Below are 288358 nucleotides of genomic sequence, written 5' to 3' on the forward strand. Positions count from 1 at the left end.
TTCTATGCATGGGCTCCTTTTCACATGCAGTTATTTTGTCAGTTTATTTTATTGCACTGTTATAAAGTAATTGCTTTAAGTCCTTCCTGTAACAAGGCAGAATATGAAGAATAAAATTAAAATCCAAACATTAGGTGATTCACAATCAAAACATGCCTTAAGAATGAGAGATTAAATTCAAAATAATAAACTCATAAACTATAGAAATGTGCATAATAGTATAATTATACATGCTGTTTTCTTTATTGCTGTTGATATCAACCAAAGCATTTACCTGTTAAGTATAAGGATTGAAGAACTAGAAAAGAAGGAAGGATTTGTCTGTTTAAAGAAATGGATTTTTTTTTTTTTTTTTTGATGACTGGTTAAATGTGTTATAGGTCAGGCATTATACTAGGCCTAGAGGTAAAAAAAAAAAAAAAAAAAAAAGAATATTTTCTACTCTCATTTACAATAGCCATAAAGAGTGATTAGTGATATGACAGCCACTTGCATAAAACCTTCTGAGATTATTGCAGTAAATGACTGAAAGATTAGCCTTTAAAGTCAGACCTGGATTTAAGATTGTCTAATTGTGCTTAGTTGCTCAGTGGTATCCAACTCTTTGAGACCTCAGGACTGTACCCTGCCAGGCTCCCCTGTCCATGGGGATTCTCCAGGCAAGAATACTAAAGCGGGTTGCCATGCCCTCCTTCAGAAGATGTCCCTGACCCAGCGACTGAACCCGCATCTCTTCCATCTCCTGCATTGGCAGGCAGCTCCTTTACCTGCTGCACCATCTGGGAAGCCCCAGTTCTTTACAAACTATTTTCCTATGGTTGCTGCACCAAATTGCCACAAACTTCATGGCTTACGACCACGGGATTTCTTTTCTCACAGTTCTAGGGGCCAGAAATCAAAGTGTCAGCTGAGTTGTTTCTTTCTGGATGTTCTGAGGCAATATGTATGTATGTATATATTCTTTCTCATATTCTTTTCCATGATTGTTTATCACAGGATATTAACTATAGTTGATGTTATTCAGTCATTAAGTCATGTCTGACTCTTTGGAATCCCATGGGCTGTAGCATGCCAGTCTTCCCTGTTCTTAACTACTGTAGAGTTCCTTGTTCTAGAACTTTTTTGTTTATCCATTCTGTATTTAATGGTTTGCATCGTCTAATCCCAAACTCCCAATCCATCCCTCCCACATTTTCCCCCTTGGCAATCACAAGTCTGTTTTCTATGTCTGTGAGTCTGTCTCAGTTCCACAGATAAATTCATTTGTCATATTTTAGATTCCACATATGAACGATATGACATGGCATTTATCTTTCTCTTTCTGGCTTACTGCACTTAGTACGATCATCTCTAGGGCCATCCATGCTGCTGCAATGGCATTATTTCATTCTTTTTTAAGGCTAAGTAGTATTCCATTGTTTACACACACACACACACACACACACACACACACACACACACCATGTCATTTTATCCAGTCATGGTTATTTTCTTTTTTTAAAAAAATTATACATGCAGAGACCCTATTTTTAAATAAATTCATATTATGGAATTCTGAGTGGACATGAATTACAGGGGAACACTAGTTCATCCAAGTATAAGTTACATGAGTTTAAACAAGAACTTCTCTGTTCCTCATCTGTAAAATAGAATGATGATAATTGCTATCTCTTAAATTGTTAGGATATTTAAGTAAAACATATATAAAATAGCATATGGCTTGGCACAAGATAACTTCTGAATAGCTAGTAGTAGTTTTGAGAACTGTTAAGTCTAGTTCTTTTTTCTAATGATAATGCCTTGTTAACTAGTGTTAACAGGAAGTGGACCAATGCCTTGTTAACTAGTGTTAACAGGAAGTGGACCAATTTTATTTTCCCAAGTCTGTGATATTCTCCAGCTAAATTATTTATCAATAGATTCTTCCTGAAACTTTGCAGTGGAAAACTGTTGGATGTTAGCAGAAACACTCTGAGGAGTATTGGTGTGCCAAGTTTTTTTTTTATAATTATAAGGATTGAAAATGTGAAAATCATGAAAATCAAAAACATGTACACTTGGAAACAGGTCACTTAAGTTGATCTTTAGAAGTTCAATTCAGTTCAGTTGCTCAGTCATGTCTGACTGTTTGCAACCCCATAGACTGCAGCACGCCAGGCTTCCCTGTCCATCACCAAATCCCGGAGCCTACTCAAACTTGCGTTGGTGATGCCATACAACCATCTCCTCCTCTTTCATTCCCTTTTCTTCCCAGCTTCACTCTTTCCCAGCATCAAGGTCTTTTCCAATGAGTCAGTTCTTCGCATCAGGTGGCCAAAGTATTGGAGTTTCAGCTTCAGCATCAGTCCTTCCAATGAATATTCAGGACTGATTTCCTTTAGGATGGACTAGTTAGATCTCCTTGCAGTCCAAGGGACTCTCAAGAGTCTTCTCCAACACCACAGTTCAAAAGCATCAATTCTTTGGCATTCAGCTTTCTTTATAGTACAACTCTCACATCCATACATGACTACTGGAAAAACCATAGCCTGGACTAGATGGACCTTTGTTGACAAAGTATTGTCTCTGCTTTTTAATATGCTGTCTAGCTTGGTCATAACTTTTCTTCCAAGGAGCAAGCGTCTTTTAATTTCATGGTTGCAGTCACGATCTGCAGTGATTGTGGAGCTGGTTCATGGGGTCACAAAGAGTTGAACATGGCTGAGCAACTGAACTGAACTGAACTGTTTCCCTTATTTTCCCATCTATTTGCCATGAAGTGATGTGACCAGATGCCATGATCTTAGTTGTCTGAATGTTGAGTTTTACGCCAACTTTTTCACTCTCCTCTTTCACTTTCATCAAGAGGCGCTTTAGTTCTTCTCTTTCTGCCATAAGGGTGGTGTCATCTGCATATCTGAGGTTATTGATATTTCTCCCAGCAAGCTTGATTTCAGCCTGTGCTTTGTCCAGTCCAGCATTTCTCATGATGTATTCTGCATATAAGTTAAATAAGCAGGGTGACAATATACAGCCTTGATGTACTCCTTTCCTGATTTGGAATCAGTCTGTTGTTCCATGTCCAGTTCTAACTGTTGCTTCTGGGCATGCATGCAGACTTCTCAGGAGACAGATCAGGTGGCCTGGTATTCTCATCTCTTTAAAAATTTTCCAATTTGTTGTGATCCATACAGTCAAAGTCTTTGTTATAGTCAATAAAGCAGAAGTAGTAGATGTTTTTCTGGAACTCTCTGGCTTTTTCAATGATCCAGCAGATGTTGGCAATTTGATCTCTGGTTCCTCTGCATTTTCTAAATCCAGCTTGAACATCTGGAAGTTCACATTTCACGTACTGTTGAAGCCAGGCTTGGATAATTTTGAGCATTACTTTGCTAGTGTGTGAGATGAGTGCAATTATGTGATGGTTTGGACATTCTTTGGCATTGCCTTTCTTTGAGATTGGAATGAAAACTGGCCTTTTCCAATCCTGTGGCCACTGCTGAGTTTTCCACATTTGCTGACATATTGAGTGCAGCACTTTCACAGCATCATCTTTCAGGATTTGAAAGAGCTCAACTGGAATTCCATCACCTCCACTAGCTTTGTTCAAGGGCAAGGAGAAGCCCCAGCAAGATAGTAGGAGGGGTGAAATCACATTTAGAATCAAACCCTATACCCTCCAGAGATGCTCCGAGGGCTCAAACATACCTTATGCACACCTGGACCCAGAGAGCCCACAGAGACTGAGACAGAACTGTGTTTGGGTGTCTCCCGAGGAGATATGGGTCAGCAGTAGACTGCTACAGGGGCAGGGGCTCTGGGTGCAGCAGACTTGGGTATGGCATAAGCCCTCTTGGAGGAAGTCTCCATTAACCCCACCATAGAGCTGCCAGAACTTACACAGGACTGGGAAAATAGACTCTGGAGGGCACAAACAGAACCTTGTGTACACCAGGACCCAGGAGAAAGGAGCAGTGACCCCACAAGAGACTGACCCAGCCTTGCCCATGAGCGTCCAGGAGTCTCCGGCAGAGGCATCCTCCGGCAGAGGGTCAGTGGTGGCCTGCTGCAGGGTTGAGGGCAGTGTGTACAGCAGTGCGTGCACAGGACCTTTTCAAGGAGGTCGCCATTATCTTCATTACCTCCACCACAGTTTGGCCTCAGGACAAATAACAGGGAGGGAACACAGCCACGCCCTTCAACAGAAATTGGATTAAAGATTTTTTATTATACTTGTGCAATTGACTGAATGTTTGGCTCCCCTAAAAATTCATAAGTTGAAATCTAACTCCCAATTTGGTGGAATTAGGAGGTGGTGCTGTGGGGAGGTAATTGGGTCATGAAGGTAGAGCCCCCATGAATGGGATTAGTGCCCTTATAAAACAGACTCCAGAGAACTCTTCTGCCCCATTTGAAAATGCAAGAAGATGGCTATATACAAACTGGGATGTGGTCCTCACCAAACACTGAATCTGCTGGTGCTTTGATCTTGAACTTCCCCAGCCTCCAGAACTGTGAGAAATAAAGTTCCATTGCATATGAACCAGCCAGTTTATGACATTGTATTATAGCAGCCTTAATGACCTAAGACACTCTACGTCCTGTAACTTTGCTATCAGTAATCACTTATTAGTTCCAGGAAGTTAGTTAACTTTGGATATTCATCTGATCTACTTAGGCCAAGGAAAAAGAAATAAACTATAACTAATGTTTACTGATGTGCATGGTGTAATATAGGCACTGGGAAATAGCTTAATAAAACTAGACAAATTCTCTACCCTCATGGTGTTCACCTTCTGGTGGAGAAGATAGATAATGTGTAAGTAAACCTGTAATGTCTGGTAGCAATAAGCACCATGAGAAGAAAAAAGCAAGAAAGGGATTGAATGAGGAGGCAGGTATGTTCCTATAGATAGATTGATCAGAGGAGGCTTTATGTGAGAATATGACATTTTAAGAGAGTTACAAATGAAGTGAGGGAGCTGGTTATCCAATATCTGGAAAGGAACATTCCAGGAAAAGGGGAGAGCAAGATTGAATAGTAGGAGAGGGGAATGTTTTCGGAATGTTCTAGAGATAGCAAGGGGCTAGAACAGAGTTAGCAAGGGCAGAGTAAGGGGATGGAGTGAACTAGAGGAAAGTTCTTTAGTGATAGTCAGGGTCAGATGAAGGGAGTCTTGTAGTACATAGTATGTAGGGCATGGTAGATACTTCCACTATTATGCTTAGTATGATCGGAAGTCATTAGATGGTTGAAAGTGACTCTATGTTTTCCCTTTTAAATTGCTACTCAGTTCATACTACCCATTGAATTTATACTACCAAGGAAAAATCTATGCCTAAAATATGCTATTTATATTAGGAAATAGATACTATCATAAGAAATAAAATGACCAAAAATGTGGCCATAGTTTGACTGAATCAGTTTTTTTAAAAAAAAAGAAAAATGAGAACAAAGTAAATTAGACAACATGTTAAAAAAAATAGGAGGTTAAGACAGAAAAAGAAATTGGAAACCCAGAGCTATTTAGATCCATTGGAGCATTTTCTATGTGTTCAATAGTTCACTCACACCCTAGATACATCTAACAAGGGACAAGTTATTGGTCTTATTTCATATAAATAGATTAATTAGCTATTTTTAAGATAATGAAGCAGGCTCAGAATGGTAAGGAGCTTGACTGAGATTATACAATTAAGTGGCAGAGCCAGCATTTTAGTCAAGAGTTATTTGACTTCAAAGTCCATGCTCTTTATTACTATGAATCATCTTAAACATTTGTTTTTACAAAGACCCTTCCCCTGTGAAGAATCTGAATTATGTTCTCAAGATGTTATTTAGCGTTGTCCCAGGCATCACGTCCAAGGCTACTTTTTTTTTTCTTTTTTAAGACTTTTTGATGTGGGCCATTTTTAAAGCCTTTACTGAATTTGTTACTATATTGCTTCTGTGTTATGCTTTGTATTTTTGTCCATGAGCCATGTAGAGTTTTAGCTTTCCGATCAGGAATCGAAACTGCACCCCCTGCGTTGAAAGGCAAAGTCCTAACCCCTGGGCCACCAGGGAAGTCCCCACCCATCTCTGGTGCCCCTCAGGCAGCCTCTGTGCCCAGAACCTTTGCTGCATCCATTATTGGTTCTTTTCCACCTCGATGACCATCTCACAGCCCAGGGAACTCAGAGTCCTCTCCACTGCCTCTTAAGCCTGTAGAGAAAATTTTGATGATGAAATTAAACCTGTAGAAGGAAGCTGTCTGTAAAAGGGAGGCCTAGTTTTCACAATAATGATGTGGGTCTCATATGAGCAGGGGCATGATTTCATTTCAAGAAAGTTGACCCAAAGTCAAGGAAAGAAAAGGAAAGAAAGAGTGAGAACTGCACATTTACTATTACACATAACAAAGATTCTTCCTAGCACAGTTCTTTCATAGTTGCCTATACTTGCTTCCCTAGTGCCTTATATGGTAAAGAATCTGCCTGTAATGCTGCAGACCCGGCTTCAATTCTTGGGGTGGGAAGATTCCCCTGGAGAAGGGAATGGCTACTCACTCCAGTATTCTTGCCTGGAGAATCCCATGGACAGCGGATCCTGGCAGGCTACAGTCCATGGGGTTGCAAAGAGTTGGACATGACTGAGTGACTAACACTTTCACTTTTATACTCCAGTTTCAGTCATCTCCCTCTTGACTATCGTTTCTCAATCTTTATCATTGACTAATCTGTCAGAAACTGTTTGCACCAAGGATGTTAACACTTTTCCCCCACACTTTCTTCTAATAACTTTCCCACAGCCATGTAATTTCCATGTGTATGACTTATTCAATACTGTAGGTCCATTACCCTGATCTATTTTACCTTAATAACTTCACCTCTAAGCACTCACATGACTGTCTGCACTTCTAATGTTTTGAACCCTGCGATCTCTCTCTCCAAATAAACCCTCCACCTCTTTTACTGGCTTCCCTGGTGGCTCAGAGGTTAAAGCATCTGCCTGAAATGTGGGAGACCCAGGTTCGATCCCTGGGTCAGGAAGATACCCTGGAGAAGGAAATGGCAACCCACTCCAGTATTCTTGCCTGGAGAATCCCATGGACTGAGGAGCCTGGTGGGCTACAGTCCATGGGGTCACAAAGAGTCAGACACGACTGAGCGACTTCACTTCACTTCCTCTTTTACTTCCTCAGGTTTAGTAAGTTTGCCTTTTCCTTTCATCTTTAGCTTCCACTTCCCCAGTTTGTTTACTATCATCTTTCCATTTATTGTGTCTGTCTACAATGTGGGAGACCTGGGTTCGATCCTTGGGTTGGGAAGATCCCCTGGAGAAGGAAATGGCAATCCACTCCAGTACTATTGCCTGGAAAATCCCATGGACAGAGGAGCCTGGTAGGCTACAGTCCATGGGGTCACAAAGAGTCGGACACGACTGAGTGACTTCACTTTCACTTTCTGTTTATTAGGGTCTGAGCTTCATTTTCTTCTTATCAGAGCACTGTACACCAGTAGATCCACCTCGTGCCTTGCTGCTATAAACATTCTTCAGGTTTTTTAGATCACACCATACTCCCCTAGATTTCTGAATCAATCACTAATTTTCACATTATGGCATTTTACTACTCTCTGGGCTTGTAGCATTTAGGATTATAACATTTTCTGGAAACTCTTGGATCATAGACTGGGTTTTCCCTTGGTCTGTGCTGCCAGTAGGAATCTGGATAAATATCCTTCCTAAAATTGTTCAATCCTGAATCCTATCCTATCACAGCCTAATAGGTGAAGCTGGAACTGATTTCACCCACTCTCATATTTGTAATGGGCTTCCTTAGTGGCTCAGATGATAAATGTCTGCCTGCAATGCAAGAGACTGGGGTTCAGTCCCTGGGTTGGGAAGATCTCCTGGAGATGGAAATAGCAACCTACTCCAGTACTCTTGCCTTGAAAATCCCATGGATGGAGGATCCTGGTAGGCTACAGTCCATAGGGTTGCAAAGAGTTGGACATGACTGAGCGACTCCACACATATATGTGATCTAGAGAGCTTCGTACTCAGGCAGACTCCCAGGGTTCATCATGTCAAGTATATATCAACCACTCTTTCTCTTACTCCCTCAAGTGTTAAGTGGAGCATGCTGCTGCTGCTGCTGCTAAGTCACCCCAGTCGTGTCCGACTCTGTGCGACCCCATAGACAGCAGCCCACCAGGCTCCCCAATCCCTGGGATTCTCCAGGCAAGAACACTGGAGTGGGTTGCCATTTCCTTCTCCAATGCATGAAAGTGAAAAGTGAAAGTGAAGTCTCTCAGTCGTGTCCAACCCTTAGCAACCCCATGGACTGCAGCCCACCAGGCTCCTTCATCCATGGGATTTATCCCTCAATCTGCATCACTCTACTGATTGGTATTCTTTAATTCCATTTCAAGATTTCTAAATACTACTAAATAAAATTGCATGATTATGCTGATTTGGCTCCATTAAAACTTTGTATTTCTCAGTCTCACTAAGCAGTTCTTATTAATAAGATAAGCAGTTCTCTTAATCACTCTTCATCCCATTGCATATTCCTTTCAGGGGCTATTAAAAACACAAAAAATACCTTTATGGTTCTCAAGCCCCTAATTAATAACAGTGATAATCTAGTTTTTATATGACTTAGAATTCGTGTGTCTTATAAGAACGTCTTCACTGTTTACACTTTCTAACTTTACTCTTTCCTCATCTTTCACTCTTCCTTCTGTACCAGCTAATGTTCTTGGACTAGAGTACTACAGATGAACTCTCTTGAGAAAAATTGAATTTATCAGAAAGATATTGTGAGACCGTTCTATTAAAAGGAAGCCTGGAGATGTGTATTTGGAAATTTACAGGAACCAAGGAAACCACAGAGGGAATTTTAAAATAGTCTCTTTGACAGCAAAAAGAGCTTGGTGTTCCAGCCCGACCTCTGGGATGAATCCAGCTATTTCTGGTTACTTGTCATTTTGCCCACTACTAAGCTTTAAAAAAAAGAGCATCCAAGTGACTTAGGCCTGGATTACAGACGTTACTTCTTGGCTCAGTGGAAATGTTGCTTCCATTTACACTCCATCAGACTATAAGCAACAGAGAAGCAAAACTTCCCCCAGAGGAAATTAGGGTGCCCTGAACAAGGGAAAATGAGTGTTAGTAAAACAAGCAAAACACAGTAAAAATCCGCTATACTTTCTGTCTCTTAGAAATAACTGGTTCTACTGTTTCCCAGTTCTTCCACAGTGTTTCTGATTCAATCTTGTGTAGAATTTCTTAATATCTTTCCTCTCCAATACACTCCTTTTAATCCTGGGTCCTTGTTTGTTTGTTTGTTTGTTTGTTTTCTTTTGAGAGCCATTATACATATCAGTCCTACAAATTCTAGACCTCAGAGTCAGCTCTTTCCTCTTATTTATCCTCTATTGTTGCATTATTTTGTGGAAAATACCTCTGCAAGTAAGTTTCTTTCCTTTTGTCTCACTTCAACCTGTTGTGGACTATTGTAATACAGTAGCATCTTAGATGACTTTTTTTTCTATAAATTTTTCTAATCTACATATTAATATTGCTTGCAGAATTGTTTTTCTAAAGTAGTTAAAACACCAAAGTAATAAAGAATAATCTTGATACTTTTCTTGCTTTAAAAAACTGAAATAACTTTTTAGCAACTCCATTATAAAGTCTAATCTTTTTATCCACTTTTGCAGGGCCCTAACTCATCTGACCTCTCCTTACCCTTTCTAGAATCAATTCCTTCCATTCTTCTTAAATTCTTTTAAGAACACACAGTATCATCCCAATATCTTATATTTGTACCCAGTATTTATTATGGACATTATGGTGGTTTTCCCAACAACCCTGTCACCCACTGGATAGTAATCATGAACTTGGAGGGAAAATGGCTCCACCTACATATCCAAGGATGGCCCTGATTAATTTAATCCAAATTAATTTAATTCCAATGAAGTGGAATCCATTTCCACTTGCCATTGTGATTGATTCTTATACATCCGGTATAAATCACTTGGTCTATGACATAACCACAGCCAAAGTGACTGATTTAAGAATAGGTTTGGGATATGAGAAAGAAGGGTACCCACTCTTCTGAGAGCTTTCCGCTTTCCTTTGGGTAAAGTATTGTGAGGATTTGAATCTTGACACCATTATAATTACTTTTCTCTGATGAGGGAAGCCACTCCTGAGATGAGGTATCATAGAGAAAGAGAGCCAGAGCCCTTGGATGAAGCCAGTCATGATGCTTGCCTGACTTCAGGTCCTCCAGTTACAAGAGTTAATGCATTTTGTCATTGACTTGATCATTCTGAGTCAGGTTTTCTGTTACTAGCTGTTCAGAGCATCCTGATAACACTGTTCTCCATGATTAGCATGGCCTCCTTTCCCAATTACTGTAACTGGGAAATATCTGCTCTTTTTTTTTAAAGCCAAGCTGAATTGTTTCAGTGTCTTTGGAAGGCTACTTTATCCCATGAACAACAATCATTTAGGCTTCACTCTCTGTCCCATTGCACCTTGTTCTTCAAGTTGACAATCATTTATTCAACATACTTATTTATTGAGTATTTTTCATGTATCAGGTTCTTTTACAGGCACTGAAAACACAGAAATTAGCAAATTGACAAAAATCTCAGCCCTCACAGAGCCTATATTCTCAAGTGCAAAACAGAAGCTAATCGCCAACAAAATGGTAAGATGTGGAGGGATATAAAGTATTATGGAAATAAAAGTATCATGGCACTAAATAAATCTTGGCAAAAGAGACAGTGCTGGGGAGAAACTACAATAAGGTGGTCAGGGAAGGTCTCACCAAAAAGGGTGGAATTTGAACAAATATTTAAAAGAGGTAAGAGATTAGGTGGATATCTGGGGAAAAGTGAGACAGAATTGCATGTATCATGCTCAGGGTCAGTGAGCCATTGAAAAGCAAATACACTGATGTACTAGCATAGCAGTAATAGAGGTATAAGAGGGGAGCACGTTGAAGATGGAGGCCAGATCATACAGGACCTTGTAAACCATTGTTTCTTAATGGGGAGCCTGGGCCGAGAATGGATAGGATCTGACTTCTCTTTTTAAGGGCTCATTCTGCTTGCTGGATTGAGAATGTACTTTGGGGAATATTCATCACACTACATGATTATTAGCTGTTTATTCATCTCTGGCATCTCTTCTCCCTTTCATTTAAAAAGCTGCAACTTGTTTATCTTAATATCCTTGCAATTTACAAGTGTTTAAGAGACTTAATGGGACATCATATATTTGTTGAATGAGTTTTATTCCCCTTATCAAGCATAAGAAACATCTCTGTACCAAGTGCGATCTAAAAAGATTGCATTCAGCTTAATTTCATAGAAGGCAACACTATAAACTGATGAAAGGCAGTAGAGTGTAGAAAAAAAAGAAAGTTAAGCTTTCACATAGGTAAATAAGTATAGTGTACACTTATAAAATAAAAAATAATTTGCCCATGGATTTTTAAATGAATTGAGACATTTAGGAGGACAAAATTTTAGCTTAAATGAGTGTGTCAGTTATACATCTAAAATGTCGCCAACTATACAGCAATTTTGTATGCTTCCATTAAGATGAAGGTATTGGTGAAACATTGGAAAGTTATTCATTTCACAAATGGTTGAGTAACAGCAGCATAGACAAGTCATCAATCAGATAAGTATCCCATAGTTAAATAAATTTCTCCCCTGAATCTAAATCAAATGATATGTTTGAGGCATATGTGGGACTTCCAGATACAAATGTGCAGTTTCATTGAATTTTCAGACAATTCATAGGTTTTGCCAAACTTAGTCCTTTGCAGCATATCATTTGTCTAGTGTTTGAAAAACTGTATTCACGTGTTCAGCTAGAAAATATTTATAAGCCGTATGGTGCCAGACATTGGCAAAGGTCCTCCCTGGACATGTGCTGAAGGGAATAAGCCACACAACTGCTTCCCTCCCACATAATCCCTCTGGCTCATTGAAATTGGATGACCTTCCTGGGAACTCTTTACTGTAGCCTCTGTGGGTGCCAAAAGCCCAAGAAAGCTTGCTGGGTTGTTCTCATTCAAATACAGAGCTTGCTGGGTTCTCATTCAGGAAATCTTTAGACACACTTCCTTCTTGCTCAGTGAAACTGCTAATTGGCACAGGAAACATCCCCGCTTTGTCCATTTTCTATAGAAGTTGGGAATGCTTCTACTTGACAGTGCTGGCAGAATTATGTTTTCAGCGGTATGAATGCCCCAGACATTTCAAAGATAACCTTGGGGATAAAATAACACACATAATGCAGTGATTGGTCTTAAACTGTCTCATGCCATGGAATAAATGGTTACAAACAAGAATCTGAAATTGGGGGCTTAAAAAAATATGTGCTTGGGATAGTTATTTAAAGTTGATAAAAATGGGATATAGGGTCTTTGTGTTCTTATGGTCTTTATCCTAATTGATTCATTTGTGCTACTGTTTGTCACTAGTTTTATAAGTAAGAGGGATTGTTGAGTTGGTTTCCAAAGAATATTTTTCCATCAGTTCCAAAAAGCATGTTATATTGCCAAGAGTAAAAAAACTGTCTCTGTATTTGTCATTGACCAAGAGCCCATGTCTCCCATATACATGTAGGGAAAAAAACCACTTTTCTAATCTGTAGTTTTAGAACTACAGATTGTCTACCTCTAATGGACTTGTGTAGCACCACAGGCAAAAAGGAAATGGAATTACTCGTGAGAGCACCTGGGCTGGGTGTTGAAACTATTGAAATCTATTTTTACCAGTCTTAACATTTTGAGTGTTTATTTATGTCAAGTTACCAAAACCTACCTTGCTTTTCTGCATATGTGTATGCAAATGTACATATGTATATTTTTGAATTCAAGCAGATGCATAAAGATTTTGTTAAGTCTTTAGAGGGCAATTATGCTTTAGCGGTGATGTTTCTTATCAAGTATATTGATATGAGCAAAGTCTATCCAAAATCAATAAATCGTATTCTATTTTGTGTTTCTAATTGCACATTGTAAGGTTTTTCAGTACTCACTGAGAGCAAGATAGAATTCATGACTTCACTGTCCTTGTGTTAAAAAAGACGATAACAAGATAACGAGGTGGTTTGTTGTGTACAGGAAGACCCAGTCATTCTTTGTCTTTACTGTATATCATGTGTAAGAAGATCATTCCCACTGCCTCGTTTTCAGTGTTAGGGGTATTTGATTCATTGAAATTCTATGTGCCCACAATATATCCGGAACTGTGATAAATAGTTGAAGGGACAAAAAGAAGTCTGCTAGAGAACTTTTGTGTGGGTCCTGTTTGAATAGTGATTTCTAATACTTGTCTAGTCGTTTTGTTGGAATTAACTTTTCAAGGATAGTTTCAAAGGATAATATTCTGTGTCTCCCAAATTAAAAATCCATTAGTTTGTAAAACGGAACTAAGAACAGTTTTCAAGATCACAGTAAGTCAGAGAAGTCAGTGCTTGAGAAGGAACAAAATAACAGCTAAAACAGAATTGACAGTTCTAGAAACAGAGCCAAAATACACATGGGGATTTAGTGTGTGGCAAAGCTGTTATTTCAAAGCAGTGGGGAAAAATCAATTATTTAATAGGCAGTGTTGAGACAGCTGGCTAGCCATTTGGATGAAGATCAAGCTGTATCTGTCTTAGAGTCTAATAAATTCTTGGTAAAATAATGATTGAAAATAATAATAGTAAAATAAACCCTAATAACTGGGTTTTAAAAAAATTGGACACAGTTTTTTTTTCTTCATTTAGGATCATGTAATGGGCAAAATCAGTTTAAATTTAAAATATCAGCTATAGGTTTTAAAGAGAGGGAAATGGCTAAATTAACTATATAAAAATTTAATGTATCTATGCAGTAGAAAGTATGTTTAAAATGTCACAAGCAAAAAGACAAACTAGGAAAAATACTTGCTGAACATATAATCAGAAGGCCAACTTCCTAGATATACAAACAATATTCATAAACCAATAAAAAGATAACACCTGAAAGAATATTTGGCAAAAATATACATAGAGTTCAGAAAGAAACATAAATGATTAATAATTATTTATGCCACAACTATGTGCTGAAAACTTACATATACCAGGACTATTCACTGTGCTTGAAGTAATATCAGAGAACAAAATAGATACAAATTCTAGTACTTGAGTACATTCGGTCATGAGGGATGGAAAAGACAGTAAATGTCCTGACATTCAAGCTGGTTTTAGAAAAGGCAGAGGAACCAGAGATCAAATTGCCAACATCCACTGGGTCATGGAAAAAGCAAGAGAGTTCCAGAAAAACATCTCTTTCTGCTTTATTGACTATGCCAAAGCCTTTGACTGTGTGGATCACAATAAACTGTGGAAAATTCTGAAAGAGATGGGAATACCAGACCACCTGATCTGCTGCCTCTTGAGAAATCTGTATGCAGGTCAGGAAGCAACAGTTAGAACTGGACATGGAACAACAGACTGGTTCCACATAGGAAAAGGAGTACGTCAAGGCTGTATATTGTCACCCTGCTTATTTAACTTATATGCAGAGCACATCATGAGAAACGGTGGGCTGTAAGAAGCACAAGCTAGAATCAAGATTGCCAGGAGAAATATCAATAACCTCAGATATGCAGATGACACCACCCTTATGACAGAAAGTGAAGAGGAACTAAAAAGCCTCTTGATGAAAGTGAAAGTGGAGAATGGAAAAGTTGGCTTAAAGCTCAACATTCAGAAAATGAAGATCATGGCATCTGGTCCTATCGCTTCATGGAAAATAGATGGGGAAACAGTGGAAACAGTGGCAAACTTTTTTTGGGGGGGGGCTCCAAAATCACTGCAGATGGTGACCGCAGCCATGAAATTAAAAGACGCTTACTCCTTGGAAGAAAAGTTATGACCAACCTAGATAGCATATTCAAAAGCAGAGACATTACTTTGCCGACTAAGTTCCGTCTAGTCAAGGCTATGGTTTTTTCCTGTGGTCATGTATGGATGTGAAAGTTGGACTGTGAAGAATGCTGAGCACCGAAGAATTGATGTTTTTGAACTGTGGTGTTGGAGAAGACTCTTGAGAGTCCCTTGGACTGCAAGGAGATCAGCCCTGGGATTTCTTTGGAAGGAATGATGCTAAAGCTGAAACTCCAGTACTTTGGCCACCTCATGCGAAGAGTTGACTCATTGGAAAAGACTCTGATGCTGGGAGGGATTGGGGGCAGGAGGAGAAGGGGACGACAGAGGATGAGATGGCTGGATGGCATCACTGACTCAATGGACATGAGTTTGAGTGAACTCCGGGAGATGGTGATGGACAGGGAGGCCTGGCGTGCTGCGATTCATGGGGTCGCAAAGAGTCAGACATGACTGAGTGACTGAACTGAATATACCTAATAAATAATTGTATAATATATCAGTGCCAAGCTTCCCAAACTGTATGCCCAGACATCTCTGTAATCCAGCAAAATGACAGTGACAGTGCAGATTATTTCAATTTTCAAGGGAAACACAGAAGCTTCTATCAGACAAGATACCATTACTAGCTGAGGTAGCTCAAAATTTCTTGAGATCACACCAAAATTTCTTTTAGTGGCATCACATCTTTTGTACTGACTGTGCCCTGGGAATGGTCTCCCTTCAGGTATCTATTATGGTGGCTTATTCCTTCACCTCTTGTAGGCTTTGCTCAGATGTCTGCAATAACAAGCAAACATTACAAAACCTGAGGTGCATCCGGAAATCAGAGTAGTGTTGTCCATTATTATTATTCCAAGTGTTGACAAGCCATTCAAGGCCCGACAGGTAAACATATCCCATTAGTAGGTAAGAATAATTAATTTAAAATGAACAAATTATTTTCTTTTAACTTCTGTCTATGACTTTTTTCAAATGGCTATTAAGTTGTTTGGACCTAACTATTTAATAAATGGCTTCCCAGGTGACTCAAGTGCTAAAGAATTAGCCTGTCGATGCAGCCAGGGGATGTGAGTTCAATCCCTGGGTCAGGAAGATTTCCTGGAGAAGGGAATGGCTACCCACTCCAGTATTCTTACTTGGGAAATTCCATGGACAGAGGAGCCTGGTGGGCTACAGTCTATGGGGTTGCAAAGAGTCAGACATGACTTTGCAACTAGACACACACATTTAATAAATGGAATTGTTAAATATTTCTTTTGAGGCACCATGAACTTATGAAAAAAATGCAGAATACAGTAATTAGTCTGAGTACTGGGAGTAAAAAGGGGCAGTTTGCTATTTGAAATAGCTAGGATCATCTAGACTTTTCTGAGACATTTGAGCAAAGCCTAGGAAAGGTGAGGGAGTGAGCCACCAGAATGGATACCTAAGGGAAACTGTTTCCAGGGCACGGTCAGTGCAAAACAGCCCAGGATGGGAGTGTGTTTGGAATACACAAGGAGTTTAGTGTAGCTAGAGCAGAGTGAGCCAAAAGCAAAATGGTAGGAGATAAGGTCAAGTAGGCAAGTTATAGGGGCCCTTAAAGTACTTTGGTTTTTGCTGTGAGAAAAATACAGAATCAGTTGCATTTTAAAATAAGCTTTTAAATGTACTTGCATTCCCAAAAGAATGAATAGTTTAGAGGAAAAAAAAAACACACACATCTGACTCTTTTGATATTTCAATAAACCCTACAGCTGTTAGAGTTGAGATATAGAAAGTTTGAATTACTATTATATATATTTCAGTGTTATTTTTAAAAATTAATAAGTGTATCCACGTGTCTTAGAAAACTTAGCTCTCTACCTTTGAAATGAATCATTTAAGGACACCATTGTTTAAAATGTAGAATGCCCTTGAGAGTATTAGAGGCTACAAATTCTTCCTTCCCCACCCCATCTTCTCCCACAAAAGAAATCCTTCCAGTAAGTAGTTATGCATAGCAGTGCCCAATTTTCTATGTAAAAATAATTGTGCATGAAGAGTCGACAGATAATCTATTTTATAGTAGTTTTAATCATCAAACATCTAAAGAGTTGTAGTATGAGTTAGTTTTAAATTGCAGTCTCTAAGGTTACATGATGTTCTGAAAGCTTTTAGGGGAGTGTTATTCTGACACATTTAAAAATATTTTTAATGACAAATACTTTACATTATATGACTAGTATATGAATATATTTAATTGTACACATGATTTCCTTTTTCCTAAGATTAAAATCCTAGAGAGACTTTACAACCCAACATAAATACCACACTTGAGTGAATTCATCTCAGAATGAGAATTATGAGGGTTACTTATAGACAAACAGGTACTAAACACTGTTCATATACAAAAATATACTTCAGGTATATTTAAATTACAGTCAAATTAGTATTAGCATAAAATCATTGGCTAAGTTTTTAACGATAATAAACAACACTAGTCATAGAGCAATTGTCAATTAATAGAAGTATAAACTTAGGGTAAAATTTTAATATTTCCAAGCCTTTATTTGGATACTAGAAACCACTCAATTTGAAAGCATTAAATTGAGGCAGGGGTTTTTGTTTTTTCCTTTGTTTTTGTTTCTGTGGTAAGATCAAAAGTTCAGTTTTGAACATTAACTTTGAGATCACACTCAGATATCCATGAGATGGATCTGGGCTGGATACATTAACTGAGTGTATTTGCTATATCTGTGTTTGTTACTTAAAGTAAATTGAATGGAAATCACCAAGTGAGAATATTCTGAGAAAAGAGGGCCAAGGACTGAGCCATAAGCATTCCAACACAGACTGGACAGGAGAAGGATGAGGAAGGAGCTGGAGCAAGTAGGAAAAAGGAAGACAAAACTGAGGATGAGTGTCAGAGAGTGCACAGTGAATGAGGATGCTGAACTGACCCAATGGAATTCACTGAGTAGTGATCTTGATAAGAAGTTTCACTGGAGTAAAGGAAATGAAAATCTGATTGGATTAAACAAAGAATGGAGGATTTCCACTTCAGTAATCCTGTAGGTAAATTGGATCAACCCTCCAGATAAGGAAAATAAGCTAGACAAATGGCTGAAAAAAAAAAAATCTTTTCAAGTGACTGGTGAACTAAAACAGAAAACTCACAGAGAAATGCAAGGCATTCAGGGGTGCTTTTTTCTCAGAACTGTCTGTGAGTAATGGAATTGGTAATGGAATTGCCAGCTAAAGGATTAAGAAGTTTAAGTAGAACTAACAGCAAACTCTTGGGGCTGGTGGACAAATACTGGCATTGGGGTTTGCCAAGGAGTATGAGCCCTGGTTCAAAAAACAAATCCCCAATATTGAGTTAGGACCCTAATTTTGGAGTGGATAGGAATAAATGGACCCTCCCAGGGATGCAGATTTAGTTTCAGAAGATCTGACTTTCTCATAGTTGTCATCATTCAGTTGATAAGTCATGTCTGACACTTTGTGACCCCATGGGCTACAGCATGCCAGGTTTCCTGTCCTTCGCTATCTCCCGGAGATTGCTCACACGCAGGTCCATTGAGTTGGTGGTGCAATCCAACCATCTTATCCTCTGTCACCCCCTTATCCTCCTGCCCTCAAATTTCCTAGAATCATGATCTCTTCCAAAGAGTCAGTCCTTCGCATTGGGTGGCCAAATTATTGGAGCTTTTCCATGAATATTCAGGGTTGATTTCCTTTAGGATTGACTGGTTTGATCTCCTTGCAGTCCGAGGGACTCTCAGAGTCTTCTCCAGCACTGCAATTTGAAAGCATCAATTCTATGGCTCTTTATGGTCCAGCTCTCACACCCATACATGACTACTGGAAGAACCATAGCTTTGCCTAGAGGGACTTTGTTGGCAAAGTGATGTCTCTGCTTTTTAACATGCTGTCTAGATTAGTCATAGCTTTTCTTCCAAGGAGCAAATGTCTTAATTTCATGACTGTAGTCACCATCTGCAGTGAATTTGGAGCCCAAGAAAGTAAAACCTGTCACTGTTTCCACTCCTGTTATTGTTCAGTCACTCAGTTGTGTCCAAGTCTTTGAGACTCCATGGACTGCAGCACGCCAAGCTTCCCTATGCTTCACCATCTCCCAGAGCTTGCTAAAACTCATGTCCATTGAGTCAATGATGCCATCCAACCATCTCATCCTCTGTCATCCCCTTCTCCTCCTGCCTTCAATCTTCCCCAGCATCAGGGTCTTTTCCAGTGAATTGGCTCTTTGCATCAGGTGGCCAAAGTATTGGAGCTTCAGCTTCAGCATCAGTCCTTCCAATCAATATTCAGGATTGATTTCCTTTAGGGTTGGCTGGTTTGCTCTCCTTTCAGGACAGGGGACTCTCAAGAGTCTTCTCCAACACAACAGTTCAAAAGCATCATTCTTTGGCACTCAGCTTCCTTTATGGTCCAACTCTCACATCCATACATGACTACTGGAAAAACCATAGCTTTGATTATACAAACCTTTGTTGGCAAAGTGATGTCTGTGTTTTTTAATACACTTCCTAGGTTTGTTATAGCTTCTCTTCCAAGGAGCAAGTATCATTTAATTTCATGGCTCCAGTCACCATCTGCAGTGATTTTGGAGCCCAAGAAAATAAAGTCTGACACTGTTTCTATTGTTTCCCCATCTATTTAAATGAAGTGATGGGACCAGATGGCATGATTTTAGCTTTCTGAAAATTGAGCTTTAGGCCAGTTTTTTCACTCTCCTCTTTCATCTTCATCAAGAGTCTCTTTAGTTCTTCTTCACTTTCTGCCATAAACATGGTATTATCTGTATGTCTGAGGTAATTGATATTTCTCCCGGCAATCTTGATTCCATCTTGTGCTTTATCCAGCCTGGCATTTTGCATGATGTACTCTGCATATAAATTATATAAGCAGGGTGACAATATAGAGCCTTGACATACTCCTTTCCCAATTTGGAGCCAGTCCTTTTTTCCATGTCCGGTTCTAACTGTTGCTTCTTGACCTGCATACAGGTTTGTAAAGTGGTCTGGTATTCCCATCTCTTGAAGAATTTTCCATACTTTGTTGTGATCCACACAGTCAAAGACTTTAACACAGTCAAGGAAGCAGAAGTAGATGTTTTTTGGAATCCCCTTCCTTTTTCTGTGACCCAATGGATGTTGGCAATTTGATCTCCAGTTTTCTAAATCTGGCTTACACATCTGGAAGTTCTTGGTTCATGTACTGTTGAAGCCCAACTTGAAGGATCTGGAGCATTACCTTGCTAGCATGTGAAATGAATGCAATTGTATGGTAGTATGAACATTGCTTGACGTTGCCTTTCTTTGGAATTGGAATAAAAACTGACGTTTTCTAGTTCCATGGTCACTGCTGAGTTTTTCAACTTTGCGGGCAAATTGAGTGCAGCACTTTAACAGCATTATCTTTGAGGATTTTAAATAGCACAACGGTCATTCCTTCACCTCCACTAGCTTTACTTGTAGGAATGCTTGGTTAGGCCCACTTGACATTACATTTGGGATATCTGAGTCTAGGTGAGTGATCACACCATCATGGTTATCTGTGTAGTTAAGAAGACCTTATCTCTCCCTGCTATTCTCTGGAACTCTGCATTCAGCTGGGTATATCTTTCCCTTTCTCCCTTGCCTTTCACTTCTCTTCTTTTCTCAGATATTTGCAAGGACTCCTCAGACAACCACCCTGCCATCATTCATTTCGTTTTCTTTGGGATAGTTTTGGTCACCGCCTCCTGCACAATGTTACAAACCTCTGTCCATAGTTCTTGAGGCAATCTGTCCACCAGATCTAATCCTTTGAATCTATTTGTCACTTCCATTATATAATTGTAAGGAGTTTGACTTAGCTAGTACTTGACTGGTCTGATGGTTTTCCCTATTTTCTTCCATTTAAGCCTGAATTTTGCAATAAGGAGCTCGTGATCAGATCCACAGTCAGCTCCAGGTCTTGTTTTTCTTCAGTGTGTAGAACTTTTCCATCAGATTTCCATGTTGATCATCTGGTTAAATTAAAACAGTCAATAGGGAGGCATCTGAATTTGCCCTTCAGAGGATATTTGGATATATCTGAGACATCTAGTATGTAGAGATTAGAGATGCTGCTACCCATCAGCAGTATTACCATTATAACTCCTTAAGGGGGAAAAAAGTGTTTTTCATATAATACATTATCCAGCAAGAATTTTAATATCCTGAATTGCTTAATAAACCTTTTTTAATTGAATTGTAAGAATTAGGACCCCCAAATTGTTCTCACCGTAAATCTACAAGACCAACATTCAAAGAAGCTTAGCTTCTTGCTTTCTCCTTCCATAGGAGACAGTTTTCTTCTTCCCCTATAGTTAGTTAGTTAGTTTTTTATTTATCATTCTGTATTATAAATATAAGCAATGATACATACAGTTATATTCATAATACTTTCCCATTTTCTATGATAAAAAATAGCACATTTACATTTTCTTTTACTACTTTGGATGTGATACTTTTTTTGTTGTTGTTACAGTTGTCTTCTTAACCTCATGAGCATGCCTGTTAAGTTGCTTCAGTTGTGTTCAACTCTTTGTGACCCCATGAACTGTGTGGGCTACCCAGCTCTTGTCTCCATAGGATTCTCCCAGGCAAGAATACAGAAGTGGGCGCCATTCTCTTCTCCAGGGGATCTTCCTGACCCAGGGATTGAACCCATGTCTCATGTCTCCTGCATTGGCAGGTGAGTTCTTTACCACTAGTGCCACCTGAGAAGCCCCTCTTAACCTCATAGTAATTTAAATTTACTTCCTCAATCATCTTTGTTGATTTTGTATCATATCTATTTATTTTTTAAGTAGCTTTTCTATTATCAAGTACATAGATAAATACAGAAATGACACAATTTACCCAGGTGGCACTAATGGTAAAGAACCTGCTTACCCATTCAGGAGACATGAGACTCTAGTTCGATCCCTGGGTCAGGAAGATCCCTTGGAGGAATATACGGCAACCCACTCCAGTATTCTTGCCTGGAGAATCCCATGAACAGAGGAGCCTGGCGGGCTACTGTCCATAGGGTTGCAAAGAGTTGGACATGACTGAAGTGATGGATCATGCACACACAGAAGTGACAGAAATGGACCCTTTGTTTTACATGTTTGCATCTGGAGTTTGTAATGTCTTTTTTTTAAAAAAAAAAAAACAAAACTTTACAATACTGTATTGGTTTTGCCATATATCAACATGAATCCGCCATGGGTGTACATGAGTTCCCAAACCTGAACCCCCCTCCCACCACCCTCCCCATATCATCTCTCTGGGTCATCCCAGTGCACCAGCCCCGAGCATTCTGTATCCTGTATTGAACATAGACTGGCGATTTGTTTCTTACATGATAGTATACATGTTTCAATGCCATTCTCCCAAATCATCCCGCCCTCTCCCTCTCCCACAGAGTCCAAAAGTCTGTTCTATACATCTGTGTCTCTTTTGCTGTCTTGCATACAGGGTTATCATTACCATCTTTCTAAATTCCATATATATGTGTTAGTATACTGTATTGGTGTTTTTCTTTCTGGCTTACTTCACTCTGTATAATCAGCTCCAGTTTCATCCACCTCATTAGAACTGATTCAAATGTATTCTTTTTAATGGCTGAGTAATACTCCATTGTGTATATGTACCACAGCTTCCTTATCCATTCATCTGCTGATGGACATCTAGGTTGCTTCCATGTCCTGGCTATTATAAACAGTGCTGCGATGAACATTGGGGTACACGTGTCTCTTTCACTTTTGGTTTCCTCCGTGTGTATGCCCAGCAGTGGGATTGCTGGGTCATAAGGCAGTTCTATTTCCAGTTTTTTAAGGAATCTCCACAATGTTCTCCATAGTGGCTATACTAGTTTGCATTCCCACCAATAGTGTAGGAGGGTTCCCTTTTCTCCACACCCTCTCCAGCATTTATTGCTTGAAGACTTTTGGATCACAGCCATTCTGACTGGTGTTTGAGGTCTTGATTTGCATTTCTCTGATAATGAGTGATGTTGAGCATCTTTTCATGTGTTTGTTAGCCATCCATATGTCTTCCTTGGAGAAATGTCTATTTAGTTCTTTGGCCCATTTTTTGATTGGGTCATTTATTTTTCTGGAATTGAGCTGCATAAGTTGCTTGTATATTTTTGAGATTAGTTGTTTGTCAGTTGCTTCATTTGCTATTATTTTCTCCCATTCCGAAGGCTGTCTTTTCACCTTGCTTATAGTTTCCTTTGTTGTGCAGAAGCTTTTAATTTTAATTAGATCGCATTTGTTTATTTTTGCTTTTATTTCCAGTATTCTGGGAGGTGGATTGTAGAGTATCCTGCTGTGATTAATGTCAGAGAGTGTTGTAATTTCTGAATTGTTTTTATAAGCCATTCCAAAATATCTTTCCAAATTGGAGCTAAATGATGTGTCCGAATTTCATCAGTTTTTTTTTTTTTTCTCATGTGTTTTGATTTTTTGTTTTGAATCTTTAAAAAGTATATGTTGGAAGTCTTTAAAATGTCATCATGTCCCAACAGCCTGATACTGGGGAGACCATCTTGTTATACAAAAGTGCATTACAAAGCCCAAGTTTGCATGTGTTTAAAATACTCTATTAAGAGGACACTGAGAAGAAAAAATGTAACAGTTAAAATAACCAAAGGGATGAACAATTGTAGATACGGTGTGAACTGCTTTTACTCTGATGAGCTTAAGGGAATGAACTGAACAGGATATATACTCTATGTTCTTACATGTGGTTTTTAAAAGAATCCTTGCAGCTGCTCTGTTAAAGGCACTGTTAAGAGAATGATAAGACAAGCCAGAGACTAGTAGGAAATATGTGCAAAACACATATTTGACAGAGGTCTTGCATCTAAAATATGCAAAGAACTCTTAAAATTCAACAGTAAGAAAATAACCCAATTTTAATGGACAAAAGATTTGAGCAGACATCTGACCAAAGAAGCTGTATAGATGGCAAATATGCATATGAAAAGATGCTCATTTATCATCAGGGAACTACAAATTAAAACAATAATAATATACTATTACCTACGTATTAGGAGAGCTTAAGAAAAAAACTGACAATAGCGATCACTGGCAAGGGGGTGAAGCAGCAAGACCTCTGATTCATAGCTCCTGGGAATGTTCAATGGTACAGTCACTTTAGGAGACAGTTTGCATTTTCTTAGGAACCTAAGCAGTCTTACCATACAGCTCGGTAATATGCGCTCTAGGGTATTTACCTAACTAATTGGAAAACTTATGTCCACAAAAAAATTGAATGTTTACAGTTGCTTTATTTATAATCACCAAAAACTGGAAGCAACTAAGCTGTCCTTAATAGGTAAATGGATGAACAAACTGTAACATAGTCACACAATGGAATATTCTTCAGTGAGAAGAGGAAATGAGCTTAAGCCATGAAAGACGTAGATGAATCTCTGATTTGTATTGCTTAATGAAAGAAGCCTGTCTGAAAAGGTTATCTATCTATTATAGGACTTCAATTATATGATGTTCTGGAAAAAGCAAAAACTATAAAGACAAAAATCAGTGGTTTCCAGAGGTACAGGGAAGGGAAGGAATATTGAATATGTAAAGCACAAGGGATATTTTAGACCAATGAAACAATTCTCCCTGATGCTATAATGGGGAGATACAGTGCTATGTATTTGTCAAGACCAGTACATTGAGAAGCCTAAAACATGTGTCCTTATGTACAGATTCTCTGGTTCCATAAACATGGCAATTTTGTTAAATTCTACTGTGCTTCCTCACTATTAAGAGGGGGAATAAAGTATGATTTGTTTATAAATGTATACTCTGCATGACTGAGTATTTTCTAGCTTAGGAAAGATACTGCTTTTTTTTTTTTTTCCCAGTTGCACTGGGTCTTTATTCCTGTGTGCAGGCTTTTGCTAGTTGTAGCAAGTGGCGCACACTGGATCTTTATTGCTGTGTGCAGAATTTTGTTGCAGCAAGTGGCACACAGCCTTCTCTTTTCAGTGACTTCTTGTTGCAGAGCGTAGGCTCTGGGTGCTCAGGCTTCACTAGCTGCAGCACACAGGCACAGTAGTTGTGGCCTGAAGGCTCTAGGCTGCAGGGCCTTCAGTAGTTGCAGCTCACCAGTTTAGTTGTTCCAAGGCATGTGAAATCTTCCTGGACTGGGGATCAAACTTGTGCCCTCTGCATTGGCAGGCAGATTCTTATCCACTGTGCCACCAGGGAAGTCTGAAAGCTACTGTTTTAATGAAGCATTAATGAAACCCGCAGAGTCTTCCATTTACAATTTACAATCATTTATGATGATTATGACAGTTTTCCCTAAATTGCCTTTGGTTCCATTCATTTTAAACCTTGTTTCTCCTCCATCACTGACATACTTCTGGGGTCAGTCCACAGGACACATTCACCAGGGCCTCATAATACAGCCTCTGACTTTTGGGTCATGATGCCCTAGTGAATTGGCACAGTGGTCAGTGGGAGAGTTGCTGGAAGGCACTGCCACACAGAAAACCTACTAATAACCTAAAGATAAATGGAAATGATGGCAAATTTTGCAAAAATATATTTCTGTGGGAATACATTGCTAGTCCCCTTCCTATGTAAGAAAGGACCAGGCATTTAAGCTTCTTCAGCTTCACAGAAAATCACCCTCCATGTGCCCAAGAGTTTTTGGAAGTTCTCTTATTTTCTTCAGTTCGCAAGGTGAAATAGCAATCAGGATGGATAACTGTGAGTATGAGGAATGAGGTGGGTAGTTTGAGACAAAAAAATAACATATGAAGTATCTATGAGAATGGAAATAGACTAGGGAAATATAATTGTTGAATGGCATTAGGACCTACTTGATGTTCTTGGGGAGGAATTTATAGAAAAACCAGTAGGTGTGATGTGTTATTACACTCTGGCCATGTTCAGTCATACAATTATAGACCAAAGAGTGGGTGGAGAACTGGATTTGAGCAGGGCATCATTGCCAAGCAAATATTGCAAAGTGAGAGGGATCAAGGGGAAGAAGATGATGCAGAGAGTGATTTTAAAACTGGATTATGAATTTTAACCTGTGTAAGGAGAGGAGAACAGCTATCAAATGTTGATGGTTAGCAAAAAGTGGTAAAATCAATAGGTTGAGAGGTCTTGTGGATCAAAGGATTGTTAGAACTGAATGCATGAGGGAGTAAACTGGAAAGACACGGAGTGATGGCAAGAAATGGGATGCATGGAACTGAGATACAGGTGAGTTGCTGTTAATGGCAATGACAAAGCCTACAGGGTTACCATCAGACTGAGTGGGTAGGGTGGTGTTGAGGACTGGCTCAGTAGGAGAGATATTTCAAAGACCTAAAAGGACAGGATATTGAAAGGATCATTTATATGTGTATCAAATTCCCAAGAATTAAGACAGGAGTACAAATGAGTTGGGTGACAGTGAACCTTGGTGCTCATACCAACAAGAAATGAAGAAGAACCTGGGGGTTAGTACATGAAAGTAACAGGGAAGAGCAGTGGGCATGTAATCTGAGAAAATGAGGTGCAGATAATTGGAGGAATTAGGGAGAGGCAGCAATGAGGGGCAGATAACCCACTTCCAGAACCAGTTATGGAAGAAATGCAGCCACCAGCTGGAAGGGCTGAAGAGGCAGATATATCCTCAAAAGAGAGCCTCATTTTAATTTGGAAGAAAAATTTCTACAAGTACACTGGATTTTGCTAAGTATGGACTGGAATTCCAGAGGGCACATGTTCTATTACCATTTCTATGTCCAGATATAATTTCCGGGCTATGGTAGGGGTAGGCTGTGGAAAGGGTAAGGTTAGAGAATATAGTATTGCATATAAATGTATATACACAGTATTTCTGATGGCTAACAAGAGATAAGTGTTTTCCTCTGGAGGAACTAACTAATGTTGGAGGGAGAATTTTACCTTTATTTTATACTGAAATACTACAATGCATAATGATGTGAGACAATCAAAATATGAATACCTACCGGGTCTTTTCTTAATATTTATTTGCCTGAAGTGGGTCTTGGTTGCGGCACATGGGATTTTCATTGTGCAATGCAGGATCTTTCATTGTGGTGCAGACTCTCTAGCTGTGGCACACGGGCTCAGTAGTTGCAGTGTGTGGACTTAGTTGCTCCATGTCATGTGGGATCTTAGTTCCCCGACCTGGGTTTGAACCCACATCCCCTGCAATGTAAAGCAGATTCTTAACCACTGGACCACTAGGGAAGTCCCTTGGGTCTTTGGAATTAAAGAATTATTACTTTCTTTCTCTTAAGTGTGACAAGGGTATTAGGATGACGTTTTAAAAGTCATAATTTAGAGATGCACATATATTTACTGATCAACTATTTGTAGGTATAAGCCTAAAAATAATATGAAAGGGGGAGTGGATAAGAGGAATAAATAGGAGACTTAAATAAGATCATTCACAAGTTGAGTAAGGTTGAAGCTAAGTTATGTTTATGTGGAGTTTCATTACACTGCTCTGTCTACTTTTGCATATATTTCAAATTGTCCACAAAAAGTTACAGAAAATAACTTATTGAACATTGCAATAGGTAATATCTATTCAGATAAAATTTTGTTTCAATTCCATACTTTATTATTTGCATTAAATTTGGAGAATGAGTGAAAGTTGCTCAGTTGTGTCCAACTCTTTGCCAGCCCATGGACTATTGGAATTCTCCAGGCCAGACTACTGGAGTGGGTAGCGTTTTCCTTCTCCAGGGATCTTTCGAACCCAGGTCTCTGGCATTGCAGGTGGATTCTTTATCAACTGAGCCACAAGGGAAGCACAAATTTGGAGAAGGCAGTGATATAAATATTCAGTCCTAGTCCTTGTGTTATTTATAACTTAAAGGGGAAAAGAAACTATTAGCAAACTTCCCCACCCACCCCCCAGAAAAATTATGAGATGAGTCAAGGAGGGCCTTGAAAACCATGTTGAGTTTGGGTTCTCTCCAAAAATAATTAGAAGCCATTTCAGTGTTTTAATCAGAGAAAAATATTATCCATTGTCTCCATATTATTCACTCTAACAGAGGAACTGATTGAAAAAGTGCTTAGTTGAGAACTGTGATCAACTACAAGGCTATTATGATCTAGGCTTATATTGATGGAAGTTCATAATATAAAATGTGAGTAGAAAGAAAATCAGCAGAAAAATTGAAAAGAAATGGCGGGTGAGTGTTGTGTTATAAAGCTGGAGGATGGTCTCAAGAGTCCAGTACCAGCTAGGGGTTAATACACAGGATGATTATTTATTGCCTAAACCACATAAGCAGTGGTGTCTGATCTTGCCATGCTATCCTTCTTCTCAGAAACATGCAATGGCTTAACCTAAGAATAATATGATTTCCTTATTCTGGTATCCAGGGCTCTGTTCTCATCTCACCATATACCTCCTTATGGGTTCCATGCTCAGGACCCAACTGATTCGATTTGATGGGACAAGCTGAAACATTTTACAACTACTTGCTTTGGAAAACACTGCACAGGCTGGGCATGATTCTCCTTCTTTATCAAAATCTGTCTCTTCCTTGTAAATCTTGGCCCAAACGCCAACTCCCCCATAACCATCCCTGTTCTATCCATTTCTCCTTCCTGCATGCTGCAACCGTACTAGCTGGACCTCAGTTTTGCACTTAGGAAATTCCTTCACTGGCTTTATGCAGTCAAAAGTGGTTTTCATATCTTCTCAACTTCCCTCATAGCTCAGTCAGTAAATAATCTGCCTGCAATGCAGGAGACCGGGGTTCTATTCCTGGGTTGGGAAGATCCCGTGGAGAAGGAAATGGCAATCCACTCCAGTATTCTTGCCTGGAGAATCCCATGGACAGAGGAGCCTGGGGGGCTACAGTCCATGGGGTTGCAAGAGTCAGAGATGACTTAGTGACTAAACCAACTTCAATGAAGTTAGAAACCGCTTGCGATCTAACAATGTGTTAATTCAGCTTTACCTTCTTTGATTACCTTACCTATCTTTCTCAGTTACTTAACCAATACATATTTATTGGAATAAAATGATTTCTTTTTTAAAATCTTTCTTATGGGAATAGAGTTGACTTATAACGCTGTTAGTTTCTGCTGTACAGCAAAGTGAATCAGTCATACATAAACATATATCCACTCTCTTCTCGACTCCATCCCCATAGAGGTCACTACCGAGTACTGAATAGAGTTCTCTATGCTATACAGTAGGTTCTTATTAGTTATTTTTAAGCTTTTTTATTTTGTATTGGAGTACAGGCAGTTGATAATGTTGTGATAGTTTCAGCTGCACAGCAGAGCGGCTCAGCCATACCTATACCTGTATCCATTCTTCCCCAAACTGCCCTCCCATCCAGGCTGCCACATAACATTGAGCAGAGTACCCTGTGCTATACAGTACACCCTTTTTGGTTATCCATTTTAAATACAGCGGTGTGCACATGTTGATTCCAAACTCCTTAACTCTCCCTTCCCCACTGGCAACTGTAAGTTCCTTCTCTAAGTCTGTGAGTCTCTTTCTGTTTTGTAAGTTCGTTTGTATCATTTCTTTTTAGATTCCACATATAAGGGATGTCATATGATATTTCTCTTGCTCTGACTTCACTCAGTATGACAATCTCTAGATCTATCCATGTTGCTGCAAATGGCATTATTTTGTGGAATAAACTGATTTCTTATCTCCTTGTGTGCATATCACAGCAAAATCCAGATTGATGTTTCCATAGAAAAAAGTTGAGATTAGCATAAATGCTCAATTATCATAATTATCATTATGAACATGTGTGACAACCTTAAGATATCAAATCACAGGATAACTTTGAGTGCATAAAATTCTTTATTTAGAACAATAAAGTATATGTATATATAATGTAATTTCAAATTCAAACCTGTATAAAAAAGGGTCAGGACATATACCTATTTTAAAAAGTACACTTACAGTACATACACATACACATCACATTTTACAACTTTTTTATTTAATTAAACTTCAGTCATAATAAAACTATAGAATAGTGTTGAAAGACATTTACATTACAATATGCAAACTCCAATCTATGACTGAACTAGCAATATATCTATACATCCATCTAAATGTCTGAATACTTTAAGTCCATTGATTTATTAAAAAAAAAAACACAGTGGCAAGTGGACACTATAATCACACATTAATCTTTAGAATATAGGAGAATAGGATATTTTGATTGGAAACTTTTATTGAGTCACAGCTCAGAAATTAAGTAACTGAAAATACTATGGTTTTTAGTTTAAACAATGTTATTTAAAAAACAATATAATTAATATGTAATTGTAGATGGCACTTATAAATAAATTTACAATGCTTAGGAAACATTTTTAGGATCATGAATATCCATTATAATATGGATTATTTCTAAAACAATACCTTGTTAGGAAATGAAAGTACCATTATTTTATCTTCACAAAGGGCATTTCCAGCAACATTATAAGCAGCACAAATGAAGTGGTTGGAATTTCAATCTGAATGTTTGTATTTTAATTCCAATTTCAAAATAATACTGTTTCAAAACAAGCTGGCTTTCTTTAAAATTCTTATCCCATTTTCCAATTTTAAAATTTAATTTATGCTTTACCCATCTCCAAATGGATTCTAAAGTATCTTTTGGCACTTAAAAACTTTATAAGCATCTTACATTTTCTGCCCTTAGCTTTTAAGAAAATGAGAGATTTAAATGCTTAATTTGGTGCACTTCCAAATGCAACACACATCTTATAGTATCTTTTCCTGGATAAAATATACTCTTGGTTTTCATTCTTCAGAGGTAATCCAAAAATGTTTCTTTAAGCAAAGGAAAAAGCCATCTCTTGTGTAAATGGTTATCCAATTCAACCTACAGTAGACTGAATTTCACTTTAACAATGGACCATATTTACATTACAAACAAGAACAGCCATAGCTTTTTATGTTCAAATTGCTTATTCACAGAGATCATAGTTGGATATTTTGTATGCGATAGCTTCAGCTTTATTTTATCTATCATCTTTGTCATTCACATATCAGTAGGTTTCTCTCACACCTGTGGTATGACCTGACTTCACCACATAGATAAATAAAAAATTGAGATCCAAAGAAGGGCAGTGATTTATCAATACAGGTTAATAGCAAAGTGGAAGCTCCTGACAATTTTTCCTAACATCCATCCCACTATGTCAAAAATGCCTTTTTGAAAAATATATTTTTTAGTTAAGTCGGAAAAGGTAGGCAATGGCTAAAAGCCCCATACTGGAGTTACATTTTGAAACCAGAAACTAGCTGCAGAAAAACATGAAGAACTATCTATGAATTCTGAATGGATTTTTCTATTAATTTAAAATTTCATTTGAATTAGAATATCAAAATATGCCACAAAGTTTCTCCAAAGTACTTTAATTCTTACTAAAAGCAAATATTTCATTGTGAACATACTTTATCATAAATTGTCATTTTCACATACTTAGTCCTTTTTAAAGAGGGTATTGTTTTATTAAAGTGTTGAAAAAATCAACGTCTCTGACTCATTTAAAAGTGGCAGTGTGGTAAGCACAACAGATTACAATACAAAATCCAGCAACACTTCGATATCACTGGGCAGGCATCATTTATCACAGAGCCAGTTTCTCTATAGATCTGGGTTCTGCCAAAGAGGTACAAAGCTTTTAGTATAATTGAGAATTTGAAGACTTCTGAAATTATTTTAAAAGACAATTTTAAAACATTACAAAAGAAGACTATAAGATACATGGCACCAATTTATAGGGTGATTTCACTGTTTAAGATGTCAGTTGTGAGTTTTCCATGATTTATGAAGGCTATTCAGAACACATACTGGATAAAATAAAGCAAAGCTATATATATTAATCTCCAAGCAGATAGGACAGTTAATTCCCAAGCAACTACCATCCAAAGTAATGTTCAGCATTTTTCTATTGTTTGTGTGCTTTATTGAATTTTAGTGTTTTAAAAATTGGTATCCATACAACTGTCAATGAACTAATACATTTAATTAGGCAGAATACATTTCCCCTCACCCTACCATGCCAGATTTCATAACTTGCTGAATTTGTTTACTTAACTCTATTGATTTAGGACCATGTCCTTGAGTGTTAAAAACCCAGCTACCAGTTTTGAGAACAAAGTACATTTATTGTACTCTGAAGCTCATTAAGCAGCATTTTCACATACCTACGAAAATCGAAACCATTGCTGAAATGAACTATTAGATTGAGAAGTTTCAATCTGCTCAAATCTATACATGACTTACACATACTCATGTTAATCTATGTCTATTCAAAACAGTATCACACACTGAGACAGGTCCTTACAGCCATTAATTTGATCTCTTTTATTATACATATCATAGTTGTATCATGGGATATTTGAGGGCCTAAATAAATTCATGCAGCTTCCTAAAGCACCTGGGTTGTATCTTAGAGAAATGACTAGCATTTGAGGAACCACAGCACTTTAGAGAAGACAGGGGTCATAGAGATCATCTGAGCTCTTTGGTATAAAAAAGAGCAAAGGCCACTTACTGGAGTTGTATTCTAATTAGCATTGAATGTAAGCTAAAATCCAACTCTGCTAGAAATTCTTGGACTATCAAAGTCAAATAAAAGGTAGCAGTTTTTCATGCCTTTCTGTGTCACTATATTGAAGGTCATCTGATGGTGGTAGGATATGGCAATAATGTTGTACAAGGATGAAGTTAGAAGGAAGGCTTTGGATTTCTTTATGTTCATGACACACTGAAAGACTCTTCATCAAAATAAACCATAAGAAATCATTCTTTGACCTTAGTCAGATGTTCCTTTGATATAAAAAAAGAAAATTGGCAAGGGAAATTCACTTAATGTCTTTACAAGTTCTGGTTTAAAAACGCAATGTCCATCTTGGGAATTCCTGCCAAATTCACTCAATATGACAAAAATGCTGTCGCATATTTTAATAGCAAACTGACATGCATAACTACATAAAGCTCTCTTCTTATTTTTAACTCATAAACCTTAATGAATATAGAGTGCCTGATTTTAAATAAATGGATCCTTTAAACAGATAATGGTGATTATAGTATAAATAACTAAAGTTACCTGATTTCCTGCATTCTTGTAAAAGCCAAGTCACCTAATTTTCAACACCCATTATCAGCATGTGAGTGTGGTTTTCTAATCTTAGATACTAAATATCATAACTTATTTTTCCTCTCTCCAACAGCAGAAATTGAAAATGGGGCCTCCATACATTCAGTGATTCCTCCTAAGTCCCTTTACATAACTCTGTAATAGTTTTAGAATATAAACATTTTGAATATATTTTGCAAGCACAATTTATACACTCTAGAGTGGTCAAGGGCAAAGGCCGGCTTCACTAGGGGTGCCAGATGTCCTCCTCGGCAGATGGTTCTGCTGATCAGTGTCCACAGCTTCTTCATGTGACAACTCTCTAGGAGTCTCTTCTCAGCAAAGGCATCATGTTGTCATTCAGTACTGGCCAGCTTGTATGGCTAGAGCCAGCCAACTCTGTCCATTTGTCTCGTGGGATACATGTGAGCACCTTCTATGTCAGGAAGAGACCCAAGTTCAAACCCAGATCCCTCACTCATCAGCAGCTATGAGGCAGACCTGAACCTACTCCCACCCTGTGTCCACTGCTTTCCAAATGAACAGTGGATGATGCTATTGAGTTTTTGTTTTTTGAACATTTTCTAGATCCCTTTGATACAAATGATGACCCCCACCCCCCACTATCCAGGCTGAAATCTATTTGCAGACCAAGATAACTATGAACTGCAGGTTGTCACTGTAAAATAAAGCTATGTGGTTTTTCAGCAGTTAGATGCTTCTGGAGGCATGCAAAATTGTATGTGCAATCTGGGACACGTGCTTTCTCTCCCAATATCAGTTTGCAAGTTCTAATTGAGACCACAACTCCCTGTAGGTCCTTAAAATAGAGTCCCGCTCCATACAAGTTCTTCTTTATAGATGATTAATTCAGTGCCAGTTTCACAGTAAAACACTTTGTTCCAATTTCTCAATCATCCATAGAGAGTCATGGGTAGCAAGAACAGATAAAGATGCGGTCTGTCACTCCAGACAGAATAGGAATTTGTTTAAAGCTGCTTCATTTATGAAGCAAACATGAACTGTTACCCGCCTAGAGAAGAAAGGAAAAGAGAGAAATTATATAGCATATCTGCTTTTTGCCTTCTTTTCATTCTCACCAGCTAAATTCATGTGCCTACAAAATGAGTACTAGATTTACAATGTATGCCTAAATTTACTTGACAAATATTTTCCTAGCTATTAGCGATCACTCTGTGATCTCTCTAGTAACATTTTACAAAATCTGAAATGATCTTTTTACGTAGTATGTCTTCCCATTAGAATGTAAGCCCTCTGAGAACATGGAGATTTGTTGATCTTTTTCACTGCTGTATTCCAACAACTACAGTGCCTGGTACAAAATCCATACAGTTATCCCCTGCTTTTTCCAAGTTCCCTTTACACTACTTTGCTTTTACAAAAGACCTACATTAGTACCTGTTTTTAACACATGATAGAAATCTCAAGAGGATTTTTGCTTCTGTGAAAAAAGGCAAAAAGTGACATAGCATTCAGGGTTTGTTTTGCAATAAGCCTGTCAGTAAGCGTGCACCCCCATCAGTAAGAGTGTCACTCCCACCAAGTTCTTTCCCCAGAACTACACTTAGAATCTCAGCAGAAAGCTACTGTATCTTTGAACTGTATCTATAAGCGTCTGTGCTTCACCTCAATTTATTTTGCGCATCCTGTTAGTAAGATGTGTCCTAAGATGATTGCTTCTTTGCTTTAAGCCATTTTGGTTCAAGAAAGGTTTCACAGGAATGCTCTACTCTTGGATAGTGCTGGAGTGGTCTGTTTGTGCGTGCTCAGTCATGCCCGACTCTTGGCGACCCCATGGACTGTATGTAGCTCACCAGGCTCCCCTGTCCATGGAATTTTCCAGGCAAGAATACTGGAGCGGGTTGCCATTTCCTCCTCCAGAGGATCTTCCAGACCCAGGGATTGAACCCATGTCTCCGGCATCTCTTGTATTGGTAGGCAGATTCCTTGCCACTGAGCCACAAGGGAAGCCCCACTTATATTTGATAAATACGTCTTGAACATGCAGTGGATGAATGAATGCCCTGTGGCTTTCATATCCCCAGGCACACCACAGATTATCTCCGTTTGTAATGAGAGTTATCAATCTGTGTAGCCGTGAATTTCTCTAACAAGGCTATGAAAAGGTTGTAGACAGGCAGTGAGGTATGAGGGACAGTGGCGGTGTCAGAGTGGAGAAGTGGAGTGGCATGAAATACATCAGGGATCCCACAAATGGCAGCCTCCCAGCCACTGAGAAGCACCAGTGTCTTGACTGCCTACCCAGGTTCTAGCAATCACGTCTACCAACCAAGGAAAGAACAGCAGCGAGATCGCCAGTACTGTGAGCCAAAAAAGAAACAAAGAAATCCTGTCACCACATCCTGACAAAGCCTCTGGGGAAGTTCATTTGGCCTCAGAGCAGCTTATTGTACTTGTTGAATCATGAAAGCCAGACTCTGTTCTAGTTTTTCAGTGCTGGGGTTAAACTGCTGAGCTGGGGACTCAGCTTTCAGATTTTCCAACTTTTTATTATTATTTTAATTAATTGCTTTATTTTTGGTTGTGCTGGGTCTTCAGTGCTTTCTCTGGTTATGGTGAGTAGGGGGCTAGTCTTCATGGCAGGGGGAGGGCTTCTCATTGCGGTGATTTCTTTTGTTGAGCAGCACAGGCTCTAGGCACGTGGGCTCAGGAGTTGTGGCACTCGGGCTTAGTTGCTCCATAGCGTATGGAATCTTCCTGGACCAGATATTGAAACTGCACTGGCAGGTGGATTCTTATCTGCTGTGCCACCAGGGAAGTCCCAGATTTTTCAACTTTCAACTGAAGTGTTTGTACTTCCTTATCTTTTTTTTTATTATAGGCAGCATTTATATTTTATCTTTAGTCACAAACCCTAAATAAATGTGTATTTTGCGTTTAGTTTCTTCCCTGTGAGAAGTTACAGTGTTAGTCATTCTGTTGTGTCTGACTATGGATGACTCCCATGGAGTGTAGCCCACCAGGCTCCTCTGTTCATGGGATCTTCCAGGCAAGAATACTGGAGTGGGTTGCCATTCCCTTCTCCAGGGGATCTTCCCGACCCAGGGATGGAACCTGAGTCTCCTGCCTTGTAGGTGGATTATTTATCATCTGAGCCACCAGAGAAGCCCCCTACTCTTTACCTATTTTTGTCCTTATTTATCAATCCAAAGAATCAGAGGTCACTTGTTTTAAAATGTTTGAGATCAATACACAGGCTATATTAAAAACTGTATTAGTGTATGAGTGGTAAGATGTACAGTGTTTTTTCCAGTAATATACTAGATGTATATAATCTCTAAATGTAATATATTTTGTATATTCCCTAAATGTAATTGACTAAAAATATAAATATATAAAATGTAATAATATACTAAGAACTGTATTATATGACAATCTACCAAACTCTGAAAAATAGGGAAATTATATTTAGGAAAGCAGAATTAAATCCTGAAGGAAAAATTAATAGACATTAAGAGAAAATTTCAGAAATACAAATTACCAAGTTTAAAAAATAAAGCTTGGTTAGAAAAGCAGAAGGAACTAACAAAAGGCAAAAAAATACATTTTTTTTTTGAAAGCTATGAAGAATTTGAAATTCTAAACTTAAGCAGAGAGAAACAAGAGAGAAACAAGTTAGAAAGTCTTCTGACTTTGCCTTTGGATCATTTAGCAAAAAAAAAAATAAAATAAAAACATTTAAAAGCCAACAGCTGGTTTCCTATAGAACAAAACTACTATTTTAATAATAATACCCTGGATTCTTACAACAACCTCATGAAATAAACAGGGTGAGCGTTATTATCCTTTCAGTTATATTTGAAAAACCTGGGGTCAAAAACAACTGACTCACCCAGTAACCTACAGCTTGTTAAGGTGCAGCTCAAGGTTTGAACCTAAGGCTAATTCCTTCTAATCCTCTGCATCACAATGTATCAGCAGAGAGCAAGCTCCCAAACCAAACCTTCAAAGCTCTAGAAATTCTTAGGAAATATGTGGTAAAGAGACACAGATCTGGCCCTTTGGTAACCAACCAATCCTGAGTCCTGTACATTAAATGTCTCCACATAACTTGCCCTCATCCCTATTCCAATTCTAGGATCTCCCTTCTTCTGTCTTAGCTCAGATCCACTGGAAACTTCCAAGTTGTGTTTCTTTTATAAATCTCTCCACCAGCCTAATTATAAATTACTTTCTCCACTTACTATGCTGGAATAAGTCTACTATCTGAGTGTCTACAGACTTATGCTGTTTAACCCCAATCAAACCGGGCTTTTGCCATGATTATGCAGTCCTTCTCCTAAGGTCTCAATTAAAATTCTTTGTAGATGACTTCCCAATCCCAAATCTACTATTTCCATCCCTGACTGTTCACTGAAGTTGCAGTGCAACATATTTGGTCACTGGTTAATAATTACTAACATCTCCTCCTCCCATTTTTTTCTAATAGCGCTGACATCCGGTTGGTCTTATAGGCTCTAACTCATCAGAAATCCACGTGCCAATGCAGGAGATGTGGGTTTGATTGCTGCGTCAGCAAGATCCTCTGAAGAAGGAAATGGCACTCTACTCCAGTATTCTTGCCTGGAAAATTTCACGGGCAAAGGGGCCTGGCAGACTATAGTCCACGGGGCCGCAAAGAATCAGACTCTATTGAGCACATGCATCCCTGAGTGCTATAATATCAAGCCTTACATCCCATCAGGAACTAGGACTTCATTCTTTTACTGCTGTGTCTCCAAAATGGCCTACTCTTTCCTATTTCCATGGCTGTGAGCCTAGCTCAGGTTGTCATCCTCTCACATCTGTTTTGAAAATGCACTCCTCAGTGGACTTCCTGACTCTAGTTCACCACTCCCATCCATCTGGCCACATCAACATCTGATTACTTTCCTAAACCTCTGGTTTGATTGTATTACTCACATTTTTTCTAAACCCTCCAACAACTCCTTACGTGACTCAATAGTGTGTAAGCCCTGTATATTGGAATTCAGACCCTCTTTCACACTGATGTCCATCCTTTCTTGGCATTTAAACCCTCTATGTGTGATCTCCAGCTGTATAAACTCTTGAACACAGTCTGTACTTTTTGTCTTCTGATTTAGCTTATGCCATTTGCAGCACCTTCCCTACTGCCAGTAAAATTTTACCAATCATTCAAGACCTAGCTCAATACAAATGCCACCTCCATCACCTACACAATGAAGCTTTTCTCCTAGTGCTTTCGCTCCCCTGTTAAATAAGACAATTGTATCAGTTCAGTTCAGTCGCTTAGTCATGTCTGACTCTTTGCAACCTGATGGGCTGCACCACACCAGGCTTCCCTGTCCGACTCCTGGAGCTTGCTCATGTCCATCGAGGCAGTGATGCCATCCAACCATCTCATCCTCTGTCGTCCCCTTCTCCTCCTGCCTTCCATCTTTCCCAGCATCAGGGTCTTTTCCAATGAGTCAGTTCTAAGACAACTGTATGTGGAGCGATTCTAAGGGATGCTGTCCATACCATTCATTATCTATAGTTATGTTGAGGGTACATCCTTGACAACCATATGCAATGGTTTGGCCTTTGATTCTTTATTGCATTTCTCTGTCAGCTCCTTCTATTGATTTTTAACCAACACCTCCTTTGGTGTTTTAAAAAATAGAGTATTTATACATATGTCTTATCTTCTTCTGTAGGCCATAAGCAATCTGAGGACTGAACTAGGTTATAGTAAGTTTTGCTATACTAGAGCTTGTTAGTATCATATTTGTGGTTAGAATGAAGTGGAATATGTTCTATGATCTACTCTATTTTTCTCTCCTTAACTGTGGTACAGGCAACCTAATAAATGAAAAATTCTGGGATGTCACATATGAATACTTGTCATCAGCTAGTTGACTAAATACATTTTTAACTTTTCAGAGATAATTTCACATTTGATGTCAAATAATCACAGCTTTAGTATATTTTCTCCTAGAGGCAATTTCTTTTTGTTTCTGGTTCATTATCTACTTCCCTTCCCTGTATTTAAAATATCAAACCTTCCTCCTCATTTTCCAGTTATAGGTTGGAAATCTAACTATTCCATATGTTTTCAATTCTAGCGTTCCAATATTTGTCCTGGTTTAATTTGTTTTAGTTCAGGGAGAAATTTTTGCCTCAAACCTAAGTCATTCCTTATATTTTCCCTTCTTTTGTTAACCAAGAAAATGTGTATAATACAAATTATATCCAATTTTTAAAATATATAATTACAACTTCACATTTCATTTCTATTTTGATACTTTTTACTATGGTTATTCTTATTTCTTGGAAGACTTCCTCTCCTACCATGCCACAGCCTATTCTCCCTCCACCACATCCCTTTCCCCAAATTATATTCAAATTTCTTTGGCAGGTTTTAACCTCTATTGTTACAGAGAACAAAGTTTTCTCAATCAATGGTCACAAGTGGTACATTCACATTTTGACTTTGGGGTTTGCAGATTCATGATAATGAGCTGCTATCTTTCCCTCAACATTTGAATTATTTACTTCTACCTACACACATCTATTTTTACTACATACAATTTATTCTCACATTATTGCAATTCTTTGATGTAGTCATTCATCTCCATTTATTCAACAGATACAGTCATCATCACTTACATGTGCAAAGTATAAACTATATAGTTCAGTGGGATTCCATACAGAAATTCAGAAATGAGTCCTGTCCTCTCAGAGCTTATGGTTTATAAGAGGACACAAAAAGTGTATGTAAGTAAAGGTGATGCCTTCCTAATTTATTAGTATGGTATGAAATGTAATATGAAATATAATTGTGTGTGCATGCTCAGTCAGGTCCCACTTTTTGCAACCCCAAGGACTGTAGCCTGCCAGGCTTCTTAGTCCATGAGATTTGCCAGGCAAGAATACTGGAGTACACTGTCATTTCCTCCTCCAGAGGATCTTCCTGACCCAGGGATTGAACCTGCAACTCCTGTGTCTACTACATTGGCAGGTGGATTGCTTTACCACTGAGCCACCTGGGAAATCTTAGAGATTACTTTCATTTGGAAAGTCAGCTTTTCAGAGGGGATGGTTTCTGACCTGAGCCTTGAGAGAGCTTTGCCAAGATGATGATGAGTAAGGTCATCTATTTTGCACCAGCTCCTCAAGTATTATGTGATGAGTTTATTTCTAAACAATCTGGGGCTTCTTTAACCTGCTTCATTTTCATTCATTTAATTATATGAGTAATATTTCAGATTCTAAGAAAATAAGTTAGCCGTTCTCTATATGACCGTTTCCTCTCGCTGTATACACTTTGCTGTCCTCACCAAAATCAGCAACTGAAACATACACATATAAGATAAGATAAACCTTACTGCACTTTTCAAAAGATTGTTCATCTTACTTTATTGCAGTAAGAACACAACACAAAATCCACCCTCTGAACACATTTTAAAATACACAATATAGCTTTTTTACTATCATGTAAGAATTGAATTGCCAGTCGATGTCTGACGCAGGATACAGCATGCTTGGGGTTGGTGCATGGGGATGACCCACTGAGATGTTATGGGGAGGGAGGTGGGAGGGGAGTTCATGTCTGGGAACACATGTAAGAATTAAAGATTTTAAAATTTAAAAAAATAAATAAATAAATAAAAATGAAATTAAAAAAATAAATAAAAAAAAGAAAAAAAAATAAAACATCCCTTCTTTAAAAGACAAAAAAAAAAAAAACAACTCTAAACATTACGTTGTACAGCAGATCTCTAAAACATACTCGTCTTGTAAAACAAAAAACCTTTTTAAAAAGGTCAATGAAAACCACAATGAAGTACCACTTCACACCAGTCAGAATGTCTGCGATCCAAAAGTCTACAAGCAATAAATGCTGGAGAGGGTGTGGAGAAAAGGGAACCCTCCTACACTGCTGGGAATGCAAACTAGTACAGCCACTATGGAGAACAGTGTGGAGATGCCTTAAAAAATTGCAAATAGAACTGCCTAATGACCCAGCAATCCCATTGCTAGGCATACACACCAAGGAAACCAGAATTGAAAGAGACACATGTACCCCAATGTTCATCGCAGCACTGTTTATAACAGCCAGGACATGGAAACAACCTAGATGTCCATCAGCAGATGAATGGATGAGAAAGCTGTGGTACATATACACAATGGAGTATTACTCAGCCATTAAAAAGAATACATTTGAATCAGTTCTAAGGAGATGGATGAAACTGGAGCCAATTATACAGAGTGAAGTAAGCCAGAAAGAAAAACACCAATACAGTATACTAACACATATATATGGAATTTAGAAAGATGGCAATGATGACCCTGTATGTGAGACAGCAAAAGAGACACAGATGTGTAGAGCGGACTTTTGGACTCAGAGGGAGAGGGAGAGGGTGGGATGATTTGGGAGAATGGCATTGAAACATGTATACTATCATGTAAGAAATGAATCTCCAGTCTATGTCTGATGCAGGATACAGGATGCTTGGGGCTGGTGCACTGGGATGACCCAGAGAGATGTTATGGGGAGGGGGGTTCATGTTTGGGAATGCATGTACACCTGTGGTGGATTCATGTCAATGTATGGCAAAACCAATACAGTATTGTAAAGTAAAATAAAGTAAAAATTAAAATTAAAAAAAAAATCATCACCAAAACATTAAAAAAAAAAAAAGGTCATTTCATAAGAACTATATTCCTTACCACTTAGTAAACTTTTCATTTAGGGTTTGTTTATTGCCTCAGTCACTCATTCAATAGACACTGACTGAACATCTACAATGCTTAGGCAACAAGTGAGGTGCTCGTGAGGAGATACAGCAAGAACCAGACAGCCTTCGTTCTTGTCCCCTGACTGGTAGACATGTGTTGGTTGCTTGACTACAGCCTTTAAAATGCCATCTTTTTTTTTTCCCCTCTTAGGTCAGTTCCCTGGGCTTTTCCATCAAAATCCATTCTCCAAATGTCACAGGACAAGTACCACAGTTAAACACCACATGACCTGTGTGCCAAAACAGGACCCCAGTGAGGCCATCCAAAAGCAAACCACAGAGGACAGGCCATCCAAAACCAAACCACAGAGGACAGGCCATCCAAAACCAAACCACAGAGGACATTACTTGAACCTTGAAGGTTCAATTAAGCACTTAACGTGTGCTTGGAGGATGTCTGGCTTAAGGGAACTGAAACGGCAGATAGGGAAGAAGCAGTAGGTTTATACTGGGATTCAAGGGCAGAAAAGTTAAGTTTTTAGAAATAACAATGATTTCAGCTTAGGGAATACTGGGCCTGAAAATAAAGAAAATCAAGTGTTCCTTTACAGTATTTGATAGGAAACATGAGTCTAGAGAGGGCTAGGATGGGAGAAGAAAAAAGAGAGGGTGCTATTCATGCCCCAGACATGGTGATCAAGGGCATGATTCAAGGTAAAAATGAAGTCTGCGTAATAGCAGGGTTAAAATGTGAGAGGCATATGTGACATAATTACTATTATTATATGAAGTTATTTTGGGGTGGCTAAAAAATGGCGTTTTGATAAAAAGCGAGTTCCTGGAGGAGACAAGAGACTCTGTGACCCAGTTTCCCTGCAGAAGACTCACTGTAGAGAGAAATCTCTGAATCTGGGACAGAAGGACGAGCTGGAAGGACAATGACATGAAAGAAAAGGGCGAAGCTCTCCAGAGACCGTGTCTGTAAAAATCTGGGCAGATAAATGATCCTCCAACCATGAGGGGGTGCCGGGGAAGAAAGGAAGATTTAGAAAACTGAAAGAACACTCATACCCCACTGGAATACATCGGAGTTCATGGGCAGAACAGAATTAATAGCCAGTTGGCAGTAAAATGGGAAGAGCATGCATGATGCTGGGTCAGGTTAGCGCCGTTCAGGGTGCTCCCGCACCACACCTGCAACTTTTTTGGAAGCTAAGACAGGAGAAGGGAGAGGAGCTGTAAAAAACAGCGCCCTCTGGTCGTGTTCTCCTGGCCTCCCTTCTCCCCGAGGCCTCCACACACCCACACAACCACCAACCTCAGGTATTTACCCCTGGCTTGTATTCAGTGCATCTGGGGTTCTGGACTGTGATGAGGCACAATGAGGACCAGTCATGTGGCAGGTGGCACCTTCCCTTGACACCTTCCCTCTCCTGACTATAAGGGATTTTGACCTTTACTCCTTTTCCTTAAAATAGCAGGGAAATGTTTTTGGGTTTCCCTTGATTGAGCATTTAACAAATGAGATAGCTTTCCTATCATGTTATAGTAATCACACCTGATTGAAATTGGTTTTATTTATTCTTCTTCTCTTTTATTTTAATCCTACTTTGCTCTATCTCTCTTGTTTATTTTTGGCCTCAAAAATAAGAAGCACTCAGGAATTCCCTGGCAGTCCAGTGGTTAGGACTCTGCACCTTCACTGCTGAGGATGTGGGTTCAATCTCTGGTTAGCGACCTAATATCCCACAAGCCATATGGTGTGGCACAAAAAAAAAAAAAAAAAAGAAAGGAAACACTCAACTGTTAATGTTCTGTATAATTCGTCTACAAGATGAATCCACTAATCTGGAATAACACTGCTTGCCTTTCAAAATTTGAGAATGCACAATTCAATGTAACAGTTTCAGCTGACATACTGATATCAACTTGATAGAAGACAATAACTTCTGGCATCTAGGATGCTGTGTAGTTCCTGCTATATCTTTTAGCTTGAATTCTGAAAACTTACCAATGTACGAAAGTAACAGTGTTGATAGAAGCCACAGTTACACTTCTTGAAACTCTCTCTCTTTCTCTTGCAACATACTGAAAACCAAGAAACATGCTTATTTGCTTTAAGACAGATTCTGAAGTATACCATGATCTGGGCATTGTAAAGGGCAGTTTTTACTTTTCTATAAATACAGGAGCAAAAAGCTTGCAAAATTGGGTGGGAAGTTTACTTTCGTAACATTACTACAGGGAGGACTTCAACACAGTCTCCTCAAATAGTTAAAAAATTCTCTACGCATATGATACATATACAGAAAATGCTTGTATGTGCTTAATATGTGAATGTATACACATACAACATAAGAGAAAATAACATGCCAAATGGAAAAACCTGAATGTAAAGTCAAAGTATTGGTCCTGAGCAGTATGTGGTAAAATAGTGATCAGAAGTCAACTATCATAAGTGGAGTGAGTGAAGTCACTCAGTCGTGTCTGACTCTTTGTGACCCCATGGACTGTAGCCCACCAGGCTCCTCCATTCATGGGATTTTCTAGGCAAGAGTACTGGAGTGGGTTGCCATTTCCTTCTCCAGGAGATCTTCCCGACCAGGGGATCAAACCTGGGTCTCCCACATTGCAGGCAGACACTTTACCATCTGAACTACCAGGGAATCCCATCATAAGTGGAAGGTATCTTAAATTTTGTATCTGGCTTTAAAAAATACTGAGTATGTTGAGATAAGTTAAAGGCTCCAAAAGCCAGCATGAGGTCTAATAGATGAAGTGTGAGAGAGAAAAGCACTGCAAATATCTTGACTAGGAAGTGATGTCAAGAATGGGGTTTACAGAAGGAGACAAAGGTGGAAGTTAGAAGGGCCAAGGAAGGTTCTGTGGCAGCAACTCAGACAAGATGAAAATAATGATTGCCGCTAAAGAAGGAGCTAAGCATGTCTCAGTTACAGTATGTAAAAGAGGAGGGTAAACGTGCCTCCCGAGCTCCATGACCAGGAACATGATGAGCAAGATTCGGCTGCTTATAGAAAGAGAGAGAGCATACCCTAAGAAGGGTCAGGAAGACAATTCTGTGAAGGTATTTCACAGGTAAGTGGAGATGTGCGACTGAAGAGACAATGGGAGATCAGAAATGGAGCTAAAAGTTGGAAGACATTGGTTAGGAGCTGCCATCATGAGGGTGAAACACTTCTTAAAAGATGTTATGAGAACAGGCATGGCATGCAAAGTGGCGAGGTCAACCTTACCGATGAACATATTTAGTCACATGAAATACCTTATTTCATTATCCTCTTCATTAATCTGTCTGTTTTCAACTGTCCTTGTAAGATTTGGTTGTTTCTTCTGGGAAAAGAACAATGATATGTATTGTAAAATTATCATGTCCTATTTAAGAGGTAAATAGTCTCCACTTTTATGTTTTCATCCACAGGCAGCCTATGAAAATACTTTTGCAATAAGAAATTATGAAAAATGTATGGTATTATCACTCAAAAGTTTTAGGATGTTGGAGAGGAAAGAGTAGTAAAGAAACTAGAAGACTTAAATAGTAATCAAATTAAAAAGACATTTCAAAAAGCTGACTTGCAATCATTTAGCACATTTAAAAATTTCAGACAGGTTTCAATGAGAAGAGAACGTAAGAATAGAAATCCAAAATAGCGTATCATACAAATGGCATTTCTAGCTAATTTTAAGCACATCATGTATTTATTCCTTTTTATATTTAGTTCAGACTAATAAACCAGTTTTCATTTTCTTAAGTATGCATTCTCAGTTAGAGGAGTGGTCTTCAAAACTAAGGAGGAACAGGGGAACCTTTCTAAGGTTTATATTCTGTGGAGGCTGTAAGTTAAGACATAGCCTGTCTTATTGTTTTCTTGGTAGGATCCTTTCTTAGAAAAGGGCAGTTTGTTAATCATTTATGTAATGTAGTATGAACAAATAAACATGTAAAGTTTTTGATTAAGGGGGAAAAAAAAAAGGAATAACAGCACTTACCTTCCAGTATAACGCCCCAAAAGCAAACCCGATCACAAGAGAAAAGAATGCTGGCAATGCTACGGCTGCCCATTGTAGGCTGGAATCTTCAATGGAATTTGAGGCCTTCCCTGTAATTTAAACAGTACAGTGGTGAACACCACATACCCATACCCATGCCAGAGGTTTTGCTCTTAATGCTGTGGTTGTTCCCAACTGTTTCTGAAATATACTCTGGACCTATCATCTGTTTAAAGTATTTAACATACTGATTTTTCCACTTTCAATACAAGTTCATGTCGTTTCTGAAAGATAGAAGGTGAAAAAGAAACCCCACAGATAGAACGATGTCTGACTTGGTTAATGTGGAACCATATGGAACGCAGATAACATCTACCTGAAAACAATTTGTCTAATCAAGCAAATCCATCTTCTATGCCTTTATCTTCTAATATCTTTTCACTTTTTTACACATCACCTCTTGCCAAGAAAGGTTAAAGATGACATTCTGCATCCCAATCAAGGTCTCGATGCATCAAGCTATGTCTGCCCTGCCTCAAATTTTAAGTTAATATCTGCACATTATGCTTAGGGTATTTTCAGGGACCTCAAGCTTAGAATTGGGGTGTCTCTTCATTGCATCGTCAGTTGGCATTTGCTGGATACCGAGCAGTGCTTTGCACTGTGCTATGGACTAAAGGTTTCAGTTTTTCAGGCTTTCTATGTTAGAAAGCCAGAGATGACTCAACAGGGGAGAATGGCTGGAAACACCAGTGTCTCCCCTTATAACTAAGTGAGAGAGAGAGCCTGCACAGGAAATCAACTTGGGACACCTCCCTGCATCCTGCTTTGATCTTCCTTGAGAAGCAGAATGATTCAGGAATTAAACAACAAAACTCCTCTAAGGGACTCTTGCTCCCATCACAAAACTTAACATTTTGACAGATTTTTCCTCTCTGTCTCCTTACAAGAAACAACCTCCTTGTTTGAGAACACGGACACGTGTGTGTCAACTCGTAAGAGTTAAACTTTCAGTTCTCTTTGGAAGATGTAATACATTTATAAATTATATACTTTCAGCCATTATATGATCAAAATGTAAGCCAGTTAAGTAAAAGTGACTGATTTGGGCTATGATATTTTGCAATGATACTTGGGTTACTGTGTCAGCCTACAGTCACCTATTTAATATTAAATACCTAAAGTACATGATCTAAAAGAATCAGCATGTGTATCAGCATTTAAGAGGGAAAAGTTAACTCACAGATTTAACCTGAGAGGCAAGAAACAAATCTTATCTACTGTAGTGAGAATAGGAATTGCCCATTTCCCTACCATTTGTAAACTTGGAACAGGAAACTCATTAATTCTACGATTCTTAGGTTTCCAAAGAGGTTCTCATAATAGAAAGTTTGGGTGTGTGTTTGGGCAGCATAGAGGAAACATAGTGAGTCATGGTGCCCCTTATACTGAAAGGAGATTGAGTGAAGAAGTGGACTCTTCCATTCATGTAACTCTGAATCACTTCCTAAGACCAGACTGACAGATATTTTGGCCAACCCCATGGGAAATATGTTTTAGGCATCTTAAAGCTCAACATGAATTCTATCACCAAAATAAGCCTGAGTTATAAAATGGGATTTGGCATAATTGAAGTAACACTATTATTACAATAATACAACCATTTTAAGGGTTATATAAGCTTACACGTGTTTGTCTGAGATTTTGCTACTATTTATAAAAGTGATTTCTATGAGGAAATGTGTTTGGAGTTACAGGCAATTCTGACCATTTTAGAAATGTTTATATCACTATCGGTAAATAATAATTTGGGTATTTGCGTTTGTATTTCAGTGACATGTTCGAATTCCCATTGATGGCCAAGCCACTATGGCCCACACTGTCTATTCTGATTGCTGGCATGTGATCATGATTTGGCCCAGTGACACATCCAGACATAGAGAACAAAGGAAGCTATGAATATTTCGTCCCCAGACTCCAGTGGAAAACTAGTGGGGATGGTGCTACGGAGAACTCCGTTACCTATGTTTGAGCAGCCAGATGCCCCAGAGTCAAGGCAGCGAGACATCTGCTCTTCCTGTTCTATCCAAAGGCCAAATCTTGAATTGTTATTACTGAGACCAGAGGAAAGAGCACACCCACCAGCAGTAAGCCGAAGGAACTTATTACAGAGTGAGGTGCTCTGGGATTCCCCACTCTAAATCTTCTCAGCTAGGAGGACCGCCCCCAGGGGAGGTGCTGCAGATAAAGCCAAGCTGGAGGAGAGACTAAAGGAAGTGCGCCTCTCTCCCAGAACACTGGGACTCGTTAACCAAAGCCCTACCCCTAGGACTCTGGCCTTGAACAAAGTTCTGGAATTTGACTCACACCTAGCACCCGTCCTCCTGTATGAGACAGAAAAGGAGATAGGAGGTGGTCAGATCCACAGGAGCTGACTTCACCTTCTACAGGTGTCACTTCCTCATTTCTTCTCTTGATGTAAATGGCTTCACAGCTAGGCCTTGGGTTCTCTTCAGTGATCCTGCCATCCCTCTTCCAGGAGAGAAAATCTACTTTATTAGAAAAGGCTTTGCTTACACCTCCAAGGCATGAGTCCCAATACTTGCTACAGCTGCTATCCATCAGGGGTCAATGAGAACTGAATTATGTGCCTCAAGAGCCAAATGAAGGGTGTGCATGTGTGCTAAGTCACTTCAATTGTGTCTGACCCTTGCGACCCCATGGACTGTAGCCCACCAGGCTCCTCTGTCCATGGAATTCTCCAGGCAAGAATACTAGAGTGGATTGCCATTTCTTACTCCAGAGGGACTTTCCCAACCCAGGGATCTAAACTGTCTGTCTCCTGCATTGGAAGGGGCATTCTTTTCCACTAGTGCCACCTGGGAAGCATAAATGAAGGCTATTGGGTCCAAAGCATTGCTTTTATATAAAAATGCCTCTAAGTTTATGGGGGTGGGGAAGCTCATCTGGACAGGATTTGAGTAATCCTGAATTCCTGAGTTCTTATTAGCTGTTCTCATTATTATGAAAACTGTCCGGTGTTCAAAATTGGTGGGAACTGACTTGTGTGGTTTGACTAATAATGCCAGACATCTGTACAAACACAGACCACAAAAACCTGTGCTACAGTTCTGCTGAATTTCTTTGCAGAGTGAGTCTGCTTATGGGCACCATGCCCAGGAATATGTCTCTCTTCTTGGTCCTTAGAAAACATGCAACTCAGTACTCTCCCTTGATTCAGAGCTCACCACAGGCTCACCACTTACTGACCCAGCCTAGCTCCTCTAATTGTTCTAATAATTCTTGATGAACATGTACTATACATCAGGCACGGTGCTAAGTACACATGCGCTAACTCATTTAAAACTCATAGAAAACTTGGAAAGATTATCAACCTCCATTTGATTGAGGAGTCCAAGATCACACAGCTAGCCAAGCAAGGGCTAGAGCTGGGCAGTGGTCTTTCTAGAAGATGTGTAAGGTAATGTCAAAATAAGGATCTTCTCTCTGTCATTTAAATATACTGTCTGTAAGGATCGCAAACTTAAACATTTTTAAAACACACTTTAGCTTGGTACAAAGAATATTACCATTACTTTGAAAGCACAACTCCCTTTGGATAACTTTTACACTTTTACCTTATCCCATGATTCTCCCTTATAAGCTACAGAGAGGGCACTTACATCTCTGGGCTGCTCCATCATATGCCATGGTCCTCAACATTTGGGGTCTTATCCCTGAAAACAGCATGGTTTCTTCAAATTTCCCTGACCGTACTCGCCCAAACGCCTTACTTTCCTTATGTTAGAACTAAAGACATTTACATACTTCTGTTAAATATAGTATAAATAACATAAAATATGAATATTTTAATTTGTGTCTGCTTCTCTTATGAGACTGTACACTCCATAATACCTAGTCCTATCCATGGGCATCTAAGTGCCATTTTCATGAGTGAGAACACCTGGCCAAAAGCTGCTGATCATGCAAGAGCCACTTTTTTTTTTTTTTTTACAAAAAAAGAAGAAAGGGAGAAAAAGGGAAACAAAAAACAAGTCTGGTCATTCATATTGCCATTTGAAACTACCGAAAGTCTCAAAGGTATAGGACCGAACAGGTGTTTTATATTCAGTTCTCTTATAAGTAGAAAAGATTTTGCATTCAACCCTGATGATAGCAATTTAACCTTCTCAACGTAAGTACTTATCATACTAAACAAATTATACTAGGCAACTACTTTCAGACCTTGGCTGAAAGGCAATGCGAGAGTGTACTCCCTGGGAGAGGGAAAATGCAAGAGATAAGCCCCACAACTGTCCCGATTTGCTGGCTGGTTGACAACTATTGACTTAGTAGTCTCACTGCGATAGGAAATCAGAGAATGAAGCTTAGGGCTGCTGCCTTAGCTGGAGGCAGGGCTGTTTGTGAGGTTTGTAAGGCAGAGTTATTTTGGGGAGAGGAACTGTGTAGAAAAGAAGTGCTATAAGTGTCTGGAGGAGACTCAAACATTGGTTGAATAATAAGCTGTACATGCACAGTGAGAAACTTCACAAAAGCTGGCAATAAACAGTGTCCAAGAAGCTATGACTTAAGCAAAGACCCTAGCAGTCAATTCAGAGACAAAGAAGTTCTGACAAGCAAGAATGGAGAGATTTTCTAGGCATTCAAGAGATAGCTCAGTGACCTCATGCCTTAGAAATAACGCTACTCTCCCTCCACCCTCTAAGAAAGCTTAAAAAAAAAAAAAAAAAAAAAGCCTAGGAAGGAAGAGAAAGCTGATCTGCTAGGAAATGAACTAACTGCCTATCAGAACAAAACAGTCACTGAAGGAATGCTACAAAATCCAGATATTCAACAACATAATACCTATAATATCCAGCATATGGTCAAAAATTACTAGCCATCTAAAGGAAGAAGTGACCCTCAATCAGGAAGAAAAAAAAAATCTGTTAATAGAAACCATGCTGGGATGGCCTACATATTGAAATTTGAAAACAAGAACTTTAGAGAAGCTATTGTAACTATATCCAAGAGCCAAAATAGAAAATATTGTCAAATGAATATGCAGATGGAAAATCTCAGCAGAAAAATATAAAATATAAAAAGAATCCAATGAAAATTCTAGAACACAAAGCACACATTTAGAAATGAAAAAAATGCACTGGATTCAAACCCATAGAATGGATAGCACCGAGAGTGAGCCCTGTGTAAACTGTGGACTTTGGGTGATATGAGGTGTCCATGAAGACTCCTCCACTGTACAAATGCACCACTCTAGTGGGGGATGCTGATAATGAGAGGCTATGCATGTGCGGCAGGGAGTATGCGGAAAACCTCTATGCCCCTCAATTTTGCTGTAAACCTTAAACTGCTCTAAAAATAAAGTCTTCACAAAAAAAATTAATGGAAAAAGGAAAACTTACTGGAAGAAAAAATTTAGCAGATGACAGAAAAGTCAGGGAACTTGAAAATAGGTTGAAATCATTCATCTTGAAGATTAAAGGGAGGTTGGAAAAAAATGAACAAAACGTCCATGATCTGTGAGACTGATTTCATCAATAATATATGTGGATTATGTGTGTGATTGTACGTATGTGTGATTCTTAAACTTACATATCCAAGAAGCTTGACAAACAAGAAAACCACTCCTAAATGCATCTTATTTAAACTCCTAAAACAGAAGTAAATTTTGAACGGCAGAGGGGGAAAATGACTCAGTACATATAAGGGAAAACATCATATAAATGCTGGCTGCCTTTTTGTCAGAAACAATAGAAGCAGGAAGACAATGGAGTGACATCTTTAAATACACCAATAACTGTAGTAAATACAAAATGGATGAAACAGCCTAATTAATGAAAATAAGGGACTAGATAAAATAGCAGGGCCCAACTGCATCCTATCAGAGATATACTTTCAAAATAAAGACAAGAAGAAAAACAGTATATATGAAAACAGTAAATATAAGAAAGGCTGGCTCTACCAATGTCAAACAAAATATGCTTCAAGACAAGAGCTCTAGCAGAGTTAATAAGGAATATTTCAGTAAGATGTAAAAGTCAATTAATCAGGAAAGATATAACAATAATAAAATATATAAGTACTTAATAATAGAGCTGCTAAGTAGGTGAAGCAAAAACCATACCAAAACAAGAAATAACAAAATCCACAATCAAAAGGAAAGATTTCTAGTGCTCTCCTCTCAGTAAACAATTACAAATTTGACAAAAAATGTAATAAGGACAGAAGATCTGAACTTTATCAACCACTTGTATCAAATTTCAGGATGCTACACCTGAAACTTTAATATTCACAAAATGTCTCAATAAATTTCACAAGACTACACTGTATGTTCTCTGACAATAATGGAGTTAATTTAGAAACCATTAATAAGATATCTAGAAAAGTCACATAGTTTTAGACAACAAACAACCCACTTTTATATTCCCATGAACAAAAGAAATCATAAGGAAAATTATTTTTAAAGAAATGATAATAGGAACACAATATATCAAAATATGTGGAATTCAGCTAAAGCTGCTTATAAGGACATTTATACCTTAAAGTGCTTATTTTAGAAAGAAGAATGGTTTAGAGTCAATGATCTAATTTTTCTACCTTGAGAATTTAAGAAGTTAGAAAAAGTTAAACAAATAAACCCAAGGCAGATGTAGGGAAATTATGAAAGGTAAGATTATAAACCAATGAAGTACTAACAGAATTTTAAAAGTCAAAAACTGCTTCTTTGAAAAGATTAATAAAATTCTTAGTAAGAAAGACCTTAACATATATAGTATCTTCAAATTTTTCGAATCCAATAGGCATTCAGAATTTTAGATCTTATAATATTTCTGTCCTATAAATATTGTAAATTATATAATATCCTCAATGAGGTATGAGTAGCACCCTATAGTCAAACACATTAATATTTCTTAGTGAAAGGCATGCCTTAGTGAAAGACATACCCACTTTTAGAGGGTAAAGATTACAAATAGCCTCATCACAATTCAGGTCAGGTGGTGCAGAGGTTAGAGCGTCTACCCGCAATGTGGGAGACCCAGGTTCCATCCCTGGGTCAGGAAGATCCCCTGGAGAAGGAAATGGCAACCCACTCCAGTACTCGTGCCTGGAGAATCCCATGGAGGGAGGCGCGCCTGGTAGGCTACAGTCCACGTGGTTGCAAAGAGTCGGACACGCCTGAGTGACTTCACTTTGGTGGCAAATGTCCAAAACAGATTGATTTTAGAGGTTTTCCTTTTAATTTCTGAATTGAAGTATTGCTATTGTGGATTTGTATTAAATTGATTACTCTTTTTTACAGATAGGTCTTTGATGCTCTTGAATATACGAGTGTCCCATTACTAACTTTAAAAAGATGATCTTGTCAGCTAAGATCAGAGGATGAACTTTTTCCTCCTACAGCATCCATGAGACTAGAGAGTCAGAATATTTAGTAAATCCAATGACCCTTATAGTGACTTTTGCCTAGGTAGGTAAGTTTAGTCTGTCAGTTGTGCCCGACTCTTGCGACCCCATGGACTGTAGCTCTCCAGGCTCCTCTGTCCATGGGATTACATTTGAAAGAAAAAAGGACATTTGACTTCCAGGAAACTGGATTGTTCTTCTCGAACAAGGATAGAAATTTCAGAGAAAGAAGCATATTGTCCCCCAACATATAATTTTATAGTAAAATTTAAAAAAACATCAAATTTCTAAATATACAGTAATAAACAGTGTTATATACAACAAAACAGAAGATATCCTTGGAATTTTACACAGCCAGTACCTGTATTTTCCATTTTAAAATTCCATTTTTTGTCAAGCAAATTCCATGCAAAATATATTTCAAGTCAACAATGAAAAAAGCTTAAATCATCTAAAAGTAATTTCATGCCTTATTGAAAACTATCTTAGCAGAAAATTTATTACCCCAATTAAACATTATCTCCAGCTTTAGGGAAATCCAATTGTGCAAACCTAATTATTTAATTCTCAGGAAAATCATAACAGGAAGAATAGTAAAAGAACAGAATTAATAGTAATGACTGTAGAAATTTCCTTTAAAGCTCATGCAATACTCCTAACAGAAGCTAATTGGAGCCATGCATGCATTAAGTCAGATATATGTACTTACTATTACTGCTACTGCTGTCATTCCTAAGGGAGCTGGCTGCAACAGGGGGTAACATAAATGGTTTTGTGACACTGACTCTGGAATCTAAATAGAAAGCAATAATGCGTCAGTGTTGCATGGCGATTTACATAAATTAAAGACTCCTCAAAAGGTGAAGTGCAATATTAGAGTACTTTCCAGGCCTGCTTCCCAAATCTTGATTATTCAGATACTATTTATTTTATACTGGGTCCTGCTATTCTATTTTTATTAAGAAATTCACCAAAGTCACCTTACAGAACAAAGATTCACTGCCTACACATGCTAATAAATGTAAATAATGCAAATGGCTGGAAATTGGTCACTTTTTCAAAATAAGTAATTAAATTAAAATTTCATATCATAGGGATGATAGTGGGGAAGAAGTTTCAATACAGGGTTAAGTGGTGAAGATGAGAATTCATACCTCAGAGTTAGACCCCTAGGGAAAAGATTTGAGAAGGGGACATTAAGAAGACTGAAAGTGAAGAAGAATATAATTGTATATTACTAATAAATATCAGGTGAAAATGAGTGACTAATATATCATTTACTCATGCGCAATTCTGTACTTTGAAGATGGTTAAGTGTTGTTTGGGCTTGAACACCAACAAGTATGTAACTGTATTGTTTTTTTTTCATGCCACTGATATTTGCTTTTATATTAGACATACACACACACATGTCTTTTTCTAGCTACATATATATTTGAGTCAGAGGTAGATTCTTACCTACATATATGATTCAGTCTTGCTTTTTACATTTATATTAGGAATGCTTGTATGTCCTACCTTTTTCAGGACTTGATGTTGAGGAAATCACACATTCACTCATTTTAGAAGCCACTATCTCCAAGTCCTTGAAGGCATCGATGGATTTATTAAAAATTCCAAAGAATTTCTCAGGAGTAAACTGCCTGGGTTCTGGGCTCTTAGATGATTTTTTTACATTCTAGAAGAAGAAGAAAAAAGATTAGGTTTTTCAAATAGTCTGCAGATTTAATTAATGTCAAAATAATAGACCACAAATATGTCCTTGACAGACTCAAGTGAAACGGACACTTTTAGACAACTGTTTTTTTTTTTTTAATAACATTGTTAATATTTTAGGAACATATCCATTGAGTTAAATTTGAATTAGATTTTTTTGCCTCTCCACAGGGCATGCAGAATCTAGTTCCCCAACCAGGGATCAAACCTGTGCCCCCTTCAGTGGAAGCCCAGAGTCTTAATCCACAGGATCACCAGGGAATTCTCTAGACAACTGTTTTAAAACTCATAATTCAAACTGGCACTATAGGACAAATGATTCTATGCAGTTCAGTCTGGTGCTCAATTCCGGATAAAAGGAAGAGGGTGGTGGTGAGGGTGAGTAAGGTGAAAGCAACGTCAAAACAATGAAATAATCCTAACAACAAATTATAGACTGTTCTCTTTAAAGATGTTCATTAAAATCATTACTTCTCATTAAAAATATACACAACACATGCTCCAAATATGCACTAATTAAGAAGTCTAATGATGATAAATACTGGCAAGGACCTGGAGCAGAGGGGGTCTCATATATACCAGTGGAATGACATAAATCGGCACTTTGATATTAGTAAGGTTGGACATGCGCCCATCCTGTGACCCAGAAATTCCACTCCTAGGTAACTACTTTAAGGAAACTCTTGCAAGATGTACCAGGAGGCATATTAAGAAAGTTCTTACCAGCAGTGTTTATAAATTCTTACACCAATCAACAGGAGAGTGGTTTAATAAACAGTGGTATATTGAATCAATGAACTGTTTATGAACAGTAGAAAAAACAGTCTTTTGGACTCTGTGGGAGAGGGAGAGGGTGGGATGATTTGGGAGAATGGCATTGAAACATGTATAATATCATATAAGAAACGAATCGCCAGTCTAGGTTTGATGCAGGATACAGGATGCTCGGGGCTGGTGCACTGGGATGACCCAGAGGGGATGGTAAGGGGAGGGAGGTGGGAGGGGGGTTCAGGATGGGGAACACGTGTACACCCGTGATGGATTCATGTTGATGTATGGCAAAACCACTACAATATTGTAAAGTAATTAGCCTCCAATTAAAATAAATAAATTTAAATTAAAAAAAAAAAAACAAAGTCAAACTGATTTCCTCACTCCTGGACTTTTTTTTTTTTTCCCCAAGTTTTTTCTTTTTTTTTTTTTAAGTTTTTATTGAATTTGTTGCAATATTTTTCCTGTTGTACATTTTTTTACTGAGAGGCATGTGGGGTCTCAGCTCCCTAACCAGGGATTGAACTGGCATGCCCTAGATTGGAAGGCAAAAATCTTAACCACTGGACCACCAGGGAAGTCCCTATTGGTTTGTTCTGGAAATGTGCATTTTGCTTCTAAGAGCAGAGTATAGCCTGAAGATTTCTCAGTATCCTCCACTCTCTGTTTTGTTATTTTGCATAGAGCATCTCTCCCTGGGATACAGTTAGGAAAAATGGATGAGGAAATTCAGATTTAGAGAAGGAGACTGATTTGTTAAAAGCATGTCTTGAGTAAGAGGCAGATTTGGGATTAGAACTCAGGCATTGCTTTATTTTCCATTCATGCAATTAAAAAATCATTCTCTGTGACAGACGCTTCTGTGCCAGGTACTGTGTTATAAACCTGAACAAGTAAGTAATTAGCCTCCAATTAAAATAAATAAATTTCTATTAAAAAAAAAAACCTGAACAAGAGAGTCTTTTTCTATGGAGAGGTCACACTCTTGTTGGGGAGACAATTATAATATGCTGTGAATTTAGAGATATACACAGGATGCTATGTCCTCAGAGAAGGTACATTCTACATCAATGAATTTATTTTTTGTTTTTATTATTTGGCTGCACTGCACAGGAGAAGGCAATGGCACCCCACTCCAGTACTCTTGTCTGGAAAAATCCCATGGATGGAGGAGCCTGGTGGGCTGCAGTCCATGGGGTCGTTAACAGTCGGGCACGACTGAGTGATTTCACTTTCATGCATTGGAGAAGGAAATGGGAGCCCACTCCAGTGTTCTTGCCTGGAGAATCCCAGGGACGGAGGAGCCTGGTGGGCTGCCATGTATGAGGTCACAGAGTCTGACACACTGAAGCAACTTGGCAGCAGCGGCAGCAGCAGAGGTTGTGGCATTTTAGTCACCTGACCCGGCATTGAACCTGGGCCCTTGGCAGTGAACGCACAGGATCTTAACCATTAACCCACTGGGGAATTACCTCAGTGATTTTATTTTAAGCATTTACAGTCTCCCTATATGCATATATATAATTTCCCTTCCTGATTTGCCAGTAGGGATTTAAGTCCACCCTAATTGGCCTCTGTGCCCTTGTTCACCTCCTCTACAACCATCTTCCACACTCACTTGGCATCTGAGCATATGGAATCACAAATATCCCCATACGTCCCACCCTTTTCGTTCTCTGCACCTCTGCTCCTGTCTTTGCCTGTGGTTCCTTGCTGCTTCATCTTTCTAGGCAACTTGGATTCTCTCTGTAAACTCAACTGAAGAGTCACCTTTTCTAAGAAGATGTCCCTGATTTTTCATGGCACATTTACTCTCAAAGCAGGGCTTCCCTGGGGGCTCTGATGGTAAAGAATCTGTCTGTAATGTGGGAGGCCTGAGTTCAATCCCTGGTTCTGGAAGATCCCCTGGAGAAGGGAATGGCTACCCATTCCAGTATTCTGAATCCAGAATTCCATGGTCATAGGAGCCTGGCGGGCTACAGTCCATGGGGTCGTAAAGAGTCAGACACGACTGAGCAACCAGCACTCTCATAGTATATATATAAAAAAAAAAATTAACTACAGCTTTAATAATCAATGTGGATATCTTATAAACATAATGTGGAGTGAAAGAAGCAAGTCTCGAAAGCATAAAAAGAGTATGATTTTCTATAAAATCCCCAAACAAGTCAAAGCTATATTTTAGGAATTCATAAATATGTGAAAAGTGAAAGTTGCTCAGTTGTGTCTTTGTGACCCCATGGACTATACAGTCCATGGAATTCTCCAGGACAGAATACTGGAGTGGGTAGCCTTTCCCTTCTCAAGGGGATCTTCTCAAACATAGTTATCTATAAATAAAAGCAGGTAATAATAATTAGAGTTAATACCTATGTACCACTTACTATGTACTACTCTAAGTGTTTTATATATGTTAACCTCTGAAACAACTGAGAGATACCACCTGGTATGAATCTCTTGGGTTCTAGCCAAAGTGCCATGGTTAGTAAATTTATACTTTTTGGTATCTGGAATGCTCTTCTAGATAAATTGCCATTTATTGACCAATTAATTCATCTTTCAGGCCCTAGGGCATATCTTATTTTCTTCATGACACCTTGTCTGGTATACTCTACTTTTTGTGACCTCTCCTTATCATTGCCATTAGTATATCATTCATACTGATATGATAAAAAGGGATGCTAACTCTAAGATGTCATTGATTATAAGATACATTCTGATTGGGAAATTAGAAAGTAAAAAAGTAGAAATGATGAATTATAGTGATTAGGTGACTGGCATTATGAGAATTTTAAGATTGGAGAGCACAAATGGGATGGAGGTTGGGTCTTAGAGAGTGACTGGAATTTGAATGGAGACAGAGTATTTGACTATTACTATAGAGAATCATCGGAGAAGGCAATGGCACTCCACTCCAGTTCTCTTGCCTGGAAAATCCCATGGACAGAGGAGCCTGGTAGGCTGCAGTCCAGGGGGTCGCTGAGGGTCGGACACAACTGAGTGACTTCACACTTTTCACTTTCATGCATTGGAGAAGGAAATGGCAATCCACTCCAGTGTTCTTGCCTGGAGAATCCCAGGGACAGGGGAGCCTGGTGGGCTGCCGTCTATGGGGTCGCACAGAGTCGGACACGACTGAAGTGACTTAGCATAGAGCGTCATGGTTAAAGCCTTAGGTTTGGACTTCAAGAAGGCCTGTAGGTTAAACCTTGGCTTGTGAACTCTATGCCAAAACAGGTGTCCCAAAGGTCATTTATTAGATAGACATAGTGTTATAAGATTTAAAAAAACTGTTAACATTTTACTTTGCCAAATTTGAATGATAAAAATTCCTTCATAATGATGAATAAAAATTCATCATTAATCATGTAATATCGACTCTTCTTTGTCCCCATTTTATGTGTAAAGAAGGTGAGCAAAACTATTGCTGAACAAAGCCAGGATTTGACCTCCAGCATCTCTAATCTCTAGTGGGTACACTGCTTCTTTCATATGCTTTGAACCCAAAGCACTGCCATACCCATACTCTGAAGTGACAATTAATCATCAAATGACCCAAAGACATCAAAATGTACTACTTTGTTGTGATGTTATTACTATAGATAAGAGGTCAAGTGTTCATTATAGGCAATTTCCCATTTAAAGGTAAATGAACATTGGTAACCTCATAGGAAGGCTATGAGAACCTTATCCACAAGATAAAGTCAGGGTTGTTTTTATAAGTGTATTGTGAATACACTTATTTTTATATTAAGTGACAACATTTAATTGTCTTAATATACATTTCAGTTGTGATATAACTACAAACATTTATTTTCTGTGCTCATCTTCAAAATTTTTTTAATTACAAATTTATAAATTAAAAATCTCACAAACACATCTCCACACCTGCCACCACTAATCAGTCATAGGTTACAGAGTTGAGTAATAAAAAGCAGTCCCAATACAAAGTTACCTCAAATGAGTGTCCTTCCATGCACTCCACAAGGTCATCAACTATTTTCACAAGTTTGTCTATGATAGAATAATTGCTCAAGCCTTCAGAAATATTTGAAAACTTTTCCAGAAGATCAGTCAAGCTGACTGACAGTTGTTCCACCATCTCGCTTATCCAACAATGACTAGGCTGTAAGAAATTAAAAGAAAAGACAAAGCACCTGTTTTAAGTACAGTCACTGATTACTGGACAAAAGATTTCCTTATATTAGAACAGGTTCGTTCTTAGGTTTTGTTTAAGTCATATCTCACAGCTGTTTCAAAATTTCCAAATGCATAAAGATCAGAAGACATTGTTGATGGTAAAGATTTTGCCCTTCCATGGAGATGAAATTAAGACAGAGCCCTTGACAAGGTTCAGATACTGCAAAATTTAATTCTATGGAAGCACATTTATTTCTTACTTACTGTATTCTGAAAGGAATTTAACCCAGAGAAATTTTTTTTTAAAGTTATAGTGGGAAAGGTTCCTATGTTCTTCAAGGAACTTCCAGTCTTTGGGGGAACTAGAATATGAATCAGGGGATCAATAATAGCTTATTTTTCTCAAGATCTTGATAGATTTCAAAGCTTCTACATAGCTGAATTTCTGTGGGTGTTTAAAAAAAAAAAGCCCTGGCAGAATATGGTCTGGGAGAGAAGCACTTTGGCTTTAGTGGCAGGACCAGCTACATAATTTGGGGGGCTAATAGCAAAATGGAAATGTATTTACTGTTCAAAACGTGTTCAAAAAATGATGAAGCGTTTCACGATGGTGACAGCAGAGCATGAAGCCAAGTGTGGAGCCCCACTCATGAAGCCAGCCCCGTCCACTGGTTAGAAGCTCAAGCCTTGAAATCAAGCAAAACTGGGTTCAATTCTGGCTGAGAGAATCCCAACAAGCTACATAAATCCTCTGAACCTCATTTTGCCCCTCTGTAGAAAGGGAATAATGGAAGTCAGTCAGTTTGGAGGCGATGAGGTACATAATTGGAATGTAAGTTTCATGAGGGTAGGATTTTTATAAAATTGTGTTTCCTGTGGTGTTCCTGAGACCTAGAATAGTGTCTGGCATATGGGTGTTGCTCAGAAACTAATTGCTTAACTGATATAGAAGTGAAAAAAAAAAGTAAGAAAAAATACTACATAAGATGGGTCCCAACATTTTCTGGAAAGGGCTAGATGGCAAATATTTTCAAGCTTTGTATGCCAAGAGGCAAAAATCAAGAATATTGTGTAGGTCCAGTTATACAAGAGAAAATGAATTTCTACCCATTCTTATTACATTTAAAAAGTAATGATTATAATTAGATATAATTTCTTTTGCATAATTAATAATTTAGCTTCTTTTGTAACACAGGTTTAGCAATAAGAAGAATGGAATTCTTTATTGGGTCAACATTTTTGTTCACTTAGGGTTAAAAGCATTCTCTATTATCAAGTAGACTGTAAATGTTCATCTGTAAAAAGACAAACTCAGCTGGCTGTACATGTAATATCAGCAACATACTGGATCTGGTCTATAGAATGTAGTTTGCCAACCCCTCTTATACATTTGCAGATAAATAAAGGTTTAGATTATTAGGGAAAACTTCTTAGCATATTAGAATGAATCATAACATTTTTAGAAATTAAATGTGACACCACTTAAAATAATTGGAAATTTACATACTTTGTACATTGTAATATTCTCTTTTCTCTTATAAAGAACTTTGAAGTCTAGGTTCTGACTTATATTTTTAACTGTTAAAATGTTATAATGAAAAAAATAAGATAGATGTTAGACAAAGGTAAAATGGTCTTGGCTTATTAGGATCTCACATAATTTTAAATTATTTCTATTGTGATAAAAATACATTATCAGAGAGGGTAACCAATGCCATGTAAAATGAATAAAACCCACTATAGTTTATTTTTCTACTTACCAGCAGAATATCTCTGTGGGGGAAAGTCATGTAATTCATGTTTTCTAAATTATACGAGAGCCATTTTATATTTATTTCATAGAACAATTTTAATAAATATGACCCAGTCAAAGGGAAACTGGTTTCTCTACAGATAGGTACAGTGCAATTTCTGGAAGCATTAAATGCCATTCAAAACTTTTAGGGAGTGTTGGTTCTGGCTTCAGATAAGCAGAATAAACAAACTCCTAGTGGGAATTAGTTCAATTGGCCATTTCACTGGACTCACCAACCAAGCTCTCAAAGACTAAGTGTTTCCAAAATATGCTGAGAATGAACTCTTTGTTTTATAAAATCAGTGCTTATCTTAAGCACATGCAAGTTCATATTTGCATCATTAACAAGTCTCTTTACAAGCTGTCAGTCTTTCTTTGGAGGCTGATTGCTCACCCAAGTTTCCCTCCTTTCAGACAGCAATAATTCCCTTTAGATAGTCATCCCTATCAGCAAGGGGCAGATTTCCTAGGATATGGAAAACAGCACATTCTGTAAATACCACTTTAGTAGTATTTATATGGTAGAATAGCCTTCACCAGTTAGTTCATCCCACTGAAATTGTGTAAATTTTTCCATGGCAAGTACAGCTCATGTACTAATCTTTTCAAACTCTGTCCTTGCTCCACTTTATGAATAAGCTCGCCTGTCCTCTCTGATCCTCTGACGTGTAGGAACCAAAATCAAACTCCCCTATTCTGAATTAAGGTACTGTGGTCTTTGCGTTAAATGAACAGGTTGTTTTTTCTTTTGGTTTTTTGTTTGTTTGTTGCTTTTTTGTGGTTAAAGCAGAAAGGAGCTTGTTTACATGTTTCTTAGTTTTAAATGGGGAACTCTGGGGTGCTCACTGTCTCTTCTGTTTATCTCTATCTTCAACTGAACTCTATGTTTACATTCCTCATTCAAGTTCTTATTTAGCTATGACTACTTGCCCCATGGCCACCCACCCTTGTTTTCACATACCTCATCAACAGTCCAAGCAATCAACTTTTCCCAGAAACATTTTCAACCCTAAACCTGTAATTTCTTACTGTTAAATCATGGAAATCCCATAATCGAATCCTAGCCCAATACCTGCCCCTTTAAGGTTATGAAAAATTCATTGATATTTGACATAAACATTGAGACTACACTGCTAAAAATATATTTCTAAACACCTTTAACTGTATTTCATTTATTATACATTCTTGCATAATTTTCTTCGAAAGACTATATAATCAATTCAAAGCTATTTCTTTTCACTAATCTGTTTAAACAGCTATATTTTAGCTTTTAAAGTTTACTGAATTTAGGAAAGATAAAACTGAAGTAAACAATATTAAATATCAGCCAGTTTTAACTTGTCTGCCTACAAGAAAGGAAACCAGCCTTGACTAGAACACCAAGCAGTTTCGCATTTTCTTTTTAATTAAATCTAGTCAATGATTTGTAGACAGCAAAACACAGTGACCTAAATATTTCATTCGTGAGATGATATGAAGTCTGTTTTTCAACTCTTACAAGATTATTATGATTAGGAAATAGATAATTAAGTGTGCAATTCACAAATTTAACTTTTTCCTTTACCTTAATAAACAGGCATTATTGTCTCTCACCTTTCAGCGACCATTTTAAACAAATAGTTTTATATTGCACAACTATTAACTCACAATATATATTAGAAGAATAGAAGATATAAATAATGTTCTCTTTCACTAGAAGAATGTGAAAGATCAGTAAAGTTGATAGAATCAGACAGGACATCAAAGAGGTGATGTAAAGAGTATGTTTCAAATTCCTGAAGTACATATAATGTAATGTTTTATTCACTCATATACACACAAAAAGAAATATAGTTTTTTGCTTTGAAAGGGAAAACTTGTCTGGATTTTCCTTAACTTCATACTCTTAATTTCTTACCTTCTTTTTTGGTAGCCTGTTACATTTTCTGGATCAATTATAACAGCTCTATTTAGGATTATTGGAGCAACATATGCTTTCATTCATATTTGTGTGTGTATATATAAATGATATATAACATGTGTCATTCTAGAATGCTAACTGAATCGATGACATTGAATCAATGTCCTTGACCTGCTCGCATGCCACCACCACAGAAGATCTGGGTAAAAACTATGAACTTCCTAAGGATTTTAAAAGTACCATAAGCACCAAATTAATGATAAGATTAAAAAAAAAAAAAAAACCAACTACGATTGAAAGCATTCTAAACATAATTAAGAATATGACTACTTCCAAAAACCAACAATGAAAACTCACACATTCACACAAATATAAATTAGATGATACGTGGATTTCACAGGATGTGTGATATAATATCTCTGCAGACCTAGAACTGGTAAATTTGAGAACATGGCTGAAATAAAAACATCCGAGAGACTTGCTAAATCTGGCCTCCCTTCTTCTCTCCATCCCCTGCTTCATTTAAGAAACTGTGCTGGTTTATTAGCTGAAAACATTTGACACAGGATTCTGCATCAGTCTTAGATGAAGAGTCTCCAAGAGCAGTCCAGAAGCCTTTTGGAACTAGAATCTGAAAGTAGAAAAAACACACACTAATGTTTCTTCACGGAGGTACTTGGCACTACTTTTCCATTTAGTAACCGTTCTTTGAGAGAGATGTGTCTGCTTCGTCAGGAAGCCTCATGGAGGTATGTGCACCGTGAGGAATTCTCCACAAAGGAGCTGGCGTAAAACATCCATTAGAGATTCTGAGGGAGCAAAGCCCTGGCTCATAAACTATGAGGCTTCTGAGGAATATTCACAATGAGTCTTCTACCGCATCTTCTAATCCAACTAATCTAATTACCAGCATTACCGCCCAGTTTGATTGTTTCTGTTTTGCTTTCTTTAATGTGTGTCAACCTTCAATCTTGCCAGAATTAGAAGTATGAATGCCCACAGGCACAAAGCACCCCTTTCTTTCCTCTTGTGCTTCCAGCATTTACCTCCTGGCTGGTCAGTCAAAAAGAATCTAGCACTATGCCACTAGAATCACAACGGTTTAGATCTGGAAGAAATGCTAAAAGACCATCTGGTCCAGTCCCACCAATTTCATAAACGGGAAAATCAAGGAAGGTCTTGAGCAGTGAAGTGGTTCACCAAGGTTACACAACAAATTTAAAACAAATACCAGAAACCAAGACTCCCAAGCACTTGCCTGGTTCTTTCATCAGTAAATACAGTCAAAACACATACAGCTGCAGCACTTTCTTCTGCTGGGCTCTCCATGACTCATGTGGTCCCACTTCCGGATGAGACACACTGGTCCTTAAACTCAGTTAAGAGATTACTTAGGAATTAGAAATGGCTCTGTCTCATTTCAATGAATCCAGAACTATATTATAGGAACCAGATTTCTTCCAGTAACTGTTGCAACCAAATAGCAAATGCTAATTGCTATTAGCGGGCTTCCCTGGTGGCTCAGCCAGTAAAGAATCCACCCGCAAAGCAGGAGATCAAGGTTGGATCCTTAGGTCAGGAAGATCCCCTGGAGAAAGGAATAGCAACCCACTTTACTATTCTTGCCTGGGAAATCCCATGGGCAAAGGAGCCTGGGTGCGCTACAGACCATGGGCTCACAAGAGTTGGACACAACTTAGCGACTAAACCATCACCACCAATTGACTTTAATGGACTTTCCTTACTCCTTCTGGTTTTTACTCTTAGGACTAGAAAGCAGACACTCCTTGCCAATCTCGAACATTTCATGGGCAGGCAGATTTAAAACACTCCTATAAAAACATTTCGTAAAATATTGTGTGCTCAAGTTACTGCTGTAGAGTCTCCAAAATCTTCAGTCCTTTTTTGAGCTGGGTTTTGTCATGATTTATTTTAGTCCTCTCTCTAAACAATTAATTTGGGTCTTCAGTGTTCACTGCAGACATCTAACTGCATTTTCTCGCTTTAATTAAAGCGAGTAGAAACCTCAATCTGATTAAGATGGTAATCAGTCCAAACACTATAAATACATGTGGTTTCCCCAGGCAGGCCTATAAATGGCCTCTGAGCCAGATACAAAATAGCACCAAGAAGAACATGGGAGATGAGGGCAGTCCTGATGAACGAGGGGCTGAGTCGAGCCCTAACTCTGTTAGCACACTTTGTGATTTTAGGCAAGTCACTTAATCTATTCAGAGCATCACTTTCTCTGTCTCTAAAATATCTCTGTCTAATCTGTGTGAGCCAATAGAGGGACCATTAGCCACCTTCAGCTACTCATCACTCAAAATGTGGCCAGTATGACTGAGGAACTAAAACATTAAGTTTGCTTACCTAATTCAACATGTTGAAAGTTAGAAAATCATTACACGATTTGGTGACTGGAACACTTTTAAGAATCTTCGGAAAAGCTTAGGTATGTGAATCTGTGTTTTCAATTGTCAATTTTATAAAAATCTAAATGAGTAAATATTTCTGATGAAAATTTAGTATTTGAACTGGAGTGTACTGTAGATATGAAATACACAGTGGATTCTGAATAAATATTAAAAATTAAAATATGTTGATAATTGTATATGGTTTACAAGGTACAGTGATAATATTTTGAATATATTAGACTAATAAACTTTATTACAATTTTTCATGTTCCTTTTTTTTTTTTTTTTTTTTAATGCAGCTACTGGACAATTTAACATTACATATGTGGCTTCTGGGCTTCCCAGGTGGCTCTGTGGTAAAGAATCTGCCTGCCAAGATCTCAGCTGACACGGATTTGATCCTTGGGTCAGGAACATCCCTTAGAGGAGGAAATGGCAATCCACTCCAGTTCATGTTTGGAAAATCCCATGGACAAAGGAGCCTGGTGGGCTATAGTTCTTAGGGTCGCAAGAGTCAGACACAACTGAGCAACTTAACAACATGTGGCTTCTATGCTATCTTTTTCAGGTAGTAATGATCTAGATGTTCTGAAACTATCTTAATGTAATCACTTACTTATTAAGATGGGCCCTGTAGTTTGAGTATACAAAGTGAAAGTGAAAGTGAGGTTGCTCAGTCATGCCTGACTCTTTGCGACCCCGTGGACTGTAGCCAGCCAGGCTCCTCTGTCCATGGGATTCTCCAGGCAAGAATACTGGAGTGGGTTGCCATTTCCTTCTCCAGGGGATCTTCCCAACCCAGGGATCAAACCCGGGTCTCCTGTACTGCAGGCAGATGTTTTATCCTCTGAGCCACCAGGGAAAGAGCCACCTAAAAAATAGTTTTTAATGTTACGTTTTATTCATTTACCTAACATTTTATACTTATTCCTTTGAAAGAAATATTATATAAGAGCTAGAAGTAGACAAGTACAGTGTCCACCTGACTGGCTTCCATTTCTATAGGAAGCATTTCAAATCATAGGTGTGGATCCTTGGGATCCACAATTACAAACAATGGCCTTGCCCAGCAGCCACAGCTGACTGGACAACGTGGCATCCTGAGACAAATGGGTCAATTGGAAAGTGCCTCCCCGCAAAAGGTAGTAGTGATAAGAACTGATAACTAGTCTCTGAGCAGGATCAAACTGTAATATGTAAGTGTGGGAGCTCTGGGGCAGCTATTACGCCATCAGGTGACTGAAAACACACCAAAAATTCTGCACCAGTGAAACAGAATGAGGCAGAGATGCAGAGAAGCGGAAAGGAAAACCTGGAGGCTTTCCAGTCCTGGTTCCAGTCCCTTTATGAGGCCTGGCTGCATCCCTCCCCTTGACTTGAAATGCTATTCTTCAGTATCCTTACAGTAATGGGACTTTTTTTTTCTTTTTGGTGAAGCTTGAGTTCATTACTGTTAGCAAGAACCAAAGGAATCTAAACAAATAAGGTAGGCTCCTTCAAGATTTGTAAATCAGACATTTTTTGGCCAGCAGTTAAATGTCTAATGGTAAGTAGCTTTTGAGTTGGAGAAGGGAATGGCATCCCACTCCAATACTCTTGCCTGGAAAATCCCATGGATAAAGGAGCCTGGTGGGCTGTAGTCCATGGGGTCGCTAAGAGTCGGACATGACTGACCAACTTCACTTCCACTTTTCACTTTCATGCATTGGAGAAGAAAATGGCAACCCACTCCAGTGTTCTTGCCTGGTGGGCTGCTGTCTCTGGGGTTGCACAGAGTCAGACATGACTGAAGCGACTTAGCAGCAGCAGCAGCTTTTGAGTAGCTACTACCTGCTCAAATGGTAAGGAAATACAACAGGGTAAAAGGGTTGATCCCTAATCTTTCGATAAATACAGTAAAAAGAGAAAATATAACAACAAAATAATCGTGAGGACATAGAACAATTATTGCATGTACACTATATCTTGGGTTTTTCACATCTTAATCACTTCTCACAACACTACTATGAGACAGATCCATAACACATACAATTTTAAATAGCTTTGTTAGCAATATATGATCAATTACCCAAAATGATTAGTTTCGAGACAAATTCTATAGAAATTCAGAGATAATAAAGTAACAGATAAGGTCCACAGAACAGATACCACATCAGTATTGCTCATCACTTTGTCCCACACAAGCACAGATTAGGGGTGCTGTCAGTTTTTATTGGCCAGTGATACAGGGAAGAGAGCGTGGTCTGGGACAGTAGGAAATGGTCTTATGAGAAACAGGGATCTTAAGCTGACCTTGGAGATGATGACCTCTAAGATGCATTCAGTCCCAGGATACTGCATAATTCTGTGGATAGAATTTGGATGAGTGGGTGGGAGAGGAAAGAATATTCCTAGCAAAGGGAAGCTATATCATGCAGTCTTGGAATTGAGAATAGAAGAGAAAAGCAACCCACTCCAGTATGCTTACCTGGAGAATTCCATGGACAGAGGAGCCTGGTGGGCTAATAGGGTTACAAACAGTCGGACAAGAATGAGCAACTAACACTTTCACTTCAAGGTGATTCTAGGAGGGTGGGACTCACCTGACTGGGTGACGAATTTGTGTTGCAAAATAATGGGCATTAAGGTGAGGTGGTTGGCATGGGGCAAGAAGGTTATTATGGAAGCTTATGAACATCAGACTCAGGAATCTGGCTTTCAGCCTTCAATCACTGAGAACAATGAGAAAGTTCTTGATTAAGGAAATGACTCAACTTAAAGTAGTAGCATAACAGAAGGCTTATGGAAATCATGATTCCTCAAAATAGTATGATATTGCTTTTAGACCTAAACCTTTTTACAAAATGCATACATATCTAAAAGAAGATGGGTAAAACACTGAGGTGCAAATACTTTGTGATAAGTTACAGTCATTCACCACATCATCATAATCTTACAGATTCTATTCAGTTGGTACCTCAGGGAAATTACAAGGGATTACCTGTGAGAGAACGTCCCTCCTTCCTTCCATCTTCACTTTCAGCACATAAGTGCTTTTCATACACTGAGTACAAAAGAAGCAGGGCAAATGCTAACAGAATTTTGCCAAGGGGACACACTGGTCATAGCAAACACCCTCTTCCAATAATACAAGAGATGACTCTACATGTAGACATCACCAGATGATCGATACTGAAATCAGATGGATTATGTTCTTTGCAGCTGAAGATGGAGAAGCTCTATATAGTCAGCAAAAATAAGGCCTAGAGCTGACTATGGCTCAGATCATGAGCTCCTTATTGTAAAATCCAGGCTTAAATTGAAGAAAGTAGGGAAAACCACTAGGTCATTCAGAAATGATCTAAATCAAATCCCTTATCATTTACAGAGAAAGTGACAAATAGATTCATGGGATTAGATCTGATAGACAGAGTGCCTGAAGAACTATGGATGGAGGTTCCTAACACTGTACAGGAGATGGTGACCAAAACCATCCCCAAGAAAAAGAAATGCAAGAAGGCAAAATGACTGTCTGAGGAAGCCTTACAAATAGCTGAGAAAAGAAGTGAAAGGCAAAGGAGAAAGGGAAAGACATACCCAACTGAATGCAGAGTTTCAGAGAATAGTGAGGAGATACAAGAAAGCCTTCTTAAGTTGAACAATGCAAAAAGAAATAGAGGAAAACAACAGAACAGGGTAAACCAGAAATCTCTTCAAGAAAGTTGGAGATATCAAGGGAACATTTCATGCAAAGATGGGCAAAATAAAGGACAGAAATGTTAAGGACCTAAAAGAAGCAGAAGAAATTAAGAAGAGGTGGCAAGAATACACAGAAGAATTGTACAAAAAGATCTTAATGAACCAGATAACTATGATGGTGTGGTCACTCACCTAGAGCTAGACATCCTGGAGTGCAAAGTCAAGTGGGTCTTAGGAAGCATTACTATGAACAAAGCTAGTGGAGGTGATGGAATTCTAGCTGAGCTATTTCAAATCCTAAAAGATGATGCTGCAAATCTGGAACATTCAGCAGTGGCCACAGGGCTGGAAAAGGTCAATTTTCATTCCAATGCCAAAGAATGTTCATACAATTGTGCTCATTTCACATGCTAGCAAGATTATGCTTAAAATCCTTCAGGCTAGGCTTCAGCAGTATGTGAACTAAGAACTTCCAGGTGTACAAGCTGGATTTAGAAAAGGTAGAGGGGCCAGATAGTAAATTTCCAGCATCTACCTGGAACATAGAAAAAGCAAGGGAATTCAAAAAAAAAAAAAAAAACATCTAATTCATTGACTGCGCTAAAGCCTTTGACTCTGTGGATCACAAAAAACTGTGGAAAATTCTTCAAGAGATGGGAATACCAGACCACCTTACCTGCCTCCTGAGAAACCTGAATGCAGCTCAAGAAACAACAGTTAGAACCAAACATGGAACAAAGGACTGGTTCAAAATTGGGAAAGAAGTATGTCAACACTGTGTAATGTCACCCTGCTTATTTAACTTATATGCAGATGTGAAATGCAGGGCAGGATGACTCAAAAGTTGGAATCCAGATTGCCAGGAGAAATATCAACAACCTCAGATATGCAGATGATACCAGTCTAATGGTGGAAAGCTAAGAGGAACTAAAGAGCCTCTGATGAAGGTGAAAGAGGAGAGTGAAGATGATTACTTAAAACTCAACATTCAAAAAACTAAGATCATGGTGTCTGGTTCCATCACTTCATGGCAAATAGATGGGGAAATAGTGGAAACAGTAGCAGATTTTGTTTTCTTGAGTGCCGAAATCACTGCAGATGGTGACTGCAGCCACAAAATTAAAAGACGCTTGCTCCTTGGAAGAGAAATTATGACAAACCTAGACAGCATATGAAAAAGCAGAGATATCACTTTGCCAACAAAGTTCTGTAGAGTCAAAGCTATGGTTTTTCCAGTGATCATGTAAGGATGTGAGAGTTGAACCATAAACAAGGCTGAGCACTGAAGAAATGATGCTTTCAAACTGTGGTACTGGAGAAGATTCTTAAAAGTCCCATGGGTAGCAAGGAGATCAAATCAGTCAACCATAAAGGAAATCAACCCTGAATATTCATTGGAAGGACTGATGCTGAAGCTCCAATACTTTGGCCACGTGATGCTAAAAGCCCACTCATTAGAAAAGACCCTGATGCTGGGAAGGATTGAGGACATGAGGAGAAGGGGACAACAGAGGATTAGATGGTTGGATAGCATCACTGACTCAAAGGAAATGAGTCTGAGCAAACTCCAGGAGATAGTGACGGACAGGGAAGCCTGGTGTGCTGCATTTCATGCAGTTGCAGAGTCAGACACCATTGAGCAACTGAACAACAATAGTCATACATTGGACTGTGAGGATGGACGAGCAAAATATACAACTCCTGCCCTCAGGGAGTTTATAGGTAAATAGAAGATTACAACTAAATACTTGCACAAATAAACAAAAGCACTACCATTCTGAGGAGTACTATTAGAAGTTTCTAATATGAGGGTATGGCTTCCTCAAGGAGAGTAAAGGCTTCCTTAAAGAAGTGAAATTGAAAATGAATTTGTCAGACAAACAACAAGTGCTAGAGAGGGTGCAGAGTGAAGGAAAGTCTCCTATGCTGTTGGTGGGAATGTAAATTGGTGCAGCCTCTGCAGAAAACAGTATGGAGGTTCCTCAAAAAACTAAAAATCGAGCTACCGTATGATCTTTAGCAATCCCACTCCTGGGCATATACCTGGGCAAAACTACAATTCAAAAAGATACATGCACCCCTATGTTCATAGCAGCACTATTTACAATAGCCCAAACAGGGAAACAACCTAAATCTCCATCAACAGAGGAATGGATAAAGAAGATGTGGTACATAGACACAACGGAATACTACTAAGTCATAAAAAAGAGCAAAATAGTGCCGTTTGCAGCTACATGGATGGAACTTCACACCAAGTGAAGTGAGAAAGAGAAAGGCAAGTATCATGACATCACTTATATATGGAATCTAAAATACAGCACAAGTGAACCTGTCTACGAAACAGAAACAGAAACAGACTCACAGGCCTAGTGATCAGACTTGTGGTTGCCAGGAAATGGGGAGGGAATATGGGGTTGGTAGATGCAAATTATTACATGTAAAATGGATAAACAACGAGGTCCTATTGTATAGCACAGAGAACTATATCCAATATTCTCGATCAGCCATAATGGAAAAACATATTAAAGAATGTATATATATATATATATATATATATATATAAAACTGAGTCATTTTGCTATACAGCAGAGACTGACACAACATTTATAAATCAACTACCGTTGTTCAGTTACTAAGTCGTGTTCTACCCTTTGCAACCCCATGGACTGCAGCACACCAGGCTTCCCTGTCCTCTATCTCCTGGAAATAATCAACTATACTTCAATTTAAAAAAAATTTTTTTTTTAAGAAAAATCATAGAAGAAATAAAAAAGAAAATGAAAGAGGAGTTATCTAAAGAAAAGGATTGACCAGCACACTAGGTTCAGAGAAAGACTTGCAGGAAAGGAACAGGGCAGCAGGGAACATGTGAGGCTGCAGGACTGAAGAAGAATCTGGAAAGGTGCCAGATCACCAGAGTCTTGGAGGCCATGTTTAAGGAGCTTCTTTTCCTAAAAGCAACCATTCGAAGTATATGAAGAGGAGGGATAAAATGACCAGGTGTATTTGCTTTGAAGAACCACTGTCTTTTAAAGAAGAGTTGAAATATCAAGTAATAAATCCCTTGACTGGTGAGGGAGATGTGAGAAGACCCAGAGGGGGCCGACCAGCAAAAAAAGGTACGAATAGTTGAGAAAGTGAAATCGTCCAGAAGGGAGGAAGGGTGCTGCAAAGGGGAGATGGCTGGGATCCATATTTTTAGAATAACATTATGTATTGCCAATGACTTCTTTGCTTAACCTTGACTTAAAAAAAAATAAAAACTGACATGACAGTAAAGACTGGTTCATGTAAAAATCAATCTATAAGAGAAAATTTGATGAAGAAATATACATGGTCTTCAGGTATCTTCCCAAAGATTGCTGCTTAGTAATCTTCGAGTAAATACAGAGGAATAGTGGGACACCTGAACCAGGAGATTAAAACAAGCAGCACCATGGGAAGAAGATGGACACTGTGCCTCTGGGAATGATAACCAGAGGACACATCATTCCTTAATGTAGCATCACACCTTGGGATGTGTATTCTGACAAGATGGTTGGATGGCGTCACTGACTCAATGGACATGGATTTGAGCAACTCCAGGAGATGGTAAAAAACAGGGAGGCCTGGCATGCTGCAGTCCATGGAGTTGCAAAGAGTCAGACAGGACTGAGTGACTGAACAACAACAACAGGCTGAAATCAAAGTGACGACAGATTACATGGTGTTTCCTCTAGAGGCTCTACAGAAGAATCCCCTTCCCTGTCTTTTCTAGCTTTCGGGGATCGCCCACATTCCTTGGCTTGTGGCCCCTTCATCTTCCAAGCCAGTGGTGTAACACCTTCTCTCTGGTTCCTAAACTCCCTCTCATAAGGATTTATGTTATTAGATTGGGTCCACCTGGATATTCCCAGGATACCCTACCCATCCTCAGATCCTTAATTAAACCTGCAAAGACTCTTTGCCATGAAAGGTAATATAGTCACAGCATGAGACATCTTTGGGGGACTATTATTCTGCCGATCATACATAGTATCAAAATGCAAATCATGATAATAGATTAGATCTTGTACCAGAAGAAAAACATGCCAGAAAAATTTGGTAACATTGAAATACAGCCAACAGATGGAAGTATTTTAGTTACTGCTAAATTTATTCAAGTGGACAACTGTGGTTATGTAAGAGAAAATACTTAGGAAACACACACTTAAGTATTTAGGGGTAAACAGTCATTTTGTATACAACTTACTCAAGGGGTTTAGATATGTGCATACAGAAAGCAAGAATTTATAAAGCAAATGAAGCAAAGTGTTAAAAACAATTGAATCTATATTAAAAGGTATATGGGTGAATATTCTTATAATCTATAAATTCAAAAGTATTTCAACTAAAAAGTTAGATAAAAAGTGGTAAGTATGTAATTTAACTAAAAGCAGATTAACTTTATTATGCCAATACCACAAGCAACTCATAGTTTATATCATTTTAGAGAGGTCAGAATGACTGCAGATTCAGCAACTCAATTTCTGTTCTTTCTACATGACTAGTAAATGAAAAGGATAAGAAACATTTAGGATTTTTAGGCTAAGAATTTAAAGGAAATCCTAAGTCTGACAATATTATAGTTTCAAAGAATTTAAACTAAAATTGGTAATTATCGTTAGATTTAAATACCAACCAGTGGATCATACCCGGCTATTTGTGAGAGACAATCTGCTGGGTAATTTTCTAAAAAGGCACTTAGAAAAGTAATCTCCCCTTTTCAGGAGTATTTAGTTGATTTTTAAAACAAAACAAAACAACAAAAAAAAGTATTCTATTCTAGAGCTTTTTTCTGCCCAGTGCCTCCAGCAGAATTTTATTGGTTTGGCCCCAGAGAATATTTCTGCTACCCATTCTGGCTCCCACTCCACCCTGTATTGTTTAAAGACAAAAGATAAGGCTGCCTGGACTCCAACCACTGACAAATAAGCCAGAGCCTCTCCACTGGGAAACTCCTCTGGTCTTAGAAGAAACTAACATTTTTAAATGAAGGTAAAACAAAGCATACGAACCCCTGTGTTCGGGTTTGTTTTTCTTGCCAACTGTGGTAGCCAAGAACAGAGTTCCTCCAATTGTGCCAGGACGGTGTGCCAAGACCAAATAATAGTGGACTTTTCTCAATTACAGAAACAAGGCGGAAAAAATAGGTGGCAATGAATCCATTTAATTTTTATAAGTTTAGCTGTTATTAGCACCAGCCAATACTGAAATTTATGATTCAGCACAATCTATGATTACACCAGCACAGAAGAATCTATTTTGCTATTTTCAGTTTAACACATTGTTTTTCAAAGAGTTGCATGATTTCTTTAAATGAATTTGGCAATCCCAGCGTAAGTGTTTCTATAGTCAGGAACAGGGTATGTCTTTATTACTTAGATGCTTCACGGAGAACTCTTTGCCTTGCTATTAATAGATTACCACATGAAGGGTTAAGAGTCAGATGACCTAGGATTTCTTTTTAAGACTATCACTTTCTAATTGTTTAACCTTGGTCAAAATGCTTCTGGTTTACAAAGCTCAGGGTGTCATTTGTATAATAAGAATCACAGTAGCCATCCTGCTTGCCTATTTTTCTAACCATCCAAGGAGATAAAAATGTGAAGTCATTTTTCAAATAGAAAAGCATTATAAAAAGGCCAGCTACACCCAACCTCATAATTACTAGTTTTTGAACGTAAGGTTAATTGATGGATGTTTGTTTGTTTCTTCAAGTGTCTCATAAAGTGCTCGCTCCATCAGTTCAGTTCAGTCACTCAGTCGTGTCCGACTCTTTGCGACCCCATGAATCACAGCATGCCAGGCCTCCCTGTCCATCACCAACTATCGGAGTTCACTCAAACTCACGTCCATCAAGTCGGTGATGCCATCCAGCCATCTCATCCTCTGTCACCCCCTTTTCCTCCTGCCCCCAATCCCTCCCAGCATCAGAGTCTTTTCCAATGAGTCAACTCTTCGCATGAGGTGGCCAAAGTACTGGAGTTTCCGCTTTAGCATCAGTCCTTCCAAAGAACACCCAGTACTGATCTCCTTTAGAATGGAATGGTTGGATCTCCTTGCAGTCCAAGGGACTCTCAAGAGTCTTCTCCAACAACACAGTTCAAAAGCACCAATTCTTTGGCACTCAGCTTTCTTCACAGTCCAACTCTCACATCCATACATGACCACAGGAAAAACCATAGCCTTGACTAGACAGACCTTTGTTGGTGAAGTAATAATGTCTCTGCTTTTGAATATGCTATCTAGTTTGGTCATAACTTTCCTTCCAAGGAGAAAGCATCTTTTAATTTCATGGCTGCAATCACTATCGGCAGTGATTTTGGAGCCCCAAAAAATAAAGTCTGACACTGTTTCCACTGTTTCCCCATCTATTTTCCATGAAGTGATGGGACCAGATGCCATGATCTTAATTTTCTGAATGTTGCTAGTTTTCCCTAAACAAATACTTGCTGAGTGAGCAGATGATTAGATTAATTAAGGTTCAGGCTGCTATAAAATTTACATTACTATTAGGACAGACACTGACCTAGGCTTGCTAGGTCAACAAAGAGGTACATGGTTCAACAACAAGGTACATGTTCTAAGGAGTTCTAAGGAATTTAGTAGATAGTAAAGATTTTAGCAAGGACTAATGAAAAGAAATATGCCTTTCAAGAGAATGCTCTTGAAATGACAACCATACAAAGTTTGGAAGACTTTTTAAGCACAAGCACTTAGTGATGTGCTTATTTAACTTATACGCAGAGCACATCACGTGAAATGCCAGTCTGGATGAGTTACAAGCTGGAATCAAGACTGCCATGAGAAATGTTAACAACCTCAGATACGTGGATGATACCACTCTAATGGCAGAAAGCGAACAGGAACTAAAGAGCCTCTTGATGAGGGTGAAAGAGGAGAGTGAAAAAGCTGGCTTAAAACTCAATATTAAAAAAAAAAAACTAAGATAATGGCATCAGCCCCATCACTTCATGGCAAATAGAAAGGGAAGAGGTGGAAGCAGTGACAGATTTCCTCTTCTTGGGCTCTAAAAGCACTGTGGATGGTGTCTGCAGTCATGAAATTAGAAGACGATTGCTTCTTAGCAGGAAAGCCATGACAAACCTCAACAGAGTGTTAAAAAGCAAAGACATCACTTTGCTGACAAAGGTCCATATAGTGAAGTCTAGGGCTTCCCTGGTAGCTCAGCTGGTAAAGAATCCACCTGCAATGCAGGAGACCCTGGTTTGATTCCTGGGTTGGGAAGATCTCCTCGAGAAGGGAACAGCTACCCACTCCAGTATTCTGGCCTGGTAAATTCCACGGACAGAGGAGCCTGGCAGGCTACAGTCCCTGGAGTTGCAAAGAGTCAGACAAACCACGAGATTTTCATTTTCACATGGTCTTTCCAGTAGTCACATACAGATGTGAGAGCTGGATAATGAAGAAGGCAGAGTGCTGAAGAATTGATGCTTTTGACTGCGGTGCTGAAGAAGACTCTTTAGAGTCCCTTGGACTGCAAGGAGATCAAACCAGTCAATCTTAAAAGAAATCAACCCTGAATACTCTTTGGAAGGACTGATGTCGAAGTTCCAATACTTTGGCCACTTGATGGTAGAGCTGACTCATTAGAAAAGACACTGATGCTAGGAAAGATTGAAGGCAGAAGGAGAAGAGGGTGACTGAGGATGAGATGGTTGGATGGCATCACCAATTCAGTGGTGAACTTGGGCAAACTCTGGGAGGTGGTGAGGGACAGGAAGCCTGGTGTGCTACAGTCCATGGGCTTGCAAAGAATTGGACACGATTTGGCAACTGAACAACAACAATTTAGTGACATGCTTATTAACACACTTGAACAGGTAATAATTTTGATGGATGTGTCCACAGAAAAGACTCAAAGTCAACTTGCAAGAGGTCAATGTGTAATAAGTATTTTGGGTGTTACAGAAAGATGTCAATTTGCAGAGCAGAGAGTAACCCAAGTGCTTTTAAATTAATTCAAAGGAACACAATACAGTAAAGTGAATCAACATGGAACATATTATGTGTCAAAAGCATTTTGCAAAATATCAGCAAGTTGTAAAGTCATATATGCATTATAATGGTCTCAACATAAAATATGAAAATATGCAAAACATGGTATCATATATATATATGGATGTAGAGTTTGCTATCAAAGTATAAGAAAGAGTAGGGCTACTGTGGGGTTACACTCAACACAACTCCGAGGGGATGGTACCCTCATGTCAAGCCCTGAAAACATGCATTGGAATGAGAAACTCCAGCTCAGAATACTTATTCCTAAGAGATAAGCTCTCCCTAAGAGAAAAAATGGTACTTAAGGGTATAGGAGAGAGGTATATACGGGGCTTTAATTTATCATGATTCACTATTAAAAAGTACATTTGAAACCTATTTCCAGGGCAAGAATAGAGAGGCAGAGGTAGAGACTGGACTTGCAGACATGAGGGGAAAGAGAGGGATGGGGGAAAGGGTAGGATGAATTGGGAGATTAGGATTGACATATATACACTACCATATGTAAAACAGATAGCTAGTGGGAACCTGCTATTTATAGATAAAAGCACAAGAAGCTCAGCTTGGTGCTCTGTGATGACCTAGATGGGTGGGGTGGAGGTAGGTGGGACAGAAGTCCAAAGAGAGAAGGAATATATGTATACGCATGGCTGATTCACTTCATTGTACAGCAGAAACAACATTGTAAAGCAATTATACTCCAATTAAAAAATACAGTTGAAACAAATATTGCAAAATGGTAACATCTGACGTTATGTGACGGGTCCACAGTCATTACATTAGTCCCTATCTGTGAAATATTTCTTCATGACTTAATACTAACACTACGTAATTAGAAAATCAATGAAAATTCTTGGTTACAGTCATAAAAGCGTACCTACAATCATAGCTACATTTTTATTGCAAATTTTGAAGAATCAATCACACTGCAAATAAATTCAGAGATAAAACATTTTATGTTCTCAAATTAAATAGGAGACTTTATAGGACCTTTTCAGGTATGAAAGTAATTTACATAATTTTACACTTGAGCCTTTGTTGGAGGAAGGCTGAAAGAAAAAGAGAAATCAGTGGCTAGCTATAAAGAAGGTGATCGTCTGTGCTTTGGGAGTATAGGGGGGAGACACATGCTGAAATGTTCAAACCAAACCAAAATTTAGCAGTTGCCTGAGGAAAAAATATAAATATACAAGTCAAATTCCAAAGATACCTTCTTCAAATTCTGACAATTAGCAAACTCTTAAATGGCAGATAGTTTCCTATCTCAATATGAATGACCCCGTTTCTTTTGTCAGCTACCACAATGAAACCCAGAAATGTACAGTTTACATACCAAAACGTCCATCCCGGGGACATATTTGAGGGTTATCATATAGTCTTTTGGAAGATTTGCCACCTACAGAGACCAAAAGAGAAAAAAAAAATCTGTAAGAAAATCCATACACATCAGTTAATCATATTGTTTTTAGTGGTTTAGAGAAAAACACCTGCAAACCTAGTTTGCTTTTAAATTACCACTGATTTTCAACATTTACATACATAGTGATCTTTCATTCTTGATTTCCCTTTGCAATCAAAAGCACTCTCCAGAAATGAAGTAATAATACAAATCTTTTTGCACTCCAAATTCAGTTATGGGTGGCTAACTATAATCTACTGAGTTTGGAAACATGATTTGAATTTCAGCTTCCATCTGTGGTCTTGGAATTTCCCTTCAGGACTATTTTCCTATTTATTCCTCCGAAGGATCAGTAACACGGTGTATTTTTCTCTTAAGTGGTTCTCCAAGTGATGCATCAACGGCCCCAGGGAACCTGTTAGAAATGCAAAGCCTCGGACCACACCAGACCTAGTGAATCTTACTAAACAAGTCCTCCAGGTGATTCTGATGTGTGCTCAAGTTAGAGAACTACTGTTCTATGTTAATCCTAGAAAAAAAAGTGTTAAGTTTCAAAAGAACAATGATACTTATAAGCTGCATGTGCTTTATCAGTTAATTAATTTAGAAAGATTCAGTTTTGTGATATAACGTAACCTACTTGCCTGGGACTGAACGTTTGAGATGCCTCAAATGTTTAACTAGCTTCTCTTAAAGACTTTCAAAAAATATCTAACCCATTTCCATCAGTCATTGTGGCATAAGTTGAACAAGCACCTGATTTAGAACCAGGGAATTTAAAAAAAAATCTAAACTCTACTTTGGTTTCTCTCATCTGTAAAGTGGAGATAAAAGTATCCATGTCCTATATACACTACCATGTATAAAATAGCTAGCTAGTGGGAAACTTCCGTATAACAGGGAGCTCAATTTGGTGCTCTGTGATGACCTATCACAGAGTGGGGATGGGGGTGAGACTGGGAAGGGGGAATATAAGCACATATATGGCTGATTCACACTTTTGTAAGGCAGAAACCAGCACAACATCGTAAAGCAGTTGTCCTCCAATTTAAAAAAAAAAAAAGAAAAAGTACCTGTGTCTAAGAGTCAATTTAAGAATTTAGATGAGTGTGCCAAGCATCATAAACAATCCATATTTACTGAGAGCTATACTGGAAACTGACTTCCAAGGCACAAGTTCTAGCAAGTTACAGAGTTTTCGGTTCACTTGTCTCCTTTTCTACGTATCACCAGCTCTGACATCTCACCCTTCTAGGACAGTTAAAATTTCCTTCTGTAGAATATGGCCAATTTATTTTATGTACAAATTGACTTAGCCCGCTGGGTCTTAAAACAATAGACAACGCAAAAAAGTGGTTTTGCTCTATTATATCTTCAGTGGGTCTACCTGCTCTGGCAGACTCATTTTCCGCTTTACCCTATTTCTAAAATCATCACTATTCTCCATCGTGAGCTAGAACCTGGTACATATTTTCAGACTAGTTCATCTCTGACAAGACTCCCAGAACACAGCCCTTATGTTTCATCTTGGCTTTGCCAATAGCTTCTAGAATTTGAGAACAATTTGCTGAGAAAAGAATCTAGGTAAAGGCATATGCAGTCAGAGGGGTGCCAAGGCAGTAGGTGATCCCATTATCCGTGCTACCATCCAACGTCCCATGGAACCACCTCACACTCATCTCAGCCTCCAGCCTAACACTTACCAAATACTTACCATGTTCTAGCACTGTGTTCATTATGGGCTTACGTTGTGTGATCGCATCCAACCCTCAGAATCACTTTCACATAGTATTGCTAAATTGATGAATGAAGAACTTAAGACTCAAAGAGGTCAAATAATTTGACTGAGGTCACATGACTACTACCTGTTAAGCCTGGACTAGAGCTCAGGTCTCTGACAGCCACACCTCCGTTACCTCTCAGCTCAACTACACATGGTCACCCATCTACTCTCTGCACACTGTGCTAGATTTTTCCCACTTGTGAGGCTCACAAACATCCCTCCTCGTGCCACCCCCAAGAAAACAGTCAAGTCTGCACTGCTTACTGAGAACACATCTGCACTGCCACAGGAGGTGGCATTCTTTAAGTTCAGGGTGACTTTTCAACATTAACGTTCTTTCTCTTGGTCAAACTTCCCACCATGCTTCCAGGATTTCTTTTGTCTTGTGGATCTTCACCCCCATATTTGAAAAGCAGACGGACCTCATCATTTTATGGAAGCCCTGGTGGAAAACAGAGCTAACAGCTTCACAGGTATAAAAGCTGGAATCAGAATGAGCAGCACCATTCTGTTTTGTTACGAACCAACCAGGTAAGTGAAAGCCATTCCAGATGGGGAAGCATGGCACGAAATGGTGGGTGTTCTGAACACAGGTGCTTGACAATCTAGCCCCCTTCCTTAAGCACAGTTAATATTATCGGAAAATAAATATAGAACTGACCAAATTAGTATTCAGAAAACTTATGATCTAAGTATGTATATAGAACTGACCAAATTAGTATTCAGAAAACTTATGATCTAAGTATGTACCAAGAGAGCAGAGAAAATGTAAAAGATATGCTGGCCAATTCTGTTTTATTAGTAATTGACATGTAAAAACTGCTGCAAAGAAGTCAAAGAAACCTTACCACTTGGTTGGGGGGGTGGGGGGAGGTGGCAATATATCATAATAACTTCTGTCTTAAACTGATTTATTGATATTTAGTTTCTAAGGGAGCTGAAAAGGAATACTATTTTTGAAAAATGTTTTAAAATTTTAAAAGGTTTTGGTACACAGTCTCTGCCACAACCAAGATACATATTATTGGGTCTATTTTACCGATCAACACATGGAGGCTCAGAGGGGTTAACTGGCATCTCGGGGTCACAGACATGAGTACACAGTGCGAGTGAGCACACAAATCCCGGCTCTGGGATTTGTGCTGGTCTCAGCAGTCATCTGTCGATCAGCCTCCACATTATTACTTTCTTGGAATGCACTGGTTCATTTCCAATCACATTTGGAAGAGAAATTAGGAAGTCAAGTTGTATATTTTTTATGGCCACTTCATGAATTATTATTTTACTTTATAAACATTCATAGTATGTTGAATAGCATCCAAAAAGCACAGATAACCTTGTGATAAATTCTGTTTCTCTTATGCATGGTAAGCACTGCAGAAATTTGATAGAGTAGAGGGAGCCTTTGGCTTGGAACTAGGAAGATAAGCTGTTCCTTCGAGGCAGTTACTTTGACAACGGACTCACAGCACAGGTCCTGGGGACACACTGCTCAGGCCGGATCCAGGTCCTGCCACGTGCTAATTCAGTGATCTTGGGCAAGTTACCAAATCTTCTTTAGCCTCAATTTCCACATAGATAAAATGGGAATCACAGAACTGAGCTGGTGGATTTATTAAGACTATACAAGGATAATGTAACTTGTTTAAAATACTTATTTAGTGTTGTGTGTGAACAAGTTCTTAATAATTGCAAGGGAGAGGGACATCTGCAAAGACAAAGACATGGTAGACCAGGGACAGATCATTCGGGGTCTAGCTGGTAGGAGGTAAGAAATATACCAGGAGACCCACATCAGTGAGGGACCTGAATGTTGGGCCACGGAGGCCAAGTGGGAAGCAGCAAGGTTCAGCGGAACCAGTTCCACCACTAGAGCCCTACAAGTCACTCTTGTCTTAGGCACATTGCTTCCTTCCTGTGGAATCTCTACCCCTCATCTGTAAGATGAAGAAGTTGAAGGAGAAAATTACTAAGAATTCAGTTGGATATAACTTCCTTGTGTAAGCAGTGGTGTTACACTGAATGTGTTTAAGCAGGAAGAAAACATGACAGTCAATTTAGGAAGGTTAGTTTGGAAGTACTCTTGCCTGGAGAATCCCATGGATGGAGGAACCTGGTGGGCTGCCACCTACGGGGTCGCACAGAGTTGGACACGAATGAAGCGACTTAGCAGCAGCAGCAACAGTTTGGAAGTATGCACTGAAGCAAAGAGAGAAGACAGACCAGGGCAGTTTAGAAGACCAGTGGGAGAGTACTGAACACGCATTAAATATTTCTACAGAGATTAGAAGCTGAAAAACCAGAGACGTGCTTTAGATTCCAAGGAAGCATCCTACTGGTAAGGTTATGTGGATACGGCTACAGATTTTGAAAACCTAACTGTCCTAGTAAAATAAGTTCAGGGCAAAAATTAAAAAGAAATAGAACCTAATCGATGGAAAATTTATCAAAGCTCAAATTATTTCAATGAAAGAAACAGTTTGGAGTGTGAGGATTTAAATACTGTACCAGATTAGAAAATGCATAAAACTTCCAAAACAAGTCATTTTGTGATATGATGGGCTTCCCAGGTGGCTCAGATGCTAAAGAATCTGCCTGGGATATGGGAGATCTGTGTTCAGTCCCTGGATAGGGAAGATCCCCTAAAGAAGGCAATGGCAACACACTCCAGCATTCTGGCTTGGAGACTCCCATGGACAGAGAGCTTGGCAGGCTATAGTCCACTGGGTTGCAAAGGGTCGGACACAACTGAGAAACTAACACTTTCACTCTATTACTAGACAGGCTCACTTGTTATCTTTTCATTTTTTTGGATATCTTAAGGATTAATCATACTCAGTGATACTAGGGGGAAAGTGCATAAGAGAATCAGTTCAGTTCAGTCGCTCAGTCGTGTCCAATCCTTTGCGACCTGATGAATCGCAACATGCCAGGCCTCCTTGTCCATCACCAACTCCCAGAGTTCACTCAGACTCACGTCCATCGAGTTCGTGATGCCATCCAGCCATCTCATTCTCTGTCGTCCCCTTCTCCTCCTGCCCCCAATCCCTCCCCAGCGTCTTTTCCAATGAGTCAACTCTTCACATGAGGTGGCCAAAGTACTGGAGTTTCAGCTTTAGCATCATTCCTTCCAAGAAACACCAGGGCTAATCTCCTTCAGAATGGACTGGTTGGATCTCCTTGCAGTCCAAGGGACTCTCAAGAGTCTTCTCCAACACCACAGTTCAAAAGCATCAATTCTTCGGCGCTCAGCTTTCTTCACAGTCCAACTCTCAAATCCATACACGACCACTGGAAAAACCGTAGCCTTGACTAGACAGACCTTTGTTGGCAAAGTAATGTCTCTGCTTTTCAATATACTATCTAGGTTGGTCATAACTTTCCTTCCAAGGAGTAAGCGTCTTTTAATTTCATGGCTGCAGTCACCATCTGTAGTGATTTTGGAGCCCCCCCAAAATAAAGTCTGATACTCTTTCCACTGTTTCCTCATCTATTTCCCATGAAGTGATGGGACCAGATGCCATGATCTTCGTTTTCTGAATGTTGAGCTTTAAGCCAATTTTTTCACTATCCTTTTTCACTTTCATCAAGAGGCTTTTTAGTTCCTCTTCACTTTCTGCCATAAGGGTGGTGTCATCTGCATATCTGAGGTTATTGATATTTCTCCCGGCAATCTTGATCCCAGCTTGTGCTTCCTCCAGCCCAGCGTTTCTCATGATGTACTCTGCATAGAAGTTAAATAAGCAGGGTGACAATATACAGCCTTGACGTACTCCTTTTCCTATTTGGAACCAATCTGTTGTTCCATGTCCAGTTCTAACTGTTGCTTCCTAACCTGCATAAAGGTTTCTCAAGAAGCAGGTCAGGTGGTCTGGTATTCCCTTCTCTCTCAGAATTTTCCACAGTTTATTATGATCCAAATAGTCAAAGGCTTTGGCATAGTCAATAAAGCAGAAATAGATGTTTTTCTGGAACACTCTTGTTTTTTCCATGATCCAGCGGATGTTGGCATTTTGATCTCTGGTTCGTCTGCCTTTTCTAAAACCAGCTTGAATATCTGGAAGTTCACAGTTCACGTATTGCTGAAGCCTGGCTTGGAGAATTTTGAGCATTACTTTACTAGTGTGTAAGATGAGTGAAATTCTGCAGTAGTTTGAGCATTCTTTGGCATTGCCTTTCTTTGGAATTGGAATGAAGACTGACCTTTTCCAGTCCTGTGGCCACTGGTATTTCCCAAATTTGCTGGCATATTGAGTGCAACACGTTCACAACATCATCTTTCAGGATTTGAAATAGCTCAACTGGAAGTCCATCACACCTCCACTAGCTTTGTTTGTAGTGATGCTTTCTAAGGCCCACTTGACTTCACATTCCAGGATGTCTGGCTCTAGGTGAGTGATCATACCATCATGATTATCTTGGTCATGAAGATCTTTTTTGTACAGTTCTTCTGTGTATTCTTGCCACCTCTACTTAATATCTTCTGCTTCCGTTAGGTCCATACCATTTCCGTCCTTTATTGAGCCCATCTTTGCAAGAAATGTTTCCTTGGTATCTCTAATTTTCTTGAAGAGAGCTCTAGTCTTCCCCATTCTGTTGTTTTCCTCTATTTCTTTGCATTGATCACTGAGGAAGGCTTTCTTATCTCTCCTTTCTATTCTTTGGAACTCTGCATTCAGATGCTTATATCTTGCTTTTTCTCCTTTGCTTTTCACTTCTTTTCTTTTCACAGCTATTTGTAAGGCCTCCCCAGACAGCCATTTTGCTTTTTTGCATTTCTTTTCCATGGGGATGGTCTTGACCTGTCTCCTGCACAATGTCACGAACCTCAGTCCATAGTTCAAAAGTTACTCTATCAGATCTAGTCCCTTAAATCTATTTCTCACTTCCACTGTATAATCATAAGGGATTTGATTTAGGGCATACCTGAATGGTCTATTGGTTTTCCCTACTTTCTTCAATTTAAGTCTGAATTTGGCAATAAGGATCTCATGATCTGAGCCACAGTCAGCTCCCAGTCTTGTTTTTGCTGACTGTATACAGCTTCTCCATCTTTGGCTGCAAAAAATATAATCAGTCTGATTTCGGTGTTGACCATCTGGTGATGTCCATGTGTAGAGTCTTCTCTTGTGTTGTTGGAAGAGGATGTTTGCTATGAATAGTGTGTTCTCTTGGCAAAACTCTACTAGCTTTGCCCTGCTTCGTTACGCATTCCAAGGCCAAATTTGCCTGTTACTCCAGGGGTTTCTTGACTTCCTACTTTGGCATTCCAGTCCCCAATGATGAAAAAGACATCTTTTTTGGGTGTTAGTTCTAAAAGGTCTTGTAGGTCTTCATAGAACCGTTCAACTTCAGCTTTTTCAGCATTACTGGTTGTGGCATAGACTTGGATTGCTGTGATATTGAATGGTTTATCTTAGAAACGAACAGAGATCATTCTGTTGTTTTTGAGATTGCATCCAAGTACTGCATTTTGGACTCTTCTGTTGACCATGATGGCTACTCCATTTCTTCTGAGGGATTCCTGGCCACAGTAGTAGATATAATGGTCATCTGAGTTAAATTCACCCATTCCAGTCCATTTTCGTTCACTGATTCCTAGAATGTCGACATTCACTCTTGCCATCTCCTGTTTGACCACTTCCAACTTACCTTGATTCATGGACCTAACATTCCAGGTTCCTATGCAATATTGCTCTTTACAGCACTGGACCTTGCTTCTATCACCAGTCACATCCACAACTGGGTATTGTTTTTGCTTTGGCTCCGTCCCTTCATTCTTTCTGGAGTTATTTCTCCACTGATCTCCAGTAGCATATTGGGAAGCTACTGACCTGGGGAGTTCCTTTTTCAGTATCCTATCATTTTGCCTTTTCATACTGTTCATGGGATTCTCAAGGCAAGAATACTGAAGTGGTTTGCCATTCCCTTCTCCCGTGGACCACATACTGTCAGACCTCTCCACCATGACCCGCCCGTCTTGTGTGGCCCCACAGGGCATGGCTTAGTTTCACTGACTTAGACAAGGCTGTGGTCCATGTGATTAGATTGACTAGTTTTCTGTGGTTATGGTTTCAGTGTGTCTGCCCTCTGATGCCTTCTTGCAACACCTACCGTCTTACTTGGGTTTCTCTTACCTTGGACGTGGGTAAGTTACCGTGGCTATAATAGCATGTGGAAATGCTGGAAACTTGGCCAAAAAAGTATTTGCAAGCCAGTCATTGGCTGCTTACCATGCCCGGTAGGTATTTGGACTCGGGAGAAAAAGAACTCAAAGTCAGAACATTTAACTCCCTCTCTAGATCACTGATCTAAAAGCTTTGGATCTCAAGATCCAAACATCATTGAGGTCTCTCAGTCTTGTGAAATCAGTGGCTTTTTGGACATCCTCAGTGAGATACTTGTCTCAGTTGTGTCTGCCAAGATGTTGATAAGAATCAAAATGCAATGATAGTAACTCATGATTCCCTTGAGCCTACATAAAACAGTGCACACATAGTTGACCTTTCTGAGGAAAAGAGTCCAGTTATCAAAGTCTCTATGACGCAGAGAAGTTTAAGAATCACTGCTGATTCTTAGAGCAAAAAAAGCCTTCTATGCTTGTACTTAAAATATCCCAGTAATATCTCAGTTTCCTCCCATGCCACAGCTTAGTGTAACACTGGTTGTTCAGTCCTCAGAAATAACAGAACAAGGCTTTTTGCCTTTTTATTTCCCCATATAAGCCATTTCTTGTTAATACTGACTAAAAATCTCACCGGGTCAATTGCTTTTTTGTTTTTTAAATAATAACTCAGTCAGTGATTTAGAAGAAATTAACATGACAACTCACAAGACTTTCTGGGTCATCTTTTCTCAGTGAACAATACCTAAATAAGTTTAGATGATCCTTGTCTCCTTCAAATAAAAGAGATTAAAAACATTTGGTCTCTACCGTCTAACACAGGGAACTCTACTAAATGCTCTGTGGTGACCTAAATGAGAAGGAAATCTAAAAAAGAGGGGATATATGTATAACTGATTCAGCTTGCTATACAGCAGAAACTAACTCAACATGTACAGCAATGATACTCCAATAAAAATTAATTTAAAAATGTTGGTCTGCTTCATAAACACACCTTATGATGATGAGTCCTGTTAAGAAGTACTAATCTATAATTTCCTAATCATAAAGTAAGGAGACTTCTACCTAGGAAATACAATTCAAGAGGATAGAATGATTGTTCTTAAACTGCAGTTGATACTGACATGTTAAGACATCATAAATTATGAACTGGGTTCTTATGTTCCAGAGATAAGCAGTTATGGGTTCATACTTCTAGTCATCTCCCAGCTTCCAGGTAAGAATCATCAGGTTACTAACCATCACTAGGCTTCAGCTGCCTAATCAATACACTGATGCATTAGTCAGGCTTCCCTTTGACCCAGATGGTAAAGAATACACAGGTGGACAAAATCATTACCTCCTAGGGCTGCAATGACTAAAACAGAGAATCCACAGACAGTGCTTTGCGTGTTGCTTGGATGTTCACACAATAATATCTGCTGTAAAAAAGTCAAGGAGCAGGAGATACTGTACCTAAGTGGTTTATCTTACAAAGGAAGAACAACATTTTCTTTATGATAAGATTGACATGCTTGGCAACATAGCTAGTCAGTTTTTACAAATATTATTTCTAATATACTCTGTCCTTTGAATACTGTTTAAGTCCAAAATTTAGCTTTAAATAGAGGGGAAAAAAAATCTACTGACTGCAGGAGCAGAAAGTAAAATGCTAAATATTGCAAATTAAAAAAAAATCAACTTTAAAAACTATCCAGCTATCAAACTGTTGTTCTTCAATGGTCAAACAAAACTATGGGGGACCTCTGCTTTTAAAGAGAAGATATACTTTGAAATGGGAAGACACAGAGACTCCAATCCTCCATTTTAATGCAGTGGTAATTCTATCCAAAGAACATTGTATTTGAAGAGAATAAAAATTCAGCACTATTCAAAACTGTCCACTCGAAGTGTGAAATTTGTTATCTAAGAATATTTTTATAATTTCCTATTATGCCAAACTGTAAGAGTCATGTATTAATCTGTTTAAAATAATTGCCTACTGCAAGACCAGGAAAGCCACAAATTTCTGACTTTACCCTACTGATCTATAGACTGACCTTGAAAAGACAGTGGTTTCCACTTTTACAAGATGGGGGCTAGAACAGCAACCTGCCTTAAACATTTTAAGGAAGACAAATAATTACCCAACAGATAAAGATAAAAATGTTTTCAAAAAGCAGCAAAGTCACATTCAATTAAACTCCCCCAGACGAAGAAAAATTATCAAAAATGAAGGAAACAGTAGAAAGAACAGAAGGAAAAACTAATTTGATCTATTTCAATGTTTGGATTCCTTTTTTATCAACACAGTCATTAAGAGCTGCAGTTGAACCACCCCAAAGATACACATTTTTAAAGTTTGATTCACCCCCTTCCCAAATACCCTTTCTTTAGGTAGGTCTGAGTTTGCCATTTAACACAAGTCTTGAAACATTTTTTAGTAACAAAGCAAAATGTTCTGTAAATAGATGAACTATTATGCTGAGTAAACATGCCAGAAGGATTTCAAATGGAAACCACGGGGACTATAGGTGTAGTACAAAATGTCCAAGAAGAAATTAAAAAGAAAACGACAGTGAAGTCACAAATACGCTTCTGTGACATGGGAGTCACCCCAAGCAAACAAACTTAAGATTTGTGGGCAGAGTGCAAGTTGCCACCTCCCGCAAAGGCGGAACTGGCAGCATTGGCGAAGGAATGATTTTAGTTGAATAAATTACAATGAGCAAAGGGTAAAAAGGTATTTTCAACCCACTTTCTTTTTCTCAGGTAAAATGTACAAACGTTATGCCTGAAAAGCAAGTAAATCTAATCTGATATAACCTCCTTTAGTCAAGGCATAACTGGATTATTCCAACACGTACAATCTGAAGAAGTAGGACTATGGAATAAGAGAATCTCAGGGCTAAAATGGGCCTCCCAAGTTATCCAATTTGCTAGTTCTTATCTTTTTGGGGGGAGGGTTACAGACTTCTCTGGGAAGCAGATGAAAAGTTATACATGTTCTTAGAAACGCACATAGGGCTTCCCTTATAGCTCAGTTGGTAAATCATCTGCCTGCAGTGCAGGAGTTGGAGAAGGAAATGGCAACCCACTCCAGTATTCTTGCCTAGAGAATCCCAGGGATGGGGGAGCCTGGTGGGCTGCCATCTATGGGGTTGCACAGAGTCGGACACGACTGAATTGACTTAGCAGCAGCAGCCATGCAGGAGACTCGGGTTCAATTCCTGGGCTGGGAAGATTCCCTGGAGAAGGAAATGACAACCCACTCCAGTATTCTTGCCTGGATAATCCCACGGACAGAGGAGCCTGGCGGGCACAGTCCATGGGATGGCAAGAGCTGGACACAACTTAGTGAATAAACCACCACCAGAAACACATAAGGCACAGAGCAAGCATAATTTGGAATTTCATTGGAAAGAGTTTGAAAGTTAATGAATTCTAGATTAAGAACTACTGATTATGTCCTAATTCCTCATTTTCAAAACCAAAAGTTGAATCCCAGAAAGGTTCAGAGATTTACTTGTCCAAAGTCAAACAGCTGGATAACAGCAGAGCTGGTATCAAACACCCCAGTAAGCCTGACCTACTTCAAGATGCTTTTTTGCTCCACTGTTCTCCAGAGAGAGGCTGTGGTTATCTGTAGCCATAAAACTGAAAAGTCACTCATGTCCCTGTTTGAATTCATGAAATCAATGAGTTTTAGGCTAAGGATGGGAACGCCACTTCTTTCCAAATATGGAAACAACCCCATATTGTAAGTATAATATTATGACTTCAGCAGTCCTGACCTATGCAAATGACTATTACCTGGGACGCCAGTCTAACACATTAAGTTTCCTACATCTCATCTCCATGAACTGCAATCCAGTATTTCTGAGGCAGGGCCCTGATGGCTAAACTTTTCATAAGGACCCTCAGAGATTGTCACTGGATGGTTCTCAAGTAATATTCCACAAAACGCCGGTTTAGAGATGTGATTTGCAAACATTTTTTCCAGAAGCTCAATTCTTTGTTCCACCCAAGTCTTATTTAGAAAACCAGAAACACAAATAAAAGCAGAGCTGCTGGGTAGTCTCTTAAGCCAGTCTGAAAACCACTGTCCTAGAAGACAACACAGGTGTGGGACCAGGAGCTGGACCTCAGCACTCATGGATCTCAGTTTTCCTATTTATGAAATTCTAAATTCTCTAAATTCAGCTCCAGTATCCTATGACCCACAAACATCACTACCATCACACTACCATTCTATCCTCCATTGCTAAGTGTGTCCAACTCTTTGTGACCCTGGACTGTAGCTCACCAGGCTCCTCCATCCATGGGATTATCCAGGCAAGAATACTAGAGTGGGTTGCCATTTTCTCCTCCAGGGGATCTTCCCAACCCAGGAATCAAATCCGGGTCTTTTGCATTGAGAGATTCTTTACCACTGAGCCACCAAGGGGGCCCTGTACTACAATTACTAACATAATATTTAGCAAGCACTTGCTATGATCCTAGCACTGTCCTTTTAATTTATTTAATCTTTAAAATCACTCTGTGAGGTTAAGTACAGTAGATCCTTGAACAACACGTGTTTGAATTTCGTGAGTCTACTCATACTCCTATTTTTTTTCAATAGTATTACACTACTACACAATCCATCTTTGTTGAATCCATGGATGCAAAAACCACAGCTAGGGAGGAACCTTATATGCAGAGGGCCAGCTATAGGCTGTGAGATGATTTTCCACTGCCAGAAGGTTGGCACTGCTAACCCCTGTTGTACCATTAATCTATTATAATGATGAGGAAACTGAGGCACAGAGAGATTGTGTGACAATAACTGTGGTATATATATATGTGCATATATATATACACACATACACACATTCTCTTATTCCATCTACACCACAAAATTGGGAAGAACTCAGCTTTAGAAAGATAATTTCTTATCTAAGGTCAAAGAGCATGTCTGTCAGATGCTAAAATCCATTCTAGCCAAAAAATTAGTACAAGTCGGATCCCATACTTTACCAGAAAATATTTTAAATAGCACCCATTTTCATGTGGTTATTGTGTATTAGTGATCTGCTTTCATATATTCATAGAGATGGCTTAGCCTCAAACTAGATTATAACCACTCTGAGACCAGGGATTATTTTATATCTTTCAATTTCCTACTCTATGAAATACTGGCTGTGCATTAAGTAGGTCTTCATTCAATCAGAAGTGATCTTCTAAATCCTTTTTTGTTATTAACTTGACTTTTCCCCCAATAATCTTGAGTAAACACACTAATTTCATTTAGATCAACTCTTGAAATTAAAAAATTCCCCTCTGAGTCAGTTGCTGGAAGGGAGAAAAAAGACTTTTTTTCAGCTTAATGATTTTACATTTGCCCCTGGGGAAGGAATTATATTAATATTTTACTAAGTATGTCTTTCCAGGCATTTCTTTCTCAAAGTTTCTTGCATTTTTCAACTGATAGGTAACAGACTGAAAATAAGCAGATGGCTAAAGACAAGAACGGAAAATCTTGGAAGGTGCTTACAATACTTATGCCACGTGAAAATATCGGTTTGACATTTCACAGGAAGTGGTGCTTATTAAGTAGCATTCTTCAAACAGCAAAAAATACAGACTACAAGTAATTTTTCTTAAATGCCATTTTAATTTTGGACATGCTTAGCCTGTGGTCAGATACACCATCACCTTCCATCTGTGATTCCTTGCTCACATATTTGAAATTGGATGCCTAGGACAAATTCCTATCTCCTCTGCTCATTGTAGCCCCATGGTTCCACAAATAGCCCCATTAAGAGTTGTTAATGTCCCAGCTGTGACCTACTTTAAGTCTATTTTGGAGACTCGCATTAATCTAACATATATGTAAACCCATACAACATAGAAAAAGCTATGGTTTTTCCGGTAATCATGTATGTATGTGAGAGTTGGACCATAAAGAAAGCTGAGTGTCAAAGAAAAAGAATTGATGCTTTTGAACTGTGGTGTTGGAGAGGCCTCTTGAGAGTCTCTTGGACTGCAAGATGATCAAACCAGTCAACCCTAAAGAAAATCAGTCCTGAATATTCATTGGAAGGACTGATGGTGAAACTGAAACTCCAATACTTTGGCCACCGGATGCAAAGAACTGACTCCACAGAAAAGACCCTGATGCTGATAAAGATTGAATGGAGGAGGAGAAGGGAACAATAGAGGATGAGATATTTGGATGATATCACCAACTCTATGGACAAGAGTTTGAGCAATCTCCAGGAGTTGGTGACAGACTGGGAGGCCTGGAGTACTGCAGTCCAAGGGGTTGCAAAGAGTCAGACATGACTGAGCAACTGAATTGAACTGATACAACGTAGATAAAACTGGCCATAATAAGAAATGAGGTTAAAGTAAGGTCACAATATTTTGGTCTCTAAACTTTGACAGCATAAACCATCTAAAACAATGGTTCTTAAATCTCCTTTAAGGAATATCTTTAAAATGTAGATGCCTAGAGCCCTTCCTCAGACCTGTTTAAACAGTGGGGCCCAGACACCTGTGACTTTCATGAACGTCACAGATAATTTAGTTGCTGCACAGTGATGAACATCCATACTTTATCCATCGAACAAACATTTCATTAGGGCCTTTGACCCATACCAAATTTTGAATATAAATGTTTTCTCCTTAGTATAGTTCCTTGGCTCACAAACTAACGAGCAACTTGAGGAAAAGGATCATGATCTATGTTTTGAAAAAAGTACTTCCCCCAGCCCATCCTTAAACCCAGCTGGGCATATAGGAGGCAAATGTTACAGTGCTTGGATCACCAGCCCCTCAAATAAAACATGTAGATACACCTTCAGATACTGCACCAGAGAATATTTTTAAGCCTGGACTTTGTAGGTATCCAAAGAAATCTGCACGGTGTGTGTGTGTGTGCATGTATGTGTATATTCTTAATTCTACATTGTATGCGTATATTCTTAATTCTACATTGAGACTAAGCTAAGCAAGACTCAGATTGTAGCATTAAACTTCTGTTTTGAAGCTTGGCTATGACCCCAAATAACAACATATACACCAGGAAATGCATATCAAAGTAGGAAAGATACATATCTCAACAAATATACTTTCCTTTCTTTTTTACATACTACAACCCTCATTTCGTTCCTGTTCTCACATCACTCTGCTCTCGAAACAATATTCAAATAACTGAGTGCCAGTGGGCTCGTTTAAATCAGGAACTTACAAAACAGCTTTTCAAAGTGTGTTCATTCCAAAAGCAAACAATGCTGCTCCAATGATCACGTACAACTGCCGCTGGATCCTGAGGGTCGGGAGGAATCCATTTCAGAGGCTGCCACGACCCCTCTCTCTGCGGTCGGCGTCTTGAGAGAAGCTGGCATGAGGCTGGCCGCGAGGAAGGCGCTCTAGTGAGAAGCGGCTTTTGCTGAGAGGATGGGTGTGGGAGATGTGTCTGGTCAACGTTTGGGCAACAAACGACTCCAGCTGTGTTTACTGAGGGGGCAAACACCCACCCGGGTGTAACGGGGTCTTAGAGAGGTTGGAAACGGGAGAATGAGCAGCTCAGACCTCCTTTTGTTAGGCTCCTTAGAGAAGAGCAGGAAGACGTGTGGAGGGAAAATGAAGCTCGCCTACGAGATAATGGGGAGCAAGCTAGTGCTCACATCAGCAGACAGAGCCTCGCCAGTGTCCTTCACTGCCTGCAGAGAAGAGGCCAGCAAGGAAACAAAGTCCCTCAAGCGAGGCGTGGCAGCCAGCTTGACCAACAAGATGCTCCGTGACCTCAAGTTATCTCCTGACCTGCTCTCTACAAACCCTTCAGGATAACTCAGTGACTTCTCTCCTGACTCTGAAAGACACTAATCTGGGGCAAGAAAAAAAGGAAATCTTTTTCAAAAAGTACAAGAGTCAGAGCAATTGGAAGCATTCCTTACCAATTTTGTAACGTCTTTCACATCATCAGTCACACGGTTGCGGCAGATCCCTTGAGTGTGGACGAGAGGATTAAATAGGAGCAGTTGAAGATAAATGCAAGTGATAATCCAAGTCTAAATGAAAAGAGAAAAAATGCTGGTGACCGTCAGTAAATATCCATAGTCACTCACACTAGTAACAACTAACATTTTCTGCCTTAATGTGGAAAAAAGAGTCGATCTTGAGGGTTGTTTTTTTTTTTTTCTTTTAATACTATTGGCTTAAATACAATTAAATGCCTTACACACAAACTATGGTAACCAAATTTATTAAAATTCTCAGTTAAAATATGGTTTGGATTTTTCATTTCAATGACAGTATCTTTAACTTTTGTCAAAAGCTTTCTATGGGCAATTCCCCAATGGCAATTAGAAATGAACTTGTAGCAACATGAAAAGAATTTATCACTTAAGCTATTTTCTAAAAACTAGGGAATGCATAAAATTTGTACCTTAAGGCACCAAAAAAATTTTTCTCTACTTTAAATGTAGACTGTATGGCAAGTAACAGCAAAACTCTGAGCATTGCTTTAACCCAATAACCTACTAGAACACCCAGTTAAAGTGAGGGAGAGATATTTAGGAGAGAATTTAATCTAATTGGTGAGATATCAAAAGAATCATTGTTTTCTATCAGCTTTTTAGCGATTTAACAAGGAAAAATATTTTTTTAGTCAATGAGAAGACATTTTTGAATACCAGCATGAAGTAATCATACACACGCACACACACACACACACGCTACCTCTCTTTCCAAATAACTCTTTCAACCATGTTAAATAGTTACTTTTATGCATGGCTTACTTTTTCTTATCACCCTATGTTTTGTATTTCCAAAAACTGGGGCATCTATTTTTTTCCCCCTCAGTATCTTTGTAAGACATAACAGCACCTGGAATATAAAAGGCTCTTGCTAAATATTTGCTAGATGAATCAGTGATCAAGGTTAAAAAAGAGTCTAATGCTTCAAATTTGGTACCTATTTATTGAACTTGTACGAGACAGGGACTGAGCCAGCCAGAAAAACAAAGGTGATAAGACTCCCCTGAAATGCAGATTCAGGGAAATAAGTAATACCCACACCCCGTGATAAATGTTTTGGGAACCCAGAGGAGAAATCAATTAATCAATTAATCTTAAGGGAGAGAACTCATGGCAGAAAGGCAGTGCCAAGAAAAGCCTTAGAGAAAATGTGACTCCAACTGGATTCTGGTGGACAGAGGAGGAATTTGCAAGAGGTGACAGGGAAGGGATGAGCATTCCAGGAAAAATAAACAACAGGAGCATAGGCATGGAGATGTGATGATATTTTAAAATGTGAGAATTCTTTTATGAATTAACATTCATCTATGGAATCTTAAAATTACACAAAGGCCCATCTGTGCATGGCTAGAAATCTTTCCTACTTATTATGTAACCAGCCATGTATTAAATGTAACTGGATTATTATTTTCAATATCTGCCACCTTAATAGATATTATACTGGACCAAGTTACAATGACCATTTACTGAAATTTCTAAGACTACAATACTACCTACATAGATAATAATGGAGTGTGAACAAAACTAAAATCCCTTCATTGTTTTACCATTGTAATCTATGAATGTTAAGCAATCCTGCTTAATTTTGTTTAAGGCTACTTTGAGTTTGGTGGGATCCTGCTCTTCTCCCTTGGGCCAAAAATAAAGACTAAACTGTGTACATCAGGGGTCCCTAACCTTTGGGATCTAGTGCCTGATGATCTGAAGGGAAGCTGAGTAATAAATAATAGAAATAACATGCATATGTAACAAATAACATTACATGTAACATGTAATATGCTTGAATCATCCCCAAACTATCCCCATCTCTACCCTGGCCTGTGGAAAAATTGTCTTCCATGAAACTGGACCTTGGTGCCGAAAAGGTTGGGAACCGCTGGTGTAAATGATTTGTTTGGGGGATTCTGCTTTTTGGACAATCCCAACACATAACATCTCCCCTAAGAGTTTCCCTTCATGTATGTAAATACAGTGCTTAAACTCAAAGTATCTTTCATACTGTCATCGCTAAAATCTAACCCTCCCTTGAAACAGATTTCTCCAACACCCTCTTTCATGATCTGACTTTGGGATCCTCCCTAAGGATCTCTGTAAAGGGCCAATCCCTAATAACCTTATTCATATTCTAGGCTGTAAGGAATATAAAGGCACAGGGATGAGGGAGGGGGAATTCAATAAAGGTGATCGAAATATACAAACTTTCAGTCGAAAGATAAATAACTACAAGGGACGTAGTGTATAACATGATAAATATAGTTAGCACTGCTCTATGTTATATATGAAAGTTGTCTGAGAGTAAATCCCAAGAGTTCTTATCACAAGGAAAAAAAATTCTGCTTCTTTACTTTTGTAACTATATGAGATGACAGATGTTCACTAATCTTAATATGGTCATCACTGCATGATGTATGTAAGTCAAATCACTACACTGTACAACTTATATAAGGTATATGTCAATTATATCTCAGTAAGACTGAATGAAAAAAAAAAGAAATATAAGGGCAAAAATTCTATTGATTTCTCTTTACCTTGTCTTATGCCTGACACTGAAGAACCACTACACAAACATTTGTTCACTCATTCATTCATTCAGCAAATATTTATTAAGCACCTAGTGCTACTGTGTGCTGGGCACTGTTCTAGATGCTGTGGATACATTAGTTTAAAAAAAAGCAAAAATCCCTGCCCTCATGAAGCTTAGCTTCTAGCGAGAGAAGGCATAGCATGACCAATAAAACTGATAAATACCCAGATTATATAGTATGTCAAAAGCGCACCATGAAAAGAGAAAAATTAGATCTCAGTACAGGGACTGGAATTATAATGCCTACTGTTCTCTACTAGCAGCAGGGTCTTAGGTTCCAGGTGACAGTTACACTCATGAGGCTTTGGAGGCTTCACCCAGCACCAAGTGTACTACTGAGCTTTGAGGAGGGAAACAGGAGCGGTGACAAAGAGCACGCACAGCAGGGCAGAACTCATGACTGACTCCTGAACCATCTCTAATGTCCACATATCACTACATCCCTGGAGCATGTGGCAATGATCCACAATGCTGGGTGGGCAGGACCACTTCTCAGGCTTATATCTCGCTAGTTGAGAAGCCCCTTCAGGGACATGCCATGAGCTGCCACTCATTCTCCATTATAGCTACTCCCACCAGTAACAGTCTCAACAATAAAATGCATACTGGTGATTGTTCTGCTACCTAGTAACTTCAGCAGAATTCTCTTGGGTGAAGTTTAGGTATACTCCTATCAATTACTTGAGTTCTTGATACAAAGAGGGAGGTAGAGAGGTCAAATCCCCAGGCATCTCTGAATCTAGAGAAAAGGCCACAGTGCCAGCTATTAATGCCACCTCTCTTTCCCCAGAGACTGCAATATGAATGACTGCAAAAAGAATGCTATTTTGATGGGGCCTCATTGGGAAGGCAATGCTCTATCAAAGATTAGATGGCACTAAGGGAATTATCCATGCAGATGTCTGTAGGAGAGTGTGATAGACAGAGAAAGACAAGATACTGCTAAGTCCCTAAGGTCTATTTTGTTGTTTTCAATGGAATCTTTCAAGATATTTTATTATTAAAGTAATATATTATCATTACCAAACACTTGGAGAATAAAGAAAAAACCTACTTGGAATGTCACTACCCTGACAATTTTTAGAAAGTGTACCTCCCCCCACCATTATAAAAGAAATCCATCTCATTGATTTAAGGAACCTGCTTTATTTAAGGAAGACCAAGAAGAAAGTAGGGCTTCTCAGGTGGTGCTAGTGGTCAAGTACCCATCTGCCAACACAGGAGACAAGAGACTTGGGTTGTATCCCTAAGTTGGGAAGATCCCCTGAAGGAGGGCATGGTAACCCACTTCAGTATTCTTGCCTGGAGAATCCCATGGACAGAGGAGCTGGGTGGGCTACAGTCCAAAGGGTTGCAAAGAGTTGGACAGGGCTGAAGCTTAGCACACATGCATGCATGTGAGATTAAAGCAGCGAGCAGTGAAGATGATGATGTCAAAGAGAACAGGTCAGATCATGTAGGGTCTTGTATACTCCTCTGGATTTTTGACTTTTACTGTGAACCAATAGGGACTCGCAGGATTTTGAGCATAGGAGACAGATGACATATTACGTAATAATAATACTAAAAACCTGGTCCTTTCTTACAAAACTGAATATACACTTACCATATGATCAAGCAATCATGCTCCTTGGTCCTGTCCCAAGGAGCTGAAAATATATATCCATACAAAAACCTGCTTACTGATTTTTATAGCAGTTTATTCAAAACTGCCAAAACCTGGAAACAACCAGAATGTCCTTCAGCAGGTGAATAGATGAATAAACTGTGGTATATCTGGGCAATGGACTTTTACTCAGCACTAAAGAGAAATGAGCTATGAAGCCATAAAATGACCTAGAGGAAACAAACGCACATTACAAAGTGAAGAAGCCAATATGAAAAGGCTCTACACCATTTGATTCCAACTCCTCTGTCTTTCCGGAAAGGGCAAAACTGTGCAAACAGTAAAAAGATCAGTGTTGCCATGGGTTGGAGCGGGAGGCATGCACAGACAGAGCATGCATGCATGTGTGCTCAGCTGTGTTCGACTCTGCGTGACCCTATGAACTGTAGCCCACCAGGCTCCTCTGTCCATGGGATTCTCCTGGCAAAAATACTGCAGTGGGTTGCCATTTTCTTCTCCAGGAGATCTTCCCAATCCAGGGATTGAATTCATGTCTCTTGCATTGCTGCTGCTAAGTTGCGTCAGTCGTGTCTGACTCTGTGCGACCCCATGGACTACAGCCTACCAGGCTCCTCTGTCCATGGGAGTTTCCAGGCAAGAGTACTGGAGTGGGTTGCCAGTGCCTTCTCTGTCTCTTGCATTAGTAGGCAGATTTTTTTTACCACTCAGCCACCTGGGAAGCCCACAGAGCACAGAAGATTTCTAGTGCAGTGAAAGTACTCTATATGATACTATAATTGTGAATATATGTAATTATATGTTTGTCTAAACTCACAGAAGATACACCACCAAGAGTAAACCCTAGCATAAACTATGGGCTCTGGGTGATTAAGGTGAAAGTCCATCAGCTGTAACAAATGCACCACTCTGGTGGGAGATTATTGATAATGGGGGAGGCCCTACATGTGTCGGGGTAAGGGGCATTGGGGAAACCTCTGTACCTTCCTCTCAATTTTGCTATGAACTGCTCTAAAAATATAAATTCTTTCCCTAAAGAAAACAAAAATTTAAAAAGATCACTTCTGATTGCTGTGGTAAGAACAGACTCAGGCTTTAACAACAAGTAGAAACAGGAAGACCAATTTGGGGATACTGCTATAATCCACGCAAGAAAGGGCTGTTGCCATGTACTACTTAGAGGTTGTTAGCTCAGAGTCAAGGATGACTCCAAGGATTCTGGTCTGAGCAACTCAATGGACAGTACTGCCATCAAGTTATCAATACGGGGATGACTGAGGGGTAGAGAAGGTTTGGGGGGGTCATATCAGGAGTAAAGTTTTGAATGTCCTCAGTTTGAGATGTCTTTAAGATATCCCAGTGATGAAAGTAGGTCAGGATATTCGAATCTGGACTGAGGAGGGTAGTTTGAGCTGGATATATAAATACGACAGCCTTTGATACATAAATGGAATTTTAAGCAAAAGAGTGGATGAGACTATCAAAGGAGTGAATACTAACAGAAAAAAGAAAAAATAACTGGGTCCTATGGTGTTCCAACCTTAAGAGGTCTGGAAAAAGATTTAGAACACACAAAGGAGCCTGAGAGAGAGCCAGGGGAGGAGGAAGAGGAGGAACCCAAGTTAAAAAAAAAAAAAACAGAAACAGTAAAAGTACCTTAAGGAGGTCACACTATGAACTACATCAAATACTCATAACAGATCAAGTAAGATGAGGACTGAGAACTGATCACTGAATTTAGCAGCACAGAGGTCACTGGTGACATTAACAAGAGCATTTTTATTAAAACAGTTTGAAAAAGGCCTGGGAGGGGCGGATTTGAGAGTGAAGGGTGAGCGATTAGAAACAATGCATACAGATAGCTTTTTTAAAAGAGGTGTCTTTCAAAGGATAGCAAGTAAATAAATAAACAAAGAAATAACAACAAAGTGAGAATGTGGTTGGTGAAGAATTAGGTTGGAATGGGGGGAGACTTTTATTTGTTTAAGATGGTAGAAATACCAGGCTGTCTATATACCTATGGGGACAATCCAGAAGGAGATGCAACTGGCACTGTAGGTCAGACGAAAGGTACATTAGAGCAATGTTCTTGAGGACAGGAAGGGGTGAGACCCAGGTCTCAAACAGAGAGCCTGGCTTTGAATAGAGTGTATACTGTAGGTCATCAGTACCACCAGGCAGGATGTCTGAATGTGTGCACAAATGCTGCTGCTTTCTGAACAGCAGTGAATACAACTTTCCCTTACTGAATATTTACTGGGTACCAAACATTTTGTCCAACTGATCACAAACAAAATTTAAGATTTATCTATTTTAATTTTAAAGATGAAGAAACCAAAATAAAGAGAGATTTGGTGACTTCTACATGGTGAGGGCTTCCCTGATAGCTAAGCTGGTAAAGAATCTGCCTGCAATGCAGGAGACCCTGGTTCAATTCCTGGGTCAGGAAGATCTGCTGCAGAAGGGATAGGCTACCCACTCCAGTATTCTGGCCTGGAGAATCCCATTGGCTGTATAGTCCATAGGGTCACAAAGAGTCAGACACTACTGAGTGACTTTCACTTTCACTCCGTGGTGAGATCAGAATGAAAACTCAAGTGTGTGCAGTTTGAAATCTTGTCCTCTTCATCACCTCATACTGTCATAGCACTTCCAGGAAGCTGTTACATCACTGGGGAGGACTCTGACACCATCTCTCAAAGACTTCAATAATTATTTAAATACCATGCATATGAAGACAAGCTTGTTTCCAAGTCAAAGCTGAATATTTTACATTTTTCAGAACTTTTAATTTTATAATTTTATATGTTTTTGAGAGTTTAAAAATATATATTAATTGTAAGTTTTGTAAGACATTCAAAATCTATTAACAATTGCAAAGTAATTTCACCAGGGCAACAATTTCTTTTGGATCAACTATCTACAAACATCTGTAAACATGACTTTGCTCAATTTATTAGGGCCTATTTGGGCAGGACTAAAGTTAAATTTGTTAATACACTCAAATATTCCTGAGAGAATGTAAATTGGTGCAGCTACTATGGAAAACAGTATGGAGGTTCTTCAAAAAACCTAAAGATGTTTTCCATATGATTTTACCATCCCACTCTTGGACATATACCATGAGAAAACTATAATTTGAAAAGATACGGGTACGCCAATGTTCACTGCACCACTATTTACAATAGCCAAGCTATGGAAACAACCTAAATGCCCATCAACAGATGAACAGATAAAGATGTGATACATGTATGGAATGGCACAGTAGCCATAAAGTAGACTGCAACAGTGCCATTTACAACCACGTGAGTAGACCTAGAGATTATCACACCAAGTGAAGTCAGTCCGAGGAAGCCAGACACCATATGGTATCACTCATATCTGGAATCCAAAACACAACACAAGTGAACTTGCCTAAGAAACGGAAACAGACTCACAGACATAGTAGTTGTGGTTGCCAAAGGTGAAGGGAGATGGGAAAGGAATGGACTGAAAGTTTGGGACTAGCAGTTGCAACCTATTATGCATAGGATGGATAAACAAGATCCTACTCTATAGCACAGAGAACTATATTCAATATCCTGGGATAAACTATAATGGAAAAAAACATGAAAAAGAATGCATGAACGTAACTGAATCACTTTGCTGCACACTGGAAATTAACACAACATAGTAAAACAATTATACTTCAATAAAATAAAAAAATAAAAAACAAGTATCTCTGAGAAACATATTTCATGAAGCACTATGTTAAAGCTATTACACTGAAATTGTAATTTGATGTTGCATATACAGTTGGCCCTTGAGCAATGCAGCAGTCATCCATGTAAAATTTATAGTCAGCCCACCCTGTCCCTGGCTCCTCAGCATCCGGGGATTCAACCAATCTGAGACTGTGTAGTACCTCAGTATTTACTATTGAAAAATATCCATATATAAGTGGACCCATGCAGTTCACACTCATGTTCTTCAAGGGTCATGTACTTTGCTACTGATGAGTATTCATCTTTCATAAAATCCAATCATTCACTCAGGCATAACTAAACATTAGGATGGAGGAGCAGTCAGGGTAGAAACGTATTGAGCATTCCGCACAGCAGTAATAATAACTCCCTATCAGTGTTTCTGGGAGAGGGTTGAAATGAGGAGCTTACTTTTTTAAATGGAAAAGTATTTTTTCCAAATTATTCTATGCAGAAATTATTCTAATATATAGTACACACACTTCCCTGATATCCTAAACAGTGACTAGAAATATTAAACTTTGCTTTTCTTTGATGATTCATTCTCATCAAATAAAGGAAAGACTAAATGAAATAAGCCAGACACAGAAATACAAATATCATATGATCTCCCATTTGTCAAAAAAAAAGAAAAGGTGAACTCATAGTAATGAAGAGTAGAATGGAAAGGTGGCTAGGGGGTGGAATAAACGGGGAGATATTGATTAAAAGTAGATCTCAAGTGTACTCATCATATACACAGACATACACACACATATACACATGGGTAACTGTAGACAGTCTGACTGTAGTCTTCATCTCACAATGTATTCATATATCAAAACACCCCATCATACACCTTAAATATATACAATTTTATTTGTCAGCCATACCTCAATAAATTTTCCACAGTTTGCTGTGATCTATAGTCAAAGGATTTAGTGTAGTCAATGAAGCAGAATTAGATGTCTTTCTGGAATTCTCTAGCTTTTTCTATGATCCAAAGGATGTTGGCAGTTTGATCTCTGGTCTGTGACTGTGTAGATCACAACAAACCATGGAAAATTCTTAAAGAGATGGGAATGCCAAACCATCTTACCTGCCTCCTGAGAAACCTGTATACAGGTCAAGAAGCAACAGTTAGAACCAGACCTCGAACAACAGACTGATTTCAAACTGGGCAAGGAGTACATCAAGGCTGTATATTGTCACCCTGCTTATTTAACTTACATGCAGAGTACATCATGTGAAATGCTGGGCTGGATGAAGCACAAGCTGGAATCAAGATTGCCAGGAGAAATATCAATAACCTCAATATGCAGATGACACCACTCTTATGGCAGAAAGCAAAGAGGAATTAAAGAGCCTCTTGATGAAGGTCAAAGATAAGAGTGAAAAAGCTGGCTTAAAGCTCAACATTCAAAACACGAAGATCATGGCATCTGGTCCCACCACTTCATGGCAAATAGATGGGGAAACAATGGAAACAATGATAGACTTTATCTTCTTGGGCACCAAAAATCACTGTGGACAGTGACTGAAGTCATGAAATTAAAAGACATTTGCTCCTTGGAAGAAAAGCAATGACAAACCTAGACAGCATATTAAAAAGCAGAGACATTACTTTGCCCACAAAGGTCTGTATAGTCAAAGCTATGGTTTTCCCAGCAGTCATGTATGGATGGATACGACAGCTGGACAATAAAAGAGGTTGTGTGCCAAAGAACTGACGCTTTTGAACTATGGTGTTGGAGAAGACTCTTGAGAGTCCCTTGGACAGGAAGGAGGTCAAACCAGTCCATCCTAAAGGAAATCAACCCTGAATATTCATTGGAAGGACTGACACTGAAGCTCCAATACTCTGGCCACCTGATGCGAAGAGCTGACTCATTGGTAAAGACCCTGATGCTGGGAAAGAATGAAGGCAGGAGGAGAAGGGAATGACAGAGGATGAGATGGTTGGATGGCATCACCGACTCAGTGGACATGAATTTGAGCAAACTCCGAGAGATGGAGAAGGACAGGGAAGCCTGGCATGCTGCAGTCCATGAGACTGTAGAGTCGGACATGACTGGGCGACTGAACAACCTCAAAAAAGCTAGAGGGGAAAAGTATTTTGGTTATGCAGTCGTGACTGTCCTTCTCCAAGGAGCTCCAAATTACTGTACTTGTTTGAATGACTGTTTTTCAATTGTATTTTTAGTTTTGTTGGTTTGTGTCTTAATCTACTTATTTCCCCCATATCATCAGGTAATGATTTGCAACATACTTTTACTGCTAATATGCCCATATCTAGCCTCTTGTAGTCTCCATTGCAAATACAACACACATCCCATGGGAAGCGGGGCAGTACTTATGGTAGAATAATGGCAAAAAAGATAGCCATGTCCTAACTCCTGGAATTTGTGAATATATTGCCTTATATGGCAAAATGGACTTTGCAGATGTGACTAGGCAAAGGACCTTGAGATGGGAGAGATTATCCTTGATTCTCTAAATCCAACCTAACCATACTGGTCTTTACAAACTGAGAACCTTTCTAGCTGGTCAAAGAGATGCAATGATGGAAGAAGGGTCAGCAAGATGTGACAATGATCAGGACTTGACTTGCCACTGCTGGCATTTAAGATGGAAGTAAGAGACCAGGAGTCAAGAAATGCTGGTGGCGTCTAGAAGCTGAAAAAAGGTAAGGAAAGAGTCTCCCTTACGGACTTTAAGACAGCACAGGGTCTCACCTTGCTTTTAGCCCAGTAAGTCCCATTTTGGACTTTGGAATCTCCAAACCATAATGTCATAAATCTGTATTGTTTTACGTCACTAAATTGGTGATCATATTTGTTCCAACACCAATAGAAAAATAAATCAAAGCCCAATAAATTTACTTTCTGGATGAATTAAGCAATGAATGGAGCACTGTGCAATGTTCAAGTTATTCCTGGTAAGGAAAATATACTGCCTCACCAGAATTCTGGGCCCCTGAAGCTTGCTTTAAGCAAGCAACTCAGCTTTTTTTTTTCTATTCTATTTGTTCATGCTTCCGGGTAAGATTTTGTTTGAACAAAGGTTTCCAAGGACAAGAAAGAAAAAAAGTTCACGCTTTTGAAAACCTGTAGTGTGATGGCAGGGAACAGAAGGCGGATCCAGAAAAACCTCTGAGCCCCTCACTGTGTGACTTCAAACAAGCCAGTGAATCCTTCTGAGTATCTGTTTATCAGTGTCTACAATGAGAATCGTTTTTGCCTCCATGTTCATGGAGCGCTGGTGAGAATCAAATGAAAACTTTCCAAACCACAGGTGCTGTGCAGTGATTTGTTGTGTGCCCTGTAGGTTTTGGACTGTCTAGGAAGTCAAGGAAAGAACTGCTTCAAAATCATACAAATAAGAGTCCAAGAAAGGACTTTATAGAATCAATCCTGCATGAACAAAGAGCCTGATCTTTAGTGCATAGGTATTCTGACACTAATTTGGGGGTCAGATGGCTTTCTGAATTTATTTCTTAGTTCTCAGCTGTGTTGAGAGTAGCTTGGGTTAACAGACAATTGACTTCCAATGAAGTGAGGTGTTCCAATACATCAACAAAATATTTATCTTTGTTTTCTCTCCCTTCCTCTTTCTCTAACTTCTGGAAACTTCAACAAGGGTATGCGGGTGCCCAAACGCGTGGGCAGGTGCGTACACACACACCCTATGGAGATAGAAAGCTGAAGCAAAATGTCCCTCGTTTGTGACTTCAGCTCTACAATGTGTCTTTTTGGCTTGGGTAATCATCTTGCTGTTTTTTCCGTAACACTCTGCTTCTGCAGATGACATTTTTCTTTGGCTACTTTGTTTTAGCATTGTACAACTTTTCTCTCTAGGTCACGCTCATTGTATGATAACCCCTCATTTCATGATAACCTTTCACTGCACAGACACATTAAACTAATCTTATTGTCGGCCGTTTCTAGATTTTTTTTTTTAATTTAGCGGCATGCGTCAAAAGTGTCCCCCACGTCCTCCCCACGCCACACAAAATTCCAATAACCCTTTCATAGTTAAAGAGCCCTCAGCTTATTTACATGATGAAAAATGAGAAATCTATAGGCACTACCAGAAGCAAAACAAACAGTAGAAACAATCCTAATAGAGGGAGGTGACAGGGACTAAAATTCACATTCAACTGTGAATGACAAGATATAGCGGGTCTTTTTTCTGGGAGCAAGTTTTAACAGTGGCAGATAGTACTGAAAAGGAACTTGAAAAGAGAAAATTTACAGGAAGATGAGGCTGAAGACCCCTAAAGCAAAGGTGTTATCTAAATTCGTTTTTGTTGAGAACCAGTCTCAAGAGACTCTAGTGGACTATTCACCCATTCATCAATTCTTCGGAAGCAAAACAGCCTTTCTTACAATAAAAAGCCACATGTCAGAAAAAGGAGCTGCAAAGCCCCCTAAAGCAAACGGTCTACTTGATCTGAACATGTGTTATTACATAGAAGTCAGGTTGCAGACTCCTTTCCTTTAGTAGAAATTAACACGCATGCAGACCAAGAACATCAGGGCAACATATGCTGTTCGGGAAACCAGAAGATTCTAATTCTCCAAACTTGGAAAAAAAGCAAACTTTTCTATGCACGTGAAAAGTGGTTTTAAAATATGCATTGCCAGGTCCACATTACAGACTTTTCAAAGTCGAAAAGGTAAGCAAGGCGTCTGTGTAGCCTTTTTCTTTATGCAGAGAACTACAGACTGGTATTAGGACTGCCCTGAACAAAACAGCAGCTGCTGCCAGAAACAACATTCATCTCTTTAATCTTGCCTGCCAGCTAGCCAAGCAGGCAGTTCCCTTGTAGCCCAAATGTGCTCTGGAAGACAGCCAACTGGCTCAGCCACCCAGAGCCAGGAAAGCAAGTTACCAAGATACAGGTATAGGAATGAGTCCTGAGTTCAGATTTTCTGAGGTCATACAAACCATATCCTCCCAAAATAATCTTTACCTAAAGCAACAGCAGATTGTCAGTCAGTGAATAACCGTTTAGTTCTATGTGACTTCTTCCTTCAGATTTTTTATTGCTCAACAAGATTTTGCCATCCGACATTATAAAGAAAATACAGAAGCATCCTGCACAGATTCGAATTCTTCTCTAGTGATTGTCCAGTAACCTTGAAGGGGCAAAAGAAACAGCAGATTGGTTGTTTTTACCGTTATCAGGAAAGGAGATGTTAACAGGCCAGTTAAATGAAACTCAAACCAGCTTGAAGTCCAGTCAGTCCAATAAAATCCTATAAAGATATTCACTCTTCTCTCTTGAAGCAGAATATTTTGAAATATGGGTAAGTATGCTCTTATAACAAAATCTGAACATTCTGAAGGGAACTGCTTAATAGCAAAAGGCCGGCAATGGCTTTAAAGTAAAAGGAGAATTAAAGGACTTCAGGATAATCTATAGGAAAGAATGGGGGTGGGAGGAGAAACGCCCTGTGACAGTTCATCCTTACTCTATATGTAAATACTATTTAAAAGGGGAAATGACTCACATATATTGACTCCTACGAAGGGCCACACATTGCAATCTGCGATATTTCATATGACTTTCTCACCAACCAGGTAGATTATTATTACCCCATTTTGTAGGTGAGTAAAACATGATTTAGTGAGATTAAGTAATTTGTTTATGGCCACTCTGCTAGTAAACCCCCGAAACCAAGTTTATTCTTTGAATTTAATTTTCTTGAAGTATAGTTGATTTACAATGTTTATGTAGACAGCAAAGTAATTCAGTTGAATATGAATATTCTTTTCCATTCTTAGTTTATTATAAGATTAAATATAGCTCCCTAGGCTATACAGTAGGTCAAATTTACCTCTTTTATATATAGTAATGTGCATGTAACCCACTCCAGTATTCTTGTCTGGAGACTCTCATGGACAGAGGAGCCTGGCAGGCTACAGTCCGCAGGGTCACAAAGAGTCAGACACGACTGAGCAACAGCAATGTGCATGTATGCATGCTCAACTGTGTCCAACTCTTTATCCCCATGGACTGTCGCCTGCCAGGATCTTCTGTTCATGGAATTTTCCAGGCAAGAATACTGGAGCAGGTTGCCATTTCCTTCTCTAGGGGATCTTCCTGACCTGGAGATCAAACCCACATCTCTTGTGTCTCCTGCATTGACAAGCAGATTCTTTACTGCTGAGCCACCAGAAAAGTCCTCACTTACTTCACTTACCATGATAACCTTTAGGTCTATCCATGTTGCTACAAATGCCATTATTTCATTCTTTTTCATGGCTGAGTGATATTCCATTGTATACATGTATCACATCTTCATCCATTCATCTGCTGGTGGACATTTAGGTTGCTTCCATGCCTTGGCTCTTAGAAATAGTACTGTAATGAACACTGGGGTGCGTGTATCTTTTTGAATTATTGTTTACTCTGGATATATGCCCAAGAGTGGGATTGTAGGATCATGTGTCAACTCTGTAGTTTTTTTGAGAACCTCTACACTGTTCTCCATAGTGGAGATACCAATTTACATTTCCACCAAGAATGTAGGAGGGCTCCCTTTTCTCCACACCCTCTCCAGCATTTATTATTTGTAGACTTTCTGATGATTGCCATTCTGACCAGTGTGAGGTGATACCTCATTGTAGTTTTGATTTACAGTTCCCTAATAATTAGCAATATGTTGCATCTTTTTATGTGCCTGTAGGCCATCTGTATGCCTGGACCAAGTTTAAACCAAGACCTACACTACACTGGAAAGGAAAACACTGGGTCAGTTAGTAAAACTTCTGTTGTTGTTGAGTCACTAAGTCATGTCTGTTTGCCACACCATGGACTGCAGCATGCTTCCCTGTCATTCACCAGCTCCAGGAGTTTGCTCAAACAACTTAATTGTTATATCTGATGAACAATTAAGTTTTATTTACCATGGCTTCCCTCATAGCTCAGCTGGTAGAGAATCTGCCTGCAGTGTGGGAGACCTGGATTCAATCCCTGGGTTGGGAAGATCCCCTGGAGAAAGGAAAGGCTACTCACTCCAGTATTGTGGCCTAGAGAATTCCATGGACTATATAGTCCATGGGGTCATAAAGAGTCAGACATGACTGAGCAACCTTCACTTCACAATGCCTGTACTGTGGACAGCATACAGGTCTCTTTAACTGCATCAATTTCTAAGTGAAACAGCAATCTCAAATTATGACTAGGCTGGGTAGACAAGTAATGCAGGTAAATCGGGTTATGATTGCCATACCTTAAAAAATTGCATACCTAGAGGGAAGGGAGAGCTCAAAAAATGAAGTGGTAAGTTGTTCCTTCAGATAAAAACAAAAGTGAGTGCTTTCAGACTTCTAAGAAGAGCTACTTATTCATCGTCAGATCCATATGGAGTACCTGATAAGTACAGAAGGTAATGATACCGAAGATATGGTCATGGCCTCCAGGAGCTCAAGCTCTTGTCAAACACAGCTAAGTGATAGAGCATCTAAGAGGGGAAGGGCCCGGAGAGACAGCTAAACCTGACCTTGGGATGGGAGAGTAATGGAGGGGCTCAGGGATAGCTTCTGGGAGGAGACCTCTTTTTCAAAGGAAGGTAGCCGGGTCAAAGGGAGCTGGGACGAAGACCTGTGGCAAAGAAATTAACGTAGCAGGTGCCTACAGAAGCGAAAGAGGCATTTTCATAGATCTTCATGTTTATGACTGAATGAAAAATGAGTCTCAAGGAAAACCCAACAATAGACGAGGGTAGAAAGATAGGCAGAGGCCCTCCCAGTTTCGCTAATTGATTTGAATTTTATTTTAAAGGCAATGGGGATCTCCTGCTGGATTTTCAGCAAGGAGTATCAAGATCTGATTTATATTTGAAAAATTTGTCAGTAATCGGAATAAAGGATAGATGGGGTGGAGGGGGGCAAGCAATAAGCCTGGAGCAGGAGGTCAGTTAAAAGGTCAGTGGAGTCATCCAGAGGCCACAGGAGGAGACCCTTAACTCACAAGTGGCAGTGGAAATAGAGAAAGAGACAAGTTCAAGAGCATGTGGAAGTAGACAGAAAGAAAGTGTGGGGTGTAAGGGAGGGAGTCGCAAATGACTTCCATGGGTAACTGAGGCCGAAGTGGTGCTGGTCCCGTTAGAAGTGGCAGCTGGGGATTGGAAGTTATCACCCAAAACCCTGGAGAATACCATCATATAAGAAGAAAGAATTAGCCACATAGAAGATGAGAGGATGAGAATTCAAACAGAAATGAGATGCTTATTCGTTGCTTTGGGGGTACCCTGGCCAACAGAGGAAAAAAGTACAAAAGGGAAAGTATAATCAATACAACAAGCACTAAAAGATGTGAACCAGTTGGTTGTTGGAAGAGGACCTAGAGGAGCTGACCTTGATGAGGGCTGTTTCCATGGAGTGAGACCATGGAGGATGGACCACAGGGGTCAATGAGAGCGAGGAAATTTCAAGGGCTTACCACCACAGAGAGTGGCTAATGCCTAGAATGGCTAGAAAGTTAACTTTAGTCTTGGTAGATGAGAAAAGGCACCTCTATCAGAATGGGGTGGGACTTCTCTGCTGGTCCAGTGGTTAAGACTTCACCTTCCACTGCAGGGAGTACAGGTTTGATTCCTAGTCAGGCAGCTAAGATCTCACATACCTCAAGGCCAAATAACCAAATTATAAAACAGAAGCAATACTATAACAAATTCAATAAAAGTTTTTAAACTGGCCCACATCAAAATAATAATAATAATAATGGGCTAAAATGAGTAACTAAGCCTTCTTCCACCTTAAATAGCCTGAGCATAGAGAACTCTCCTGTGGTTAATGAGAACCAAGTTAGCTCAGAGACTTTGCCCCTGTATGAAAATATCTACAAAGGACTTCTACCTCAGGCTAGAATCTAGGGGCTAGGTGTTCAAGTTTTATTGTTATTACTTTTAATAGAAGCACATGTAATAGAATAAGCTTTGTGCAGCAATGCAGATTTCATTAGAAACAATGGTAAAAATAGGTCATTGCTATTCATAAATATAGATCTTCAGAAGTTACATCAATGCAGAGAGAAAAGATGTATTTTATAGAGATGCTAGCTGGTGACCTAATTCTAATCAATATTAAGAGGAAGAGGATATGTAACAAACCAAACTGGTCTAGAAAACCAGTGGGTGCTAGCTCAATGTTGAACCTAGGTTTACACATCTGTTGCCAACTCTTTTTTGCTATCAGTGTTCTTTTGTTTTTGTTTTTTAATAAGAGCAACAGGCCCTTGACATTGGGAAGTATAGGAATATTGCAAGAAAAAAAAATCGTGACAGTTCTGAAATCCACATACTCAAAAATTCAGCACTTTACGAGCACTGATTCTTTAGGGCTGGCAGTATTCACTATTGTGTTAATTAATTGCTCTTAAAATTGAATCATCATGATATACATTCTGAGGGTTTATAGCTTTCCAAAAACAGTTACAAAACCTAAATGATAATTTACCTTCTTCCATCTATGTGACTCACTTCTGAAATTGTGACCTCCTGTGAATCAAAAGTTCTGCGAAATCTGTACAATCTTTTGAACTCCAAACAATTCAGGGATGGAAAATAAGCATGGGCTTCAGTTGCTCTGTGACTTCATGCACTGAATTTGGGCCGAATGCCTGAGCCTCTTAGAACTTCTTGTGTTCACCGCCCCCTCTGGCTGTAATTAAATGTGCTCAGATGTCTTGTCCTATCAGCTATTGGGAGTGTGACAAGCTTGGTCTCACGGGCCCTTTTCATTTTTAAGAAGATTCAATCTGAGGAAGCAGCTCAGGAAATCTCAGACGAAGTTTCTTTTCTCCCCCACCTGAGTTTCTGGACTACACATAGACTCAATCTTTATACTCTGCTGGGACTGTTCCAAATAGCATCAAAACCAGGGGGTCAAAGGCATGAGCTCAAAGAACACTCAGAATCTTGATCATTTTCTCCATCACATCAGACGACAAGCCAGATTTGCAAAGGTCACTGCATTAGCTTCCCTGATTATGCAATGTGTGCTGGACATGCTGAATGCCTCTGGTTAAACTGAATAGACTGTTGAAATGTTCCCCCCACTTTCATGAAAGGTGCCCCAACTGAAACAAGGGGAACTGCTGTCTTATGTTTAGATCAAAGTATAATCGTCTGGGGGTATTTATTCAGAATGCAGGTTCCTGGGCACCATGTGGAATCCAAATTTGTGAGGGTCCATCTCAGAAGTGTGTACTTTTAACAAGAGTCTTAGGTACTCTCTGAAGTCCAAGACATACTATTTTAGGCTGCACTAGCTCATGGGTGCTATATCATTAGAGAAAATGAAAATGTCTGAAAAGGTATGAGAGGTTGCATTTGGTTCAAGGGTTACACGTTAGATACTCCTCATTTAGAGGAACTTGAAAAAGGAAGAGTTAAATATAGTGAGTGTAGAGGAGACTGTCAATTGGCCCTTAATTCCCATTCCCGCTCTCTCTGACCATATTCTTCTGTATTGTAATGGCTGCAAAATTAAAACTTCCATGTCTTGGATTCCTTTGCAGTTAGCGATGGTTGCAGATGTGACTTAGGTTTTATCAGTCAGGCACAACTCTGTAAGATTTGATATGGAAAGAAAATCCAGGAGAGAAGAGAAGCTGGATGAATGCTGGGCATGTATTTTGCTGAGTGGTGGTTGGGGGTGGAGGGTTGCAGGGAGGGCCTGCCATCAGGAGCAGCCCTGGCTGGACAGCACCGGCTGTATGTAGCTACTTCACAGGCTGCCTTGGACTTAACTGCGTTCTGGGTGTGGGAGTGTTCTGAAATCTCAACCTGTTCTTCTAGCCCTTCCAGTGGTTTCATAAGCCATCAAATATACTTCAATATATCCCCTAATGTTTAAACTAGCTAGAGTAGATTGTATTGTCTGCAACTAAACCCCAAGCAATGCTAGGAGAGAAACATTTAAGTTACTGAGCATTTATTTCTCACAAAGGTCAGTCTAAATTCTCCTTAGGAATTTTCCATTAATATTCAAAATTCAAATTGTAAAATAAGAATCATTTATTTTTTTTCTTTTAAAGGCAGTTTTTGGTTGGCAATTCATGAGACTGTTAATGTAATTCTACCACCTGAAGCCCAGCAATCATGTATCTATGGCATGCCTAAAACACGTTCCTCTGGTAATTCTACCACCTGAAGCCCAGCAGAGTATCTACTTTTGACATGCCCAGGACATGTCCCTCTGGTAACAATATATTTCAACTGCAGGTTCACTGCTTATGAAAGAGAAGAGATGATGTTCAGAAAAGAAGAAAATCAGCAAAGTAAGATGTAAATTCAAATCCTGATTCTGTCACCTACATTCTGTAAATTTCAACAAATTATGCAAACTGTGAGGTTCCTTTTGGTTTTCTCATGATGATAACATTTCTTTGGATATTTGAAAAGATTAATAAAGAAGACTGTGTTATATAAAGCTGTTATACAAAAGGACTGGCACACAGTAGACCAAGGCAAGACTGTTCAAGCTATGCCTGTGTGGTGCATGCCCAGTCACGTCCAGCTCTTTGCTACCTCATGGACTCTAGCCCGCCAGGCTCCTCTGTCGTGGGATTACCCAGGCAAGAATACTGGGGTGGGTTGCCGTTTCCTTCTCCAGGGGATCTTCCCAACCCAGGGATTGGACCCATATCTTCTGTACTGGTAGGCAAATTCTTTACCAATGCACCACCTGGGAAGCCCATTAAAGCTATGCTGGCATATCTTGGATTGCAGGGTCAGTTCTAGACCACTGCAATAAAGCAAGCAAGTCACACTAATACGTTGGTTTCCTGTTACAAACAAAAGTTGTATTTACACTATGCCATCACCTATCAAGTGCACAATAGCCTAACATCTAAAACAATGTATAGAACTTAATTAGAAAACACTTCATTGTTAAAAGATGCTGCCTATCATCTGAGCCTTCAGTAAGTCACAGAAGTCACATGAAACATCACTGATCTCAGATCACCGTATTATAATAATGACAAAGTTTGAGATATTGCAAAAAGCCGTGACAGAGACACACAAAGTGAGCAAGTGCTATTGGAAGAGTGATGCTGAAAGCCATGGTCCAGGCAGGGATGCCATAAGCCTTCAGTTTGTTTTAAAAAATAAGAAAAGAAAAAAAAGCAATATCTAGGAAGCACAATAAAAGAAGGTATGCCTGTAGCTATTTTATCATTACTCTCGGTTTTCTAACTGCTGACTTTTAAATTAAAAACTATACTAACAGTGGATGTCACAATCCCATTCATTTCCCACCTTCCTCATATATTAAAGATCAGCACAATAAGGTGATTAAGAGAGATTGTGAAACTGACCCCCTGAGCTTAGATCCAGGATCAGCTCTCCCAGCATCGACAGGTTCATCTCTACCTGGAGCAATAGTAAGTAAGTAAGTAAAGTCACTCAGTCGTAGCTGACTCTTTGTGACCCCATGGACTGCAGCCCACCAGGCTCCTCAGTCCATGGGATTCTCCAGGCAAGAATACTGGAGTGGGTTGCCATTTTCTTCTCCAGGGGATCTTCCCGACCCAGGGATTGAACCCGGGTCTCCCACATTGGAGGCAGATGCTTTAATCTCTGAGCCACCAGGGAGGCCCCACCTGGAACAATAGTGAGACGGAACTGTTTGGGCAATAGGTGAATGTTAACCTGAAAAGTAGACTTTCAAAAGTCAACTTCAGCTTCAGTAATAATCCAAGATGGTTTTAGAAAACAGAGTGTGTTTACTCAGGCACAGAGAACAGTTATAGAGTGGGGAGCTGGGAAGCAGTGATTCTACAATCAGGCTGCTCTAGATTTCATCTCTACTGTGCCACAGACTTGCCTCATGGCCTTTGGAAAGTTATCTTTCTCTGCTTTAGTTTCCTCACCTATAACATGGACCTAACAATGGAACTCACTTCACAAGCTTTTCGAGGACTAAAGTTACACACGCACTTGGTATGGAGTCTCTCCCAGCGAGCTCACCCTCCTATATGTCCACTACTGTGGTTATCAATGCTGTCTTTCCAACCACACCTAGAACAAGCATCCCCAGCAATGTCATTTCCAGACCTGAAGCCTGGTGGCTCAAGCTACCACGCTGAGCATCATCCTTGACCCTTCCCGTTCCCCTAGTTCCACATTGACTCTGTCAAGTCCTGTTGGTTCTACCAGCAAAATAAGTCTTGAAACACTCACTTCCTTCCGTCTCATCTCAGAGCAGTACCAGTTGTGCCCAGCTCCATCACTCCTGCCTGCAAGACTCCAAGGGCCTTCTAAATAGCCTCCTTTGCTTCCATGCCTGCTACTCACAAGACTGTGGTCTTCAGGCATTACAAATCACCACCACCTGCCTACAACCTCGGAATGCCTTTCCATTACAGTTATGATGAAATGCACATCCCTATCAAGGTCTCCAAAGCCATATTTAACACAGACTTGTCCTGCTCCATGCTCAGTCTCACCATGCCTTTCCCCTCACCATACTCCAGCTCCACTGGCCTCCTTTCTGGTCCTTAAACACCAGGGATATATTTCTGCCCTAAGCTGTTGTACCACCCTTACAAGCTTTCTCCCTCTTGGGCTGTGAATGAGGCAAATCTTTCTGATCATTCAGGATTCAGTTCAGATATCACCTTCTGGGAAAAACCTTCCCAGGTGACCTGCCTGAAGCAGCTCCAGCACTCTCAGATCACAGTTTTATTTCCACTGAAGCACTTTTCATCAGAAATTATGAGAAAACTGTCTTGATGGTCCATTTATTCTTATCCCTGTTCCTTCTGACAAGTGGGAAAATGGGGTGAGGATGAGGATACTGCTATTGTTGTTCATCATTCTTATCTCTAGCTCCTTGAACTCGGAGAGGGCAATGGCACCCCACTCCAGTACTCTTGCCTGGAAAATCTCATGGATGGAGGAGCCTGGTAGGCTGCAGTCCATGGGGTCACTAAGAGTTGAGCACGACTGAGAGACTTCAGTTTCACTTTTCACTTTCATGCCTTGGAGAAGGAAATGGCAACCCACTCCAGTGTTCTTGCCTGGAGAATCCCAGGGACGGGGGAGCCTGGTGGGCTGCCGTCTCTGGGGTTACACAGAGTCGGACACAACTGAAGCGACTTAGCAGTAGCAGCAGCAGCTCCTTGAACTACTTAAGCACTCCTACCATCTAATTCTCTTTTATATAGTACAGACCTGGTGGGAGCATGCTTTAAATTGTTTGCATAGAGAATAAACTCAGGTATGTGAAATGAGGCACAGGTGAAGCCAGGATAGTGTGTAATTCAATCCTTAGCAGGTGGTGTCCTTATTTACCATGAACTGACATTACCCACCAGGCAGGCTTGTTACCCCCTGGAGAAGGAAATGGCAACTCACCCCAGTATTCTTGCCTGGAGAATCCTCATGGACAGAGGAGCCTGGCGGGCTACAGTTCATGGGGTCACACAAAGTTGGACACAACTGAAGTGACTTAGCATGCTTGTTACCTGTCTCCTGCTCTTGAGTTTGAGCCCCATAAGGCAGACACTTTATCTTGCTGTTTTGTTCAGGGTGAGTAGAGCAGTGCTAAATACAGAGGAGCTTCTCATTAACATGTATACAATAAATCCATAATGAATGAAGGATAAAATGAATCAATGAATGAAGGATAAATGAAACAGTTTTGCTCATCCGTTGGGCATAAACCACTGTCTTCCTTCCGAATCCAGTAACTGCCAAAGACTAATGATGACACATGAATGTTGCAACATTTTCTTAATTATCCAAAATGCAACATCAGCTAAATGCCTTTCAGTTTGAATTTTAAACCATTTTCTTTGTACCTTTAAATACTTCTCTAGCCCCATGAAAATGGAAAATGAGGATATAAAACCAAGGCTACTCTATAAGCCCCATGAAAAGCAGGAATGATGTGTTTTCTTCACTACTGTAGCTCTAGCCTCTAGCACAGTGCTCTGCTAAATGCTAAATAAACTGTTTATTTAGCATTTAGGAAATGTTTTTACTGGCAGATTTGGCCAAAATGTGGTAATAACCCGAAGTACTGACCTGCCTATAAAATCCGAATTCCCTTTCTAAAGGGACTAGATGAGTATCATGTGCAGTTACTTTCTTTTATTGACTCAACAAAGGCATTAGAAGAAAAAAAGACCTGGAATGCGGACACTTTCCTATAGTAAGTTCAGTGGAAGTAAGTACAATTATACACTCTTATTTAGAATTCAGTATAAGATGCATCTATAAATTTCTCCCTGTTTCCCCAGGGAGCTGCAATCCATCAAAATTTCTAAAGCAGTCATTCATAAAAAATTATTCATGGTGGCTCTGCACTGGGAAACACATGCAGGGAATATGATTTCACTAGGGAACAGGCACGTTCAGAAGTGATGACATACGTTAAGCTTTTAAATGCTAATCTTATCTTTTCCCAAAGCACTGGTTGACTCTATCTGTCATCCCTACTGAAGCAACCAAAAAGAAACCTCACAGAACTAAATGACTTTTTTATGTCATCAGACCCATTCCTAGTTTGACTCAAGAATAAAAACAACTACCTTTTCTTCGGAGCAACACAGGCATAATATCTCCATTCCCCTCTTGCAAGACTTGTTTGCAAGAAACAGAAAGTTGCATGCCAGACTACACAGGCGTGGACTCAGATGGCACTGCCCTCACCACCACTCCCCTCCAAAATAGACATTTTCATGCTAATAAGCATGACTACACGGCAAGCTCTTTTATTGCGATTTTTCACCATGATATCCATAGAGTTGTGCTTAGCATTCTCCATAATATGACTATGTAGGAAGAGACTCCAAAATCACTAGAGAAAGGAAGACGTAAGACAGAAATAAAAAAGGAAAAGACTTTTTAACAATGTACCAGGATGTGAGGAGTGGTATCACATACTTTTTATCACTAGCTTTTAAAAGGTTCTTAGTTAACCATCTTCAAAGTACATGTCAATTATTTTGTGTTCTGAAATTCTTTCTCAGAGATGACCTGGAAGATGATCAATTAAGTTTCCTTGTTTAATAAGACAAAAAAAGAATATGGAAAATGTACTTTAAACCCGCAAGCCTTAACTCTAAAAAAAATCCTAGAGGAAAAAAAAAGAAAGGAATTTCTCCTTGGGTCAGGAAAGAAGATGAGTGAGTATCCATTGCAAGACTGTTCTTCGGGCTTTTTTCAAAGCAGCTGTTTTGCTGAGGAATCAAAAGTGGATGGAGGGATACATATAAACATGGAGAGTGCTTGGAGAGCAAACAGATTCTCTCACTAGACAGGGAAGAATGGGAATCCAATTCCTCAGGAAATGAAGATAGGGCCGTGTAGCCAGCTAAATGAAATTTCAAAGATATGCTTCAGCTGCCGTATGATTCGAGTGCCAAATCTGCATGTCAACGTTATTGTTTAATTTTTGTGTGTCATCTCCCCTTCTCGTGTATGGTACTTTTTGGAGCTTTTGTTTGTAAATAGAGACAGGAGGTAGATTTTGCTCCTTATTATGTAGCATAATCCAAAATTTAGGAAGTTTTTACAGGTTTCAGAAATGCTAACCTTTCAGTTCTACACCGCAAACCAAGCAGCTTACCTGATTAGAAAAAAAAAAAAAAAGTAAAACTAGGGCAATGCTATAAGGTTGCATAACTTCAACAACTTCAGAACTTTTGAAAACTTGGCATCAAAATAGTTTTGTCTTTAAGAACTCTGTGTTATAAGTGGTATCATTGCCTTGGGTCACTAAGATGGTGGCTTCTAATCACAGATAAAATTTGAAAATGTCACTTCATGTTAAATCCTTCTCCAACTTTCTTCCTGCACACTTAAATACATCTTTGATCCTGAGTACTGGAACATCATTTTTGCTAAATTCCTTAACCACATCAATCTTAAATCCACAAATATCACTTAGGTTGAACCATCTAAAGTTCTCATACTGTCTATTGTCTCATATTTCTTTCACCACTTTCTTGATAGAGATTATACACAGTAGTGTATAATCCTTCACAATATCCTTCCTTTGTCTGTTGCACTGGCTAACCATTAACCAACACAAACTGTGGGAAGAAAATATGAAAGGAAGCTTCTTGAATGTGGGTAAGCAAGACTCTTGAGAGTCCCTTGGACTGCAAGGAGATCCAACCAGTCCATTCTGAAGGAGATCAGCCCTGGGATTTCTTTGGAAGGAATGATGCTAAAGCTGAAACTCTAGTACCTTGGCCACCTCATGCGAAGAGTTGACTCATTGGAAAAGACTCTGATGCTGGGAGGGATTGGGGGCAGGAGGAGAAGGGGACGACAGAGGATGAGATGGCTGGATGGCATCACCGACTCGATGGATGTGAGTCTGAGTGAACTCTGGGAGTTGGTGATGGACAGGGAGGCCTGGCGTGCTGCGATTCATGGGGTCGCAAAGAGTCAGACATGACTTAGTGACTGAACTGAACTGAACTGAACTGAAGCTGGAAAGAATTTCATTTATTCTATTTACGACAGTCATTCATTATCATGTATCAAGAAAAACATCTTACCTAAGCAAAAAGAGAAAATGTCAGCAATACTAACACCAAACAAACAGACTGGTTTTAAGCCTAACTAGTTGTAAGATGCTGAGCAACTTACACCCCCTACCTATTCCTATTCTGTAAATGGAAGGGATCACATGACCAGACTCGTAAGTGGAGAAACTAGTGCAGATAAAAGTATGTGACACACTTAGGTCAGGACCTGGTACACCAAATGAGAATCAGAATCGGCATTTTCTTCACCATTATCAGCAGCAATATCATCTACTAAAATCCTTTCTGGCTCTTGCTGCTACTGCTGCTAAGTCACTTCAGTCATGTCCGACTCTGTGCGACCCCATAGACGGCAGCCCACTAGGCTCCTCTGTCCCTGGGATTCTCCAGGCAAGAACACTGGAGTGGGTTGCCATTTCCTTCTCTTCTGGCTCTTAGACCCTATATAATCTTGAATTAGCCAGCACCATCTCAACATGCTATTCAACCTAGTGTGTTATTTCCTTAAAGATGGCCAGTAACTTGACCCATCCAACTCCTTTTTTAATCCATAGTTTCTACCTTCTTCTACAACCCCAAGTGGCCCACTTCTCTCTCCAAACAGAAGTATGTTTGAACAACATATGTTTGTGCCAAGTGGTACTGCATGCACGATTATATGCATTTCCTAGGTATGACATCAATGCAGGATTGATGTTCCTCCTACCTTCCAAATCGCCCTCCGTGGTACCACCCCATGCGTCAACTGAGGTCAGCAGGCATTAAACTGATAAGCAGTCTGACCCATGCTTAGAATGCTATAGTCAAAGATTCAGTAAAAGAAACAACTGATGTGATTCATTCACTCATAGTTTGGTTCCAAAAACCTTAATAAGATTTTGGTGTTGTACCACTAGCTGAGGATATCAGCATGAACCAATTTAGGCAGGTAGACAGGCAAATAAGAAAATTTTGCCATATTGTTTTATATATACATATATACTTAATGCTATAGAAGCATAGGGTAAGATCAGTAAATACAGGGGGAGTGGAGGCAGGGAAGAAGGGCAACGGACTTCAGGGAGGGCTTCTAAGAAGAGGAACCATTTCAGGTAGATCAATTGGAGGATAAAGAGGGGCTATTGGGGCTTTCAAGACCAAGTGCAGACTGTTTCACTGCAGGTTGGTCAGGTGACACTGGCATGAAATTTACCACTAAGGGAGCAGTGGAGATAAGCAACAGCCAAATCGCAGAGAATCTTGTACAGTGTGTTGAGGGTTTGGACTTTCTCCTGCAGGTAATATAAAGTCAGTGGAGGATTTTAACCAGGGCAGCCACATGATCAGACTTCTTTAATAATCTGGACTGTGTACATTACAGAGAATCTTTAATATTACAGAATTCACTCTTCATTTTGTTGAGTTACAAAATCGATGCCATCAGAGGGACGAACTCTATATCAACACCATAGAGTTGAATTTGGGATGCGGATTCTTGTGCAGTCAGTCAAGTGCTTGTTTTGACTCAGTTGCATTGCCCTCACATGACAGGACACCATTTTCAAGGAAAGATGCAAAAAGCCCCTTTATAATCTAACTCTCCTCTTAAACAATTTATAACACACATATCAATGATTCAGCCCCATTCTCCTTTGGGCCTTAAAGGAATGGACATACCTTTTTTTCTTCCCCCCCTTTTCAACATTTAAAAGAGATCTTTTTGCTTTTTGCTTTTGAGTTTCACTTGAGTTTTGACTCAAGTTGTTATGTTAAAGCCTACTGTGAATTGAGCCCGAAGTATTTCACGCTTCTCTGGATTGATAACTTAATTGTTGAAGGCATGAGAGTCAAAGATTCAATCAAGAAACCTCTAGAAACAGTCTTCAGATTATGCAATGTCAGGAAATAGGAGCCGTTTTCTGTCTTCCGCAAGTCAGCACTCCATTAAAAGGAACATAAGTTTAATGTTCTATCCAAGAAGGGAATGCTCGTTTACCTGAAATAATGGACTGATCAAAGTAACTTGCATCTGGTCTTGATTGATACAACACTTACTTGAAGATTAACCTCGACAATCAAGCCCTTAAACTCTAAAACACCATCACCCACAAGAAAATAAAACCTGAATTTATAATGCAAATGTCCCCAAACTGTTGATCCTACACCCACGCAAATTCAATGCATGCAGACAAAACCAAAAGGAAAAAAAGCAACAAACTGAACGCAAAAATGAATTTTGCTTGCAATCCACTAGCATTTCCCTAGGTTTCCTGGGTATCTGGTATGGAACAGTCCTTCTCATGCACTGGCTCCTTTAATCCTCAAAACCACCTGATGAGTTAAACATTATTATAAATGTCATCTTACAAATGAGGAAGTCAGAATGTTAAAAGAAGTAAGCGACTCAAACTCATTCCAGTTTGAAGAGATGACTCCGTATCTATGCGTCTCCAAAACTATTAATACAGGCTATATGAAGCAGTGTGAGGCTCATTTGGGGAGACATTAATAAACTCAAAATTTTCACTATTTAGAAAGCTGGACTTATTCATTACTCAGGGCTTAGAATAATAGCATGACTGTAGGCCTCTGAATGAAACAACACAGTGTGAGGAGCACTGGTCTATTAATTATCTCTGTCTCACACAACTGGTGATGCAGTCAAGACAAGCATCAGCATCCTTGGTTTCAAAGCAGGAGGCTGACCCACATCCAGACCCCTACTAGTCTCAGTTCACGGCTACACAAGCCCATTTCCCATAATCTCTCTTTGCTTTTCTGCTATTCAGTGACAACAGGTTTAATAACTGTAGCTATTACACGAGTGGAGCAAGAGACAGAACAGACGGATCCATTCGGATCTGTTGGCTGGTGTCTTCCAGTCCCTAAAGATTAGAGATACCACTCATGGAACATCAGTTCTGGGTCGGCCAATTTCCGTACATTATCTCATGTGATCTTTGTATTCTTCCAACTATATTTTAATTACCCTTACTACCCCATTATACAGATAGGAACACTGAGGCCCAGAGAAAGAAAGTGGGCCTTGGTGAATAACAAGATTAAGGACTTAAGCCTCATTCTAACTCCAAAGTTCATGCGCCTCTGAGTGTCTGATGAGGCCAATGAATCAAACCCTTACATAGTCACAATTTAGTGCTTAAGAGTATAGCAGGAAAACATGTGTTCAGTCTGAAACGCACTTTTTTATAATAGTGCAATTCTGTGAGTGACAATCACAAAGCAGATATACAACACTATTTTTAGGTTAAAAAGCTGCCGAGTATTATTCCACATTACAAGAGAGGAAATTCAGTTTAAGAGAAGGCTAAGCCAAGTTAACTAATTTGCCTAAGATCCCTTTGAAAGCTAGAATAAAGAGCTAGAGGTAAAAACCTAGGTGCTTTTGACACAAAAGCCACACTCTTTCCTTTCTCCCTCAACAAGTGGCTGTATTTCTGTTGATGCAGAAAACGACTCCTCCTCCCAGAGAGGGAAAGGAGATCACTCACCAGGTCAGGGGAAGGACTCATGGTCTGTACCCCCAGTTCCAGGTAGAGCACAGGGCTGAGGAATGCAGGCCCTGGTTCCAGACCGCCTGGTTCCTAGGCCAGCTCCGCCATGTATTAGCACTGTGACCTTGGGCCTATGTTAGAAAGAAGTAACTTTGCTCTAGGTAAACTATCTTGTGATTATAAGTATACACATTTAGCTCTTTTTCAGTTTTTTGGTTAGAGTAGGGAATGAAAACATTTAGGACTAAAGTGAATTCCAGGCCTGAGGTATTTGGATAAATTGCTTCAACTTTCTGTTTCGTTCTGACAATGGAGATTTTGCAGTGAAAGTCACTTTAAAACATAAGGCTTCATTGCTATTGATAAGCTTGGCTGTGGTGGTGGTTTAGTCACTAAGTCGTGTCCGATTCTTTGCCACCCCATGGACTGTAGCCCACCAGGCTCCTCTGTCCATGGAATTCTTCAGGCAAGAATACTGGAGTGGGTTGCCATTCCCTTCTCCAGGGGATCTTCCTGACCCAGAGATCGAACCTGCATCTCCTGCACTGGCAGGCAGATTCTTCACTGAGCCACCGGGGAAGCCATCTGTTTAATATAAATATAAGTTTACCATTTGTTTAATGCTAACGATTACTGTGAATATCTACTTAGGATTCCCTAGGTGCCTGACACTGGACTAAGAACTTTTTGTGCATTATTTCACATAATTTTCACAACCACCTTTGAGAAATGTACTGCTCTCCCTTTTGGCAGATGGGGAAACCAAGGCTCAGAGGATCAGCCAACCAAAGCAGGCCATCAAACTGCTGTCTGTTTAGTTCTGTTTAGCTCATCACACCTCTGTTCTGCTGTTTCTTTCACCTGTGTTCAAATGATTCCGGGATCTTTTAAAGAACACTTTCATTTCCACTAAACTGATAAGTTACAAAGTGATGCTGCCACCACGGATGGTCCAACAGTCATTTGTTGCAAAAAATCATAACATCAATGCAGAAAATGAATTTTTACTATTCATGCAGTTGGACTGAAAGGGAATTACAAAGCAAAGGTCACAACTTTAACAGCTGACAGCTTTAGCAAAAAGACATTATTCAGTAGTTTTCCAAAAATGATCACAGTCACTGAAAATTGTCTTCAGAAACAGCATGAAAAGACAGAGCAAATTGATTAAGGTAATCCTTGAAACAGCTTTCTTCCCCCAAGAAATTATTTTGCAACGATTTTCAAATATTTAACAACCTTCCCCTCTGCCAACAAAAGTACCATTTTATTTGACAGACACCAAGAACTTGGCAGTGATTCTTAATTCCATAAAATAAAATGGCATTTTTCCAGTTAACAAGGGGCCTCCCTCACAATGGGTCAGCGGAGGCAAGCCTCTGATGGCTAGGGAGACTGAGGACCACGCTGGGCTCCCAGACTGTGGGAGTGTGACTGCTCTTCACTGCCATTTACACTCCTGGGTGGTCCTGGGAGCTGAGTCAGAAGCAATGCTTCATTCACCCCAGGAGCTCTGCTTTGCCTGCTCAGCCTTCCCCTTATAAGATTAAAAAACCATCATCTTCACACACACATTTTTTTTTTTTTTTAAGTCTCAAGCCTTACAGATTATATGTATATTTAAACATAGGTGCATTCCATTGACGTGGTTCAGTGGAATCTAGTTTGTAGAATTAAACAGGCTTGGCTTCAAATCCAAACTCTTCCACTTATGTGCATTTTGCCCCACTTTTAATCTTGAGCAAGTGTTCTTAATCTCTCTGAACTTTAGTTTCCTTATTTGTTGAAAAAATGATATCAATAATGATATCTGCTTCATAAGATTTTTTTTTTTTTGGCTAGAATCAAATGAGAAATTCCTGTGCAGTTTGTGGCCTGGTGCCTCAGGTATGGTGAGTAATCAATGAGTATTAACGTATTAGCTAGTCTTTTTATTTCCTTATTTTTCCTTTTGTTAAGCAGCTTGTCTTTTGGCCCATTTTGTATGCCTGGTACTATCACAGCAAAGAGAAAAATGAGGTAGAGGATGTAAAATTGGAAGAAAGTTCGGTTTAATCTGCCAAGAGTGCTAAGGAAGGTAGATTGTGTATAAGGAAGGCAGTTAAGGTATAAAGCTCTCTTTTTTTTTTTTTTAACTTTTCTGTTGGAGTAATAGTTGATTAACAATGTTATATTAGTTTCAGGTGTACAAAGTGATTCAGTTATACAAACACCTGTATCTATTCTTTTCCAGTTCTTTGCCGATTTAGGTTGTTACATAATATTAAGTAAGTAGAGTTCCCTGTGCTACACAGGAGGTCCTTGTTGGTTATCCATTTAAAAAATGGCAGTGTGTACATTATCAATCCCAAATTCCCCAACTATCCCAAGCTCTATTATTTTAATTCACTTATTCATGCAAGCCCTATACCCAAAGTCAGGAAATGCGAATAACGCATTTATGTCTTTCAGTATGTGGATTTGCGGAAAGGTTCTGTGACTCACTCTTCTTGCTAAGAAGAGACTGGTTATTTACTAGGAGCAAGCCCCTGTGCCCTTACACAGCCTATCTCACTTAATCACAACATCAATACTACCCACAGGTAGTTATTTCTGCACCCATTTTAGAGACTGGGAAAGTAAAGCTCAGAGAGAAATACTTACTGAAGAACACACTGCTAGTAAGTGGCAGGACCACTACTGTGTTTGCTTCAGTCCAGTGGTTTTCGTATTCTCATATGCCCGCCAGTTTTGCTTAGTAAATAGTGCATATTCACTGAAAATTAATGCTGTAAATGGGGACCAAAGTAGCCTTTCCAATCATTAACCAGACATTTCTGTGTATGACACAGCCAGGACAGTAGTTAAAATTTGCCTACTGTTAAAAAAAAAAGAAAGAAAAAGGCTTCTAAAACAGGTTATTGGCCCTTAACAACCTGATATCAGGTGTTTATTCATTCCACAACATTCAATTTATTTTCACTGAGCCTCTAGTGTGAACCACTCCACAAAATTTTTGTCAAATTCTATTACAGGCAGCTGTTTTTAATATCTGACTGCATTTGTTTTTGACTCAATGTTCTTATGAGCAGAGTGTGTATCTTTGAGGTTCTGAATAAGCTGCACTAACGGACTGTGGTAGTGCCAACTGAACCTCGGGGTGTTGATCATGACCAGAAAACCCTTTGAGTTAACAAGGAAAAGACTTGATCTTGGTTTCCTCATCTGTGAAATGGGACTTAAGAAGAAAAGGTCTTTGAATTCATTCATCTTGGAATTGTTTTCTACTAAGTGCTATTTTGGCATAATCTTATTATCAGGGTGATCTGATTTTACAAAATAATCATGAAAGCTATTTAAAATGGCTACACATTTAAATGTCAAATGCTTGACACAAACTGTAATAAATATCATTCCTTCAAGCCAAATCATTTATGTGTGACATTTATACAGAAATGCAAACAATAAATGGTCAAATCAACTTGGGGGTTAGAAGTCTATGGAATTGTTTAAGAATATAAAAGATCCGAGTTTCAAATGGGGGACTATTTTTTATAGTTCACTATTTCCTAGTACTGTTCAGACATAGAGTACCATTATGGCTACAGTATATTATAAACAAATGTGTCCTGAAGTTTTAAAATACTTTCCTGGGCAGGGGTTAAGAATTAGAAAAAACAATATTGTTACAATTTGTTGCATAACAATGGAAGGATTATATAAATCCTACTTTGTAGTTCTATGCTTTTCTACATAGAATTAATTTTATCCAGTATTAAAAACGTTATGCTAATAACTTCTTTTGGATTTTTCATGAATGTTTTCTGACTTCTTTACTATTCCAGCATTTTAGCACCCACTTTGGACCATCTGGAGGCAGAAAGCACAGAGCCAGTTCCTGTAGTGTGATAATATATCTAACAAGCAGTAGAATGACCTGAGTTCATTCTCTGCCTAACAGAACACATCAGAGATCTCTGGGTAGGGCTGGCTGAAGGTAGCAGCTTTCTAAAATTGCCAGAGATCCAAGCTAAAGCAATCACAGAGGTTTTAGTCGATCATCAAAAATGGAAATCCCTAATGCAGTGACTATTTCAGAAGTGTTAAACTGTAGGTTTACACAGAACCGTAAATACTGATGTGCAACTGCTCGGGTTTGTTTTGCAATCCTTGGCTTTTCTGGATCACATTAGAAACCATCTTATAGGAAACATCGCTACCCTTCCTCCCTCCTCCCTTCTAAAGTTCTGCAGTGAAGTCAGTTTTAACAGCCATCTATAAGTCCCCCCACTCCAATATTCTTGCCTAGAGGATGCCATAGACAGAGGAGCATGGCAAGCAACAGTTCATGGGATCGCAAGAGTTGGACACGACTTAGCGCTATCTTTCTTTTCTTTCTTATAAGGACAACACATTCCAGGAGAGGAGCAAGGCCTTTGTAACACAACCTACTTTCTCTGCTACACTCTTCTTGGAAATCAAGAGATGTGTGTTTTCATAAGGCATCTAGGAAGGCTTCAGAAAGGGACCCCAAGTAAACAGTCGAAAACTCAGCAAAACAGAGTCCATGACAATAGATTACCACTATTAAGCTGTAATTTTTAGAGGCAACTTGGTTTACTACCACTCAAACACTGACATTTAGAAGAAACAGGCCAATTACCAGATGTAATTCAGTCCTGGACTTTTGGTAAAGACACTTAAAAGGAAAGGTCCTTGGCTTCAGAGATTTCATGTCAAGGTGACAAAGAGGCAAAAGTGCTAAGCACCCCCACAGGGCTTTTACACAAAAGATGAACTTCTGCTCCTGAAAGGGCAACAGAGTATGTGTATGTAAGACAAACAACGGCTCCCTCCAGGTTATGCTCTTTCTTTCCCGGTCTCCAGTGGTGGCATAGTGTACAGTCAGGGTACATTAGACAGCGGGGACACCCTTTCTGCAAAGGTGAAGGAGGCTGGGGCTTGCTTTTGCAAATGAGCAGTGACGGAGCTTTGCTCTTGCTCTCGTCTTGTACGCCCTTTTGCATGGTCACCCTGGAGAGCAAAGGCATTATTTGCAAGGCAACTGTCAGATTTCCGAGCTGCTGTCTGTGTGCCAGGAACACAGAAAAGGCACCCTAACTGGCCCCCTTAGAGACTACATTCTAATCAGCTGCACTCCAAGCCCCAAGGCAACAGCTTACACCTGCAAAGTCAAGTGCTGAATTCTTATATCCAGATAACCGAAAGATAGCCACTGCTGCCGTTCAAGTATCTGGATCACGGCCTCAATTCTGAACATGGTTTTAGTAGGAAGCTCGCTAGATTTTGCTGATGATGAGAGCAAATGGTACATTGTTGTCACAGTCACAGCTCTATTTTCTGCAGAATTTGTAGTCTTTTGCCTGGAAGAGGGGGGTCCAATTGATCTTTGAATATTCTCATGCCAATCATGAGCAAAGTGGCTTCTGGCTGCCAAGGAAATCCAGCTGCTGGCTACCAGGCTAGTCCCAGGTTCCAGTTCTGTCAGTCGGCAAGAGAAGCTAAGGAAAAGTGGTGAGTAAGAGGTCTTCCAGAGCGGTCCTAGACCTGCAAAAACCCACGACAAGGAGAGACTCAGATGGCAAGGAGCCATCCTCAGGAACAGTCTCTGCCGGAGGCAGAAGAGCTGCTCTCTCCTTTCTCAGCCTCTGCGTCTCCAGCTGCAGACCCCTCCTCTTCACTCTCTTCTCAGGATTAACTCTAGGGCACGATATGGCTAAGACTAAGACTCAGTGACTCGCCCAAGACTACAGAGGCTCAGTGACTGGCCCTGGAGCCTGAGCCAAGTGCAGGACCCACATCTCTGATACCCTTCACGAAAGCTCTTTCTATACATTTCTACTCCAGGCACACAGATATTAGAGACCTCAGGGGCAGAAATGACAAGCTAATATGGGGAGACAGGCATACATTAGTTATGTAAGAGGACCTCTCTGGCTGTCTGACTTTGCCTTAAGATTCTTCTTCACTTAACAGAATTTAAAGATTGGAAGAGAGAGAGGAAAGATCCCCTTTAGTGAGGGATACTGCTAAAATAGGAAGTGTAAACACCATTCTTTATAGAAAAAATATCAAGCAGTAGCTGAAAAGGCTAAAAGTAGAACAGTTTAAAGTGAAATCTCCTTCATTTTGCCCCATTGGATTTATTTTCCATATATATAAGTTATATGGTTATACCCCATAACCACATATAAGACAATGGTTATGATTTCTATTCACACCAAAGCAATGACTACACGAACCTCAGAACCAATGGAAGCTTAAACACCAACTGGTTCAAATGTCTATTTTACTAGAACCTTAGAGAATTTTAAAAGTGTAAGACACTGAGAAATCACCTAGTCCTACTTTTTCATTTTACAGTAGAGGAAACTGAGGTCCAGAGAGATTCAAATACCTTCCCAAAGTCATATAACATAGTATCTGTGCTAAAAAAGAACTCCATCCCCTAATAACCAAGTCAATGAAGCAACCTAGAAAAATAGGAAAATGTAGTCAAAAGACAAAGAGAGTTATATAAAGGACAGTCTTCCTGTCCTTTCTGACACACATTGTGATTTTAGAAAAAGGTCCCTGAGGCCTAACTATAAGAAAATCACATTCCCCCCATCACCTCCATTTTTCTGGACAGAAGGAAATAGGTAGAGATAGATAATGACAGTTCTCTCCCACCCCCAGTAAACAGTTTTAGCATGCCCATAATTAAGTGAAAAGACAAAAGCATCTCACTGCATCTATAAATCAGTAAGGCTATAGTCAATGGTTTCTATGAGACAAAGTCCAAACAAAATAATCCTGAAAGCAGCATATATATTAGAAAAGCATCCTGGTGTTTCTTCAATTTGTTTTCTAAATTGTTCCAACTACACAGGTGACTAACACTGAAAAGACAGTCTCCTGCAGCTGCTCATGATTCATGTACTAGAAAACAAAGATAAAAGATCATTCCTGACAGATTTATATCCAAGTGTCTTATCCTAATTTACAAAAGAGAACGTTAAGGTAATCAAGGGAAAAAGAAAAAATCTCCCAAAATTGCATAATGGAAAAAAAAAAAAATGTCACTGCATGTTGCCTGGTAAAGACAATAAAGAACCCTGCAGATGTGAATCCTTGTCCTCACTCAGAAGAGCAAGTTCAAGAACATCAAGGACAAGAAGCTGACCCAGTCCCTTCTAAAAATAAATAACATAAATCCTCAGATTTCAGATTAGAGGGGCTCAGAAAGCGAGAATGCAGAAATATGAAAGTGAATCAGAGATAGTGATATTTCCTTTTTCTATTTTCACTCTCTCATTTTCACTTTTAAAGAAAAAAATTTAAAGAATTTAGCATCTCCCATGCCATGGATAGCCTTTCTTTTCACACATTCTTGATTTGATGAGTACAAACACACTATCAGCCTATAAAGTTGAATCCACAGATCCAGATTATGAAAATTTGGTCTCTACGCTTTGATGGTTAAGCATCGTTTACCTGCAAAAGCTAGTTTTATCTCTAGCTTTTAAGAGAGCCGGGAGGCAACTTTCTTCTAGGGATAATAAATTTAGGCTGTAACCACAGCAAGCCACTGTGCTGGGATACATAAAATCTCATTTAATCCTTACAAATCTTTATAACTATTTGATAATCATTGTACAGATTACAAAATGGAAACCCCAAGACGTTAAACCACGTGCCTAAAGTCATTTTTCTCACCAGTGGTAAAAGAGGAATTAGAATCAGTCCTGACACAGATGTGTAGAGCGGACTTTTGGACTCCGAGGGAGAGGGAGAGGGTGGGATGATTTGGGAGAATGGCATTGAAACATGTATACTACCATGTGGGAAACGAAACGCCAGTCTGTGTCCGATGCAGGATACAGCATGCTTGGGGCTGGTGCACGGGGATGACCCAGAGAGATGTTATGGGGAGGGAGGTGGGAGGGGGGTTCATGTTTGGGAACGCATGTACACCCGTGGTGGATTTGTGTCAATGTGTAGCAGAACCAATACAGTATTGTAAAGTAAAATGAAGTAAAAATAAAAATTAAAAAAATTAAATTAAATTAAAAAAAAAAAGAATCAGTCCTGAAAAGCTAAAGTTTAAGATCTCTTCACTATTTTTAGGTGCTCCCTGGATATGGATGGGGAAGGGCACATGAAGTGGGGCTTGCCAGACCATGCAAGAACCTCTCATATTCAGACTAGCTACCTGGGGAATAATTTATTCTTTTTAACATTATTGATGGTGATGGAAAGATTTCAATCACCTATCATTATAGAATAAATGTGACTCACAATTTGCTCTCTCCAAATCAGCAGTTAGATATAAATAAAATTTGGCAATTTTAATTGGTTTGGCTCAGCCCTTCAGATTTCCATATGGTTATTTTCCTTGTTTTATGTTAAACGTAATCGATTTAGCACTTGCGTTTCAAAGTTTTGGCAGAATGTATCAATTAAAAGCTACATAAATTAGGATTGTTCAAAGCACACATTCCAAATGGAGTGATTTCTAAGGACAAGATTAAAAAATGCTCTTTTCATAAGTGTTAAATTTTTCCAAAAACTTGCATCATCACCCAGAAGACAAACTTCACACAGACAAAAAAAAAGGGGAGGGGGATATCGTCTTTGGAAAAACAAAAGCTAATAATCATTCTATTTGCTTCTTCTGAGAACTAACGTGTGCCTAAAGTGGTCTTCTCTACACCATTTGCCAGACGAAATTTTCCTATCTTCATATTTCTAAACCCGACAGCAGTTGTGAAAACTCTCACAAACCATCTCAAAACCAAAATGTAAGTACAACATCAAAAAACATGGCATCAGCCCTGTTAAACTAATAGCATTTTTCTAATTGGTCTTGCAAATTAATATGTCCAATTGTTATTATATGCTGAATATAGATGTTCTAAGCCAGAGAGAGACACAATTCTCTTCAGAAACCGTAAAACCACACAATAAGGATAAAATACATTCAGAAATCTGAAAAATGCAAACCACTTTCATTTCTGTAGACATGTGATTAAAACTTAACCATTCAAATTGCTCCTCACAACTCCTGCCGTGTAATTATTGCCCATCTGCTGGTCCATCACATGTGCTAAATAAATGAAAGAATCGTTTTTTCACACCCCAAGTGGTTGTTGGTGGAATTTCCACATTTATTTAGCTTGACTATAAGGCTAGAATGTGTCTTATAGCCTGGTGTCCCTGTGATTCTTGGAGAGCTGCATAATTCAAGTATATTAATTTATCATTCTATATCTTGGGTAATGGAAGGGTACACAACTGTTTGCTTTATTACAGAACCTGAAATTGATTCCATCTTTATAAATGACTATTTCAACTACTGAATATTAATAGCTATTCCATTCTTTCGAGTATAACATTAGATTCACTGGAACAATTGATCTCATCTCTTAATGCCAGATTACCTTATGCTACTTTCCCTCCATACAGAGTTGCACTAGAAAATTTCTTTGTAACTTTTGGATTAGAAAATCTAACAATATGAATGAGGACCTACGCACCCTCCCCCATTTCCACTGATTACTTCATTGATTTCATGTTATTTCCAGGGTCTCCTTCTTCAGTGGCAAGAATGTGGAATTGCTAGAAGTATCCTTAAAGGAAACCTTGAAGGTCATTAGATCCCAGGCAATGAATGCCTTCATTCACCAAGGGCACTGCCCTCCTTTGCCTCCAGCCCTTCAGCATCAGCAAGTTCCCCCAAAGGGCTTGCACTTTTACTCAGCCTGAGCAGGTCACATTTCTAAAATACTTGCCTGTCTCCAACGTCCCTGGTCAGCAGTACTGATTCACTGCCACCAAGGAGTTTCAGGCTAGTTCGACCTCTTTCTAGTTTTCAATGGAATTATTCCATGTAATCCGATTTACACAGCCATTTAATCAAAGTGAGAAAGGAGATTACAGAGCTCACCGTTTGTTTTGCAAAGCAAGCAAGGGTGCAAGATCATCAATCCTACCGAATCTAAGTTGACTTGATAGTACCGTCCCATACGCCCCCCCCCCACCCCCCACCTTTGGATTGTTGGTCATTAACCTGATCTGTCTCCAGAGATCTTGTTTAAATAGGAAGGTTTAGGCTCTTTTCCTGAACCGGAAGGTAGCGGGGTTCTCCACCCAGATCTCACTACTGCCATTCATGTGAGCAGATGCTACTGTAACAAAGAATTGGTTCCCCGCCCATGCTTATTAATTTCACACAGCAGAAAGCATGTATAAGTCAAGCAATTACTTTAAAACTTCTGTTGCCAGTCTTCCATATTTGCATTTCAACAGCCCGCTGCGGTGATCCCAGGTGCTCTGCCTATAAACTAACCTGCTTGCAAGAAAGAAACCTGCGCTGCGCTCCTTTCCTCCGCCTTGGGCAGCTGCCCTAGAGATTACACAAACCTTTCTGCCAGGCCAAGTCCCAGACCCCTGCTCTTTTCCACACAATGTAATGGGCTCGGGTCTTTCTACTTGCTTCTGAATGCGCTGGTACCCTTCCCAGATCTAGACGTTTATTGAAAATGTGACTTAGTGTGTCATTAAATAAAGCATTTTCAAGATTCTAAACTGAAGACGTATACAATCTTTTCACCCGCCACTTCCACCCCCTCGACACGTGTCAAGAATTGCAATCTCCAACAGAACCTCTGGGGGGTGAGAGGGCAGCCTTACCTAACCCGCAGCAGATAACACAGAAAAATTCCTAATGGGAGAAAGTAGAGGTGAGAGCTGGCGAAAAGAACTGTGGATGGGAGTGCCACGCCGGCCCTTTATCAAGGACAAGCCAGAGATATCTGCTGCAAGGAAAGGAAAGGAAAAAAAAAAAAAACCAACTAATTGTACCCTAGACGGTGCTCTACCCTCTGTGCTTCCTGTGCATAACGCAAATTTTGCAGCACCGGGAATTACCTCCATAACTACCACCAGAGGTGCCCATTAAAATACGCACGCGCGCACACTTATACAACTTTTTCTCTTCTGTAATGGAAGAAAGTGGGTGCAGTGTGGAGGTATTACCCTATCTAGAGCTCGCCTAGAGCCGCAAACCTGGCAGACGCCGCGGGAGCCAAGTTTCCCCCGGCTGGTGGGGCAGGTTCTCCGCCCAGCTGAGCGCGGCGAATAAGGACCTCGGGGTTGACTCGGACCAGAGTCCACACGAGCCCGGCACCCACACCAGAGCCACACAAAAATCTGAGTACGCGAGTGACCGAGCGTGGCGCGTGGGGAACTGTTGTGTAATCTTCCCGAAATCCACGGGGAAATGTTTCCCGTGCAAGGACGTGCCTTTCTGGAATAACTTCAACTCTCCGGCCAAAGAACAGATCCCTGTGTCTTACAGGAATTGCGGCTCCCGACTGACAGCTCCCAACTTACGGGCTATGGCTCCAAACTTGACACTCGCTCATCCTTCCCACTCCTCTCCAGGCTCACCCAAGCCGGGCGGCTGGGGCTCGCGCGCCTCTCCTGCCTCCCCCGCACCCTTCAGGCTCGTCCGGCAGGCACAGCCCCGCACGCCGGGGCAGTTGGGGCCGGAACGCGCCGGCCTCCGGGCACGGTTTTTCTTGGAGAGCTGGCGAGCTCCCCGGCGCGCCCTACTTACTTGTGTCTTCTTCATAAGGAAAGGCAGCGCTGTGATCCAGCCCAAGCAGCGGTGTGGCAACTCCGTTTAGCTGTTCTGGAGCTCCAGCATACTGCATGAGCAGCGGCTGCAGATAGTCCACGCATTGAGCCCGAGCGCAACGCCCGCTCCACTGCCAGTGCTTGACGCGGCGATCCCTGTCCCGGCGCGAGACGGTGAGCGAAGCCCGGGCCGGCGCGCCGCCAGCACTTTTATACGGCTCCCGCCCGCCTACTCCGGACACGCCTCCTTCCCTTCCGGAGCCCCGGGGAAGCAAGCCTGGGCTGGGGCAGGGGGCAGGGGGGCAAACCCTGCAGGGCGGCTGGAGCGCCTGAAGTTGGACAGATCAAGCGAAGCGCGTTCCAGCGCTGGGGGGATGGTGCGCGCAAGGCTGGGAGACCACTGGGGCGCGGGGGCGCCTTAGGACGAAGGTGAACACGCTGCAGCCGCCACTCGCTCTGCGCCCCGGGCGCGGAGAGTCTCTGATCTGCCTCTTAGCCTGGCATGGCCGGGGACTCACGAGAAACCTTGAGCTTGGGCGACGGCTGGTAGTTTCTTCTCTACTGCAGAGGCGGGGCTGGAGGGGTCACTCGGGGCCTAGCGAAGAATTCACCTCGTCCTGCTTTAGGGAAAAATATGCTTAAAGCTTAATTAGGATCTATATAGTTAGGCCATTGTCCCACTCCAATTTTTTTAAACAATTACTTTAGTGAATGGATATTTAATCATTGAAATGATTGTTGACTCAGAGTTGAATGTTGCTAAGGGCGATGCTGTTTCCAGAGTGATTTATGGCTGCTGCTTTAGAAATTAAGACGAAAAGAGAAGCGGTAGGTAACAGGCAGGCCACAGAACCAGGCACTTTTGAAACTTGTACTTTCTGTTGTTGGAGAAGGTTTTGGAGTCAGATAGTGCAACAACAATAATAACTAAAACCATTGTGCGATGCACTTAATTACATGCCAGGCGCTGTGCCTGTAAAGCGTTAGTACTTTACAGCGATTATCTCACTTAGATCCTCTCCACAAATCTATTATATAGGTCTTGTCATTTTTATTTCCATTTTATAGTTGATGAAGCAGAATTAGGTCAACTTTCCCAAATCACAGCTAGTAAATGGCAGAACTTAACTTGAATCCAGAGTCCTGGCTATACAGCTTTTAAAAATATTTAAAACAATTATTGATTCTCTAAAGCCCCATTATATTTGTTCTTATTTCAGACCACTAAAAAGCATTTTATTAATTCTTTGAAGAAAGTATGTACTAGAGATTAATGTCAATAATCTATAAGAAAAATATTATGTAAATTTAGGAATTAGGTATTTTAATGAGTAGGATTCCAAATTAATTAATTCAGTGAGCCTTTTTAGAGAAATGAATATGCCAAACTTACAATCATGAAAAACAAGAAACTAGGTAAAATTTGAAGCTCATAGTATTAGTTTTCCATCACTGCTGTGACAAACAACAAAAACTTATTCACTTTAAACAACACATATTTATTATCTTACAGTGTGGAGGTCAAAAGTCCAAAATGGATCTCCCAGGGCTAAATGTTGACAGGGCTATGTTCCTTATAGAAGCTCTAGAGGAGAATTCCTTTTCTTGCTTGTCCAGGGTTCTAGAAGTAATCCAGAGTTTTTGGCTCACAGATATTTTCCTCTTCAAAATCAGTTAACGGTGAGTTGAGTCTTCATATTGCCCACTCTGGCCTTCCCTTCTGCCTCCTTCTTCCACTTGGAAGGACCTTGTGTACATTAGGCTCATCTGAATAATCCAGGGTATGCTCCCTAAATCATCTGATTAGCATCATTAATTCTGTCTGCAATCTTAATTCTCCTTTGCCATTTAGCATAGCATATTCACAGGTTCCAGAGATTAGAACATTGATATCTTGGTAGGGGTTGAGGGGGCAGCAGGTACAGGCATTATTCTATCTGCCACACTCAAGGGAGCTTCCCTGGTGGCTCATCGGTAAAAAAAAAAAATCTGCCCACAGTGCAGGAGACTCAGGAGACACGGGTTCGATCCCTGGTTTGGGAAGGTCCCCCAGAGGAGGAAATGGCAACCCACTCTTGCCAGGAAAATCTCGTTGACAGAGAAGCCTGGTGGGCTACAGTCCATGGGGGTCACAAAGAGTCAGATGTGACTCAACACACACCACACTTAACAGCGAACAAGTTCCGGGAGAACAAGGAGTGGAAATGTGCGTTTGTTTCACTGTGATCCTTCATCAAGTGCTTTACTCCAAGCAGCCACAGGTCTCTGGCGAGGAGACTGTCTCCTCCATAGTTATGAAAATAAGTGTTTGAAAAAAGACCACAGCCAAAGTTCAGAGTTTTAAATAATTACTCACTTTCAGTCAAAACAGTGCTATAAAACCATCTTAAACAGAGTGGAAGTGTGAAAACAGAAACAAATAGGACCGTAGAGGAAATCATTTAACTAACGACTCCTCCCTGGCAACCCAATCTTAATATAACCAGCCTTTAGAAGTAATTTTAGTCTGCCAGAATCTTCTAAAGAGTTGCATATATATTACGCACTAAGGAGTTACACTTCTGAAATATATCATTATGGACCAATGGAAAGGGAAATGAGTTTGAGGAAGGTTGATTCTATTTCGGACTCTATGCAGGCTCTATTATCTTGTCTCCAATCAGGGATTTAACAGTGTGGCATGCATAATTGTAAAGGCTCCCCAAGTGACTATAGATACTACATCTTTGTTTATCAAATCAAAGTTGTTGAAATGCGTATTTTTAAAATGTTTACTGTGTATTAACATGTATAACATATATAGGGTTTCCCTGGTGGCTCAGACGGTAAAGAATCTGCCTGCAATACAGGAGACCTGGGTTTGACCCCTGTGTCAGGAACATCCCTTGGAGAAAGGAATGGCAACCCACTCCAGTATTCTTGCCTAGAGAATTCCATGGACAGAGGAGTCTAGCAGGCTACTGTCCATGGGGTCAGCAAGAGTCAGACACCTCTGAGCAACTAACACACACACACACACACATAACATATATATCATATTAAACAGATGAGTCCAAGTTGATTGCTTTTTTAGGAAAAAAAAATAAGGGTCAATTTAAAAGAAGTTTAATTTATAATATTAAATAAAACTGGTAATAAAGGAAGATAGATATTGACAAAAATCATCATGGTAGAATTACTGAAGCTTGGCCAACATCTATCTAATCATACTAATTTTATGAAACCAATAAGAGGAAATGGCCTATAGGTTAGAACAGGTTTAAAGAAACCAGAGGATTTAGACCTAGCAGAAATTCAGTCCAGTTTCTTTCCAATCAACTGGATAATTCATCTCAGGGCCCACTATGCTCATCTCCTAGAATAACTCACTCTCTTCTCTCCCTTCCTCCCTTCTTCCTTTCTTCTCCCTCTCAGTTCTGTTTTCTTTTTCCACCTCCACAGTCAATGGCTTTTTCGCTTAATAGCATGACTGACTTTCTCACCGATAACTCTGTATCTGTTGTTACCTTCATGCGATGCTACAATTCTAATGGTGACTGCAGCCATGAAATTAGAGGATGATTGCTTCTTGGAAGGAAAGCTATGACATCCCTAGGCAGTGGTCACGTACAGTTTTGAGAGCTGGACTGTAAAGAAGGCAGAGTGTTGGAGAACTGGAAGGACTGATGCTGAAGCTTCAGTATTTTGGTCACTTGATGCAAACAGCTGACTCATTGGAAAAGACCCTGATGCTGGGAAAGATTGAGAGCAGAAGGAAAAGAGGGCGTCAGAGGATGAGATGGCCAGATGGCCTCACCGATGCAGTGGATGCGAACTTGGGCAAACTCCAGGAGATAGTGAAAGACAGGCAGGGCTGGCGTGCTGCAGTCCATGGAGTCCAGAAGAGTCGGGCGTGACTGAGTGATTGAACAACAACAACAAGAAAGAAGATATCAAAGTGATTAGAAGAGCCAGCATACAAATCAAAGACTGTGGACAAGCTCATCAGGAGGTCAGAAGTGGGTCAGAAAGACTAAGATCTCTCTTCAGGGTAGGCTTTTGAGAGAAGACAAAAGCCAGCATCCAGCCCCTTAGCAGAAGAAAACCAGGAGCTACTTAAAAGTGAACAAGAGGTAAGGCTATGCCCTAAATGGATAGGAGGCATCAGGAATTTTTTCTTGCAGAATAGTAGGCTCCTGTTATAGGGTACAGGGAGTTCAACATTTGATACATTGGGAAGAAAGTCTGTCCAGGATTATCTAGTCTTTACTTGCATTCAGTGCTAGTTGGTCCATCATGCTGTTTTTGATTAATTGTTGGAAAGCTTCTTTTTTTTTTTTTTTTTCTTTTGAGCTTTAACATTTGTTGTTGTTGATGTTGTTTAGAGATTGATTTAATTTAGTAAGTCAGTCTGGTAAGTCTTGCCTGCATACGAAACATCTCTTGTTCATTCTCCCCTTCGGGTTGCCCTCTGTTAGACGTAACACTTTGATCACATAACCTCCTCTGTTTAAACGTTCTGAGGTCTGGCTCCTCACTGCCTCTCCAAAGTCAGTTAGTGCTGTGCTCCTACCCCGGAGGCAAGAGCCATTTGATATTCCTCAGAATTCTCTCCTATCTCAGAGCCTGTACTTATTCGGTATTCTTCCTTCTGCCTCTGCCTAGACCACTTTGCTCAACTCACTCCTCTTTGCCTAGTAAATACCTTCTTATTCTTTAGATCTCAACTCAGTATTCCCTAAATTCCCTTCTTCAAGCAGGTCTTCCTCAACCTCTGATCAGCCTCTTTGATCAGCCTGCTCTTATTAGAGGGGCGTCTCAGGTGGCTCAGTGGGCAAAGAATCTGCCTGTGATGCAGGAGACACAGGAGCCTTGGGTTCAATTCCTGCATCAGTAAGATCTCCTGGAAAAGGGCATGGCAACCTACTCCAGTATTCTTGCCTGGAGAATCCCATGGACAGAGGAGTCTGGTGGGCTACAGTCCACAGGATTGCAAAGATCATGCATGACTGAAGCAACTGAGCATGCATGTCTTTTATTAGAAGGGCTTCCCAGGTAGCGCCACTGGCAAAGAACTCTCCTTCCAGGAGACATTAGAGATGCAGATTCAATCCCTGGGTTGGGAAAATACCCTGGAGGAGGAGAGCGTGGCAACCCACTCCAGTATTCTTGCCTGGAGAATCCTATGGACAGAGAAGCCTGGTGGGCAATAGTCCATGGGGTCGCAAAGAGCTGGACATGACTGAAGTGACTTAGCACACATGCACGCTTTTACTAGAAACTCAAGTATGAATTCCCTCTTTTATAGCATTTATAAAACAGAGGCAGTTTCCCATTTGTTTGTGTGATGATTAAAGTCACTCTGGCTATCCTCACTCATTATTTTACCTTCAGTGTTTAGTGCAGCGAGCAGAACACAGTGAATCTCTTAAATATTATTCTGATTAGTTTGCTGATGCTAGAGAGGAGGCAGTAATTGGACAAGGCCCATAGCTTATATGATATCACCAATTTCTCACAACAGTCATGTAAGGGAGATAAGTTTTGTGTTTGATCAATAAGGAAACTGAGGACCAATAAGATTGAGTAATTTATTCAAGTTCCTCAACTGGTAAGTGAAAAGTAAAGTCAGGTCACTCAGTCATGTCCGACTCTTTGCGACCCCATGGACTGCAGCCCACCAGGCTCCTCAGTCCATGCGATTCTCCAGGCAAGAATACTGAAGTGGGTTGCCATTTCCTTCTCCAGGGGATCTTCCCGACCCAGGGATCGAACCCAGGTCTCCCGCATTGGAGGCAGATGCTTTAACCTCTGAGCCACCAGGGAAGCCAGTAAGTGAAAAAGGCATGATCTAATTCAGGCTGTGGACTATGGTTAGGATTTTTTACCTACTCAGCACCTCTCCTATTCTTCTTCCTCTGCTACGAGCATCCCACTTTCTTTTGTAGAAATCACACAAGATGATTCAAAGTCTTTCAGGAGGGATTGTCATTCACAAGCCTTTGTTCCCCACCTTCCCCCTTCACTAGAGGCCTGGGTTTAGAATCCTGGCCAATCCCCTGATTGGTGAGGTATGACTATATCACTTGAGATGGGCCAATCAGAATCCACTGAAATATTTTCCTGCTAAAGTTACTTGGTGAAAGTGAAAGAGGAGAGTGAAAAAGTTGGCTTAAAGCTCAACATTCAGAAAACAAAGATCATGGCATCCGGTCCCATCACTTCATGGGAAATAGATGGGGAAACAGTGGAAACAGTGTCAGACTTTATTTTTTTGGGCTCCAAAATCACTGCAGATGGTGACTGCAGCCATGAAATTAAAAGACGCTTACTCCTTGGAAGGAAAGTTATGACCAACCTAGATAGTCTATTCAAAAGCAGAGACATTACTTTGCCAACTAAGGTCCATCTAGTCAAGGCTATGGTTTTTCCAGTGGTCATGTATGGATGTGAGAGTTGGACTGTGAAGAAGGTTGAGTGCTGAAGAATTGATGCTTTTGAACTGTGGTGTTGGAGAAGACTCTTGAGAGTCCCTTGAACTGCAAGGAGATCCAATCAGTCCATTCTGAAGGAGATCAGCCCTGGGATTTCTTTGGAAGGAATGATGCTGAAGCTGAAACTCCAGTACTTTGGCCACCTCATGTGAAGAGTTGACTCATTGGAAAAGACTCTGATGCTGGGAGGGATTGGGGGCCGGAGGAGAAGGGGATGACCGAGGATGGGATGGCTGGATGGCATCACAGATTCGATGGACATGAGTCTGAGTGAACTCCGGGAGATGGTGATGGACAGGGAGGCCTGGTGTGCTGCGATTCACGGGGTCGCAAAGAGTCGGACACGACTGAGTGACTGAACTGAACTGAACTGAAAGTTACTTGGAAATGTTACCTTCTTCCTATGAATTTGCCACAAGCTACAAAAATGTGACGCTTTCTTTATCCTATTGATGTCTGGTTTGACCAGCCTTAAAAATGCTGAAAGATAACAGTTCAGAGTATTCTGTGAAAACCCAACAGTTCTTATATTTAGGGAATACTATCAAACTCATTAGTTTATTTTTTCTTGATTATAGAATACAGATTAGAAAATATTGCCAAGGATAGGAAATACTTAAATCATTGGTAGTCAGCATTCTTTTCCCTTGACAGGCACCTGAAAATGAATCACAGGTCCAATTTAAAAAAAAAAAAACAGTGAATAATTATGTTCCTGAAAAAAAAATTGTAGAATTAACTTATTTATTCATTAATGAATTCATTTGACAAATATTTTTAATGCTTTCAGTAATTATAACATAATTTTTAATTACCTCCAATAATCGACTCTAAAATGTGTTATTCATTTCAATCCTCACTACCCCACTTCAGAGCTCATGAATTTCATTTAAAACTATTTGAACAGACTCAACTAATGTCATCCCGTCTCTGGTCTTTTCTTCTTCCCATCCACTTCATCTTCACTGTCAACATTACATTAGCATCTGTAATAATATAGGCACAGTACCTCATAGCCTATAAATGTAGTCTGATTCTCCGTAACTAGAGAATAAAATCTGAGGTTCCCGGCAATTTGGCCACAATTCGTGTTTGTAGCTCCCTCGACTCATCAATTGTACTAGCCACTTTCTTCCAACTAGCCATATTGGACTTCTCAACATTTTCTCTTTGGCACCTTTGTTCCTGTGCTCACATTGTTCCCTTTGCATGGAGTAGCTTTTTCTCTATTTTCTGCCTGAAATCTCCTTTTCATCATTCAAATCCTGGTTCAAATAACACTTCCTCTTAGAAGCAGAGTGGTTGCTCACTCCTTATAACATTCATTAGGCTTACAATTAATGAGAAAGTTATTTGGTAATCCGTGAGCCCTCATTCAGAGAAGGAGAGGAGGATACTCTCAGTATGTGCTAAGCAAGAGAATAAAATGAGCTGTGGGAATTTGACGGGAACACTCAAGCAAGAGGATATGCACATGGGGGCTTGATAATAGTTTCATGTGATTTTTCTTTCTTTTTACTAAAAGGTAAGCAAATATGTTTTGACTCAAAGTTTTATTTTTAATAAGTATAATTATTCCTTTCAACTTATATAACTGTTTTTGTGTCTTTCTAATCCTTAAAGATTTCAGAAACAGTTATTTCACTATTTCTAGGTTTTAAAACTAGAAAAGAATTTTGATAAAATGTGGTTTACACAGTTCATCTACAGATGAAGAATGGAGGCCACAGAGAGTCTTATTTGAATGAGGAAGAGAACATTTGGAGAAGGCAATGGCACCCCACTCCAGTACTCTTGCCTGGAAAATCCCATGGGTGGAGGAGCCTGGTGGGCTTCAGTCCATGGGGTCGCTAACAGTTGGACACGACTGAGCGCCTTCACTTTCACTTTTCACTTTCATGCATTGGAGAAGGAAATGGCAACCCACTCCAGTGTTCTTGCCTGGAGAATCGCAGGGATGGGGGAGCCTAGTGGGCTGCCGTCTGTAGGGTTGCACAGAGTCAGACACGACTGAAGTGACTTAGCAGTAGAGAACATTTGTCTCCAGAATTGACTTAAGAAACACTTTCTGGCTAGTCCAGAAGTACTACTTCCAAGAAATCCAGATCAAAGAGTAAATATTCTACCTTGTTTACAGTAAAGAGTGATTATTAATAAGATAATGATTTTAAGATTATTTAGAGAAGAATTTCTAGAGAAAAAGGTAGAATTGATTTTCTAATTAGTATGTATCTCTGGGAATATGCATTTCTATATACACATATATATATGTATCCATATATATATATATATGATAATCAAATACCATGAGCTGTTATAACTTTTAATATTTTACTATAAGTCCCTCTTCTCCATGACATTTAAAAAACATTATATAATCCTACATTTTTACAGAATTTTCCTTGATATTATGACTTCCATATATGTCCATAACTTTTGTGTGTATTAGATAAATTAATTTAGGGTGCTGTTTTTGTCAGTGATGTTATTCTCTTCACTTAACTGATTTAAAAGAGATGTGTGACTCGAACTGTAGCAGTGTTCTTTTTTATATTATACTTTTGAAATGTGTTCTCTAATGTATCATTTAAATGAGAAGTTGCTAGTATATGGCTTATTTCCTAATTGACAAGTTTGTTATATTCAACTCTTGAATGGCACAGTTAGTGAACAGTGTAGAAACATAGACAAATGTACTAGTACTTGGTAAAACTCTATCAAGAAATGTAATGTGACTCCCCTGGTTATCTCCCTTTAAAAATTATAAACAGGGAATGGTAGAGAAGCTGTCATGTATTTGGAACTTTCCTCTTTCTTCTTCTGGAACGTAGTGGGTGAAAAGAATTTGACATTAAGGGAGCTAGAGAACAAATAAACTTGACTCAAGTGTAGGTTCCAAAGTCTGAAACAAGCATTGTAGATATTTTCTTTTTTTTAAGTGGATGTGCAACTTGCCTAGACAAGTAGCAGATTTTTCTTGTCTCCCTCCAGCGTCATCAGACCACTTATCAAGTTTGGATAAAAGACTTTTGTTAACAATGTACCTTATTGTCTGTGTTTTCCCTCAGCTAGAAACTATTTGCAATGACCCCATCTTTAGAGGTTATGCAGATCTTGACCACTTTTCAACCTAGTCTGCAAAGGCCTTGAGGGAAGAGATGGCTTTCAGAATTGAGAAATCCTAGCTTAGAATGGCTGGTAAGCCCTAGCCATTGCCATCTTAGCCATATACACCAGCCACCCTCACCCACCTTCCTTAAAAAAAAATGTGTTTTTCATTCAAATCTGTTATTGCATACTATGGAGGCTCCCATGGCAAATCCTTGTTACCAGCTTTTATTCTGAGGCCTGCACCCAAGGTGAGACAGTAGATAAAAATGAGATAATCATTGTCATAATCACTGATTTTTAAATATATATTTTCTTTTTCATTTATAAAGAATTCACACTTAAATTGTATTGATTTTTGCTATGATATCTTTCATTTACCTTAAAAATATGCAGCTTGGTACTGTGTGTATGTTATTTGATGGAGAATACATTCCACATGCTGAAAACATCCTATTCAAGAATTTTAGTCCAGGGCTGGCCAGCTAGCTTTCAAGCTAAAAGTTCCATGCACTGTGAGATGCTACTGTATGCACTTCTATCATCCATCTCTATGCTATCTAAATCAAGCTTATTTCATAGATGGCAAATATGTTAGAAATAGGAATATTCTATATTATTCATAAACTGCATACTATATGGCAAATAATTTTTCAGAGGTGAAAATGCTGGCTTATTGATCAATATCATTAATATAAGAAGACAGTCTCATTGGTAAACTTAAAGCTCTTCAGGATATGTGCACTGCCTAAAATTGCTCTAGAGGCATAATCATGAACAGGGTATAATAATTCAAGGAGGCCTGAAAGCTTTAGCAGTAAAAATGATGCTTAAGATTTGAGTCTTAAACAGGTTGGTTCCAGCTATTGGGTAAGAGAATTTCTAATGATGTGTTTGTTTTGAGTAAATATTTCATGTGAGATGTTTATGGAACACTTAACTATACTAAGAGCTGGAACTTTATCAAGCTATAAAGAATACCTGGTGTGACCTGATTTATGTCTATTTGTCATTATATTGGGGCTTCCCTGGTAGCTCAGAAGCTTCCTGCAATCTGGGAGACCCAGGTTCAACTGCTGGGTCGAGAAGATCCCCTGGAGAAGGTCTATATGTGTGGCACGATTTGGTCTGTGATTTGCTTTCAACAGGATCTGGTAGCCACATAATCTACCATAAAGAATCTAAGAGTTGTGCATATTGAATTGGCTTGAGTCAGTTCGTAATGGTTTATGGAGTACTTACCATGTACTTTGCATTAGTTAACCTCTATAGTAATCTGTACAATAATTCTCACTTTACTCCTTGCACAACAGTTATTGTTTGGTTTTGGCAAACCATCTCTGTTAGGATGATGCTAATCATTGTCATTATTTAGAGAAAGAGAAGCAAGCTAATTAACTCGAGTTGGACATGACTTAGCAACTAAACTACTGCTACTATGAGGTGGGCATAATTAACTGTTTTACAGATAAGGAATCTATAGCCACAGAGCAGTTAAGTGACTACTCAAGGACATACAGGTAGAAAGTGGCCAGTCTTGGATTTAAGCTGTGCCTGAATGACTTTAAAAGCCCATCCTTCTAACCATGATGTTTTACTGCATCCTCTAATGATTTTTTCCTTGTTCATAGAAATATTTAGGGGCTACGAAGTGACTTAAATATTTCTGATAGTACAGTATCTACTTTGCAGAGTTTTCTCCTGGGGTCCAATGATAGAAAATAATTTGTCAAGTGTAGGGCATGCTGGATAGCTATCAGGACTCTGAGATAATTAGACACTTTTCAAAGCAAGACTCTCAGCATGGAAAATGTCCTTAAGGATTTTGATTCAAATGACTGATTTCATGACAATGAAGGGCCCCCAAAGCAAAGCAGTGTTCTTTTATGTAGAGCACAGGAAATAGGCTAGCACTGAGGCTTTTCAGGGCAAACATTGGACGTTTAAGATTATCTGTGCTGATTTTTCCCTTAATCCACCTTATCGGGTTTCTGGATACCTGACCTTAGTATAGCTTGTACAATATCATCTCTGTAACCTTTGTGTTTGTGGGCTTATCTTGATCAACTATCAGTGCAAAGTGAGAGGTTGCCTTTCATCTGGTTTCCAATGGTGCTAACTAGGAAAAAGAGAAACTAAAAAGTTTGCATTGAGCAGAAATAAAGTAGTAAAGGTATTAAAGCGCCAACAGCTAACCTAAAGAAGGCATTTTGAGGAAGGAAGGCTTCCTAGGGAGAAGGTTCACTAGAGAATATCGACAACATAGTACATGGTGAACAAAAAAGGTTGGCTAAAATCTTGATTATTTGCAGTAGTACAAAGTTTTCCTATTTGAACTTCAATAAAGAGTTTTTGTCAATTCATCCTTACGCTGAAGCTGTTCTCCTAAATCAAATACATCAGAGATGTGGCTTTGTTAAGGAAGATAATCCTTGAACTCTTAGCAATATAAGCAGAATTGATTAAAAAAAAAAATAAAACAGAAGGTATGATGCTATAGAAGCCTTTTTCTCTGAAAAGGAAACAGAACACATATGATTTCTGGAGACCAGCTAAATCAGGTAGAAGAGCAGAGAGAGGCTTTGTAGCCAACAATGGAGGAAAAAAATGAACAAGGAGGTTATAAAGTGCAAAATGATTGATTTTACAATGTGTGTTATATAAAAAGAGGAAGTATATTTTGTATCTAATGTCCTTCCTTTTACACTGTGTGGTAATGAAAAGAACATTAGCTTTGCGGTCAACAGACCTGGGATAAAATCCTAGCTTTAGTACTTTCTGCCTGGGAAATTTAGGGCAGATTCTTAAACCTCTCTGAGTCTCAGTTTCCCCATAGGTTAAATGGAACTCCCAGTATTCATTACCCAGAAGTGTTGAACCCTATATAGATCATAAACCTTCTTTTTGACTTCGGGAAACTCAATTTTCCTGAGCCTCAGAAACTCCATCTGTAAAATGGGAATAGTCATGTTTCCTGGCTCCAATCTAGAACTTTTCCTGCACAGGTGGATGAAATATATAGGACTGACTCTCTTGATGGTTTTTTTCTCTGTCAAGTTAGAATAAAATGACTACCTAGTAGTTGCCTTCTAAAGATTAGAGTAATACATTTCAAGTTCATAGTTCATCAGTTCAGTTCAGTTACTCAGTCATTTCCAACTCTTTGTGACTCCATGGACTGCAACATGACAGGCTTCCCTGTCCATCACTGACTTCCGGAGCTTACTCAAATTCATGTTCATAGAGTCAGTGATGCCATCCAGCCATCTCATCCTCTGTCATCCCCTTCTCCTTCTGCCTTCAATCTTTCCCAGCATCAGGATCTTTTCTAATGAGTTAGTTCTTCACATCAGGTGGCCAAAGTGTGGAGCTTCAGCATCAGTCCTTCCAATGAATATTCAGAACTGCCCAGCTCCTAGTTCATAGAAGCAGGCAATAAATGATACACAGCTGGGATGCAGTAAATGTTTGGAGTACATTGTTAAATCCACATTAGATCTATTGATGGGATTGGCTCACTCAATACTTGTTTTCATAGGGAAAAATATATGCCATAACAGACAATATAGGAGAAAAAATTTTCCCATATTTAAACTGTGTTCACTACTTTCGTCCTTGTGGAGAAGGACATATACATCATACTCTCTATTTTCCAGAAAAGAAAGCTGAGATCCAGAGAAATTTAGTGGTATTCTGCAGAAATGGTGTGATTTAGTAGGATCAAGGCTGGAATCTCGATTCCTGAATTCTGTCCCGGCAAACAATCTTTCCATCATAAAACATTCTCACTGTCTTGTTTTTCTGGTATAACTTTCAAGAAATCTTGGGATAAATTGTAAGAGCAAGAAGTAAGAAATCAAGATAGGCTTTCCTCTAATGAGTTCATGATGTGTTGATCCCCTTGGCTTATCATTTCATTTTTTTAAATGGAAAAATGATGATGAATTCTCTGTAACATTTAGAGAGAAACAGAGAGCACACTTTACTAAATTGAATGGATCTGTGCCACTATCAGCTTTGAGACTTGAACTGATTTTAGACCCTTGAAAGCTGAAATAGCAAAATGTTTTGCCTTTCTTTGGGAAAAAAGATCAAAGTTTTTAAGATCAGAAATCAAATTCCTCAACTTGAAATAGCAAAGAAAAAAATATTTTGATGAATAAAGCAATTGGAATACTAACAAAATGATTAAAATTTCTTTGAAACCGAAGTCTTCTTATCAAACATGGTTACCGACTACATAGAGTTTAAAAGCATTGGGTTTGTAAGAATCAAGTCCAAACTAACTTAGATTACTTAAAATAGTTTATTATCCTCAGTTAACTGCTTAAATACTTAATAAATTTTTTCTTTGCAATAATAAAATACTTTTAGAAAGTAAAAGAAATAAAAAATGTATAAAGGTATATATAAAATATAATATATATATTGGTTCAGTTCAACTGGCAATTTAATTCAACCTACAATACTCAAAGAGAACCTATTCTCTAGGGCATGATTCTGGCCCTGAGATAACACAGGTCCTTGTCCTTGAGGAATTCAGCTTTACGGTAGTAAAATTTTAGTTGCTAACTTTTATTGATCTCTTAATTTGTATCAGCCACTTTGCCAAGGGTATTGCATATGTTTTCTTTTCTTTTTTTGATTGGTAAGAAGTGGATTTATTCAGACACAGAGAGACGCACACTCCACAGGCAGCGTGTGGGCCATCGCAGAGGGAGAGTGCAGTGGTGAAATATGGTGTGGTCAGTTTTTTAGGCTGGGTAATTTCATATGCTAATGAGTGGGAGGATTAGTCCAGCTATTTTTGAGAAAGGGCAGAGATTACCAGGATTTGGGCCACTGCCCATTCCTTGGTCTTTTAACAGTGACTTGGGAACCCAGAGTAACCTCAGATATGCAGATGACACCACCCTCATGGCAGAAAGTAGAGAAGAACTACAGAGCCTCTTGATGAAAGTGAAAAAGGAGAGTGAAAAAGTTGGCTTAAAACTCAAACTTCAGAAAACTAAGATCATGGCATCTGGCCCCGTCACTTCATGGGAAAGAGATGGGGAAACAGTGGAAACAGTGGCTGATGTTATTTTTGGGGGCTCCAAAATGACTGCAGCTGGTGACTGCAGCCATGAAATTAAAAGACGCTTACTCCTTTGAAGACAAGTTATGACCAACCTAGACAGCATATTAAAAAGCAGAGACATTATTTTGCCAACAAAGGTCCATCTAGTCAAGGCTATGGTTTTTCCAGTAGTCATGTATGGATGTGAGAGTTGGACTGTGAAAAAGGCTGAGCGCTGAAGAATTGATGCTTTTGAACTGTGATGTTGGAGAAGACTCTTGAGAGTCCCTTGGACTGCAAGGAGATCCAACCAGTCCATCCTAAAGGAGATCAGTCCTGAGTGTTCATTGGAAGGACTGATGTTAAAGCCGAAACTCCAATCCTTTGGCTACCTGATGGTGAAGAGCTGACTCATTTGAAAAGACCCTGATGCTAGGAAATAGAGAGGACAGGAGGAGAAGGGGATGACAGAAGATGAGATGTTTGGATGGCATCACCAACTCAATGGACATGAGTTTGGGTAAACTCCGGGAGCTGGTGATGGACAGAGAAGCCTGGAGTGCTGCAGTCCATGGGATAGCAAAAAGTTGGACGTGACTGAGTGACTGAACTGAACTGGGAACCCAGAGACCCCACAGAAAATGAGACATAACTGTGTTTGCGTGTCTCCTGCGGAGGTACAGGTCAGCAGTGGACTGCTGCAGAGGCAGAGGCTCTGGGTGCAGTAGACCTGGATATGGCATAAGCCCTCTTGGGAGAGGTCACCATTACCCCACCACAGAGCCACCTCTTGGAAGGCATAAACAAAATCCTGTGCATACCAGGACCCAGGAGAAAGGAGCAGTGACCCCACAAGAGGCTGACCCAGACTTGCCCGTGACTGTCCAGGAGTCTCCGATGGAGGCGTGGGTCAGTGGTGGCCTGCTGCAGGGTTGGAGGCACTGTGTGCAGCAGTGTGTGCATGGGACCTTTTGAAGGAGGTCGCCATTATCTTCATTACCTCCACCACAGTTTGGCCTCAGGACAACTAACAGGGAGGGAACACAGCTCCACCTATCAGTAGAAAATTGGTTTAAAGATTTACTGAGCATGCCCATCAGAACAGAACCCAGTTTCCCCCTCAGTCAGTCTCTCCCATCAGGAAGCTTCCATAAACCTCTTATCCTTCTCCATCAGAGGGCAGACAGAAAGAAAAGGACAATCACAGAAAACTAACCAATCTGATCACATGGACCACAGCCTTGTCTAACTCAATGAAACTATAGGGCCACCCAAGACAGATGGGTCATGGTGGAGAGTTCTGACAAAATGTTGTCCACTGGGAAAGGGAATGGTGAACCACTTGAGTATTCTTGCCTTGAGAACCTCATGAACAGTATGAAAAGGCAAAAAGATAGGGCACTGAAAGATGAACTCCCCAGATCGGTAGGTGCCCAATATGCTACTGGAGATCAGTGGAGAAAGAATGAAGAGACAGAGCCAAAGCAAAAACAACACCCAGTTGTGGATGTGACTGGTGATGGAAGTAAAGTCTGATGCTATGAAGAGCAATATTGCATAAGAAACTGGAATGTTAGGTCCATGAATCAAGGCAAATTGGAAGCGGTCAAACAGGAGATGGGAAGAGTGAACATTGACATTCTAGGAATCAACGAACTAAAATGGACTGGAATGGGTGAATTTAACTCAGATGACCATTATATCTACTACTGTGGAAGAACCCATTAGAAGAAATGAAGTAGCCATCACAGTCAACAAAAGACTCCAAAATGCAGTACTTGGATGTAATCTCAAAAACGACAGAATGATCTCTGTTTTTTCCAAGGCAAACCATTCAGTATCAGAGTAATCCAAGTCTATGCCCCAACCAGTAAGGCTGAAGAAGTTGAAGTTGAACGGTTCTATGAAGACCTACAAGACCTTCTAGAATTAACAACCAAAAAAGATGTCCTTTTCATTATAGGGGACTGGAATGCAAAAGTAGGAAGTCAAGAAACACCTGGAGTAATAGGCAGATTTGGCCTTGGAGTACAGAATGAAGCAGGGCAAAGACTAATAGAGTTTTGCCAAGAGAATGCACTGGTCATAGCAAACACCCTCTTCCAACAACACAAGAGAAGACGCTACACATGGATATCACCAGATGGTCAATACTGAAATCATATTGATTTTATTCTTTGTAGCCAAAGATGGAGAAGCTCTATACAGTCATCAAAAACATGACCAGGAGCTGACTGTGGCTCAGATCATGAACTCCTTATTACCAAATTCAGACTTAAATTGAAGAAAGTAGGGAAAACCACTAGACCATTCAGGTATGACCTAAATCAAATCCCTTATGATTATACAGTGGAAGTGACAAATAGATTCAAGGGATTAGATCTGATAGAGTCCCTGAAGAACTATGGACAGAGGTTCCTGACATTATACAGGAGGCAGAGATCAAGACCATCCCCATGAAAAAGAAATGCAAAATGGTTGTGTGAGGAGGCCTTACAGATAGCTTTGAAAAGAAAAGAAGTGAAAGATGAAGGAGAAATGGAAAGATATATCCATTTGAATGCAGAGTTCAAAGAATAGCAAGGAGAGATAAGAAAACCTTCCTCAGTGATCAATGAAAAGAAATAGAGGAAAACAATAGATAGGAAAAGAGTAGAGATCTCTTCAAGAAAATTAGAAATACCAAGGGAACATTTCATGCAAAGATGGGCATGATAAAGGACAGAAATGGTAAGGACCTAATAGAAGCAAAATATATTAAGAGGTGACAAGAATACACAAAAGAACTTAACAAAAAAGACTTTAATGACCCATATAACCATGATGGTGTGATCACTCACCTAGAGCCAGACATCCTGGAATGTGAAGTCAAGTGGGCCTTAGGATGCATCACTAAGAATAAAGCAAGTGGAGGTGATGGAATTTCAGTTGAGCTATTTCAAATCTTAAAACATGATGCTGTGAAAGTGCTGCACTCAATTTGCCAGCAAATTTGCAAAACTCAGCAGTGGCCACAGGACTGGAAAAGGTCAGTTTTCATTCCAATCCCAAAGAAAGGCAATGCCAAAGAATGTTCAAACTACTGGACAATTACACTCATCTCACATGCTAGCAAAGTAATGCTCAAAATTCTCCAAGCCAGGCTTCAGCAGTATGTGAACCGTGAACTTCCAGATGTTCAAGCTGGATTTAGAAAAGGCAGAGGAGCCAGAGATCAAATTGCCGACATCCATTGGATCATCAAAAAAGCGAGAGAGTTCCAGAAAAACATCTACTTCTGTTTTATTGACTATGCCAAAGCCTTTGACTGTGTGGATCACAGCAAACTGTCGAAAATTCTTCCAGAGATGGGAATACCAGACCACCTGACCTGCCTTCTGAGAAATCTGTGTGCAGGTCAAGAAGCAACAGTTGGACATGGAACAACAGACTGGTTCCAAACTGGGAAAGGAGTACATCAAGGCTGTATACTGTCATCCTGCTTATTTAACTTCTATGCAGAGTACATCATGCAAAATGCCAGGCTGGCTGAAGCACAAGCTGGAATCAAGATTGCCAGGAGAAATGTCAATAACCTCAGATATGCAGATGACACCACCCTTATGGCAGAAAGTGAAGAACTAAAGAGCCTCTTGATGAAAGTGAAAAAGGAGAGTGAAAAAGTTGACTTAAAATTCAACATTCAGAAAACTAACATCATGGCATCCAGTCCTATCACTTCATGGTAAATAGGTGGAGAAACAATGGAAACAGTGACAGACTTTATTTTCTTGGGCTCCAAAATCACTGCAGATGGTGAAATTAAAAGATGAAATTACAGAATGCTTGAAATTAAAAGATGTTTGCTCCTTGGAAGAAAAGTTATGACCAACCTAGGAAGCATATTAAAAAGCAGAGACATTACTTTGCCAACAAAGGTCCAGCTAGTCAAAGCTTTGGTTTTTCCAGTAGTCATGTAAGGATGTGAGAGTTGGACTATAAAGAAAGCTGAGTGCCAAAGAATTGATGCTTTTGAACTGTGGTGTTTGAGAAGACTCTTGAGTCTCTTAGACTGTCAGGAGATTAAGCCAGTCCATCCTAAAGGAGCTCAGTCCTGAGTGTTCATTGGAAGGACTGATGTTGAAGCTGAATCTCCAATACTTGGTCACCTGATTTGAAGAACTGACTCATTTGAAAAGACCCTGATGCTGGGAATGATTGAATGCAGATGACAGAAGGGGATGACAGAGGATGAGATGTTTGAATGCCATCACTGACTCGATGGACATGAGTTTGAGTAAGCTTTGGGATTTGGTGATGTACAGGGATGCCTGGTGTGTTGCAGTCCACGGGGTCGCGAAGAGTTGGACATGACTGAGTGACTGAACTGAGCTGACCTGGAGCTGTCATGGCACTTCTGGGTGTGTCATTTCACTTGCTGATTAAGGATCAGAATCTAGTCTGGTCTGTCATCTTGGTCCCATCTGATTCTAATCGGTTTATATTATGTGCTTGGGCTATGTCATTCTTTCAAAAGTTGTGCCCTGCCCCTTTCCCTCCTGTTGCATTCCCCGCACAGAGATTTTACTCCTATATTCTTCTGGAAAGCAGAAGGGCCATCTTCTGTAATTGCTTCCAGGCTGAGTAGAGACATCTCCCTGCCTATCAAGGAGTAAAAATCTCTGGATACCTGATCTAGGAGCCCCAAGGGCAGGGAAGCTCCTTGTTTTAGTCTGCATGAGCTGAAATCCCTACATAGCCATCTTCTTGATGTAGAACTGTTGTAACTGGTTTCTTAGTCTTCTTACGTATGTTTTTGATGATGAAGCATTTGGTACCAGCACCAGTATACAGAAATATCTATAAATGACAAAAGTCATGGTCAAATACCTGATTACAGTGTAAGATAAAGTTTGGTTACAACCAGAATTACAAATTATCACATTTAACATAACATACCAAATAACCCTAGTTAAATATTTCTCTCTGAGATTCCTCAGGAGTCCTCTAAAACATCCCAAAGTTAGTTTTTATTCAGATAAATTATAAGTCACAGGGAGACAAAACTTATTCCCTATCCGAAGTTATAAAGATCTCAAAAGCAAATATAAATCACTTACAGGTAAGGAAACTCAGCTCAATTTGTTTGTCAAAAGTAGCATTTCAAGAATCCTTTGAGAGAGAAACCAAATCCAGTCTTGTCTTAGCCCATTTCTAACAAAATCCATTTACTCAACTAACTTTTATCCAATCTTAGAAAATCCTAATCAGCTTTATATAAAGCCTTGATTACTTTCCATTGTTGAGGTTGTGGAATCATAATATTTTTACCTAACATATACTATTGCTTTGACTTACTAACGCCCTACTTTTTTCCTTGGTATAGCAAGGTTGTTGCATTTCCTCTATCAGAGCCTAAGACTTTTAAAACTACCTGTGTTTTACCAACTATCTGTTGGTATGTAAGCTGCTTTCTTTGCTTCTTGGTCAACTCGGTGATTTCCCTTTCCAATTTCAGACCTGAGAATCTGAGACTGATGTCCCCTATAGTGAACAACAGCTATTTCTTGGGAATCTCGTATAGTAACCATTAGCTGGACATCTTTGGCCAGACCTGGGACCTCGGAATTCCACATTCCAGGGCCTAGTAAGTCTTCTATCTCAACTTCAGATTCAACCTGTCCCTTTCTGTTTTCTGTTAAAATCATTTGGCAATGAGGGTGGTTCCTTTGCCCTTCCAGAAATAGAGTGACTCCTAACTTCGTTAATAAATCTCTTCCCATTAAAGGGATGGGGCAATCAGGCACAACCAGAAAAGAATGTAAAAACAACTGACCATTAGCATTGCACAAAACAGGCTCCAGAAAATTGTGTCCCTGTTTCTTCCCTGACAACTCCATTACATATTTCTTATGATCACGAAGGTTTACAATCCTTTGAGTTAAGACTGAAAAGGTTGTCCCAGTGTCTATAAGAAATTTTACCAAGCAGCCAGCCACATCAATGATCACCCGAGGCTGGACATTAGTTATGTAGACGCTATCTCCAGGCAGAGCCACTTTTGGCCTTGGGTCCTGTCAGTCCTCTGATTGCAAAACCATCAATGGCTGAGAGGCCCCTGTCAGTCTCTGGCATCTGGGGCATTCCCTCTGCCAACACCCTGGCTGCCTGCAAAGGACACATTGACCACAGTCCTTCCCCCATTGCCCCTTTTGTCTACACAGGGTATACTGGCCTTGTATGAGTACCCATGAGCCTTGTGGTCTATCAGGACCAGATTGGTGGTCTTTGAGCAGACAAAGCGATTGCAATCATTTGGGTCTCTTGTATATTTCTGTGGGTGCGTTCAGCCTTTTCAGCCATATCCTGATTATTGAAAACCAAATGAGCCAACTGGATTAAATCATTCATTGGAGTCTGAGGACCAGCATTTGCTTTCTGAATTTTGTGCCTGATGTCTGGGGCAGACTGGGCTATGAAATGCATAGCTGAAAGCGCCCATCCCTCAGAGGAGGAGGGAACCACATTTGTATACTTTCTAAAAGCCTCCACTAATCTCCTTTGGAAAACTGCACGATTTTCATCCTGTCCCTGTTGGACCTCTTTCACCTTTTCATAATTAACAGGCTTTACTGTAAATTTCTTCATACCCTCTATTAAACAGTTAATCATACGATCCTGTCTATCTGTATCAATAGAATTCAGCTGGTAATTCCATTGTGGGTTTGCCTAAGGGACAGTGTCAGTCCTCAGTTGGTGCACTGCATGGTCCTGTCTGGCTCAGGCTGCCAGTATTATACCCTGGTTTTCCTCAAGGGTGCAGTAATAGGATAGTAAAATCTGTAAGTCCTCCCAGGTGAGATCAAAAGATCTCACTCACTAGTAGCGTAAATTCTTTTGTAAAACGTTCAGGATCCTCAGAAAAACTTCCCAACTTGTCCTCTGCCATACTTAGATCAGATATTAAGAAAGGTACATAGACTTTTATTGTTTCTCGATTTCCATCAGGAACTTCTCTCAGAGGCAAAACTGTAAGGGCAGTTGGTTGGTGACTTAGATCTTTGACAGTGCTAGCTGAGCTAAGGATGAGCCCCTTGGGTAACTCAGGGTACAAAGAAGAGGTTCCTGAATATGGGTGGGGTCACTTTTCCATCCTTAGCTGTGTCTTCCCTCTGGGGCAATGGTTCCTCCCAGTAGGTGAGGAATAGCTGTCTGAAACCATACTCACAGAAAACTAGTCAATCTAATCACACTAGGACCACAGACTTGTCTAACTCAATGAAGCTAAGCCATGCCCATGGGGCAACCCAAGACGGGCAGGTCATGGTAGAGAGAGCTGATAGTATGTGGTCCACTGGAGAAGGGAATGGCAGTAGGTGCCCAATATGCTACTGGAGATCGGTGGAGAAATAACTCTGAAATATTGAAGGGACGGAGCCAAAGCAAAAACAATACCCAGTTGGGGATGTGACTGGTGATAGAAGCAAGGTCCAATGCTATAAAGAGCAATATTGCATAGGAACCTGGAATGTCAGGTCCATGAATCAAGGCAAATTGGAAATGCTCAAACAAGAGATGGCAAGAGTAAACGTCGACATTCTAGGAATCAGTGAACTAAAATGGACTGGAATGGGTGAATTTAACTCAGATGACCATTATATCTACTACTGTGGCCAGGAATCCCTCAGAAGAAATGGAGTAGCCATCATGGTCAACAGAAGAGTCCAAAATGCAGTACTTGGATGCAGTCTCAAAAATGACAGAATGATCTCTGTTCGTCTCCAAGGCAAACCATTCAATATCACAGTTATCCAAGTCTATGTCCCAACCAGTAACACTGAAGAAGCTGAAGTTGAAGGGTTCTATGAAGACCTACAAGACCTTTTAGAACTAACACCCAAAAAAGATGTCCTTTTCATTATAGGAGACTGGAATGCAAAAGTAGGAAGTCAAGAAACACCTGGAATAACAGGCAAATTTGGCCTTGGAATGCAGAATGAAGCGGGGCAAAGACTAATAGAGTTTTGCCAAGAAAATGCACTGGTCATAGCAAACAACCTCTTCCAACAACACAAGAGAAGGCTCGACACATGGACATCACCAGATGGTCAACACCGAAATCAGACTGATTATATTCTTTGCAGCCAAAGATGGAGAAGCTCTATACCGTCAACAAAAACAAGACCAGGAGCTGACTGTGGCTCAGATCATGAACTCCTTATTACCAAATTCAGACTTAAATTGAAGAAAGTAGGGAAACCACTAGACCATTCAGGTATGCCCTAAGTCAAATCCCTTATGATTATACAGTGGAAGTGAGAAATAGATTTAAGGGCCTAGATCTGATAGATAGAGTGCCTGATGAACTATGGAATGAGGTTCATGACATTGTACAGGAGACAGGGATCAAGACCATCCCCATGGAAAAGAAATGCAAAAAAGCAAAATGGCTGTCTGGGGAGGCCTTACAAATAGCTGTGAAAAGAAAAGAAGTGAAAAGAGAAGCGAAAAGCAAAGGAGAAAAGGAAAGATATAAGCATTTCAATGCAGAGTTCCAAAGAATAGCAAGAAGAGACAAGAAAGCCTTCTTCAACGATCAATGAAAAGAAATAGAGGAAAAGAACAGAATGGGAAAGACTAGAGATCCCTTCAAGAAAATTAGAGATGCCAAGGGAACATTTCATGCAAAGATGGGCTCAATAAAGGACAGAAATGGTATGGACCTAACAGAAGCAGAAGATATTAAGAAGAGGTGGCTAGAATACACAGAAGAACTGTACAAAAAAGATCTTCATGACCTGAATAATAACAATGATGTGATCACTCATCTAGAGCCAGACATCCTGGAATGTGAAGTCAAGTGGGCCTTGGAAAGCATCACTATGAACAAAGCTAGTGGAGGTGATGGCATTCCAGTTGAGCTGTTTCAAATCCTAAAACATGATGCTGTGAAAGTGCTGCACTCAATATGCCAGCAAATTTGGAAAACTCAGCAGTGGCCTTAGGACTGGAAAATATCAGTTTTCATTCCAATTCAAAAGAAAGGCAATGCCAAAGAATGCTCAAACTGCCACACAATTGCACTCATCTCACATGCTAGTAAACGAATGCTCAAAATTCTCCAAGCCAGGCTTCAGCAGTATGTGAACTGTGAAATCCCTGATGTTCAAGCTGGTTTTAGAGAAGGCAGAGGAACCAGAGATCAAATTGCCAACATCCGCTGAATCATGGGAAAAGCAAGAGAGTTCCAGAAAAACATCTATTTCTGCTTTATTGACTATGCCAAAGCCTTTGACTGCATGGATCACAATAAACTGTGGAAAATTCTGAGAGAGATGGGAATACCAGACCACCTGACCTGCCTCTTGAGAAATCTGTATGCATGTCAGGAAGCAACAGTTAGAACTGGACATGGAACAACAGACTGGTTCCAAATAGGAAAAGGAGTATGTCAAGGCTTTCTATTGTCACCCTGCTTATTTAACTTCTATGCAGAGTACATCATGAGAAATGCTGGACTGGAAGAAACACAAGCTGGAATCAAGATTGCCAGGAGAAATATCAATAACCTCAGATATTCAGATGACAGAAAGTGAAGAGGAACTAAAAAGCCTCTTGATGAAAGTGAAAGAGGAGACTGAAAAAGTTGGCCTAAAGCTCAGCATTCAGAAAACGAAGATCATGGCATCTGGTCCCATCACTTCATGGGAAATAGATGGGGAAACAGTGGAAACAGTGGCAGACTTTATCTTTTTGGGCTCCAAAATCATTGCAGATGGTGACTGCAGCCATGAAATTAAAAGATGCTTACTCCTTGGAAGAAAAGTTATGACCAACCTAGATAGCATATTCAAAAGCAGAGACATTACTTTGCCAACTAAGGTCCATCTAGTCAAGGCTATGGTTTTTCCAGTAGTCATGTATGGATGTGAGAGTTGGACTGTGAAGAAGGCTGAGCACCGAAGAATTGATGCTTTTGAACTGTGGTGTTGGAGAAGACTCTTGAGAGTCCCTTGGACCGCAAGGAGATCCAACCAGTCCATTCTGAAGGAGATCAGCCCTGGGATTTCTTTGGAAGGAATGATGCTAAAGCTGAAACTCCAGTACTTGGCCACCTCATGTGAAGGGTTGACTCATTGGAAAAGACTTTGATGCTGGGAGGGATTGTGGGCAGGAGGAGAAGAGGACGACAGAGGATGAGATGGCTGGATGGCATCACGGACTCGATGGACATGAATCTGTGTGAACTCTGGGAGATGGTGATGGACAGGGAGGCCTGGCGTGCTGCGATTCATGGGGTCGCAAAGAGTCGGACATGACTGAGCGACTGAACTGAACTGAACTGTTAATGTAAATCAGCTAAAAGATCTTTTTGTCCTCACTAGAATTATCCCTCAGAGCTACACACGTCTTAAATCCCTTGTGGATCTAAGGTCTAAATACAAGGCCATGAAAATTCAAACATATGGAAGCTCACTCCATTTAAATTTTCTTCTACAATGTAAATCTAGCTGCAATATAGTATCATAACTCAGGGACTCATTTAGTGGCTACTTTTCTTGTGATCCTAGCTCATATTGTGGCCAAACATGCTTACACAGACTAACAAATTTCATTGGTTTTAATCCCAGTAGTCTGAATCTTTCCCAATCTTGGAGGATTAGACCCAAGGGGTATTGGTTGGGATTGATGCCACCTGGCCCATTTCAGATCCAAACCAGAGATGATGTCTCTAATTCCCATTCTATTAAAAAATTTTACCCTTAAGTCAGAATCTACCATACAATTTGGTCAAGATTTGCACTTATGATTTTAGATGCTATCCCTTTGAAGGGGGTCCCCCAACCAGTTGTTAGTACCCAAAATCTGTCGCAAGGAAATGGCACGAAGACGTCCCCAATGGTGTTGATGATGAGCTGGAGTGGTTTAACTCTAAGTTGGGAATAAAGGGTCAACACTTGTAAGGATCAGAGGGAGGGGAATAAAAGCAATCTTTTGGGGTTAGCAGAAGAAACAGCAGAAATGAACAAGAACAAACAAATGTAGGAGAAAAAACCTCAAATAAAACAGCATAATTCTGTCCTAGACCTGCTGTTGGACGTGCATAAATATTCAAAATTGACCTGCCAGTCACAAATGAGCAGCCAACAGCAGAGCATTTCCTCAGTATACCTGGCTCATGTATCCCAGGGACCTCTTTAGGACCAAGATCTGACTTTAAACCTTTTCTTACCTTATCATCATCCCTTCGTGGTCACCAGCTGAAACCGTTGAACACAGATTGGGACTCGAAACCCTGTACTGGGACTTGAATCCAGCCAATACCCAGTTTGGGACTTGAACCCACGTGGCTGGGACTCAAACCCAGCCAAAACCCTGCTTGGGACTTGAACCCACGTGGTTTAGACTCAAACCCAGCCAAAACCCACAGTACCTGGTTTCAGGACCTAATGAAGTTATCTCATTGCAGAAAGAATTCAATGAGAGACAAAGTGATAGGTAAGAAGTGGATTTATTCAGATACAAACAGAAGCACACTCCACAGACAACGTGTGGGCCATCACAGAGGGAGAATGCAGCCATGTTTTCTTATTCAATCCTCTCAGGTCAATCCTTCAGAAACTGCACTTTATTCACCGATTTTTTTGATGAGGGAACAGTGTTTTAGATTTAGGAATTTATCCTAGGACACAGAGTTCATAAATGGTTTATTCTATTAATTAATGTGTTAATACAAATATACAGACACAAACAAATAAACTCACACAAGTAAACACAAATACTTGCACATTCTATTTTTTAAAAGACTATGAATATACTTTTCCTTTTTAAAATGAATCAAAGGTGTTCATTGTTGTTGTTGTTTCCCCTGTCAGCTTATGCTTAAATAATGACTATACAGTAGCTGTTCCATCCTTGTGTAGAAAGATAAATGCATTTATAGTCACACAGAGGAGTGCTTAAGTCTCTTGTGGCTATTAACTCAAGTATCAAATGCTCTGATCCTAACGCTGCACTTTGTTCATTTTTTTTTTTTTAAAGATCAATTAAAACCAAAAGGCTATTTAAACATAGGTTCATTTCATAATTAAACTTCTCATCTTAAACCATATTTGTGCTTTTCCTAGGGAACTGTGGTAATAACATGTTTTGAATACACTTAGAACTGTCTTTTTAAAAAGGATCACAAAGGACCTTAAACATAGGTGCCTGAGTAGCACAAGCGTAGGAGGCATATTTAGAGAAACAAATGGATTCATTGGAAAAGACCCTGATGCTGGGAAAGATTTAGGGCAGGAGGAGAAGGGGACAACAGAGGATGAGATCGTTGGATGGCATCATGGACTCAATGGACATGAGTTTGAGCAAACTCTAGGAGACAGTGAATGACAGGGAAGCCTGGCGTGCTGCAGTCCACTGGGTCACAAAGAGTTGAACGTGACTGAGCAACTGAACAGCAACAAATGAAACTTTACAAAAGATAGACTTCTCAAAATTTTATTTGAAGTTTTTGGATAGAAAACACTTGATAAAATATTTAGGAAAATATTGAGAGATATCTAATTCTGTTCATGCATTTAAATAGTAGATTGAGTGGCTATGTTAGTTCACTAGGCTGCCATAAGGAACTGCTACTGACTGGGTAGCTTACACCAGAGAAATGTAATTTCCTTACAGTTCTGGAGGCTGAAAGTCCATGATCACAGTGTCAGTGGGGTTGGTTCTTCTGAAACTGCTCTCCTCCCTGCAGGTGATTACCTCTTGCTGTGTCCTCCCATGGTTGTCCTTCTCTGCATTTGTGCCCTGGTCTTCTCTTTGTGTGTCCAAAACTCTCCTTATTATAAGGACTGGCTTCCCAGGTGGCTCAGTGGGTAAAGAATCCACCTGCAAGCAGTGCAGGGAATGCAGGAGATGTGGGTACGATCCCTGGGTTGGCAAGATCCCCTGGAGGAGGGTATGGCAGTCTGCTCCAGTATTCTTGCCTGGAGAATCCCATGAACAGAGGATATCGGTGGGCTACAGTCCATAGGGTCACAAAGAGTTTGACATGACTGAGTGACTGAGCACATTATAAGGACAGCAGTCAGGGGTCCACCCTATTGCCCTCATTTTAACGAGTCACCTCTTTACAGGCCCTTTCCAAATACAGTCACTTTCTAGGTATTGGGGATTAAGGCTTCACCATATATAATATTTTGAGGGGACTCAGTTCAGCTCCTAAGAGTGAACTGTAGCTGCAAAGAGCTCAGAGTTCTCTCAGATCTAAGAATGCATTTTCTTCAAAATTTTCACTGCATGTAAGTTGACCACCATTTAATTTGTTAGTATAATGGTTTTTTTTTTTTTCCTCAGGAGGCAGGTGAGGTGGTCTGGTATTCCCATCTCTTAAAGAATTTTTCACCGTTTGTTGTGATCCACACAGTCAAAGGCTTTGGCATAGTCAATACAGCAGAAGTAGATGGTTTTCTGAAACTCTCTTGCTTTTTTCAATGATCCAGTGGATGTTGGGAATTTGATCTCTGATTCCTCTGCCTTTTCTAAATCCAGCTTGAACATCTGGAAGTTCACAGTTCATGTATTACTGAAGCATGGATTGGAGAATTTTCAGCATTACTTTGCTAGCATGTGAGATGAGTGCAACTGTGTGGTAGTTTGAACATTCTTTGGCATTGCTTTTCTTTGGGATTGGAATGAAAACTGACCTTTCCCAGTCCTGTGGCCACTGCTGAGTTTTGCAAATTTGCTGGCAAATTGAGTGTAGCACTTTCACAGCATCATGTTTTAGGATTTGAAATAGCTCAACTGGAATTCCATCACCTCCACTAGCTGTGTTCATAGTGATACTTCCTAAGGCCTACTTGACTTCGCATTCCAGGCTGTCTGGCTCTAGGTGAGTGATCACACCATCATGATTATTTAGGTCATAAAGTTCTTTTTTGTATAGTTTTTCTGTGTATTCTTGCCACTTCTTAATATCTTTTGCTTCTGTGAGGCCCATACCATTTCTGTCCTTTATTGTGCCTCCTAAGAAATCTCTATGAAGGTGAAGAAGCAATAGTTAGAACTGGACATGGAACAACAGACTGGTTCCAAATTGGGAAAGGAGTACGTCAAGGCTGTATACTGTCACCCTGATTATTTAACTTATATGCAGAGTACATCATGAGAAACATGGGCTAGATGAAGCACAAGCTGGAATCAAGATTGCCGGGAGAAATATCAATAACCTCAGATATGCAGATGACACCACCCTATGACAGAAAGCGAAGAAGAACTAAAGAGCCACTTGATGAAAGTGAAAGAGGAGAGTGAAGAAGTTGGCTTAAAATTCAGCATTCAGAACACTAAGATCATGACATCTGGTCCTATCACTTCATGGCAAATAGATGGGGAAACAGTGGAAACAGTATCAGACTTTATTTTGGGGGGCTTCAAAATAACTGCAGACGGTGATTGCAGCCATGAAATTAAAAGGCACTTGCTCCTTGGAAGAAAAGCTATGACCAAACTAGACAGCATATTAAAAAGCAGAGACATTACTTTGCCCACAAAGGTCCATCTAGTCAAAGCTATGGTTTTTCTAGTAGTCATATATAGATGTGAGACTTGGACTATAAAGAAAGCTGAGCGCTGAAGAAGTGACGCTTTTGAACTGTGGTGTTGAAGACTCTCGAGAGTCCCTTAGACTGCAAGGAGATCAAACCATTCAGTCCTAAAGGAAATCAGTCCTGAATATTCATTGGAAGGACTGATGCTGAAGCTGAGACTCCAATACTTTGTCCACCTGATGCGAAGAACTGACTCCTTGGAAAAGACCCTGAAAGACCCTGATGCTGGGAAAGATTGAAGGCAGGAGGAGAAGGGGATGACAGAGGATAAGATGGTTGGATGGCATCATCGACTAGATGGACATGAGTTTGAGCAAGCTCTGGGAGTTGTTGATGGACAGAGAAGCCTGGCATACTGCAGTCCAGGGGGTCGCAGAGTTAGACACGACTGAGCAACTGAACTGAACTAACGGCATGTTTTTATTTATTTATGAAAATGACATTCCTGCTTTTCTGCATTACCCCAAAAGGGGTCATGCAGTGTTGTTCAGGGTTTCCCTTGGACGTTAAAGGAAAATGATCACAATGTTTGAAGCCCTTGATGTCCTGCAAATGAGAAAGAAAGATATCCTTACATTGTTTGCAGCAGGAACCCACTTAGGTGGCACCAACCTTGACTACTAAATGGTCTATGAAAAGAAAAGTGGTGGTGTTACTTCTTGCACCTACCGAGAGAAGCCTCTGCTGGCAGCTCCTGCCATATTTGCCATTGGAAAGTGGGCTGATGTCAGTGTCATATCCTCCAGGGATACTGGCCAGCGATCTGGGCTGAAGTTTGCTACTGCCCCTGGAGCCATTCCTTTTGCTGACTCCTTCTCTTCTGGAACTTTTCCTAACTCCATCCAGGCCTCCATTCCAGAGCCAAGACTTCAAGCGGTTACTGGCCCCAGGCTGATCTTGGAGGCGTCTTCTGTTAACCTGGCTCTCATCTCTCCTTTGTGCTGTGTGTACTGCACCATCTCTGAGCAACAACAATAGTTCTGCTGGGCGGATGCATGGTGAGAAGTTCTGCGCATGCGTTGCGCCAACTCCCATGAGCACCCTCCAGAAGGTCAGCCTGATGTCTACGCTGCAGAGGTGATGAGTTGGCTGCTGCAGGAAAGGCTTTGACTCGGGAGGAAGTTCAGGGTGAATGGACTGCTCCAGCTCCAAATTTACTGCCGCTTGACCTGAAGTTGCAGATGGGTCTGCAGGTGCCCTCTGGGCCTATCCAGCAGTTCCTACTGAAGACTGCCGTGCTTAGCCCACCACCAAGGACAGGATTGCAGCTCCCACTGCTTAGGTCACTGAACAGGTAGGAACAACCACTGAGTGGTCTTAAGTTGCTCTTCCACAGACCCTTAAACAGGAAATGGAAATAAGACGGGCAGAAAATAAAGTTTCCTAAAAAAAAAAAAAGACATTTCTGAATTAGCTATACACACAGATAAATGTGTATAATATCCCCATGTATATATGAGTGTGTTAAGGTAATAGAGAAATAGAGATACAGATGTGATTACATCTACCTTTTAACTCATACATTTACACCCAAAAGTGTGTACCTAGTTATTGACCAATTACACGTGATCAAATGAATAACAAGAATCATATACTTTCACCATGCTAAAAGCATTCTGTTTAAAAATGAATTTGAATAAGTTTCTTTTTTAGATTAACCTATAATTTCATGCTACATTCAACCTGGTTTTTGGATGCATTTGTATAGACTAAAATAAATTATGTGGGGTTGTACTCTGAGTTAAAAGTCATCCCAAGTATGTTCAATAAGAGCCCTGCTGTTGTAGATTGTATTTTCCAAAAATGGCTGCAAGAACATTTTCAATCCTACAGACTTTGGCAATTTCCCAATCCAGAGGTGGAGTCTGTGTCTCTCTCCACAGCAGTCCTCCTCTTTAAAACTTGGTGGGCCCTTCTGACTGCCTCCGTAAATAGAAAGCAGTAGAAAAATTACTATGGGACTTCTGAGAACAGGTCATAAAAGGCAACATGGCAGTTTTTTTTTTTAAATTAGCTTAATTAACTATTTATAGATGGTTTTCAAATATATGTTTAATCTTTTAAATGATGCATATAGTTCAAAATTTATTTAATTTCTTGAAAATGACTCATATAGTAAATATTGTTACTGTTATTTAATACATTTGTTTGCCTTTCCGTAAAGGATAGTTCTCTGTTTTTATTGTGGAAATAATGTCTCACAAATCTAGAATTATTCTGTCTACTACCTTAAATTATGAAAAGTTAACTAGAAGTCTTAGGTTGGCTGTTTTTAATCATCAGTATTTTACTTCTCCAGATAATTTTCCTCATTTATTAAAAAATAAAAGGTTGTACCAAACCAGTATTTTCCAGATGATATGTCTATGAAATTACCTAAGATATTTATTATAATGTTCCAGGTCTCTCCCTGTGAAGATTCAGTAGGTCTGGTTAAGACCTTTTTTTTTTTTTTAACAAGACCCTGATATGACTCTTATGTTTAAGCAAGTTTGTAGGAAGATATCAAACTAAGTAGAACTACATTTAATTCATGATCATCATAAATAATGGGAGCAGGATGTTAATAATTCAAAGGAGTATATAATTCCCAGGGTTTGTACTTTTGAATTCCAAATAAGTTCTGCATTATTTTTCCTACTGTTATACTGTCCTAATTATTCTTTCTCATTGAGATATAAAAATTAGTATTAATTACAACCATATGCAACCATATACGGTTCCATCAAAAAATTTAAATTACAGAGCAGAGTTCTTGAGGCACTAGCCTACTGTGTTTGCCCTTTGCCTAGCAAAGTGACAAAGCCACTTTTTTTCTTTTCCGAAAAAAAAAAAAAAAATCTAGTGATACAATAAAATCTGTATTTTAGAAAATAATGTGGCAGCAAAGTGTAGGAGAAATTGAAGGAAAGAAAAAAATATATATATATGTATTCAGCTACAAATAGTTTTTCCTTCTGGAAATGGTCACTTATGTTGTCAAAAGATGCTTTTAAAAAATACTACTTGAAGATTTTATATTTAATTAGCATGTGTCTTCACTTCTAAAACTTTCTTGGGGTCATAATTCAGCACTCTAAAATTGGGCTATGTACATTGTAATCTCTGTGAACATTTCACATCTCATTTTTCTTTATTAGTGATCCCATGGAAGTTATTAGACATAGGATGGGTGGTTGATGAGCTAATGACTCTACAATCCACCTGTACACTCAGTTTGACATGCTCTGAAGCCAGATCATACTGTAGATGAGAGGGCTATTTATCTTCCCTGCCATGGTAGCTTTTGGCAGGGTATATTTATATGTTAAGACATGGGCACCAGCAGGACAGGGTAAGTTAAAAGGGGTGAGACTAAGGACTCACAGACAGAAAGGTTAAACCAAGCAGTGGGTTGGCAACCATAGCGGGGAATGCAGGAGTAGGGAAGGAGAAGAGAATCTGTAGCTTGTTCCAATTTCCCTGGTATAAATACTCCTTCCAAAAGCACTTTCAAGCTACCAAAATGAGATAAATGGACTTGCAAAGTTTTAACAGCTCTTTGGTATGAGCTAGTATGGGTCAGCTCCAGCACACTAGCAGTACTGCACAGAGGTTTATAACTCTGGATAATGGACCAGGAATCAGCAACTAGGCAGAGATTGCATGAGGAGTTGCCTGAATCCAGGCAAGTCATCTGGGTGATATATACCAGTATCATCATCAAGAAAAACCTAGCAATGCCATTGAAAACGTGTCTGAGCCTTGGCTTCCTTATATTCTTCTTTCTCTTAAAAAAGAAAAAAAATCCTGTGAGGGTAGGTTGGAGGCAGGTGGAAGCAAGTTGGAGTATCTGCCAGAGTAGAGACTGTATGGCAGTCCCTGCCTTCTTTCTCCCAAGTAGATAGGCTGGGTTTCTGGGTTATTAGTGTTGCTGAGTCCAGAGTCCAAGCTTGTGCTGCTCATGGGCCCAACAGACTGGTAAATCAAGAGATGAATTGTTGGGGGCAAAGAATAGTGATTTTATTAGACAGAGAATGCCCAAGACTGAGAAGATGGACTAGTGCCTCAGGTCCAAGCCTCTCTGATAAAGTACGTGATCCTCTTCTCCAAAGCTCCCTGCGAGGTCCAAGGGCTTCAAGCTTTTCCTATCTTATAAAGTCCAGAGGCTCTCCCAGGTATGAACTTATGACTCTAGGCCCAGATTGACAACACTTCTGTCCTGCTCCTTAGAAATCCACACCACATGGTTGTGTGGTGGAGGCCTCTTTGTCCCTCTCTCCCTGTTTTTTTTTTTTTTCCTGAGAAAGAGCTAGGAAAGTAGTTTGGTATCCTCTTTTCTTGACTTTTGTAGGAAGTCATCCCTGGAGTACAAATTAGAATTATGCCTCCTTAAGCCATTTCTTGACCTCTTTATATAGATTGTCCCCACTTAAAACTTTAGCCATACTCTGAACATTTTTTCCCTTTTCAGCTTTATTTTCATCCCTAATATTCGTCACTGACTGGAATGCCACACATTCTACTTCTGTACTCGTCTATAGTTTTTTGTTTTTGTTTTTTTCCCACTAGAATGTAAATCACAAGAAATCAGTGCTTCTGTCAGTCTTGTTCATTGCTGTCTCCCTGGCACCTTGACTCATGGCATGCCACAGGTACTAAGCAGTTATTGAATATGTGAACACGTAAAAGAATGAGTGAACACATTCTGGAGGGCAGGGCTCAGAGCTGGTAATAGGGTTCAAACCTGTGGTTTCTAGTGTCTGGCATCATGAGAAAGAAGCTGAAGATTATTTCCATGCATAGCTATTATTTATGTTTTATTTATTTATCCATTCAGTTTGTTGAGAGCCTTTTGTATACAAAGCATGGTTCTATATACTGGAAGTTGGTACAGAATTCCAGGATAGCAGGTTTATTAGGGTCAATAGGGTATAGAAATGATATTACTATACACAGTTATGAGTGTTTACTTACATGCTGGCTGAAAGACTATGTGAATGAAGGCTAGAGTAAGTGTTCTGTTAGAGGTAGGTGCAAAGTGGGACCCAGAGAAAGATCTGAGTGCCTTGAAGGAGATGGTGGACAGGTGTTACTGGGCATAGACTTGCAGAGGAGAAAACATTTATTTTATGGACTAAAGAAGTTGTTGGCAGACTTCACTCTGGGTTGAGAGAACTGAATACCCAAAACAGATGAGGAAGCTTATGGCATTTTGAGGGAATTGCTGAGTTATCTGTGACCAGGGATAAGGCTGGGAATGTAGATTGGGACATGATTTGAAAATATGTTAAGGATTTGAAATTTATATCCAGTAGGTTATGGGAAACTATTTAAGGTTATTAAATGGAGAGTGCCATATATGTTATATATTTCAGAAACATGAACTTTTTTGGTGCAAAATGTCTGAAATTGGAGGAAGAAAGAGATTTCATACAGGGATGCCTGTTGGAGCCATGACTTTGGTCCAAGTGGAGATGATGAGGACAAGGATAACAGTAATGGGAGCACAATGCAGACGATAGAGTATGTGGATATTCTGCAGGTAGAATCCATAGGATTTGATGAAAAGAATAAGATAAAGGGAGGAATGAGGAACAGTGATGGCGTTTCTGATTCAGGAACTGATACATTGTTTTATCCTTAACTGATAGGAGTAATATACAGGGTAGAGATGAGGCTGGTGGAAAGATGGGGAGGGAGACACCAGTTTGCGGTTAGACATGCCGTATTTGAATTGCAGATGCTCTTCAGAAGGTGGTCCCTGGGCTCAGTATAAAATGGGATTGTAGATGAAAATCTGGGGGTCATTACTGAGGCTGTGAGCACCATCAAAAGATACAGAACAAGCATAAAAGCAATCCTAGGACAGAATCCTGAGGTATACGAAGATTTTCTTAAAAATTGCTAAAGATGGACAGTGAATACTCTGTTTCGCTAGAACCAGAGGAGAGATAAGGTAGAAATGGTTAAATAAAAAATGCTGCCGAAGTCAAGAGAATAAGGTTCAGCAGTTAGGTGTCCTGAGCGACCTTATCCAAAGCCATTTCAGTTGGGTGCTGAGAGTGACAATTGCCTTGTGGGATCTAGAAGATGGGAGAGCAGGCAATGGTGTACATTTTGTATGAATGCACAGCAGCACTCACTTTACGTCCTTGACCCTCCCCTATGCCACCCGTCTCACAGAAGCAGATCCTCAGTCATGCAGGACTTGCAACCAGATGAATTAATTTAGCACCTTGTGTTCTCATGAGAAATCTATAATAGTATTCACACGTTTACACAGTGTGACTGCCTGCCCTTTCCTCTTCCTTTAGCATCCTCACAGATTTTTTTATATAACTGAGGAACTGACCAAAGTGTATTTGAGGAGGTGAGTGAGGTGCAGGAAGCCTTCATTTTTAGAATGATTAAGGAAGGATGCTGTTATTACCACTAGCAGTCATGTATCTTGAGATGTCCTTGATTTAAGCTTTACATCCACTGTCATCTATATAATAAAAGAAACAACTGCTGAGATCATTCTCTAAGCAGAACTTTCCAAATAAGGGCAAAAAGTACACACACGCACACTTATGTATTTATGTGTGTAAATGTATAGAAAAATCTGAAGGGTACACATCCAACGGCAGTAAGTAACTTTGGGGAGAGGAGTGAGATTAGGGGAGGGATAAAGGAAGAACCTCACTTTTTAACTTACAGTCTTCTGCACTGTTTAAATTTTTCAGTGAGCATATATGCATGCGTTACTTGAGCAATTCTTCGTGTGGGAGATTGTCCTTTCCACACCTACCCCAACACAATACTACATGGAGTTTTAAAGCACTGAGGGTTTAAACATGAGTTCTGCTTGTTGACAAGTTAGTCATGAGCTCACTGGCAAAAGAAATGTGAGAGGTGAACCAAGAAATAAAGAAAATGTATATAAATATCGTGAGCAAACTTTGGTGTTCTTCTCGGCAGCTGTTGTACCCTGTCACTGAGTGGGGTCCACTTGCACTTGAATCACAAAGGGAAGCTCAGTAAAAATACATTCTCAGATTCCATGCCGTGTACCAACCAGGATGCTCTGAGGATGAGACCTAGGAGCTTGGCATTTTTCAAGAGCGCTGCTGGTGATCCCGAGGTATACAAACATTTGAGGATCTCTGGTACATATAAAAGAGTACTAACTGGGAATCTAAGGACCTTAATTTTTAGTCCTAATGCTTACCATCACTATGGTCTTTGCACACAAGGCTTATGCTCTGAGTCTCACTTTCTTTACTTTTCCTTTTTTATCTTAAACGTATTTATTTTAATTGGAGGATAAGTACAATATTGTGATGGGCTTTGCGATACATCAGTATGAGTCAGCCATGGGTATCCATGTGTTTCCCATCCTGACCCCCTCCCTCCTCCAGCCCTGTCCTTCCAGATTGTCAGACAGCACTGGCGTTGGGTTCTCTGCTTTATATATCAGACTCTCACTGACATATGGCAATGTATATGTTTCAATGGTATTCTCTCAAAGCATCCCACCCTCTCTTTTTCCCGCTGAGTCCAAAGTCTGCTCTTTACATCTGTGTCTCCTTTGTGCCCTGTATGTAGGATTGTCAGTGCCGTCTTTCTAGATTCCATATGTCTGCCTAAATATACAGTATTTGTCCCTTTCTGACTTACTTCACTCTTTACAGTAGGCTTCAGGTTCATCCACCTCATTCGAACTGGGAATCTCACTTTCTAACCTGAACATGGAGCAGCCCTTCCAGTTCCAGGATACTCTGACTGTAAGCAGGACACGACACTGTGAAGAGGAAACTTTGCTCCAGAGAAATCTTCTCATCATCATGTATGTGTTGGTGCCTGGTCCTCCCAAGTAGGAAGAAGGCTTTAATGAAATCATGTTTATTGTTTCAAACTTTTGAAATCTGAGGTTATCAAGCCCACCGGTGCTTATCTCTGGCAGGAATTCCTGCTGCTAATGGTCATAGGGATCCATTATGGGGCAGGTCCTTGACCATGTGGCACCAGAGCAATCATTAAAATTTATCCTGTCTCTTCCTCATTGGCAAGGATTTGGATGTAAAGTGTCTGGAACTGGCTGGGGCAAGCGATGAGGTTGGTGGAGGAGGTATGGGGACTAGAGGGAGTGTTGTAAACGTAAGGAAGTTTAATTCCTTCTTAACATGGAGGTCAAGAAAACGCTAAGTTGCCTTTAGTGTGGATGTGGTTCTCTGACCTCCTTACTATGTTTAGTGACCGGATAATGAGGTCTCCGGCCAGCTGGCTTTACTCCTATTCTGGCTCTTTGGACCAGGTTCCCCATTTGCTGGCCATGCAGTGCTAGAGGGTTAACTAGGTGAAATGGCCTTGGAGTTGTACCAGAAGATAAGAAAGTAGGAGCAAGCAGTTGTGTAAAATTACATTAATTACATTTGTTTACATTAATTACATTTGTTTAAAATTACAGTTGTTAAGGACAATTGTTAAAAATTGTTAAGGACATTTGTTTAAAATTACAATTGTTAAGGACATACAAATTGTGTGTAATACTCTACTGAATTCAGTCTAGGCTGGTATATCATAACCACAAGGAAAATAACCACATTCTTGTGCACACACATACAAACTGTACCCTGAAACTTCGTGATAGTATGTAGGATATCGAAGTCCCAGTTGTATTTTGCAAGACACTGTGGTCCTTTGCTGTGTTTCCTTTTCTCTTCCAGCCCTGGAACTATCGCCCTCCCTTATCTCTCCCTCTGTCCTTCCTTCTCTGCCTCTCTTTCTTCTTCCTTTGAAAAGTGACATGATTTTCACTCACGTGAGCCCCCAAGACACTTTTTCATAGACTACAATGATTTGCTACATTCAGTGGGCCAATATTATAGAAGAGCAACTATTTATGAATTCTATCATGGTGGGGGAGCAGGATTCAGTTTTGCATGGTGACTCTTTTTGTTTGTACAAAAACCCAACCTTACCAGGATTATTGCCTATGCAAAAAGCAAGTCCAAAGCATGGACTCTGATGAGAGAGGTTTGCAGAAAGAACAAAGAAAATGCTGTGCGAGATAGTGAAAAGAACACTGTTCACTGAGTAAGCAGGCAATTCTCAGAGGCTGTTAAGCTAACATTTTTTTAAATGTCCTTAAGTTTAGCAATATCCTATTGAAAGTGATTTCATTAACTATCCTATGGGAGGCTATGGGAGTTAAATCTTATCCAGATATACAAGACCACAATAGGATGGCAATGAAAAAGATGGATATATTAGTGAGACTAGCCTCTTTAGAGGTCATCTAACTTTGAAAAGATAAATGGAGTCCACTTGATTGACAAATCTCATAAAAGAGAATTTTGATGGAAAAACAATCTGACTCTGTAAGCAGTCACAGTGTGGTTTTTCACTATCATCTTGGAATTCTGCCACTGATACAATGCCTGTTTTGCAATCTGTTTTTTCTTAGTCACTTCTTTATTCTCCAAAATTCTCTTCATTAGGAAGTACAAAGCCACACTCAGTAACAGTGATTCACAAATAAAAAATTCTTCATCCATAGTCCTTCTATAGCTCTCTCTTTTTTTTTTTTTCCTCTTGAGCTTTTCGGTTTAAAAATAGAGATGCTTCTGGGACAATTTAATTTGTGTTAAACTGTTGTCATCAAGTTAAAAATCAATCAATTCATATTGGTTCATTCTATCCCAAACAATGAAGGTTTTATAGATAATATTCACTAACATTAGTCAATTTTAATCTTTGGGAGAAAAAAGAATCTCTACTGCTAGTCAGTAGTCCAATGACTGGGATTAGAAGGTGAGTGTGGGTATTAATTGTGGTTGACACTGCACGCCCTACATCAGTGATTATATCAGGAGTCAGGGGCCTTAAAGGGAGATATAAATTGGTGCCACAGACCTGGCGCCAGGCACAGACAGGGCCTGCCTCTTAGTCATGATGATGTTGGGCTGTCAAAGTGATTTCTGGATGTTGTGACCTATTACCAGCTCCCCTGCCCTGAGATGCACAGACAGTATTGAATAAACTTGCTACTAATTTGTCTTTCTGCTTTTGTGCTCCCTTAATTTTCTGGCTTCCCTTAGTTCATTTTACTTCATCAGTGGTTAAGGGATCGTCATCTGGAAAGTAACTCTTGAGGAGCTAGCCTAAGGGGCTTTGATTGAGATATGAAGCAGCTTAACCTCAGAAAATATGGACCTTAGAATCTTAGGAGGAGGAAGGTATCCAGGAAGAAAGCTTGAGAGAGGAGGGCTTTCCTCACAGGATGTCAGGACAAGAAGGGACAGCTTATGTGTCACCTGGGAAAGGGAAAAGTCAAAGGGAGGGAGTCAAGCTGAGAAGAAAAAGAAGTGGGGAAGAACTGAGTAGAAAGAGTTAAGAGAAAAATCAAGAGGTTCGGACAGAAAGCAGGAGTACACTTGAGAAAGAACCATGTGCTGGAGACGCTTTCAGAGTCTCCCCTAGCTGAAGGTGGACACGTGCTTTCCCTACATTGGAACTTTTCTGCAATCTAACAACCTTCAAAACCGTGGTGTTCTCATCAAATAATTAAATGTCTATAAAGATATATATTATGAAAGTTCATAAAATAAATGTAATTATTAGATATGAAAATTCAATTTCCTTTTCTTCCTTATCTAGTCTTCAGAACCTAATGGAGAAGGGCCTCAGAGGATTTCTCTTAAGTTGTTATTAAAAAAATTCTGTCTTCTTTTCTGCCATGAAAGCCTTGCATGGCAGGAGACCAAGGTGCATTAGAGTTATTACAGGGGAGATGTGAGGACACTTATAGTAAAGGGGATGAGAATGTTTCCACTCCCCTGTTCCCGTGGGCTTTAGTTCAGTAAACTTATCAGCAACATTTTTTTTTAAAGTTGGATTTTCTGTGCATATTCAATTTAAAATTAACTGCACAGGATTTATTTACTGCATCGACTGTCTCAGATTCCTTTTAAACTTAATATCCAAATATTTAAAAAATACTTTTAATGATTTATTCATTCATTTTTGGTTGTGCTGGGTTTTCATTGTTGTGCAGGCTTTCCTCTGGTTGAGGTGAGTGGAGGATGCTCTCCAGTTGCAGTGCCCGGGCTTCTCATTATGGTGGTTTCTCTTGTTGCATGGGCTTTAAGGTACTCAGGCTGCAGTAGCTGCAGCTGGTGGGTTCAGTGGCTGCGGCTCCTGGGTTCTAGAGCACAGGCTCGATAGTTGTGGCACAGGGCCTTAGTCACCCCACAGCATGTAGGATCTTTCCAGACCAGGGATCAAACCCATGTCTTCTGCTTTGGCAGATGGATTGTTTACCACTGAGCCATGGAACAACTGACTGGTTCCAAATTGGGAAAGGAGTACGTCCAGGCTGTATATTGTCACCCTGGTTTTTTAACTTATATGCAGAGTACATCATGAGAAACGTTGGGCTGGGTGAAGCACAAACTGGAATCAAGATTACCGGGAGAAATATCAATAACCTCAGATATGCAGATGACACCACCCTTATGGCAGAAAGCAAAGAACTAAAAAGCCTCTTGATGAAAGTGAAAGAGGAGAGTGAAGGAGTTGTCTTAAAACTCAACATTCAGTAAACTAAGATCATGGCATCTGGTCCCATCACTTCATGGGAAATAGATGGAGAAACAGTGGAAGCAGTGTCAGACTTTATTTTTTGAGCTCCAAAATCACTGCAGGTGGTGATTGCAGCCATGAAATTAAAAGACGCTTACTCCTTGGAAGAAACGTTATAACCAAGCTAGACAGCATATTAAAAAGCAGAGACATTACTTTGCCAACAAAGGTCCATCTAATCTAAGCTGTGGTTTTTCCAGTAGTCATGTATGGATGTGAGAGTTGGACTATAAAGAAAGCTGTGAAGTTGAACTGTGGTGTTGGAAGACTCTTGAGAGTCCCTTGGACTGCAAGGAGATCCAACCAGTCCATCCTAACAGAAATCAGTCCTGAATATTCCTTGGAAGGTCTGATGTTGAAGCGGAAACTCCAATACTTTGTCCACCTGGTGTGAAGAACTGACTCCTTGGAAAAGACCCTGATGCTGGGAAAGATTGAAGGCAGGAGGAGAAGGGGACAATAGAGGATGAGATGGTTGGATGGCATCACCAACTTAATGGACATGAGTTTGAGTAAATTCTGGGAGTTGTTGGTGTTCAGGGAGGCCTGGTGTGCTGCAGTCCATGGGGTTGCAAAGAGTCGGAAATGACTGAGCGACTGAACTGACTGAACTGAGCCACCATCGAAGCCCTTATGGGTTATCCAAAATCAATGAGAGGTTTAGAGTCAGAATTTCCTCCCATTGTGCTGTTGATACATAACCATGAAGAAGGCTATGGTGTGTATCAGCAAAACACATGGAATTTTAATGTAAAAAAGAAAGAGAAAAACTCACAGAACATATAAAATTAAATACAATGTGCTTTAGGTTGTTTATGATTTGAAATTATTTATTGTTGAAATTATTCCTCTTAATTAGCATGGATAACTGACAGTTGACCAAATTCCCATGCCTGGAACTCGCAGATAAACAAGAAAACTATCAAATACCAAAAAACACTGATAGGTGCATTCTTAGATGACCAATTTGTAGTTTTTTAGAATCACCCTTGATCTCATTTTAAAATCCAAGCAATAGTTTAAAAAAATTTGTTCTTTCAACACTTTCTAGTTTTCCATGCTTATGATACAGTGGGTTAGATTATTACATACACATTTTTGTAAAAATTAGATCACTTCTGCCAAGGTAAATATTGTGTAACTTCAAAACTGTCATAATGGCCCCAAAAGTAAACTTACAACAAATAAAAGGAAAACAACTCTTTGCAAAAAGCATGACCAGCAAGACAGACACTGCAATGTATTCTTGATAGAGCTTTAATGCATACATTATCTTAAATAAAATATAAGAAGAAAATATTTCTGCTTATATTTTAGAATAAGATCTAAGAACAGCTGATACTTTTGGGTTGTTTAGTTTGCTCGTGGTAGAGAGGAATGGTATAATGTCATTATGGCCGCTTGACTGCTTTTGTTAACTGTATCTATAAAAATTAGCAGTAGTGTTTGATGTGTTTTTTAAATGTTCTCTGGACTATGGTTGGGTTCTCTTAAAAGTTTCCTTGGTCGTTCTTCCACTAGAAGTTATTGTGTTGGTTAACTTTATGTGTCAACTTGACTAGGCCACTTGACCGGGCCATGGGATCCCCAGATATCTGGTTCAGCATTATTCTGGATATGCCTGTGAGGGTGTTTCTCAATGAGATCAACATTTAAATTGGCAGACCAAGTAAAACAGATTGCTTTCCTTAACGTGGGTAGGCCTTACCCAGTTGCTTGAAGGCCTCAATAGGGTAAAATTGCTGAGAAAGGAAGAATATTCTCTCTCTGCCTGACTGTCTTTGGGCGGGACATCAGTCATTTCTTGCCCTCTGAGTCAAACTCAGACCAAAATTTACATGATCTGGTTCACAGGCTTCCAGATTCAGACCGAAACCATTCCTTTGTTTCTCCTGAGTGCCCAGTTTGCTGACGGTAAACTTCTCAGCCTAATAATTGCAATAGCTGGTTCTTCATAATAAACCTCTTTATATATACCTTTTGTTTCTCTTTTTCTGGAGAACTCTGACTAATACAGTCACCAGTTTAGTTTTCTCATAAGAAAGCTAAAATAAGAAATAAGAGCTATGCTGGCCTAAACAAACACAAGTTTCAAACAACTGTACCTCCCTTCCTTCAAAATCTGTTCAAAGACAGAGCTGGAAGAGGGGAAGTGAAGAAGAGCCATTCTCATTCATGGGCCTAGAAACAGTCTTAGGTAACCTGTTTAAACAGATCATCAGAGCAGGGAAGTGGCGCTCTGAACTTCCCACCTTGGACTTATTTCATGTAGCTTTATTTGCCTCTGGCTTGGAGTCCCAAAAGCTTTTAGCATCTGGCAGTCACTTGCTCAGTTCCCAGCTGCTTTGCTAGGCTGCTGGAGGACTCTCTCAGCCTCTGAAAGGCATCTTTGCCGTTATTATTACTAAAGACCCTCAATCTGGTTGCTTTGCGAGCTGCTTCTGACTTCCTCAGGGGTCTTTATCCTCATAGGAATGAATGGGCTTCTGGAAACTCATGACATAAAAAAAAGTACATACATGTCTTTTTCTGGGAAATGGATCACATATATTCTTTCCATTTTTTCCCATCAGATTTTCAAAAGATCCCAGTACCCCCCAAAAGTCCGTTGTCTTGGGGAGTTGGTAGGCTGGCTGGTTCTTTTAGGTATTCTGGTTCTATTTTGTCCTCAGTTCAGTTCAGTTGTTCAGTCGTGTCCGACTATTTGCGACCCCAGGAATCGCAGCACGCCAGGCCTCCCTGTCCATCACTAACTCCAGGAGTTCACCCAAACTCATGTGCATCGAGTCAGTGACGCCATCCAGCCATCTCATCCTCTGTCATCCCCATCTCCTTCTGCCCTCAATCCCTCCCAGCATCAGGAGGAGACATTAACTCAGTCAAAATCACAATTTGTTTTGTTGAGCCCAAAGCAATTTACAAAACAGGGACTAGAGCCACAAATGTCGCAAACAAACTTATACTTACCAGGGGGAGGGTTAAATTGGGAGATTGGGATTGACATACATATACTACTATATATAAAATAGAAAACTGATAAGGACCTACTGTATAGTACGGGGAATTATTTCAATATTGTGTAATGACCTGTATGGGAAAAGAGTATTTTTTAAAAGTGGATATATGTATCCCTGATTCACTTTACCCTACAGCAGAAACTAATACAACATTTAATTAATTCATCAATAAATCTATCTATCTATTTATTTATGGCCACAGCACATGCTTTGTGAAATCTTAGTTACCTGACCAGGGATTGAAACTAGGCCTTTGGTGGAGTCCTAACCACTGGACCACCACAGAATTCCATTTTAAATTTTAAATAATTTTAAACATTTTAAATCAACTCTACTCCAATAAAAGTTTGTTTGTTCGTTTTTTAAAAAAGCAGTTCAGCAGTTTCTTAGCACTTTAACCAGTCTTGCTCTCTTTAACTGAGGAGGAGGTTACATATACTTCTTCCTCAGAATGACATGCATGCCTTCTCAGCCGTTCTCACATTAAGTAGCTCAAAGGTTAAGAACACCTGTAGACTTTTCAAGGAAATACTCTAGTGTCTAAGCTTTCAGAGTGGGGCATACACGAGTTCACTGTTTATTCAAATTTTATACTATCTTGTCTTTTTAAAGCATACATATTAGTGAAAGATACTCCCCTCCCCCATGACTTCTTCTAATGTGTCTCGTTCCCCTCAGCCCTCTTTTCGGGGGCACTAAAGCTTAGTGTTAGGGTTTCAGTGATTTCCAACACATACTTACTGTCTCTCTTCTTTTAATGCCTAAGTTTTTACAGTTGTAAGCTACAAGATAGAGTCGCTGCCACATTTCCCTGAGAAAAGGGGTGGTGGTTGTTTCTCTAAGTTGTGTCTGGCTCTTCGCGACCCCTTGGACTGCAGCATGCACGGGTGGTACTGAAATCCATTCGTGTTCTACCAATTTTCTGCTGTTGTACCATGATAACTTGGAAGGTTTATTCTTTGGTGGGTTTCTGTTGCCTAGCAGTAGGACTGGTCCTTGATTGCCTGAAGCTGTCAGTCTAGCAGAAAAAAGAGTTACAGGTATAAATTGTGATAATCGAAAGCAACACTGACTATAATAATGGTGAACCACAGCTTGGGGAGCGGTGAGCTCTACTGTGTATGCAAGTGGGGGCAGGCCAGAAACTATAAAACTCCTAGAGGAGAATATAGGCAAAACACTCTCAGACATAAATCACAGCAGGATCCTCTATGATCCACCTCCCAGAATTCTGGAAATAAAAGCAAAAATAAACAAATGGGATCTAATTAAAATTAAAAGCTTCTGCACAACAAAGGAAAATATACACAAGGTGAAAAGACAGCCTTCTGAATGGGAGAAAATAATAGCAAATGAAGCAACTGACAAACAACTAATCTCAAAAATATACAAGCAACTTATGCAGCTCAATTCCAGAAAAATAAACGACCCAATCAAAAAATGGGCCAAAGATCTAAATAGACATTTCTCCAAAGAAGACATACGGATGGCTAACAAACACATGAAAAGATGCTCAACATCACTCATTATCAGAGAAATGCAAATCAAAACCACAATGAGGTACCACTTCACACCAGTCAGAATGGCTGCGATCCAAAAATCTGCAAGCAATAAATGCTGGAGAGGGTGTGGAGAAAAGGGAACCCTCCTACACTGTTGGTGGGAATGCAAACTAGTACAGCCACTATGGAGAACAGTGTGGAGATTCCTTAAAAAATTGCAAATAGAACTACCTTATGACCCAGCAATCCCACTGCTGGGTATACACACCGAGGAAACCAGAATTGAAAGAGACACATGTACCCCAATGTTCATCGCAGCACTGTTTATAATAGCCAGGACATGGAAACAACCTAGATGTCCATCCACAGATGAATGGATAAGAAAGCTGTGGTACATGTACACAATGGAGTATTACTCAGCCGTTAAAAAGAATTCATTTGAATCAGTTCTGATGAGATGGATGAAACTGGAGCCGATTATACAGAGTGAAGTAAGCCAGAAAGAAAAACACCAATACAGTATACTAACACATATATATGGAATTTAGAAAGATGGCAATGACGACCCTGTATGCAAGACAGGAAAAAAGACACAGCTGTGTATAACGGACTTTTGGACTCAGAGAGAGAGGGAGAGGGCGGGATGATTTGGGAGAATGGCATTCTATCATGTATACTATCATGTAAAAATTGAATCGCCAATCTATGTCTGACGCAGGATACAGCATGCTTGGGGCTGGTGCATGGGGATGACCCACAGAGATGTTATGGGGAGGGAGGTGGGAGGGGGTTTCATGTTTGGGAACACATGTAAGAATTAAAGATTTTGAAATTAAAAAAATAAAAAATTAAAATTAAAAAAAAAAAAAAAAAAAAAAAAAATGAAGTGCTTATTTAAGACCAAGGAATTTTGTGTCCATTTTTTTTTAAAATAAACAGCTGTATGCATTCACTGACTTACTACTTTTAATTTTAAATAACATTTTAAGGAGTAAGTTTTCTTTTGCCTTTGAATTAAACCCCTTCTTTTTTATACAGAGGCATTCTAATTTCCTTATATGTCTAACATTTTTGAGCTGTTTTATAGACTTCATCTAATATGTACTTACTCTTTTAAAAAGAGATTTAATGCTTTCTATAAAACAGAATTGCTACTATACCATTTGATTTATTACAAGAGTTTGTAAATTAGATTCATTAATACAGTCTGTATAAAAGGTCATTCTGGAAAAATTTTTTATTTAAATTTTAAAGTTGTTGTTGTAATTGCTGGTTAGAACGTCTTGAAACCTCTAGTGCCTTATTCAAGCAAAGTATCAAAATCCTATATTGTTTATGCCTTCATAGATTAGTGCTATTCTTGGACAGCTATTTGAGGAAATACATTTGAAAACCTTTATGCACAATCATCTAGCCCCTTTTGTTTAAATAAAATTTTAATGACCATACATTTTTGTTGTTTCAACACTCTTTCCAGTAGTGAAGTGTTCTCTTTAATAGAGCCTTTGCCAATTTGTTGTGTAGATATTTTTGCTGTTTCAATAGCTAACAAAACATCACTCTAAAACTACAGTTGCTTTGTGCAACTACAAGAGCCCCTACAAAACACTATACAGTGTGCTGAGTATCTGTAACATAGAGTCTTGGGGAAAAATAAGCTTGTAGACAAAGAATTATACAGTGATTGGTTAAGTGCTCTGAAAGAAGTACACATTAAGACCCACACATTATGAAGCACTGTGTTCTGTTTAGGGAGAGGTGAACTGGCCTAGAAGGGTTACAAAGGGGAGAGGATGTTTGTGAAAGATTCTAGAGAGATAAGGAGAAGAGTATTTTAGTTGAAGACAGTATCGTGAGCATAGTGAGTATGAAAGTTGTTGAGAAATCCTATGGGGCAGGAGGTGAGGAGGGGAATGAGGCTGGGGGCACCTTCGTAAGGGTCTGGTGTACCACTCAAGCTGAAGAGAAAAAGGCATGTACTAGAGATCACCTTGGTAACAGAAAGGAGAATGGACCCCTTCCAGAAAAAAAGAGCCATGACAGGAATACCAGTTAGTAGTCAGTGTGCAATGTGAGAGTCTCAAATGCAGTGCTCACCATGGAAACAGACAAGACAGGTGGCGTTCAAGAACCCTTGGGGGATGGTGGACTTGACAAGAACTGGTTACCAATCATTGAGAGAGAGAAGAAAGACTAGACATGATGGAAGAGGAAGAAAGATAAAGGATTAATTTTTCAGTTTGTAGAACAGACTGAATAGTAGTAGTATTAATTAATCTAGGAAAGGCAGGACAAAGAATGTCAAAAGAAGCGTCTAAGTTCTTAGTTAGGGGAAGAAATGCATTTTAGTGAAAGGAACATGGACACAGGTTTCAGTCTTAATTCTCTGCTCTACTGTTCTCTAGCTCTGTGAAACTTGGGCAAGCTCTTTAACCTCTCAGAGCCTGTTTTTTAAAGTAGAGGAAATTGTACTTACTTTCTGGAGTTGTTAAAAGGAATAAACGACAAAATGTATGTCAAGTGACCATCTCATCCTCTGTTGCCCTCTTCTTCTTCTGCCTTCAATCTTTCCCAGCAACAGGGACTTTTCCAGTGAGTTGGCTGTTCGAATCAAGTGACCAAAGTATTGGAGCTTCAGTCCTTCCAATGACTATTCAAGGTTGATTTCCTCTAAGATTGACTGGTTTGATCTCCTGGCTGTTGAAGGGACTCTCAAGATGGTTGAATGGAATCACCAATTTAATGGACATGAACTTATGCAAACTCTGGGAGATGATGAGGGACAGGGAAGCCTGGCCGGCTGCATGCCATCAATAGGGTTGCAAAGAGTCTGACACGACTGGGCAACTGAACAACAACATGTAAAGTGACCAGCACTTTCCTGAAATACCATAAACATTCAGGGAGTGTTATTTTCACTTCCACATTCTTCTTTGGAATCTGAGGAGCAGAAAAGATCTAAGATAATTAGTCAGTGAGGCAAGTAATAGAAAATCCAGCCAAAGGAAAGAGTTCATTGAAAGGTTCCAGAGATTTTTAAAACTAGGATAGTGGGGAAACTTACATATTTAATCCTGATCTCTATAGCTACTTTAGAAATACATTATATTCCAAACAACTTGTTTCTTTTGGTTTATCTGCCCAGTTAAGACAACATTCAGCTAAGGAGTATTGGGAAAATGAGAGAAACTAACTTTAGCCAAAGTAGGAAATGGATTCTAGGATGTAAATGTGTTCTGAGAGGAGCACATACAAGATGAAATGTAGTTATAATATTATTTTTTAAAAATTGTGGTTAGCTATGGGAGAGTAGGGAGGAAGAGGTGATAGCATTGTGACTGGCATGCAGTTGATGATCAATGATGATTTGTTGGCTGAAATAGATTCATGTTTCATTGAGCATTTTGAAATGAGTATATGTTAGACCATTCTGTTCTTCTAAGTCATCGTTCATTTAGCGTTTTTTGTTACAAGTATAAGAGGTACCACCTTTCAGGATTGTCTGAATATTCTACAAATATCTCTATGTCAGATTCAGCCTTCTGAATAGATTAAGATTCTAAAAAGCTTACACCTTTTCCCCCCTTTTATTCCCTATCGCAAGAGGGAATATATTTCCTCTTCTCTTAAAAATTAATAGAAAAATATGGGGAATGTGGGCCATTTCCCATCTATCCAATTGTCTACCTGTTCTGAGATCTCAGATTTAGAGAGAAGTTCCTTACCACTTCATGGCTGCCTTTGGTATGAAAAAAGGTGTATTTCTAGATGTTCCCATTTAGTATCATAAATTTATTCAGTACCAGCTACAGTTTGTTTTTTAAATGTGAGTCATCTCACTACACCTAACAAAGAATATAGCTTTACCACCTGTTCTATCAAATACTTTAGTAGCAGGTACCCAGACATCAAGGTGCTCCATCTCTCTATAGTTCTGCAGTTTGGTAAATATGGTTATGTTCTCTCTGACATTAGAATTTAATGAGCTCACCTAAAAGATATTTTCCCCTTGGAAGAAAAGCTGTGACAAACCTAGACAGCATAGTAAAAAGCAGAAACATCACTTTGCTGACAAAGATCTGTATAGTCAAAATTATGGTTTTTCCAATAGTCATGCATGGATGTGAGAGCTGGACCATAAAGAAGGCTGAAGGCTGAGGAATTGATGCTTTTGAACTGTGGTTCAGGAGAAGACTCTTGAGAGTCCCTTGAACAGTAAGGAGATCAAACCAGTCAATCCTAAAAGAAGTAAACCCTGAATATTCATTGGAAGAACTGATGCTGATGCTGAAGTTCCAATATTTTGGCCACCTGGTGCAAAGAGCTGACTCATTGAAAAAGACCCTGATGCTGGTAAAGATTGAAGGCAGAAGGAAAAAGAGGTGACAGAGGATGAGATGTTTGGATGGCATCACTGACTCAATGGACATGAGTTTGAGCAATCTTTGGGACATAGTGAAGGACAAGGAAGCCTGGCGTGCTGCAGTCCATAGGGTTGCAAAGATTTGGACAGGACTGAGTGACTGTCTTTATTTTTCCTTATTGTTTTTATTTCTAGAGAAGAGACACTCTAAAATCCTAGGAGATCTCCACTTGTCCTATGTATCTAGCTCCAGAAGAAACAGGATAGGTTTCAGGATAGCTTTGGTAAGGCAAGAGAGTTAGGATTTGGTTACGTTGTTATATCAGATAATGGTTTAGTCAAAACAATTTTATTTTTCTAAACTAAATTAACCATTATTCCTTAACTTAGAGTTAACTGCATCACCTCAAAAGATGTCTGTTGTCTAGGCTGGCATGGCCCATTGGAAGGCTGGAGGCTTTGTTACTGAGCACATAGACTTTTGGCTTCTTAGACCTTCCATGAAGCTTCTAAAGATTTGACTTTTAGGGTTTTGTTCCCCAAACATTCCATGCCCATTTACATCAGAGTTACTAGCCCCTCCCAGAATATTTTCCAGTCTCCAGAAATCTCCCCTCTCTGGAGTCAGGACATGTCTCTCTCTTTTATCCCTGTGAGACCTTCTCTTTCTAAAATAATCCTGCTCCTTTTTAAATTAAATTTGAGAGCAAAAGTATCTAGAACACAAGATGTTGCTTGCCTTTAGAGAGAGAAAGAAAAAATGATTTTATTTTTCTTATGTGTGTACAGAAAAAGTCTGGTTTACTTCATCTGATTGTCCTATCATATTGGTCCTCAGCTATCAATGCAAAGAAATAGAGGAAAACAATAGAATGGGAAAGACTAGAGATCTCTTCAAGAAAATTAGAGATACCAAAGGAATATTTCATGCAAAGATGGACTCAATGAAGGACAGAAATGATGTGGACCTAACAGAAGCAGAAGATATTAAGAAGAGGTGGCAAGAATACACAGGAGAACTGTACAAAAAAGATCTTCATGGCCCACATAATCACTATGGTGTAATCACTAACCTAGAGAGAGACAGCCTGGAATGTGAAGTCAAGTGGGCCTGAGGAAGCATCACTACAAACAAAGCTAGTGGAGGTGATGAAATTCCAGTTGAGCTATTTCAAATCCTGAAATATGATGCTGTGAAAGTGCTGCACTCAATATGCCAGCAAATTTGGGAAACTCAGCAGTGGCCACAGGACTGGAAAAGGTCAATCTTCATTCCGATCCCAAAGAAATGCAATGCCAATGAATGCTCAAACTACTGCACAGTTGCACTCATCTCACACGCTAGTAAACTAATGCTCAAAATTCTCCAAGCCAGGCTTCAACAGTATGTGAACCATGAACTTCCAGATTTTGAAGCTGGATTTTAAAAAGGCAAAGGAACCAGAGATTAAATTGCCAACATCATGGGAAAAGGAAGAGAGTTCCAGAAAAACATCTATTTCTGCTTTATTGACTATGCCAAAGCCTTTGACTGTGTGGATCACAATAAACTGTGGAAAATTCTTCAAGAGATGGGAATACCAGATCACCTGACCTACCTCTTGAGAAACCTATATGCAGGTCAGGAAGCAACAGTTAGGACTGGATATGGAACAACAGACTGGTTCCAAATAGGAAAAGGAGTACGTCAAGGCTGTCTGTTGTCACCCTGTTTATTTAACTTCTATGCAGGGTACATCATGAGAAATGCTGGGATGGAAGAAGCATACGCTGGAATCAAGGTTGCTGGGAGAAATATCAATAACCTCAGATATGCAGATGACACCATCCTTATGGCAGAAAGTGAAGATGAATTAAAGAGCATCTTGATGAAAGTGAAAGAGGAGAGTGAAAATGTTGGCTTAAAGCTCAACATTCAGAAAACTAAGATCATGGCATCTGGTCCCATCACTTCAGGGCAAATAGATGGGGAAACAGTGTCAGACTATATTTTGGGGCTCCAAAATCACTGCAGATGGTGATTTCAGCCATGAAATTAAAAGATGCTTACTCCTTGGCAGGAAAGTTATGACCAACCTAGATAGCATATTCAAAAGCAGAGACATTACTTTGTCAACAAAGGTCCATCTAGTCAAGGTTATGGTTTCTTCAGTTGTCATGTATGGATGTGAGAGCTGGACTATAAAGAAAACTGTTCAGTTCAGTTCAGTTCAGTCATTCAGTCGTGTCCGACTCTGTGACCCCATGAACTGCAGCACGCCAGGCCTCCCTGTCCATCACCAACTCCTGGAGTCCACCCAAACCCATGTCCATTGAGAAAGCTGAGCTTCAAAGAATTGATGCTTTTGAACTGTGCTGTTGAAGAAGACTCTTGAGAGTCCCTTGGACTGCAAGGAGATCCAGTCAGTCCATCTTAAAGGAGATCAGTCCTGGGTGTTCATTGGAAGGACTGATGTTGAAGCTGAAACTCCAATACTTTGGCCAGCTGATGTGAAGAGCTAACTCATTTGGAAAGACCCTGATGCTGGGAAAGACTGAGGGAAGGAGGAGAAGGGGACGAGAGAGGATAAGATTCTTGGATGGCATCACTCAATGGACATGGGTTTGGGTGGACTCTGGGATTTGGTGATGGACAGGGAGGCCTGGTGTGCTGCAGTTCATGGGGTCTCAAAGAGTCGGACATGACTGAGTGACTGAACTGAACTGAACTGAATTGGTCTAGAAACCATTTATAACCATTTATAAGACTTCCCTTGAGGCTTAGCCTGTAGGAGTCTGTCTGCAATGCAGGAGACTGGGGTTCAATTCCTGGAAAGGTCCCCTGGAGAAGGAAATAGCAACCCATTCCAGTATTCTTGCCTGGAAATCCCATGGACAGAGGAGCCTGGTGGGCTACAGTCCATGGGGTCACAAGAGTCGGACATGACTTAGTGACTAAACTACCACCAACAACCGTTTAAAAGGCTCCTAAGTGGATGTTTCACTATTCCTGGTATAAAAAATGAGATCTTAGAACTGGAATTTTTGTGTGTAAAAATATCTTAGGTTGAGAAGATTTGTGTGTGTGTGTGTGTGTGTGTGTGTGTGTGTGTGTGCATTTCTGCATGTGGAAGTATCAGTAAATTTAGTGTGGGGTACGATTAAGTAGAATATCAGATTCTCATCTCATAAAAGTTGTATGGCGCAACATCACGTTTTAAGTAGTATGACTGGCATTGGGATTTGAGGCACAGCTCTGAACCAGAGAGACAGATCATAAGATTTTACCTTCTATGAAGATTTTTTTTGGAGCAAGATGAGGATTAAAATGATGAGGGCACTGTCATAAATTCTGTATGTAAATTTATATTTAACATTTATAATAACCGTGTGTGCAGATATAATTCTTAGTCCCTTTGTATAGACAGAAAAGCTGAAGTGAAGAATATTTAAGTAATTTGTCAAAGTTTAAAATGATTGTAAGTGCTTGAGACATTAAAATCCAGGTATTCAAATCCTGTGCTTAATGCTGTGATTGTACGCAGGATAGCCATAAAGACTGGGGATATAGATTTTTTTGTTTAAATAGAGGGACTTTCTTGATACTTCTTCTAAAATGTGCTTAAGGTACACGTTTAGTCAGTGAAAATTAGAGACATGAACTGTTGTAGATTTGTGTCCTTCCCAATTTCACGTATTGAAGTCCTAATTTCCAGTACTTCAAAATGTGACCTTATTTTGAAATAGAGGTGTTGCAGATATAGTTAGTAAAGATGAGATCATGCTGGAGTAGGTTGAGTCCCTAACATAATATGACTGATGTCCTTATGAAAAGGGGAAATTTGGACACACACACAGATACACACAGGGAGAATGCCATGTGAATGTGAAGGCAGAGATGTGGGTTATGTGCTGCTGCTGCTAAGTCGCTTCAGTCGTGTCCGACTCTGTGCGACCCCATAGACGGCAGCCCACCAGGCTCCGCCATCCATGGGATTTTCCAGGCAAGAGTACTGGAGTGGGGTGCCATTGCCTTCTCTGGTTATGTGTCTACAAGCAAAGAAAAGCCAGAAATTGCCAGCAAAACCCCAGACGCTAGAAGACAGGCATGAAACAGTCTTCCTTACAACCCTCAAAAGAAACTATGACTGCCGAAACCTTGATCTTGAACTTCTAACTTCCAAAATCATGAGACAATATATGTCTTTTATTTAAGCCACCGAGGTGTGGTACTTTTTTTTTACAGCACCCCTAGCAAACTGACATGTAAGCCATCAGAGACAACACATCACAAATGCATGAATAGAGATTTTAAAAATTGCTCCCTTACTGTGCCCTATTCATTGGTGATAAGGAACAGCAATAAGCCAGCTAGTGTGTGTGTTTATGTTGCCAGGCATTATGACCACTCTGTAGGCTTCCCTTAGAGAAGCTAATTCGTTACCAAAAAACAAACACACAAAAATCACTAATTAGATTTACCCATCATATACAGTAAATGCTTCTTTGTTTGGTTGAGGGGTTTAACCAAAGGGGAAGGGGGAGAACCATAACATGTTTTTAAAAACAACTAAAATTATTAAAAGTAAAATCAGAAAATAATCATTCAAGATAGAGGGGCTTTCTTGATAACTTTTTCTAAAATATGCTTAGTTCAATTCAGTCCCTCAGTCGTGTCCAACTCTTTGCGACCCCATGGACTGCAGCATGCCAGGCTTCCTTGTCCATCACTAACTCCCAGAGCTTACTCAGACTCATGTCCATTGAGTTGGTGATGCCATCCAACCATCTCATGCTCTGTTGTCACCTTCTCCTCCCGCCTTCAATCTTTCCCAGCATCAGGGTCTTTTCAAATGAGTTAGTTCTTCACATCAGGTAGCCAAAGTATTGGAGTTTCAGCTTCAGCATCAGACCTTCCAAGGAATATTCAGGACTGATTTCCTATAGGATGGACTGGTTGGATTTCCTTGCAGTTCAAGAAACTCTCAAGAGTCTTCTCCAACACCCCAGTTCAAAAGCATCAATTCTTTGGTGCTCAACTTTCTTTATAGTCCAAGTCTCACATCCATACATGACTACTGGAAAAACCATAGGCTTGACTAGATGGACCTTTGTGGGCAAAGTAATGTCTCTTCTTTTTAATATGCTGCCTAGGTTGGTCATAACTTTTCTTCCAAGGGGCAAGTATCTTTTAATTTCATGGCTGTAGTCACCAACTGCAGTGATTTTGGAGTCCAAGAAAATAAAGTCTCTCACTGTTTCCATTGCTTCCCCATCTATTTGCCATTAAGTGATGGGACCAGATGCCATGATTTTAGGTTTATGAATGTTGAGTTTTAAGCCAGCTTTTTCAGTCTCCTCTTTCACTTTCATCAAGAGGCTCTTTAGTTCTTCTTTCCTTTCTTTCATAAGGGTGGTGTCATCTCCATATCTGAGGTTATTGATATTTCTCCCAGCAATCTTGATTCCAGCTTGTGCTTCATCCAATCCAGCATTTCTCATGATGTATCCTGCATATAAGTTAAATAAGCAGGATGACAATATACAGGCTTAACATACTCTTTTTCCAATATGGAACCTGTCTGTTGTTCCATGTCCAGTTCTAACTGTTGTTTCTTGACCTGGATACAGATTTCTCAGGAGGCAGGTCAGATGGTCTGGTGTTCCCATCTCTTGAAGAATTTTTCACCGTTTGTTGTGATCCACACAGTCAAAGGCTTTGGCATAGTCAATAAAGCAGAAATAGATGTTTTTCTGGAACTCTCTTGCTTTTTCCATGATCCAGCAGATGTTGGCAATTTGATCTCTGGTTCCTCTGCCTTTTCTAAACCCAGCTTAACACCTGGAAGTTCATAGCTCATGTACTGTTGAAACCTAGCTTGGAGAATTGTGAGCATTACTTTGCTAGTGTGTGAGATGAGTGCAATTGTGTGGTAGTTTGAGCATTCTTTGGCATTGCCTTTCTTTGGGATTGGAATGAAAACTGACCTTTTCCAGTACTGTGGCCACTACTAAGTTTTCCAGATTTGCTGGCATATTGAGTGCAGCACTTTCACAGCATCATGTTTTAGGATTTGAAATAGCTCAACTGGAATTCCATCACCCCCACTTGCTTTGTTCATAGTGATGCTTCCTAAGGCCCACTTGACTTCACATTCCAGGCTCTCTGTGTCTAGGTGAGTGATCATACCATCATGGTTATCTAGGTGTGAAGATCTTTTTTGTATAGTTCTTGTGTGTATTCTTGCCACCTCTTTTTAATATGTTCTGTTAGGTCCATACCATTTCTGTCCTTTTTTATCCCCATCTTTGCATGAAATGTTCCGTTGGTATCTCTAATTTTCTTGAAGAAAATATGCTTAAGGTGCAGGGTTTTTTTCAGTAAAAATTAGAGACACAAGCTGTTACAGATTTAATTGTGTTCCTCCCAATCTCACATGTTGAAGTCCTAATTTTCAGTACTTTTCTAGGTTGTGAAGCTCTGAGAGAGTTTGTCATGCATCATCGTTTCTCCTTTCAGCTCCTAACTTCTGTATTAATGTTGCCTCATAGCCAAGAGTGCTGTGGGAAATAAATAGTATTTTATTGTCAAGTAGGTGAGAAGAGACCTGTACATAAATAACAATGGAATCAGGTAGAGAGTGATAGGTAACACAACAAAGCACATGTGAAGGGATATATTAACCCTGAATTAGGATAAAAAGTGAACATAACAAAATAAGGTTTCTTTTTGGGGGTAATTTAGAATTTTAGAATCTTGAAGTTAGTATTTTGAATGATAAAGAAAGGCAAATAAAACCAGGGTTTTTATCAGGGCAAGCATTTGTTTTTTGCTGTTTTAAAGACAGAGTAAATACTTTTTAAAAATCTTTTAAAAATAGACTTCACTTTTTAGGAGCGTTTTAGATTTATAGAAACACTGATCAGCTAGTTTGGAAAGTCTCCATAGGCCATCCCCATAGACATACACTTACACTGTTTTCTCCATTAACATTTTACTGTGTCCATTTATTACAATTAGTGAACCGATATTGATGTATTATTATGAACTGAAGTCTATAATTTACAATTAAGGTCACTCTTTGTAGAGTTCTATGGGTTTTGATACATATATAATATCATGCATTCACCATTATCATGTCATTCAGATTTCACTGCTCTAAGTTTCCACTACACTTCACTTATTCTTCCAGCCTCCCATCCTTGACCCAGCCAAAACCTTGGCAATCGTTGAAACTTTAGCTGTCTCTTTTGCCTTTTCCAGAATGTCATCTAGTCAGAATCATAGAGTATGCAGCATTTTCAGGCTGACTTCTTTCACTTAACAATATGAATTTAAGGTTCTTCCATATCTTTTAATTGAATATGACTTTAAAAGTAGGACTATGTTTAGCTTTGTGAGGAACTGCCAAACTCTCTTGCAAAGTGGCTGTACTATTTTACATTCCCATCAGCAATGAATGATAACTCCTTACTGTTCCTCATCCTTACCATCCTTACCTATTGTGAATGTTGACCATTCTAAAATTGGCATATAGTGATATCTAATTGTTTTAATTGCATTTCCTTGATGATGTATGATGTGGAGCATCTTTGCATATGCTTATTTTCCATCTGTATATTTTCTTTGGTAAGGTGTCTATAAACATTTTTGACCTATTTTTTTAATTGTTTTTTTTTGTTTCCCTATCATTGATTTTTAAGAGGCCTTTGTATGTTTTGGATAGTAGTTATTTATCAAATGTGTTTTACAAATGTTTCTCTCAGTCTGTGATTTGTCTTATTCCTTTGAAATTATCTTTTGCAAAGTTAAAGGTGTTTATTTTAATAAAGTTCAGCTTATCAAGTATTTCTTTCATGGATCATGCCTTTGGTGTTGTATCTAAATAGCCATTAGCATTCCCAAGGTCATCTAGATTTTCTCTTATGTTATATCTTAGTAGTTTTATAGTTTTGTGTTTTATATTTTAGACAGGTGATCCATTTTGAGTTAATTTTTATGAAGAGTATAAAATCTGTGTCTAGATTTATTTTTCCTTTGCATGTGGATATCTAGTTGTTCCAGCATTGTTTGTTGAAAAGACTATTTTTGCTTCATTGTATTGCCTTTGTTCCTTATTAAAGTTCAGTTGACTGTATTTATGTGGATCTCTTTCTGGTCTATATTCCTGTCCATTGATTTGTTGGTCTGTTCTTTGGTTAATATCACATTGTTTTGATTACTTTAAGTCTGTAAGTCTTGCAGCCAAAAAATGTCAGATTCTTGATTTTGGTCTTTTTTCCCAATATTGTATTGGTTATTTTGTCTCTCTATATAAACTTTCATATAAGGTTTTGGTATACATGAAATAACTTGCTGAGATTTTGATTGAGATTGCCTTGGTCTATAGACCAAGTTGGGAAGAACAGACATCTTAATATGAGTCTTCCTATCCATGAATGTGAAATATCTCCCCATTTATTTAGATTTTTGATTTCTTTCATCAGTGTTCTATAGTTTTTCTCATATGGATTTTATTTATATTTTGGTAAATTTACACCTGAGTTTTCAATTTTTGGTGTGCTGTGTGATTTGTGATATATTTTAAATTTCAATTCTACTTTCCTTGCTGATGTATAGGAATAGAATTGACTCTATCATTTAGCTTGTAGCCTACAGTCTTGTTACAGTTGCTTAGCAATACCAGGAGTTTCCTTGTTGATTCTTTTGGATTTTCTACCTAGTCAATCATATCATCTGCAAATGAAGACAGTTTTATTCTTTCCTTCCCAACCAACAATCCTTTTTATTGTTAGAGCTTCAGGTATGGTGTTGAAAAGGAGTAGTGAGAGGGGACATCCTTGGATCTACCTGATATTAGTGGAAAAACTTCAAGTTTCTTAAAACTGAGAATGGTGTTAGCTGTTCATTTCTTGTAGAAATTCTTTATTAAGTTGAGGAAATGAATGGTTGTTGGATTTTGCCAAAAGTTTTTCTACATCTAATGACCTAATCTTTTTTCTTTTCATCAGTAGCTCATTGAAGTGATAGATTATATTAGTTGATTCTTTCTCCATATTTACTGAGATATAATTTTCATATAGCATAGAAGTTTTATATAGCATAATGCTAATATGATGCTAATATGGCATGAAAGCTATATAAAACCATGTAAGTTTTTATAGCATAGTGGTTTGACTTACATGTATTTTTGAAATGTTCATTAATTGATTTTTGAATGTCAAACCTGCCTTGTATATGTGGAATAAATCCCGTTTTGTCATGTTGGATTTTCTTTTAATATATTGTTAGTTTCTATTTGCCAGTGTCTTGTTGAGGCTATTTTCATCTAAATTTATGAGAGCTTTTGGCCTATAACTTTCTTTTATTATAATGTCTTTAACTGGCTTTGGTATTAGGATAATTTTGGTCATATAGAATAAGTTTGGAAATATTCTATTTGCTTATATTTTGTGGGAAAGATTATAGAAAATTGGTATAACTTCTTTCTTAAATGTTTGGTAGAATTTACCAGGAAAGCCATCTGGGCCTTGCTTTCTTTTTTGGAATGTTATTAATTATTAATTTAATACTTTTAATAGATATAGGTTTATTTGTACCATTTATTTCTTTTGTGTGTTTTTGTCTTTGTGTGTTGAGATTTTGTGTTTTTCAATAAATTTGTAACATTTCAACAAAGTTATTAAATTTGTGAGTGTGGACCTATGTATTGCGGAAACTGGTCTGAATTAAACAAATGCTTTCTTTTAACTTAATTCTATCAAATAAAATATATTAAACTCTTAAAAAAATTCCTAGTACATATATCACTTAATTTGGCTGTTTGAGTGAATCTCTGGTCTGACTCTAGCCAGGCACAATAGCTAGCTAAATACCACTACCACTATAGCTGCAGCTTCCTTCTGCTCAGTCCCTCCTACTCTACAAGGTATTTGCAGGCCTTCATTTTGAGTCCAAGGGTGTAGTTCTGTCCCTTTTCTGGATTCAGGATCTTGTGCTTCTTTTCCTGTTTGTACGTTCCTGCCTTTTATAGCATGTCAAGTTACCTGGGCATTGGACAATGTTATTTTTTCTACTACTTTCAAGAATAATTTTCTGGTTCTGGTCTGTATATCTGGCATTTGGCCTCTTTCATCTGTTCACCTCAGTCATTTGTGTGAGGAAACTGCTACTGCTAAGTCGCTTCAGTCGTGTCCGACTGTATGCGACCCCATAGATGACAGCCCACCAGGCTTCCCCGTCCCTGGGATTCTCCAGGCAAGAACACTGGAGTGGGTTGCCATTTCCTTCTCCAATGCATGAAAATGAAAAGTGAAAGTGAGGTCGCTCAGTCGTGTCTGACTCTTCACGACCCCATGGACTGTAGCCTACCAGGCTTTTCCGTCCATGGGATTTTCCAGGCAAGAGTACTGGAGTGGAAAAGACCCTCTTAAAAAAATCGTGGAAAACAATGAGCGTAAGAGGCTATGTGTCCCTCTTGATATTTCCTTAGTTTTTTCTTGAGTTTATAGTTGGAATAGAAACATGTATCTTCACTGGAGGCTAAGACATCATTTAAAGATAGAAACCTGGGAGAAAAGATAACCTCCCAGTTATTATGAAATGCTAACTCATAAGTATGTTCCATTATAATAAATTATCTAGCCTTTAAAAAGCTTTTAGATTTTCAATGAGAATCATTTCTAGAGAAGAAAAAAAATATATTTTTATTTCCACAGCATGATTACAGATCATTTCTCCTGCTGTCTAATGCTTTTCAAAATCATAATGCAGTAAAAAAAAAAAAAAAAAAAAATCCCTTTACTTGCTTTGTTGAAATAGGAAGGAACTGAAGTCATTAATGGTTCTGATGAAATTAGGAAATTCATACTCTCCCAGTCCCAAAGAGAATATTTTAAAAGTTTTAACAGCTTAAAAGTCTCTCTCAACTTCTCTCTGTGTTCATTAAGAAAACACACGAGAAATTCCCATATGGAAAGTATAGATTTTTCTTTCCCCTAATCACATAAAGGAGCTTCTTATCTCTCTTCTCCTTTATGCTGGAGTGAACTGAACTAAACCACAGGCTACTGTTTCTGTGCACTCTGGCCCATCTCTCCCGCTGATTATCTGCCCTGTGCTCAGATACCAAGGTAATCAGCTTTTATGCTTCTAGGAATGTGTTGACCCCTTCTCTTAAGTATGCCTGCAGAGCATTTTGCTATAGTTTTGAGGCACTTTGTCAAAGATTCACCGTCAATAATGAAGATGGCGGAGGCTACAAGCACTAAGAGCAAAGCCCACAGCTGCTTAGAGAAACACTGCCAAAATAAGAGCAGCTTTGAAGGATAAACTGGGAGATTATGTTGGCAAGCATGGCTAAGGCTTTTGGAGGGCTGGGGGTGGCTCCCCTTCCCTATAACATTGTATTACAAGTCAGGGTTTAATTCTTTCCTAATGAGTTGTTTACCTCCCCTGTGGGATACAAAAAACTTCTTTCAAGAGGGTAATATTTCATTAAAAGTGCCTTGCCTTTGGGGTAAACACATTATGGGACCTAAGAAAATCAAAGAAAATGATTTCCACAAATGTCTTTTGTTGTTGTTGTTATTCAGTTGCTAAATCACATCTGACTCTTTGTGACCCCATGCTGCTGCTGCTGCTACTACTAAGTCGCTTCAGTCGTGTCGGACTCTGTGCGACCCTATAAAATGGCAGCCCACCAGGCTCCCCCGTCCCTGGGATTCTCCAGGCAAGAACACTGGAGTGGGTTGCCATTTCCTTCTCCATGGACTACTGGAAAAACCAATGTCTTATCTATGAGAAATTAGAAGTTGTCTATTAAAAATGAATGTTTAGATGGATTCAACATAGTCTCACCATTGGATTTTTTGCAAATATTTTCCAAATAATAACTTTTAGGCCAATAATCTGTTGTTTATGATGTCAAATAAGATCTCACTTTTATTTTCTATCATAGTTGTATTTTATTTCTTTGGAGCAGTTTCTTTTCCTAAGATATGTACTCCTAGGTTATAGTGTTTCTTGAATTTTTAGTTTTCTTTCATTTTCTTTATATTTTTCCTTTGTCTTTGAACCCTCCTTATAGAAATTAAATTTCAAAGCTGGTACAGACATTGGTAATATATAGTCATGCTAACATGTCAAATTTAAATGAATATCTAAATTCTAAACTTTAGATTTGATAGTGATCTATGTGATTTTCTTGTTGCAGTCTTGCCTTTCCAATTGTATTTTTTATTAGGCTAATGTTAAATTCTTTACCATCTGAGCCACCACAGTTTCCTTTCTGAAGAATACATAGTTGGGAAATAGACATGAATATTATTCTAGAATAATACCTACACATAGTAGATGGTAAACATGTTGTGAATGAGAAAGTGAAGAGATGTTGCTGAATGAAACCCCTCGGAAAATCAGAGTAAAAAATAAGGTGTTACTAAATATAAATAATTGAGGACATAATATATTTAATGTAGATAATTGAGAATATATCATTTTTTGAATTTTTATCATCATGGCATATTACTATTTATTTTCCCACTGTGATAATGACATATATATTCATTTTAACTTATTTTATGTTATCCATGTGTGTTATATGTTATGTTATGACTGTTAAATGAACATTGAATTTCCCTAGATAATATAAAAGAAAATAAGGCTACATTTTTCAACACTGCATATGGTATTAGTCTCTACCTAAGTAATTTTTAAGTTTCTGTCCTAACTCAGTTTTTATACAGCTCAAATGTTCTTTGATATTGGCCTGAACTTCTGTTGAATCAGGACACAAAAAGGATGATAGGCTACTTTGGTTTGCAGGTTTAATTCCTACATTTTTCCTTTGTCAAAATATATTCATCAGAAATCTTTCTTCCTAACCGTATATTTAACAATATATAACAATTTTACCACAGGGCTTTCTAGGTGGCATTAGTGGTAAAGAACCCACTTGTCAATGCAGGAAACATGAGAGATGCGGGTTTGATCCCTGGGTCTGGAAGATCCCCTGGAGGAGGACGTGGCAACCCACTCAAGTATTCTTAGCTGGAGAATCCTTTGGACAGAGGATCCTGGCGGGCTATAGTCTATAGGATTGTAGAGAGTCGAACACGATTGAGCGACTTGGCATGTGTGCACTATTGTTCTGCTAATGCTCTGTGCTTTACGCAACCATTCTCTACAGGTGAATGTTTAAGATTATTTTAGCTTCAATAAGCATTTTCTCTAAAATTAGTTTTTAAGAGCAGAGTTATATGGCCCAAATATACAAGTTATTTTTTTCCTTGCTGGTATATTTCTGTATGTTTTCAAAATGATTGTAGGATGTTGTGTTAACTGGGCACCATCGGTACGTAATGGGCTTCCCAGATGGTACAGTGGTAAAGAATCTGTCTGCCAATGCAGGAGATGCAAGAAACTTGGGTTTGATCCCTGGGTTGGGAATATCCCCTGGAGAAGGAAATGGCAACCCACTGTAGTATTCTTGCCTGAAAAGTCCCGTGGACAGAGGTGCCTGGTGGGCTGCAGTCCATGGCCTCACAAAGACTTGGACACGACTGAGCGACTGAGCACAGCAGCAGCATATGTAAAGTAGATGCTTTAACAATAAAACAGCAATTCCTCAGAAAGTTCTAGAAAAAAATTCACCTTATCAGAGGTTATGCACCAACTGGAATTTAGAGTATAATGCACAGAACCAGAAGACTATGTTTCCCAAAACCTTAAAAATGTTTCAGACACCTGCATGTGCACGGTTGGTGAAAGTATTATGTATTTATTTGTACCCTATCTTATTCCTGAAAGTATTGCAGGATGAATAAGCATATCTGTAACAGTGACTCACAACAGACCTGACGAAGCTGAGCAGAATATACATCAAATTTCCTTCTGTCAGGGGAGTGGGTAATTTCCTCAGTTCTGTCTCATCTCAACAAAAATTAGAGGCGACGGACACTAAAGACCTCCGCGTGTCACGGCTCTCAGACAGACCGTGTTATAGCTCTTGGCTCTTGGACAGACCATGTGATAGCTCTTGGACTGATTGGTGTTACAGCTCCGTGTTATTTACAGCTCGGTTTTATTTAGAAAATAAAAGGAAAATACATCCTCGTGGCGTGAGGGCATGCCGATCCAAAAGATGCAAATAGAATAGAGGCCCGGCCCGTTGGCTCCTCCCCCTGGGCCTGCCCTATGTAAATTGGGCTAGCCAGGAGTGCTGTTTGTTCCACCTGAGGTCCTCACTCTGGTCTTCAGACCTTCCTTGTTCTATTTTCACGGGCTTTTCCCTTCCTTGTCTTTTAGCCACCGCCATTCTGGACTCCTGTTTCCTATTCTAACTACCTAACACTTCCAAGAAAAAATAGGAGGAACCAAAAACTACTTAAAGGTCCTTTAATGCCAACTTCTGTGCGGAGTTTGATCCTACTTATAGCTGAGATATAGGCAGAATTGGTCTCCTAGCATTAATTTTAAATCCTTGGAAAGTACACCATAAGCCATAAAACTGTGCCCATTCTGATTCAGTAATTTCACTTCTGAGAATCCTAAAAAATGATATAAATATGCAAAAATAAATCTTATGAGTTAAATGTCTATCACAGTATTGTTTATATAATCAAAACTTGGCAACAGCAGAAATTTTTCATCCAAAAGGAAAAGCTAGATGAATAAAATTAAATCTACTTGTTAGGATTATAATTCAGATAATATGATTGTTAATCACTGCAAAAATTAGTGCTCAACATCACTCATTATCAGAGAAATGCAAACCAAAACCACAATGAGGTACCATTTCAAGCCAGTCAGAATGGCTGCTATCCAAAAGTCTACAAGCAATAAATGCTGGAGAGGGTGTGGAGAAAAGGGAACCCTCTTACACTGGTGGTAAGAATGAAAACTAGTACAGCTACTATGGAGAACAGTGTGGAGATTCCTTAAAAAACTGGAAATAGAACTGCTTTATGACCAAGCAATCCCACTACTGGGCATACACACTGAGGAAACCAGAATTGAGAGAGACACGTGTACCCCAGTGTTCATCGCAGCACTGTTTATAATAGCCAGGACATGGAAGCAACCTAGGTGTCCATCAGCAGATGAATGGATAAGAAAGCTGTGGCACATATACACAATGGAATATTACTCAGCCATTAAAATGAATACATGTGAATCCGTTCTAATGAAGTGGATGAAACTGGAGCCTATTATACAGAGTGAAGTAAGTCAGAAAGAAAAACACCAGTACAGTATACTAACGCATATATGGAGAAGGCAATGGCACCCCACTCCAGTACTCTTGCCTGGGAAATCCCATGGATGGAGGAGCCTGGTAGGCTACAGTCCATGGGGTCGCTAAGAGTTGGACACGAATGAGTAACTTCACTGGCACTTTTCACTTTCATGCATCGGAGAAGGAAATGGCAACCCACTCCAGTGTTCTTGCCTGGAGAATCCCAGGGACAGAGGAGCCTGGTGGGCTTCCATCTATGGGGTCGCACAGAGTCGGACAGGACTGACGCAACTTAGCAGCAGCAGCATCAACACATATATATGGAATTTAGAAAGATGGTAACGATAACCCTGTATGTGAGACAGCAAAAGAGACACAGATGTATAGAACAGTCTGTTGGACCCTGTGGAAGAGGGAGAGAGTGGGATGATTTGGGAGAACGGCACTGAAACATGTATAATATCATATATGAAACGAATCGCCAGTCCAGGCTCGATGCATGATACAGGATGCTCGGGACTGGGATGACCCAGAGGGATGGTACGAGGAGAGAGGTGGGAGGGGGGTTCAGGATGGGGAGCACGTGTACACCCGTGGTGGATTCATGTTGATATATGGCAAAACCAATACCATATTATAAAGTAATTAGCCTCCAATTAAAATAAATAAATTTATATTAAAAATAATGTAATATAAAGTGAAAAGGCAGAGTGTGAATTAGCATGTGTCTTGTGACTGTAATTGTGTTAAAGGAGAAAAATGTCATGGTTTAAACAAAAAAATTAAGTAAGATAGGCCAAAATGTTCATAGTCACTGTATTAATAGATGGGGAACTATGGGTACATTTAAAATATATTCTTTTTTTTTTACTGAAATTGTATTATGGGCTTATATTACTTTGAAATAAATTACTTTGAAGAATAATCAAGCCTCTGTATCTATGTAATCTTGTTTTTATATGCTGATATATTTAAAAACAAGAAAAATTGCTATCAGAAAATTACAATTTGGTAAGAGTTCCAGGGTACCGTGGCCTTTATCAGCCCCAAGCTAGATTGCAGCAGACAATGTGAAGTTGGGGACCACTGAAACCAAAGAGAAGAACATGCTTATGTGGAAAAGGAGATGGTGGAAGCTCACATTATTCAAGAATTTGAGAAAAGCCAACAGCCACAGTCCCCAAATCAAAATGGGGCACAAGTCGTGCACTCTGTATGTAAGGAGACCCTGCTGCTGCTGCTGCTGCTGCTAAGTCACTTTGGTCGTGTCCGGCTCTGTGCGACCCCATAGACGGCAGCCCACCAGGCTCCTCCGTCCCCGGGATTCTCCAGGCAAGAGAACCAAAAAGACCCTGCATTCATGGAACCAGTGAGTGTCAGAGGGAATATGAATGCCCACATCTATGCTAGGCCATGCCAGAATTCCATCTCTTCAAAATATGAATGCAGTGACTAAAACTTGTCTCTATTCCTTCTTATAGATAAGAAGTAGAAAGAAACGGAAATAAAATAGATAATGGCCCTAGCTAGTTGGAATGAAATCATATAGGATTCTCTTTGAACATGGTAAGAGAATTCTCTCTCTCTCTCTCTCTCTCTCTCTTTTTTTGGTGAACTTACTGTTTACTAAAGCCCAAATTCATTGCTTTATCTGTGTTAGTTAATTTAGCTCACATAAAACCCTATAAGTAGATAATACATTATTTTTTTTAGAGAGATGAAACCTGGATCCCTGAAAAGTCACATATCTTAGCCATGGGGCACCTAGCTAGTGGTGGGGTTAGGACTTGAGCACAGATCTACAAAGCTCAGATACTTTCTAGTATTTCTAATAGGCCCAAGAGTGAAATGACCCAGTAGTTTAAGTCCAGTGAAGTATTACTATACTTCCACCCAGAGGCATAGAGCAGATAAGATGAAATTCTGTATCTCACTTACTCTGGAAAGCAATTGAGTTATCTTAACCCACTAACCTACAAGTGATATTATAAAGACCATATTCATCCAGCTACATTCCAGGTAACTGGAATATGTTCAGGTCTAGAGCAGACCTACATTCAAGGTAGTATTGATAGTGCTAATCACATTTGTAGAGAAAATCTCAGATGTTGCTTCCAGTCTTGTGACATTTAGCATCTATCTAGTGCCAGATGGATTGACTTATGTTGGCAAAAGTACATCTTTTCAGAGCTCAACAGTTTTAAATTCAATCCAGATCAACCAAGCCAAACTGAATAAATGTAACCAAAACAAAACAGCTCTTACAAACAGCTGATGACATTGTTATGCAACATGGTACTGTAGAGTTTTGGGTCAAGCAATGAAACAATCACTGACCAGACAGTTGCCTACTTAGTTATATTTATGTAAAAGAAAAATATCATACATGGGGTATGTGCTTGTGAATAAATGTTTTATATATGTTCATTTTATTTGGTAGTTTGCATTTTGTCTTGATTACAGTTTTAAAGTCAAGAATGATCTCTTTTCCTCAAGTTATGCCTATTTCACAGTCAGTTCCTGCTCTACTCCAAAAGACTAGTCTCAGTCTTCCAATATTCCTTGGCTCCCACAAATTTTTCTAAATCCCGTATCATTGTTGTTCAGTCCCTCAGTCGTGTCTGACTCTTTGTGACCCTATGGACTGCAGCATGCTGGGCTTCCCTGTCCTTCACCATCTCCTGGAACTTGCTCACACTCATGTCCATTGAGTCGGTGATGCCATCCAACTATCTCATCCTCTTTCATCCCCTTCTCCTCCAGCTTTCAATCTTTCCTAGCATCAGGGTCTTTTCTAATCAGTTGGCTCTTCACAGTAGATGGCCAAAATAGTGGAGCCTCAGCTTCAGCATCAGTCCTTCCAATGAATATTCAGGAATGATTTCCTTTAGGATTGACTGGTTGGATCTCCTTGCAGTCCAAGGGACTCTCAAGAGTCTTTTCCAGCACCACAGTTCAAAAGCATCAATTCTTCAGCACTCTGCCTTCTGTGTTGTCCAGGTCTCACATCCATACATGACCACTGGAAAAACCATAGCTTTGACTGGAAGGACCTTTGTTGGAAAAGTAATGTCCCTGCTTTTTAATATGCTGTCTAGGTTGTCATAGCTTTTCTTCCAAGGAGCAAGCGTTTTGCAATTTCATGGCTGCAGTCACCATCTGCAGTGATTTTGGAGCCCAAGAAAATAAAGTCTCTCACTGTTTCCATTGTTTCCCCATCTATTTGTCATGAAGTGATGGGACCAGATGCTGGTCCTGTTTTAGAGTCACATGTTTTAAACATGCTACCCTAGTTGTGCTTTGTTATTGGTAGCGCCACTGAGTATTTCACTTTTAAAAATAGCTAATCTTTAACCAGATGTCCAGTGCTTTGCTAGAAGTTTCAGTTTATGGACTTAGTAGATTGAGGCCAGTTCGTCTTAAAGTAGGAGATTTCAATCGACCAGTTAGTTCTCTGAAAGCAACAAAATCTAATAAGAGCTTAAATTACAGTGGCCTAGGCTGCTTTTTATATTACTGAAAGGTAATCAACTTTAATAGACCACTGTAGTAAAAAGCTAAGAAAGCTGCCCTCCTTAAGATCATAAAAGCTGACTTCCTTAAAATGTAATAATCATACCTGAAACCAACTATCTATTCTAGAGCCATTTTCAGTTATAATTGAAATGTGAGACAGGAAGGAACTTGGAAGAGGAGAAAATAGCACATCATTAGTAAGCTTGTCTATGTTGAAATCTAAGGTTCTATTTAATATCCAGCACACTGAGAACTATTGCAGCTTCCCTTCCTTTTTTCCCTCTCCCTTCCCCACTGCTGGCTCCACCTCCTGCTCTCAAATTCTGTCTTTTCCTGAACATGGTAAACGTGACTGTTGTTTGTCCCTACACCAGCCCAGCCCCTGTGAAACTGTTCTCTGCTTTTCCTGACTCCTCATAGCTGGATTCATTGATTCTTTACTTCATCCCTTTTCCCGGGCCAACCTTGACTCTCCAGAAAACATACCTGTACCACTTAATACTCTTTTCTTGCTGGCCTTTGAGATTTGAAAAATAACTTACAAAGATGCCAATCTGAAAAGTCTCCATACTGTATGATTCCAACTATAAAACAGTTTGAAAAAGACAAAACTATGGAGACAGTAAAAAGATCAGTGGTTACGAGGTGTGCAGAAGGCGAGGAATGGATAGGCAGAGCACAGAGGCTTTTTTAGGACAGTGAAAATAATCTGTACAACACACGATGATGGATACATGCCATTACATGTGTGTGTGCTGTCGCTACAGTCGTGTCGGACTCTTTGTGACGCTATGGATTGTAACCTGCCAGCCTCCTGTGTCCATGGATTCTCCAGTCAAGACTACTGGAGTGGGTTGCCCTGCCCTCCTCCAGAGAATCTTCCCAAATTCAGGAATCGGACCCATGTCTCCTGCATTGGCAGGTGGGTTCTTTAGCCCTAGTGCCACCTGGGAAGCCCACATACCATTATACAGTTTTTCCAAACCCATAGAATGTACAACACTAAGCCTGAACCATAAACTGTGGACTTTGGGTAATGATGATGTGTCAAGGTAAATTCATTAAATGTAACAGATACACCTTTCTGGTGGGGGATGTTGATAATGGGAGAGGCTATGCATATGTGGCAAACTAAAACTGTTCTAAAAAATAAAGTCTTAATAAAAGAAAAAGAATTTTATAAAAAGATTCACCCTTCCAAAATCTAAATAAGACAAGGTCAGAATTTCTGGCCTCCCGCTTCTACCTATCCTCATGGGTCTGAGTCACAGTTCTCATTTCTTTTTACTCCCCCCTACCCCGCACCCCACTGGTTTTGTCCACAGAACAGGCTCCTGCTTTACCACCTACTCTTGCACTTAGTGTAATCCAAGAAATAGCTGAGGGGCTTCCCAGGTGATGCAGTGGTAAAGAATCTGCCTGCCAGTGCAGGAGACGCCAGAGACGTGGGTTTGATTCCTGGGTCAGGAAGATCCTCTTGAATAGGAAATGGTAACCCGCTCCAATATTCTTGCCTGGAAAATACCATGTACAAAGGAGTCTGGCAGGCTATAGTCCATGGGGTTGCAAAGAGTTGGGCACAACTAAGCACACGCACACACACACACACACACACACACACACACACACTAATCAGCTGAGGAAGCCTTTGGAATTCATATGGAATGTATGAATTATACACCATTTGCAGTGGAACCCCACACCCATGTCACCATTTCTCCAGGGATGTTGGGGACACGATGGGATCCTAAACATTTCTGCCTCTTTACCCCTTAAACTACAGGTTTAATGCTTCAACTATAAGTCAATGTATAGGTTGTTCTGCTATTCCAGCTATGCTACCACTTCTTACTCTTGACATGGGTCAGAGCATGCTATGCTTGATTTCCACTGAGAAGTATCACTCATACAAGGCAGAAGTGTGTGGATTAGACTTACTGTGTATTCAATGTAAAACCAGCTAGGACTTGGGGCTGGAATTCAGGCTCTGTGAAAGCAAATGTCTATCTACCTTTTAGATTTCTAAACCTCCAACAGACCTTAGGACAGGTCTGAACTGTGCATTGTCTTGCCTATGAATTGTTTTCAAGAGATTCTGTCTAAATCTGAGGTCAATGATTCCCAGAAGACATTTGAATTTTATTTATTTTATAATGGATTGAGTTCAAGAAGAAGGAAATTAAAGACTTATTGATTATAGATTTAGTTAAGAAAACTGGATGTGCAAGAGGCCATGGAATGGAAATGACTACTCATTTACTCATTCATGCATTTATCTATTCAAGTTGTGTTTACTGAATGCCTTCCTTGAGCCAGACAAAGTACAATATGCTTTGGATACACAGTTAATAAAAGGGATATGGTTCATCTCCTTGTGGAAATTATAGTCTATAGAGAGAAGCAGATAACAAATGAGAAAACTAATGTTGCAGGAAGTCATCAAGAAGACAAGATGGAGGGTTGACTCACAAGCTGTGCCCAGGTAATTGGAGGCTCCCCACTTCTTTCCCTGTCCTTGGATTGTACATTTTGCCCACAGTGAAAGCTGTTTTTAATGACACAGTATTGAGAAAGCAATGTGCTGTTGAACTTTCTTTATGGTATTAGTGACTGAAACCAAAGCCTCTATGTAAGCTTTTAGGATTCTGGCAAGTGGGTGCAGAGAGCTATTCATCTTATGGTGCCCAAGATAAGCCTCACATTAAGTTCCCTTGTTTATTAAACCTGCCACCTACCTATCTGGAGTGGTCTGCCTGTTTCTTTGGTCTCTCCTTGTCCTCCTTGTACAGGGGCCAGTTTCACATTTCACTTAGTGAGCTCCTGAGGTTTCAGACCCACAACCAGCAAGTAAGTATTCTGTCTGTGCCAACTAAAAATTGGCACTTGCCTTCTCCCTCTACAAGGATTAAATCATGAGCTGCTGCAGCTGCTGACCTTCAGCACCCTGTGAAAGGAGTTAAGGGTGGAGGGCAGGAATTGAGCACTTTATGCTCTGGGAGAAACTGGCAGAATAGGTCTTCAGATAGTTAGATATTTTCAGGAGATTTTATAAGCCCAATTCTTGCATCTCTTCATATCTAGAAAAGCAATAAAATGATTATGGTGACATGGCTTTCCCTGTGGTCCAGTGGTAAAGAATCTGCCTGCCAACGCAGGAGTTGCAAGAGATGTGGGTTCAATCCCTGCTTCTGGAGGATTCCCTGGAGTAGGAAATGGCAACCCACTCCAGTATTGGTTTGTTTTTTTTTAAATGATAGATGTACATTTAATATATAATGTATGTAGGTATACAAATATATGTATAATAAATAATATTTTAGTATAATTATAATGTATATAATTGTAGTAAAACATGCACAACATAATGATTTTAAGTGTATAATTCAGTGTATAATGATTTTAAGTGTATAATTCAGTAATGTTAAACATACGTTGTTGTGTAACCAATCTCCTGAACTTTTCCATCTTCCAAAACTGAAACTGAAGCTCCAATAGTTTGGCCACCTGATGCGAAGAGCAGATTCACTGGAAAAGACCCTGATGCTGGGAAGGATTGAGGGCAAGCGGAGAAGGAGGGTAACAGGGGATGAGATGACTGGATGGCATCACTGACTCAATGGACGTGAGTTTGAGCAAGTGAAGACAGTGAAGGAGAGAGTGAGGAGGGAGAGACAGTGAAGGGCAGGGAAGCCTGGAGGGTTGCAGTTGCAGAGTCAGACATGGCTTAGTGAGGGAACAGTGACAGCAAGTTGTTCTCTAAAGCAGCTGTACCATTTTATATTCCCAACAGTGTATGAGAATTCCAGTTTCCCTACATTGTCACCAACCCCTGGTGTGGTCAGTTGTTTTTTTTTTTTTTTTTTCCCTAGTATTAGCCATTCTTATAGGTATGTGGTGGTATCTTTCTGTAATTTTAATGTGCATTTCCCTAGTGACTGATTATGTTGCCACTCCTAGAGGAGCCTGGCAGGCTACAGTCCATGGGATCACAATGAGTCAGACATGACTGAGCAACTGAGCCCACAGGCATTAAAAAATGTCCCCCAAATGTCTGTTGATAATAGATTATTCTTATATTTATCAAAAGCCAAATACTTTGCAAGTTTCCAGTACTGTGATACATTTGAATATCACATATAAGCCTGACTGCTTTATGGTTATCTAATAAGCATACCACCCTTATGTCAAAACTTTTTTTAGAAACTTTTTGATTGTGCACCCCCTTCAATTAGTAAAAATCTTTTGCACACATGCTTATATATGTATCTTGGGAAGTTTATTTATAAATTATATACAGAAAATTTTTCACTAATTTATTATACAAATGATATAAAGCACAGACATTTGAAAAGGTCAAAATAGAGAGTGAACCACATTTTAAAATGTATTATTAGAAGTGATGGCTTTATGCAGCTATGAAATTAAAAGACGCTTACTCCTTGGAAGAAAAGTTATGACCAACCTAGATAGCATATTCAAAAGCAGAGACATTACTTTGCCGACTAAGGTCTGTCTAGTCAAGGCCATGGTTTTTCCTGTGGTCTTGTATGGATGTGAGAGTTGGACTGTGAAGAAGGCTGAGCGCCAAAGAATTGATGCTTTTGAACTGTGGTGTTGGAGAAGACTCTTGAGAGTCCCTTGGACTGCAAGGAGATCCAACCAGTCCATTCTAAAGGAGATCAACCCAGGGAATTCTTTGGAAGGAATAATGCTAAAGCTGAAACTCCAGTACTTTGTCCACCTCATGCGAAGAATTGACTCACTGGAGAAGACTTTGATGCTGGGAGAGATTGTGGGCAGGAGGAGAAGGGGACGACCAAGGATGAGATGGCTGGATGGCATCACTGACTCGATGGATGCGACTCTGAGTGAACTCTGGGAGTTGGTGATGGACAGAGAGGCCTGGCGTGCTGTGATTCATGGGGTTGCAAAGAGTCAGACATGACTGAGCGACTGAACTGAACTGAACTGAACTGAGCCAATTTTTTAAAGCATGAAATTCATGTAGAACAAGTTTCTTCATTAACGATAGTGGATATAAATCCACTGTTTAAATTATTTTGGTTATTTGAATTTCTTTGTCTAACTTCTTTGGCTAACAAATGGGATTAGGGTGTCCTTGTGTTTAATATTATATTATAAATGATGAACAACCTGTTCTAGGAGTATGAGATGCATCGACTCTGTATTTTCTTTGGTTTGCTGTGTTTGTGTTTGTAGCAGTAGCCTCAACTTGTAACCTGTTCACTAAGTCTTTTTACACCACTTGTTCTTTTGTAAAGTTAGGCATCAGTTCAGTTCAGTTCATTTGCTCAGTCGTGTCCGACTATTTGCGACGCCATGAATCGCAGCACACCAGGCTTCCCTGTCCATCACCCACTCCCGGAGTTCACTCAAACTCACGTCCATCGAGTCAGTGATGCCATCCAGCCATCTCATCCTCTGTCGTCCCCTTATCCTCTGGCCCCCAATCCCTCCCAGCATCAGAGTCTTTTCCAATGAGCCAACTCTTTGCATGAGGTGGCCAAAGTACTGGAGTTTCAGCTTCAGCATCAGTCCTTCCAGTGAACACCCAGGACTGATCTTTAAAATGGATTGGTTGGATCTCCTTGCAGTCCAAAGGACTCTTAAGAGTCTTCTCCAACACCACAGTTCAAAAGCATCAATTCTTCGGCGCTCAGCTTCACCGTCCTACTCTCACATCCATACATAACCACTGGAAAAACCATAGTCTTGACTAGATGGACCTTTGTTGGCAAAGTAATGTCTCTGCTTTTTAATATGCTGTCTAGGTTGGTCATAGCTTTCCTTCCAAGGAGTAAGTGTCTTTTAATTTCATGGCTGCAGTCACCATCTGCAGTGATTTTGGAGCCCCAAAAAATAAAGTCTGACACTGTTTCCACTGTTTCCCCATCTATTTCCCATGAAGTGATGGGACTAGATGTCAAGATCTTAGTTTTCTGAATGTTGAGCTTTAAGCCATCTTTTTCACACTCCTCTTTCACTTTCATCAAGAAGCTTTTTAGTTCCTCTTCACTTTTTGCCATAAGGGTGGTGTCATCTGCATATGTGAGGTTATTGATATTTCTCCCAGCAATCTTGATTCCAGCTTGTGCTTCTTCCAGCCCAGCATTTCTCATGATGTACTCTGAATAGAAGTTAAATGAGCAGGGTGACAATATACAGCCTTGACGTATTCCTTTTCCTATTTGGAACTAGTCTGTTGCATAATTCAGTCTAAATAATTTAATTTGTGACTACAATGAGCCTACTTAACAGTCATAAACTTGAAGCTAACGAGTGAATGAGGGGCCCTGTATCAGAATTTCCTTCTGTTCTTTCAAAGAATCTCTTGCCTGTGGTCTTGATATCCAGTTACACAACATGACAAAGATAGTAAGTGACGACACTAGTTCAAGCATTTATTAAATATTAGTTAACCTTGACTTCTTAATGGTTTCCATTTAAAGTAAATATAAACAGAAATTGTAATTCTTTTCCCTCTCCTTCAGTCATTTTGGCACCCTCTGATGTAAGTATTCACTTCACCTTGTGAGACCAGTGGTTTAGGCTGTGTTGTTACCAAGTACACATTACATCATTGCATTTGATTTCTCTGTTAGCCAACATGTTTCACACAAAAATTAGATAAAAAAGCAAAAATAAAATGCTACAACATACTCTGTTTTATAATTCTGTGTTCCAGCCAGCTGAATCATAATATGTGCTATTGGTCATTAAAAAAAAAATAAATTTGCATGCTCTTTGCAATCCTACAAGTTTAGGAAAAGCAATGTGAAACATGTATTTCTAAGGTCACAAAAATTAGTACCTTATGACTGCACAAATTATTTTACTGGGAAAATTTGGTAAAACACAAACTTGTTTAAATGTGTCCAACAGTTTCCTAAGTATTTCTAAATTCTTTGATACAATTTCATGGTAAAATTTCCAAAATAATTTCATGGTTTGTTCATTTTTTTAATGTCCTTGTCATCTTCATGAGAAGCTAAGAGGTTTGAAAGTAAAGCAGCAATAGAACAAAAAAAGACAGAATGTAGGGATGTAGGTAGTATTAAAACAGCTTCCCATTTCCATATTAAAACTGAATATAAAAGCCTCCTGAGTTTAGGATAAAAGAAGAGTTTAGGATAAAAATAAATGGGCCCATCTTAACTAAGTTCTTTTTTTTTCTTTTTTAATTTTATTTATTTATTTTTTTAATTTTAAAATCTTTAATTCTTACATGAGTTCCCAAACATGAACCCCCCTCCCACCTCCCTCCCCATAACATCTCTGTGGGTCATCCCCATGCACCAGCCCCAAGCATGCTGTATCCTGCGTCAGACATAGACTGGCGATTCAATTCTTACATGATAGTATACATGATAGAATGCCATTCTCCCAAATCATCCTACCCTCTCCCTCTCCCTCTGAGTCCAAAAGTCCGTTATACACAGCTGTGTCTTTTTTCCTGTCTTGCATACAGGGTCGTCATTGCCATCTTTCTAAATTCCTTATATATGTGTTAGTATACTGTATTGGTGTTTTTCTTTCTGGCTTACTTCACTCTGTATAATCGGCTCCAGTCTGAGATATCTCTCCTCATACATGGGAATATTGGGCTTTGTTATCATGCAAACAAATATTCCCTTAGTGTGAAAACAGAGAACATGAGTTCTATGGGAGGTCAGGAGCCTATTATACAGAGTGAAGTAAGCCAGAAAGAAAAACACCAAGACAATATAATAATGCATATATATGGAATTTAGAAAGATGGTAATGATAACCCTGTATGCGAGAAAGCAAAAGAGACACAGATGTATAGAACAGTCTTTTGGACTCTGTGGGAGAGGGCGAGGGTGGGATGATTTGGGAGAAGGGCATTGAAACATGTATATTATCATATGTGAAATGAATCGCCAGCCCAGGTTTGATGCATGAGATAGGATGTTCTGGGCTGGTGCACTGGGATGACCCAGAGGGATGTTATGGGGAGGGAGGTGGGTGGGGGGTTCAGGATGAGGAACACATGTACACCCGGGGTGGATTCATGTCAATGTATGGCAAAACCACTACAATATTGTAAAGTAATTAGCCTCCAATTAAAATAAATAAATTTATATTAAAAAAAAAAAAGGAACGGATGTATCCAAACCAAGCATGGAAGTACAGAGGAGCTGCTGAGCAATGCTGTTTTGCCACAGGCTTAACCATTCTTACTTTAACTGGATCTTTTTTGATTCTGAACAATTTTCTCATTCATTTGTTTTTGATTCCCTAGAACAGATATTGACAAACTGTCATCCACAGACCATATGAAACATGGTTGTTGGTTGGTCAGTCACTCACTCGTGTCCACCTCTCTGTGATCCTGTGGACCGTAGCCCACCAGGCACCTCTTTCTGTGGGATTTTTCCAGACAAGAATACTGGAGTGGGTTGCCATTTCCTCCTCCAGGGGATCTTCCCAACCCAGGGATCAAATCCATGTGTCTTGTGTCTCTGACACTGGCGGGTGGATTCTTTACCACCGGGAAGCCCATATATAGTGTAAAGCCATATGAAGCATGCCACATATTTTTGTAGGTCTCAAGAGTGGAAGATAATAATGGTTCATGTTTGTGACATTTGTATAAACCTGAAATTTCAGCCTCCATACATAAAGTTTTATTGGAACACAGCAACACTCATTGGTTTACATATTGGTAATGTCCACTTTCATACTATAACTGCAGAAGTAGGTAGTTGTAGTACTCTATGGTCTAATACTGACTATCTGAGTCTCTGTGTATAAAGTTAGCCATCCATGTTTTAGAAGTTTGCCTGACATTTCTTGTTGGCTTAAACAAACTTTATTTTCTTAGGGAGACAGGAAGAGAATGATTATTTATAGAGTACTTATTTGCTAATTTATTTCATCTAGTCCTAATAACAACCCTCGTTGATAGACGTTAGTGCTCCATTTCATAGATCAATGAACTGATGTTCAGAGAGTTGAAGCAATTTACAAGATTGTGTAGGTACCTATAGATTTTAGAGCCAGGTCTTACATATATCCTTTACTATATTATGTTATTCCCCATAAAAGTAGATTTGTCCAAGAAAGTAGATTTGTTATGCCAATCTAAAAGCAAAGATGAATAGAATTGTGGGACTGTGGGAAGGGAGTCAGCAGTTTAATGAGTAGTTTCAGAAAGACCAACTCCGATCTTATGACAGGAAGGTAGCTTCAGGTACATTTCATTATCCATGGATGCTTTCCCTGTAGACCTCATTTCTCCTAGGAGTGAAGACTCTTATCAGTAATTTATAATAAAGTGTCTTTCTATACTATCTGAATAAATCTTTATTATGTGAAAGAGTATGAACCTTAAGCCACATTCAACCAATCTTTCCTGTTTTCCAATATATGATTAAAGTAGCTTAATTTAAAAGTCACTCTGTTTGCCTTTTTAAATATCTACAGATAATATAGCAGTAGCTACAGTAAAGAGAATCTACTGAAGCAAGTTATATTTTGTCAATGATTGATCTCCAAAGGCATATTTCCTTTAGAAACTTGTCTTTGAAAATTTGCAGAAAAATTTATAGTGGTTTAAATGAAAGGAGCTAAAACATGAAAGATGAGGATTGTATCTTTATGTGGTGGCTGAACTGAACTGCAATATTGCTTAAAGATTAACTGTCTCTCTGATTGATCCGAATCATCACAGCCAAATAGACATTCAGAGAAATGAACTAATATTTAGCTAACTAAAAAATAAATGCTGGCCATGTTGTAACCTATTCATGTTTTTGCATATTGATATGATTCAGATTTGATTGGGAAGAAATAAAATGTCTCTCTGTATTGCCATCAGTAGATTCCTTATCCTTACCACTATTTTTTCTCAAACTGTTTTTTGGTCAACTTTCTCTCACTATTTTGCTTTTCTTTCCCCGAAGAAAGAAATGTGCTAGTGCTGATTATCTTTTGCTTATTGGCTTATTCCTGTTCTGCTTCCAGGCCTCCCCATATACAACCCACTGTGCCAACTCCTGTCCCACTGTATTATTCCTTAAGAAGCTAACTGTGCTGGAAGTAGCCACATTGATGCAAGGGCATCTGGAAGCAGGACAAAAGCCTTAAATCTCAAAACTTTAAGGGGAGATTGCTCAAGGTCAGGTGGTAATCAAAGAGGCTGAGCTGGACACTCTAAAGATGGAAGTTATAAGGATGAAAATTTAGTCCCTGCATAGGAGTCATCAAAGAGAAGAAATTATAAAAACAAGTCTTCTCTTTAGTGTCATATAATCTAAAAGAGCAAAACAGAAACAGTAAACAAAACAATAAAAAGTCAACATTTAGAAAATATTTGAATATTTGCACTCTGTCAACACAGGGACATTTTGTATGCCCATTAAGATGATTTTTAAGATTATGCTCAATAAACTATCAAATTGAATAAGAAAACATTTATGAAATGTTGTAAGTAGAATCCTGGAGCACAAAACAGGGTTCTTGGATTATAAAAATGTTACTGACTTGTAAAATTTAGGCAGAGAAAGAGAAAATGTGGGATTGAGAGAGAGAGAGGGAGTCGGGGGAGAGGGGAGGGAGAGAAGATAAGAAAGATTGAGGGACTTCGCTAGTGGTCCAGTGACTCAGACTTCACGCCCCAACACAGAGGGATTCTTGATCAGGGAACAAGATCCCACATGCCACAACTGAAGATTCCATGTGGCACAGTCAAAGATCCCTAGTGCCACAACTAAAACTAGGCACAGTCAAATAATTTTTCTTTTTTATTAAGAAAGATTGAACAACCAGATTGCCAAAGATAGGAGAAGGGACAATTCCATTGATCTGGAAGTCAGAAACTAATTTCAAAATACTCACCGTGTTTTGTAAGGTGAGAAGAAAGACAATAAGTACTTTTGACAAAGAAACTAGGAATGAATGAATATTTTCCACTTTTATGAAGGCTAGGTCTATAGAATTTCATTGTATTATCAGACATTTTCTTTGAATTCCATTTGAGAGGAGCATCCTCATCATCATTTTATTAGTTGGGGAGATGGATGAATAGATACATTATTAAATTATTTTTAAAATGTTATCTCAGATATAAACACTTTCCTTCATATGTAGCCTTAATAAATATGGAAGTTGAGAAATGATCTTTGTGCCACTTCAGTTTCTGTGATTGTAATCTTTCCGTGAAAAACACAATCTCAGTTAAGAATAGCTATTTAAAAAGTGAGAAACAAAATTAAATTTCAAAGAATAAGACATTTGGCCTCATTGATTTTTAAAAGTACCAAACTGCTGTAAAACCAGTTAAAACTTTCCAAGTTTATAACTTATTTTGGACTTTACATACTTTTGTAATTTTATAGATCTGTTCAATGAGATGGTAGAGATAATTGAAAATAAATACATATGCTTGTGGAATAAAACTGTTTTAGGGGTATTATTACCACTCTGAATACAGAGTGTGGTTTTCTCTGAATACAGAGTGTGGTTTTCTCTCATTATAAAAAAAACATCTGAGTTGTTAACATTTACTGATTATCACCACAGAGTATAGTAACAAAAGATTTTATTGGTTTTTAAAGTTCTTTTTACATATAGTTGTGCAGAATAATTGTTCAATCCTGTCATTACTAGTCAGTTTTTAGTGTCTGTTGATGTCAAAGATATGCAGATAGTTTATAAGCAATTTCTGGTACAATGAGAGGGTTGCAGGCCTCTTTAGAATATCTACGCGTTTTCATGTCTCTCCATCTCATCTCAGGAAGATCATCTACATTTATACATAACAGAAGTGTCTTCTTTTGGGAAAATTTGTGTGCGAATGTACAAATTTGTAGAAATGTCTGGTGGGGTAGATCTGGTGCTTTTCCAGGCTTGGGGGAGTGAGAGAACAACACGGATTATGAATTAGACTCATTTATAGTTTGGAAGAAAGGTTATGAGCAACCTAGATAGTATATTCAAAAGCAGAGACATTACTTTGCCGACTAAAGTCCATCTAGTCAAGGCTATGGTTTTTCCAGTAGTCATGTATGTATGTGAGAGTTGGACTGTGAAGAAAGCTGAGTGCTGAAGAATTGATGCTTTTGAACTGTGGTGTTGGAGAAGACTCTTGAGAGTCCCTTGGACTGCAAGGAGGTCCAACCAGTCCATTCTGAAGGAGATCAGCCCTGGGATTTCTTTGGAAGGAATGATGCTAAAGCTGAAACTCCAGTACTTTGGCCACCTCATGCGAAGAGTTGACTCATTGGAAAGACTCTGATGCTGGGAGGGATTGGGGGCAGGAGGAGAAGGGGCTGACAGAGGATGAGATGGCTGGATGGCATCACTGACTCGATGGACATGACTCTGAGTGAACTCCGGGAGATGGTGATGGACAGGGAGGCCTGGCATGCTGCGATTCATGGGGTCGCAAAGAGTCAGACACGACTGAGTGACTGAACTGAACTGATAGTTTAGGGACAGTGGACAAAGCGAAAGGTAGAATGGAGACACTCAATCTCTGTTAGTTCCAATACAGTAAACTTTTCCTCATGCTGTTTCTTTTCTTTCTCAGTATTTATCCTAAAGTAAGAGCGTGTGTCACAAAATGCCGTGTGTGCTTATCACTGTGTGCTATTTTAGGGCTAGACAGTCGACTTACATTGTAGACTTTCATGATCTAATAGCGTTGCTTAAAATTCGGTAAAGACGCATCTCAGGAAAGTGTGAGAACACTTCAAACAATGATGTTTTTATCACCTCATTTTTAAATGCTACACTCACCAGGTTATGTTAGATTTACGTTTTTGACTTTACCCTGATAAGCTCTACAGCAATAGTGATAAAGTCTTTAAAGTGCTTTTATCTTTTATTTCTGATTTTAATTTTTTAAAATATATTTTCATATTGTTTAAACTTTTATTTTCTGTGGATTTAATCATTATTCCAGATTGTTTACTTTCCTTTGTATCTCTTGCTACATGCCCTCCCCAGCTCATTCAAGCTAATAAATAGATCAGGTATTTTAACAATGCTTTCTTCTTAGATATATCTCTCTTGGAGCCTCTATCCTCCAGCTCAAAACAGATGAATGGTACTCTTTGCTACCAAACTTCCATCCTGGGATGTTTCCCCGTCATCCTGCATATTCTAATTACCTCTTTCCTTATTCTATACTATTTCCTTAATCCCACATCTTCCTTTTACTTACTTTCTGGGTTTACATCAGGAGTATACAATCAAATCAGCCAAAATAATATTGACGTAAGTTTTGAGACATTTCAAATGTTTAATAACTCAGTGTGTATCAAGTCAATTGCAACAATTAAAATGGCCCATCATATTTAATTTGGGTAATGGAAGTAACCCACTCACCACAGATTTTGTTCCTCATGCTTTGATTGCTGGCTTTAGGTTAATGGCAGAAATTTTCCTTTTGTTTTCACATTTTTGCAGTGCAACTTGTAGATTTCCTTGTTTTTTCAGTGATACTTGATGCGACCACTCATTCAATACTAAGGTTACCAGAGTCCTTTTCCTTGCCTCTGAATTTCCCTGTAAGAGTGTAAAAATAAACCCATCCATAGACAAAAGACTCAAGATTCTCGAATTTTATGTGATTTTTCCTTTGTCTTTTTTTTTTTTTTTATGTCTTCAAGTGGCTGCCAATCTGACTCTTCCTTCTTTATAACAGCTATAGCGACTTCTCTTTTGTTTTTCTTTCCTTCCCTCAGCAACGTGTGGATAAGAACATTGAGTAACTGACTCCTGGAAATAGCCTGATTCATATTCATATAAAAGTATAAATGGATGCAATTATGACAGTTATGGACTAACCTTTATTCTCTTCAAGTGTGGTCCCTTAGTTCATGTAGATGACCAAGCTGCTCACACCTAGGTGATTGATCTAGTCATTCTGTGGGGCATTTCTTAATGTTTTAAAAATTTATTTTGATGTATAGTTGATTTAAGCTTCCCAGGTGGCACTAGTGGTAAAGAACCCACCTGCCAGTGCAGGAGACATAAAAGACATGGGTTCGATCCCTGAGTGGGGAAGATTCTCTGGAGAAGGGCATGGGAACACACTCCAGTATTCTTGCCTGGAGAATCCCATGGACAGAGAGCCTGGAGGGCTACAGTCCATAGGGTTGCACAGAGTCAGACATGACTGAAGCCACTTAGCAAACACAGCATATAGTTGATTTACAATGTTGTGTTAGCTTCAACTGTAAAGGAAAGTGAACCAGTTGTACATATACATATATCCAGGGCTTTTTCTTATTTGTTTTGTTTTGTCTTGATTTCTTGTTTTCCATTCAGCAAATATAAGGAACAAGCAGTTACTTGGCTGAGTAGGACTCATCTTAAACACACTTTGTCCACTATTATTTTTAATAGACCCTTTATTCTATTTTCAGAGTAGCTGCTGCCTTTTGCTGGTTTAATTCATGCAATTACTGTTAACAAAGAACCACGGATTTTGGTGGTGTGACGTAAGGAACTAAAAAAGAAAGTCAGTGTTTCTTATGTACCAGTTATGTTTCATGCATTATGGTATGCACTTTCTTACTTCAGGCCTACTAGACTTTTTGTTTGGTTCACTACTGTATCTTGAGTGCTTTGTACAATGCCTGGTGCTTAGCAGTTTCTGAATGAAGCAATGGATAGATGAATATGACATCTTGTTTAATCCTGACAATAGTCCTTTATGTCCTGTTATCAAAAAGTATAAGTAGTCTGCTTCATTCTCATAGATAACAGTAATAACTAGTAATAATAGTAATAACTAGCAGGTGGGATTCAAATTCACATTTATTTGACTTCAAGTTTATGCTTTTAAAAAATATTTCATGGACTTAATTGAAAGCTCTTTTCTGTTTAGAACTGTAACTTTCACATGGTAATCATATAACACAGGAGAATGTTGGTTAAGACACATCAAAAAGTGAAAAAATAAACAAAGAAGTGTCCCTTAAATAAGTTTAGGCACTTTTATTCATTAGTTTTCATCAAGATTCTATCTTTTTCTGTGTCTTGGCACAGAATTTAATGCTTATTTTTAATATTCTCTTCACACAATCTACCCTATTGTCTTCTTGTGAGTCTTAGGAGAGTTGCCAAGGGTGTGGTATTCAGTGGTTAGATCTTCAGAAATCACTCAGTTGTTTACTTCAGTTTTCATTGTAATTAAATAATAGTCTGCTTTAGACATCCTCTCTTGACAAGCACTATATGAAATATTGTATCTGTGTCTGATAAAATGCAGAATTAAAAAACTTCATCACTTTATTTCAGAAATGCCTGGCAGAATTTGTTTCGGTATCTCAATGTACTGAATAAGCTCAAAGGTATGGGTGTAGGTAAATCCGCTCCTCTTGGCATTTAATGTGATAAAGAAGTCCTACTACTTGTGCTCCTAAAAGAAATCCTAATTAAAGCTCCATCCTTTGGTTCTGTTTTTCCAATTACACACAGAAATTTCACTTTCCAAGGAAGTGCAGTGGTATTTTATAAAGAATAGTGAACTTGGCAAAGCTGACCTATATCTGAGTCATAGCTTGACCAACCTAATAGCTGTGAGAACTTGAACAAGTCATGCAATTTCTCTGAGCCTAAATTGATCCGTATTTGAATTTTGGACTGAAATCCATGTGCTAACTGTCCCTGGGGGCTGTTGTGAACTATAGGTGTGAGAATATATATGATGAAAGTACATTATATATTGTAAAACATTAAACAAATATCTTTTATTAGGTTTATGACTAACATGTAGATTCATGGCAACTCTCTTGGTGAGCCATTCTCAACCTTTAATAATGGTACAGTTTCATACTTTTGCTATAATCAGTAATAATCCATTCTCTTCTTTTCCTTTCTCAGCTTTTCCTTCCTGCCTCCTTCTGAAAACTGATTTGAGGCATGTGGCAGGTAAAGTATGTGTATTATGATTAACACAGCAGAAAAGGAAGGAAGTTTGAATAATAAAAAGGGAATTCAAGATTCAAATGAATAATAAGCGTTTTAGTGTTCTGTGGATAATACTAAAACTGAGAACAAAGTCTGGATTGTAGAACTTGATGTTAATAGTGTAATGACTGCTGTCTACTAGGATGATGTGGAGGTACTGACAGTTTCTAAGCAGAATTCTAATTCCTCTAAAAAAATGAATTCTACCCATGTTGCTTTGTGTCTTCACATATTCAATTAATATACACTGAACAGTTATGATTATGCTATACACTGTGCTGGGCCCTGAATAAACAGTGGGAAACACAGTGGACATGCCTGGACATCAAATCAATTTGGGTGAGAAAAACAGACATGAAAAAAATATATATATACCAAGTAATTAAAACATGTAATCTTATAAATTGTGATAATTAATATGAAGAAGAACTGGGTTATATTGATATAAGAGGGAATAACAGGGACAACCAATTTAAATTTTGGAGGGGGCCAGGGACATGATCTCCAAGGAAATATCTGGGTGTATTTTAAACATTTATAATTTTCCTAAAGTTGATCTTCTGCACTTTTGTTTAAAACTTGTCTTGTCATCTTCTTTCCACTTTCGTATCAACTCCTCCCTCCTTCCATTCATGCACAAAACAGGTAAGAAGAGGGCCTGAAGGAGGCCCTAGCTAGGGGAGGGAATGTTTTATGCTATAATCAAATTTGGAGTTTTGATTAATATCTTGGTAAAGACATTCTAATTATTGAATTGAGTAAAGATTCTGCCTGCAATGCAGGAAACCTAGGTTCAATCCCTGGGTCAGAAAGATTCCCTGGAGAAGAACATGGCAACCCACTCCAGTATTTTTGCTTGGAGAAGCCCATGTACAGAGGAGCCTGGTGAGCAAATAGTTGGACACAACTGATTAACTAACAGACAATATGAGACATAAACCGACAGCAGGGCCATCTATTACTTAATATGAAGCAGATATTGGCATTTCATGCAAAACTGAGCACAATAAAGGAGAGAAATGGTATGGACCTCACAGAAGCAGAAGATATTAAGAAGAGGTGGCAAGAATACAAAAAAGATCTATACAAAAGATGGCATCACTAGCGTGATGGCCGTAGTTTGAGTAGGCTCCCGGAGTTGGTGATGGATGGGAAAGGGTGACATGCTGCAATCCATGGGGTTGCAAAGAGTCGGAAATGACTGAGAGACTGAACTGATCCACTGACTGACTGAAGCAGAGAAGCCTTGGGATTGGTCTGGGTTTTCTCCACAAGCAGGGGAATATGCCCTGAATTAATTTTAGTTACCCATGAGAGATAAGATTAAAATTATACTTGCTTTTACATCGGGAATTATGAACTAGGGAGGGTTACGGGAAGAGCCGTAAGAGGTGAGGATTGAAAATAAGTGGGACATTTCTTTTCCAAATATGCTTAAAAGAGAGGAAGTAGATTGAAGGGGAGGCAAACCATGGTGAGTTTTATTTTTAAAAATATTGGAAAAATCTGAGCATATTTATATGATAAGCGGAAAGAGTAAAGAAATATTGATAACTAAAGAGTAGATGATTTTTGTATGTGTACGAATTTTTGAGTTACCTGCAACATGAGGTTAAATGTGATCTTCATTCCTGGATTTTCAATGCAAGCAGCATAATCAAGAAATGTGGTTTCTTCACTTTATAAATTACCTTTCTTTCCAAAATACTCAAGTTTATTCTTTGTCATCTGCAAGTCAAAGAATTTACTAGTCCTGATAAAACTGATTTAACACTAACTTGGAACTTACTGGAATCTTGGAGGGTTGAACCAATGTATAAGCTCTGGGAGGAATGATTTTGTTTACTTTTACTGTGTAGATTTTTTTTTCACTCCTGTATTCCTAGCAGCTGTAGCAGTACCTAGTGTACATTGTTTAGTTGCTAAGTCATGTCGGACTTTTTTGCAACCCTATGGACATTACCCCACCAGGCTCCTCTGTCCATGGGATTTCTCAGGCAAGAATACTGGAGTAGGTAGCCTATCCATTCTCTAGGGGATCTTCCTGACCCAGGGATCGAACCTACATCTTGTTTCCTGCATTGGCAAGCAGATTCTTTACTGCTGAGTCACCAGGGAAACCCATCGCATATGCTAAAATATTTAGTGAATAAATAATAGCAGAAACCTAAGGGTGAATGGTGGACTTCCCTGGTATACCTCTCAGCTGGTAAAGAATCCACCTGCAGTGCAGGAGACCCCAGTTCAATTCCTGGGTCAGTAAGATTCCCTGGAGAATGGATAGGCTACCCACTTCAGTATTTTTGGGCTTCCCTGGTGGCTCAGATGGTAAAGAATCTGCCTGTAATGCAGGAGACCTGGGTTTGATCCCTGGGTTGGGAAGATCCCCTGGAGGAGGGTATGGCAACCCATTCCAGTATTCTTGCCTGGAGAATCCCCATGGACAGAGGAGCTTGGCGGGAGGCTGCAGCCCATGGGGTCGCAAAGAGTCAGACACAGCTGAGCGACTAAGCACAGCACAGCACAAGGATAAATAGTAGTGAGTGAAATGTTCCACACAGAAAATAATAATGCCAAGCCATAGCCTGTTTGTGTCAGTTTTAAAGATCATAAATCAGTAAGCCTGAAAAAAATTGTTTAGGTGGACATTACTTCAGTATTCATTCAATATACTTCAATGTGAAAGTTAACTTAGTTATTGAATTTTTATTTATTAAAAATGAGATTGATGAGTAGGTTTACCTATACTTTGCTTTTACCAAAAACTCTAAAATAGGATAGATAAGAGAGAGGAAACATGTGTCTAGACTGCTGTTACTAAATTGATGGTGGGACCAAAAATAAAATCCATGTTTCCAGATTCAAGGTGTTATAAATTTCTGGAGTTATGAAATTCTTTCAGATTTTTTTTTTTTAAAGAGAAAGCTATCAACATTACAAAAGCACTATCTCATAGTTTAGCCTAAGAGCTACTCCCTTAAATAGAAGAAATAATTTGAACTCCATCATTTCAGACCTGTGCCTATTCATTAAGTTATGCTAGAGTTTTCTCTGAGGAGGGTTGTTTTTTTAACACATACAACTTAACCAAGTGTGTCTTATCATGAACCGTATGGATATAGAATTTTGACAGTGGAAATTATGGGCTGGTTCAACAAAGATATCATGATTATAGCCTTTTTATTGTATACTTTCTCCTTTTGCATTTTTGGCATGTAAATGGCATCCCTATTTATTATCATCAGCTATTTTCAAAGTTGAACCACCCATTTTAATAATAATTATTATTATTAAATTTATAGAAAACTGACAAAATTGATACAGTTTGCTATTCACAGAGTTACAGGTTTCCAATAAGGAAGATGATAATTATGACAGTAAAACATATTTTGCATATGAATAAGAGAGCACAAGAGTGACACGTTTCTTAAGCTTTAGTGTGACAAGTAGTTGGTTATGAGGATCAGCTTCCATATTTTTTAAAAAATATTTATTTTAATTGGAGGCTAATTACTTTACAGTATTGTAGTGGTTTTTGCCATACATTGACATGAATCAGCCATGGGTGTACATGTGCTTCCATATTTAAACAGCCTTTCAGTAAGAGCATCCTAATGTTTCCTGTATACTAAACAATGATTAAACAAGAATGGAAATTGTGACACATGTGTGATTCAGTTCAGTTCAGTTCAGTTCAGTCGCTCAGTCGTGTCTGACTCTTTGTGACCCCATGAATCACAGCACACCAGGCCTCCCTGTCCATTACCAACTTCCAGAGTTCACTCAGACTCACGTCCATCAAGTCCGTGATGCCATCCATCTCATCCTCGGTCGTCCCCTTCTCCTCCTGCCCCCAATCCCTCTCAGCATCAGAGTCTTTTCCAATGAATCAACTCTTTGCATGAGGTGGCCAAAGTACTGGAGTTTCAGCTTTAGCATCATTCCTTCCAAAGAAATCCCAGGGTTGATCTCCTTCAGAATGGACTGGTTGGACCTCCTTGCAGTCCAAGGGACTCTCAAGAGTCTTCTCCAACACCACAGTTCAAACGCATCAATTCTTCGGCACTCAGCCTTCTTCACAGTCCAACTCTCACATCCATACATGACCACAGGAAAAACCATAGCCTTCACTAGGCGGACCTTAGTCAGCAAAGTAATGTCTCTGCTTTTGAATATGCTATCCAGGTTGGTCATAACTTTTCTTCCAAGGAGTAAGCGTCTTTTAATTTCATGGCTGAAATCACCATCTGCAGTGATTTTGGAGTGCAAAAAATAAAGTCTGACACTGTTTCCACTGTTTCTCCACCTATTTCCCATGAAGTGATGGGACCAGATGCCATGATCTTCATTTTCTGAATGTTGAGCTTTAAGCCAACTTTTTCACTCTCCACTTTCACTTTCATCAAGAGGCTTTTTAGTTCCTCTTCACTTTCTGCCATAAGGGTGGTGTCATCTGCATATCTGAGGTGATTGATATTTCTCCTGGCAATCTTGATTCCAGCTTGTATTTCTTCCAGTCCAGCATTTCTCATGATGTACTCTGCATATAAGTTAAATAGCAGGGTGACAATAGACAACCTTGACGTACTCCTTTTCCTATTTGAAACCAGTCTGTTGTTCCATGTCCAGTTCTAACTGTTGCTTCCTGACCTGCATACAGATTTCTCAAGAGGCAGGTCAGGTGGTCTGGTTTTCCCACCTCTGCCAGGGTCCAGCCCTGGTGGATCCAGGGAATTCGAAACAGGGACGGAGCCGGCGATGAAAAACTTATTTATTTAGAATTATAAAGAGAGATTAGGAAAGAATAGTGTAGTAGGAAAATTAGTGAAGAAAAGAGGCTGAATAATTTGGTTTACGTGGAAAACTAATAAAGTTCCAAGACAAGGAACTTGCAACGTCTACATAGGCCATAGGTGCCCACTTGAATAGCGGAGGGTGCCCCGCCTTGGGCTCCCTCTCGCGTGGGTCTTAGAAGCCAGGGCAAATAAGTAGACACGGTGAGCCTCCACATTCCAGATGGGAATTCAGCCAGAAAAGGGAGAAAAGAACGACATGGGTGAGTCAAGCATCAGTGCCAGACCCACAACTCTATTTTCAAAAGCAGCTTATATACCCCAAGTTGTAATATGCAGAGTTATACAGGGGCAGCAGTCCTGACCCCTATTGAAACCAGGCTTTCCTCTTGCATACCTTCCCGTATACAAAAGGTCTCAGGTGGTTTACATTATCTTCTGGCCAAGAGGCCTGTTAACATTTTTATGGCTCTCTTCCTAGATAAATGTTTATCAACCAGGAAACCCTTTTTCCCTTGAAGTGTTTTTTCTTTAATCTGCATCACCCTCAAAATACTAAATAAAGTTACATTCCTATAGAACAAAGGTGCAGTGGGTTATAACAAAGAAAGTACTTAACTCAAAGATCTAAATTTGCTAATACCAGGGCTACTACCTGTTTTTTCTATATACCAACTATATCTACACATAAAAAATATGAAAACTTGGCAGCAAGTATTGGCTCAACAAATGAAACCCTTAATCAGTCCTATTCTAATGATTTTGACTCCTCAGAAGCCTCTACGTTCCTAGGATGTTTTAAGCTTCCTGTGCCTCTTGTGGTGGGGAGGCCGCAAACAATCACATGCGCAGCTGTAAGAGTCTGGCAGGCAGGCTAGAAAGCCATCAGAGGGGTTTTTGGATTGAAACACTCTTATTATGCCCAGGAGACTTATTATCTGAAAGCTCTAAATTAACTTTTTCCAGAAAAAGGTGGTGGGGGGACAGCCCCCTGTTAATGTCAGAAGAGTAGGTGGAAAGGATAACACAGCAAAGCAGGCAGACTCTGGTTTTGGGGGGTAGATGCTCGGGAACAGGGGGTCTCCTGAGGCTCGATCCCACCTTTGCGTATGCCAAGCCTCCTTCCTCATGACCTTTGCCACGGGCGGAGTTCCTCACGCTGGCTCCCGGCACATCTCTTTCAGAATTTTCCACAGTTTATTGTGATCCACACAGTCAAAGGCTTTGGCATAGTCAATCAAGCAGAAATAGATGTTTTTCTGGAACTCTCTTGCTTTTTCCATGATCCAGCAGATGTTGGCAATTTGATCTCTGGTTCCTCTGCCTTTTCTAAAACCAGTTTGAACATCAGGAAGTTCACGGTTCAGGTAGATGCAATTGTTAAATTGTTTTCTGAGACACTGCTCCTTAGGTATGTTTTCTTTTTTCTTTTGAAATAATCGTTTTTATTTATTTATGGTTGTGGTGGATCTTTGTTACTGCATACAGGCTCTCTCTAGTTGCGGTGAGTGGGGGCTGCTCTCTAGTTGCAGTGCATAGACTTCTCGTTGCAAAGCTTTCCCTTCCCGTGGAGCACAGGCTCTAGACACAGGAGCTTCAGTAGTTGTGGTGTGTGGGCTCAGCAGTTGTGACTCCCAGGCTCTAGAGCACAGGCTCAATAGTTAATGGTGCACGGGCTTAGTTGTTCCATGCCTTGTGGGATATTGCCAGACTAGGGACTAGAACCCAGGTCCAGCACATCGGCAGGTGAATTCTTTACCGCTGAGCCACCAGGGAAGCACTCTTAAGTAAGGTTTTAAGCAGAGATCTAATCTAGAATAGTATCTCTGAAGAAGAGATAAACTTGATCCTCTCAGTCATTTGGTTAGTCTACTAAGCTGCAGCTTAAAATCATAGACAGGATCTTGTAAATATATGCTAAAGAACTTGAAGACTATCTCAGGGTTTACAAATGAAAGATCATATGTGCTTTGGTTAATATTTTCAAGATCCCTCCTCTTTCTCCCCTTTAAAATTTTCCTGTAAAGTTTTTATTTTCTTAGTTTCCCTTGCTCCTACTGAGGCTCCCTGAAATCACCACCCAAATAAACTCCTTACACTGAAATTCTTGCCGTAGGGTCTACTTTTAAGAAACCACCCTGAGACAGGAATACATAACTGGAATTAACATAATAATATGTATGTATATATAAGGGCAAGAAAGTAGTATTAGTTGCTCAGTCATATCCAACTCTTTGTGGCCCCATGAACTATAGCCTATCAGGCTCCTCTGTCCACGGGATTTCCCAGGCAAGAATACTGGAGCAGGTTGCCATTTCCTTCTCCAGGGGACCTGCCAGACCCAGGGATCAAACCCAGGTCTCCTGCATTGGAGTCAGATTCTTTACCATCTGAGCCACCAGGGAAGCCCATAGCATTCAAATATGAAGCCATCAATTGGAAATAATAATAATAATGTTGATAAAAATTGTTGTTGTTGTTGTTCACTTGCTAAGTCAAGTCTGACCCTTTGTGACCCTATGACTGTACCACTCCAGGCTTCCCTGTCCTTCACTGCCTTCTGGAGTTTGCTCAAATTCATGTCCATTGAGTCAGTGATGCTGTCTAACCATCTCATCCTCTGCTGCCCTCTTCTCCTTTTGCCTTCAATCTTTCTTCCAGGTCTTTTCGAATGAGTTGGCTCTTGATAAAAATTACTGCTGTTTTATTGAATGCTTGTTAGGTAATTATGTAGCAATGAGTCTAAATATTTTTACATTTTAATGGTATTTTCCCTTATGAAGCAATTGTACTATCATGCCTTTTTCATAGATGAAAATGCTGTGTGTGCCAAGTTATTTCAGTCTTGTGTCTCTTTGTGACCCTATGTACTGTAGCTTGCCAGGCTCTTCTGTCCATGGGGTTCTCCAGGCCAGAATACTGGAGTAGGTTACCATTCCCTCCTCCAAGAGATCTTGCCAACCTAGGCATCAAACGTGCATCTCTAATGTCTCCTGCATTGGCAGGTAGGTTCTTTACTCCTAGCACTACCTGGGAAACCCATAGATGAAGATACTAAGGTTTAAAAATAGTTAAGTCCCTTTACTGAGGTCCCATAACTAGTAATTATTGGAGTCAAGATGGAAGCCAAACCTCCTAACTTTCACTCAGCAGAAAGTTCTCTCAAATCACAAATTCTTAAAAAAAAATCAGCCCCCCACTAGAATATGTATGTATATCCTTGAAAATATAAGTACTATTTTTATATTTCACTTGTTTAGAACTTTAATTGGTATTGGTTTGTGTTGTTGAAAGTTTCATGATAAATAGAAATAAAGGTTTTATTTCCTTTAAAAAGTAATTAAATTTTGACCATGGACAATAGTTACCATTACAAAGAATTTTCCAAAAGGACAAATGGAACTTGAGGCATGGCAGTCACATGAGTTGTTCACCACCCGCACAGTTACTTTTCCTAAGAAAGAAGGCTTGCTTCAGTCCAGTAGGTTGAAATAATTAAGTGATACATTCTTTTGGAGAAGAATCTTATTTCTGGTTTGTTTTAAAAGGAGGAAGTTTTTATTTTCTGTAAAATCAGAACCAATTTATTAAAACCTAACAAATTCAGGATTAAACTCATATTTGTGGAATAGTGAAATACTTGGCTTTTTTAGCTGGTTTAAAAGTAACCAGATGAGATTGTGTAACCACTGTGACAGAAACATAAATATAAGGAAGGTTTTCAAGATTTTAAAAAAAGCTTCTGAAGATTCTACTGTGATTTGTAATATAGCAATCTTTAATCAATACTGGAAAAAAAAAAGACTGGCACTAGTCACTTGTATTTATTTTTTTTCATAGTGAACAAATGCCAGGTATCATTGTGAAGAGCTTAAGTACAAATATCTGGCAAATATTTGACTATGGTTCTCATTCTATACAGTGAGGTTAACTTTCCATGACTCTGAAAAAATTTTTCCATTCTTATCTCTTTCCTTCCTTCCTTTCTTTCTCCTTTTCTTTTTATTTTCCTTTTCCTTCTTTTGTTTTCTTTATTCCTTTGGAAATAAATGACATAATTCAGTTTTACTTATAGTCAAGTTTACTTAACACTTTCTTCCCCCACATATACCCAAAGTCAGAGACAAAACAGAAGATAACTTTTCAAAAAAGAGATTAAAAATAAATAAAGAAAAGACAACTCTTCAATTTCTTTAGGTTCATTATAATTATGCAAGAAATTATCATAATATAGAAAGTTAATATTTAAAAATTTAAACATTGTTTATTTTCTAAGGGAAAAAATAAATATCAGGGAAATAGCACACTTAGGGAAAAAGTGCTGTGCAATTATCTATATGAAATTCTGCAAGGAAATATTTTATTTAGTGATTATAATATATTTGCAAAAATAATTTGATCTTCTATAAATAGAGCAAATACATCTACGTGGTATTAATAACTCTTTTGTCATATTATTTTGCTTTGCATTACAGTTAGTTACATGCATATATTCCAGCCCTAATAAATTTTGATCTTTTCAAGGGGAGGTATCATTTAATTATTCAGTGAATATTTATTGAATACTTATCCTGTGACAAATTGTATGCTAAACCTGAGGGATAATAAGAACAATGAAACAAAGCCTCTATCCTTATAGAACTTGGATGAACAAAATGAGAGGGAAAATGATTAAAGGGTAATCAGATTAATTGTATATAGTAATATATACATAGCAATCTGGGTGCCCAGAGAGTAAACACTCAACCCAATCTCTTTGAAGTACTGAGAGGAAGAGTGAGAGAGTAATAGAGGGGTTGTCAGTAAGAATGTGTCAGCTGAAATGTAAAAATGTACATATTTATATTAATGAAAAGATATACACATTTTGTTAATTATGAGATTCATGAAGCATAACTTGACTAGTTATGTAATAAAACACAAACACTGATCATCGGAACATCCTAGTGAATTTGTATGTATATAGCAAAGGTCAGTGGGACTTCTTTGGCAAATTTTATCAGAACATAAAGCTAACTGAGGCAAACAAAATATTCAGTATGGTTTATTCAATTTTGCTAAAATAATAAATTAAATCTCAAATTTATATCAGGTGAAATCTGTCTTTAATTACAATTTCATATTTCAAATAAAATATGCTGAAAGTAGAGAATCCAAGTATTCAGCTGATCTGTTTCCTTTAGAATTCTTACCTGTGCACAGGTAAGAATGTGTTTTTGTGTGTGTGTATGTGTTTTCAAATGTATAAGCTTTTGATGACCTGTGAAGCAAATTCAGAACAGACAAGCCATAGGGAATCAGATGAACTCTTTGCCTTCATTCTTGGGCTGAATTCCTACAGACAGTGTGTGCAAATGATGCATTCAAGTTAAGTTCTTACCAAGAAGGGAGGTGATTATCCATAGAATTGTAGAAGAAATAATGCAATATCACAATATGCTTCTTGGATCTAAACTTCTTGAAGGCAGGAACAGCATGCTCTGTGTATATTTATCCCCACCGCATTTAATTTTAGAAGGTATGCGTCCATCTATTTTAGATCGTCATTGAATCTGTGCTCCCCCACATATTATCATATTAATGTGATATTAGTGATTTAAGTCTACCAGGTCACTGCCTGATCTCACTTCTTTTACCATCTATAGTCCCGTCAATTCCCATGAAAACAGAGGGTAGAGACTGTAGTTAGTATGTCCAAATTATAAGAGAATTTTGTAAATGTCATCATAACTCCTAGAATCATGGGGTTATGGCTTTTGATAGCTCTAAAATCAGCTCAAAGAAGGACATTTGATGAGCCTTATAAGTTATACATCTTTTCTCTGATTACAACAGATTTGAATCTTACAGTAACTCTCACCCCGATCACCGTCACAGGCATTGCCAAGAGAGATGCAAGAAGCAAATGTGACTTTCATTATCAGTTAGTCCTAGAAACACTCATTTTTCTCTGTAAGTTTCCAATTCTTATGACATAAAATACCTTTCCTTAAGCAATGCTAAGGTTCCAAGTGATGTGGGGCTTTCTTCAACAGTTCAGTTCAGTCGCTCAGTCGTGTCCGACTCTTTGAGACCCCGTGAATCGCAGCACGCCAGGCCTCCCTGTCCATCACCAACTCCCAGAGTTCACCCAGACTCACATCCATCGAGTCAGTGATGCCATCCAGCCATCTCATCCTCGGTCAGCCCCTTCTCCTCCTGCCCTCAAGCCCTCCCAGCATCAGAGTCTTTTCCAATGAGTCAACTCTTTGCATGAGGTGGCCAAAGTACTGGAGCTTCAGCTTTAGCATCATTCCTTCCAAAGAAATCCCAGGGCTGATCTCCTTCAGAATGGACTGGTTGGATCTCCTTGCAGTCCAAGGGACTCTCAAGAGTCTTCTCCAACACCACAGTTCAAACGCATCAATTCTTCAGCGCTCTGCCTTCTTCACAGTCCAACTCTCACATCCATACACGACCACAGGAAAAACCATAGCCTTCACTAGACGGACCTTAGTCAGCAAAGTAATGTCTCTGCTTTTGAATATACTATCTAGGTTGGTCATAACTTTTCTTCCAAGGAGTAAGCGTCTTTTAATTTCATGGCTGCAGTCGCCATCTGCAGTGAGTTTGGACCCCAAAAAAATAAAGTCTGACACTGTTTCCACTGTTTCTCCATCTATTTCCCATGAAGTGATGGAATCGGATGCCATGATCTTCGTTTTCTGAATATTGAGCTTTAGGCCAACTTTTTGACTCCTCTTTCATTTTCATCAAGAGGCTTTTTAGTTCCTCTTCACTTTCTGCCATAAGGGTGGTGTCATCTGCATATATGAGGTGATTGATATTTCTCCCGGCAATCTTGATTCCAGCTTGTGTTTCTTCCAGTCCAGCATTTCTCATGATGTACTCTGCATATAAGTTAAATACCAGGGTGACAATAGACAGCCTTGACGTACTCCTTTTCCTATTTGGAACCAGTTTGTTGTTCCATGTCCAGTCCTAACTGTTGCTTCCTGACCTGTGCAGATTTCACAAGAGGCAGGTCAGGTGGTCTGGTATTCCCATCTCTTTCAGAATTTTCCACAGTTGATTGTGATCCACACAATCAAAGGCTTTGGCATAGTCAATAAGGCAGAAATAGATGTTTTTCTGGAACTCTCTTGCTTTTTCCATGATCCAGCAGATGTTGGCAATTTGATCTCTGGTTCCTCTGCCTTTTCTAAAACCTGCTTGAACATCAGGAAGTTAACGGTTCACGTATTGCAGAAGCCTGGCTTGGAGAATTTTGAGCATGACTTTACTAGCATGTGAGATGTCTGCAATTCTTCAACATCTTGGCACCAAAAACTCTGTTTCCGTTTTCCCTCATAAAGCAGAGCAATTAGATTAAACAAATAGTTATAGTGGGCTGCTGCGACCGGCACACTAAGCGCAGTGGAAAGGAGCTACCCCTCGTCCAAGGTCATGGGCAGAAGCCGGGAGGACCCCATGCCCAAAGGGCGGCGGCCAAGAGGAGTTACCGAACGTCTGAGGTCAGGGGCAGCGGGCGAGAGTGCCAAGCTGTGACGGTGCAGGAATGGGCAAGAGGAGCTACCCTGTGCCCGAGGCCAGGGGCGGTGGCCGGGAGGAGCCACCTCTCACCCAAGGTCAGAGGCGGAAGCCGGAGGGAGCAACCCCACGTCCTAGGAGCAGTGGCTGCATGGGCGCAGGAGGGCCTAGAGGAGATATCCGACATTGAAGGTCAGGAACGGCGGCGGTGAGGAGATAGCCTTTGTCCAAGGTAAGGAGTAGCAGCTGCGCTTTGCTGGAGCAGCCGTGAAGAGATACCCCACGCCCAAGGTAAGAAAAACCCAAGTAAGATGGTAGGTGTTGCAAGAGGGCATCAGAGGGCAGACACACTGAAACCATACTCACAGACACTAGTCAGTCTAATCACACTAGGACCACAGCCTTGTCTAACTCAATGCAACTAAGCCATGCCCATGGGGCAACACAAGACGGGCGGGTCATGGTGGAGAGAGCTGACATAATGTGGTCCACTGGAGAAGGGAATGGCAAACCACTTCAGTATTCTTGCCTTGAGAACCCCATGAACAGTATGAAAAGGCAAAATGATAGGATACTGAAAGAGGAACTCCCCAGGTCAGTAGGTGCCCAACACGCTACTGGAGATCAGTGGAGAAATAACTCTGAAAGAATGAAGGGATGGAGCCAAAGCAAAAACAAAACCCAGCTGTGGATGTGACTGATGATAGAAGCAAGGTCCGATGCTGTAAAGAGCAATATTGCATAGGAACCTGGAATGTCAGGTCCATGAATCAAGGCAAATTGGAAGTGCTCAAACAAGAGATGGCAGGAGTGAACATCAACATACAAGGAATCAGCGAACTAAAATGAACTGGAATGGGTGAATTTAACTCAGATGACCATTATATCTACTACTGCAGGCAGGAATCCCTCAGAAGAAATGGAGTAGCCATCATGGTCAACAGAGGAGTCTGAAATGCAGTACTTGGATGCAATCTCAAAAACGACAGAATGATCTCTGTTCATCTCCAAGGCAAACCATTCAATATCACAGTAATCCAAGTCTATGCCTCAACCAGTAACGCTGAAGAAGCTGAAGTTGAAGGGTTCTATGAAGACCTACAAGACCTTTTAGAACTAACACCCAAAAAAGATATCCTTTTCATTATAGGGGACTGGAATGCAAAAGTAGGAAGTCAAGAAATCCCTGGAGTAACAGGCAAATTTGGCCTTGGGATGCAGAATGAAGCAGGGCAAAGACTAATAGCGTTTTGCCAAGAAAATGCACTGGTCATAGCAAAACACCCTCTTCCAACAACACAAGAAAAGACTCTACACATGGACATCATGAGATGGTCAACACCGAAATCAGAGTGATTATATTCTTTGCAGCCAAAGATGGAGAAGCTCTATACAGTCAACAAAAACAAGACTAGGAGCTGACTGTAGCTCATATCATGAACTCCTTATTATCATATTCAGACTTAAATTGAAGAAAGCAGGGAAAACCGCTAGACCATTCAGGTATGACCTAAATCAAATCCCTTATGATTATACAGTGGAAATGAGAAATAGATTTAAGGGCCTACATCTGATAGACAGAGTGCCTGATGAACTATGGAATGAAGTTCATGACATTGTACAGGAGACAGGGATCAAGACCATCCCCATGGAAAAAAAATGCAAAAAAGCAAAATGACTGTCTGGGGAGGCCTTACAAATAGCTGTGAAAAGAAGAGAGGCAAAAAGCAAAGGAGAAAAGGAAAGATACAAGCATCTGAATGCAGAGTTCCAAAGAATAGAAAGAAGAGATAAGAAAGCCTTCTTCAGCGATCAATGCAAAGAAAAAGAGGAAAAGAACAGAATGGGAAAGACTAGAGATCTCTGCAAGAAAATTAGAGATACTGAGGGAACGTTTCATAGAAAGATGGGCTCAATAAAGGACAGAAATGGTATGGACCTAACAGAAGCAGAAGATATTAAGAAGAGGTGGCAAGAATACACAGGAGAACTGTACAAATAAGATCTTCATGACCCGGATAATCACGATGGTGTGATCACTCATCTAGAACCAGACATCCTGGAATGTGAAGTCAAGTGAGCCTTAGAAAGCATCACTACAAACAAAGCTAGTGGAGGTGATGGAATTCCAGTGGAGCTATTTCAAATCCTGAAATATGATGCTGTGAAAGTGCTGCATTCAATATGCCAGCATATTTGGAAAATTCAGCAGTGGTCACAGGACTGGAAAAGGTCAGTTTTCATTCCAATTCCAAAGAAAGGCAATGCCAAAGCATGCTCAAACTACCACAAAATTGCACTCATCTCACATGCTAGTAAAGTAATGCTCAAAGTTCTCCAAGCCAGGCTTCTGCAATACATGAACTGTGAAGTTCCTGATGTTCAATCAGGTTTTAGAAAAGGCAGAGGAACCAGAGATCAAATTGCCAACATCTGCTGGATCATGGAAAAAGCAAGAGAGTTCCAGAAAAACATCTATTTCTGCTTTATTGACTATGCCAAAGTCTTTGACTATTTGGATCACAATCAACTGTGGAAAATTCTGAAAGAGATGGGAATACCAGACCACCTGACCTGCCTCTTGTGAAATCTGCACAGGTCAGGAAGCAACAGTTAGGACTGGACATGGAACAACAAACTGGTTCCAAATAGGAAAAGGAGTACGTCAAGGCTGTCTATTGTCACCCTGGTATTTAACTTATATGCAGAGTACATCATGAGAAACGCTGGACTGGAAGAAACACAAGCTGGAATCAAGATTGCCGGGAGAAATATTAATCACCTCAGATATGCAGATGACACCACCCTTATGGCAGAAAGTGAAGAGGAACTAAAAAGCCTCTTGATGAAAATGAAAGAGGAGTCAAAAAGTTGGCCTAAAGCTCAACATTCAGAAAGTGAAGATCATGGCATCCGATTCCATCACTTCATGGGAAATAGATGGAGAAACAGTGGAAACAGTGTCAGACTTTATTTTTTTGGGGGTCCAAACTCACTGCAGATGGCGACTGCAGCCATGAAATTAAAAGACGCTTACTCCTTGGAAGGAAAGTTATGACCAACCTAGATAGCATATTCAAAAGCAGAGACATTACTTTGCTGACTAAGGTCCGTCTAGTGAAGGCTATGGTTTTTCCTGTGGTCATGTATGGATGTGAGAGTTGGACTGTGAAGAAGGCTGAGCACCGAAGAATTGATACTTTTGAACTATGGTGTTCGAGGAGACTCTTGAGAGTCCCTTGGACTGCAAGGAGATCCAACCAGTCCATTCTGAAGGAGATCAGCCCTGGGATTTCTTTGGAGGGAATGATGCTAAAGCTGAAGCTCCAGTACTTTGGCCACCTCATGCGAAGAACTGACTCATTGGAAAAGACTCTGATGCTGGGAGGGATTGGGGGCAGGAGGAGAAGGGTCTGACAGAGGATGAGATGGCTGGATGGCATCCCTGAGTCGATGGACATGGTCTGAGTGAACTCCGGGAGCTGCTGATCGACAGGGAGGCCTGGTGTGCTGCGATTCATGGGGTCGCCAAGTCGGACACTACTGAGTGACTGAACTGACTATCCATGTAAACTCTGTATGTCAAGTTTAGAGGACAATTAATGGACAATCATATTAAAATAATAGAAAATGCCAGTGATTGCTGTGTGGTCAATATAATAAATAAAATAATTCTAATGATAGAGAATTGAAATCGTGCCAGATGTGCCAGAAGAGGAAATTAATAATATCAACAAGAGCAGATTTGAAAATCCTTGCCAGTGAAGTGAAGGATCCAGAATTGCTTCTCTAATTTCTATTGGTATCCCTCTAAAAAGCCTATTTATTTTCTACCATACTTCTTTTAACCATCCAAACCTGACCCCCGAATATAAGTGGTTAGCCTTTGAGGTGGCCATTTTATTTAGAATATGTTAGAAAAAACATCAGTGCCATTCTGTGCTTCATGGTATGGCCGTCAAAACCTGTTCTTTTCTTCTAAGCACTTGCATTTTGTACCAAGTGTGACGTTTTATTTAATAAGTTTTCAATGAAGGTACTGCTTTGGTAATAAGAATTAGTTTGCCTCTTTCCTGGTCTTCCATCATAGTTCTGTAGAACTAATTTAAGGACTGCTTCCCAGCTGAGTTCAGAGAAACAAAGAGTAAGACAAGAAGCTGGTGCAAAGCCTGCTATGTAGCAATGATGACAACCGCCTGGACAGAAAAGTTGCATGCTGATATCCAGCCTTTTACAGAAGCTAGGGATTGAGTTGCTTTGAAAGGACAAAGTCTGGCTTGGAACCATCTGTTTCCAAAGATCTTTTCCTTGCTCTTGAGCTTGTCAGGTTTACCGAGGCCAGTCTCGGTTCATGAGGTAAGGGAAGCCCATTTGTAATGTGGAGGCAGTCTCCAGTCACAGGTGAAAAATCTTGCAAAGAACAGGAAATACATAAAGTATACTCAATCACGTTATTTGAAAGTATTTGTTAGTTTGTTTGTTCACTCCTTCATTCATTTCGATTTTAATAAAAAAGTAAAAAAACCAACAACAAGAAAAGAAACCATAGCTCAGCTACATTTAAACTTCTATAGAACCATGTTCTTCATTTTCCTCAAAATAGGAATACCTGTTATGTTACACATCATTTGAGCCATGGGCGTAAAGGTGGCTGCTCATTTATTTCAGTCCCTGCCCCTTCCCAACTTGGCTTAGAAAAAGAAACTACCTTTGTCCCCTTTGAACTCAAGTAAGGCAGGCACAAGTCTGACATGGGATAACATCTGCGAAAGAACTGATTAAATCTGTCTTTCTCCCTGAGATGAAAAGGATCTTTAAAAACAAACTGAGGTTTTATATCTGTAGGTATTAAATTCTCCCCTTGCATTTGCTTTAGTTCAATGTACCATCTGTGTGGTTTATTACATCTTTCATGTAGCAGATCTAAAACCTTCTTTGTGAGGTTGAAGATAATGGCATCGTGTGCTGTAGATTTTACAGATCCTGCTTTTAAGCCTGCAAGCAGCCCTTTGCAGAGAGAAGCTGCTGTGCTGGTGTGAAACGTTTCTTTTGCTGGCTGTGGTTTAATTCTCCATTCACTTTAGGAATTGCCTCTTACAAATAAAAATCTTTGATGGCTATTTTTTCCCCTCTCTGTCAGGCCTACAGCAGAAGTTGCCAAATTTAAGGGTAAATAAGAACCATCTGGAATTTTACTAAAATGTTGACCTGGGATCCTCAGCTGAGACACTGATATTGTGAGCACGGAAATGGAACCCAGGACTCTCTTTTAAAAGTGAGCACTCAGTTGACCCTGATGAAGAAGGTCATTTAGAGAAACACTGGCCTTTTTAATTCTGGCCTTTAGTCCTAATTTAATTCTGGAACAACGATAACATGCGACTGTTAAACACCTTTCTTTGCACGATATTTTCGAGGTCTAGTTGATGAGTTCTCTTACTCCAGGTTGTCATAAACTGAACAATAAATTATTTTTTAAAAAATGAAAACAATGGTTTAAAAGGAAGTAGAATTTAAAAGGAAGTACAATTCCTTTTAAATTACAATTTAAAAGAAAGTACAATTCCTATCGTAGCTTTGAGAACTATGCACAAACATGTAATAGAAAAGCAAATTAATTCCATTGGTTTGATTACAAAGCAGTAAAAGTAATTTCATAAAACCTGATTATATGATATGAAATCCAATTCTTAAGTGTCTTGGTGAATACAAACCGATAGATTTTAGTGTAGATTAGTTTCGTAAGTAAGATTTTGTTGTGTGTTCCAGCTTGTTGGCTGTCAAGTAAGCATATACTCCATGCAGAGATGGCAAAATGCCTACTGTTCTATTCTAAAGCTTGATATGTCCTCCATTGAGAAATCTAACACAATCCTACACCCTTTTCTCTTTTGGTTCCGTTCATGGGTTGTTAAAGGGGAAGATGATAGTGGGCCCTTTCTGAAAACACCTGGAGACCCTTTAGTGAAGCCCAAGAATGGGAAGGAGAAGAGGAAACATCCAAGTATTCTAGTGGACCACACAGTGATGCTGCTCAAACCTGACTGACCAGCTGCTGGTAACGTTGCCAGCTTTGAGAAACTGGCAGCCTGTCTCCAACATCTGGAGAAATGATGGACATCTACCTTTTGTAGTTCCATGTTTCATAAACAGAACTCTGGTTAATTATGTTAATTTTGATTCACACATGCTTACCTGGTTCCTAGTGTCAAAGTTCTTGGGAATTTCCAACCATGTGAAATCTAATGTTGCTAAAAAATTAACTCTTTATCTCTCAATCAATCAATAATAACTACAGGGTAGCTCAGCTAGTAAAGAATCCTCCTGCAATGCAGGAGACCCCAGCTCCATTCCTGGGTCGGGAAGTTCCCCTGGAGAAGGGATAGGCTACCCACTCCATTATTTTTATGGTAGCTCAGACGGTAAAGAATCCACCTGCAATGCGGGAGACCTGGGTTTGATACCTGGGTTGGAAAGATCCCCTGGAGGAGGGCATGGCAATCCACTGCAGTATTCTTGCCTGGAGAATCACATCGACAGAGGGGCCTAGTGGGCTACAGTTGCAACTACAGTTGCAACCTAGTGGGTTGCAAAGAGTTGGACACAACTGAGTGACTAAGTACAGCACAGAAATTAGAGAGCGCAATGGGGTGATTAACAGACTAGACATTGGTTTAGAATGCCTAGATTAATACACTGATTCTGTTAGTTTCTTCTTGTTGGTCACTGAGCATTTTGATGCAATGACCTGTGGGTCCACTTTGTGGTGTATACAATAGAGATAGGAGTTAATCACATCTATGGTATGAAGTGTTAAAGAATTCTTAGGAAGTCAAGTCAGGTAACATGTGTGAAGAATTTATCATAGTGCCTCACAAAGAACAGCTGCTCAGTAAACCTTGGTTTTATTCTTGTTGCTGTTGCCATTGTTAGAGAAAACAGGTGGAACAGTGTCCTTCTTAATTTGAAATTATTTTTAAACTATATTGAGTTCTTTACATATAACAAAATGCACACATTTTAAGTTTATTAAAGTTAAACGTATTGAGCTGTAGCTCAATAATTTTGACTCATGACTATACCTGTGTAATCAGCATTCCAGTTAATGCTGTAGATTATCTCCATTGCCCCAGAAAATTCCCTAGTATGCTTTGCAATCTTTCACCCCCCGCTTTTATCCCAAGAAGCATTCTGATTTCTATAACCACAGCTTTATTTTGTCTGTTTGAGAACTTTATATGCAAGGAATCATACAGAATGTACTCTTTTGTGTCCGGCTTTTTCCACTCAATATGATGTTTTGAAACTCATCTTTGTTGTATGTATCAGTAGTTTGATCCTTCCTATTGCTAAGCACTCCATGTTCTTAAAATATTACAATCACAGGTTGATGGACAAATAGATTGTTTCATATTTATCAGTATTTTGCTACCAGGAATAAAATTGCTCAAACTGTCTTGTACATGTCTTTTTGTAAATATATCTTTTCATTTATTTGGGGTAAATGCCTAGAAATAGGATTGCTGGGAGATAGGATATATGTATGCTTAAATTTATAAGTAACTGAAAACTATTTTTCTAAAGTGGCCATTACATTTTAGACTCCCACCATCAGTGTATCAGAGATACATTTATTCCACCTCCTCAACACTTGGTATTATGAATTTTAATTTCAGCCATTCTAATTAGTGTGAAGTAATATCTTATTATGGTTCTAATTTGAAGTTTCTTAAAAAGTAATGATCTTGAGTATCTTCCTATTTATGTTTTGGAAATTCCTATACTTTTTAAGTGTCTGGTCAAGTCTATCACTTTTTTTATTGGTTTGAACTTTTATTACTGAGTTGAAGGGGTTCCTTATCTAACCTGAATATCCAAAATATATTCTGAGTATATCTTATAATATAGACATAAAATATTTTACAAATAAAATCTGAATATATAGAGTTAATTATTATTTCAGCCTTTTTATTGTCTCAAATGATTTTTTTTAGAAACACTAGTTTAATTTTGATTGAGTATAATTTATTGTTTTTTCTTATGGTTAGAGCTTTTTATGTTCTAAGAAATCTTTGCTCGCCTGAATACTGTAAAGTTATTCTATGTTTTATTCTGGAAACTTTATAGTCTTAGCTTTATATTTAGGCAGAAGTTGAGTTTTGGTTTCTTTTCTATGTATTTCAATTTTTCCAGCATAATGTGCTAAAGAAATTATTGTTCTTCCATTGAATTACCTTGTTACTTTGTAGAAAAGATCTGTCTGTTTTTTGACTCTCTATTCTTTCATTTATCTATTTGTCTGTTTTTACCCTGCTACTACATTTTCTTGACAAATACAACTTATAATATACTTTGAAATGAGGTAGCATACATCCTCCAGTTTTGTAACTCTTTATCAGAAAATTTTGGATTTTTTTTGAAAATGAGGAATAATTTAAGTGCATCATATCCTCCTAATTATTATAGAATCAACTTGCTGATTTATCTAAAAATACTGAGGGAATTTTAATTGGTATTTTATTCTACCTTTTCATTCCTTCAAGGATAATGGACTTCTTAACAGCATTCCAGCCCATGAACATAGTATAACTCTCATTTATCTGAATCTTCTTGAAATTCTCCCAGGAATGTTTTGCCTTTTATTTTTTTCCCACTTGAATGGTTCACTGCAACAATGGGAAACCAGCACCTGGTCCTGGGAAGGCATTGGGGATGGGGAAGATCCAGGATCACCTCCTGTGGACCCCCTCCCTGGTGTGATGCCAGGTATGCTTCTAAGCTCAGCAGCAGACCCCCGCCAGTGGCCCTCTAAGGCCCCTCAGCCATCAGGCTACAGGAGGTCAGTGCAAATCCAGGAGGGGGTTGCCTCCTCTGATCGGGGGTGCCTGCATACATGGCCCTTGGCCCCGTCTGCTTCCAGTCTCTGTCTCTCTGTGTTGTTTTGTCAGTCTAGTCAGTCTAGTCTGACTCTTTTTGTGACCCTATACCACCAGGCTCCTCTGTGGGATTTCCCAAGCAAGAATACTGGAGTGGCTTGCCATTTCCTTCTCCATGTTTTGCCTTTTTAAGGTAGAGAACTTGCATATCTTTCATTTGATATATTTCCAACTATTTTTTTTGTTGTTATTATAACACATATTTTACATTTTTTTCCACCTGATCTTCTGTATTTTTCAATATGTTATATACTGTGACTTAGCAAAATTTACTTTGCTAACTCTAAAGAATCTTTGGTAAATTTCTTAGTAAATCTTTGGTAAAAATCTCCATGAACAATGATGTCTAAAAATAGTTATATATCTTCCTTTGCAATCTTGGATGCTTTTCCTTTTTCTTCTTTTTGGTTTATCATTGGCAAAGATCGCTAGTACAGTGTTATTAATAAATAGAAGTGCTGAGTTCAAATATCTAAGCCTTTCCCAATCTCAGGGGGAATAATCGCTATTAAATATGATATTTAGTCAGTTCAGTTCAGTCGCTCAGTCATGTCCAACTCTTTGCGACCCCATGAATTGCAGCACGCCAGGCCTCCCTGTCCATCACTAACTCCTGGAGTTCACTCAAACTCACGTCCATCGAGTCGGTGATGCCATCCAGCTATCTCATCCTCTGTCGTCCCCTTTTTCTCCTCGATACATGACTACTGGAAAGACCATAGCCTTGACTAGACGGACACTTGTTGGCAATGACTAGACGGACATTTGTTGGCAAAGTAATGTCTCTACTTTTTAATATGCTGTCTAGGTTGGTCATAACTTTCCTTCCAAGGAGTAAGCGTCTTTTAATTTCATGGCTGCAGTCACCATCTGCAGTGATCAGAGATCCTCTTTATCAAGTTGAAGAAATCCCCTTTTCTTCCTAGCTTGCAAGAGTTTTAAATGACTGCTGCATTATATCAAATGACCTTCCATGTTTATTGCAATAATCATGTAAAAATTTTGTCAGAATTTCCTGGAATCAGTTCTACTTGGTCATGATATATATTCCTTTTTAAGTACTGGTAGGTTTAATTTGCTGATAATTTGTAAGTTGTGTGTGTGTATATGTCTACATTTATGAGATATATTAGTCTCCATTTTTTAATGGTAATGTTTTCATCGGGTTCAGTAGTTCTCATAAAACAAATTGGGAAGCATCTACCTCCTCTGTTTTTTAAAAGATCTTGTGAAGATTGATATTTCTTCCTTAGATATTTGATAGACATCAACAGGGAGGTCCTCTAAACCTGGAATTTTCTTTTTCAGAAGTTGTTTAATTACATCAATTTTAAAAATAGATATAGAACTATTCATATTTTTCATTTTTACTTGTGTCAGTTTTAGAAAGTTGTATTATTCCGGCAATGTTTTGATTTACTGAAGCTATTAAATTTATTGGCATAAAGACGCTCATAATATCTATCTATTATGATTTAATGTCTGCAGGATATATATTCATGTACCTTCTAGCAATTCTGCCAGGTCTTTTATATCCTTACTAATAGTTTTGGCTAGTTATTCTATCAATTATTTTGAGAGGGGCATTAATTGAATTTGTCTATTTTCCCATTGCTTCTGTTCTTTTATGCCTCATTCACTTTTAAGCTCTGTACTTAGATGAGCGCACATTTAGAATTATGCCTTCCTGATGAATAAATTTTTTCATCATTATAAAATAACCCCCATCTCTGGTAATACGTCTTGTGTAGAAATAATCTAGTCACACTGAATTACTTAGACTTAGGGATTGGATAATATGTTTATTTACATCCTTTTCCTTTCAACTTCTGTGTGTCTTCATATTTAAATGCATCTTTTTCAAACAACATCAATTGAGTCTTAGGCTTTCAACTAGTCTGACAATTACTCTATAATTTTCTTTCTAGGATTTCATTCTAGTTCTTCTGATAGTTTTCTAGCTATAGCTGTTGGTATTATTTTTTAGTGGTTTCTTTAGAGATTAAAAGATAAATCTTTAGCTTATAAAAATCCATTTGAGTTAATGTTATTACACCATATGTAATGTAAGAGCCTTACAACAGTATAATTCCAATTACATTTCCTCTATGCTTTGGGACTGAGTGACTAACCCTAGTACTATGCTTTGGGATATTGATTTGGTATATTTACTTCTACATACATTTTGAGCCCCAAAATGCATTAATATTAATTTTTATTTTAAATAGTTATCTTTTAAATAATTTTTAAAAAGAAAAAGTAATCTTGTATAATTACCCACCTGTTTCTTATTTCCATAGTTCTTCATGGCAGTGATGTTCTTCAGTGCTGTTCAGATGGTGGTTTGGCTTCTTAATATCACATCTATTGTATGCATAGAAATGCTGATTTGTAAGGGTGAAGTCCTAGCTTTGGTCCAGTTCCCTAGATGAAAAGCATTAAAAATATAGATGGTGATGGACAGGGAACCTGGCATGATGCGATTCATGGGATTGCAAAGAGTCGGACACGACTGAGTGACTGAACTGAACTGAACTGATATATATACACACACATATATATATATGTCAAGTGATTTATAAGGGGAGTATTCTCAGAAGAAAGGCCTCAGTTGAAACTGGATAGGGCCAAGAGGAAAGGATGACTCTGGTTTCAGCTGGAGGTTAGGTTCAATCTGATCCCACTGGGAAGATTTGGGGCACACATTGTATCATAGATTTAGTTCTGTATTGAGCAAGGGTGATGACCTTTTGTACTTTCTGTCAGTCACTCGTTGGCTGACTTTCCTCCTTTCCAGAATGGAGGAGAATGTAGCCTCCTGGGCCAGGTGGCTCCTGTTGGCTGAGGGCTATTTTCTAGTGATGGGGCCAGTGTGAATTTTTATTAGGCAAGATCTGGCTGGGGCACCATTCCTTAAACCAACAACTACTATTTATTGGGCTAGTGGTAAAGAATCCACCTGCCTATGCAGGAGATGCAAGAGATGTGGGTTTGATCCCTGGGTTGGGAAGATTCCCTGGAGTAGGAAGTGGCAACTACTCCAGCATTCTTGCCTAGAGAACCCCATGGACAGAGGAGCCTGATGGGCTACAGTCTGTGGGGCTGCAAAGAGTCAGACATGACTGAGTGACTGAGCACACTTTCCAGTAGACAGAATAAATACGTTCAGAAATCAAGGGGTCAAAGCAGAAGTCGTCCCATGTACTCTACCTTACAGCGAACTACTTAGGGGGAAGTTATGTTTCTTGTCACAAATTTAGGTTCAGTGGGTCTAGAGGTCTTGGCTAGTAGTGGAGATAGTAGTACCCAAGGCACAGAGTAAAGAGACTACATACATTTAAAGATGCAGCTGACATGAGTTCTCCATGCATGCAGAAAGGGAGATATACCAGCAGATGTAATTGATCCTAATATTCATGAAAAGGTATGACAGCTGTTAGGTGCTGTGGCTGGTAGGATATGTGTAGTACAGTGGTGAACTGGGGTATTTTGGGGTATCTCTGTGCCCCATTTTAGTTGTATATGCACATGTAAAGCAGTCATGGTCTGATGAGGTCAACCCCTCAGGGATGAGAATCTGGGTCACTCCACTAGGCAAGTTATTAGAAGTGCTATCCTGGTCTGATGAAAAGTTAGAAGACAAGCATCAGTTTTCTCTCAGAGATCAACTGCCACAGTGGGGACCCTATTCATTCCAACAATATGTCCCTTCTAAATTTTCATAGGAATTAACATCATAGTACCCTGGAGACACTGTAACCGGCTGGAGTGAACTTAATGTGAGAAGAAAATGTATCTCACTGGTGCAAGCAGTAGGCTGTAATAGTATTGTGGTGTTTCAGAGTCCCCTCCTCAGACCCTTTTACTGGGTTGGTACTTCCATTCCATAGCTAATGTGGGTTGGCTGCTAAAAGTTCAAGCTCTCTCTCTTTTCTGAGAAATGGTCCCAGTTAGAGAATTCCAGAAAAACATCTACTTCTGCTTTATTGATTACACCAAAGCCTTTGGCTGTGTGGATCACAGCAAACTGTGGAAAATACTTCAAGAGATGGGAATACCTGACTACCTTATCTGCCTCCTGAGAAATCTGTATGCAGGTCAAGAAGCAACAGTTAGAACTGGACATGAAACAATGCTGCTGCTGCTGCTAAGTTGCTTCAGTCGTGTCTGACTCTGTGGGACCCCATAGATGGCAGCCCACCAGGCTCTCCCGTCCCTAGGATTCTCCAGGCAAGAACTCTGGAGTGGGTGGCCATTGCCTTCTCTGATGAAACAGTGAACTGGTTCCAAATTGGGAAAGGAGTAAATCAAGGCTGTATATTGCCACCCTGCTTATTTAACTTATATGCAGAGTACATCATGCAAAATGCCAGGCTGGATGAAGCACAAGCTGGATCAGGATTTCCAGGAGAAATATCAATAACCTCAGATACACCAATGACACCACCCTTGTGGCAGAAAGTGAAGAGGATCTAAAGAGCCTCTTGAAGAAAGTGAAAGAGGAGAGTGAAAAACTTGGCTTAAAACTCAACATTCAACAAACTAAGATCATGGCATCTGGTCCCATCACTTCATGGCAAATAGGTGGGGAAACAATGGAAACAGTGACAAGACTTTATTTTCTTGGGCTCCAAAATCACTGCAGATAGTGACTGCAGCCATGAAGTTAAAAAACACTTGCTCCTTGGAAGGAAAGCTATGACCAACCTAGACAGCATATTGAAAAGCAGAGACATTACTTTGCTGACAAACGTCCATTGAGTCAAAGCTATTGTTTTTCCAGTAGTCATGTGTGGACATGAGAGTTGGACCATAAAGAAGGCTGAGCACAAAAGAATTGATGGTTTTGAACTGTGATGCTGGAGAAACTCTTGAGCATCTCTTGGACTACAAGGAGGTCCAGCCAGTCAATCCAAAAGGAAATCAGTCCTGAATATTCATTGGAAGTACTGATGCTGAAGCTGAAACTCCAATACTTTGGCTACCTGATGTGAAGAACTGACTCATTGGAAAAGACCCTGATGCTGGGAAAGATTTAAGGCAGGAGGAGAAGGGACAACAGAGGATGAGTTGGTTGGATGGTATCACTGACTCAATGGACATGAGTTTGAGCAAGCACCAGGAGTTGGTGATGGACAGGGAAAGCTGACATGCTGCACTCCACAGTGTTGCAAAGAATTGGACATGACTGAGTGACTGAACTGAACTGAGCTGTTCCAGTTAGGGCTGATGGGAGCTGACTCCCTCATGAGTTGACTCTATTAGCCCATAGATAATAACTGACTAATTCTGTTCTGTTCCATTGCTCAGTCATGTCCAACTCTCTGCCACCTCATGGACTGCAGCACACCAGGATTCCTTGTCATTAGCATCTCCCAGAGTGTGCTCAAACTCATGTCCATTGAGTCAGTGACACCATCCAACCATCTCATCCTCTGTCATCATCCCCTTCTCCTCCTACCTTCAGTCTTTCCCAGCATCAGGATCTTTTCTAATGAGTCAGCTTTTCGCACTAGATGGCCAAAGTAGTGGAGCTTCAGATTCAGAATCAGTCCTTCCAATCAATATTCAGTGTTGATTTCCTTTAGGATTGACTGGTTTGATCTACTTGTCCGAGGGACTCTCAAGAGTCTTCTCCAACATCACAGTTCAAAAGCATCAATTCTTCAGCGCTCAGCTCTTCTTTATGGTCTAACTCTCACATCCGTACATGACTACTGGAAAAGCCATAGCTTTGACTAGATGGACTTTATCAACAGAGTAATGTCTCTGGTTTTTAATATGCTGTCTAGGTTTGTCATAGCGTTTCTTCCAAGAAGCAAGCATCTTTTAATTTCATGGCTGCAGTCACCATCTGCAGTGATTTTGGAGCCCAAGAAAATGAAGTCTCTCACTGTTTCCATTGTTTCTCCATCTACTTGCCATGAAGTAATGGGACCAGATGCCATAATCTTAGTTTTTTGATTGACTATTTCCTTTTCCATGTTGGGGAAATTGTCAACTATAATCTCTTCAAAAATTTTCTCATACCCTTTCTTTTTCTATTCTTCTTCTGGGACCCCTATAATTCGAATGTTGGTGTTGATGTTGTCCCAGAGGTCTCTGAGACTATCCTCGGTTCTTTTCTTTCTTTCTACTTTATTCTGCTCTTCAGAAGTTATTTCCACCATTTATCTTCCAGCTCACTGATTCGTCCTTCTACTTCAGATATTCTGCTATTGATTTAGTTCAGTTCAGTTCATTTCAGTCATGCAGTCATGTCCGACTCTTTACAACCCCATGGACTGCAGCACACCAGGTCTCCCTGTCCATCACCAACTCCCAGAGTTTACTCAAACTCAAGTCAGTGATGCCATCCAACCATCTCATCCTCACTCATGCCCTTCTCCTCCTGTCCTCTATCTCTCGCAGCATCAGGGTCTTTTCAAATGAGTCAGCTCTTTGCAGCAGGTGGCCAAAGTACTGGAGTTTCAGCTTCAAAATCAGTCCCTCCAATGAACGCTCAGGACTGATCTCCTTTAGGATGGACTGGTTGGATCTCCTGGCAGTCCTAGGGACTCTCAAGAGTCTTCTCCAACACCACAGTTCAAAAGCATCAATTCTTCAGTGCTCAGCTTTCTTTATATATAACTCTCACATCCATTGATTATGTCTAGAGTATTTTTAATTTCAGTAATTGGGTTGTTTGTCTCTGTATGTTTATTCTTTAGTTCTTCTAGGTCTTTGTCAATTGATTCTTGCATTTTCTCCATTTTGTTTTCAAGGTTTTTGATAATCTTTACTTCATTACTCTGAATTCTTTTTCAGGTAGTTTGCCTATTTCCTCTTCATTTATTTGGACCTCTGTGCTTCTAGTTTGTTCCTTCATTTGTGTAGTATTTCTCTTCCTTTTCATTATTATTATTTTTAACTTATTGTGTTTGAGGTCTCCTTTTCCCAGGTTTCAAGGTTGAATTCTTTCTTCCTTTTGCTTTCTTCTCTCCTAAGTTTGGTCCAGTGGTTTGTGTAAGTTTGGTGTAGGGTGGGATTTGTGCTGAGTTTTTGTTTGTTTGTTTTTCCTCTTATGGGCAAGGCTGAGTGAGGTGGTAATCCTGTCTGCTGATGATTGGGTTTGTATTTTTGTTTTGTTTGTTGTTTAGATGACGTATCCTGCACAGGGTGCTACTGGTGGTTGGGTGATCCCAGGTCTTGTATTTGAGTGGTTTCCCTTGTGTGACTTCTCACTGTTTGACACTCCCTGGGGTTAGTTCTCTGGTAGTCTAGGGTCTTGGAGTCAGTGCTCCCACTCCAAAGGCTCAGGGCTTGATCTCTTTAAGATGGACTCTCTGTCTAACCGTGTTAGGCAGCAGTATGAGAGCACTGTTATATTTCTGTGAATCACAGGCCTGTGGGCAAATGTAATTCTATCTGAAGGCAATGCTATACACTCCTAGACTTAGTTCTATTACCCTTTTTCTCCTTTGCCATTAGTTCAGTTCCACCTGCTCATAGGGTGCTGCATCCATGAGTGTCTCACCCAGGACTTCAGACCACAATTCATGGAGTGAAATGGCTGCCCTACACCTCAGCTCCAGCGCTGCATCAATCTTAGTTTTCTGAATGTTAAGTTTTACGCCAGCATTTTCACTCTCTTCTTTCACTTTTTTTTTTTTTAATTTATTTTTACTTTATTTTGCTTTACAATACTGTGTTGGTTTTGCCATACATTGACATGAATCCACCACGGGATCAAGAGGCTCTTTAGTTCCTCTTTGCTTTCTGCCATAAGGGTGGTGTCATCTGCATATCTGAGGTTATTTATATTTCTCCCAGAAATCTTGATTCCAGCTTGTGCTTCATCCAGCCCAGCATTTCACATGAGGTGCCCTGCATAAGTTAAATAAGCAGGGTGACAATATAAAGCCTTGAAGTGATCCTTTCCCAATTTGGAGCCAGTCTGTTGCTCCATGTCCTGTTCTAACTGTTACTTTGACTAATACGAGGGTTCAAATATGTGGTTCACTTGCCTTGGGAGGAATAATAATGTGGTGAAATTAATGCCCCAACTTTCTTGCCCTCTCTGCTCCCTGCATCAGACTAAGGCTAGACTCTAGATGAGACTATATCCAGGTATATAAGTTCTGGCCTCAGGTTCTGCTTCTAGGGAATCTGAGCTAAGACAGGGTGGAAATCCATTTACCTTTTCAGGTTCTTGCTTTTGCTTTCCATTTGGTCTCTAGAGAATCTTTGATTTCTTGCCAGCTGGCTAAAATATATTTTGAAAAACTTTACAAATACTTTATTCATCAGAAAGGCTAGTCTCAGTATCTAATTCCCTGTACTATTAGAAAATGTGTCAGATTTATCTCTGCCTGTCTTTTATCCAGACCATTTTCTGGAAAATCTAGCACACTTTTTATAACATGCAAGTCTATATTGAGCTCCATATAAAAAGAAAAGGTTTGTAGCCTAGCTGGATTTTCTGCTATCCAAATTTTGGTTAACCCAAGAGTATTCTGTAGCCACTTTATTGCAACAAATTGTACTTGCAGCAGTTTAGATGTGTAAAGGGAGTAAATATCTCACCAGAAAAATAATATGACCAAAACAATAAGATTTTTCTTGATTATTGATTATATCCCAGCAATTTAAAAATATTATCTGTGAAAATCTTTGCAGCTCTCCAAGGAAGTGTTTTTCAGATATTGAATAAATATTTGTTGGATGAATGATTAATTCAATTGGAAATAATATTTTACTAACCAATAGAAAAAACAAAAAACACCAAGAAAACACAAGCGTTAGGAGTTTAAGGTAAGTCAGAGCTGCTCAGGGTTGGAGAAAGTTCCTCTGATAAGAAAGAGACCTAAGCAATTCAGAATTCAGTCAGAAAGAAGGATATGAGAGATTTCTGTAAAGAAAACTTATTCTACTGCCATCTGAATTTTATTCTCATTATTCTCTTGAAATTTTTCTTTTAAAGGTCTTTAATGAGACCAGTATTTCACTATTTAATGGTCAGTTTTCAGACCTTATTTTTGCTCAACACCATTTCATACAGTTAGTGATTCTCTCTTCTTTGAAACATATATATATATATATATTTTTTTTTTTTTTTTCCACTTGACTTCCAAGATATCACTCTGTTGGTTCATCTCCTATCTCCCTGCTCACTCTTGAGTCTTCTTTGTGGGATCTCCCTTGATTTCCCACTTATACACAGTGACATTCTGAGGCTCAGCCTGGCCCTCCTTTTCCTCCCTGCTACCTTCATTTGCTTGGTGATCTCTTCCAGCCCACATATATGTGCCCAACCTGGCCGTCCTCTCTGCATTCAAGACTCATGTATCCAGCTACTTAATATTTCCTCTGGGGTCTCATTGCCACAGTCTGATTCAAGTCGAGAGTACTGCAACAAAATCTTGCTTCCATCCTTGTGGTCTTTTCTCCATATGGCAGCTAGAGTGACCTTTTAAACACATAGGTCGGATCATGTCACTTCTTTGCTCCAAACCATTCAGTTGCTTCACTGATCACTTGGAATAAAAATGGAAACCCTTCCCGTGGCCAATAAGGCTTGCATGTTCTGAGCACCACTCCATCCTTTGCCCCCACCTCTCTAATCTCATCTCACTCTTCATCTTGTTTGCTTTTCTCCAACCACACTGGCTTTCTTGTTGATCTTGGAATATGCCAAACGTACTCTTTCTTCAGGACCTTTGCCCTTGTTTCTTTTGCCAGAAAAATCTCCCCTCATTCATTCATGGACTGGCCCCTCTACTTCCTTTATGTCTCTGTTTAAGTGCCAGCTCCCTGGCATCGATAGAGAATAACATGGCCTCTCCCTTTTGCTTCATTTCCCTCCTGTAATTCACTTGTCTTCTTCATCTTTTAAAAACATCTTTTATTAGCAACTGAGAAGACGATAAATATGTTAGAACTTGACTTTTCTTCCTTTTTTAAAAAATATTTCTTTATTTGGCTGTGCTGGGTTTTAGTTGAGGCACGTGGGATCTTCAGTCTTCGTTGCAGCATGCAGGATTCTTTAGTGTGGCAGGTGAACTCTTAGCTGTGGCCTGTGGGATCTCGTTCCCCCACTAGGGATCCAACCTGGGTCCCCTGCACTGGGAGTACAGAGTCTTAGCCACTGGACCATCACGAGTCTCCACTTTTCTTCTTGTATTTTCCTACAATATACGTAGTTCTTTGTTTACTATTTCTTTCCACCTCCATTTCCTGTGAAATGTAAGGTGTTTTGAGAGTAACAACTGTTCTATTTACTGCTGTATCCCCATTGTCGAGAATAGTGTGTGACACATAGGAGATGCTTAATAAACATTTATTGACTCAATGGATGCATGAGAGCATTTTTATTATTAAACAATGATACATTATTAATATATGTTGCTTTACAATGAACTTTTACTTGAGCTGTGTCTATAAAAACTGCCGAAGACATTTGTGAGCATCTTATCTATGGTCTGCCCATCTGCTTTGGAGAGATTTGTATCCCTGAGATGCAGAGAGCTGAGGAGCATGGCTTCTTCTCTCCCTTGGGTTAAGGTTATATTCAAGAGAGGGGACGAATGAGTGGGAAGTATTTTCTTCTGCCTCAAAGGCAAAATAAAAATTTTATAGTGTATAATTATTTGTCATGAAGAGAGAAGCCCTTCAGTGGGCTGGGTGTCCTTAAGAACAAAGTCCAGACAAAGATACTTTTGCTCTTGTTCTGCAATTGTCCTGTCTGGAGTCTGTCCTTTAGTCTATAATCTGTTGAACTCCTGTTTCCAATCCATTAAGTAGAGATAATAATACTGTCCCTCCCTTACAATGGTGCTTGATTAATTAGTCAAAGTTTATGAAACACTTTAACATTCTCAGATGAAAGGCACTGAAGAAGTTCAGAGTACTATTATATTTTTAACAGTCACAAAAGCTAGCATTAAAGAATGCTAATTAATGACATTTTATACTTTTATAAGATCAAAAGCCTGTATAAATGTCATTTTATATTCATTTTATTTTTAGAGAAACTGAGGTACAAGAAGGGTGAAGCCCATTTCTTGAGGTGACTCTACAAATCAGTCGCACCAAAGGATATTATGTGAACACATGTATAGAAAGAGACCACAACATAGCAAGCAGAGTTAGTTTAACAACCTTAACCTAACCTAGACAACAACAGCATAGCATCAAGATGAAAGAGCTTATAGTACGAAGGTCACTTGACCATGAGGAGGGAGACCATGATTATTGCCCATTCCCAAGTCATGTGACATTAAGTAATTCATTTAACAAATATTTAGTAAGTATCTAATAGCCTACAGCAGAGAAGGCAATGGCTCCACACTCCACTACTCTTGCCTGGAAAATCCCATGGACAGAGGAGCCTGGTGGGCTACAGTCCTTGGGGTCACTAAGAGTTGGACACGACTGAGCAACTTCACTTTCACTTTTCCCTTTCATGCATTGGAGAAGGAAATGGTAACCCACTCCAGAGTTCTTGCCTGGAGAGTCCCAGGGACGGGGAGCCTGGTGGGCTGCCGTCTATGGGGTCACACTGAGTCGGACACGACTGAAGCGACTTAGCAGCAGCAATAGCCCACTTGTCCACAGATTGGTGACAGTGGAAAAGCATGAGACCTGGAAGGAAGACCTGGCTTTCTCTGGTTTTGAGAGGGTCACTAAAGACACACCTACCTTTGCTCAGGAGTAGCAGTACCTGCCTTTCTCCTCTGTGTCCTTTGGGAAGGACCCACCCAAACCTGGGAATCCCTATAAGCCTGGAGGCAAACTGCACTGAAGCTGAGTTGCTCCTGACTCTAGGACTTGGACTGAGCTGTTGCTTTCACAGGGAGATACTGGAAGCCAAATTGTTGCTTTGTATCTCATCAAATTGTTAACAACTACCAGTGCCTTCACTGTCAGCTATCAAGTACCAAATGTGCGCTTTCTGCCCTTCTCTCGACTGTGGCTCTAATTGGTAAAGAACAATGATAAAGATATCATCACTGTAGAAGTGCCATTGGGACATAAATCTTTCAGCAAAGAATGATAACAAGCAGACCCAGTTACTGAGGGAAGAATAAATGGCTCCCTTTAAAGTTGGACTGTGAAGAAGGCTGAGTGCCGAAGAATTGATGCTTTTGAACTGTGGTGTTGGAGAAGACTCTTGAGAGTCCCTTGGACTGCACGGAGATCCAACCAGTCCATTCTGAAGGAGATCAACCCTGGGATTTCTTTGGAAGGAATGATGCTAAAGCTAAAACTCCAGTACTTTGGCCACCTCATGCGAAGAGTTGACTCATTGGAAAAGACTTTGATGCTGGGAGGTATTGGGGGCAGGAGGAGAAGGGGACGACAGAGGATGAGATGGCTGGATGGCATCACTGACTCGATGGACGCGAGTCTGAGTGAACTCCGGGAGTTGGTGATGGACAGGGAGGCCTGGCAGGCTGCAATTCATGGAGTCGCAAAGAGTTGGACACGACTGAGCAACTGAACTGAACTGAACTGAACTGAACTTGTGGCCAAATCAGTGGGAGAATGAAAAGATAATTTTAATAAATCAGTAGTTATGGTTCAGATCACATGGCAGAAAAACCTTCCTATGATCACTGATGAAAAACACATTTTTTTTTTCCTGATGATTAAATGGTGGAAAATTCTAACAATACAGAGTAAAATTACACAGTGATGAATATTATTAAATAAAAGGTAATAATCTTAGAAAATATTCTAAAAACATACATATAAACACCAGGAGATCTGTAGGGAGAAAAATGAAGAAATAGAGTGGTAATAACTTCATCATTAAGAAGAATTGACTGGGCTAAAAATGGATTTGAGTCTGCTGACTGGAAAATCCTCCTGTGAACCAATAAAGAATTAATTTACAAAGTCATACACCAAGGCCTATCTTAGTGGCTTTTCAGAATTTCAAGAATAAAAAGGAAATCTTAGAAGTTTCCAGAAACTAGATAGCCTGGAAAGAAAATCACAACTTTGTGGTGTTGGGCATATCATTTGCAATATTGGAGGCTAGAAAACAGTGGGATTAGTTTAATAGGTTACTGAGAGATTACAGTTCAAGAATCATATATCCAGCCAAGATACCATCTGTCTAACCAGCCAATGGAAAGACAAGTTTCCCCAAATTCAGGAGATCAGAGAGTATACCACTTTATCCTCTGTCTGAAAAATATACTCAAATCAGTGTCCTAACTAAAGGAAAATTCAAAGAGCTTAACATATCAAGAAGAAAAAATAATACATAGTAAATTTAAGATGATGTTGTGACCATGTATTTTTAAATCTTAAATTTTAAATAGATGATATATTTGTTCTGGTATGGAAAAACCCAATAATTGCCTTGACCTAAGTTATTTGGTGTGGGAGCAGGGAGAGGGAGAATAGGAGGGAAAAACAGAGAGAGATTTAAATTCTGCTGCTAATTTCATCCTTAATTTCATTTAATAAGGAGATACCCCTGAATAAATGTGAAATGGAAGATGTATTTCTTCCCTCAGTAGCATTTCCCATACACCTCTGACAGGGTGTGTCTTGGTTGCTGAATGACTCTAGTATTTAAAGATACATATTATTTAAACAGTATGGCTTGTAAAATCAAGACAAAGACTTCATCTTGTGGTCAAGGATAATCAAAGATAATTGTACCTGTGTGCAATTTTATGATTTAAAATCTAAACTGAACAAACTATACCCCTTTTATAGATTAGCAAGACCCAGGGATTAAGGAATAGTGTTCTAGAAATTGTGTGTGTGTGTGTGTGTGGAGTGGGGCAGAAAAGAAATTTTAAAGATTCCATATTAATGGGTTGGGATGGAAGAAAGGAAATATAACAAAAGGTTTAAGAGATTAAGAGAACTATGAGAGAATATTACCTGCAATTCTATGGCAATAAATTTGAAAACCGAAAGGAATTGAATGATTTTCTAGCCAAAAGGAACTGGGTGATTTTTGAGTAACAAAAGTAACTGAAGTAAAAATAGAAAATCTGAGCAGATAATACCTGTGGAAGAGATTTGGAAGATAATGTAAGACATGCCATAAAAAGGATAATGTTTAAAAATTAGATAAGTATACTATTATTTAACCAACACACATAACCACAGAAATCTCTAAGGTTTATGAGGCTGGTGTTTATTTAATAAGCTAGTACAGCTTTCCCCCATACATATATTTAAGAACTTAAATCTAAAATTCTAAATAATTGTTACCCACCCCCCCCCCCAAATTGAGCAGTTTATTGAAGAATGTACCATGATTCAAGCTGAATTTACTCTAGGAATGTGAAGACATCTCAAATCAAGAAATCTACTAATGCAATTAATTAAAGGTGAAAAAATTTATTATATCAATGTGCACTTAACCAGCATATGCTTATTGGGCCATACCATGCATAATTTTGTCTCAAAATAGTGATACACATAATCCAGTTAAATGTCATATTTACTCAAATCCAAAAGGACACATCTTGCCACTTGATGAAATTCAGTCATAATTTCCATTAAAATGAAGAATCTCTCTTAAAATTTTTACATTTCTTTTTAAAATTGCTGGTTAAGAAAAAGCTATGGTCATAACACATTCTGTTGCACCTCACCTTGTTGTACTTTGTGGATATTTTGGTTATTACAAATTGGAGTTCTGTGGCAACCCAGTGTCAGGCAAGTCTATCACCACCACTTTTCACACACTTGCTTATTTTGTGTCTCTGGTCACATTGCAGTAATTCTTGCGATAATTCAAACTTTTTTCATTTTTGCTGTATTTGTTATGGTGATCTGTGATCAGTGATCTTAGATGTTACTCTTGCAGAAAGGTTACAACTCTTTCTGGAGGCTTAAATGATGGTTAGCATTTTTAGCAATAAAATATTCTTTCTATTACAGTATATATATTATTTTCTAAACACAATGCTATTACACACTTAATAGACTACAGTATAGTGTAAACATAGCTCTTATATGCACTGGGAAACCAAAAATTTTGTGTGACTCTCTCTATCGTGATATTCACTTTGTTGTGGTGGTCTGAACTGAATCCGCAATTTCTCCGAGATACTTAAATTCTATTAAAATGCACTTGGAGATTGCCATCTTCCCTTCTCTTGACCACTAATTTTTGAAATATTATTTTATTAATCATATGTTGTCAAAGCTTATAACATTTGAATTCTGCCTACAACCAAAAGCATCATATTGAATTCTACAATTAAATAGATTCAGAGCTCTTTATTAGTTTATTGCCCATGGCTTCTTCCCTGAGGTCACCATTTTGAGTCATCTGTCAGTTGGCTGGTTTCATTGGCCAGTAATTTTACAAGAAGGGCTCACGCAGTGTTGCATTCTTTCTGGCTCTCGCATGCAGTAGGCCACTTTGCTGGGATAAAATTGTTGCATCACTTTCTTTCCCTCAGTAGCGTATAGGCATCGTCACTGTCCTCCGATATGGAGTGTTTAGAAACATCTAGAAATGTCTGCAACCAAGATAGGGGACGCTTATTGTATATCCTCTTCTCCCTTCTGCAGGGATATATTTTTCTCTTTTACCCTTAATGCTTAGTAATTTTATTAATACTAAGACACATCTTTGTATTTATATTTCTTTGTTTTCTGAGCCAAGTGTATTTTATTTATTAAATAAATATTCCTTCTATTAAATGTTTAAACAATTTTGACATTATATAAATTCTCTCTTCTAGGAATGCCAATTATATGCACATTTTCATCCATCTGACCCTTTCTTACTACTGTGTATGTTTGAATGAGGCAAGTTATTTGTTAAAGAATTATTTGTGGCAGGGGAGGAGTGATCTGGCATAGTTTGAAGCTTCAGTTTTATTTGTCTGTCTTAAAACCTTTTATACAATCATTTATCTTGTCTTCTCTAGGGTGATGTTTCCACCAAATTCAGTGTTCTGGGCTTGGCGAGTCTCACAGTAAAGGACTTCATATCACAGGCTTTATGGTTTTTTCATTTAATGATTACGACCTTCCTTCTCCTATTTTATCCTGCTTCCCTAGTCACAGACTTCTTGCTAAGAGCTAGGTTAAAGGCAACACAAATAGTCTCTATTCAGAATATGGGAGCAAAAGGCCTCAATAGGCATTTCTCCAAAAGAGATATAGAAATGACCACTAAGCACATGAAAAAGTATTCAACATCCTTAGTCAACAGGGAAATGCAAATAAATACCACAGTATGATATCACTTCAAAGCAGCTAGAATGTAAAATGAATGTATTGTAATATAGTTACTTTGGGAAGCAGTTTGGTAGTTCTTCAAAATGTAAACACAAAGTTATATATGACCAGTAATTCCACTCTTACCTGTATGCCTTAGAGGGAAGAGAACGTATCCACACAAAACTTGTACGGGAACATTCTGGCTGCATTATTCATATAGAATTATTCCACTTATAACAAAGAGTGGAAACAACTTCAGCATCCATCACCTAATTAATGGATAAATTAAATGTAGTCTACTCATACAATAGGACATTATTTGACAATAAAAAGGAGAATGAAGTATTGATGCATGCTATATTATAAACGAACCTTTTAAACATTATGCTAAGTGAGGGCAGTCAGTCACAAAAGACACATATTGTACTATTGTATGATTTCATTTGTATGAAATATCCAGAATAGATAAAGCTAAAGAAAGTAGTTTAATGGTTGCATGGAAATGGGGAGCAGGGAAGGGCATGGGTTTTGTTTTGCGAGTGATGAAAATGTCTAAAATTAGATTGCTGTAATGATTGCACAACTCTGTGGACTTACTAAAAACTATTGAATTGTATACTTCAAAGGAGTGAATGGTATGGCATATGAATTGCATCCCTATTTTTGTATCTTTGTTTGGCTTTAAAAAAAAAAAAAAGACTAAAGACTCTGCAATGTCAGATTCAAATCCTGGCATCTCAAATTGGCCATGGGACTCTGGGCAAGTTCCCCTCATTTTCGTGTATCTGCATCAGGTGGATACTAATAATGCCTATATCAAACCTGGATTGTAAGGACACAATAAGGGGATGCCCAGGACAGTATCTGGTTCATGGTAAGTGCCCAGGAAGTGCCAGTTAAAAAAAAATCTCAAGGACCTTATTTTCCATTTCTAAAGTTCTATTTAGTTATTTTCCAAATCAGTTTATTCTTTCTTCATATTATTATTTTTTTATGTTTTAAATTCTTTCTTTTATGGATTTACTAATTTTAGAATTCTTATTTAAAAATATATCATGGACTTTGACTTAACTAAATAAGTACCTGGCACAGAGAAGTTACCTACAAATATCTGTTGAATTTATGAATGAATGCCTAGTAGATAATACTGCTTTCCTCAGTTTTCTACTATGTTTCCTTAAAGAAATTGTTTAATTCCTCTTTCTCTTGGCTTCAGTGTTTTCATTTGTAACATAGAACATCTACCTCCTAAAGTTGTTGTAGAGTCTTAAATGAAATTGTGTGTAAATGAATAGTTTATGGCATACATACAAAAGCTGCTTTAACTATGTTCCCTCATTTTCAGCCTCCTAATCATCTTTTGGCATGGGTTACCAAAGATTTAAACTCCACCCTCTTAGGAGTAATCTTCCCTGATGGCTCAGCAGGTAAAAAATATACCTGCTATGTAGGAGACACCAGAGATACAGGTTCGATCCCTGGGTCGGGAAGATCCCCTGGAGGGAGAAACGTTAACCCACTCCAGTATTCTTGCCTGTAAAATCCCATGGACAGAGGAGCCTGGGAGGCTGCAGTCCAAAGGGTCATAGAGTCAGACATGACTGAGTGACTAAGTGCACAAAACATACTCTTAGGAGAGGCTGAGTGCTCAGCTTTTTAGTGTTTCTGGTAGGCTTTGCTACCCTCTCTGTGAATCTTTATGGAATCTGTCTCTTATTCTCACAGTTCTTTCACTTGAGCTCTTTGGGGCCACCTGAATCCTGATGTCCTGTCTGCTTCTCTTTCATTATTTGGCTGCTCTTGCTGCACTGGCTGCTTTAGTTGCTGAATTACATTCTACTTTCAAAATGGTAATAAATGAAAAAGCATCTTAGTATCTACAGATAGAGACTCGCGCATAATAACTGAATCTTAAATAGCTCTTAAATTCTGCAACCACTTCTGATTCTGCTGCCTGTCACCCAAAGATCCCCTTGGTCACTGCCCCACTGAGGGTTGCAGAGTAGCTGCGCTCTGGGGGATTAGAGATTGATGTGCTTCCTAACCCTGGATGGGCCAGTCTAGAGGGCATCTTTTGCTGCATCTCTTGAAGTTAAAAAGGGTCTGAGCTGCTAGCAAAGGGGCATCAGTGCTACCCATTGGCAGGGAAAACCTAACAATTAAAAATCTCAAGTTTCCTCTTTATGGTACTTCTTAGTTTTGCCTGTAATTTGAATTAAAAGTAACCAGCTAGTCTTATTATGTTATGAGGATCTATGGAGGAGCTTTTCATTGTTTATTGTCTGTTCCCTTTGGAAAGTGCTGCATAGGGTGTTCAACTAATTCTGAGTTATTGTATAAATTGCATCATTACTAAAACATAAGATGAAATTAGCTCACATTTTGGGTACTGTCCAAACAAACATATTACTGGAAGAATACTATCAAAATGTTTCATTGACTAAAAATAGTTGTAGCCTTGATGCTATATGCCTCAGGACTAACAGTAGGTGGTTTCCATATTGTGAACAGATTTGAAGCAAGAGATAGAGGATAAAAAGAGAAATGATCTTTTGAAAGAGAAGTGAAGCATTTTCAGATACTGTTCAGCCCCCCAAATGTTATTCTTTCTTTATAAATTGATCTTGAGTTTTAAATCTTTTGGCAATGGAGATAAAATATTCAGTGAAGGCACTTAAAATTATTTAATAAGAGTCAGGCATCCTATGGTTTAATTCTTATGTGGGTTTATAATATTGGGCATTTATTATTATGTTGTCTTTCCAGAGTTTATTTCCTCCTATTCTGGAAGAGATCTTAACTTTCTTCATGGAAACCATCCCTTCCCTACTATCGGCCCAAGGGGCTTGAGTGAAATTGATCAACATATACTGGTTTTCTGGCCAGCCACTCTAATTCGTTCAGAGATAGGTGTGATCTTATTTAACTATTCCTGATAAATGTTATAAACTATTATGACCTTGGAGTTAATGAGAAAATGGCCAATTATAGCTCATTGATTTTTGTTGTTGCTGTTTAGTTGCTAAGTTGTGTCCAACTCTTTCGAGACCCCTGCCAGGCTCCTGTGTCCATGGGATTTTCCAAGTATGAATACTGGAATGGATTGCCATTTCCTTCTCCTGGGGGACCTTCCTGTCCCAGGGATCAAATCCACATTGGCAAGTGGGTTCTTTACCATTGAGCCACCAGGAAAGCCCTTCAATAACTTTAGGATGCCCCGTTTTCACTTACATTTTAATATCTATGAGATTGGGGTGGCTTTTACATTCTGTGTCATAAGAAACTTGTGCTATTATTTAAAGGTCAACAGTTTTCTTTTTTTTCCGTTAATTTTTTTTCTTATAATCGGTGATGATTAGGTTCCATGAAATATGGTATGGAGCTTCTGGCAACTATTTTGCAATTAGAGAGCTAAAAGCTAAGGCAGCCTAAGCATAGAGAAGACACGGGAGGAAAGAGAGTTCAGAGATTAAGAGAAATGGAGCATTGGTGATATAACTTAAGATTCTCTTGTATGGAGGCTACTCTGAAGTTAATGCTCAGATTCCTTCAGCCAACTAACTCCCTTCTCACTTTATACACACTTTGTTGTTGTCATTTAAACATGTGTTCATATCTCATCTTTCACTTTTAATTGTGAGTATTCTGAGTATCAAGTAAAGAAACCCTTGAGATTTTGTGAGACCAGTACATGAACACAAAGAGAACCCAACAGACATTTGTAGTCCTTTCTCCTGCTTTCTCCAAGTTAACTGAAGAGAAATAATAGAGATGGAGCAATTTGGAGCATCTGAAACATTTGACAGACATAACAAACATAAATCAGGTTAGTGACAAGCATTTGCTGTCTGGAAATCCTGAGATGCTTTATAATTCAGGGGGCAAACCTAACCCTTAGACACATTCTAAGACTTGTGAAACAGACCAAGATTCTCAGTTGCCCCTGGAATAAACTGACTTGCAGAGATTACTGTCACCAGGAGGAAGAACTTCTCATAAGCTTATCAAGATTTGAGGAATTTACAGATAAGTCCAGTCAAACTTTAACAATAGATGCACTAAGTACATGATATGCAACAAATGGAGTGTGTGTGTGTTTGTGTGTGTGTGTGTGTGTGCATGGACAGTGCAGGGAATTAACCCATTGAAAATGAAAATTATTATTTATCAAAATATACAGTAGGACTACATTTTTTATGGTAAAAGGGCGGGGAAAATTCTAAAATTTTCTGGTACTGTTGTCATGAAACTGTAATTTGACTATATAGCCTTTTCTACAAGTGACCAAAAATAATCTCTAAAATTTCAAGTTATTTGATGACCATAAATCCTTTAAATCGTTATAGGATCAGACATATGTAGAGATACTGTTCCATCTTGTTCAGATGCCTTCCTTAAAGATAGGCAGTGCCTTTGTGCATAATTAGAATATTTTGGCATTAAGCCTTGCACCTAGTAATGCTTTTCAAGTGATTAGGACTATCTGAGAAGGGCCATAATCCCCTGGAAATGTACTGTTTGGTTTTTCTCAGTGTTGTTATGAAAACGACTAGGAATGTGTAAGCTGGAATTAAGGAACAATGTTTCCTGCCAGTTAAGTGAACAGAACAAATGTGTATATGTTCAATCATGTTTGCGGTACTAAGGACGGATAGAGATCATTTCTTAATTAAATTAAGTAACACCATTCCAACCCCAAGTCTTTTTATCTTTATTATAAAACTGGAAGTATGCAGTCAACATTTGTTCTCAAACTAATTTTTCCTTTAAAATCATAAAAAAGTGACAGGATTGCCTTTATATAATGAGGGCGTGGACAAGTCTTTAAGGGATTACTTGAGACTTCACAAGCAGATGCAATGGAAATCAAAGCCATTCTTTTTGTTTTTATTAGATTTTCCTACTGCTTCTGTCATCAAAGTGAGCAATTTACATGATAATAATCTACTTGAGATTACTATCTTTTTAATACTCTATTAAAAAAAATGTCGAGTCAATCTCTTGAAGGAACACTTTCATTTATATCGAGAGAGGGGTGACTGTATAACCAAACATATTCAAAGATTAAATCTGTAACTTCATCTTGCTTAAGGAAGGTACCAACACAACCAACTCTAGAGCCTCCACTGTTACCTGAACACTTTGTTTACTCTTTCATGCTCCTAAGTGTCATTTGGACTCAAGCATAACTGATACTAGTAGTAGTTGTGTTTTACATAAGCAATAAAAACCATTATATGTCAATTTTGATGTAGATGACATAAATGAAGTAATACATGTATTAAAATAGCTGTTATACTTTACAAATTACAAATAGACTGTGTTTTATTGAGCATTATGATGTCAATGTGAGTAATTTTAAACACCCCAAATCTTCCCCAGTCCTAAGAAACCTGTTGTAGTTTATCAACCAGAAGTTACTGGTATACCTTGGTTTTATTGTTTCATCAGAAATCTTCTCCTGCAGTAAACATTCTTGAGTAATTCTTTTCATAGGTTACTTGTTATTATTACTATATATAGGCTTTTCTGATCTCTATGCAAAGCCTTGCAAGCTTTTTTTCTCATTCTCTGGAACCTAATTTTTCTCCCTTCTTTTATTCTTAAACATTTTTTCCCCCTTCTTTTTGCATCCACCACTTGATTCATTCTATATTCCTCTTCTCATGTGTCAGCCACCTGTTTTACTGTTGCCTAACTTTCTATACTGCCTACTGTGCTTTCTGCTTGTGTTTTTGATGAAAAGGGCCAAGAGATGAGTTGTTGTTCACTTATGCATTGCTATTTTGGAAAGTAGAAAAGATGGATATTTTAAAGCATTATTTATAAGACCATCCGCTCTAGTATACAAAGTAAATGTTTCTATGACGATTCCTATTTCTCTGACTTAACGTTGTCAAAAGCAATACAACTTACTTTACAAACAAGCTGAACAATTGCATGGTGTGATAAGGTATTAGCACAGTCTCAATACCCAGACTTGCTGGGAGCCTTGCTCCACAACACCACTTCTGAGCTGGGTAACTGCTCCTTGGGAGACCACACCGTATGCCTATTCACTTCCGAGGGTGTTCTATGCCTCTGCTTCTTCCTTTATCGTGGTCCTGACCCTGAATCTTCACCCTATTTTAGCCATTAACCTTATTTTTTATTGAAGTCTAGTTGATTTGCAGCATTGTGCCAATCTCTGCTTCAAAGTGATGCAGTTATACACATACGTAAATTCATTTTTTTTATAATTTGGACTGGGAGTTTGGGAGTGGTAGATAAAACTATTATATTTAAAATGGATGAGCAACAAGGTCCTAAGGTATAGCACAGGGAACTATATTCAAGATCCTTTGATAAACCATAATAGAAAAGCTACTAAGTAACACAGTCACGATCTAGGCCTTATAAATAACCATCTATAGTGTAAATTATCAGAATTACCAATTCCACCTCCCTAGAGTTCTCTGACTTTATAACTTACTTCTGGAGTTCTCTGACTTCAACATTAAGTTTGTAAGAGCCTCTGCTCCTCTGTTTCACAATTCGTTTACTATCTCATGTGCCTTTTACTCTGCTTCTCTAGCTAAATTCTGTAGCCCATGACTATACTCATTTCTCTGTACAACCTCAAGTCCTTTGAACATCTCTTGCTCCATCATGATCACCTGAAAAATCTCAGCTGCTGTTCCATCAGACTTTTGGTCCACCTATACTCGTACCCTCAGAGCAGAGTATGACTTAAGAAGAGCACAGAGTCAGGCTGACTGGTCTCAATTCACATGCATAGCTGTGAACCTGGGCCTGAATCTGTGCCCATACACTTGGCTTATTCTTCTCCTACTGTGAATGAACAATCCCTACTAAGAAATATGGCAAAATTTCTCCAAAGAGTCATCTGTATTCCCTGACTTCAATTACTTCATCCTCATTCTCTTTTCAAAATTTTTCCAGTTAGGCTTTAACCTCATAACTGCAACAAAAGTGATTTGGCTAAGGACACAAATGTCTCTAATTTCAATGTCAATTCTCAGTCTTTATCTAGCTTGAGTACTCAGAGGCATTGACAGAATAGTTTTCTATTTCCTACTTGAAACATCTTCTTCGGTTAGCTTCCAGTTCAGTTCAGTTCAGTTGCTCAGACATGTTCGAGTTTTTGCGACCCCATGAACTGCAGCACTCTAGGCTTCCCTGTCCATCACTAACTCCTGGAGCTTGCTCAAACTCATGTCCACTGAATCGGTGATACCATCCAACTATCTCATCATCATCTGTCATCCCCTTCTCCTTCTGCCTTCAATCTTTCCCAGCATCAGGGTTTTTTCCAATGAGTCTGTTCTTTGCATCAGGTGACCAAAGTATTGCAGCTTCAGCTTCAGTATCAGTCCTTCCAATGAATGTTCAAGACTGATTTAATTTAGGATTGAATGGTGTGATTTCCTTGCTGTCCAAGGGACTCTCAAGAGTCTTCTCCAACACCACAGTTCAACAGCATCAATTCTTTGGTGCTCAGCTTTCTTTATAGTCCAACTCTTACATCCATACATGACCACTGGAAAACCATAGCCTTGACTAGACGTACCTTTGTTAGCAAAGCAATGTCTCTGCTTTTTAGTATGCCATCTAGGTTGGTCATCAGTTCAGTTCAGTCATCAGTTGTGTCCAACTCTTTGCAACCCCTTGGACTGCAGCACTCCAGGCTCCCCTGTCCATCACCAACTCCTGGAGCTTACACAAACTCATGTCCATTGAGTCGGTGATACCATCCAACTGCCATAGTTTTTCTTCCAAGGAGCAAGCATCTTTTAATTTCATGGCTGGAGTCACCACCTGCAGTGATTTTGCAGCCCCCCAAAATAATGTCTCTCACTGTTTCTATTGTTTCCCCCTCTATTTGCCATGAAGTGATGGGACCAGATGCCATGATATCAGTTTTCTGAATGTTGAGTTTTAAGCCAACTTTTTCACTCTCTTCTTTCACTTTCATCAAGAGGCTCTTTAGTTCTTCTTCACTTTCTGCCACAAGTGTGGTGTCACCTGCACATCTGAAGTTATTGATATTTCTCCCAGCAATCTTGATTCCAGCTTGTGCTTCATCCAGCCCAGCGTTTCTCATGATATAGTCTGCATATAAGTTAAATAAGCAGGGTGACAATATACAGCCTTGACGTATTCCTTTTCCTATTTGGAACCAGTCTGTTGAAATCTGGCTGGAGAAATTTGAACATTACTTTGCTAGCATATGAGATGAGTGTGGTGGTTTGGGCATTCTTTGGCATTGCCTTTCTTTGCGATTGGAATGAAAACTGACCTTTTCGAGTCTTGTGGCCACTGCTGAGTTTTCCAGATTTGCTGGCATATTGAGTGTAGCACTTTCACAGCATCATGTTTTAGGATTTGAAATAGCTCATCTGGAATTCTATCACCTCCACTAGCTTTGTTCATAGTGATGCTTCCTAAGGCCCACTTGACTTTGCATTCCAGGATGTCTGGCTCTAGGTGAATGATCACACCATTGTGGTTATCTGGGTTGTGAAGATCTTGTTTGTACAGTTCTTCTGTGTATTCTTGCTACCTCTTCTTAATATCTTCTGCTTCTATTAGATCCATACAATTTCTGTCCTTTGTTATGCCCATCTTTGCATGAAATATTCCCTTGGAATCTCTAGTTTTCTTCAAGAGATCTCTAGACTTTCACATTCTGTTTTTTTCCTCTATTTTTTTGCATTGATTGATGAGGAATGCTTTTTTTATCTCTCCTTGGTATTCTTTGGAACTCTGCGTTCAGATGCTTATATCTTTCCTTTTCTCCTTTGGCTTTAGCTTCTCTTCTTTTCTCAGCAATTTGTAAGGCCTCCTCAGACAACAGTTTTGCCTTTTTGTATTTGGTTTTCTTGGGGATGATCTTGATCCCTGTCTGCTGTACAATGTCATGAATCTCCATAGTTCTTCAGGTAGTGTGTCTATCAGATCTAATCCCTTGAATCTATTTGTTATTTCCACTGGATAATCATAAGGGATTTGTTGTAGGTCATACCTGAATGGTCTAGTTGTTTTCCCTACTTACTTCAATTTAAGTCTGATTTTGGCAATAAGGAGTTCATGATTTGAGCCACAGTCAGCTCCCGATCTTGTTTTTGGCTGACTATATAGAGTGTCTCCATCTTTGGCTGCAAAGAATATAATCAGTCTGAGTTTGGTGTTGACCATCTGGTGATGTTCATGTGTAGAGTCTTCTCTTGTTTTGTTGGGAGAAGGTATTTGCTATGATCTGTGTGTTCTCTTGACCAAACTCTGTTAGCCTTTGCCCTGCGTTTGTACTCTAAGGCCATATTTGCCTGTTACCCCATATCTCTTGACTTCCTACTTTTGCATTCCAGTTCCCTATGATGAAAAGGACATCTTTTTTTGGGTGTTCTAGAAGGTCTCGTAGGTCTTCATAGAACCATTCAAAAAAACGTTGTGCATAATAGGAGACCCTACAGAGACTGAGCCAGACCTGCCTTTGAGTGTTAGAGTGTCTTCTGTGGAGGTAAGGGTCAGCAGTCGCCTGCTGCAGGGCAGGGGCTCTGGGTGCAGCAGACCTGGTGCCCTCTTGGTGAAGGTCGCTGTTAACCCCCCCATAGAGCTACCAGAATTTACACATGATCTGGGAAACAGACTCTTGGAAGGTGCAAACAAGACCTTGTGTCCACCAGGAGCCAGGAAAAAGGAGCAGTGACCCCACAAGAGACTGGCCCAGACTTGCCCGTGAGTGTCCAGGAGTCTCCAGCGGAGGCATGGGTTGGCGATGGCCTGCTGCAGGGTTGCAGGTACTGAGTGTGGCAGTGTGTGCACGGGACCTTTTGAAGGAGGTCTCCATTATCTTCATTACCTCCACCCTAGTTTGGCCTCAGGTCAAACAACAGGAAGGGAGCACAGTCCCGCCTATCAACAGAAAATTAGCTTGCAAGACAGCATAAGCCCCTGGATTTCTGAGCCACTTTATTTTTTTTTTTTTCTCATTCATCCTATTTCCCTAAACTTAAATTGTTTATAGGCCTCAGGACTCAATCTTTAGACTGTATTCCTAGCTGGACTCCCTTAGAGATTTTACCCTATCGCTGGACTTTTAAGCCATGTCTAACACTGATGGCCCCCAATTTCATACCCCAAATACAACTCTCTTCACCTATTCAAACTCTTCCATCCAACTTCCTACTCAATATCTCCACTTGAATAAGCACCTTATATATCACCTGTCCAAAGCCAAACTCTCAATCTTCCCCCTAAACCTTGTACCTCCAACAATCTCCCCCACTTCTGTAAGTGGTAGGTTTATTCTTCCCATTGTTCACACCCAGCACCCATGGCAAAGTACAATTTTTTAAAAAGATAAATACATAGCTTGTATACAAATATACAGTGAACATGTGCCAAAAATTTCTTAGCTCATGTGTTAGAAAACCGGCAGGGTGGTAAAGCTGATTCAAAAAGAATCAAAGACTCAAAAGAAGGAAAAGCTGATTGAAAGGGGAAACCGATGTTGTGTAGTCAGTCAGGAAGGCAAGCAAGATAATTTTGCTGAATTGGAGACAAAAGTGGTCAATAATCTTCAGGATAGTTCTATTGATAAGGTTATCCTCTCTGCTGCTAAGTCACTTCAGTCGTGTCTGACTCTGTGTGACTCCATAGACAGCAGCACACCAGGCTCCGCCATCCCTGGGATTCTCCAGGCAAGAACACTGGAGTGGGTTGCCATTTCCTTCTCCAATGCATGAAAGTGAAAAGTGAAAGAGAAGTCGCTTAGTCATGTCTGACCCTCAGCAACTTCATGGACTGCAGCCTTCCAGGCTCCTCCGCCCATGGGATTTTCCAGGCAAGAGTACTGGAGTGGAGTGCCATTGCCTTCTCCAATCCTCTCTAATGGATGGAAAATATTTGCCTCTCTAGTGCACAAGTTTGCAAGGGAACATGTAACTTCACAGTAATGAAGTTATTTCACAATAGTAAATAGCAAGTCAACATTGGTATATGCCCTGGAGAATTCAGTCATCCTTGCCCAGGCCTGTGAGACAACGGTCTATATAAAAAGGTTGTGCAGTCATCCCTTTGTCTTACTTCCAACTTTTAGATAATATTTCTTAACACCTTTAGTCATCCATGATTTCTGTCTTATTTTCATACTTTACATCATCAAATCTCATTGACCTTACTTCAATATATAATCATAATCCTATCACTTCTCACTACAGTTACAGCTATCATTCTGGGCCAAACCATCCACATTTCTTTGCAAGATTGTTGACATTTCTCCTGACTGGTTTCCCTTACACTTTTATAGCATGATTTCCTTTTTAAAAAAATGTATTTGTTTTTAATTGGAGGATAATTGCTTTATAATATTGTGTTGGTTTCTGCCATACATCAACATGAATCAGCCATAGATATACATATGTCCCTTCCCTCTTGAACCTCCCTTCCACCTCCCACCGCATCCCACCCTTCCACGTTGTCACAGAGCACCAGGTTTGAGCTCCCTGCATCTACAGCAATCTCTCACTGTTTCAATAAAGGAAACAGAGTGATCCTAAAGTAGAAATTAGACTATAAGTCAGATCATGGCACTTCTCTTGTTAGCATCTTCTGAATTTATATCTCACTGTCCACTCCCCTCCCCCCAATAGAAAAAGTCCTTATGTAAGTAAGAAGAAGTCCTGTAAGGCCTTACGTAATCTGTACCTTTCCTCAAGCTTACTGTCTGTCTGAGTTCATCTCCTGCAGCGCTCTGGTCTCTCACAGTGTTTGGCCCAGACAGGCTGCCTCACTGCTTTCTGAGCACTCATAACCTATTTCACCCTCAAGGCCTTTTGACTTTGTTCTCCCTGCTTGGAGTATTCTTCTTCCAAATACTCCCCTGGCTCATTCCCTGTTTCCACTGTGTCTTGTTCAGATATCACTTTCTGAGTGAGGGCTTCCTTGACACCCTATTAAAATCTATCCCATTCCCCCCACATTTCTGCCCCTGGCACTCCCCTTATCCTGTTTCTCCCCGTAACATTTATATTATTAATCCAGGGCAAGTATTTTTGTCTGTTTTGTGCACCAACATGTCCCAAAAGCCTAAAACAGTATTTGGCACATAAATATTCTTATGTTTTTGAATGCTATTTTTCCATCTATTTCTAGTATTATTTCTCATTTTCCTTTTAGATGGTCTATGTTAACTTTAAAATGAAGCTTTTATTTTGATTTCCATCCTAATATTGTTTCTAATGAAATAAAAGGAAAATGAATTTTTTTCTACATAAGAGACACTGAGTTAGTCCTATGGAAGACACAAGGAAAATCAGACACAAGGATTTGCAATTTAGGGACTTCCTTCATGGTCCAGTGGCTAAGACTCTGCACTCCCAATGCAGAGGGCCCAGGTTCAATCCCTGTTCAGGGAACTAGATCCCTCATGCCACAAGTAAAGATTCCACATGCCACAGTGAAGATCAAAGATCCTGCGTGCTACAACTAAGATCTGGCGCAGCCAAATAAATAAATAAATTTTTTTAAAAGGATTTTCAATCTAGTTAGAAATATAAGACTAGCAGATAAAAAGTTAAATGCTAAGGAAAGATATTAGTAACCTTTTACACCAAAAAAATTGATGAACTATTAGGAGACAGAACTACTTAACTACAAAAATAATTTGCTTTCTGAGCTTCGCACTTAGCTGTTGTAGACTCAAAAGTTTATAGACAGTAATGTATTTTCCGAAATATAAGAAAGGACTGTATTTAAATGTGTAAAATACAAACCTTGCAAGAGGTTGCTAAATAGCATTGTTTTTGTCAAAACTAACTGAGAAACTCATTGTGAGAGGCAAACATTACAAAAATTGTATTTCCCTAGTTCTTGAGCAATTGCATGAAGAGCTATTTGGGGGGGTGGGAGCTGACCATCTTGTTCATGATATTTTCTTCAATGTGGTTGCCTTCTCCTGTCCAGGATTTATCTTTGTACAGAACCCCATGTTCTGCTTAGTTCTCATATCCTTTCCTCCTGTTCCACCTGCCCCCAAACACAAATACACACACACATAGACACACATTTCTCCTGATTGTGTTTATGGAATGATCAGTTCTTCTATGATTCTGATCATAGAACTTAGAGGCTCATTCACTATGTTGGGCATGTTTTGATTTCAAACCAAGACTGCTGCCAATGGTACTATTTTTGGCTCACTAATCTTATCACAAAAAGAAATATTTAAAACATATCTGCACTGCCCCTCTCACCATGATCTAAGCACCTCAAACTAGTATCTAGATAAGTTGAATTCCATTATAACCAGTGCTGCTCTGAAAAGAATGTGCTTTGCTTAAGGAAAATGTTTATATTTCATTCCCTGGCTTCTTCCAAAAAAGGTTATAAGTTTCTTAGGTAAATGGAGAACAATGAAAGCAGCTTTACCAGCACAGCCTGTTTAATTTCTTTTGAAAGTAATGCTACTAACCTTTCTGCAGTATTTCGGTAGATACGACAGAGAAAATATCATTTGTATTGTGGAGCTGCCAAGTACAGCCAAAGTCAAAAGTTAAATATAATGTACTTATTAAGGCTGTGTGCTCTTCCCATTTTGAAATTTTCTCTACCCTTAGGGCAGGCACCAAGTTGTCTACATTTGATGCAATACTGACATCTGTAATGTTAAATAAATAGGAAATAATGAATCCTCAGACTGACTGTGACAGTTAAAAGACTTGTTCTCTGTCAAAACTGATCATAAGCAACAGTTTAAGACAAATTGCCCTTTTTGAATAACCAAATATTTAACATTTGCTTGTGCAAGAGACATTATTGATCTTTAAATACTGTCAACCTATTAGAGGTTTAAAAATCTAATCATTTTCCTAATGTCTAGCAAAAGTTGAATTTAAGTATTAGATATTCAGTGTGTCCAACATCTCCTCATTATTTCTGTGCTATAGAACTTCTTTCTAAATGTAGGTCAAATGAAAATCATGTTTCCTTTGCTTTCTTTAAAGTCATTCTTAATTTCTTTCCCTTTTTCTCTGTGCTATTTTTGCTTCCCTTGATGTTTAATATTCCAAAGTAGTTGAAGAATGTCAAAATATATTGCCCTAGATGTGTACATTTGCTAATTATTATTTTGCCAGTCATCAAAGTCCTTTCAATAGTAGGAATAAATGTGATATAAATCTTGAGAATAATTTATTGTTATTAGTTTCAAATGAATCCCATATGTTATAGCAATAATCACTTAATTTTTATTACTTATGTTGTCTTTCCAAAACTGTCAAATTTTTGTCTTAGGAAATTTATTTCTTTTAAAAAATTAGTTGATTTATTTTAACTGGAAGATAATTACTTTAAATATTGTGATGGTTTTTGCCATATATCAGTATGAATTGGCCATAGGCATACATGTATCCCCTCCATCCTGAATCCCCCTCCTCTCACGTCCCTCCACTCTGTCCTTCCAGGCTGTCACGGAGCACTGGCTTTGAGTACCTCAGCAGTCCCACTACTGGTCATATACCTGAGGCATCCAGAATTTAAAAAGACACACGTACCCCAGTGTTCATTGTAACGCTATTTACAATAGCTAGGACATGGAAGCAACCTAGATGTCCATTGGCAGATGAGTGGATAAGGAAATTGTGGTACATATACACAATAGAATATTACTCATCTATAAAAAGAAACACATTTGAGTCAGTTCTAATAACTAATTTATTTCTTTACAAGTCTAATGAAAGTTCTGAACTGTCTTCATAATACTGATTCCTAGAGTCATAATCACTTTGTTTATAATAAAGTGTCATTAACAATAAGTATTATTAGACCAAATATTAACATTGATAATAATCACAGCAAATTTATATTAAGTAACAAAGCTCTGACCACAAAGCTCTGCTACATCTTTTTTGCACATATGCCATTTAATTATTGGGAAGCAGTGACATTAAAATCTTAATAAATGAGCAAGATAAAGTTTGGAAAGATCATTAAATGTGCTCTAGGTAATGCAGTGAAAGTAGGTCACACTGCCAATAAAAGAGAATAGGAATATAAACAGAGGTTTGTCAGACAACATTTCTTGAGCCAAGAATCTCTCACTTAACATTTTTACAAATCCTAGGAGATAAGTGTAACATTATACCAATTTTATAGGTGAAGAAACTGAGGTAGTTAGGTTCTTTGCTCAAAATTACACAGCCACCAAGTAACTAACTCTAATTTATTGAATGACTCAGCCAACAAATACTTTTTGAACGATTACTATACCTGACATTGTGCTGGGCCCAAGGTTTATGAAGATGGCAAAGACACATTGACCCAAAGACACATTGACCGTCTTGTGGCGATTGACTGCCTTAGGAGAAACAAAGCAAGCAACATTAGCGTGGTGCTGAGTAGGCTTCCCTGATGGCTCAGCTGTAAAGAATCTGCCTGCAATGCAGCAGACGCAGGAGATGTGAGCTCGAGTAAGGGCGATATTCACAGGGGCCTATGGGAGTTCATGGAGAGCGTGCTCCATTTCACACATGGGAGGAGTGTGGAGGTGGAAGGCAGATGCTGTTTAAACTGCATGTTGGAAGATGAGTAAAAACTAGCTGAGCGAAGAGAGGGAAGAGGGAGAGAGGATATTCTAGAAAGAGGGGCAACAAGTGAGCTCAAAGGCTGGAGATGAAAGAAAGCTTGACAATTACCAGGAGTTGCAAGTGTAACCAGCAGAATAAAATGAAGAGATGGACATAGGTGAGGCAGGGAAAATAGCAGGCATGAGACTGTGGAACTTTGGGAAGGCTTTTCTAGCTGTCTGGACTTTTTATTCTGAAGGCAATGAGTATGTGTGTTTGCGCTCAGGTGCTCAGTCGTGTCCATTTGTGATGCCATGGACTGTAGCCCGCCAGGCTCCTCTGTCCACGGGACTTTTCAGGCAAGAACACTGGAGTGGGTTGCCATTTCCTCCTCCAAGGTGATAGGAAGCTGCAGAAAGAACTCTTGACAGGTCAGATCAGAAATGTTCTGGCAGATGTGGCAATTGAATTGGAGGCGAAGGCAGGAAGGGTAAGGAAGTATGAAGCGAGTGTCATAAATGTCACGAAATGATAAATCTTAAATGAAATCATGGACTGCTGGAATTGAAGAATAAAAAGAGAGATTAAAGAGATTAAAGTAGCAAAACTGACAGTATTTGGTAAATGGATAGGTTGGGGAGGCTGAGAGAATAATAGTGTTTTAAGATGACATCCAAGTTTCTGGGAGCTTCTTGTGGTTTGTAGGTTTTGTGTAAAGACCTTGTCTGTGTGATATGATTTAATCAGCTACATATACCCTTCTGTTTAGCCTATTTGTCATTAAAATGTTAAGTGAAAAACATGTGACTGTGCATATCTTTTTTTCTTCTGAATTGTATTTTCTATAGAAGTAGACGACTGAAGCGACTTAGCAGCAGCAGCAGAGTAGTTCAGATGCCAGTAAATGGTTTCAATGGCTGAACTAAATAAATTAGCCAAGGGATTATTCCTTAACTCTTGTCACTAAAAATTTCACTTACTTTTCAAATTGCAAAGTTGCTGGGTATATATCTTCTGCACATCTTTGGTTGCTTTAGTGATTGAGCATCACACAATAATGCTGTGAAAATGGAAAGAAAACATGTTATTATGTTGATCAGAGGAACTTTTGAAAGCTGCCAATTCAGTTAATAAATATTTTTTTCCTTACTTAATCTTTTGCTTATTCATTCTGAAATGATGATTACATAATCTGGGAATAAAAGAAAAAATGAGTCTATCTTCCCTAATTGTAGACTGTGAATTTGTTTGGAGAATGAAAGTTAAAGATTTGGAATCCCCTTAAAGTTGCCTAAACTAAACATCATGTCTATTGAGGTGAACTCTCCTACACCTGAGAATTCTCTAGGGTTCTTGGGGTATGTTCCTACTCCACCTCAGGCACCATCATTTCCTGTATGCGACTGAGCGGCTGAACTGAACTGAACTGAACTGAACTAAGTTGTAACCAGTTTAGAAGGTTAGAGAAAGGAGTTTAAACATTCAGGTTTTAGTATTCAATTCACTGGGTTTCTGAGAAGTATTTATTAATCAGCCCTGCCTGAGAGACAAAAGCTAGTAAAACTCCTGAAGGTAGGGGTCCTGCTTCTTGTGCAGAACTGCTGGGGGCCAGGGGACTCTTTAGTTGAGCATCTTAATATGGAACAGCAGTCCATGAGTAGAAACTGTTTATCTCTCTGGTAATGAAGAAATCTAATGAGTAGAGCAAGGAAGGAGCCTAAAGATGAGAGCTGGCATGCCTGATGGTGGTTCCAGAGATGCCGGGTAAGGGGATACTGTAGCAGAGGATGAGCAGAAGTCCACCTCAGATGGACCATGACGATCGTGATGCTTCAGCCTTGCCTAAGCCAATGGAAGGGTTGAGGAGCTGGATCCACGTCCACCAGCAGAGAAGTTAGCATGGACCAAACCTCACTCACACCCCAGAACCTCCAGAGCTTCCTCACAGATAAAATAGAAAAGGGAAGGGAGAAAAAAATTCTGAGAAGAATCCTGAAATGACTGAGTAGTTCCCCTAAAGAAATCCAGTTAAAGTGGAAGTAACTGAGTTGTTTGGTTTTAAAGGAGTTCAAGTGTAGGCTATCAAATAGAGTCAAGGCTTGAGAGCCAAGTGTGGTTATAGGAAATGAATGAGTGTAGGCATGCTGAGAGTAAGTGCAGAATTACTGTCAGGGTGTAGGCTGCTGGTTGCAGGCTGATGGCTGGGTGCCCAAGCGTTGTGCCTGGAAGTGGAAGGGGTATGAGCCTGAGAACAGACTGATGATATTCCTCTGCTGGGTGACCTGGGGAAAATTATTTTGCTTCACTATATAATGAAATAAATTATTTTATTTCCCCCAGTAAAATGGGTTTAAAAAAGAAAAATAAACATATTTTTGCTTTGCCATACTAGAGAATGACTGTTGCCATACGGTGAAAAAAAGCACTGGTTAGTAAGATGCCATTGGCCTGTGTCATAACTATGCTGCCTACTCAGAAGGAACTCTGTCTCCTCTCTGTAATATTCTGGGAAGAATTAGGTAAGATAGAAATCATCTTTTACTTCAAAGTGTGAGATTATTTATGAATATTAGTACTGGCTCCAAAGTTTGGTTAGCGGTCAATCTTTCCTCATTTTGTCCCTGTATGAACAGCCTATGCAGGCTTCATACATCATCATCAGTCTATTTTGATCTTTTCCCTAAGAAAAGCCATCCATTTCATGAGGTTTTATGTTTATTTGTAAGCATATGTAGCCAATATTCTCTGAAACAGTTTAGATTTTCTTTTCAGCTTTTTCCATAGTTCCAATTTTATTTTTGAATTTTTTATATTAGAGTTCTGAAAGTTGGTCAATACTATAGCTGTTTTTCTAAATACCTCTTTTGTTTCCTGTTAATAAATTTTTTTTAACATTAATTAGTTCATTCTGCCTCCTTTCCTTGGGCCTTTTATTCTCTTAAAATTTCCAAATTGAATATTATTCTCATTTATTTTTTTCTATTTTAAAATAATAAGCATTTAAGAATACAAATTATTCATAAGTACTATTTATTCATTTACTTTATTAATAAGGTATTTAAGGCCATGAAATTAATTATATCTGTAGTTTATTGTTTCATAAATGGTATGTGGTAGTTTTATCTTTATTATCCTCAAAGTTGGTGTTATTGACAAAATATTTTGAGCTTTTAAATATCTAAACAATATGATTTTAAAATATAGTCATATTTATGTAAAATTTCTATTTTATAAAATATATAACATTTTGCTACCAAGTATTTGAACAGTGTTTAATTGTTCCATAGATACTTGACCTGCAAGTATATATTTTTTAAGTAACATGTTTGAAAATATAACAATTAATTTCATTTTATTAATAGTAACAAAGCTATTATTTATATCCTGATTTATGTATGTTATTTGCTTTAGCTATTTTGACAATGAATTGTTAAATCTTATTACTATAGTCCTTATCTATATTACTCTTTTTTAATTTCTAGTAGTGTCTTTTTTATGTATTTTGATACCACATTGTTGTCATTGTTGTTTAGTTGCTAAATCGGTCCAACTCTTTGCAACCCCTTGAATTATAGCCTGCCAGGCTCCCCTGTCCATGGGATTTCCCAGGTAAGAATACTGAAGCTGGTTTCCATTTCCTTCTCTGGGGGATCTTCGTGACCCAGAGATCGAACCTACATCTCCTGCATTGACAGATTCATGGCCACTGAGCCACCTAGGAAGCCCAGACACTGTATTATTCACCTATAATAGTGGATCTGCTGTGGTTTAGTTTAGATGATGCCTTTCATCAAGCAAGAATGACCTTATGTGGGACTTCCCTGGTGGTCTAGTGGGTAAGACTCTGTGCTGCAATGCAGAGGGCCAGGTTCAATCCCTGGTCAGGGAACTAGATCCCACATGCTGCAATTAAGAGTTCTCATGTCACAACTAAAGATCCTGTGTGCTGAAGATCTTGAGAGAGCTGTAACTAAGACACAGTACAGCCAAATTAATAAATAAGTATTTTTTTTTAATGGTGACCTTACTTTAAGATTTTCTACCCTATGTTTGACTTTGGATAATGTTAGTGACATTATTTTTGCTTTATATGAAGAGTGTAATTCTTAACTGCTATTTTTTTTTGCATATTTATGATCGTCTTTCTAAATTATACTAGAACTATTTTTCTTCTATTTTAATGAATTTTCTCCAGCATAATCTAACTCATTATTCACTAAAGAATAAAAATGCTACCATGAGTGCAAGCTTATTAAATATTTCCCCTGATTTTCTCATGCTGTGTTATTAAACACACCTTATCTGAATATATCTGGGCCATTACCCCAATTTTAGCACTTTCCCAACTGTTTTCATTTCAGTAGTGTTCTTTTTGATTTTGATTAATTATAAGATTAATGTTGGGTGGAAACTGTTAAATTAAACTCACTCACTAATAGAAGAACTTTGGTTCTTTTGAGTATTGTATTCTCAGTCTTGAAATAAAATAGCCTTAATGACAAGAATTCTTGCTGTTTTCTTTTCACACATCGATGAAAAATGATCATTTTGGAAGCTAAAGAACACTTAGTCCTTTGAAAAAAGAGTAAGTAAGCATGCAGGAAGGGAGAGAGGTGCCCTAGACAAACAAGAGGATTAGAACGGGAGTTAACTGCTCCTTCTACCCCCATCTGCTTTCCAAATGTGGATCACTCCTTGAGGTCTGCATGAGACAGAAAATGTGGCTAAGGGCAGAGGCTCGTGGCTGGAAAATCTTCATTACACTTGTCAGCAATAGCTGCAATCATGCTGAATATTCAAAGAGACTTTCTGTTTTCCTTATTCCCAGGTTGTGGTTATCCAAGGAGCTTTCTTCTTTTCAGATCTGAGATCAACAGTAATATAATTTCTGAGTCCAAATCAATACTTTTCTGTCTCTCCTTTTTCCAGCTAAATCAGAAGAAAAAATATTATAGATCTTCTCTAACCAATTTATTTGTGGAAGATTTTCTTTTCTGTACATACTCCATGCTTTGGTTTAACTTTTAATGGGTTTCACTATAAGAAGCTTCTTCGAGTGAACTAGAGGTTAAACATGATGATGAGAGAGCATTGACTCATTCTAATATTTCACCTTTTTCTGGGACATAGATCTTTATTTTGACCTTTAGTCTCTCTTGCCATACTAGTCTTAGCCAGAAGATAATTATAGCAGGATGATTTTCCTAATGGTCACAAAAGAAGTTATTATTTTTTGGAAAAAATCTGTATTTTAAAAATTGACTAGTTTTCCTTATATTTGTTATACCCTAACTGTTTAAAAACTACCCTTTTAGATCCTTGTCCTAAGATAAATTTATTTGCCTTCTGCTTTTTTTTTTTTTTGGTTGTTTATGTTTTCTTATGTTTAGTTTCAGTAGCTTCTAATTACCTACAGTTGATTGTTTCTTAGGAATCTGTGAGAGCTGAAGGATGTTAAAGGAAAACAATCTTATCATTAGCAAAGCTTTATGTGTCCACTGAGGTCATGAGATGATATAGTGAGCTTCAAAGAACAGACACAAGTCACACATATAATGAGATCATGGCAAAAAAAAGCAATTAAAAACAGCTTCAACACATTACACTGGAAATTAGAAACATAAAACTGAAAATATTTCAGAGACCTGGAGAAAATATCAGTTCCAGGAAAACACTCCTGACACAGAAATATTGTACTTGTTATATAAATGATGAGAGAGCTTATTTGACTTCATCTGGTTTGTTGACTATTAACTGCCTTTCCAAGTCATGGCCTCCTATACCATGGCTTTATTTACTAGGCAGATGACTCAGGAGTAATCTGTTAAGCTCTCTAGGTCGCAGGTTCCTCACCTATAACCTAGGGGTGATAGTCTCCTGCGTCTACGTCTCAAAGAAGTGCAAAGGAACAGGGAGGTGATGTAGTTGAATGTTCTCTTTAAAACTGAAAAACATGACATAAGTGTAAGTTATGATTAGTGCTCTTTTGATCACACATTGCAGTCTCCATTGTCTTACAAACCACATCTCGCATGCAATGATGACAAATCACTTCTAGTTCCCAGGACGGTCCTGGCTTGAGTAATGAAAACTCCATTTTTCCTCTGGGGAACCCCTCTGTTGCAGGCAAACTGAACTATTGTTCATACTACAATGTGTAGGAGGCCATAGTTCATAACATGTACTGAATTCTCTGTTCAGTTTGTGGTTTCACTCTTCAAAAGTAGAATTAACAGGTTCATTAATTTGTTCATCGTAAATTTTGGAGCATCCACAATACAACAGCACTTTTCTTTAAGATATTGATGATATAAAGTTAAACAAAACAGATTGGGTTTCTGCTCTCAGAGAAAAGCCCATTCTATTCTAAGAGAGAGAAAACAAATAAACATACTAAAAAGAACATAACTGTAAGTTGGGAGAAATATGCTGAAGAAAAAAAAGTCAACTTTTATGTGCTAAATTCCTTCAGTCATGTCTGACTTTCTGCAGCCCCATGGATTGTAGCCCGCCAGGCTTCTCTGTCCCTGGGATTCTCCAGGCAAGAATACTGGAGTGGGTTGCCATGCCCTCATCTAGGGGATCTTCCCAAACCAGGGATTGAAGCTGCCTGGGACCTCTTACATCTCCTGCATTGGCAGGCGGGTTCTTTACCACTAGCACCACCTGGGAAGCCCAGAAACATCTGCTATGGTTGCCTTCTCCACAATGCTAGCCTGTTAGGTGTGAAAAGGTGGTGGTTTAGTGACTAAGTTGTGTCTTACTCTTTTGCAACCCCACGAACTGTAGTCTGCCAGGCTCCTCTGTCTATGGGATTTTCCAGGCAAGAATATTGGAATGGGTTGCCATTTACTTCTTCAGGGGATCTTCCTGACCCAGGGATTGAAACCGGATCTCCTGCATTGCAGGTAGGTTCTTTACCAACTGAGCCATCAGGGAAGCCCAAACTTCTGTAAAGGCAATAAAAGGGGAAACCATCTTTAGACTAAGAATGGGAGGGGACTATGTGAATTACTCCTAAGGCCTGAAGGATTTGAAAGAGCCAGTGGGAGAACAGTAGAATGTGAAGGAGGGAAGGTTTGGGTGGGGGCAACTCCAGGCAGAGGAAAGAACATTGTGTTGGATTTATCTACTACAGTTTTGTATCTTTGATAGAGCACAACGCCTGGCAGAAAGTAGGTAGGTACTGAAAGACAGCCTGCTGAATGATCAAATGTCTCCAAGACATAATTAATAGTTAATTCTAGAGTTTCAGTCCCTTGCATCCTTTACTGAGAGAGATCATTTAGGGGCACAGTCACCTTTATGCTATTCCTTACATCACTCCGAGAAGGTGAGCCTCTTGTCTCAACTATCTTTAACACTGTACATGATCATAAGATCATGGCACGCTGTCCTAAGTCATCTCTGTTGGTTGCCCACTCGAGACACCCATGCCTAATGCCCTGTAGTCCTCTAAGACTTATTACATTGGTTACAACTAGGACTGAAGATTGAAGGTAGGAGGAGAAGGGGACGACAGAGGATGAAACGGTTGGATGGCATCACTGATTCAGTGGACATGAGTTTGAGCAAGCTCTGGGAGTTGGTGATGGACAGGGAAGCCTGGTGTGCTGCAGTCCATGGGGTCGCAAAGAGTCGGACATGACCGAGCGACTGAACAGAACTGAACTGAACAACTAGGACTAGTCATAAATCTTGGGGGATTCTTGATGGCTTTTCACATTTTCATTTTAAAGAATTAACGGATTTTGTACATAGACACTCTGAAGTACTATGAATGATGTTATTGTTTTCCCTACGTTTGCCTTTTACATGAAAAGTTTTAGCTTTTCTGCTTACAAGTTTGGTAACTTGTCTATTATGGAACATTTGTTTTAATTAAACAGAAATTTGCTACTCAGTGTTCTGGTCTGCCTTGAAGTTCTTTTCCCTTTATTCCACCCATGATAAATTACTAGAAGCCCTTTAATGACAGGTTTATTTGCAGGAAACCTAACAAGATCTCTTCAAGTGGTCGTTATTTCTTTTTATTCAGAATTTTCCAGATATTGGTTGTTTTCTTATGGTAATTGCCACTTTTAAAAAACCTTATAATATAGTTATTTATGCACATGGCTTTGCTTGTTTGTAAGCATCTTAAGAACATGATCAGTATTTACTTCTTGTTCCTGTTTAGGTTCTCCTTGCTATCTTCCCTCTCACCCTTGCTTGTGCTGTGGATATGGTGGTCCTAAATAAGTAAGCATTTGTTGAATGAAAGAAAAATGCTTCTAGATGATATAAAACCAAACGGAAAACTTTTGAGAATAACTAGAAGCAAATAATTGAGGTTTGAAAAATAAAAATGGGTGAGGGGGTTACAGAGTGGTAGTAGACATTGTTACAGTGTGTGCTCTATCAAGATAAAGATAATGAAGCCAAAGGATGCTGGGGTCGTGGATCAGTCAGCACTCTCCTTTATCAGAGGAGAAGGGAGCCAATGAGTCTTGTGTTGTAAAAGGAATGATTGCAACCTGGCCAAATTGTTCCAGTACATTCTAGAGTTTTCTAGTTTGAAGACATCAGTCTTGCAGTTAAAACTGGCAAATACTATAGTCAAAGAAAGAGAAAGGGTTACTGCAAGCTATGCGGCTACGTGGTGGTGCTCTCCTTGAGTCTCCAGCTGGACTTGCCTCTGATGGCACAGAATTGCTTCTGCCCCAAGTGCCAGAATCGGGTACCTGGAAGGGTAGAGTTAACGAGATCATATGCTCTGAAGTCAAGCATGGATGTCAGCACCTGTGTTGCTTTACCTCATTTGTTCATCTAATCCTACCAATTACTGCAGTCCAGTCAAATGATGATATCTAACAGAATAGAAAATTAAATTTTAATTTTGCATTTATAGATTTAATGAAATGAAGGAATAATTCTTTTTTTTGATTACTAACTTGGCTGATGGGTGGATAAGACAGTCCTTTTGAGAGCCTCAGGTCCCCAAATTGCTCTTGCTATAGAATTAGGCCTTTCTACTGTTTTATGGAGGAATTTGCCTTTCCACAATATTCGCTTCTCTAAATTTTAAATAAAAAATAAGCCTGTATATATTTTTTACATTTTTGGAAACAATTATATTTTACATGTTTTGAATATTATCCTGGATATTGACAAATTAATGTGTATTAATACTAGTATAAACAGGAAAAGCAGTGATTTTTAGAGAGAGAGAACTCATCATTAGAGAGTAATATTTTAGATTAACACGTGCTTCTTGGTTTTTTTAGCCATGTTACTTTTCCCTTCTTTTGTGGAACCCACATTTAGAAAAGTCTGGACATTATCAGGTAATGAAGCATTTTTCCATTTTTTAAATTTATTTCACATATGTGAATCAGAATTTCTGGGAAGCCTAAGATATTAGAATTAAATTGCAATAATTTCAGCCAACTGCAAGAAACAGTCACATGACATGTTATTGGTAAGTAATATTTGTTAAATTAAATGTCAGAGTAGAAAAGTAATGAATTGTTAATAGAAACAGTGTTAAAGTTTACTTCATGTAAAGAGCCATTCTATCCAAGCACTACTTTAATTTAAACATTACCCTTATTTCAAGTTAATACTATTTGAAAGTCCACACAGTATCAGCAGCCACTTGGATTTTCCTACGAACTAAAGACATAATGTCTTTCCCACTTATCTTTTCACACAAAGCTATGTACTACTTTGTGATAACTCATGTTTGTTTCTACATGTATTCATGTCTTGTCTTCCTAAGAAGAGGCTTTTATTTTTCTTGGCAACGTATCCTTTTATCCATCCAAATATTCTTCATCGGTATTCCTGGTATTAGACACAGAGGAGTCAGTGGCAAAAGACAGCTTTTTCCTCAAGGGACTCAGAGTTTAGAAGAGTTCATGGTCCCTTTACAGGAACCATGTAATCCCTGTAAATAGTCAGTCACCTCACAGGTATCACAGAAATAAAGGAAAAGCATTGCAGATATTTGCTTGCATAAAGTTAACAGCTTTAACATGTCAACATTTTATTTATTTATCTTTCCTTACCCAGATTTGTTTCCATAAGTAGTTAAGATAAAAATGAGATTCAACAGAAACATTGAGTATCCTCTATTTGGGTCTATTGCAGAGCGAGTCTATTTAAAAAAGAGAGAGAGAGAGATTCTGATAAACATTAAACAGGTTAGTAAGCTACCTTGTACTCTAGTAAATAATTAACATTTCTCTTCAGATTTGCAGAAAGGAATGTCAAAGCTCCTCTTGCAGTGGGAGGAAATCAGTCTTAACCTGTGAAAGTGACTTCTTAAAACATTTCCTGTATTTAAGTGAGAAGGGGCATCATTAAGGTAAACAAAATACAGATCGATCTTTCAAACAAAATGCAGATCGTGCCTTTCAGTTCAGACTCATTAACTATGCATTTGTGTTCAGAAGGATGACAGGAGTGCCAAGGTTTAACTGAGGGCACAAAACGAATCCCAAGTTCCATTTAAGACAGCAAGTTCCAAGCTAATTTCAGGTTAAGGCACAAAACTTAAGAGTGGCATTTTTCACTCAGCACTCTCCTCACCTATCTTAACTTCTAAACACTGTGGATTTGCTTTATTCATTTGTTTTTTTTTATGCCAGCCTAAACTGCTTTGTTCAGGGAGATAAAACTCAGATATGCAGACGATACCACTCTAATGGTAAAAAGTAAAGAGGAACTAAAGAGGCTCTTGATGAGGGTAGAAGAGGGGAGTGAAAAAGCTGACTTAAAATTCAACATTCAAAAACTAAGATCATGGCGTCTGGTCCCATCACTTCATGGCACATGGAAGGGGCAAAAGTGGAAGCAGTGACAGATTTTATTTTCTTGGGCTCCAGAATCACTGCGGATGGTGGCTGCAGCTATGAAATTAAGACACTTGTGCCTCGGGAGGAAATCTAGGACAAATCTAGAGAGCATATTAGAAAGCAAAGAAATCGCTTTGCTGAACAAGGTCTGTATAGTCAAAGCTATGGTTTTTCCAGTAGTCATATATGGATGTGAGAATTGGATCAGAAAGGCTGAGTGGTGAACAACTGATGCTTTTGGAACTGTGATGCTAGAAAGACTCCTGAGAGTCCCTTGGGCAGCAAGGAGATCAAACCAGTCAATCCTGAAGGAAATCGACCCTAAACATACATTGGATGGAGTGATGCTGAAACCGAAGCTCCAATAGTTTGGCCACCTGATGTGAAGAACTGACTCATTGGAAAAGACTCTAATGCTAGGAAAGATTGAAGGCAGGAGGAGAAGGGGATGACAGAAGATTAAAAGGGAGGATGGCATCATTGATTCAATGGACATGAGTTTGAGCAAGCTCAGGGAGTTGGTGATGAACAGGGAAGCCTGGTGTGCTGCAGTCCATGGGGTCGCAAAGAATTGGACACAACTTAGTGACCAAACAATGTGTGTGTGTGTGTGTGTGTGTGTGTGTGTGTATAAAAACATAAATAATTACATATATAAGTATATTTAAAAATTTAAGTGACTTCTTGTCTTTTCTTTGAGCAGATTGCTTCAAGTATCCATCAGTATGACCTGATCTAGTCTGGAAATTAATAACAATAAAGCATTTTTTGCAAGGCATTTTATGCTCAGTATACAACATGGGCTTTCCTCACTTAACCATCACAACTACTCTGTGGGGTTTGAGGCAGTATATACTCATTTACAGATAAAGAAACTGAAAACAGACCAAGGTTTTAGAAGGAATATGTGGTAGTGCTGTGATCTGGAAAACATTGCCATTGCTCACTTTAGCTGACAATAACTGAGACAGTCTTTTGCTTTTTTACACATTACAGGTATACATTCCTAATCCTTTGGCACTTTGGTACTGCTTTCTTCACCTAGTTTGTCTTTCTGGCTAGAATGCTACACCCTTCTAATCCTTCACCTGGCTAAATTTCTTAATAATTTTTCAAGTCTCAGCTCAGGAGTACTTCTTTGAAGAAGAAATCTGTGACAACCAAACTGGGCTGATTTTTTTCTATAGCACCTTGCATATAGCTCTTTATTAAATACTTTAAACTCTGAGAACTTGTTCACAATTGGTCAGCTCTTAACGTGGACCTGCCATGAATTAAATATTCAATGCATGAATGAGTTCCTACATATTAAATTGTTCTGAATTGGGTTAGAATGACATGTTAGGCCTGTCGATTGTTGCACAAGGGTTAAAGGAGCAAAGCTATCCTAAAGAAAGAACAGGCATAGCTGGCCAATGAGGCATAATAGTTTGAGGAGATCAAATGTACCCAAAGAAAAAGTATCTATTTAGAAAACAGAGAGAAGGCAAAGTGAGACAAACTCAACATCAAAATGCTGAGAGTCTGAACAGTAAAACAGAGACTAGACTAAGTGAAACTGGAGATGCTTCCTGGAGCAAGCTTTTAATCGAAGGTTTCCCTTTCTGATACAGCTAGGTGTTTTGGAACTAATATTGATCACAGTTCAACTGTATTGTTTTTAAAAAAATATATTTATTTTTAATTGGAGGATAATTACTTTACAATACTGTGTTGGTCTCTGCTATACATCAACATGAATCAGCCACAGATATACATACGTTCCCCTCTCTTAAACCTCCCTCCCACCCTATCTCAACCCTCTAGGTTGTCACAGACCTTCAGATTTGAACTCTCTGCATCATACAGCAAATTTCCAGTGGCTATCTATTTTACGTATGATAATATATATGTTTCAACACTACTGTTTCCATTTGTCCCACCCTCTTCTTCCCCGACTGTGTCCACAAGATTGTTCTTTGTGTCTGTGTCTCCTTCATTGCCCTGTAAAAAGGTTCACCAGTTCCATCTTTCTAGATTCCATATATGTGGATCAATATATGATATTTTTCTCTTTCTGACTTACTTCATTCCGTATAATAGGCTCTAGATTCATCTACCTCATTAGAACTGACTCAAATGTATTCCTTTTTATAGTTGAATGCTATTCTGTTGTATATATGTACCACAACTTCTTTATGCATTCATTTGTCACTGATCATCTAAGTTGTGTCCATATCCTAGATATTGTAAATAGTGCTGTGATGAACGTTGGGGTACATGTGTTTTTTCCAGTTATGGTTTCCTCAGGGTATAATTGTGTTCTTAAACTGTAGATTTAAGCCACAAGTGGACTGAATTTTTTAGTAGTATGTAAATGACTCTATAAGTATGCTAATCACTAGTTCACTAACTACTTATTTCTCCCACATCGTGAGAGATAAAAATTACCCCATTCAAAGAATCTTTTATTTCCTTGTCTACAGAGCTGATTGCTAAAGCATAGGTCTTGCTGACATGGCAATTGATTTCAGAACAATAAGAGGAAAAGCCAGCCTGTTGTCTAAATTATTAAATTCTTACAAAATCAAGGTATTGGTCTGGAGTAAGGTAGAATCTTCTCTCAACTGGCCAAGATGAAATATTATTAAGGCTTTTATACAATAACATTATGGGAAGATGCCAGGCTGGGCTCACTCGTCCCTGTCTTCCTGTTTTGGCCTACTTGGTGCCGAAGCAATTGGGCAAAGCAAGCTCTAAATCTATCGTCACTTCCATAATCTATGCAGTGTCCTGATGTTTCTTCCTTCAGTTGCCTGCTCTTTAGCTATTTTGTTGGTTATCCATGTGCTTTCTATGACAAGCAAACATTTTCACATCATTAAGTATGAATTCTTGTCCATTCCTAGGTAAGAACAGTTAAGAGCAGGTTTGGAGGTGGATAAATGATACATTCATTGAAGTTTGCCAAGTACTAACTATGTAACTTGAGTAAGTTTCTCAACTTCTGTAAGCTCTGCTTTCCTCATCTGTAAATTGACGTTAGTAATAGGACAATGCTCACAGGATCATGAGCTCCAATGCATTGGCCACCTGATGAGAAAAGTCAGTTCACTGGAAAAAGCCCTGATGCTGGGAAAGGTTGAGGGTAAGAGGAGAAGGGGGTGGCAGAGAATGAGATGGTTGGATGGCATTACTGACTCAATGGACATGAATTTGAGCAAACTCGGGGAGACAGTGAAGGGCCAGGAAGCCTGGCATGCTGTAGTTCATGGGGTTGCAGAGAGTTGGACATGACCTGATGCCTGAACAAGAACACAGGGTTGTGGAACATCTTAGATGAATTAATGCTTATAAAGTGATATTGTTGAGTGATAAATATTCTTTTATTATTTTGTTACAGTTGTGGGAAAAGATGTTCAAAGTTTCAGGTATTTAAATTCTTGTGTGTGAATTTCATTTATTTACATGCTCTTTCCTATTATCCCAGCACAAAAGAAAAGGTTACTTTAAAAATAAAGTTTCATCAATGACAGTAGGGAACACTAATTGCTGTATAAGCCCTATAATGTTCTTTTTTATGCTGAGACCCCAATTAACTTCAGTTGAATACCTGTGAAATATGAGTCTTTCCTGTTCTGGATAGAATAATTGGATATATCACAAAGTATGTTGTTGAATAAATCATGTTTTCTTCCAGTAGTTCAAAGACCTGGGGGAACACTATCATGAAAATGGGCAGGCATGTTGTTACTTTCCTTATAAGGTAATTCTAAGATCTTGGCCATTTGCTTTGAATGGAAAACTGTAGACGTTCTCATTAATTAATGTGTGGATTTTGTCACTTTGCTAAATTATCTTTCCTATAATTGATGATTTTTCATTGTGTCTATAGCTGTTTTGTACCTTCCACTTTTTTCCCCTGGAGATGATGCTTTTTTTTTTTTTTGCATTAGCAGTCTTATGCTGCAAATGAAACTCTTTCAGGAGCCAATTATCTGTTGTTTTGGTAAAGACAGCCCATGATTCTAAGATAATTTCATAAATAGAATTAGTTTCACAGACTGTTTATTCAGGGTGATGATTTCCTAAATGGGGTATTATTCAGCACTAAAGTCTAAGTATGTCAAGGGATGGAACTACTATTACGGAAATTCCTTCTGCATCCAAGGTGCTTTATGCGTGTTACTTTTCATCTACAACTACAAGGCTGGCTAGTTAGGTTGTGTATGTTTTGATTGTATAAATGCACTGAAACACAAAGAAGTGAAGATATCTTATACCAATATCATACAGGTACATACTTGAACAAATATTTGGACCCAAGTTAATTTTATTCCAAAACTTACAGTGTTTCCAATATATGATAATGGAAAATATTGTGCACTCATGAATAGGCATTCTGCTAGATGCATACTTTTCAAAATAACGCTACAAAATAGCTACTATTATTTCTCAAAGCAAAAAGGAAAGGGAATACCAAAAGATAAAAAGAGATACTTAATTCAAAAAAGTAGTTAGAAGGTTCAAACTCAAGTTTCAAAGTAAATCAAATGATGCTCATTCAGGAAAGAA

General features: G+C 39.2%; 1 protein-coding gene and 1 non-coding gene across 2 annotated transcripts; one reads left to right on the top strand and one right to left on the bottom strand.

Annotated features, from left to right (window-relative positions):
• Positions 1 to 43815: 43815 nt before the first annotated feature.
• KITLG (KIT ligand) lies at positions 43816 to 161399 on the bottom strand. Its single transcript, XM_068971408.1, has 14 exons — positions 161389 to 161399; positions 161015 to 161087; positions 135517 to 135865; positions 134826 to 134894; positions 129079 to 129203; positions 128808 to 128981; positions 94889 to 95002; positions 78994 to 79056; positions 59643 to 59813; positions 54719 to 54878; positions 53910 to 53993; positions 45776 to 45885; positions 45051 to 45118; positions 43816 to 43855 (listed from the first exon to the last, which is right to left on the bottom strand). The coding sequence occupies exons 1-14, from the start codon at positions 161397 to 161399 to the stop codon at positions 43816 to 43818; spliced, it is 1611 nt and encodes a 536-aa protein (XP_068827509.1).
• A 108347-nt stretch (positions 161400 to 269746) lies between these two features.
• Positions 269747 to 269819, top strand: TRNAG-CCC (transfer RNA glycine (anticodon CCC)). The gene has a single exon. It is a non-coding gene; the product is annotated as a tRNA-Gly (tRNA).
• Positions 269820 to 288358: the final 18539 nt, after the last annotated feature.

The sequence above is a fragment of the Capricornis sumatraensis genome, chromosome 4 (genome assembly GCF_032405125.1).
Source record: "Capricornis sumatraensis isolate serow.1 chromosome 4, serow.2, whole genome shotgun sequence".
NCBI classification, from domain to species: Eukaryota; Metazoa; Chordata; class Mammalia; order Artiodactyla; family Bovidae; genus Capricornis; species Capricornis sumatraensis.

Excerpts from the sequence above, each read along its gene's own strand:
- KITLG (XM_068971408.1), bottom strand. Across the intron at positions 135,866-161,014 it reads TTCCTTGCGACAGATTTTGG|GCGCTCCAGCCGCCCTGCAG; the intron begins GTACTAACAACT and ends GTCCAACTTCAG. Across the intron at positions 134,895-135,516 it reads TCCTTATGAAGAAGACACAA|AAGAGAAAAAGTTGTATAAG; the intron begins GTAAGTAGGGCG and ends CTTCCATTACAG.